This window comes from Strigops habroptila, chromosome 3 (assembly GCF_004027225.2).
Source record: "Strigops habroptila isolate Jane chromosome 3, bStrHab1.2.pri, whole genome shotgun sequence".
Classification (NCBI taxonomy): domain Eukaryota; kingdom Metazoa; phylum Chordata; class Aves; order Psittaciformes; family Psittacidae; genus Strigops; species Strigops habroptila.
Genome location: NC_044279.2, coordinates 42224556 through 42510173, shown reverse-complemented (window position 1 = coordinate 42510173; position 285618 = coordinate 42224556). Strand labels below are relative to the sequence as shown.

Here is a 285618-nt window from a genome sequence, read left to right as displayed (position 1 = left end):
CTCTCCTACAGTGGGCCTAAGGTCTTCGTTCTCACAGTCCCTGCATTTGCTTTCCAAGACTTTCATGGTGTGATCAGAGCATTTGCTGGTGAAGATGGAGGCAAAGAAGTCATTAAGAACCTCAGCCTTCTCCAAATCCATGGTAGCCAGTTCTCCTGATAGCTTCCGGAGAGGGCCCACATTGTCCCTAGTCTGTCTTTTATTTGCTAAGTATCTATAGAATCCTTTCCTGTTATCTTTTACATCTCTTGCCAAACTTAATTCTAGCTGGGCCTTAGCTTTCCTAACCTGGACCCTAGCTTCTCGGGCAATGCTCCTATATTCTTCCCAGGCCGCCTGTCCTCGTTTCCACCTTCTATAAGCTTCTTTTTTCCCTCTAAGTTTCCTCAGCAGCTCCTTGTCCATCCATGGAGGTCTCCTGGCCCTCCTGCTGCACTTTCTTCTAGTCAGGATGCAACACTCCTGAGCACATAGCAGGTGATCCTTGAATATCGACCAGCAGCCTTGGGCCCCCCTGCCCTCTAGGACTGTGTCCCATGAAACCTTACTAAGGAGGTTCCTGAAGAGGCCAATGACACTGATTGTGGAAGAGCCATACATGCTCCTCTGGCTGAAACAGCAGCTCCTGGTCTGGAACCTGACACCTAGACCTGCTTGAATGCATTACACAGTGAATTCACACACGTGCAATAGATCAGAGTTACTGTGCACACGTTGAACATGTGAGTTGTACAGGTAAAGAAGATCCAGCATGTCTGTCATTCAGACCAGTGTCTGTCTGGGATTTTGGAGATGGAAATGTGGAACCGACCCTTGGCAATATCCTAACATTCTGTTTCATCTGTTTCAGAACTCTATTTCAGAGTAAGTTTTCACCAATAAGCAATGAAAAACCAAGAATCTTTCGTAAACTTTTAAGGACCAAAAGAGCAGAGGACCGTTAATTTCTCTACTAACTTCATGCTTCAGGTACAGAACTTAAGCCAGCATCATCTTTCAAGCCTCAGTTTTGTGCATGTTGTGATCATCTTGTCTATAGTTTTGGCAGAAAGAAGTTAAAATATTTACTATTGGGTCTTAGTACCCTTAAAGGAAAACATAAACTTGGCTGCTTATGGGAAGGGGGCTTAAGCATCAATTAACTCAGACTAAATTGTAGGTGCTGACTAGGTCTTTTGCAATATTTGTCTCCACTGTTTTGTGTTGCACCGAATACACAATGTAAATCATTTGTTCCAAACCATGTTAGATGTTTCCTCAGTGTCCATAGCAAGCTTACAGCTCCATTGTACTAATGCATCTAGCTGTCCTTACCTGTACTTGGCTGTGTTCAGTTGGGACAGTGACACTGTAGGGCTCTCACTTGAATAAATATGCTAAGGGAGACACCTAGTGCAAAACGATGTTCATAGCATCGTTAGCTACTCATTCCAGTACCGCTGCTGCCTAGTTCTTTTTCTGCTAGCATTCAAAAGCAGACATGCATAGATGTATGCAACACTCATTCAGCATATTTCCACACATTTTATAGTTAAAAAAAGGCTCCATTTAGCACGTGCAATAATATCACACAAGTGAATACTCCATGTGCTAAGAATGGCAAATAGCAAGAGGGTAACAGCAACAAAAGCAATATTCTTACCTGGGTAAGAATTGCATGGTTAATGTAAATATTGCTTAGTATGATTAGTGGGCTGCATACGGTCAGAGTCTGAACATACTACACCTGCTGTTATTGCTGCTGCTGAAGACTATATATGTGCTGATGAAAAAATTACACAAAGCACCATTAGGAAAGTGTATCACCCACATTGAACTAAATGAAACATGAAGCACATGTCTTCGTGCCTTGCTGAAGGGAGCCCTGTGAACCAGGTGCAATAACAATTTGATGCAAGTCATGAATCTCATACTGCAGCAGCTGCTCTGCTTTCAGGGGCGACCTTGGCAAAGACAGTCATCAAATTGTGTTTCCCTTGTAGCTGTGATTTTCTCGAAGATGCTAACAGTCTGTACCACTGCCTGGCACTACCTTCCTTTGTGGCACCCAAACTCAGTTCGACACCATTAAGTAAACTTATCTACAGACTAGCTGCAGAGGCATTTTGTTTCTCCCCTTCCAGACACTCTTTCCTCTTTCTCCCCAGACTCTAACCAAGGCTTTGATATTTAGCTTAATTATGCAGGTATTTGAAAGTTTTCCCTTTTTTTCAGTATGTAAAACAAACTAGAAGCTGCAGTTTGTACACCACAGCTTATCTTCTCAGTCAGCTTCCCTTCTGAAAGGCCTGGGAGAAGGCAATATAAATACAGGAAGCCTCAGAAAACTGGCACCAGTATTTAAAAGAGAAAAGGACATCACCAGACAAAGACAGCCAGGATGGTAAAACTGTCCTACCTCTGGCAAGCTCTGGTAAAGGCTAAAATCCCACAGGAAAAGGAGTAACATGAGACCTGTGCTCATCCTGGAATTGGCCTGCGTGACTATATAACTGTTTGCCAAATTTAAAGACAAAGACTTAAAGGCTAAGCAAGGCCAAAACTGTATTTTGACAAAGCGCATGTTGATTGCTTCGAAGCTGCAAACAATCATCTCCCAACATGGAATCATACAATGGTTTGGGTTGGAAAGGACCTTAAAAGTCATCTAGTTCCAATCCCCTGCCAGGGGCAGGGACACCTTCCACTAGACCAGGTTGCTCAAAGCCCCGTCCAACCTGGCCTTGAACACTGCCAGGGATGGGGCAGCCACAGCTTCTCTGGGCAACCTGTGCCAGGACCTCACCACCCTCATAGTGAAGAATTTTTTTCTTATGTCTAATGTAAATCTCTCCTCTATCATTTTAAAGCCATTCCCCCTTGTCCTGTCACTACATGCCTTTTTACAAAGTCCCTCTCCAGCTTTCTTGTAGGCCTCTTTAGGTATTGGAAGACAGTTATACGTCTGTAAACAAGTCTTCCACTGAGGCTGGTGTGGCTGAGGCTGGTTTCTTCTCTGCATCCCTGGCTATGTATCTAGGATGATTAGCTTGAATCTGAATGGAGCAAGGACGTGAGAAGTAAGTCATTGGCTCTAATGGAAGTGCGAGTGATTTTCATGAGATACTGAAAAGTTTCTAACTAGATTCTTTGCTGAACTAATGAACCTTTGGCAGCTATTTGCATAACAATTAGTACACCTCCAAAGCATGATTGAGAAGCACTCATCTTGCCTTTAGTAAATTATTCAGCTTAGGTACTCAGGAGTAGCGCTTATCTGACTTACTAAGGAGATGAATACCATTTTAAAGCAAATTCGCTTTGCAAGCCGAGAGTCAAAGAATGACAATCTTCAAAGATGGAGAAAAAAATGGGAGGAAAAAAAGAATGGAGCCAAATGTCAAATCAGATGAGGATTTGACAGATTTTTCTGACTGTAAAAGTAACTGTTGAAGTGGTTGAAGTAACTCAGAAGTCAGTCAGAAAAACTGACATTGTTTTTAGAGGCCAGTGTCAATGAAGGTGTGATTAATTCCAGCTAACATCTCTCTAAAGTAGAGGTTTCTGGTCTAAGTCAAGCATGAACCTCCGTGATTAATGGAGGGAACAATTATCTCTAAGGGGTGTTTCACCTCATCTGTGTAACAGTGACTGACACAGTATAATATCTTTTTTTTCAGTGAAGACAGTGGAAAACTTTTCTAATCATTCTCCCCCATCCCTCCCCCCTCTGCATTGCCAGTCCTTATTCCCACCTCTGCTTTAATAGGTTTCTGTTTTACCCATTAAAGCAGCACAAAACCTTTCTCTCACCTTCCCCATTGAAAGTACTTTGGTTTGTTGGTTTGTCTGAAGAAACACTCTATTCCCAGCTTGTCACTGGACAAAATGGATTGTGTAATTATATCTCTCCCATTTCAGAATATTGTTAATGGGAAATGCTTCAGTCCTCTAATGTTGGATGAATGGTAAGAATTAAAAATAATACATATGTCGTGGTTTGAGCCCAGCCGGTAACTCAGAACCACGCAGCCGCTCGCTCACTCCCCCCCTTCTTTCTCCTCCCCCGCTCCCGGAGGGATGGGGAGGAGAATCGGAAGAATGTAACTCCCACAGGTTGAGATAAGAGCAGTCCCGCAACTAAGGTATAATACAAACCACTACTGCTACCACCAATGATAATAACGATTAGTGAAATAACAAGGGGAGAGGATACAATTGCTCACCATCCGCCGACCGATACCCAGCCCGACCCGAGCAGTGATCTGGGCCTCCCGGGTAACTCCCCCTGGTTTATATACTGGGCATGACGTGCTGTGGTATGGAATACCCCTTTGGCTAGTTTGGGTCAGGTGTCCTGTCTCTGCTTCCTCCCGGCTTCCCCTCCTCCCTGGCAAAGCATGAGACTGAGAAAGTCCTTGGTTGGAATAAACATTACTTAGCAACAACTGAAAACATCAGTGTTATCAGCGTTGTTCCCAGGCTGAAAGTTAAAAAACACAGCACTGCACCAGCTACTAAGAAGGAGAAAAATGACTGCTATAGCTGAACCCAGGACAACATAAGTCCTAGGTTATTCTGCAACCTGCATTCCTTGTATAGAAGCCATTCGTGAATATTTGATCACATTTGTTGCCTTGCCATGAATCTTTTTCTATTCTGCTACATAAAGTCTTCAGGGGGGAGTACTAGAGGAGTCTGTATAGTCTGAGGGCACACTGACATTTGCTAAATAGCATGGTGATGCTTTCTGATTGCTCATTACCTCTTTCTCTATCACACTTAATACCATCTATTATAACTCTCAGATCTCTTTCCCGAGAGGAAATTGGGAAGAAACCCCACAATTTTATGTGTGAAGTTATCAGTGTTTTCCCCCATAAGCATCATTTTCCATTTATCGAAACTGACTTGTACCTGCCATTTTAACAGCCAGTCACTGAGCCCCATGAAGCCCTTCTTACAGACAGTCCCAATTTATTATTTACTTTTTACTACCCTAACTTAGTAACATCGATAAGCTTTTTCTCTTTGTCAATGACATTTTTTTCCAGCTCACTTACAAATACGTTACATAGTGCAGATGCCTGCAGGACTTCACTAGCAACTCCACTCTGAAAACTATCCTTTTACTTCAACTTCCTCTTTACTAACTTTTCTTCAATTATTTATCCAAGCAAATGGAATGACAGGATTCCTATATAATTTTTATTACATTTTTAAAGTGTGGAGGGGGCAAGCTATATATTCAATTATTTTAAATTTCTAAAGAGCTATTTCTAACTGTAGTAGAATATGAGGTTTTATATACAGAGTTGCTTGGGGTTTTTATTTTACCTCTTCCCTTCTCCAGACAAGTTTCACATCCCCTCTCAGATTTGAGAGCTTCTGGTAGAGGGGGTTCAGATGATCTACAGGTTGTTGCTACTTATACCTCTCAAGATTGAGTTTCTTCTGGGCATTCATTTATGGAAAGCAATATGGAAAGATTTGTTAAGAAAAAAAAAGGCTAACCATGTAGTAAACAAACTAGCTCCCTGTATTTTACATCCACTTTGCTTTGTATAATGGGCATTTCCCTCTGTTTTTTATTTACAAAACAACACTAACAACAAAACCCCAAGCAGCACAGCTTAGTCTTACTAACAGACTGAAAGAGAGATATGGCCGAAAGAATTAAGACCTTATTTCATTAAATCTTGTGCAAAACAAATGTTTATATTGCCAAAAAAAAAAAAAAAAAAAAAAAAAATTCATTTACTTCAACCACCTGCCTGGTGCCTTCTAACAATTGCTTTGAGAAGAATTAATAGGAATGACAAAAGTAACTGCAACCGCCACACTGACCATGTAAGACCATAATGCATGGTTAGCAACCTGCTGCTGTGCCTGGTGGCTCCTCAGCCCAGCAGGCACATTATTTCCCCTTTGCTGTTGTCACCTGGTGGTTTAGGACCCTCCTCAGGGCATGCCACACTTCCAGAGGAATTGTCCTGCTGTCTCTGCTGAGCTCCTGAAGCAGCTCTGCTTCTGGAGATGCACTGCTTGCTGCACACATACACTTCCTTACTGCACATACCTGTGCGCTGCCCTATACAGCTACAATGTCCATACAGTATTTAATCCTCCCTTCTATCCTGCACACTTGCTCTCCCAAACGCTGCCTGTTTTCTCATATTGCTGCAGCCTATTTTTATATCTTTAAGCTTAAGAGTTTTTGATGCTTCAAAGAAAATAAAAACCAAGTGACTAAGATCTCTTTCTAGAGAACTATTTGCTCATGGAATGGCAATTCAATGCTATATTTTACAGCTAGATCCCCCAGTCCTCTAAAAAGACAGATCCAAACTGTCTGAAATCCATTCCCTGAGTTTTCGAAGCACCACCTGCCTCTTGCTGAAAAGAAAAGACTCCATAAACCAGCTTCATACTGAAAATGTTAACCACACCTAGGCAGGATAAATTAATTTTAACAAAATTCATGGCAGATGGCATATAACATCATAAATCATTCTGCAGAAAATTTACCAGTATAAAACTAGATACAATAGCAAATTATGACAGAAATCCTTCACATACAGATTTTAAGGTATTATAAAAAAAAGGTGACAAAATTACACTTATGCAATCAGCATATGACTAGCTGTGCTTTTTTTAGTACTTTTCAAATGCTAGTATTTATTAGGTACTGATTATCTTTAAAGGTACAATTACAGAACAAAACTTCATTGCAATCTATGGTACTCAAAAACAGAATTAATGATTGCCATCTATACCCAATACACAACCCCACACTTGGGTTTATAATGGTGCCTGCCCTTGGCTTCACCAGGAGCACATACCATCTTAAGCTGGCCTTGCACAGAAATATCCTACTTAACTGAGATCTTAGGCAAATTTTCTGAGATATTCAGGGGCATGTAAGTAGAGGCAAGATCCAAAGACTAGATCCCAAAGGCATCAGAAGACCCAGGAAAATCCTTCCTTTTAAGGATTTTCCTTTCCATTTAAGATCAAAAAATGAGATTTTTTTCAGGATAATCTGTTAGATATCAATAACCCTGAGGGTATCAACAGTTATCAGTGCCTCAGTTTCCACTAGGACATTTCTGGAAGCCTGCGCTTCCTGACAGCTCCCTTTCTCACTTCACTTTGTTTCATCCTCCCTGGTGACCCTGAATCCCAACCACAGAAGCTCCCACATCACTCACTTCCCCTGCAATTGTGTGTTCATACCCACTTCATGTGGTGCTTTATCCTTTGTGTGACTAGAGTTGCAGGTGTGGCATGATTTATGCTGTACTGTTACATAGCCCAGAAAGTGGATGGTCGGATCAAACAACTCCTCCTAGTATAGCCTTTCTGCTATGAACAACCGCTCTGTGTTATAAAGATGTTTGTTTAATAGTCTGGCATGCAATCAGAAAATCCAAAGGGGATGGGAACAGGCAGTTGATGGAAGTTTGGGTGCAAAGTCAGATTGGGGATGCAAATTTCAGGAGGGATGTTTGGCACAGTTTTATCAGTGCCATGAATCAAGTTATAAATATAAATTCTTAAATTAATAAATTACAATATAACAGGCTGCAGCAAGCCAAGGGGTTAGGACAGTTTAGGTCATCTCCAAGGGTGGGGATTTACACTCTATACCCTTTAGTTTGCCACTTTTAAAAAGATTTCTGTGATTTTCTGTAGTTTCCTGAAAAGGCTCCCTTACTAAATGATTTCCTGTTTGCAGTTTTAAAACACAATCTAAACAGCCAGGCTTGGGTTTGTTGGTTTGTTGGGGGCGGGGGGGGGAGGGGGTTTCAAATACTCTTATCATTTTGGGGGTTAATTTTGACTGTGAAGTTCTTTGTAGGTGCAGAACTTCCCTAGCTAGAGTGGAACCATATAGCAGAACTACAGCATGGATAGTTCTGCCCATCTTTACTCCAACATAGTTCCTAATATTTGCAGAGCAAAGTCCTGGAAAATGTGAGAATGAGATTAAAGGAACAGCTTAATCTGATGAAGTCCAAAATTTCAAAGTAGGACTGTGGAAGGAACCAAAAATTTGGACAAATGGTATCATTTGGTGTATAAGTGTATCGAGAAGATTGGGAGGCAGCAGAAAGAAAGGGCTCAGTTTAAACGCGTGAGGACAGCATCCACATTCATTAACTTCTCCAGCGACACAGATGTGAAACTGTTCTGCTGCCATTCCACATCACAACTTCTGAAAAGTATAAGCAGCAGCCTGGCGCAGCAGCCTGGCTCTTTGTCATGCGTTAGTGATAGCAGACCCATTTAAGACGGTGTATGCTTTCAAACAGGTTTTCCTTTGGGGGAAGAGAGAAGCAGGTACAAGCAGGATAAACAGTTAGAAGCATCTTGCCTGACCAGTTTGGTGGCCCTCTACGGTGGAGCCACGGAACTGATGGACAGGGGCAGAGCAGTTGACGTCATCTACCTGGAATTGTGCAAATTGTTCGACACTGTCCTGCGCGACTTCCTTGTCTCTAAATTGGAGAGACATCAATTTGGTAGATGGACCACTCGGTGGATAAAGAACTGGCTCGATGGCCGCATGCAAAGAGTTGTGGTAAATGGCTCGATGTCCAGTTGGAAACCTGTAACGAGTGGTGTCCCTCAGGGATCGGTGTTGGGACTGGTCCTGTTCAACCTCTTTTTCGGCGACTTGGACAGTGCGACTGAGTGCGTCCTCAGCAAGTTTGCCGATGACACCAAGCTGTGTGGTTCGGTTGATACGCTGGAGGGAAGGGATGCCATCCAGAGGGACCTTGACACGCTTGTGAGGTGGGCCTATGCCAACCTCATGAAGTTTAACCAAGCCAAGTGTAAGGTCCTACACCTGGGTCAGGGCAATCCCAGGCACTGCTACAGGTTGGGCGGAGAAGGAATTCAGAGCAGCCCTGCAGAAAAGGACTTGGGGGTGTTGGTTGACGAGAAGCTTAACATGAGCCAGCAGTGTGCGCTTGCAGCCCAGAAAGCCAACCGTATCCTGGGCTGCAACAAAAGAAGCGTGACCAGCAGGTCAAAGGAGGTGATGCTGCCCCTCTGCTCTCCTGCGACCCCACTGGGAGTACTGCGTACAGGTCTGGTGTCCTCAACATAAAAAGGACATGGAGCTGCTGGAGCGAGTCCAAAGGAGGGCCACAATGATGATAAGAGGCCTGGAGCACCTCCCATATGAAGACAGGCTGAGAGAGTTGGGGCTGTTCAGCCTGGAGAAGAGAAGGCTGCATGGAGACCTTATAGGAGCCTTCCAGTATTTGAAGGGGGCCTATAAGGATGCTGGGGAGGGACTCTTCCTTAGGGACTGCAGTGGTAGGACAAGGGGTAATGGCTTCAAACTTAAACAGGGAAAGATTAGATTAGATATAAGGAAGAAGTTCTTTACAGTGAGGGTGGTGAAGCACTGGAATGGGTTGCCCAGGGAGGTTGTGGATGCTCCATCCCTGGCGGTGTTCAAGGCCAGGTTGGACAGAGCCCTGGGCCACATGGTTTAGTGCGAGGTGTCCCTGCCCATGGCAGGGGATTTGAACTAGACGATCTTAAGGTCCTTTCCAACCCTTACTATTCTATGATTCTATGATTTATCCTGTGTACTGCGAGATGGACCTTGCTGCTTTAGCATCCTTAAATGTACAAAATGCAGAAATCTGATATGGGTGACTGCCACCACTTTAAGTCACTTCATCACTTCATCACAGGGTTTTAAAGGATACAGGTTAGAAAAAAGTAAAATAATAAGAAAAGTGACACATGCTGGTGCCAGAAAAGTACAGGCATGTAGGGAATCATGCCAAATTATACTGCGTATGGTGCAGAGAGAGGACAAAAAATTCTGCCTGGACATTGCTGTATCCTTCACTATTAACTACTCCAGGAGTACCTGCCCCCACACACATTCATTCTGATTGTATGCAAGCCAGCAATTACTTGAGCGTTGAGAAAAAAGACCACTACATGCTGTGCTGTGCTCTGCTGCTGCATCCCAGGGCGCTCCCCAGCCCTCACAATGTATCCCGGCTACACCGTGCTTTGCAGCTCAATTTTCTCAGTAATATAACAGACATAAGACAACATGCTCCATCATGTATACCTGAGCTAACTGCTGATGCCATTTCACCTGCAGTTCATTAACCTGCTTTCCCTGTAGTCATCATTCAATTTGACGACAGAGATTACAAATACCTGTAGGTAACACTATTTCTGCATTTCTCATTCAGTGGCCTGGGTTGATGCATCTGCTACTACATGTAATAAACAAACCCATTCATCTTTCTTGGACATGATTATTAGAAGTACATGGTCACCACTGGAAAGAGACCTCTTCCAATACTTGACAAAGGCAAAGAGTAAGTTACTATACATTGCTATTTCAGAATGTACACTTGATATTTTTCAGAAGCCTTGCTGCAACCATCCTAGAGCTCCAGCTTGCCCCAGGAGGATCAGGTTTAGCATGGAGACCTCCTCTAGAAAGCAAGACAGTCTAGAAATATTTACCTGAGCTACTCAGCAAACAGTTGTGGTGGGTGAAGAGCCCCCTCTTACTACTGCTCATACACACTCCCAGGCCACAGCAGAGCCAATGGCCATTCCTGCCACAGGGACTCCAGTTCACAGCCTGGCATCCAAACAAAGATCTACCTTCTGCAGCAGCCTAGTGGCTGCAAAGCTCTCAGTCTGGGATACCCGTTCAGCCTGGTGAGGAGGCTTTTGTGGGCTGTAAGTCCTAACCCTGCGTAGACTGCACGGTGGGAATGACGCCTCCTTTGTGACCAAAATACATGTCTCATCACACAAGGGGCACATGTGAAAGTTAGGATGAGCAGATTGCTTCCATCACATGCCCGAGTGTACACGAGTGGCCTTGTCATGAGACGAAATGTCCTCTCATTGTAGGATGGAGTACACAGCATTTAGCCATTTACTAGCTGTGCTTCCAGCCACATGACAAAAGAAGATGCCTCAGAGCTCTTCAGTAAAAGGGAATCATAGGCCACACAGTTCATCCACCCCACAACCTGAGGAAAACAGAAACAGGAAGCTGATTTAGGGGCAAATTAAATGTCTGAGAAGCCAAAGTCATCCTGCAGGCTGCTGGAAGGACAACATGGTTTAGTCTGTGCAGTAGAGCAGCTCAAATATGCACTTAAGACACCATGTCACAAAACTCCCTCTTCCCTTCTAATCAAAGCATTACCTTCAATACAGGCAGGAAAGGGTAGCGGCTCATCTTCACACATCATGAGTGCATGCTGTAAGTGATAACCTATTCAATAAAAGGGGAAAAACTTCACACCCCCCTTATACTTTGTAAATAAAGTGTTTATTCCTGGTTAGACCATGAAGTGCAGAGCTCAGGCACATGAAAGAAAGAAAAACCTGGAATGGGGAAAGACCCTATATTCCAATCGAGACTAAGGCATTTGAGTAAAACATGGTCTTCATCAAGTTCTTCCTGCTACTTAGGCAGAGCCCTACTTTGCATAATGTATCCCCAGACATTACACCAGTGCCCAAGTGCCTCACTGTATGATGTGAATCTCCCTTACTAACAGCATTCTGTAAAGCTAGGACACACACGTGGCCCTGGGGGTCCCTAACCATCCCTGGTGGCTCTGGAGCCTGAATCTCAAATATGTTTAAACACTAATCCCAGTGGAGAATTTGAGCCTTTGCCTGCTATGGGATTTTGAAAAGCGCCTAACTCCTATAGATTTCAATGCTTTAAATAGTATAGCTGATTTTTTTTTTAAGTCATGTATTTAAAATCCTGCACACTTAGAGAAACAGGATTTATTTTTTTAATCCTACAGTCTTTAGAAAATCTGTCCCTTGAATTTCAGAACTTTGGCATGGGGGGGGGGGGGGGGGAAGGAAAGAAAAACCAGACTTAATCCTGCACTTCCTAAATTTTCTATTCTGACCAGAAAGATTTTTGCCATGATTAGAACTACTACTACTGGGCCCAAAATAGATTTACCATTTCCAAATACTCCCCACTGACAGCCGAGTAGCATAATGATGCTTTAACCCATGTTAGCGACAAAATTAATTGCTTTTCCAACACATACACAGAGCTTTATAAAAAGAATAATCCCACTGGAGAAAGGATTCTCCAGCTTTGAATTCCTGCACCCAAAAGGGCCTCAGCTGCAGCAGCCTTCTCGGGAGAAGCCAGAGGGAGTAAAAGCTCACACAAGTGTAGGGTGTCACTTGAAGGTAAGCACTTCTACTAAGACCAAAAGAAAATAGATTGCAGTATTCTTACGTCTGGGTGCTGCTGAATTATTTTTAACTTTACAAATATCGGTGCATTATACCTTCTGCTGGATCAGTGTTATGCTTATAAATATCGATTTTCAGGTTACAGCTATTTGAATCACATTTGGCTGGGATGTACAGCATATGCTTTCAATATGGATTGGGGTTTTTTTTCCATTCTGTTATCAATTGCTTCATTTTGCAGTGGGAGAATTACGGTGTCAAAATTAATGCAGAAGCTCTTCTCCCCTCTTTCAGTTCTAAATTAGAGCCCAGGTCTGCTGGTCTGCCACACCAAACAGTACCGACATCAGCTGAGACCTGGCCGAGTCCTGCCTGAGTGTGCACATCATCGGATATTTTTGAATTATCTAGACAGAAAACCCCACTGTGCATAGTCCTTGGAGTGCAGCCCACCAGCTTGGGACTGTGCGGACCTGCGGGATATGATGAATTAGGTGATGCAGCTCTCCTGGAATATTTTAAAAGGAAGCACAGGTATATTCCAAGCAGTCTGAAATGCTACAGCTTGAAATCCCCATCCCAGGTGTGCATTCACTACAGGGTGACAGTGGGGAAGACCAGGTTGTGCGAAGCAGCTCAGCAACTTCTCATTATGTGTGATGGAAGGCTCAACCAAGCCCCAGGACTGTTTAATGCCAGAGCAATGCTCATTTGCTGTTCTAATTCTTACAATGCATTTCTCATATAACCCACATTTTCAATTGGGTTATACACTGCTTTTCTCTTCTTCTAAAGGACACAAGAAACAGGAACCTAAAAGCATTCATAAAACACAAAATGTCTACCAGGCACATTTCTTTCTAGAATTAGTTGTAGGTGTTGCCCACTGCTTCTGACCAGAGCTCTTCAGCTGCAAAAAAGATGCAGAACCTCACCGTTGCAGTGCTGCTGTCTGCCGTGAGCCTCTAACTTCTACCGTGAAGCTCTTGAGCTTTCCAAAACAATTGCCTGCAGCAATATGATAATACAGCTACTGTGGAAAGGCTTTGCCAGAGACACTATGGACATCTACATCTGACATACCAGGATTACACATAATAAAAATTTATTGGCAGTTGAAGATTCAGTCAAGCATAGTATTACCAATCTCCCAACAAAGTAGTCCTATGTCATTTTACATAAATAATCTGGTAATACTTACACGCTGGTTTTCTTCCTTAACCTAAATCATAAAGAACCACCTTCTTGCCTCTGTTTTTAAGCCTTGAACTTGCTAAAATTCACATAAAGTATGCTTGTGCATGGGTATTTCCACTGGTTCAAAAGGATGTGAAAATAACTTCATTGCATCTTACACTAAAATCCTATACACACTGATTTCTTTTTAATCAGTCTAAAATGTGGTTGGTTTTTTTTTCTTTCTGACTCTACTCTTAACTATACAGATCGATAAAGTTGTGGGGTTTTTTAAAACTAGGTTCCAGAGCAAGAGCTCTTCAAGAATTCCTTGCACTTACTACTTCTCCCGGTATTCAGTAAGAGCTGATTGGCATTGAAGACCATCAAAAATCACTGCAGTTATTGTGAGCATAATTTCAAGCTCCCAATTCTGGAAATCATGGCCAAATAAAACAGAAAACAGGATTGTACATCATATTCTATAGTGTGTGAACAGGGTGCAGGCCCTGGCTCCCAAGCACGCTGCAAGCTGTGTGAACCACTGTATCCATTATAATTGCAATAAAAAACAATTTTCCACAGCACTTTTCATTTAAAGAAAACGTCCTCTCAAAAGAGGTTTTTGAGGGGTGGTGCAGCAAATACCCCAAGTATTGCTGAGCTGAAAGGATCAACCCAGGAAGCTTTCGCCACAGGAGCAGGAAGGCAGAGCTGGTGGGGAAGGCACCAGAAAGCCTTCAGGGCTGGGGCAGCACCTTAGACACAGGTTCTCAGCAGTAAAGCTTCCGTAACAGTTAGGCTAGTCCTGATTTCGGTTTGAGTGCTAAAGCTGAGCCCCTGCCCTTGTTTACCCTCAGCAACAGTAACCCCTCCTTTTGAAAAGAAAGGAACAGTTTCGGATACCAGAGGATTTGAAGCAGAGGATCTGGATATTTTAACGCTGTTCAGGCTTCAGTCATCATGAATATCACTTTACAACTTGGCACATACACAGTCCATTTCTGAGGCATGAGAAAATGAACATATTGTAACTACATTCTAGGCCTCCTGGCCCAAATCTGTTCCTGGTGAAACTCGAGGGGTTTCAGTGGAGTTGTAGCAAGAATAAACTTAGCAGTATGGCTGTACTTTATAATAATGGAGTTCTAGCGAGAATAAACTTAGCAGTCTAGCTGTACTTTATAATAATGGAGTTGTAGCAAGAATAAACTTAGCAGTCTAGCTGTACTTTATAAGACATTATTTCTTATTAAAAGAGAGTTCACATGATGTTAAAGGCTTTTTTCCATACATATTAAACCAAAACGGCATTCAAACTTATTCATGTAACCGAGCGCACTGTTTATAAACACTAAAACTTTTTATAGATAGAAAAGATGAAGAGTAAAAGTAGTAATAAAAATAGAACTATTCATTTTATAAATAACAATGTTAGGAAGTGTGGTATTCATGAAATTATATATTAAAGCAAGACAATATCCTAAAATACATACTTTTTATTTTCTCAAAGTCCTTATCTTCCACAGAAAAAGAGAGATGGGGACATGGGAGGAGACATGTTGAGGACACGCCTCGGAGCAGACCACTTCTGCTTGAGAAGTCCAATTTCACAAGCACTTTTCTAAAAGGAGCTTTCACTGTCCTACTCATTAGCAAGTTTAGAAATAACAAGCTTCACATTTCAAAGTTCAGTCATTTTTGTATTTCATCCAGGCTATAAACATGTGAGAAATTTGTACCCTGAGAAAGATATGCATTTTGTGTACTGGTAGGATACAGCTGTCTTGGTTCTTGTTTACTTGGTTTCTCTTCTACTTCATGCTTGGCATGGGGGATTTTAGAGTTACTAAACTTTTTCCCAGTTGCCCAGAGTCACCATTCCTTTACTCCATACTGAGTAGCTGTGTATACAGCCATGTGACAACTGCCCTCCCAGATTTCAGTGCTTACCTTCCTGGCTTCAGCAGGAGCCCTTTTTCCTGTCACCACGTGAATCTTCTAAAGGGAATTCCCAATTTATAAGACAGACAGTTTCTCCCAGACTGTGGGTTCAGCCATCCATATTTCCATCAATCAAACAGCTTCAAATTGCCAAAGTGTTCCCTTTCTCACCACATGAGACACCTACATGGGATGTCTTTCGCTAGTCACACTACAGTAATGAACTCCTGCACTACACCATGATCAGGTAGATAGTCTCATAGAGCTTGCAAAGATGATAAGCATGGATGCTTAAACTCAGGATAAGGAAAAAAAAAAAAATCCCCACTAAATCATGAAGGGATTATGAGCTCAAATCTTACTACTTAGGTGCTGCTCAAGTATTTATTCACTATTGAGGTCCTGCAGGTGCCCAGGAGGATAGTGCTCACCCATTTGCAGATGCTTTGCAGCTAAACAATTACTGTTTGGGAGTTCACAGCATTATATACACCTGAGAAAAATAGGCCTGAAGGACTGCCAGCTGCTTATTTGAGACACAACTTTAATGAAATACAGGAGTCATAGGACCAGAATGACAGCCTTCAACAGGCATTCACCCAAGAGAGAAGGGAGTTTAGTGATCTGCTTGAAATAACAGCTTGATTCTATCACAGACAGAATCATGACTATGAAGGCCAAGTAAAGGCATCCATCTCCCAGATGTCTGACTGACTCTACTCCAGCCACCTCTGAGGGGTTTTAATGCTTTTAAAACTGCTTTTTCAAGTCACTGAGATAATTCAGTTAAATCTAAGAAAGAATCTTTGTTGTGATCTCTACTGTCTAGAAAGGCATTTACCACAAATCTACACATAAGCCTTAAATTTGAGGAAGGGATTTCAGATGCATAATTTGAATGCATCTTCAGCATGGCCAGCAGAGGCATTTCCTCCTCTGCTTTTTAAAGCACTCAGGCAGCAGGATTTAGAATTGCACTATTCACTCAATTTGAAAATGCTCCAAAAGAGCAATTGTAGAAATAAATACTTTTCAAAATAGAAATATTGTTTGTCTTTCTGTTTCTCCAAAGCATCACAAAGCGGACAGGAAAACAAACAAATCTAGTATTTTTTCATGGTAGTAAAAAAATCTTGCAGATATGGTTACTTAAAACATGAAAATGAAGAAAACAGAATGAGGGTTTTAGCAGATTCAAAAACTTTTATTTACAATAAAATGAATGTTGTTGCTGGAGCAGTGGTGCATTTGCTGATGAGGTCTCTGCACTGAGCTATGCACAGGTGTAACTGAAGGATAGTCATTGTTTGCTCACCGTTCATTAAAGAGTTATTCATTTATTAATTCAATAAATTCTCTGGAATCAAACAATTAAAGGCAATGGGATTAATTCAACCTTGATTTAATCCACAGTTTGGCCCCCTATAATGTATTATAGGCACACCAGCTTGAGTTTTATACGACAGCCAGACCTTTGCTGGGTTCCTGAGTCCTTGCTAACTAGTCGAGTCCCACTGCAAGTGGTAGGGTTTGGTACTTAAAAAACAAGAAAAACAAAAATACACACCCCAAAAAACAAACAAACCAATCCACAAACCAAAGAAACAAAAATATCAAAGCTAAAGCTTTCGGGCTTCTTTGTAGGATTTATTTTCTATTTAGCATACATGTTATATGTAATTTTTAAAACAGAAAATAGTATAAGTTCAAAAGCATATATTCATAGAAGATCAGAAAAATAAAGAAAACCACACACATTTATTCTTCTGCTGCTAGTCTAGGTTTGAGGGCCTCTCAGAGATTATCAGATTCAACTGCGCTTGATTTAGTGCAGATACCTTTCTTTCTCTCACTGGGCTTGATGGCCCTCATATATTATGCCCCCTATCACCTTCTTCAAGCACAGCTCAGTGATGCCTTTGGCATTACAGCCACAAACATCTTCCAGCAGATTGACAGCTAGTCCATAAATGTTACTCATGCTCAAAATGAAACCAGTCTCCCAGACTGGATGTGCCTATCAGCTGGTCTAGGGAAAGGAAAGCAGAAAGCCTTCGAGAAAGTACCTAGGCTCTGCAGTACAGTGGATTTGGCATGAGGTCCTTGAACATCCAGGATGCATAAGCTCCTGGAGGAAAGAAAGCAGGGCACCTTCCAAATGAAGAGCTGAAGTAGAATAATTCACTCAGTTCAGCCCTGGTCTGGTGGACAGGTGTATCTCTTTGACTGAATGGAGAGAACAGAACATGTAGTGAAGGCAAAGGCCACTAGTGAAGCCTAAACTAATACTCAACTGAAAACTCAACTAAAGCACAAGAAAAACAGCTCTACAGTCTCTTCTTCACTCATTCCACTAATCCAGTTGGCTGCAGGAGGAGCCTGGCCCTGATGCCCTGAGGCAGCACCTAGACAGATGCACTGTTCACCCCCTCCACGTTGGGGGTAAACTCCCCCATCCCTCACACAGGGTCGAATTAGCCAGCAGAATCCCAGCCCACTCTCCAGCTGGCCAAGCTCATTAGGTCTTTTAGTTGCCAGGAAGGCAGTTGTGGCCAGCTGTAAGGCTGATACCGCGTGGAGAGCCTGCCAAAGGTCAGCAGTCATCAGCTGGCCAGCTGTGGGTGCTCCAGTGGGAGCCAAAGGTCCAGCGGAGAGGAGTGAGGAGAAGTGATGAGCGAGTCAAGGGCTCTGCAGATGAGGAGGAGGAGGAGGAGGAGGAGGAGGAGTAGGAGGAGGAGGAGGAGGAGGAGGAGGAGAAGGAGGAGGAGGAGGAGGAGGAGGAGGAGGAGGAGGAGAAGGAGGAGGAGGAGAAGGAGGAGGAGGAGAAGGAGGAGGAGGAGAAGGAGAAGGAGAAGGAGAAGGAGAAGGAGAAGGAGAAGGAGAAGGAGGGGAGGGAGCAGGTCTGGGATGGGGAGAAGGGAGCTGCCTGCTATGTCTGACTGCTCCTGACAAGCAGGCTGAGCTGGGAAGGTAAAGATGCTGAATTTCCCACAAAATGCAGCCATGAATTGCTGGCATTCCTAGGCATGTTTTCACAAACAGTATGAATTAAGGGTCCTTTATCCTCCAAGAACTAACTACTAAAATTTTATCACTTGTAAGCCTTACCATAGCAGAAGAGGTTGATCTTTTCCTACAGGAAAAATGAGTGTTTTTCCACACAAGCAGCTCAGAAATACAAACATAAAGCAAGCAGGATTTTTGTCTTGATGTTACATTTAAAAGATCTTTGCCATGTTCCTGTGTTAGTTTTGTAATGTACAGTGGGCCTTTTGATCTGAGTTTAAAACAGGTATTTTACTGAAGGTCTCTGGTTTCGTAACAAAAGATAAAAAGATACAAGAAGCTCTTCACACACACACAATAAAAAAGCACAGCTGCCTCCCTCAGTCAGAATATAAGCCAAAAAAGCATGATTTTCAGAGGTAAAATTAAAATATAATATGGACCGTATTTTTTAAATTGCATAGCATTATGCCCTTTCCTTGCAGTGAGTGAGAGCCAGAAAACTTGCAGCTCCTGTGTTACATTATTCTGGCACTGTGAGGCATCCCTCATCCCACCTGCCTGCCTGCCTGCCTGTCTGTGAGACCGCTGGCATGCTGTCCCAGAGCCTGCAGCTCTCAGCAAGGTAGTAGGAGTTGAGAGGTGGAGCCCAAGTTTTGTAATCCATCATCTTCTGTATTTGTGGGCACAATCTTCCTTAAATGAGTGTGTTTCACATACTATACAAATCTTTCTTTTCAGTTCATTATATTATTATGATTATGATTATGACTATTATATATGCAAAATCTGACCACAACAGCGTATCTCCCAAGACAGCAGCCCTTTACAGCTTGTTCTTCCCAATCCACAGGCTAAAGGTGGTTTCATGGTGCTAACTTCCATTCCTTCTGAGGATTACAGCACATTTTAGCTCATGGGATTTTGTTTTATAGATGTCCTGTAATTAAGAGTTTGTTTCCTAGATGCATAAAAAAAAAAGCCCACAAATTGTAACTTAGTCTAGCAGGACTTGGGAGGCTGAGGACAAACATCCCAAAAACGGGACATTTCTCACTCTCTGAAAAGCTACTTCTCAGAAGTATTGACCTTTTTGCAACTCTTAAAATGTCTGCCAGCCAAACAGAGGTGTCCATTACCAACATGTGATTTGCTAGTGTTACTCTGCATACTTCACCAGAGATCGCTTGCCAAGGTCAGCACAGTGCAGAATGAAATGCTGAAAGTTCTCCAGCTTAGCTTGTTTTAAACCATCACTTAAACGGATCTGCACTGTGTTAGGTCCTGGCCTTAAGCAATATCCTTGGGACAGTGTTTTGGTTGAGAGGAGCTAGCACTGCAGCAATGTGTGAGAAACCATGAATAAAATCAGGGATGTTCACAGTCTTGCATAAGGATTTCTACAAACAGAAGGCTCAGTAAGTGATTGCCTGTAATCAAGAAAGATTGCCTGTAATGATGTCTGAGTTAAGGCACTTGCATACTCCTGAAGGATCTGTAATGACAAGAGTGTGTGATCGCCTTGTTTGTACCTCTGCAATCCAGGAGTTTCAAACCACTTTTTCTACTCAATGATTACTTGGGACCTATCTATATACACTGAAAGCCCACTCTGGAAAAGGCTCCTCCACAGACTTACTCTGTGGGAAAGAACACCCTTACCTCAAGGTTACACAGCAAGGGCAGAAAGCAATTTTGAGGGCAGCCATGCTGGAGCGGACTGGCTGCCTGCATCAGTCTGTGTCAGGAGCAGAGCTGCCTGCTTTCCTGGCTAAGCACTTCAGACAGGTAGGTGCCACCTTACTCTCCCTGTAGCCCTTTTGGGGAGAACCAGCCCTTTGGTGTGCTGTGAGGATGGGGCCATCCCTGAGCCAGGCTTCCTCCATCTTCAGTTCAGAGGCGCTGCCAAAGAGCAGTCAGGTGGTAACAGTCAGTGACATGACTTAGCTGGGCTGAGTTCAAGCGAAAGATTTATCAGAGGTGAAATACCACTTCCAGGCTCCTTGGCCACCCAGTGCTAACAACGGAAACACAAATGGCAAATACGACCTTACCCCATGCTAGTGAGGTGCACATCCCTTCCCACCTCAGTGTTTCTTGTAGGAGACGTTTCTGAGTGCATTGAAGGAGCCCATCTCTCCATCTTATCTCTTTTTTTTAGGGGGAGAGGGGGAGAGGGAGGGCCTAGAAAAGTTTTAGATTACAACTAGAACAGTGCAAAGGGCTGGAAATTTTTCGTAGTAGAAAGACTGAAATTGAGTGTGTGGAAGAAAATACTTGTTAACGCTGAAACTCATGAAGACTCGGCCTGTCTGTTTCTAGGGCCATGTAAATAGAGAATTTTCACCCTAGCTAATGGAATCAAAGTCATTAGGAGCAAATAGGTCTATATTGCTTTCTGAATATTGTGAAATGTACCCTGTGGATTAGGAAAGAGATACTTGTGGTTTCTTCTTATTAACTTTACTAAATTTGTCTCTTGCAGAGCACTGAGAGTGACTGAGAGTAAAATTACCTGACAGGGTATCAGAGCTAGATCACAGAGTTTGTTTTACAGAGGAAAGTCACCATGCGATTTTAGGGTCAAATCCTGGAGTATGTGTTGAATCTTCATACCCAGGGAAAGAAATGAGTGCTTTTCCAGGGTGGCGGGACATAGGAAATACTACTTTTACTCTTGGAGAAAATAAAGGTGACTCTGCACGCAGCAGGACAGGAATGGAGGGAGATTTTGACCCTTCACATTTTTGTTCCTCCATGAGCCTCACAACAGTACGCACTGGTGAAGGGAGAAACAAGCTCCCAGGCCCCAGCCCAGCAAGATGTTACATCCCATGACCCAGGACCGCTGAGGTGAGGCAGGAGCTAGGGGTGACCGAGCCTGGGCTAGTGCTGAACACAGATGCTGATGGGCACCTCGCAGCCGCGTCTCGCTGCCCTCCCCGATGCCAAGGCACGCAGGTAAAGAAGGAGCAGGCCGGACAGCTCTCTTACAGCACGCTTTATTTGCAGCGGGGTTCCAGGGTAGCGCTGTCCCGAGCCCCAGGATCTGTCGACCCCGGGGGGACCCCGGGCCGGGCCCAGCGGAGCGCTTTGCCCCGGCCCCGGGGGAAGGCGGCGGGACAAGCAGCGCCGGGGCTGCCCCTCTCGCCCGAGAAGCGTTTGCGGGACGCGGCCGGGCGAGGGGAGCGGGCCCGGCGGCGGGAGGCGCGGGGTGCCGGCCTGCCCGAGCGTTCATAGCGCATGATAGGTCCGTCGGGGCGGCGGCGTCCCGGGCGTCCCCGGCCCCGAGTCGATGCTGGCGCTGGGAGAGAGGGAGTCAGCGTCGCGGAGTGGCAGCCCCGGCTCCTCCGCCGGGGACAGGCGGTCCACGATGCTGGAGAGGCAGTCCAGGCTGGACAGGGCGCTGCTCTGCCCGGCGGCGTACCCTGCGGCCGGGATGGGCGAACCGGGGGGACGGGGACAGCAGCGTGTTACAGCGGGTTCCCGTGCGGCCCCCCGAAATACCGCGGGGAGCGGGGCGGTCGCCCCCGGCCCCCGCCTCCACCCCCCCGCGCCCTCGGCTGCCGGGCTTACCGTGGGCCATCTCGGAGCAGTACACGGCGTCGAAGCTGCTGCCTCTCGCCGACCAGACGGGGCTGCCGCAGTCGGCCTACAAGACAGTGAGGGGCGAGTGCCGGCCCGGCCCCCCCAACGCGTCCCGGACCAGTGGGACGCTCCCCCGGAGGGAAAGTGCCTGAAAGCCCGCGGGGAGGAAGCCCGGGTGCTGGAGGGGAGCGGGACAGTAGCTTCCCGGACAGGGATCTTCTCCCCCGACTCCCCCCGCCTCACCCCTCTCCTGTGCCGCGCCAAGCTGGAGGGGACGCAGGGAACGAGTCCCCGGGAGCTTGGGCGCTTGCTGCGTGTCCTCTGGCAGTGTTGCCGTATGTCCCACCCGCATTCCCGGAAAACCCGTGTGCGTGCTCAGCGTTAAATCATAGAAGGGGCCTGTTCTAACGCAAACCGTACGCCTTTTCCTAATGGCCTGGTGCATTCCACCCGTCCCATACCATTAAGACCAGTCCCTCAACGCTGGGCTGAGGGGGGCCTGCCCGCGGTCCCTCGTGGGGTCCCCCACAGTCCCATCGCTCCTGTCCCGCTCTTACCATCCCATCGGAGCAGCTGGAAGTGGGACTGGTCGGTTCGGAGCAGCTCTGTCCCGGCAAGTGATAGTAGTTTTCTACCTGTTCCCTCAAGAGCTCCTGGAGGCTCTCAATGTATCTGATGGCGTTTCGCAGGATCTCTACTTTGGGGAGTCTTTGGTTGGGGTTGGCAGTGGTGCATCGCTTCAGGGTCTCAAAAGCCTGGTTCACTTTCTTCAGCCTCCTCCTCTCCCTCATGGTGGCCGCCTTCCGCCGGTCCATTGTGGTGGATTTTCTCTTGCAGGCTTTGCAAGCCCACATGAGGCAGTGACCGGCCTGGTGGTGGCCGGTGGGAGCTCGGACATGCTCCTCTTCCTCGGAGCAGGCGGGCTCGGGGGGCTCGGTGCCCCCGAAGGGAGGCAGGTCCCGGGGCTCAAAATCCTCGGGGAACTCGCCCTCCGGGGAGGAGAGGCAGGAGCTGTCATAGAAGAGCTCGGACGGGGAGAACTGGCAGCTGTCCATCACCTCCATCCCTGCAGCAGAGACGGGCAGCGTCGGGCGGCAGCCGTTGGCTCTCGGCGAGGGGCGCTGGGACAATTTCCTCCGTAATTAGCGACCTGAGACAAAGTGTCCGCTGGCTGATGCAGGGGGCCCTTATATATACACGTAAAGGGAGGCTGGTCCGCAGCGGCCAGGCTGTATTAGCATATCCCACCACATCCCCCGCCGGGGGCTGTCTGGGCAAGCCCTCTCCAGCCCTCAGGAGACAACTTGCTCCGCACCGCTCCCTTGGAGAGCCATGAGCTGGGCACTTTTCTGATGCCCGACCTCCCAAGAACTGCTTGTGACATCTACGAAGTTTAAACCAAGTCTGGGAACTCGCGGGTTTGCTATGGGAAGAGAAAGAGGGGCAGTGAGAGTGCTGACATCTCCTACAGAGCCGTTCCTCGTCCCGTGCTCCCCTCTCCCATTACGCGCTGCAGCGGGAGCGACACCGGCTCTCCAAAAGGGGAATTAACGTAGAGGGCCCGCCACAGCACCTAAAGCACCCACTTGCGTGTCTTTACTCCTCGCAGCCTGTGGTCCACGTCTAACCTGAAACAATTCACCCTTCGCTTCAGACCTAAGGTTTGCTCGTTTATCTTGAGGAGCGTTTTGTCCTGTAATTAAAGTTGTGTCATCAACCGGGGCACAAAAATGCCTAAATACTTGTGGCCAGGAGAGACGAGGAGCGGGCGGACCCAGATATTAGTGCTGCCGGATCGGGTCACAGGGAAAGCTACTCACAAAAGAAAAGCGTACGTGTTTGTTCCGAGACAAATCCCCTTCCCATTCTTCCTCCTACTCGTGTGACCCGGCGCTGCCAGAGACACAACAGTCGAGCAGTTCTTCGGGCTTGCTAATTTTCTGCTTTCAGGCGAACTTGTACCGTTACAGATGTGTCCCAGCTGCCAGTGCAACAAACCCCTCCTGGAAGTGTAAAATTTCTAACCCCGCAATCCCTAAGTAACTTTACACAAGCCGGGGACAAAAGCTCTGCAGAGCCCCAATCGCAGCAGTAGCTGAGCGGAGCGGTGCAAGGGTCATTAGAGCGGTAATGAAGCCATTTAACAGGCATTTGCTAACGCGCAGGAACCCTTTGGTTTCATCCAGGTGGCTTTTGTAGTGGAGGAAAATATTGTGAGAAGGCAAAGGGAACCTTCCCTACCTGGGAATAAAATTATGTTGACCTAAATTAACTCAAACGGAGAGCGAGGGACCCAGCAGCGGGCCAAACCCTACGGAGCCGGTCCGTGTGCCCAGGAAAAAGGCGACTCCGGTTTAGCCTCTCTTCAGGAAAAGGTAACGCGGAGGGCACGGCGACCCGGGTGTCTCAAGGAGCTTGCTCTTCGAGTGAGCAAAGCGGGCAGGGAACATCACCTTAGGTGCTGTGCTGGAAAACCTTCCCACCCCACCCCCGGCGGCTGCGGCTGGGGAGACCTCATCTGCCCCCCCAAGTCCCAAAAGGCGGATTTCCACTCTTAGGCTAAAAGTTTTTCTTAAAGAAAAGCGCCATGCACACACCCCTCCTTCTTCCAACTATCGGATGCATAATTATCGAAAGGCTGGGGAAGGCTACATCTGCGCTGCTTCGGTTTATTTGGGGCCATAAACGGGGGAAGCCCCCTTTGAAATGAATACTGTAGGAAAAGCCGGGAGTTGATAAAGGAGTAAAGTTACAGAAAGGGGAAAGCTCAGAATTCCAGGCTTCTGCAGCTCCGAGGGGCAGGTTGCTGTTTAGTTGGGCCACATCTGAAACACGGCAGTTCCCTATTGTTTTCCTAAGACACCGTCACTCAGAAAAGGGCTCTGCTCGGCAGTAACTTGAACTCTTCACATGGCTGTGGCCAGCACACAGACACACACACACACAGTGATTCACCCCGTTTGCGCTGGCTAAAATAAGCACTGTTTACAGATTTATGCTTTGTCCACAAATAAACTTGATCTTTCAAGTGCTGGCCACAGCTGTGATCACCTTCCAAGGAGGGGTTTCTCTCCAGGCACGCACAGAGGGTCTCCCGATGCACACCCCATCGGTCCCATCTCCCTGCGTGCAGAGCTTCAGCTGGCAGCTCTAACTCTTAATCTACACGGGCTGGGGTTGTTAAGAAACGCGCCTTTTCCCAAAAGCCTTTGAGGAGTTAGGAAACTTTGTTTCTCTTTTTCCTTTAACATTTTGGGGGAAGGGGAAGAAAGGATGGAAGAGCCTGTCACTCAGGAAGAAAAAAATCTGTAATTAGTATCCCTTAAGAGCCACCGGCTCCTCTGGTAAAGTGATCTCAAAACAAATTTGCAGAAGTGCAATAGGGGAGTGGAACTAAAGAAAGGGGGGAGAAAACGCAAACTACAAGGCTGGCTAATGAGGCTGCTGGGGGGTGGGGGAGAATAGCGGCTCAAGTCCGGAAAGCGGGAGCCGCCTGAGCATCAAACGCTGTCTGCTCCTGTGGACGGTCAGAGAGAAAATGGTGAACGTGTCAGGACCCCTTTACGGAGCTGTGGCTGCCCCATCCCTGGCAGTGTTCAAGGCCAGGCTGGATGAGGCTTTGAGCAAGCTGATCCAGTGGAAGGTGTCCCTGCCCATAGCAGGGGGGTTGGAACTGGATGATCTTTAAGGTCCCTTCTAACCCAAACCATTCTATGATTCTGTGAAAGGTGTTCCTCCCCCAGCCGCAGCAATCCTATTTCTGGAGGGATTCCACCCCACGCGGGAGCACTCGCAGACCTTGTGATCTATTTAATGGGATTTTCTATTTAACAAAGAAGATCTGCCCGGGAGCCGAGAGATGTTTAGGGCCCACCCGAGCCGTGCGCACCCCGCACCTCTGCAAAGCACGGCCCGGTTCCCCCCGGACCCCCGGTGCGGAGCGGCAACCGGGCCCGGGAGCGTTACCGAAGGTGGGGCGTCTTGTATGTAACGGGACGCCCGACACTGCCGAGCCGCTCCGCGCCGACTTCGCCCCTCGCCTCTCCCCTCCCGCGGTCGGTGGGTGCCGGGGCCGGCGGCAAGGGCTCCTCCGCGCCGCCCCGCCGGGAAAACTGTTTCCCAGTTGGGCTGGCGGGGCCGGGCGCTTCCAGCGGTGTGAGAAACGTTTGGTTCCCCCCAGCGCTGGGAACGCTGCGCACCTAAGTAAACACATTAGTACCTGCCAGAGGGATCGTACAGATGACAGCTGAAGAAGGCATTGGCCTCTGCTGGCAGCCCGGGACTCCCAAGAGAGATCAAAGGGACACGAGGGGGCTTTTAGCAGCCTTGAGACTGGGAAAAGTCGCTAGTTCCTGCTATCGGAGGGACGTCCCAGCGAGCACATGGTGCAATTATTCAACCTCTTCCCTCCCCTGCTCCCGACTTCCATTTCCCAGCTCGTTCCTCACAGAAAGGTGGAAGCTTTGGAAAAGTCGTACTGGCTCCCCAAAGCAGCACTGATCCAAGCAGGAATTTTCCCCGTGGAAATAGCTGCCGGATATACGCCTGCCCGCTTTGCCTTCGGCCTCGGAAGATAAGCTGAGCCCGCTACCGGCTGCCCGGCTCCCTCCTGGAGCTGCGAACGGTGTGCGGGAGGAAAACAAAGATGCGCAATAAAAAGAAAAAAGAGGCTTTAAACAGGGTCTCGTCACTTCAGAGGAGAGCGGTGCCAACGCAACAGCATTGCAGAAACCCCGTGTCCCCCGGGTCCCACCGGCGGTCCCGCACCCCCCGCGGGAGCGGGCAGGTGGCTCCGGGCGGAGCGGAGCGCAGCCGGTGGGGGCGAGGGGGTCGGGGTTTAGCAGGGTCTTTGCGGGAGCAGCGCCCCGACCCGCGTCTCTCCCGTTAAATAAACCGGAGCGCGGCGGAGGGAGCGGGAGGGGGCAGCGGCCGTCGTGTGAAAACCTCTATGCCTCTGTGCGTGGCCCATCTGGAGAAGGCCCCGATTGAATCACAACCTACTTGTCCTTACCCGGTTATTAGCCTTTGATCTTGTGATTCCAGGGCCCTGTTTGCTTTGGCTGGGGGCTCAGGTAAAGATTATCGTTATTAATATCAAACACAAACATTGTAATTGCAAACACACTGAAGACCCTCACTGGGAAGGCCGGCATGTCAGCCGCAGCGGGGGGGTCACGAAGAGTCTCTGCGGAATGCGTTTTATTTAATGAAAAAAAACCCAATCCCCTCTCCTGTAGGCAAACTTACTCCAAACAATCGCTCGAGTTACCCTGCTGCGGGCGGAGACGCTGCGGCGCGCGGACGGACCCCTTCGTTGACGTCAGCAATAGCAATACTCTGACGAGGCCACTTCGCTACGGAAACAAACTGTGACGTCTTAACAAAACAGGGAGACGTCACGCAGGAACCGCTCTCTGAAGCGCCCAAGAGCAACCCGACGCTCTGTGTGGGCTTTGTGTGGAACGAGAAAAAGGGGAAGTACTCCTTACACCACAGTATCTGTCTCATTAGAGGGCAATTAGAGCGAGCCCTCCGCGGGTTTAAAACCCAGGCTGGCGGCGGCGGCACGGAAGGGGAGGAAGGAGGCAGCGTCTGGGGACAGGCGCCGGCTCTCGGGGCAGCCTCTTCCCAGACCTTCCCCCCTCCGACGGCCGCGCCCTCGCCCCAGCCGGCCGGGAAAGGGGGGAGGAGGCCTCCCCAAAACGCGGCTGCGGCCTTTTAATAACCAAAACCCTAAAAATGCATCAAGGGTTAAAGCTGAGGAGGGGAGCACCCGCGGGCGGCGTTGAAGCTGCGTCCCTTTGCTGTTGCCTGCCCTCTGTGGAGCCGTGTTTGTGCGTGCAGGGCAGAGCGGGCTGTTCCCCGGTGGTCGCCCCTTCCCGGGGGTATCAACAATCTGTTATAAACCGTAACGCTCCGACTGCGAGCAGCTCCGCTCCATAGTCCTCAGAGAGGGTGGGGGGTTTACATCACTGAGTGAAAGGCTTCATCTGTTGTTACCCTCTCCAACCCCCTTTTCGGCTGCTTAACTCTTTCCTCCCGGAGGGACCCCGCTGCTCTCCCCCTCAGGCTCAAGAAGCCAAGGGGAGTTACCTTGCCCGGGAGGAAACCGCGGCCCCCAGCCCCCGAGGGAGCGGGCTCCTGCCCTTGCCTTTTGCCGCCCCGTTAGGGCAGCGGGCCCAGCAGTTTTGCCGCAGACAAGACCGCAGACAAGTGCCGAGTGGAGAAGGTGAGACGCGCGCAGCCCTTCCGTTCTCGAGGAGCGGGGGGCTCCTTGCGCTTTCCCCTTCCAAGCTCATCCACCATGTGCAGGACAAGGCCGAAGAAGGGTCCCTGCCTGCCCAGATAAGCAAGCGGCACTGCCGGGCATTTTAGGAGAGCAATAACGGTTTTTCGGGGAGGGGGGAGTCCGCGCCGAAGCACGGCGGGAGCACGGGCCGCGGCACCCCGCCGTGCGCGGACGCTGCCCCGGGAACGGGTCGGTAACACCGCGGTTGCGGCCCCAGGTAAGGGGAGACGCGCCTTGGAGGAGGAAACGGAGGAGAAATGTGTCCAGCCACATGGGTCGTGTCCCGGCTGTACCCGTCTGACTCCCCAGGGCTCGATGTCGCTGAAGGCGGTGGCAGGTTTTAACTCCGGGATCGTGTTATTACTGAATTACCGGGGGGGGGGGGGGGAGGAGGGGGGGGAGAAACACTGTAACACAAAGAGCTTTATTTTACAATACAAGAAATCCATCTGTTCTTATATACAATATCACATTCCACCATTTAAATATATATTTGTTATGTTTACAAAAAAAAAAAAGACAGTACTGAAATTATTTACAGGAAACGAAACGAGGGCGGGAACTCCTTTAAATACGACTAACGCGAAAAATGCAACCAACAGCTTCCCTCAGACAGGAATGAACTTTCCGGTGAGGCCTCCGACAAAGTGGATCACCGGTACACAGGTAAGTATCTTAAATTAAAAAAAAAAAGAAAATAAAAGACCAAAAACTAAAGGTGGGATGGTCTATGCAACACATTTAAGAAAACAAAAACTCAGGGCGGGAAAAGGGGGGGAAAAGTCTGTTTGGCTCAGGTCAGCGAGAGCCCATTTTCTCTGGGATACGTGTGGTTCTGACTCGACCTTAACGAGGCCCGTGCCTGCCTCCACTGCGTTAATTTGCTTCGTTACTTAGTTCAGAGGGGAGGGGTGGGGGCTCCATCTCCGTTAAATATACTACCAGAGCAACCGGGTTTATTTCTCCACCACTTCCTCGGCGCTGGGCAGTTTGGGGTCGTCGGAAGAAATACTGTCCACTATGGAAGAGAGGCAGCGCAGGCTGCTGGAGGCCGACGACTCGATGACGGAGCCTCCTGCTCAACGAGAGAAAAGGGATTAAAGAGCAAAAACGCTCGTCTTCGCCGGGCCTGAGGCGCGGGGCGCCCGGCGGGCGGGGGGTGAGACACCGGCCGCTGGGGACCGCGACCGTCGGGGACAGCGACTACTGGGGCAAGGGAAGGACGCGCGGCAGCGGCGGGTGAGCACGGCCCGGCGGCGGGAGGTGGGATGAGGGGCAGGGGCCGCGGTGCGAGTTACCTTCCTTGGGGCTGACTCCGAGGGCTCGGGAATGGTCAGAAACGCTTTGCCAGTCGGAGGTGCAGGTGCTCAGGAAGTCTGAACTGGGGATCTGCGGCACACAGGCGGGCCGGCATGAGCAAGGCGGCCCGCCGCTCCCCGGGCCCGCGCCGGCTGCCCTCTGCGGGCCCGGGAGCCGCATGTCCCGCGGCCGCCGCAGAGGCCGCGCCGAGGAGGAGGAGGAGGGGAGGGGACGGGTGCAGCGGTTTGGCAGCTGGAGGCCTGGGCGGCGGGAGGAACCGGGCGGCAGTGCTTACATTTCCCTGCTTGGGGCTGAAGCTGAAGGTGTCCCCACCGGTCTCCTGCATTTTCTCCTGCTGATCCAGCCTGTGCAAGAGGTCCTGCAGCCTCTCGATGTAGCTGATGGCGCTCCTCAGGATCTCCACCTTGGGCAGCCTCCTGGTTTGGGGTTCGCCACAGTCCGCCTTTTCAAAGCCTCGAAGGCTTCGTTGATCTTCTTCAGTCCGCCTCCTCTCCCGCAGCGTGGCTGCTTTCCGCCTGTCCGTGGGGGCCGACTTTCTCTTGCAAAGTTTTACAAGCCCAGATCAAACACTGGCCGGGGAAGTGAGGGGGTTGTAGTCCCGGGGGTGCCAGCACATTGCTCCCTCTCCGCTGCTGTCACTGCCGGCTTCTGGCGGCATTTGGTCCTGACAGGGGGACAAGGTGCCGTCACTGCCTGGGTACAGCGGGGATCCTTCGGCCATCTCCAGCTGCTGCAGGGCTCCATTCTCCCCGTCCAAGAAAAAGAAATAGGAGCCAGTTTCAAAAAGGTCCATCATGCTGTCCCTCGGCCTCTCTGCCGGCTTGAGTTGGGTGGCAGGCTCAAAAACACCCCGAGGAGCAACCCAGATGGAATTTAATTAGTGCAGTGACATAAGTCCCCCCTGCTTTATATAGGAGCTGCTGAAACCCTATCCAACTTTTAGCTGTCGCGGTGTATCACCCTCCAAAACTGATTCCAGCCAGTCTCCTGGGCGCTGTCCTGAGAACATCTCCTATTTAGAAGAGAGAGTGGGGGGGCACAGGGGGAGGAAGGCAAATTAAAATAAAAAGGGAAAACAATCGGAATAGAAGAATACAACCCAACACCCCTCCTCCCTCCTCTCCCCCCCCCCCCCAATCCCGTGACTGAGCTTCGGGTGCAGCGAAGGGACGTGAGGTGGGAGCTTGGAGGCCGCAGCGGCCCCGTCCCCGAACCGGTCCCCGCTGCCAAGCCCGCGGGGCATGGCCAGGAGACAAAGGCGCAGGGCTTCAGAGGGAGCTCTCCCCCAGCCCACCCCGCACACACCGCAGCGCACCCTCCGTGCCCCGGTGCTAAGTATAGATCTATAAGGAGAGATTTCAAAGCAGCCATCATTCTCCAAATAGACAGGTTAATATTTTCAGAAGAGCCAGAAGCCCCTGCTGATTCCCCCCGTTCCCCCCCGCCTTGAAACATGCCATTCCTGTGACCCAAGCCACTCGGGGCCAGCCCAAGGTTAGGAGCCAAGCTCGCTGTTCCTCCGCACACAGGGGGGAAGGTTGCCAAGGAGAACCTTGCTGCGGCGCTGAAGCACCCGTGGTTATTGCACCTCAGCTTCATCTTTTAGTGTGAACTTTCCCTCGTCTCCCATGTGGTGACGGGAGTGATTCGGGTGACTGGGTTACAGCCTGACCGCCCTTGTCCTTGACGGTGTTCAGGGGCAAGCAAAGCCCAGGCATATGGTGTAACTACAGTTTAATCCCTTGGGCCTGGCATGGCATGGTAGAGCTCCCTAGACCCTGAGACAAAAACAGAGCTCACGGTCACTCTCTGTTAGTGTATACTGTAATGCCACATCATGTCCAGGCTTCCCTTGCATCAAGAAGAGAGGGTATGGGAAATGGCCTGTTTGCCTGGACTGTCTGTGTTCCTTAAATCCCCTGTAATTTCCTCTGCTTATGTAAATATATATATGGTGTATATGCATATGTATGTGTCCATATCTATAGACACACACATAGGTATGTATAATTTATGTGGATAAGTATGTTTCTGTGTGTGTATATATGCATGTATACATGCATACACAGACATATCTGTATGTTCATAGAAATCATAATAATTATATGAGTGGATGAAGCCCTTGGAATACAACATTATCTCTCAAATGTAGCTTCTAACTTCATTCTTCCAAAGGGAACTGTGGCAGTTTTGTTCATTTCTTCAAACTACACTGGAATCGAGCATTGACTTGACTCTTTCTCCAAACTGATTGCAAAACAGTATTTCAGAGTTCAAACATTTCAAAGAGTAGCTGTAATTTTGTTTTGACCAGATCTGTGTTGTTAACATTGACCTTGTTTCTGCTTTCGTGAGGCAGAACAATACCCTGTTTTGGATGAGACAGAAATTCAGACTGTTCTCAGCAAAACTATTTTTGATATTAATATTCTAGCACTGAGGTTTTTTTCCTTCTCAGATTGAAGAAAGGGTAGTCTTGTAGTTAAGGAGCTGAACGTAAGATGACAGTTTCTCAGTTTCCATGCTCTGCACCTTGCTTTCTGTTTGACCTTTGACCAGTGACTTCATTTCCATGTGATTTAATTTTCTATCTTTAAAAAGGGATATAATGTTGACCTTTACCTATCCCTTGTGTTTCTCAATTAATATGCTGACTATCGAGGGAGGAGCCACCCCTTGGCATTGAATGCTTTGAGTCCTACAGGGATGTTTGTCCTATACCATTAGTGGTGGTAGTAATAATAATAACAAAGGAGAAAAATCATAAGCTGATTACTTTAAACATTTTCCACATTTACTACAGTAATTTTTTCTTTTAATCTTTAGTTTCTTCAGTACTGCTGCTGGTAATGTTTGGAACAAGGCCAGACATAGATCAATCTAGTGGTAAAGTGCACAAATGAAAACTACTTTCCAGTGAGAACATCTCATTACCAAATTGTTGTCCCTTCAAGAATTTGAACTGAACTTGAAGAGTTGGGAAGCTGGAAATTTAGGACCCAAATGCTCCTTAATTGCTGTCAACAGTTTGGGGTTTTTTAACAGGAACCAAGTAAGTTCTTTCTTTCTTTCCAGCACTTAGTTGATAAACAGATTTGGTTCCTCACAGTAACATGGACATGGCATAATTAGGCCTTTGTTGAGAAAAAGTCCTATCAACTGTTACGGAATTTAATTGTGAATGAAGTCAGGCCAGTTTCCCCATCATCATAAGTAACTTGAATTTTGCTTGTAGGCTTCACACTGCATCTTCCCGTTACAACTCCCTTGGTGAACACAACACAGCTAGCAAACAACCCTGGCATATTTGAACAGAATGTCCTCAGTGATGTACTCCATTACAAAAGTGGATCAAGTGGAGGAGTCAAAAGTCAGTGCTGGTCTCTTTTCTCTTCATGCCTTGCATTCCTGATCATGTTAGATGTAAGCACAAAGACATAAGAGGAAGTAAAGCATCTGATAAGAACAACTGGACATAGATTTGGAAAGCAAATAACTGCTGAACTCCACTTGGTAACTTCAGTTGCCTTGATAGTCCCTTACAGAAAAACTCTGCTGTCAGTCTGTGAAGACTGTTCTTTATTCTGTTGTGACTGCTTCCACCAGAATACTGTGGTACTCTACTAAAAATGGACTTTCAGAATATTTACGCAAGTAGAATATGAGATGAACAGTGTTTGCACTGGTTTCAAGGTCTGTTATCCTACCAAGAGGTATTTTCAGTAAGTCAGCAAGTGGTAAATTCAGTTAGTGGTCAGGGATGACCCAAATCCAAGCATTTTAGTCACAGCTGATCTCCAGAACTTTGATCCCTCTAAATTCACTTTGCCACATAAACGTTTCTGGATAATTGTGGTTTGAATAATGAGCCCTGGAGCTGCCCAGGTCACTCTTAAACACCTTATGATTTAAGCAGAAGTTCAGTCCAGAATTACAGAGAAATATTTTGCCATCTAGAACCCACATAGCACCGCACACCACTCCAGATACCTCCTTTCTCTCCTTCACTCTCCTCAAGATTCTTCCAGCTGCATCTCTTTGACACTTCTCTGCAGTGGCATCACTAGTCACTGGGGATCAGGCATATCCACTCCTACGTGGCACCTAGGCAAAGGTGTCATTTTCATCCTGTGTTTGTTGTTGTCCTGTTCTACTAGTACAATACCTCCTTGATGTGAGAGATGGTTAGATACCTGGCTTCCAGGTAGTGATTCTTAAGTTGCTTCTTGCAGATTGATGAAGTGCAGGTTAGCAGCGTAAGCCCAGGTTTGGGCATGCTGGGGTTCTCAGAGTTTGTTTGCACTCCAGATATCGAAATCTTTCTGTTCACATCCCCACTCTCCTTTTTTTCCTTTTACACTCATGTTCCACAGCATCTTTCTTAGCAGAAACCTGCCCTTTCAACATATTTTACTGTTAATACACAATGCTCTTCTTCTGCCTTTAGTTCTGTGTTTTTTAAACAGCTTATATTCTCCAAACTTGTGTTTCACGAAGTTTCTGAAACCTCTCTGACATTTGACTTGATATCTTCTACTGATATTTCTAACACATGTTTTTTTTCACAGGGCAAATAACACCTCCTTTTAAAATCCTAGCGTTTTTTGTCTAATTTCTCTTATTATAGTATCTAGGCAACACTTAGAGTACCTCTTTGCCACAGAAAAAGTATAGGCTTTTACTCCTGTCCTGTTTTCTCCGAATTCCAGTTCCCACAGAAGACCTTCTCACCTGCGTTTGGTAGTGTATTCGTGTAGCGGTAGGTGGCATGTTTGGGATGTGTGTTAATGTCCATGTTTTGTTGTCACTTGTAACCTGTATGTTACATAGTTAGGACACCAGTCTAAGCTATTAGAGAGTTAATTGTCTGCCATTCCTCCCAAAGAGTCACAGGGTGTACTCAAAACTCACCCAGGATGTGTTTACATTCTCATTTTAGTTTGCTCTTCTGGAGCAAATCTCTGAATAGCCCCATTTGTTGCACTTTTGATACTCATTACAGGGTGTTCTGTTCAGGGGACACTAAGCTGGAAGGCAATCTGAAATGTGAAGTGGATGTTGGATCTTCAGCATCACAGTTTTTACACATCTGCTCCTGACGCACCTGTATTACCTGCTAATGTATTCATAGTCACAGTTCATTGGGAAGAACTAGAGAAAACCTCAACATGTTGCTGCAGTCTGAGATTTGCTGCTGAAAGAGTATATTATGAGAAGGATTACAAAACTAAGAAGGGTGAGACACTTCATCTCTCAAAAAGAAATTTTGAACAGATGGAAAGGATTGAGATATCTTTACTTTTTAAAGATGTTTGAAGTAGCCGAGAGATGTGGAAACTGTAAGGGGCAAGTTGGTGCATGAAAGATAGGTAGTCTGGTAAAGAATATGTGTCTATCCCCAAATCTACAACTTATTACAGAAATGTTTGGTGAGCAAATATTAGAAAATTTCTATGAGTTTTCTTGAAAGCCTGGGCAGTGGAGGGGACCAGAATTTCTTATGCTGACAATGATGTATGGGAAATTTAAGCAAAAGAACTTTACTGACATTTGTGGAAGCATAATTGCTGCTACTGGAAGTGAGCATATAGAATTTCATGGCTTGTGGTATGTAGGAGCACTTCTTAGCTGAACTTCATTATCTCTTCTTGCCTTAAAATGCCTGAATTTCACAGAGGTCTGCAGGGGTAACACAGACCAGCTTTAATTCTTGATTTTCATTTATATGTGTTATTAGACTATCAGGTGACTTTTGCTTACCTAGACTCTTACTTGACCCTATTCAAATTCTGCTTGTCCAAGGAAATGATACTATTTGCATATCCACATTGCTCCATGTACTCTCACTGGAGATTTAGGAACTGACTAGAGGAAGTGTGTGTACTGTACATGCCAGTCCTTGTGTGTCAGTGTATGCCATTTCAGAGAATTTAAAAGCATGTGGGAGCAACCGTCCCTCAAAATGCAAGTGGAGTAGTGAGTGGTGTATATGCTGCAGAGCTGGGAAGACAGAAAGGTAGAAACCGGGAAAGACAACTTTGTATAATTTTATGGTCTTTGTAGGGGAACATTTAAAATTCTTATTCACAGAGGCCTTGACTGTATAGCTGTTCCAAATTATTGCTGTTTTCCTTTGATTGGATATGGACTTTAGCGTTCATATCAGTTACAGTCCTGTTAGTATCTGAGAGGTGCAACCTTGCTAACTAAACAGACTTCTCTAGTTCAGCATGGTAAAGGTAGGATTTCATTACAGCTCTCATGTTGGGCAGTTATGAGACACAGTTCTAAATGGCAGATGCTTTAATGCCTGTGTCAGGGTCTACAGTGACAAATAGTCACCACTGCACAAACACATTTATTTTACTACAAGGCGTTTTCCTGGGAGGAGGGAGTGCCAATCAGAAACTGGAGGCCCGTTGTGTTGTTGCTGGCTGGGATGAGCATTTTCCATGGTTCTATCTGCAAGGAGGCATTCTTGCAGGAGGAAAGGTGGTGATAATGATAGATGTCCACTACTTGTGATTAGGCAAAAAATGTGGGGTATGAAATGTGGCACAAGTACAAGACACATCATATGTTATACAATCATATTTTTGCCATCAACATTTTTTGGTATTAACATGAAGGGCCATTTTACAGTCATATACTTATTTTTCTGTTTACACTAACAACCTGTTGGAAGCATAGAGTGCATTTTCATACTACGTAATTTAGACCATGATGACTGTGACATCTAAACCTAATCTCAGTCAAAAGGGCAATAGTTAAACAAGAGTTGCTACTACTAATAAAATAATATTCATTTTAATTCTGCAAAAGGAAATTAGGAAGGAAAGTGTGTGGAGAGATGATAGTTTCTGCATCCAACACTCAGGCTAATCACATCCTTGCTGTCTGTGGACAGAAAGAGCTTAGTGCTCAGACTGTGGAAAAATGACAGCTTACTTTTCTAGGGCTCACAAGGGATTTTTGCAGAGCCATGGATCTTCATGGAAAATTGGGATGATAGTGGCTTGGAAGTGGAAGCTGTAAAGATACAGTGAAGGTAACGGATGTAGACAACTTCCTCCGCAGCAGTAACATAGGAATTATTTAAAATAGCACAACGCAAACCCCTGAAATGATTATTCCGAATGACTTCTTTTTATACATAAATTATATTCAACTGTTTCATCATCCATTGCCCAAATACTCTCTTGCTTTCCTGGTGCTAGCTCTCTGACATATGGGTGTGCCAGTGTGCCAGTGTAATGAGCTGTTTGGTTGCAGGTACGTAGCATTGGATGGTTAAGATAAAGTTAGTAAGCTGTAGTCAAATGCAGGCATTACTTGGTCTTGACTTATTTCCTGGTGCTGCACTAATTCAGTTCTCAATTATTCCATGCACATGTGGATTTAAAATGCAGAAACAATTGAAATGGGAGTCTCTTGAGATATTACTGTTGCCAAAATGTAACTACAATATTGGAAGTAATGCAATCATGTCATAGCCCTATAGAATTCTCTGTTCCTCATGAGATTTGAAGTATTTTTTCTGTTGCCTATAATTTCAAAATTTGTGCATTTTTATTTTCATTAGTCTTCTCTCTTTGTGGACACTAATTCAGCTCATCATTTTGAAGAAGTGTTGACTTCACCATAATTTGTACTTTGTGCATTTTACATTATTTGTACTTCAAGGTATTGTTCACCATGTGTTATCGTTACATTTTGCTTTCCACATCCTACATTGAACACATAAAGCTTGTGTCATGTATTTTGATAAGACTTGTGTCATGTATTTTGAGACCCTTTGCGTGCCATCAATCTTTTACAGTATATGGTAAACACAGAATGTTGGTTTTGCTGTCCTGTCACATTTTCTGCTTTAGCAGAGATAAGTGCTGTGTCCTATATGTTGTCCTCCAAGTTCTTCCTTAGGTAAAATTATTAGCTTTGCTGAGACAGTCTCAGCTTTGAAAATAATCTATACACCATCTCAATTTCCAAAAATATGTTCCTGACTGATTTGAATGTAATGTTCACAACATGTACTTTGGGTAGTCTGATATGTGACCATTCCCTTTCCAAGTCAGATTCCTTTCTGTGTGTGGCTTTTCACAGATCCTTTGACTGCTGTATATCCATAATCCTTGGGTTTTACTGGACTTTAATAATAATAAAAAAAGTTTTGCATATTCATTTTTAACATTTCCTATTTTGTCCCTCTCTTTGTAGCAAGAAAAAAATGTTTTCACAGCTCTACCTTTCTTTATCCCTTAAGAACACACTGATCTTCAAATGCTTTCATTATTCCTTCTAACTTCCTCATACCATCTCCACTTGGTTGGGGCTGGTACACCAAATACCAGTTGGTGTATTTTGGAGCCCTTTTGTTACAGTCTCCTGCATCTGCCGGCTTCGTCTAATCAGTGAAAGGCAAATGTACTTCTATCCCTTCTTCATGACAACCTAGTCAGCTATCTATCTATCTGGAAAATACCCCACAAGTCCTTAAAGGTTTATCTCCCATCAGATATAGGGATGAAGTGCTGAAGGTGCCACACTGCTGTCCACTGAATCTATCATCTGTATTATTTTCTGCGAAAGGCAAATATCGGATGCTTCAGTGGAAGATACAGGATGCACTTGAAGAGGTTTCAACAGACAAGTGTCTTCCTAATCAGTTACATTGGTGAGAGCCCTTAAACATGACAGCCTGTATCATCTTCAAACTTAAAAAAATAATTCTGTATAATGCATCTGGGACTAAAGAAAATGTTAATATAGAATCCCCAGGTATCTTACCTACATGGGCTTTCAAAAGGAAGATAGCTGCTACTTTTGGAAAGCAGAAGCCATTGAGATAGTCTTCCAGAAAGAAATTTGCTCTGCATTAAATAGCAATAATGCAGGCTTGAATCCAACATATATTGTAATCATGTTGTTATTGAAACCTGTTGCACAACTGCAGAACTGTTTTAGGCTGTGAAGGTCATTCTGGTATTCAGAAGTGTGTCATTTAAGGTACACACTTGTAAAAAAGGTTGGTTACCTGTGATCTGTCAGTGCAAGAAGTATGGCAGTCTATATCGTACTCCTTCACCTCTGTGTTCTGTTCAGTTAACGTAATTTCACTTAATAACTTCTGCATGTTTATACACTGAGATTTCACTTGCTTTGAAATTCACGAACGCTCAAAAATGTGTTCTTTAAAGTACACTGAGATCTAGGTGTTGTATCGTGGTCTCTTGAACATGCCACTCTTCCTTCCCTGTGCAAGTCATCTGGCACATAAGGCACAAGACAGGAATGAAAAGGGGATAGCGTTCAGGTCTTTCCCTTCTCTTTCTAGCCAGATTTCAATAAAAGCATGCTCAAAAAATGCCTGTATTTCATTTTTCATCGGACACCTCTGGAGAACATTTCAGAGAAAACCTTGTTAGACTGAAAGATTGGCAGATGCCCTCTCTGCCTGCAAAAATAACAAAAAATGTCTTCAATTGAGTTCATGTAAGTGCCTGGATTCTTGGAGAAAGTGTACTAATTATGCTTTCTGGGAAATGATTTGACAATTAAACATTGAGGAAAAGTTAGAAGAAGGAAACACAACCTATTCTGATGGATATGAATCCCTCGAAGAGCAATCTTAAATCTGTGTTCTGAATTTGGTAACTGGACAACATATAGCTATGTTTAGACTTAGAGAAAATAGTGAGAAAATATTTTTGTTGTGAAGTGTGAAACAGCTGACTTATAACAGAATCTGTTGACCTGCAGAGTCATTTTTTGTAGAAAACATTTGTGTATTAGAGCAGCCTAATAGAAATGTTGGCTAGAGTGCTAAGCTTTGCAAGTACTTTGAAGTATTATTGATTAACTGTAATAACTGAAAAATAGAACAGGCCATCTCTATCTCTATCTCTATCTCTATCTCTATCTCTATCTCTATCTCTATCTCTATCTATCATCTCTATCTCTCTATATCTATATATATATCTATATCTGTATATCTGTATATCTATATATATCTATATCTATATCTATTATATCTATCTATATATCTATATCTATATCCTCTATATATCTCTATCTCTACCTCTATCTATATCTATATATCTATCTATATGTCTGTGTCTATATGTCTATACCTGTATCTCTATTACCTCTATGTCTTGATTCAACAGCTCCATCTCTATCTCTGTCTGTCTCTATAGACTATATCTCTGTATTTGTATATATATACATCCACACGTATATCTTTATCTTATATATACCTATCTCTAGCTATGTTTTGTTTTTGACTCAGCTGATGCTAGGCCTGAGTCTAGGAGTTATTGAATAATCTGGAATTTTGGAACAGGGAATTACTGAATTATCACAGGAGCTATCGCAGAATTGGCATCATGGTTACAAATTGTATTATTCATTATGCTGGCTGAAAGGTAGTGTGTGAACACATTCAAGCAGCATCAGTGCCTCATGGCTGCTTATATTTAGCTGTCTTTCCAGGTAGAAATGTGTCTTTGAAGAAGTTGGTTTTACACAGGCAGCAGCAACAGCTTATAAACAATAAAGAGTCCACAGATGTTCAAATTATCACCTTTCATTGGGGAGCTTTCTCAGTCAAGCATCTCAGTCAAGCATCTCAAATGTGATGTTTCCATGGTTCTAGAAATTTTGTAACGCTGCCCATAAACTATTTTCCAGAATTCCAACTGTTCAGTACTGAGATTATGTCCTGAGGCTGGGTTCAATTAACAGTGAACTTGCTTAGTGTTTTGGGGAAGTTTTTAAAGCTTCTCATAAAGTCATGTATCTGAAGTAAGTGGAGAAAGTATGAGACTGGGGAAAGAGCAATGTCACTTTCTTGAGTTGTATGACATTATCTGACAGAAGATAAATGTGTGCTCACAGTGTCCCCGAATGGAAATTGAAGCAAGAATTTAATGATAAATAGTGAAACTGCCTGAAGTGATCAGACAATTTTTTCCTCACCAACAGGAGCTGTCTAATAAAAAAGACATTGTAACTCTCTTTTTATTTCTGAAAAAAATCACTGAGTCATCTTAGTCACACACAGCACATTCAAGAACTGCATGCACATGTGCACAAACCAACAGTCATGCCTATAACTCAAACTGACACCAGTATACACAGAGTTGTAAATAAGACTGAATTTAGCCAAACTGCTTGATGTGACTTTTCAAGATTCCCAAAATTTCCAAGTAAGCCATGATTTAGCCATCTTATTAACTGTACCAGGCCCTTGCAAGGAATTACTTTTCTGACTGTCATAGCTTTTGTTTTGAAATACCTTGGGATTATTTTCATCATAAATATCTGAGGTAGTAGCATGAATTCTTCATCATTTGTTTGCAACTTAGTAGTATCAGACAACAGAATCACAGAATCATAGAATTGATTTGTGTCTGACGAGTCCAAGTTATACCAACAGCTTTTTCAACTGAGCTGTCATTGCACACTGCTGATCTCAACAAGCAGCCATGCCAAACTATGGTGAAGATAACCAGAAAAGCACTACCGATATTCTTGGAAGAGATTGCATGTTGAGACTTGTCAAGTTCTCATAGATCTACATAGAACTCATTCAGTTTACTAGCATCAGTTCAGCAAGATTGCATCTTTGTTCAGATCTTTATGATCATAACTGTTGTATCTGAGGCAACACAGTACTAGCAGGAACAGATTGGATTGATCTCAGCCATCCTTACGTTCCTATCTATCTGCCCTAAGAATTCATATGTCATAGAAACTGAGCTGAACCAAATGGCTTCCTTCAACAAGTATCAGTCATCAGACCTGTCTTATACATACACAGTAAGCTTATAGAAGTAGTTAATAGATTAGTGTAAGTGCCTTTTCCAACCTTTATTACAATAGAAAGAAAAGTCACATATAAGAAATATATGTGAGAAATTCCCTGCTGAGTCAGTCACTCTAGCAGAATATTCTGACTATTTAGAAACTGGCCACTTCTGGTCATCCACTCCCTTTGTTCTTCCTCAGCATAGGGAACTGCCTAATCAGGGATGTTGTAGGGCACATCCCTGCCTGGTTCTGTTAGTGTCTGTTTACAGACATGTTGCCCATGAATTTATCTAATCCCTTTCGGAACATCCCAATAGTGTCTCGCCTTCCAAAGTATTTTTTTTTTTTTAATTACTTATATCTGATACTGCTTGCAGGAGCAGGTCCCAGAGGACAGGCCAGCAAAGGGAAACCTAGATAGATAATCCTTCTTGGACTAACCATGAGAAGGATCTCAGAGCTGCCAAGACACATTAGGAAATGCGTAGGTTAGCACATGCCAATTAGCAGTAATATCATCAAGAGCCTGATTCGCCATGGGACTTACTTGCTGGTCCCCCACTTCAGTGCCTAAATTCACAATGCAGATTTTCAGGCCTTGCTGCAAAACCTTAGAGATGCATGAAAAGTATATGTATGTGCCATGTTTTTCTCCAGTAAATTTCCAGAGGTATCTAAACATCATCTTGTGGATTTATGCCGAAATCACGCACTGCTGGCATAGCAGGTGCATTATTTTAAATACGTTTGTGCCTTGGCAATTCGCAGGACCTAGAACAGATGGGCTCAGAACACACTTTCTAGATTGGACCTTGAACACAGCTTTGCCAGGGTTGTTTTTCAGTAGCAGTTCAGGACCTACCAGAATGTCACTCTTCTTCATGAGACTGTAAGTACCTCTTCGTGAAACTACAAGATAAATGGCAATCTTGACAGAACAAGACCCTGAATAATCTGATCAAAGTCTGAAGTTGGCCGTGGGCAAGATAACCTCTAGAGCTCCTTTCCAGTCTAAATTATCCTAATATTCTGGTCTAAAGCTGAGGCCTGCATTGCCCCTACCAAGTACTGATCTCTTTCTTACTAAGCAAGCTACAGCAAAGCATGTGCCATGAAGTGCTGGTGGTTATAGAACCAGTGCTACTAAAACATTTTAGTATCACTCCCTTAGTGACATGGTTTAGTGGTGGTCTTGGCAGTCCTGGGGTAATGTTTTGGACTTCATGATCTTAAAGGTCTTTCCAACCTAGGTGATTCTCTGATTCTCTGTTTCTAAGAGCAGTCATGAGCAAGATAGGAAGGAAAAAAGGAAGACAGAACTAAAACTGGGAAAGGAAGGATAGCATAGACGTGTTAGGAGAGAGTCAGAAAGGCAAAGGACAAAGCAAAAAATCGCTATCAAAAGACACAAAAGTAAGAAGAGCCTCTCATTAAGTATTGCAATAGCAAGAGAACTAAGGGAACTTCAACAGAAGCTATTAACAGATGATGCTGTGCTTAATGCCTCTGTCAATTCAAATTACAATTAAACGATGAAGTGCCTTTAGCTGGTTAGCAAAAATTACCAGCACTAATAACAAAAGGAGAAGGAGTCAGGACAGGAAAACCAAGAGGTTAAAATCATTAGATTAATTTATGTGTTAAAATGTAAGTAAAACATTCTTTGGTGTACTTAGACAACTGGCTGAACTGATCTCAGTGCCATTTCCTGATATCTTTGTAGGGGATGAATGAGATTGCAGAAGAATATAGATGGGCAAATGTAATACATATTCTTAAACAGTAGGGAAAGAGGGACTTGGAGATGAAAAGTTCAACCTAAGTTTCTGTTGAAAATACTGGAAAGCGACACAGTGTGTGCCCTGGAATAATACAAAGGGATGAATAACACCAACATGGAATAGTCATATTCCCATTAAAAATCTTCAAGACTATGCTGTGCCAAATCTGTTTATTGTCCTGCCATAACAGGACAACAATTCTTGTGGCTACAGAATAAGTAGAAGTCACTTTCTTGATTTTAATGAAGTTTTTTTATGGTTTCACATAACATCCTTATATGAAGAGTAGGAAAATGATACTCCTATGGATATTCAACTCCTTGGAAACTCATCAAAGAAGAACTCTCAGATGAGGAACTTCTCAAGTTTCTGCTCTGGGAACTCATGTTTTAATTAATAACTTGGATGACTGAATAGAGAATATGGTCATCATGTGTGCAGATATTCCAGAGATGGTATGAATTATCAGCTTGTTGGAGGGAATGCTTAGGTTTCAAACCGATCGTTATGAATCAGAACTATGGTCTTTAATAGGTTTCAGTTTGAAGAGGAGAAGGACACAAACGGGCACTTAGGCAAGCCAGATCACTGCAGAAATATGGACAGAGTAACTAGGTAGGTGGTAATTCTACAAAAGAAGGAAACTGATGGTTACAGTGAATCATAAGATGAACATATGCCATGCTGTTTAGAAAAAACACACATCCCACTAAGACATGCCAGCAGGAAGGAGGTACATGAGGTAGTCCTTTTATCTTGTTCTAGGCTGGTAAGACTTCACCTGTAATTCTGTGCCTGTTTTCAGGCACTGCACTGCATCTCGAAAGAGATACTGCTGGTACAGCTAGAGAAAACACAGAATGCTAACAAGAATGATGAAAGGCTTAGAAACATTGAGTAAATGTTGAATAGATGTGGTGTTATAGAGAATAGAAAAGTCAAGAGAAAGTGCTGGCAGTGATCAAGAAAACAGTAACAATTGCTGCAAAGAGGAACAGAGTAAACTGATGCTGGCAATGATGTGGATAGAAAACAATATATGCAATTAGTTATAACAAGGCACATTTAGGTAAGTTTCCTGATGGAAGGATTTAGTCTGGCTTAGCTGCAGAGCAGCAGCTATATAAATATCTCCCAGGAGTCACGTAGCCTTCAAGCAAAATATGACAGACTATGGGACTTGCTAAGATTTCTTGTTCTGTCTGATTTTGCTATGAACTGTGCTGTCATTGTTCCCTATTAGAAAGCATTCTATTTTGCTTGGGATAACTGAGGGGAACTAAGGGTGGGAAAAAAAAGGCCGTCTAGGTTGAGAGCTCTTGCAGAGAGGAGAAGATCCAGCCAGGCTCCTGTAATTTTTTTAATGCTGTACCTGGCTGTTTGAACAGCTGCCTTCCAGATTCCATGTGAGAGCCTGCCCCCCTCAGGCTACAGCCCTTTCTGAATGAGTATTTGAGTATTCTTGGAAGCGGCACTAACTGGGGCAAGACAGAGAGTGCACATGTGATTCCTTGGCAGCCCTAGCCCAGGGATCAGCATGTTTGCCTGAGATGTGACAAACAAGGATAAACAGATCCCTGTTCTGAATCAAGCAGAGGATGAAAGTAAATCACTGACTCCTATATATTATTTAAGTGCTCAAAAGAGATTTATTCCTGGATTCTTTTTAGAAGGGAAGATCGGAAATTGGGCAATTCCAATTGGAATTAGACAATTAAATCATAATTAGATGAAGATTCTCTAACAAGAGGGTGCAACAACCATAGAGATGTGTGGGCACATTACACTTTGCCACTTTTTATCTGCATTGTCAGTCCTTGTTGTCTCCTAAGTTCCAATCACGGTTTCCTGAGAGTGCCTTTCTTAAGTGGCTGTTTTTCTGCATGCTGACAGTTTGGGCACTTACTCATCAGATGAGGGTTCTGCTCAAAAGCAGGATGTCCAAGAATTAAGCACTGTAACACTTACATGTTCCTGAAATTCTCTAGCACAAGACAACTCCTATTTTATGTCATTACTCCTTTCTCAATACCTCTCTCTTTGACTTTCAGATTAAAAAAAAAATAATAAGAGTGAGAAAAAAGAACTTCATACACAAATTGCTCCATGGGATATGGTGTGGATTATAATCTCTCTGGTGTGTATCCTGAAACTTCCTGTGCCCAAGAGCCACAAGTGTGCCTGGTACACAGACAAGCAGGAGAAGGGCACACGTTTGGAAAGGTTTGCCTGCAGGAGATGAATGGCATTGACTGCCCTGTGATCTCACTGCTTCAGTTGTAAACAGGACAGGGCTGAGTGTCTGGGCTATTTTGGTGATGTTTGGCCTCAACAGCTTCCACTGGCTCACTTCCTCCTGAAGTCAGGGGTTTGGATTACCCAGCAATGCCAGCAGACCCTCACTGCCAGCCACGGGATATTTCTTTGGCATGGAAACTGTGTTTTGAATTGCATGTAAGCTGTGTGCAACACAAGGCTAGCCTCTGGCTGAAATATATAGCCTAAAAGTATTTGTGCAGTCCTTCTCTGTGCAGAACTATGCACAGTTCTTCTACAGGATTATACTATGTTGATCTCCTAAATGGGATTGAAATATCCTATATAGATCAAAAGAATTATTTAAGAATAGTAATAGAAAAATCTCGTTTCATTTGATTTGCAATCTCTTAGAAGTAAACCATAAGGGCTTCCTTACAGATTTGCTTCTTTGGAAAGATTAACTTCTAACCAAAGTTCATCAAAATACTGAACTCTGAATTTGTGTTTGGGATTTCTTTCTCGGGAGAAAGGAAAACACATCGTATGATGCTGAATATGAGTGGAATATAGTATTTCTATATTTAATTAGTACACTATTCTTCTCTCCTAAGCATTTTTAATACATTGCTGGGTCAAGCAGTTTTGTTCACAATGGATTTTTTGTTAAGTACAAGGTTCTTTTCCATACAGATATTGGCTCCATTAACCATTGGCTCCATGGTATCTTCAAGCTCAAGTCTAAGTTTAAATCCTTCTGGAATTGACACCAACTGTCCATTTTGACACTTGTTTCATTAGTTTTCTCTCAATGGCAGCATTCTCCTTCTTTCAGCTGTTGTAGCAATTTTTATATTTTCACAAAGTCTCCTTACAAGACCCTGCTGAAACATTTTTCCCGATTTTGGAGAACCACATAATGATTGCCCAAAGTGTTTCACAGTTCTGTCAGAGCAACTCGCCACTTGTTCCAGTCCATATTCAAAAAATGAAAGCTTCAGCCTTACTCGTTGCAGTTCTTTTTGTTTTTAAATCAGAATCAATTACTTCTGTATATATCAAGACTTAATGGTCATGACTATTAATCCGAGTCATACTTCCCTTTGCTAACCTGGAGCAAGTTAGTCACACCTGACCTGACCAATTTAGATGTGCCTTTACTGTCAAGAGTTGAGTATCTGCTTGTGCATGTGTGTGTGATAAAGATGCGTGGATGTGATATCTTAACAGCAATCACAAGTTTAGAAAAACACTGGCATCTTAAGTAAGTTAATTCTTGTCATTTTTCTGTTATTCCAGACCACACAGACAAGCAGATTTTTTCCCAAAGGCTAGATAAGCAGGAAGGTGCCTTTTGTGACATGTACCTGCTGTGCTCCTGGGGTGCTCATTTGGAACCTTCTAGAAAGATGACATTAGCTCTCTGCAAATGTTCTCTTAGCTAATGCCTTCCATATTGAAGCCTTGACTACCACTAGTTCTTTATTATCAGGATGAGAGAAACTGAAGGAATGTGAAGGCAAACTAAAGCATGTGCATTGTGTGGGAGTGATGGTGCCCACAGTGGCTCTGACAATCTATTGGCCATTTCTTTTGTTTTGGGATGAGGTTATAGGAGAAGAATTTATTACTTTGACAGTGTTTCTTAGTTGTGATAGGAGGTGTGAAAAGGCATTTTGGGAGACAGTGCTTTCCTCACAGACCTTCCAAATAGATAGGACACATAATATTAGGAAAAAAAGGTTTAATACAAGTTTCTTGCCTGCTTGCTTGCTTAGGGAGTTGAGATACACAGAAATTAAGTGATTTGTTTCAGACATGCAATGTCTGTGAAAACTTGGAACTAAGCACCAGCTTTTCTCCCACACTAGCACAGGACCATCTTTCTCTGACTGCCAGTTGGCTCTGGCAGCAACGTCAGGGATCCCTTCTGTTCCAGAGGGAGCACACCAGTGTGCAGGAGAGGAATGTTTTGCCTCATTAAATTCTGTGCAGATTTGGTATAGCTGACACAATTAATCTCCATTAACCAGCAAATTGGTATGTCCCCCAAAACCTGCTTAGGAGTGCCAGTAAAGGATAAGAAGAATTGGTAGGGCAAAAAGAATGGGAAAATCAAGAAGTGACAAATACATCTGCCTTCTTGAGCAGCCAGTCACATTCTTAGAGTACAGTACATTCAGTAGACGTGTTCTTACAATAATGGCCACACCACAAGAAGTAGGCATATATATGAGAAATTGCAAACAATATGGACATTATTATAGAATATTTTTATCAAAACGTCCTCCTTATGGCTGTTCTAACAAGACAGCTCAGTATTTTTCTAAGACAACCTGTAACTATTCAAAAGTCAATATATTCCAAAATTCCCAGTCTAAAAGAGAAAAAAGCCCCACAAGATATAAAGGAGAGGAATGTGTCAAAAACTTTAAATGTCAACTATGATAAAGGTAGTATGCCTTTGTAAGTGTAAGGCACTATTAATGCCAATTGAACATGAGGTTTTGCTTCTTAGTGTCTTAAGCAGCAAATATGAGTCATTCACAATGATGGCAATGCTGGCCTGAATTTTCTTTCTATCCTTGGCAGAGAAAGGTTCAGGTTAAAACCATCCATCTAGTATGTCAGTCGGTTTTAGGAACATTTTCTAGACCCTTGACCGCGGACCCAGACAGGGCCTTGTCAGATAACTATCCTGTCCTCAGAAGGGAGCAAGATTTCATGCTAGGCAGCCAGTCCCTCAGGTCAATTCTTTGCCCATGCCTGGGGTGTGGTATTGTGTTATTGCAGGTCATTAAGAATTCTGTGCACAATACACAAGCCGAGATTGATTCTATGTGTATTGTCTCTGTTATACTGACAGAGAACTAGTAGAATTCTGTAAGAAAAATAGTTAAATGGAGCTACCGTGAATCCAGCAGAAGACTGATAAATGAAAAGGCACAGTTCTGTAAGTGTTACATGCTGGATTCCGAGAAAGGGATTACCAATGTATTAATCAAATTAAAAGAGGATGAATTTTATTTATCTGCAGTTATCCTCAACTGGTGAGCACATGCAGACAGCAGACTGAGGGAGAGACAGGGACATACAGGTTTAGTTACTTTTCTGTTTATGCCTCCATTAGTGGAAAAAAATCCTCATCTCTGTCTATACTGTCTGCCCATTTTTACATTTGTGGTGTCAAAATATTTGTTTATATATTAAAGGTTAGTGAAAGAATGGACTAAATAGAGTCCTTTGTTTCCTAGCACTAAATTGAACCACAAAGGATGTTGCCAGCTGTCATAATCAGTGTTTTTCAAGTGAGGTAGGGACATGTGACAGTGAAGCTGATTGAAGTGCGATCCTGCAAGAGTGCCCTGTATCTTGCAGTACTCAACTCATAGGTTGTGTGATGTTGTCTCGAGTATGCTTTGCGCATTTCAGGACACACTTCCTGCTCAGCAGACTTCAGGGAATGCAACTGTGAATGGTGGAGCTTTCATTGTATATTAGGTTTCCAGTATCCAAGTATTCTTTTTATATCATTCAGAATTCCATCTCCTGTAAAACATCCTTGTAAAACTTCCTTCAGCTCATTATTGACTGTAAAGAGTGCTGGAATGGTTTATTCATGATTACAGTGGATAACTGGGTGCAGCTGTCATCCTACAAAAAGATCACCCTGGTAACACCAATCAACAAGCAGAGTAAGATGAACCAAATATAACTGAAACCTTATAAACGTTGTTTTTCAGCTGAATTACGGAGACACAACTTCATGCAAACTTTGCCTGATGATGTCGGATCTGTGAAACGTATCATGGACATTGTCATTCTGCGCTGAAAAACCACTGATTTTCAGTTTTCCTTCCATAATGGAATCTGAGAAAGAACCTACTTGATAAGGGAACTGTAAGAATAAATAATTAAAATACATTAGTTAGTTCAGCATCAATTTGGGAAAAATTATTGGGAAAAGAGACTCACCATGCAAAATACCAAACATTGGATTAATCTTGCTGTCTTCAACTGACACTGAACAATGACCAGTGCTACAATTTGTATCAGGATTTATCATAGCAGTAGGGGGAACTTCTGGATATGAAACCAGTTTATCCTTACAATTGTATACAGTGTCAAGGCTGCAAAGACATGCAACTGATAGCACAGTTCAGCTCTGAGATCAGCACGAAAGTTGGTTTGCACTTGTCTCATACCTCGTAACCACAGCCACAGAGAGGATAGGGCAGAAAATGTATTCGGGGCAAAAGCCAGTGCAGAAATGCAGCTGATACTCTGTGATGACATCTGGAAACCAACTCATAGGGAAAGGGATAGAGGGAAGGTTTTGTAGACCACTACACACCTTACTCAAGAGTGATGTATGCATGTAGGTCATGCCTGCAGGATTTGAATTCAGATGATCCATATTACTGTTTACAATTCCTTCTAATACAGTCACATATAGACAAGCAATACAGCATTAGGAAACAGAATAAAATGGAAAACAGTGTTGGGTGGACTTGTCTTTTCAACACCATACACGGAGTGGGTGAGCCAAACAGTCACGGAAAAGTGTTGAAACAGTGACTCACTTTCAGTACGTTTTCTGTAACTCATTTCCTTAAAATCAAAACTGGCAAGACGTATCCAACCCCATGTGCCAATGATTTCCAGTTACAGTCTATGCACTCAATGCATTGCAGGTTTTGCAGCACTGACTGGGCACGTAACTTACTTGTAAAACAACCTTGAATTCATTTTTACCACATGTGTTATCCCCTAAAACACAGAGCTAACTGGGTAGTTTTCATAGTTCTGAAAACAAAAATTAATTTGGGATCTTATCTATTTTTATTGTTTATTTCCATGGTTAGACAATAATCTTGTGTAATGCTTAATACACATGTAATACATACTCTGAAACAGGTTAACGTTTAGAGTTTAATTTTAACTTGCTGTCCAAACATTTTCAGAAAAAATCTCTTCTGGCCACAGACCTCAAGGGGCTTTTGTGTCCTGAATCTCTACAAATTCATGTCCACATCTAGAAGGCCTTTGTCATTTCTGTATGTAACCAGGAAAGCTTGCTGCCATGTACCTCAGGATGAAATATGATTGATTCATTCTTTGCTGCTTTGTCTTAGTAACTGCATATGAGCATACTTTGTATGGCAGCAGCACACAGATGATGTTACAGAGATTAATTACAACATTATTAATCTATCTTTCACAAAAATGTTTGAAATTTAATTACTGAATAGCTCTGTATATACAGTAAAAAGCACAAGTTTGAATGCATAAGTATATTTATCAACTCCTCTAACAGTATAAAAAAGCGTTTTAAATTCAACATGATGATGAATGTTCTGCTATATGGTCTGGTGTGAGGTGTCCCTTCTCATGGCGGGGGGTTGGAACTAGATGATCTTAAGGTCCTTCCCAACCCCAACCATTCTATGATTCTATGATTCTATGATTCTATGACTGTTTCTTCTACGTATGGAGATATATCAGCTCTATAGAAATTGCCTGAATAATTTAATACAGTATGACCTAATTCCAATACAATTGTAATAATCCTATAGAATCTGTGTATTATCCTCCAGTTTTTGTTCATTCAGTTTCTAATTTTGTAGAGTACACTCTTGCTATCTTAGTAGCACCAAGAATCTGTAGAAAAGTAAGTGGCACCATTAAAACAAAATGGTGGTGCTGCTTTTATATATATTAATTCTTTAGATAGCAATTGGACAAATTCTGCTTGTCTCTGGCTCTTCAGTTCTGTCAGTAGCACACTACAGGTGTCATTGCATAAGTGAAGGAGGGCTGGAAGATAAAAGACTATGTGAAAAATTCTTTCTTCACGACTGAACAGTGATCTGGGGGATCTCCTGATATACAATCCCTATCCCTGTAAACCACTGGCAGGCACACAAGAAGGTCAGTGAACTACTGCTGTATTTAGACTGAAAATCAGGTTTTGGAGAGAATTGCTTGGAGATAGTTCTTTCCTGACCATGTATTTTACGAGTTGTGGCCAGTTTATGCTGAATATTTGCTTTTACCCTAAAGACAATACAAAATGTGTCAAGGTAGCATGTATCAGATTGCTTTACATCAAATTGTATAATAAAACTATTTGAATTTCTTTTTTTTTTTTTTTTTTTTTTTACTTTTCCTCTACAGAAATGAGAGTCACATTTTCTAGTATCTTACTAAGTTGTCAGACAAGCATGCTACTGAATGTAGTGTTTGACCACAGGCAGGTCCCTAAAGGAGGATGTAGGAATCTTCATCATTAAGTATTTATAAAACACTGAAGCACACTCGGAACTTCTGGAGTTCATCTGTAAGCTGCATAAGGCTTCTTAGCTTTCTCCTTCAGTGAAAGGGGAAATGACCACATACAGATATCCCGCCATTGTGGATATAAGATTATACAAGATTATGACTCTATAACGTCAATTTACGCACACTGCTGCATGTACTGCTACCAAGTACAAATACAAATCATGAAAACATCTGTAAGTCCCTATAAGCAATTTGTCAGATACTTTAAAGTGCATGTATACATAAATGAAGAACACATGTTTCATAGGAACCAAATGAAACTAGAGCTGCACCGAATGCTTTGCCAGAGACTTGAACAGCTGTGGCACCACCTCTTCCTCCCTCCATTCCAGCTTTAAAGGCATTGGTTTCTTTTTAGCTTGACTGGTGATGTTTACAATACTGTCAGTCTTCCTGAAAGACAGGTTGCCCAAAATATCTCTGCAGACCATTTCTATCATCTCCTTAAATGCTGTCTTTTGATTTTCATTTTAGGTATTTGGCACTTTCTACTACATTACAAAGGGTCCTCACTGCGCCATCCTTGCCAGCTTCTCAAAAGACATCAAACACTACATTATCTACTTACGAAAAGTGTCATGTTACATACTGTATAGCATTTCTGTCTGGGAGCTACAGCTAAGAGATGGCAAGTTTTGTTACTATCCTGTTCAGAGTGTGCACACACAAACACACCTACAGACACATATCCTCCAAGGTTCTAAAAAGAGGTTTGTCTGACTTCCCTGAGCTTGATGCCTCAACAAAGCTATGGATTTCTACTGTCTAAACAGAATATAAGATGGCAACTTCAAAGTCCTTTTACTATTATGTTTTGCATCTCAGATTAAGGTCACAGTTTTAGTGTTAATCAAAATGACACATTTCTTTACACAGAGAAATCCTTAGCAACCAATTCTGCCCCACCATAGTACCAACTGAATACTGTCACTTCCATGTAAAACCAGGGCGCACAGTTTAATTATCTCTCCAGTCTTCCCACTTTACCAGTTTTTTGCTTTGCTTTTCAAATAAGAGCTTCCTACTTCTCTCATTCCTGTTTCAGATATAGTTCTGATAATGATAGTCAGTGGGAGTGGAAGATGGTTTTTTTAATTATATCTCCAAATATTAATTCCCAAACTTTTCAGTGTCTACAGTGATTTGCCAAACCTGAGGAAGGAGCAACAACTTTTTAACTTGACAACTCTGTGTTATAAAATATATGGCTACTACATTTTGAGTAACCCTTTAAAATACCAGTGTTATATTTAAGAAATGTGAATGAATTATAAATGTTCTATTACTCAAGTCAATCTAATACCGATAGATATTACTCTATTGATATTACTCAAGACAATCTAATAGAACAATTGTAATATACATAATAAATTTATAGTTTTACTTTATATCTGCTTGAAAAAGTAGCAGGAATGTAAAATACTAACTTCAGCACTGAACATATGCAATCACCATTGTATGTTTAAAAAACACAATCTGCTGATTATAAAATAGCTTAAATAGCCCCAAGTGTCCCTGACGAGCTACTGTGTGCTCTGTAAAAGCTGAATAATCCTCCCCATGTCAGAAGGTGACTCTTCAGCTGTTCAGGATCACGAGCTGATATGCTACCACTCGTAAAAAAAAGATTCAAAACACAAGAACACACAGTTAGGTAAAGATCACTGTGGTGGTATTGGAATTAATCTGCAAGAGCTGACAACACTGAAAGCGATCTAGCAAGAAAGATTCAAGGAACTGTAGCTTTTACTTACAACCAAACCACAAAGAACACAGCAAATTCACATCAAAATAAGTTCAATGGGAATATGAAATTTTTACATCATATTTGGCTCATTTTTCTTATTTTACAAAGATAACCAGAAAAAAGGAGTATGTTCAAACACACTTTCTATTTAAATACATACTGAATGCAATATTCATATAACACCAAAAGTGCAAATCATTATTGCTCAGTGATCTGGATAAAACACATATCTATGAAGGCACATTGATAGATGAAAAGATGTTTCAGTCATCTGTGGTTGCTTTCATCATCAAAATAGGGGAATTCACTTTGGCCCCTGTGCTTAGAAAAATATGAATTTGACTTTTAAAATCATACTATCATCTGTAATGTGTTGTCTTAGTATTTACATGGTAGTTTCTTCCCATTCAAGCTCCACATCACCTACGAAAGAAACAGATACATTACATTAACCTACCTAGTAAATAAATAGTAACTAATGGCAGATAACTGCTTTGGCTGAATTTAAAGGACCTTTCAGGGAAAAAAGTGGAAAGCTTAAGCAATGACTATTTCTATGAGTGAGACTAAAGAGCAGCAAAATGCTAGAAATTTACACTCCTGAAGCCAAAACCCACATGTCAAAGTATTTTTTAATGCTTCTTTGTTTGGACAGTCAATGCACCTGCTATGAAAAAATAATTTTGAGATAACCTGTAGCTCCTCACCTTCCATGGCATCCAGAGAGTCCATCTTTTGCAGCGCTGAATAATTTACAAAATATATGGGCTGACTACTTCCCTTGATTGTCAACAGATCCAATACACATTGATGCAAAAATATATATTGTGCCTGTAAGACATGAATTTAAAGATGTTTGATTAGAAGGAAAACATACTTCTAATTCCAAAAAACTTTTAAATTTTTCATATAACATCAAGATGTTCTCAAAGTAACTGCAGTTTAACTGAGCAATCTCAATACTTCAATAACCACATCATATATGCCTGGTCTGATTTCACTCATAACAAGGTATACTGCATTAAAATTTCTCAAAACATGTTAATCCTTATGCCCAGTAAAGATATATGAAATTAGACTAATCATAACTGAGACTAATAGGCTATTCCATAATTTTCTGTAAAGTTTTGTTCTATGAAAAGACATTTGATTACTTTTTGCCACTAGACTGAAGAAACTGAACCACATAAATGCAATATGATAAGAAAATTTCTGTCTTTCTAGTATAAAGAAAACCAGCAGGGTGCACTCAAATGCAAAAGTTCAAGTAAATCTAAATCTATGTGTTCTAGGAGCATAGCCCTTTGCTAAGAGCCAAAAAAACCCACACTACTTTTAGTGATACTTCTTGAACTGTAGAATCATTTTTAACTGACTATAATGCAAAGAGTAGGCATCTAAAGTTAATTTCATACTTCCAAGGACATAAAGTAACTCTGGGTAATGATTGCTGAAAAGAGAAAAACAAAATAAGGCAATGTAAGAAAGAAACAGAGAATGAAAACAGCAGGAAAATAAAGGGATTAAGCAGATCTTCACACAGAAGCACTGTGTATGTAGAGGCTGAAAATGAACCAGATCACAGACTTGTCCAGATTGAAAGAGATCTCCTGAGATCACCTAGTGCAACCCCCTACTGCTCAAGCTGGGTCAGCTAAATCATGTTGTCCAGGACTTTGTCCAGATGGGTTTTCAATACCTCCACAGATAGAGATGACCAAAATAACTTTAACTCCCTTAACTTTTGCATGGGTAAATACATTAGTGTAATTTTTCTGCTCAATAATTGCTATTTTATTTCAGAACTGCTGTCAATTTTCAATTTAAATGTCTCAGATATATGAGAGAAATTTGCTTATAAGGGTATGTTTTATGGTCACAGCTCTAGAGCCATGGGTAATTAAAACAGATTTCCACAGGCCCCTGAAGTATGAAGTACCATTATGCTTTTTAATAGCTTCCTTACTGAAGCAATAGCATGGCATTGTTTCAAACTAGCTTTTGTACTTGACTTGGCAAGATGATAAACTTTAACAGATCCACTACACAGTTATGGATTTCTAGAGCTAGTCTTAAGTTTCAGGGGAGTTAAGATTGCCTATTCCAGTTCAGAAGTCAGGCTCTGAGAGCTCCATGATCTCTTGCATTCATACAGCTACTTGTGAGCATGTAGCAATGAAAACCTTTCTGGGTTTGCCAGGGAAGAGTGGAGCATACATACCTGGCGTATACCTGCGTGACAAGTTATTTTCCCAGTTAGAATTAATGACATTCTTAATTATTTGAAAGTCTTTTTTAATGACTGGAAGACATTAAATCTTCTTCCAGACTTTGCCTTATTTTCAGATGATTCTATTCCTAGTAAAAAAATGCAAAACAACAACGAAAAAAAGTATTCCCAGAATTTATCATTACAGGAAAGTCCTGGCAATTGTTTAGCCGCCTCAAGACTTCAAATGGAAAAACTGAAAGCAACTGGTAATCAGACTGCACTATACAAGAAACAGCATGACTAAGTATCATCAGAAGGTCTCACAAAATCTTCTGAAGTGCAGTTGCTGAAGAGAGGTTAACTGCTCTTTGTAGATTCTGACACACTTTTGGTGTATTCTGACATGATCTAGAACAGCAGAATGTCATTCCCAATGGAAAAAGTCTCCCTACATTAAAATCAGCTTAAATCCATTAGTCATGTGGAAGTTCATCCTGAAACTGCTCACCCATACTGAGAAGATGGTAGGTCATGCTGTAGACTCAAAGGCTTCCACAGCAGCCTTGGGTTGGACCTAGCCTGAAGAAGGCTTATTCCAGAAGCCTTATGCAAATACAGCTGGATTTCCATTCCACTGAAACCAGATCCCCAGATACAGGAGGCGTCTTCCTTATGAGCTGTTTGTCACTACCTTATATCCACACTCAGTAAGTCTGCCAGAAATGCTCTGTTTTAGACCCAAACCCCACTACTGCCTTGGTTTTGCAAAATCTGGAGTCTGTGCTTAATTCTCTCCATACGTATTATTTTATTTGAAGCAATTTAAAAAGAATCAAGGAATCATTAATGAGGTCAAAGGTAAACAGATAGTTAAAAGTTTAGAGGACTACGCTACATATACCTGTACAAATAAAGTCAAATTAAGTAGTGCCTGAGCAAACCCACTTTTTTTATTTAACAACTGTTCTTCACCCAAAACTTGAAATGAACTTTCTCAAAGTCTGAGAAATTATGATATAGGTTCTAAAAATTAAATATCTCAGCACTTTTTTTCAGCAATTGTCAAGGCTTTGCTGGCCAATACAGTTAAATATAGATACAAACCATACACTTGCAGAATGCTTGAAATCCAAATAGAAGTAGGATTTAGCAGAAAATGTATTAGACAGCTCATTGTTATGAGCTTTCTAGTCTTGTTTTCTAGGAGATCAGATGACTAACTTTTTAGCAACAGGAAAACAGAACAGATAAATATACAAATCTTACCAGATTCTGTACCATACACATTCTTTCACTTCTTAACTCAGCTACAAGTCCATAGATATCCACAAAATCATGGTCATTTACATGTTGGGTTAAATGGTCAAGTGCAATATAAACACCCGTTCTTCCAACACCAGCACTGCAAACATAATATACAAGATAAAAGAAAGTTGGGGGTTTTTTTTAGTATACAATATTTTCTTAGAATATTCTGGTTAAATTGAGTGTGAAAAGAAAACTTCGGAAAAAAAATAAATATTTTTCAGTATTTACTTGTGTCTTTTCTAAATGGCATCAAGTGAAATCTGGATTTGTGCCATGTTCTGATTTTGCAAGGGGTTGCACCTGACAAATGAGATATAACTAAACCAAATCTTTGTAAATGGAAAAATGCTTCTTCAACTTCTCTGTGAATTTTCTAGAGCTCAGTAATTGAAAGAAAAAAGAAATCACAAGATTTTGTGAAATCATACTTTGATTCTGTGATGCTTTTGGTGTTTGAGACAAAACAACATGGGATTTTCTCAAAATTGCTATCAGACTTCTCTGCAATCAGTGTAATAAATGGAGAGTATATCACTGCAGATAATCAGGAAATGTAGAGCAAAACTTTCTTCAACCTGCAAGTCCTAATGAGCTGAAAGTAACTAGTGAGTTTTCTGGACATGAGAATACATGATGCTGCTTTATAACCATCAGGAATTTGAGCACAGGTGGAGTATCTGGCCTGTGTTGGCCCCTTTAAGTAACTGTGCTGTGAAAAGGGGGTAGGATTCACTGCAGAGCAGCCCCAGAGAACGTTAAGTGTTCTCAAAACAAGACCTGTGGTTTTCTCCTGCAACAGTCTCCCTGGCCCCTGCAGTACAGGGAAATGTCAAACTGGCAGCGACAACAATACCAAATAAAATGAAGCTTTATCACCCATTGCGGGTGGCACCTGTAAGACACTGAGGACAAATAAAAAGAACTCCCATGCATGATAAACTGGATAGTTAGGGAAGAGATTTGTGGCAACAAACCCAGCTTTTTCTTCCACATATTTTCAGACTCACACTAAGTGAGAATGAGGCAAAGAATCATCTGCAGACCTCTAAGTTCAGATCACTATTTTGGAGTGTGCCCACTAATTCAGTGGGAACTCAGACCTGCATATGAAACACAGGCACACTCACCACTTTCCTGAAGACTCAGCCTTCCCCACACACTTACTCTTTGAAAAGCAGTTTAAGAGTGTTGAGTATGAAATCAGTGGGAACCATGACAGCTGAACACCTCTAATCACCAGACTATTCATTTAAGAGCCTAAATATAGATTTTAGCTGTTTACAGGCATCCAAGTTTGAAGTCTGGCATATGCAAACCTTTATTCCTATTTGTCATTCTCTGTGGCTCCCAAATAGTTTCTTCTTTTTGATGTGACATGTACATTTTAAATACATTTTTTAAACTTGTTTCTTAAGAAGGGCTATAATTATAATAGAAGTAATTAAACTCAACATGTCATTTTCTATTCCTCTTCTTATGACAAAAAGGAAAATTGAGATAGATCTAGCAGTACCTTATGGTAATTGTTGAAGTAACTGTTTCACTGACATCACCTCAGTGGGATTTCCACAAACAGAAAAACAGACATGCTTTGGCATTTGACTTCCTAGAAAGGACTAAGGAGCTCTGCTGGAGAAACCTTCACTGCTGTCCATACTAGAACCATACCTATGTACTCAGTTTTCATTGTTCTTCTGGCAACTTCCCTAAGCATTAATATGCACTTGAAATTCTAAGATACTAAATGACAATTTGGTGAATATGCTTACCTGCAGTGAACCACCATTGGTGTATTATCATGTGCTCGACTTGCACGGATAAGTTTTACAAAATGGATAATTGGTGCAGTAGTTTCAGGGACTCCATGTTCTGGCCAAGAAGTGAAGTTACACTGCCGCACCATCATGCAGTCTCCATGCTGAAGATTGCAAAGTAAGACAGTTTTTGCAGAAGAAACGTGACAGAAGATCCAGTAAGCTACATGTAACCTTCTCAGCAATTTCATGTGAAAAAGGAAAGTCAGAATAGCATCATTATAAGAGGTATTTGTATCAAAGGATAATTTGTGTTGCACTGGTCTGATGGCAGGTCTTTTGAGAGATAGCATCAAGTCCATCTTTCAGGAAGAATTAATGACTTCAGCAGTCACTCTCCATTTGACTTCAGTCACTGTATCAATGTAATTTGTAGATTACCCATTGAGGTTTCTATGGCTCATTTAGAAGTTTAGTGAACTGGGATGACAAATTTATTTAGGAGAAAGCAACCATTCTACGGCTGATCGAATGTAGTGAAGGCAGACACATATACATTGGTAAACACAGTTGTATTTTCTACCCTCTCAGTGAGAGCAGCAGCAACAGGGACTCAAAGAAAAGAGCAGATTGTGATCTGATATCTAAATTAACTATGAAGGACATAAGAATAAAAGCACAGGATCATACCAAAGGCCTGTCTAGACCAACAAAACATGACAATGTATCTATAGTTCCACAGAATATCACTGCCATTCTTAATAGCTTGTGACGTGTGAACTGCCTCAGTCAAGATATGTTGTCTCAAAATTTAATAGCAGTTGTCACAATTTTCTTATACTAATTTCTCCAGATGTTAAGAAGCCCTGTAAGATTGTAGCATCCACAGTATTTTGCAGCAAGGAGTACCACAGTTTCAACTGTTGTGTAATGAACCAGTTCCTTTTTTTTTTTTTTTATTTTGAACCAACCACTTGCTCTTTTCATATTGCAAGAAACACTGAACAACTGTGAACAATTACATGATGCAACTACTTTTGGTCTATATTTTTAAAATTGCTAAACATAAAACCAAAAGATAAATTACTTTGGACACAATATGGCAATAATTGTGAATGATTTGCCTCACATATGCTTTTTACCTTCACTAGAAGATCATCAAGAATCTACCCATTTGTGAATTGAAGATGAAGTACAATCTTAAAGCCAGCAATATGGCACATTCAATGACATGCTTATAAAGGACATAGAATTTTGTGCAGCGTAGTTCAGCTATAGTAAATGTACCATTTAGTTCAGGTTTTCTCTTTTCCTTTCTCCTTTCTCCTCCCTTCCCTGCCTTACCCTGGTTAACACAGGTGACTTCACATTTTGCTGGCATGCATTTTTACTCTGAATAGTCTCTCTTCCAGTCTTGTTTACTCTATGTCTTGTTTTAACTGAAAAAAAGTTTATCGTCTCTCATTTTAAAATGTTCAGCTGTCCTGTACTATGTGCACAACATATCCTTATGGGTGACCACTGAGGCAATGCCCTAACTGTGTTCCTCTTGTCCTGTGAACATGCCACAGGATGGTAATGCATGTATTTGGATAGCCAAGTTCAGGTCCTAGTATCTGGCTGAATTACATATAACACAAGTCAATGCGGGGTGTGGAAGAAAAGATTAACTTCATTGTGATTCATCATGCCTAGATCGCTTTCTGAGCCTACCTGCTGGTCTGACTTCATACTGGGTGCTCATTTTTTCCAAAGAGTGGAAACCATAGCTGTGGATCATGGCAAAGACGAATATCGACGCTGTGCCCCCCACCCCCCTTCCCAGCACATAGAGTGGGAGTAATACTGATGATTCTCTTTTATATTGGGTGAATCTCCTGGGGGTGGAGGCCAATACGTCTGGTGGTACAATGCAAAACAGCTGCGCTGCACCAGAGAATCTTGCCCTTTAATCTGAGAGGGATACACTCAAAGGGATTTGTCTGATCCTAGAATGGTTAGGATTACTCCTTTCTAGAAGAGACAACTGAGATGTCCAAATAGAAACTTCACCTCCCACCAGACCAGAGGTTCAGTAACCTTGACAGACCCTTCATAGCATGTCAGACAAATATCTGAGCTCTTTGTGACAGAAACTGGGAAAATTCTCAGGAAAAAGAAACCAAATGAAACCAAAACCAAACAGGAATGCAAACAAAATGCAGGAAAACCAGGCAGTACAGTGCACACACATTAAAAGATTAAAAGAATACTGAGGAGTAGTTGGGTGGGATGGAGCACATTTAACGTTCTTTAAGGTGTTAGATGGGTTTTATTCAATTGCCTTCCGGTTCTGACTTACCCTTTCAATTTTTAGATCTCTGATAGTCCAGTCTATCTGAATATCTTCCATCAATTTAGTAATCACAATATCCCCAAACACAGTCACTGGCTTATTATCTTCTGGCCAGTACTGATGACACCTTATCTGCAGGGAGATGATGACTAATTAGCGACGATCGTATTATAATCCTGACAGAAACTACATACAGAATTTCCAATTATCTCAAATGCTGTTAATTGGTACAGTGGTAACTCACCCGTCCTTTTTCAAAACATTGTGTAAGCATCACAAGTGTTTTTGCTCTTGTCTCCCACACCATTCTCCAGAAATCACCCACTGTTCCTGGTAATGGTCCCTGAGTTGCAATAAACTCATTTGGACATAAATAACCCTAAGAAAAAGAAAATATTTAATACAGAGGTTGGCAAGGAAGAAAAAAGTTTGTATGCGACTCAGTTGTGCCTGTAGCTACCATGCCTAAGACTAAAACCTTGTCAGACATACTAAATGAATTGGCATAGGCCTGGCTAATCACTGCATGGCAGATGGCCTTGGCAACCTAAAGAAGTAATGGCATTTTTTCCACCACATAGATCAGTTATGAACCAATGGTCTAATAAAATTTGGGAAATGCCATCCCAATAAAAATGCATTTAGCAGAGAAATTACAGGGACATCAGGTCAGTAATTCCCATTTAAATATACCCAAGCCTTCCTGTTAACCAGGACATAGCCTTACTGCAGATTCAGCCATAGGTCACGAAGAATTATGTCAGGATGTAGCCAGCAAAGTAGAATTAAACAGTGCTAAGAAGCAGTGGAGCCAGGGAAGTAATTAAGGAGTGGTCTGAGAGCTAGTGCAAGCTATACACCACACTGATGACCTTGTCCTTCCAGTGATCACCAGAGATCTGCTGTAACTTAGGCATAGAGCTTACTCAAACAAATGATCTAAGAGAAAAGGTCTTCAAGAAACCTACGGTAGGGCTTGGTTTTTATTCTAGTGTTGGCTTCTGCTGTTTAGTTCATTTATAAATTGATGTAAATCTTGGGGAGAAGGAAGTTTGTTGAACAAAACCAGTGTAAATGCTGTCAGTGCATGGGTTCTCATGGATCTGTTTCTACAAAGAAACTAACCATACCCTACAGGAACTCTTATGTACTACAGAAAGTCTAAAATAACAAAAATAGCAATAACAGCAATAAATTTATGCTGCAGAGCTAGCTGTCTATAATATCACAGAGTTCTGCCTATTGCTCAAAACAACTGACAGAGTGGTTTATAGCATCACCAAAGTTCCTTGTCGGAATTATAGCCCTGTAATTCACAGCTGCCTGTTACTTACTCCATCTATAATATACAGAACAGGTGGCAGTGAGAAACTATGTTAATCCTCCCTAGTTTAAGAGTGAGGTGAGAAACTATAATTCAGGGATGCAAAGCTCACGGTTCAGTTACTGGCTTTTTGTGGTTTAACCAATGAAAACAAAAGTAGCAGCCAAGTTCCCATTTGTTAAAACTATATACATAAAGACCTCTTCTTCCCTCTCTTTACATGCATGCATATGTACATTCACCTAAATAAACAGTTATGTAAACACACACATACATATATTTACAGCTATATGCAGTTTTATACACATCCACAAATATGGAAAATGAGAGCATATGCAGGGCAAAGCTTTAGCTCTGAGAAATGGTAACATTACAGTTGTCTACTCACTGATGAACGGTGACCTAAAGTCAGCATGCAGTAAGATGCCTGTATGCACTAAAGACATGCAAAATCTCAGCAGGGAACACTGTCTGCAACTTGGTTTTGCTGCAGCTTTTTTGGAAGCTGCTGTTGTCATTCCCTGCCTAAGCCTTGGCATGTCAGTTAGTGACAGGAAGGGTAAAGACTAGGCCATGCTCCAAGCTGTCTGGTCTCCTTCTCAGTGGTTCTGTGTAAAGTCCCAACACCAAGGAACAATGTGTCATAGCTCTTCCTACCTGCTAACTGTCAGAACTAGGGCATTCCATGTAAAGCAAATAAATAGCTTTTGCTAATTAGAGAGGAAGATGCTGTCAGCTCTATTGCTTATTCTCTGCGAATGTCTCTTAGTTACCTGGAAATAACTATTTTTACTTGCCGTTGTGTCATCTGTTTAGACTACAGCCTGCATGTCTAGCTATGAGTTTGAATAGTGCCTAGTGCACATCAAGTCTTGACTGCATGTAGAACCACCAGCCACTTCTACAACAAATTAAAAGCATAATTATGTCACACTTGGAGGTTCAACAGGATGAAAATGAGATAAAAATCTAGATGAAGAATCTACTGGGAACACAATTAGAAAACAGAAGGTCTAGGAAGAAAGCTCAGGATGAGAAATACAATATTAGTTTCTTCTTCAGGAAGCCTAATTGCATTTTACTCCATCATAACTTTCACAAAATAATAAGGATATACCAATACTGCTCACCGAAATTACTATATCTATGAAACTTTTCAGTTCAGTTACGTTTACACTGCCCTGTTCATATACAATAACTCCAACTCCCAAACCAAGAGACCAAATAATGCCTGACTAAACAACTGACCTCGGTGGGAGTTTGACTCTTGTCTTTAATGATAATGGTATGTGACAATTTATAAAAACTAATCTGCTGTATAGAGTTTTGATTATTAATGAAAATCATTGCTGAGCAATGAAAATGGGATAATTTATATTTTGAACTAGTCATGTTCAATGCTCCAGGAGTGACTTGAACAATGCCATGGCAACAGTAGCTGTAGTGAATGAAAAAAAAATTCGAATCCTGTTCTTCTTGCAAGTGATTTTTTGACTCTCTATTCTACCAGAAAACAAATATAGTAAAAATGTGAGAGACTTTCTACTTACAGACACATAGCTGGCATTAATGTAGTCAGATCCAGGAATACCAGCATCAGGCATCAGCTTTACTCTGTTGTTATTATCTATTATGGAAATAAAGTCTAGTTAACTAACAAACAGATTTGTTCCAAAAAAACATAGACACATGTAACAACTGTTCCTAGAGTGCTAAGAAATAAAAAATACTGTTATTGTTGCTAACTAACAATACTTGACATAGTAGAACACTAATTACAAAGGGAATTTAAACAATTTCCATTTTTGTACAATGATCCTTTAATGTTCCACGCATACTTTGATAAAATACTTCTTAATTAAAATGGTGAACACGCCAAAACCTCCAATCTGATGTATGTATGGGAGGATCCTCTGCCTAAAGGTAGCCTGTGTACTTTAAGCCATGCTGTTCTAGCACACACAACCTCTGTGTGCATCAGACAGCAGGGTCCAGAGTGTGACACAGTCTTTCCTACATACCTGCTGTCCAGGTAACAGATTTGAGCCAGATCTTGGCACTTCTACATTCTTTTACATAAGGTAAGCTCATTATTACAGAAAAAAATAATGGTTGAGTTTCTGATTTGGGCCCACAGTACATATGCAGAAATGACAAAACCTAGGAGATGTCATATGTGAACAGGTAAATGCTGAAACCAAACATTCCAAATTTTGATGTCTGGTCCTCAACTTAGTTAAAAAAAAAGAATACAAAATTAAAGATTTATGAAACTTATCTGTTTATGTTTCAAAAATAAATTTTTAGTGACTGTAACTTGGAGTATGTCTTGAACAAGGCAGTAGATAACAGGAACAGCTGCTCTGAAAAGTTAATAGCACAGAATGTAGCATTATTAACCAAGGAATGCCATGCTCCCCATCTCACATCACAGCTAATGCCTAAAATAATAATGACATTTCTTGTCTTATTAACTGAAAAATGAAGCAGTGTTGAGCACAGGGAGACAGACTCCTGTCTCCTGTGATAAAATCTAGCCTTGGCTTATAAGTTATCATACAGTCACTCTGATCTTCTGTGGAACCTTTGCAGCATATGTACACATATCCACAAGAAAGCATACCCTGGCTCCTGAGGTAGCTGAATGCACAAACATGTGGATTTTATATGTTTAAAAAAATCACTTCTCACTAAAGAGGAAAAAAAAGATGAGGAAGAATGTTAAAGAGTTTGAATTACAAAGCTAAGAAACTACTGAGGCTACAGTTTCTTGCACCTGCATATTAAAGCTTGTGAGAGCAAGTTTAAAGCTACTTGCAAATAAAACTGTCTTTAAAAAAACACAGTGAAAAGACAAATTACTTGACAGAAAATTATTTCATAACGTGGACATGACTGTACTGCCATTTCAAAGGCAGATCAAACAAACAAGAGTTGCATTCCAAATATATGCTGAATGGCTGAAGGTGAAGAGCAAAATGGAGGAATTGATCGATAAATATACATACATGGCTTTATGTTTGGGAAACGATTCTTAGACCTGTTCCAAGGCAGATCAGCATCAGTTGAAGCAAGGTCTTCAAGAAACTTGGGAAGTTCCTGTAAAGGAATAAATGTTTGTTGGCATACCTTTGCATTTCACCTTCTGTGAATATAAAAAATGACACAATCTAGTATAGGAAGAATTCTTTAGTTCTGCAACAGAGTGCATTTCTAAGAACAGCTGGAAGCATTACAGGGCATTCCACCTCACTGTCAACCCCAGTTACACCAGCAGCATTAGATGCAGCACTGCAGACAATGCTGTCAAGTTGAACAATTAAAGCTTACATGAACTTTCACCTTTACAAGTCTGGGTAAAGTCAGCCTCTCACCTTTTGTAGTTCGTTTCTGTTTTTTTCATGAAGTCACATGCTTGGTTACCATGCCCTACTGACTCAGACTTACTCTTGAATAATGCTTCTTCCTGACTCCTGTAGCTTGGGAGAGTTCTTGCCACAGCATGAGAACTGATGAGAATTTAATTAAGTTGAGACAACTGGCAATTAGCTATTGTTCATGGGGCTGTTTGTGAAAAGGGTGGGAAGAGTTATTTTGGGCTGAACTGCAGTTTCACAACTGGTCATTAGTTCTGTTACTGAAGGGCAGAGATGGATAAATCATTCATACTGAGGAACTTATTTGATGGGGGTGTTTGTGTGCATAAATAGGTATAATTTCCAAAGCTGAGTAAAAGAGTGGAGACAACTTCATAACTTGTTACTGGAGAAAATGTATTAATGTGATGACCTTGTGTGGTAAGACAATACAAAGCTCAGAAAAGACAGAATTTAGCCAGAATTTCTAAGTTAATAATTACGGGAACTGTAAGAGATTTTTGCTTTGTTTCACAAACGTTATAGGCAAGTCTATTTCAACATCTAGCTAAGACACAAAAGTAGAGATCTACCTATTGCTTTGAAAGAGTACAATACAAAATTTTGCTGCTTGTACTGAGTAATCCCTTTGAATTTGTCTTTTAATATTAATAGTTATTCTATAGATGGGCTACTTCCACCATAAGGGCAGACTGCCCTACTATCAGATTCAATGTTAATTATTTTCAAGTGGTCTTTTGCTCAGGTATGTGAGACAGATAAATAAAATTTAATGTGCAACTATTAGCAAATAAACAAATAAATGAAAGGCAATAAAAAAGGGAAAAAACAGAAGTATTTGCTATTCCAGTGTTTTTCTTTCATTGCTAATTCAAGTATTTTGTCAGCCTTATTTGATGGGTTCAGATACTAAGAATAATTTAAGATAGACATTAGCAAAATGGGATAGTTTAAAAACTGATGTAATAAATTAAGTCAATAATTCATCTAATCTGGGATCCTATTTTGTACAATGGATAATGCCTGACATATAAAAGAGAGCTGAAAACCCTTGAACTGTATCATATGCAATATTATCCCATGAGAAATTTGGTTTTTTTCACTATCTATCTGACAAAAATCCTATGGCCTGAAGCATGAGGACTACATCACTTCTATAATTATATCCTCAATAATATAACTGCAGGTGCTTCTGAACCGGAGGTAAAAGATGGCTTCACAATGGAAACAAAGGACTTACAGACAAGGGACCTGACTTCTTTTCCTGGCTCTGACACATATTTCCTAGGGGAAAGAATTAGCAGAAGGATTGCAGAGAACTAGATGCTCATCTCCCTTTGAAAATTAACAAGCAACTAGATCCCACCCATGCCCTTCAAAATCTCTCTAAATATCAATGTTTCCTAGGGATGAAAAGTCTATGGTTATGCTCCCTCTAAAAAGAAAGTTTCTGGCTTAAAATCACCTTATAAAGAATGTCTGATTTTACATTTATACCCATATATTAAAGAATTATGAAATATGGTTAACAGACATGAAGTAAATAGAAAACTAAATCAAGGATTGTAACATACTGTAGAAAACTGTATTTAAGGGCACTCTTTACATTTAAAATCTTGTCTTTCAACCAACCTCTGCAATACTCAAGTCAGAGTACTCTTTTACCCATTCAGTTGCCTCTACCTTTTGTCTCAACAATCCCTTAGAGAAGTAAAGCCCCAGTCCTATAACTGAACCTAGAGAATGATCCCTGTTTTCAAGACACAGTACAGTGACTTCTATGCATTCCTGTCAGGATTTGGCAAGAACTGTAAAACACAGCTAAGGTCAGAGATGTTAAAATTCCTGTCATTCAGAAAGCTGAAACTCTCCCACAAAATACCTGTTACTGACTTTTGCATGAAGGAAGAACACAGAGGAAATGCCTGTGGCATTTTGTGGGTGTTACGGGCCATGGGATTCCATATCATGTGCATGTCATGTGAACTTTAACTTGCCTCATTTGCCTCACCCCTCTGAGTCTTAGCTTGTGAGTTAATTAGTATAGAAGTAGCATTGTTGTACAGTACTTTGTAGTAGAGAAGAAACAGAGAAGCAGATTACGGTATTTTTGTAATGATGCTTCCATATCTGAACATGTGCTCAGAAGCCTTCTACCAACTCTCAGCCTAAATGATTATTTTCAGAATTGGGGAAAGACTATTTGGATTCCCAGATTCAATAACAATTTGCCACAGAAGCCATTTTTCTTTGCAGATTCATAAAACTGAAATAATTGATTTGCACTTTGTTTACTGTAGTACTTTCATGTACTGTGGTGACATTTGGAGGTATTTTACATTTTTATTTGAGAACAGAACTTACTGTAAAACACTTATACAAGTACTTCTGTTTCAGTAATTTCACACTTACTAGAAAAACTATGGTTTCTTTAATTTCTTTTCTCACAAGCCATGGATTCATATCCATTCTGAGGCCCAGATTCTCTTTCCATCACGTTTACAGACAGGTCATCATGTTCACATGTAGACCAAGACTGAACCCTGGAAATCTTCCAGGCACAGCAGCTTGGTCAATTAGCTGAGACCAGGAATATCCCTGGATATCTAAGACTAAGCGAAATGGAAAGAGCCAAATTTACCCTAGATAATTCCAAAACAGGTTTGTGTCTACAAACTGCCTATTGTAAATGATCCCTAGACTACTTTACCTACCAAAACTTATTATTCCTGGAATTCTCCAGAAAGACTGCTAGCTGAAACAGTCAAAATTCAAGTCAGGGAATATGCTAACAGTTTATTAGTGTAAATTATCATATTCTCATGTCCAGTTCCTGGTACACTTGAATTTACTAGTATAGAGATGGCCAGAGAGCCCAAGCAAGCTCAGCACCAAACTTTTAATTATGTGCTTCAGACATAATGGCCATGGATTTATATCTTGAGCTTATCTCTCCTACACATTGTAGGAGCCTTGAGTCATTTATGTGAAATTAAAATGCTCAATGTGGATGGAAACAATGCAGGTCATGAGGTCTGCCTGTTTTTTGTGTGCATTACCCATTTCCGTGCATTGTCATTTCTGATGAAATTTCAAGAGCATTCTCAATCCTGTTATTCACCTGGTAAGACAGGTACTACAGATACTATAGATATACCCTCAGTCAGGGACTGGACCCACCCTCCAATTTTGCCTGCCCTTGGACAAACCATCTGGGAAGTTATCACTACCCCTTGAAACATGGAAGCTGAAGCTCAGAGGGAAAATTAGACACCCAAATGGCATATGAAACTGTTGATTATAAGTTGACATTATAATTTAGTTGAATGAGGCCTCAGCTACTTGTATTTCTCTAAATTTGAAATGGATTGCCAAGATTTTGATTGGACAAAACACTATTGTTTAAGGCATTACACCCAATGTGGGTCACACCTCAAGGAAGTAATACTAGGAACTTTCCAGTGATGAACTTTAATATGTGAAAATGTTATTGCTAGTAAAACTTTTCATCTGTTCAGTCATGCATAATATAACTATAATCACTGTTGTTCAAGTGAAATAACACTTCTGCTCTTGGAAAAAAGTTCTTTGTTGCTCAGAGAATTTTATGGTGCTTTTTATTGTTAAATCCAGACCAATTTTACCTAAGGAGCATAACAAAAAAAGCTGTAGGAAATACCATTAATCTTTTCACACTTTTGTTGGTTTTCCCTTAGAGACTGAAATATTATAATCTAGCAGAAGAAAAGCCAGTTGTTGAGTCTTCATTTTCATTAATCCAACTGCTAAGCCATTCATAGTAAATCTATAAATCCAAAATAATACAGTCACTGGAGACTGACAAATTATTTTTGTGGGGGCAAATGACTGTATGTGTTAAAAATGATGATAAAGATTCTGAAATAGCGAGAAGATATTGTTGAGAAAAAAAATATGATAGCCGTAAAAATGTTACTCAATGAAAATAGTGGAAACTTTGAGATTTAAATTGAAAGTGTATATGCATTATATGTAACATATATTCTGAAAGCTTGTCTCTTTTCAGAAGGAAAGACAGGCTTGCTGTGTTCATCTACTCACATAAGGAGTTGAAGGCTATTCACATGGAAGCGATTCTAAAGAGCATGACAAATATGACCCATTATTTGTAGAGGAACAAAAAGCAAAGTACCATGCACAACCTTTTTACTTTCTCACTGAAACCTGCGAAAGAAAAACATTTCTGAGTTCCTTGGCAGTCTGACTGGGGCCTGAACATTTCACAGAATAAATACCAGCTCTGGTTTTGGGGTCATCATCACTCAGGAAAACAAACTTATTTAAAGCAGTTAAATATATCTGTATATATGTTAGAAGAATATTTCTAAATAAGCTGTTGTCAGGTAAACTGTGTACGCATTGCTACATATGTAAAAGCATAAATATTTGGTGTTCTTGCAAAGATCAGAGTCTAAAGAAGATCATCTTTTGCTGACACTTAGGTGAATAATTTTGATCGGGTTGCAGTGTAGACTGAAGAATCCAAATCAGTGTAATATTACTTTCTAAACAATCAACCTGGTAATTGGGTATTGATTATCAAGGCCAGAGTCCTTCACGGCCTTGCCTGCTTAAAATGGACATGAAATGTGACACATGAAACGACTGAAGGTCTTGCGATGTTGTGACAACTGCTAGCAACATACCAAAAATTCTTCCTGAAACTTTAGGTTGTTGCTCGTGCAAAGCTCTTCAACATGTTGTAGAAAGGATTTCTTGCTTATTGGCCTGAAAGTAATGACAGAAGAATTAGAAACCTATAGGGGATTTCTGTGTCATTCTTTTTATTCTTATTTAACTGTTGTTTATTAATAAAACTGTTTTTCAGTTCAGTAGAAACTGATACTTAGAGGCAGAAAACTGTAAATTGCTTACAGCATGCTTATTTGGTTTGTTTTCAGTCACTTCAAACAGTAGCATTTTCTCCCATTGTTCTTCCCCTCACCAAATTCTTAATGTGGCTAATGTTAACAGTACTGTAGGGTCGGATGGTTTTTATAGGTAACAGCATTCCAAGGCAAGGTTTTGACATTAGTGGAAATCTGTAAAGTTACCATTGCATTCTAAAGTACATAATACTTCTTTGTTGCACAGAAAACATTTTATACATTGCAAGGTTTTAGACATATAAAATATTGCAGTGACCTCATTCTCATAATGACATGGTTTTTAAACCCTGAGGAGTTTAAATATCCCTGTATTACTTCCCAAGCTAAAACACAGACATGCAGGCTTCACCCCAGAGAGAGAGAAAGCATTTCTCCAGTTACCATGCAATTAGTCATGCTTTTATGATTTATACGCAGCTTGGAGTTTTTTCCTAATAAACAGAGGAGAGAACCACACATTGAGACTCACCAATGACCACAATATAAAACTCTTTAATCAACTTACTTGAGGGATTTTCTATAACTAAGCAACCTGCAACAGAGATTTTTGTTAAATGTAGCAAGATGAGAATTAACCAATATCGTGCATATTAATAGGTTTTAGATTAAATACTCAAGTAACTAAAGTGCCAGATTCATTTCTCTCATGGATTCAAATACTATTATATTCAAATACTAGGTATCTTGGGTGATTGTCTTGCTTTGTTTTTATCTCAGGTACTGGCAGATATGGATATGGTAGTTACAGTTTCTATCATTCTCTTCAGACCATTTTACAGTGCTCTGGGCTCATATGGCTCTGGGAAACCCATACTTCCAGCACACCACTTCATACGCATTGATAGGCTTCATTTTACACTTCATTTTACACTCAATATTCTTCTAAGGGCCATTTCAGAGCACAAGGATGGAATTCATCTGACTTAATACTGACACCTATTTCTGAGCTAGTCACTCTAAATTCCTTTTATTATCAATGAAGAGAAATAGGTGTGATTTTATCTCATTTTAAGCAGATATCTAAAATAGGTCACAGATGAATCATGCTGCAGGTGTGCTTCTACAGAAGCCAAACAGCTATGGCTGTTTTCCTAAATATTTTAAAAATGAGTGTCTGTCTTCGTGCTCATTTTTACATGTCCACTGCTCTTCTGGGGGCATAGCAATTTTAAATCTATGCTACATATTAAATCTTTAACTTGATCCCACAGCAGGTTTCATAAAGATGATACATGAGCATCTATACTCAGGGGACTTTCAGACAGCCTTGAAACTTGGTCATCATCATCATCGCCTCTAAATCCATTTTAAGAATGTCTCAGCATTATGAATTTAGACACCAAACTTTGGGCACTCAGACTCACAAAGCTTGTCTAAAAGACCAAGCCAAAAAGTTTGAATTTATACAGTTTAAAATATAACTTGACCCTTTGAAAAAGATCTAAGTATGCTTTTATGTGTCTGTCTCTCCAAAAATCATACATTCTTACATACAAATATTACAAAACCTATTTTATAATACAAATACAAATGTCTACTGCTGCCATAATTTTACTAGGCAAGACAACAATTTGCTTTAAAAATACTTTGATTTATGAAGTTATTATTAGATATTAAAATTTTAAATTAAATAATAAAACAGATTAATACAATTGTTTAATCATTTATTATTAAATATCAGACAAATTAATTTCAAAGCTACTGAAGATGCCTTTGTAGTACATACTTTGTTGTGACAGTTCTCTCCACACAAAGCAAACTGGCTATGAAAACCTTGGGTCAGTCTCACTGGAGTAAAAAGAAGTATAAGAATTCACAGAAAAAGGCTCAAACTCAAAGTGACAACATACTTTACCAGGACAACTGAAGGGAGAGGTTTAGAATGAAAAAGAGGCAAGAAGATAACAAAGCATGCAGCTCTATTCAGATTGATCAGACATCTAGCCAGGCTTATTGTATCACGTATATTGTTTGTATTACATGGCAGGATGAAACTACCTTCCTAGTAATAATGGTAACATAATGGCAACATTAAGAGCTAAAGTTTCCTGAAGAAGTATTCTTAATGGTGGTGGTAGTGTACTGCACACAAATTTATTTGTCTTTGAGTGGAAAAGTAAACTTTTTTTTGGCTTTTTTTTTCAGGAGAAAATTATAAGCAGTTTCTGCCAATAATTACATTTGTTTTTCCTTTGAATTCACCTATCTTCACCATAGAACAACAGAAAAAAATGTCATCTCCCAGCTGACATCCCAGTAATTTTTTGAATACTACTGGCTTTCCTCCTCTCAAATTGATAGCAATTAGGGGCTTACTGCACCTAATTTGCAGCAAGCAAATGCAGTTGATCATTAGGGAATAAAAATTACATCTATGCTGTACATAAGCAACTTGAGCATAGCATTTAGAGCTTCAGTGCTGAAGGTACATGGATCCAACAGCAAAGAACAGATGAGACAAGCAGCACAACTACCACCACCTTACTCAACAATATTTCCTTTTTTTACTTTCACTCTAAGCAAGGAAATAAAGCACTGAAATAGCTCCGGAAATGAACTACGCACTTAGTGTTCCATATGTTGTTTTCTAGTTAATTTTTAATATTAATAACAGGTTTTATTAAAATAACTTTTTTTAAGGCATAATTATATAGTATCTTTCACAAGCACTAAAAATTTTTGAAGAAGGCACCTACAGATTGACGCTTGAACCTATCTGTGGGCATTTAAATGAAGAACTTGATTTTTAGAATTACTGAACCACACTTTTTTGGTAGCAAGTGCACATTGCAGTAGCTTGGCAGCTCAGAAAAATAAGACTATTTAATTTAAATGCTTATGTGAGAATTAATGTCTAACTTGAAGATTGTTGGCAAAGATGTTGGCTTTATTGTGTAAGAATCTTTAGAAGAGATTGAATTTCATATGCTCAGTAAAGACTTACAACTATGCTCAGTTTCAGCATCCTCAGGCTTTAAAAATCAGTATTTTTTCCCAAGTCTCTGACTTAGAATATGTCATAACAATCTTACAGTATTTCATCAATGAACAAATACCCATCTACGTGTGATCTTGTTCTCCACCTTTCCAAGTCTTTTTGTATAAAACATAAGAATATATCACTAGATCTTGATAAGCACAATTTAGAATCAATCCACGAAGTTGCAAATTTCCCTATTTCAGCTGGACAATTCCAGATTCCCACTTGTCTGACTTTGAAACTAGGAAAGAAAAACATACCCTAAGATAAAGAATGCTTTATTGCCTTAAATCTGATTTTTCTTTTAAAACAGTGTATTGTTTCATGTGTGGGATTTTTTTTGAAGTCTATCAAAAAATCTGAATCCCACTCAGATTACTTATGATAGAGCTAGAAAGAAGCCATTTATTTGTGTTGGCAGTGGTAACTGAAGACCATATTGTCACACAGACTCAGCTTTCTCTCTGGGTCAATCATCTGAAATCCACAGGGAATTAAAACTTTGTGCAAATAGAAAACAACAGAAATGGAGTATGTAGGCAAAAGGCTTAACTTCATAAGCACCACTGACACTTCCTAGGACCAACAGAGGAACTAATTTTTTAGCAAGTTAATTGAAAGCAATATGGAGCTTAACCCTTCCTAAATATTAAAGGCCTAAGGAAAGAGAACACATGGTCATTTCTGCCATTGTACCAGCACATGTACATTCATAAACCTTGTACTCCTGGGATATAAAGCTCATGAAGCCTGTTTTTGATAGTTGATTTACTAAAGGGAAACTTGTTGAAGAAAAAGGCAAGGCAAGAGCCATGCCTACCCCCACCCAAAGAAAGAAGAAATAGTCTGGTCTAGAGAAAACAATGTGTGTGCAGGAGTGTTATGTTGAATGCAGACACCTACTGAATGCACAATACATAGGAAAGGTGAGAACAGACAATAATTTTATATGCAATAATTTTCTATAAAGAGTTGTAATTATCTGGTATTTGCAATGGTTACAGTGTCTGTAATTCAGAAATATTTATTCTGAATCTGTGCCCCATTCACTTGACGAGCTGTCTCACACAGACTGAAACAAAAGCCTCAAAGCATCCACCACAAGCTGCAACTTCTCAACAAAAGATTTTTGAGAAATAGGGACCTACATGGCTTAATCCTTGCTGCAGAAACCACTGCAAAGCAGGGTGCCAGAGAAGTTGTCTCCTACTCGAGCACCCGGAACAAGAAAGAGTTAGTAGTCTCTCACCAACCTGGTGTACCCTGAAAATTTAGAGATGGAATCTATTCACAGCAGATGAGTGTCTGCTTAGAAATGTGACTTGCCAAACCCTATGGACATGTTACAAAAGGTAAGAGATGAGAGGCCACAAAATTCAGATATTCATTGTGCTTAATGAACCAGTGTTTAATTCTATTTAGACTGATGGGCTATGTATGTTTTAAACAAGGGTTGTTCTTTTTGTTATTGCTGTTTCATACCAGCTCCATCATCATGGAGATCAACATATGTCCAAACATTCAAAGTTAGCATTTGGCTTCATAAAGCAGATCTTGTTTTCCTCTGAATTGAGTAGAACCTAATTCCCTGCATGCCCTCTGAAACTACATCCTATTAATTAATTGCCTAACAAAGACTTGCTGAAAGATGGTGTATATATATGAGCTAGTATTAGTGTTTTTCCAACACTGAAGCCTTTAAAGTAAATTATTTCTCATGACCATTATTTTAAGAAATTACTACTGGGAACTGGGATCTGCCATGAATTTCCTGATTTGAAAAAAATGTTGACCCCATAAAAGGTTTCAAAATTGGCAAAATGAGATATTTGGTACTTCTACATTTGACGTTTTTTCTACTTAAACTGACTTTTGTAATGCAAAATAATTCATACTAAAAAAGTCATAAAAATGGGTGAAATAAAATGTTTTGATTAACCTACATTGAACATTCGCTGAGTTTAGGTTCACTGAACTTTTCAAGCTGTTGAACTTCTGATCTGCTAAGAATGATAAAAAAAAATATTTCCAGTCATATTCTTACAGAACAGAAAAATCTTTTTCTACTTCATTTTACTTCTCATGTGATACCAGCTGCACAAATTTTCTGAGAATATGAGCCAAGATCACAGGCCATGATCCACTAAGTACAAGAGAATGTCTGAAGAGACAATATATGAGAGAAAGTCAAGAAGGATCTCATGGAGCAGGCTAGAGTATCTCGATTCTGTCGATTAACTGTGTCAGCTGCAAGTCCATGCCTTTAATGATTTATAATAGCTAATGTGATAAATAATATACTGGCTGAGAAATGACAAAACACCTGGCTTCCAAAGCATCTCCTTCAAATGGAATGGGAATGGGATGATTAGTAGGTAAAGAAAAAAATCTCTCCTGCTCTTTTATCACCTTAGATTTTCACACGAACTCCCCATCACCCTTTCGGGGTAGAAAGTATACCTAGTTGGACCAGATTTCAGCTGATTTTACTGCTATCCAGGAATCCAAACAAGCTAGCTTGGAAAAGGAGTCTGCCCATCTATGTTTTCCTCATGCAATTACAAGATGCCATGAACTGAAACCAGCATTCTGCAACGCAGCAAGCTTTGTGAGCAGCTGAGACAGTATAGCACAGCTGTATAGCAGTATGTTATGCAGGTGCAGTGATGCACAGTCCTTTTCCACTATAGTCATCAACATGTAATACAATAATTTAACATGCTAACATGTCACTGCTTTTAACCACAAATTATGAGAATGATAAGGACAACACAAGAACTGGGACTGTGATTGACTTTTACATAGCTACTCCCCCAAAGACATCAGGTACAAAAGCTTTTTGTAGTGTAACTCTGGAACTCTGAAAACAGGGAGCAAAAATATTTTTAGACATTAGGTTTTGCAGTAAGTTGCCTTTGTGCATGCTGCCATGCTTCTGCCTATTTCCTTGATATAACTCATTACCAGGAAGGATGTATCTATATGAAAGACAGCTTTAGAGGACCCTAAAAAGTCTTTTTTGATCACTGACGTTACCAGAATAGAATCTTCCAGGTATTGAAACATCTTTAAAAGCTTACAAAAAAGCTGTAATAAACTAAAGATTTTGAGCAGAGGAGAGCTATCCCGTCCCTTATTATTATATGCATGTTAGCTAGTAGGATCCCACAGTACATTTATTGACTTCCAGTTGAAAAGATGGCATGAATACTGTCCTGAGGAACTCTCAGTTAGTGCCTGCATTTCAAACTTCAACAATGTGTTTTAATGCCCAACAAAGGACCTGGGCAAGGAGCCCTGCTGTAGTTTCAGTGCTGCTACTGTTTGAAAAATAATAATTCAAAATTTAACAGCTGCATCATGTACTTACATGACTGGCAGAAGAAAAGAAGTCTTTCCTTTTGGCCATTAAAGGAGTGGGGAAGGAGGAAAGAGAAAATACAGATGGAAGGACATGACAAATTGCAAAACAAAATGTGAGACCGACTCATTAAAATAAGGGTGATGTAACTAAAACTCACTGTTCAGAAAAGCCCTTGCTGTGCATAAATCACATAATGAATGTAAACTATATAAGTATGAAATATTATAGTTTGCAATTACCCTGTAGAGTTTGAGACTGTACAAATCTAAACTACACATAATATAGACAGTAAAGCGGCAGAATAGTACTCTGCAAACTGATAAAGGATGTGACTGTGTGGATACATTGCTGAGATTGAAGTGGCATAGTACAAAACAGCTGCAGTGTAAGTGGGTACAAAAAGCAGTTGAAGAAAAAGGTAACTTCTCTTAATTACATACATTCTAACTGCTAACTGCTGAAGGAAAGAAACGACGTTTCTTACGTCACATTTACATTACATTTGCTTCAAGGATAGGTTGTATATATAAGTGCTATATTGTCATAATGTGTTATAATTGCCATGTAAAAATTGCCCTGATTTATTTCAAAATAGTTGAGAAACTGTTGTACCTTAACATCAGGGACTAAAAACAAACATGATTTTATGATAACAAATATCACTGTTTGTTATTAGTATAGCTGCAAAGATGACATTTCAATTAACTATATCATTGAAAGTAAGCATGGGTAGCACACAAGAGAAACACAACGGAAAACACAACCATGTTGCTTCAATAATACAAAAAACTTACTGGATGACAAATATCTCCTTGCGTCTAAAGAAAAATGAAGAGTATCTGGAAGTAAAATCCATTAACACTTTAGTATATAAACACAATTAGCACTATTCTTATTCAGCTCACAGTTTGGAAACAAGGCCATTTTGAAGATCCATCAAGATTATTTATGAATCACAGTTATTATAGTGCATTGGCAATGGCTCTGTCTTCAGAGAATGTTTTCCGCTGTTACTAGCAGGTACTAAACAATGCTATCTGAATGACATGTGCCCCACACAGAACATACCACATCCATTATGTAGATGATTTCCACATGATTTTTAGTATGTTTTCTCATCTGTTACAAGCAGCCATTCCTGTGTGCACTATTTTGAACAGGTTTGTACATGCAATCAACTTACACTGTACCACACACATAGACATACACACACTCAAACAAAACAGGTCAACAGCTACAACCTTTCATCTTCCAGCTATTCCTAGGCTGCAACAGTAGGATGCTGACTGCTAGGGCAAGACTATTTTAGGCTTCTCATCTTTAAGGAGACTGCCTACCACAGTGTTTCATCTCTGACACAGCAGGGAAAACACAGGCAGGTAAAGAATGTTCACCAAACCTTTCTAACTCAGTTGGCTGTCATATATTATTGAGAATCATTATTATATTTATTCGGTGAATAATATCCATATTTCTGGCAGTCAGAAAATATGAATAGCCTGGAATTGCTGCATACACCTTAAAGGAGTAGATGTCAGGACAGGTAGTGTGCTGAGCACATGCAAACCCAGAATATTATACAAATTCCCTTATGGAAAAAAACCAACCCCAAACCAAACAAAAAAACCCAACAAGAAGAAAACCGTACATGCTTTCTTGAATGTTCAATTAAACAATGACAGATTTGTTTTCTGAAATTGTTGACTGGGAATTCTGGGAGTTTGAGTCTCAAAATGTTTATGTAGGTTTGCAGTCTACAACAAAACACTGGGCCATCAAAAAACCTCGGAAATTCTGCATGTTTAAAAATATGCAGCCCTCTTTTTGGTAACACAATTAAACAGTGATTTTGCACTTAGATCTTTATCTTGTAGTAGAAAGAGGCTGAAGATTAAGTGATTTTCTAAAAGCTAGTGAGAAGTGTCTTGAGGATGGAGGTTATTCTTTGAAAGAGGATCTCAATGACCTGTGTAAATAGAGACCACCATAAACACTTCCAAACAAGCAAAGGTCAGGAAAGGGGTCATGGCTACAGCCCCCTTTGGACTACTGTTTTGCCTAAGGAGTACACTTACGTGTGTAAATCTCTCATCCTTCAGCTCCAGGTCTGCCACTGTGATCAACTGATCCAGTTTGAACTTAGTGTCAATAATTTCGGCATCTCGTGGGGAGTATGTTGCCTCCCTTCTTTTTGCTTTTTGCCGAATTCTGAACAGAAAAAAATGGTGAAAAATAAACATGCAAAAGATTTAAGGACACATATGTCAATACCTTTATTAGTCAGGCTGTAACTGAAAACTGCTTGTCAGGAATCCTTTCTTGGCCTTTATTCTGCTGTCCCTTCCAACAGTGTAATTTAGCCAAATCCCATGGTTATGTTGTCTAAAATTCATATGGGAAGAATCTAGACTATATATCTTAGCTATCCTACATAAATTTCTTTGGCAATGCCTGAATGATGCAGCTGAGGAAGAACGGAACTTCTGATGAATGAGCAGATAACATCATACATGCAGTACCCAGTCTCCTTCTTTACATGGGCATTTTGTTCACAATTTGAATTAAAACTTAATTTTTCTTTCATATGTGAGACTTCAAAGTATTTAACTGATAAATTTATTAGTAAGACAGGAAACAAAGTTTAGAGTATTTACTTTATATCAAACTGTCAATAGCGTTTAGCCATCATGTTAACTTCAGCCAGCTGACACCCTGATCTGTATCCTCAAGTCAATAGAGAAGTGGCTCTGAAAGAGTAAGATAGGCTACTGCTCCCATTTACCCTATGGAGAAATTGTTTTTTCTCCTTCATCTATGGAGGTTGCCGTCACTAGACTAAAGCCTTTGTGAATCCCCGCCTAAGTTTCTACATGAAAGACAACAACAATAGATTGGATCCATTTCTAGGATTGTTTCAACTCTTCTTCAAAATGTTTTTGAATGCTTGCAAGCATGTTATGGTAAGGATACATAAATCTCACCTTGCAAAAGCATATACTGCAGCCATCAAAAGAACAACTGAAAGTATACACAAAGTAACAGCAAGGGTAACTTCTATAGATCTTCCTGACATTCCTTCACCTGCAACAGAAAGTGAAAATTTAGTATTTCATAGACTCATTACAATTTTTACATTTCTGACAGGGCAAAAATCAGGGAGCGATGAGAGACTTTTTCTCTCTGTATAACTCAAACCATTTTGTGTCAGTAAAAGTGCTGCTTGGGAAAGATAAATATAACAAAAGCAGAAACAATTTATGTAAAGGTTCCTAAGCATTGCTGCTCTATGTAATACATAATGCCAATAGTATATGTCTACAGCCATGTCTGCAGATATCCCCTAGTGCTCTTCAGTTTTACCTGTTAAACAGGTGAAGGTAGGTCTACACTGCAGTAACATCAGTCTGAACACTAGCCTAAGCTGAGCGCCTGCTTCAGCTCAGAACAGACTGCTCTAACAGGAGAAATCAAACTCTAGAAGTGGAAAAGGAACAGCCACAACTCTAAAGAGTGCAGCCATCTCTCACTGTAAGGTAAGAACAATTTAGGCCAGAGAAACAGAATAGAAAAGCATGTCTATAAAAAAATGTTGCAAGGAGAAAAGGAACGGAAACGTCCCTGCCACTCACTGATCTCTGTGATAAGGCCTAAATGTTAGTAATGCTGAAGAAGCGCAGAAGCATCTCCAGAGGAGCCTCTACAAAAGCTATATCTATCTATCTAAACAGTGAAGTCAATGATAAACCCTACAGTTAACATCAGTCCAAACATTGCCAATGCTATTAAATAAAACAGTGATCTTGCTTCTTTACAATCTACACTAAAGGAAAATATGTCACAAGTTGTTCAGTAACAATACAGAAGTGAATGAATTGCATTAATTTGTCTGTCACTAAAGCACGGACCTCCGTAAGCATTACAGACTTTTCTGTAGAAAGGGAGAAAGTTGCCCAGAGGACTGGATTCAATTGGACTCATTTCCAATAAACTTATTTTCCCTGACTGGACATGCTGTCTTTCCCTTAGTGGGCAAACTATTTGCTTCATTGGCTTAGAACTTTTCTACTCAGAAGATATAAAGACAACTTCTGTGTTGCACTTTCCAAAACATTCAGGGCTAGTGACATAGTGGCCAGATCCTTTCAGAATATTCAGGTTAGTGAATTAGCACTTCAGGATCTTCAGTATCAGATCAATGTAAACGAATTTCTAACATGTATTAGATGAATAAGGGAGCTCATATCACAGAAGATGAATGCCAACTGAAAAATACGTGCCCACTAAAATTCTTCTGGGTATTCATCCAGTTGTCTTGGGATCCCTTTTCAGAAAGTCAGGGCTAATGCTTAGCTAAGTAAGTTTTGGCTTACCAATATATTAAAAGAACTTACAAATCTTACTATGATCTCCTACAAGCCTTCAACACAGTCATGAAGGAACGCATGCTGGATTTGAGACCCCATAACAGCTGGCCTATTGGCCAGTGACATCAGAACCAGAGGGATTTTACTAGATGATCTAAATTTATTCATTAATATGGAGCTTTGTCTGTATCTAAAGGATGAAAGGCTAAAGGGTCATGTCCTCAGATGAGCTGCTAGTAGAAGGAATGAATCTGCAGCCATAAGGTTTCCTACACTAGGGTTACTGGAATAGAGTCATAGAATCATAGATTCATTTAGGTGGGAAAAGACCTTTAGATTATCAGGTCCAACTGTTAACCTAGCAATGCAAGTCCACCACTAAACCGTGTCCTTAAGTGCCATGTCTATGTGCCATTTAAATACCTCCAGGAATGGCGATAAACATCCCTGCAGCCTGTTCCAGTGCTTGACAATGTTTTCGGGGAAGAAATTGTTCCTAATGTCCAACCTAAATCCCCTGGTACAACTTGAGGTAATTTCCTCTTGTCCCATTGCTTGTTACTTGGGAAAAGAGACCAACACCCACCTCATTACAACCTCCTTTCAGGTAGTTGTAGAGAGCGATAAGGTCTCCCCTGAGCCTCCTTTTCTCCAGGCCAAACAACCCAAGTTCCCTCAGCCACTCCCCATCAAACTTGTGCTCCAGACCCTTCACCAGCTTTGTTGCCCTTCTCTGGACCCACCCAGCACCTCAGTGTCTTCCTGTAGTGAGAGGCCCAGAACTGAACACAGTATTTGAGGTGCGGTCTCACTAGTGCTGAGTACAAGGGAACAGGCACTTCCCTTGTCTTGGTAGCTATACTATTTCTGATACAAGCCAGGATGCTCTTGGCCTTCTTGGCTACTGGGCAACAAGCTGGCTCATGTTCAGCTGGCTGAGAATCAACACTCCCAGATCCTTTTCTTGCCAAGCAGCTTTCCAGCCACTCTTCCCCAAGCCTGGAGCGTTGCATGGGGTTGTTGTGACCCAAGTACAGGACCTGGCACTTTGCCTTTTTGAACCTCATACCATTGGCCACAGGCCCATTGATTCAGGCCTGGCCAGATCCCTCTGTAGAAACCTTCGTATCCTCCAGCAGATCAACACTCCCCACCCAACTTGGTGTCAATCTGCAAAATTTACTGAGGGTGCACTCGATCCCCTCGTCCAGATCATTGATAAAGATGTTAACTTTATCATAGTTCACATGATAAACTATGTTATCTGGCCTCCATACTGAGCCCTGGGGAACACCACTTGTGACTGGCTGCCAACTGGATTTAACTCCATTCACCACCATTCTTTAGGCCTGGCCGTCCAGTCAGCTTTTTACCCAGCAAAGTGTAAACAATAATAGCTCTACATCCAACACAAAGGAAAACTACACAAACAGTAGAGCTTCTGGCAGTTCACCAAGCAAGATGAGATATCCTGTCAAAAATGGTAATTTTTATGGGTGTAACTGAATCTCTTCTAACAAACTTTGTCAACACTGCTTCTTCATTTAACAGTCCAGGCTGAGGTGAGATGTCTTGACAACTTCAAAAGGATGTACAAGGGAATGGATATGTTTCCTCGGCCGTTCTGCTTAAGCTGGGTCCAACAAAAATAGAGATTATTTACTTTAGGGAAACTACTGTACTAAAAAGAAACATGGATTTGTCTAGATTCTTTGGAGATAGAGAAATACTTTGGTAAATTACATTCTCCTTACCTAGTGTTTTGACAGGGTCAGAATAGTCAGAATCTGTAAACTGTCCTTTAACATTAGTTGCTCTGAACTTAAATCTGTGAAATAAAACCAAGAAAAATAATGACAGAAAAGTTTATGTTCATTTTATTTAATTTCACTTAGAAACTAAAAGCTATTTGTCAGTTTTAGTATAACATAAGCTGGAATCATTATTCACCTGCTAAAGTGACATTATGACAGGCATCAAGGACTCAATGTCAACAGATCTTAAATATATAAACAAACTCTATTAATTACTTATCTTGAATTTGGGCTTATTTAATTTAAGAACTCAGGTAACATCTATTGTTACCTGAAACATTTCAAAAAAATTCTCTTCCATATTCATGCTCAGGCAGAAAACTTAAAATCAGAGATACATGAAAAGCATTTCAATCTCTGCCTTTTCATAATTGAACTACACATTTTGTATGTTTATATAAATGTATATTTCACTTAAATCTTTCTCTGGGACAAACATAGAGACAAATGTACTTACAGGTACTGCTTTCTTGGTTTCAGTGGGCCATTACATATTTTGTCTTGACTACCTGGTATCATACAGGTAGTATCAGCACCTATGACATATATCTCTTCTTTGCCACTCAGATCTTCTTTTCCTTCTATACATGGTGGGTTTGGAAAGCCTTCATTTGTAAAATATGGCCTTGGTCTGTTGAAGTAGGCATCATGCCACTTAGTAACATTCCCATCATGCTGAGCTATTGTCAAGAAAAGAAATAATCAAATTTGCATACTAACCAGACTGTATTTAAAGAAATTAAGTAGGAAATTGATTTTTTTAAGAGCTTACCATGCTACCACTGCTATTCACAAACCCAAGTCTATAAATGTACTTGCAATTGAACTCAAATTTCCTTATTATCCACATCATCTACATTTTGTTAACTCAGAGTAAGTCAACTAGAAAATTCCAGGGGCAGTCTCGCACATGAGCTCTTCCTGTAGAGGATATCTCTTGTACAAGCTACTTGACTTTGAAACTAAGCATGGATAGCAAAACCAGTAAAAAATGTTTACTCTGAAGACAGTGAAGACTGCTTTATAAATGAAATTACTGTGTTTCCACTAGTGGACAGTACTCAGCAACTCAGAAGAAAAATCTTCAAAATGTTGCTTAACATGTATTTGCATATCCATCAGTTCATGAGAATCTTCACAGCAATAGCTATGAAGTAAATGTCTGTCGGACCAGTGTTAAAAATGCAAATTTCAGAAAAGGGTGAGAGACTTAATGTGCATTCACTTGATGTGGATGCTTTACTTCTATACTTTGAAAGTAAGCAAAACAAATGAATTAAATACCTGGAATTTGTCCTTATTAGGTAAAGTAACCCTGACCATATGATGTTCTACCATGAAACTCCCACTCGCATTGGTGGGCAATCACTCAAAAGAGTATTCTGGCACTGTTCATATGTTCATCAGTCCATAAAAGGAAATACACATTCTAACCCACAGTCTACAGAAGGGATTTATATAAATCTCTCTGCCCCCGTTATGAAATGGAAATATCAACTGCACATGACTGCAGTTGATACTTTACATTCTTTTACAGGCAACACTAATAGCAACAGGAGAATAACCTTACAAAAAAATGTTTCAGATTTATTTAGCTTTCACAAATGTCAAATGTATTTTTTTCCCAAGAAAACTGGAAATAAAGAGACTTAATGAAAACAACAGGCCGAGAATAATATTGGTGACTTAAAACAGCATGGATAACTCTTAGTTGGCAAGCATTTCCAAAATCCAATACTCAGCCCACAGGTCTTATGAAAAATACTCTGCTCTTTGTACTGTTGCCACAGCTAAAGCGACTTTGTTTACTGTTTTCTAATGTGAAATTCCTGAGATCCAAGAAAAGAAATACAAGAGAAAAGACAAACAGCCTGAAAGTAAACAAATAAACACCCTTGAAAACAAATTTCAAGAGAACTTATAAAAGTCTACCTCCGGCTTCCACAACAAGAACTTGAATCTTCTTGATAGGGCCATGATCATCACTGTAATAACATATCGGCATTCTGATCGTCATTGTTGTGTCTGTGACTAGTAATGCCCCATCGGTATCGTAAACTGGTGCTGGTTTCTTTTTAGGTCGTGGTGGTTCTGTTTTTAAAGAAAGATATGCCACAGAGTTTTGTTTTGAAATGTTTTCACTACAAGTACTTTGTTCAGGCACATAGCTGTGTAATGCAAGACAAATCTTCAGCATATTTTCAGGGACAACCTAATGTCCTGCTTAATGCCTTAAGCCTCTAAAACCTGTATTCTGAAAAATGACTCTTCATATCAGTTTTCAATTCAAAGAGAAAACAATAAAAAGACTGAGCCTTAGTTTTTCAATGAATTTCAATCAATAACTATTTATTTATGATACTGTATACTTACCTATACCTCTGCGATATTCTTCTAAGCTGTTCACTGATGGTAACCAAAATACCAAAGTCAATACAATTATTTCACTGAGTCTGCACATGGTTTACGGTATCGTTCAGATACAAATAGCAAATGATCAGTGATAGGGAGCAAAACTGAGCAGTGCAATAAAAGTCTCTTAGTTACGTCTTCCCGTTCCTACATTATGCAGCCTCTATATAATAGACAAATGCACACAGCTGTATAGTCATAGGTAGAAAACCTATTTCTTCAGCATTTCTGGAAGTTTCAGCTAAAGAGTACTTTATGAGACATACCTTTGATATCCATGGTTATTTTCAATTGAATTTTTGGCCCTGCACCAGCACCATTAATTGCATACACCTTAAAAAAAAACCAAACACTTTTTGAAATGAGTATTTGTAATAGCTTCAATGTGGCCAAATCTGGATATATTTGAACCAACAATGAATGGTGAAACTCTTGTCATTCACACTTTGCTAGAACTTACTTCGTATTTATTTACAATCCTAAGTACAGTAACACTTCATTGCTTGTAATGTAGCTCTTACAAAAAGGAGAAAAACAAGCCCACTTAAAACAGTTTTGTTGCCTCCTCTCATGTCCTAGTCTCTGATTATTTGAAAGGACTTCATGCACATACTTCTAGCAAGCTCCCCTTGCAGAACTAGACCTTTCACCTGAGCCAAATGAACAATGCTAGTAGTGGAATTAAGGGACAGATTTAGTCTTGTACCTGCATAAATATGTCACAAGTTGCTTTGCTAGCACATGAACTGGTGGTCCAGAGTACGAACCTAACCACTAATGATGTGTCCTGCTCCCACTCACTCTGTCCTCTTCATTGCTCCCCTCGTTCCTCAGACTTGTCTCTCTCCACACACCAGCTAACACACCCCAACTTTGCATCCCAGCTAACACTATGAAAATCTCATATTCAGCCTAGGTTTGAGTTCCCTATTCAGACTAATCTCTAACTCATATAAGAGAAAAAATCCAAAGAAAAAGTATAAATTCTTACGCTGACATTATAGGTATGTCCTCCCTTTAGTCCTTCTATCATGGCAGTGACTGACTGATCTGTTTTATCAATGACACTAAGGTTGTGGATCTGGATGGCAGCAGGGTCATCTTCATTGTAAACCATAGCTTGATACACCTGAATATTTCCATTTGGTTCAGATGGTGGCACAAATGTTACTTGGAACTTTGTTACTTCATCTGGTATCTTCTGAAATGTTACATTGTTAGGTGGATCTTCAGGCACTGAAATAAATATTCCAGTGAACTACATAATCAGGTTACTACTATTACTATTAGAGTAAAAACTGAAAAATGACAAATTATATTTTTGCATATCAGTATTATTTTCTTAGTATTTTCTGGTTTTATTAAAAATATCTCAAACACTTATTACATATAAATATTTATAAAAACAATAAAAAGTTAAATACTTAGTGAAATCCTATTGTTAGTGATAGCATTTAATGATAGAAATATTAAAAATAATTATTATATAACCCTCAGCAGTCTCTACTCAGAGAAGTTTCTTCTTATTTTCTACTCAGAAAGCTTAAAGGCATCATTATACCTTGAAATACAACTGGGGTAAACAAATCCTTGCATTGGTTGACAAGCAAGAAGCAAGTGTTAGTCTTGAATATCCTTTTGTGAAAGCCCTCTGTCAACAGCAAGCTTCTCTCCCAACATATAAATAAGCTACCATGCTCCTGAGAATCTTTGCTTATCACAGCTAACCATTCAGGAAAAAACTTTCCACAAGCTGATGCCCAGACATAAACACAACACACATTTTTCCCAAAGACAGTTTTTGTCAAACGCTTATAAATCACTTTCTCAATGTCCCTATCTGAAAGAAAAGGCTGTAACATTCTTTCCAGGCAGCTAAATATTTATTGCTCTACCTGAGCAGACAAGTATGTAGCGTGACCTCTAAATAGTGAAATCAAGAAACTGAAGGTAAACACATTCCCTCAGCCACGGATTTAAATGCAGTTGTCATACCTTCCAGTTTTTTTTACACCAGCCAACTAATGCTTACTCAGGCTTCCCTGGAGTAAGCCAGTCTAAACTGGTCCTAACTCAGCAATATGCTAACCTGTAGAAACCAAATGAGACAAGAAGAGATGGAAAAAATAACTGTTCCTCTCTAAAGTTACTGCACCTCCTAATGTATCACATTTTTACAAAAAAGATAGATAGTCCACAGGACAGACCCAGCTACCACCTAATACATTCATTCATTCATTCTTCCTACATATATTCATTCATTTTTCCACAGTAAAAGGCCGTATCAGCCTCTAGGGATATAAACAGGTCACAGAATTCTTAGAATGTAATGTATTAAAGGCATTAGAGATATATATAAATATATATATATACACACACATATTATGAACATCAGATTTTCATACATCAAAGATAAATACAATCATTGTGTAGTATGTCTAAATCTGAAATTAAAATCAGTATACAGCTAAAAAAGCTGACCTGCAGCAAACCCCACTAGAGATAAGGCAATTGTAGTTTATACACTGTTGATAATTAGTTTGAATGAAACAAAATTTCAATATCTCTTCAGAAAATGCCCTTTTGTTGTTTTGGAAGTTTGTTTAAATATTCTTAGTGAACAATTCAAAGGCAGCAAAGATATTAGAACATAACCAGGGACTATATATGTACTTCCCCATGTACATATGTTTATATATACCTAAGCAAATGCTATGTACTTTTCTGTAACATAGCCTCTCAGTGTCATGAAGTCCTTACACAGTTCCTCACTCTCGTCTCTCAGTTTTATTTCTCTGAGTAACTTGATAGCATCAGCAGCTTCTGTCACCTTAGTATCTACTTCACTCTCCAGATTGTTTTGAATCTGTGGAACAGCTGACTCGAGCACAGATCCCTGTAAGCCTTCACTAGCAACCTCCTTCCAATGTGAATACACAGATCATGTCCTCAAGTCCATACAGGTACCATTTATAAATGGTAGTATCCACTTCACTTTACTTTTTATATTGAAATTTTGCATCAAGACCAAGGACATCGTATGGGGTTTTTGATAGACCTCCACAGGGGCAGTCATCCTTTCCTAAAACAGGTATCTTACATACGCATGCTAATACAGATAGGACCTCTCTTCATTTGACTATAGAAGTAATCTAGATGGCTGTGTTCCACACATCCATATTTACAGGAAGCAAATTAAGATCTCTGCATTACTAAAGGTAAATCTTAGTATTTCTTATCACCTTCACCCTTTTTTGTTGACTGCCATCTTTTTAAATATTAAAGAAAAAATACTGTGAGAACACATCTGCATTCAAAGTGCACCATGTGTTCAAAACTCTTGTTTATTTGCCAGATGAAAGAAAAACTGCAAAGTTTGATTCACGTGAAGTAAAGAAAAATACAAACCTGCTTCAAAAGTGGAGACAATTACTGGAGAACTAGCCTTGCCTTCAAGGAGTGCAGCATTAACATCCCCCGTAAAGGCTATGATTACTACAGAATATCTTGTAAATGCTTTTAAATCAGAAATTTCTAAGACTTTACTCTCATCATTTGTCTTCATAAATTGAGCTTTATAATTGTTATTATCTACCTGTAAAATAATAACAAAAAAAATTACAAGACTTGAGGCAGGCAAAAGCAGGATATTACTATTTGAACACATTATTTAACTTTTATCTTTCCATTTTCCTAATAATTTGTATAGAAGGATGCACAAAAAGATTATAGGTACCAAGATCAGAAAGTTGCACAGGGCAGTACACACCCATTTCACCCCTGTGTTGCCTCTCTAGCACTTCATGTAGTTGGGATTAAGGAAAAGGGCTGCCTGCTTGGTGCTGTCTTCTACTAAACAAACATGGACCAGTTGGTAGATACTGGGCCAGGGAAGCTCTAGTGACCTGAAACGGGAATCAAACTAGGCAAAGATCCAGAGGATAAACAACTATATAGCAGAAAATTGGAATATAAATTAACAAAAAGAAAATTGAGCAGCAATAAATAATGTTGATATGACTGCAGAAAATGCAATTCCTCCTGGGATTTATTAACAGAAGCAGTACTTATAAGACAGCAGTGAGGGACTAATTCTCCCACTAGAAAAGCTAGAAGGCAGAAATAATTGGGATTCAATCTAGAAAAGGGAGTATGGTGGAAGACATAGATATTAATAACTTCAAAATATAAAAAAGAATGTTACTAAATTGAAGATAAGCCATTGTTTCTAGTGTTCATGAAAACAAAAATAGAAATCATATTTGCACCAAAAAAATCAGAATTAAAACTTACAAAACCTTCAATGATATACCTAAATATGTAACTAAAACTATGACTAAAAGTTTAGTTGAAAACTAGAGCAAGCTATTAAGGGTTGTTAAGCAATTTCAGCACTGGAAATTTTTAAGAACAGCATAATGTGTGGAATCATTTGTGAGGAAGACTTTAGGTACACTTTTTTTCTGTGTCAGAGCAGGATATGGACTGGATTATGTCCTGGGATCCCTATTATCCCTACATCTCAAATAATCTGTAGTTCTGCAGAAAAAACTACTGTGCTGAGCTTTATATCCAATTAATCACTTCTAATGTTAGGTTATGAAAGGATAAGGAGGAAAAAAGTTGAGCTTTTCTAGCATTTGATCAAGTATCATTTACAAAATTCTTTTTATGTCTATTCCCACTACTTCAGTTAATGATGTTTTCATTATTGTTTCGTCAGTGTGTAATTTGAAAGAGAGGATTAGGTAGCTGTACAGTAGTTTTCCCACTGGATGAAATCTGTATTAAATGCAGCTGCTAAAACATTAGAATAGTTCAAGCATACCTTTTATTTGACAGATATGCATATATCCCTACTGAGAATTAACTTGAACTAAACTTTCTGATGGACTAAACAGACATTCATTTCCTGGGATGGCCATCAAGAGCTGGAACACTTTTTCCTATCTGACTGTGAAAAATCTGGCATATAAATATTTATACAAGAGCTAAAACACAATCACAGCACTATATCATTAAATGTATTTTTATTCTTCCTGAAATTTAATGGTTCATCTTCCTTACTCATTTTCAGTAACGTTTTGTTCAGGACTACCTCTAACTGTAGTAGGCAGCAAGACAAACTAAAACATGACCCGGAGGAATAATAATGAGGGAGTACTTTTTATTTTTTCTGAGCTATAAAACTGCAAGGAACATCCTAATAATTTAAACAGAACCCTAATGCATTCACTAATAAATCCTAATTATTACCTTTTAGGAATAAAGACATCACAGAGTAGAAATCTGAAATTATTCTGTTCTGTGAGCCAATTTTTATAAATCCTTAAAGATACTCAGTTGAGAATTAGAGTAAAGTTGTACATACAGCAAGTTTGTGGAATTTGGAGTCTTCATAAAAAATTGCCCACTGGGACAATAAAATATATACTCAAATTTTCACTGAAACAGATTGTGACAGCTTTATTGGCCTTTAAGAAGGAATAGATTTGTCTACTGAGATGATTATCTAAAGAACTGACACCGGTAGTTACTGATCATTAGACAGACAACATCTGATTACAAGGAATCCCTAAACATAAAGCTAGATATCTGAAATATATTTGAAACAAACAAACAAACAACTTTGTAAAACCAAAACCAAAGCCCACCAAACTGAACATTTGAAACAGGTTTTTAAGTTTGCTCCAAATGCTGGCAGGCTCACATTAAACATTCCATAGTTCTTCTTACTTTAGGAATTTTACTATAACTTATATTGACAAAGTATTAATAATGTTTTCATAGTGTAGAATAGATAACAGATAACACCCTGTTTATAATTTAGGAATTATCAGTTATGGGAGAAATTCATTAAATATTACACACATTACTCTCCCTTGTAGCTTTACTGAGGAGCTTAAAAATATTTGGTATTTTTTTTCTGATCTCTTTAGCAATTTTGGTTGCACAAAAATCTCAGCATTAATATTATAGCAAATCTGTAATTCTTATGACCAATTCAGAAACATTGAAAATATATACACAATAGTCTTACTCTCTTCTCAGATAATTGAAAGAATTTTCTATTTAAAACTTAACAGACTGATTCAGGACTTCTGAAGCCACAAACGGCAAGATTTCCTGTGTAAAGTCTGGTAAACTGCTTCCCATTTTCACTAATATCCCTGTCTGTATAATTTCTGGAAGTACAAGGAATCTATACCCTACTCAAAACTTCTCATGTGCTCAAACTTAGGAAGTTTCATATCTTGCCACCAGGCAGGAAATGAGGTTTATTAACGGTTGTTTTAAAGAGTATTGTAAGGGTAGTAGAGGATGAAAAGAGAAAGGCCACTAGAGCTTTTCTCTTAAGTCAGCCTTTTTTTTTCTTATAAAGATCAAGGAGGAAGAAATGTTATTGCTGTGCTACCAAATTACAGCTAATCTGATGGACAGAGCATCAAGCGGAAAGCGGGAAATCTAGCCTGACTTGACTCTGATGCAGTGTAACTTTGTACATGTCCTTTTGCTAGGCTTTCCATTCTGGTTTGTAAAATCATGACAATGAGCTCTTCCTTCCTTTGAAGAATAAAAAAAGTAATTTTTATTTTTACTGGTAAACAGCATCATTATTGTCAGAAAGAGGTAAACCTCTGCAAAGAACAGCTACTGTTTTCCTGTATACATTTATAGCTACACTTGTTTTTTCTCCAAGACCTCTTATTAGCACTTTTTTTTTTTTTATACCAAGTAATTAATTTATCTCCCATTAAGGAATTTATAAATGTACAATTAATTCTTATAAGGAGTTTATGTGCAAATAGACACAGTATATTGTATTTCAATCCAGTTGATGTCTGTCCTGTAATTTCTATAATATCTGCTGCGGTATTTATATAGAATCATAGAATGATAGAATACAGAATCATAGAATCATAAAATAGTTAGCGTTGGAAAGGACCTTAAGATCATCTAGTTCCAACCCCCCTGCCATGGGCAGGGACACCTCGCACTAAACCATGTCATCCAAGGCTCTGTCCACCCTGGCGTTGAACACTGCCAGGGATGGAGCATTCACGACTTCCTTGGGCAACCCATTCCAGTGCCTCACCACCCTCACTGTAAAGAACTTCCTCCTTATATCTAATCTAAACTTCCCCTGTTTAAGTTTGAAGCCATTACCCCATGTCCTACCACTACAGTCCCTAATGAAGAGTCCAAACCACCAAACATATCATAGAGTCCATATCACCAAACATCTGTATAACTATCAACAATGAAACAGAGTTGCCTTACTGAGGTAATGTCTATGAGGTAGCATGTTGGTCCAGTAATGATGACAGGTTCATTCCAGGTGACATTAATACTGTGAGGAGATGTGGCTAAAACAGTCACATTTTCTGGAGGACTGTCTGGAGCTGTAGAAAAAAATAGGTATGTGAATCATGGCCAAAGAAGTCTCAACAAACAACCCAGTAATTTTAGTTGCCAGTAGAGAATAATTTTCAATTTGAAAGTAAATTTTTTTCAAGCATTTAACATTATACACTGCTTAAATAATTATAACATTTTTACTTTCTCATACATAAAGCATACAGTGTGATTTAGAAACACATCTTTCATTGCAGTCACTACAACTTCTCTAGAGCATGAACTGCCTACAACTTCATCTTAAATTGAAATTATAGGGTTTTTAGTTACAAATTATTTATATGTATTTTAAATGACACAAGCAAAATATATACAACTATTTAGATGAATATACAAGCATAACATATATTTGTCAAACAAATCATTTAAACACAAGGTCTTCTGCATGCTAGAAAAAAATTTCCAGCAATGTTGGGAAGTACTAATACAAATAATTTTATACAGAAAAAAACTTTTTCTAGATTTCATTTCAACTTATTCTTAATATGTTAAGAAACTCCAGAAAACACACACACAAAAGTGACAGGTATTGTAAGCAGGCAAGAATGTTCACATTAAGACATGGGATTTTCCTAAAATTTCCTTTTGTTAAGGTGACGTGTGAATTAATCTAATTATTTCTTATTCATGAATAAGAAATTCATGAAATCATAATAACAACACAGCAGTTCTCAGTAAGTGGTACTTCTTTTTCGTAATGACCGTGGTGAATTTCAGGAAAATTAAAATTTGGGATAGAAGTGACAATAGATTTGTAGCTAATGACAGAACTTGGCTCCATGGTGCCTTTTTGGGGATCTACAAAAAAAAAGACAACTGTGATATGTATCAGTGAACAGCCTCTTATAAAAGCAACAACAGATTTGTACATATTTGCAGAACTTGGCTTCATGGTGCCTTTGTCTACCAGGAAAAAATGCAACTATGATTAACACATACCAGTGAACAGTCTGTTACAAAAATAATAAAATATCTATGTGAATCAGAAGATGCAGCCTTTTTTCTCAAACATGATTAATGCATGAATATGTATTTTTTTACAATTAATCATTAGGTAAGAGGGCTTAATGGGCAAAATTGGAGTATATACTAGGCTACTTAGTTTTTTAGGTACAAAATAGGTTAGGAAAAGGAAGAACAGCAGGAAAGGAGGTAGGTAACTACTGAAATTATGTGTGAAAGATTAATGAGGATAAATCATATATTTTGCACTGTGAAGGTAAAAATTTTGCACTGTGGTGGTAGAATAAAACAGGAAGATTTGGGAGTTGATATGGTCATATGAAGAGTTTAGGGTGTTGGATATAGGAGGCAGATTGCTGTGCTGCGATTAGCAGGAATATACTAGACTTTGTAAGCAGGATCAAATTCAACCATTGGAAGCAGTCCCCAAAAATACTGAATAACATGAACAACTGAATGAAGAGTGCAACTGAATGAACTATAAACGCATATGAGGGGTGGTGAAAGAGGAGACTGCTCAGAGAAGGCTAGCTGTTGACTGGGGAGGTAGAACAGATAAAATACAAGATCAAGCATGTTTCCTAAAAACTAGAATTAGCACAAGTTAAGCTTAATTTGCAGTTAATGCGTGTCAGACTTGTTGCTTAAACAGTGTAAATGATGCTTTCAGTAACTATGGCAGGGTATTACCTTTGTCACCCAGTGAAATTTCTCAAAAACAGTATAAAATTACATATAGCTTCTCTAGCCTTAGTTTCCAAACCCATCAAGTTTCCAAGGACAATTCTTCATTACTTTTTCATAGCATTAATAGAGCATTTAATCTCACTATTTATTTTCTTTTTCAAGAAGTCACTTCAGGTTTATGCATTAGACAACAGTGGTGTGAAATAATTTTAAAGCATAATGCAACCTGAAGTTATTTATATGGATAATTTCCATATGCAGTTTATATTTGATACATTTTTAAATCTTTGGAAGAAAATTTAAATTGAGTCTGCTGTACTTAAGATACTTATCTAAAATACATCTAAGCATCAACACCTGGTTTATTTTCATCATGAAAAGTACGGTATTAGACAATAACTGAATGATGCTGAAATTTAGCAATATTTTCTGAAATAACCAGTATAATTAGAAAGAAAGAAAATTAGAAAAAGAAATGTGTCTAATGTGTCTCATGTCTTACAAAAAACATCTTTTTAAAAACTGGGTTTGCTTTAGTGGGTAACTAACTGCCACGTTCTGATTTAGGTTTGTTTGTGAAATGAATCTAGTCAATACGAGGCCATGATATCACTATACCCTTTCTCTTATAAATCACAGCAATTTACTCAGTAGAAATGACCTAGTCTTATTCTCTCATTCTCCCATAATCCAATCACTTCCTCTCATAAGCACTTTTCTCCTGGTTTTCACAATAATGCATTTTCTGTAACTAATAACCATCATTTCCTGATTATCATGCTTCTATCCTTGCACAGGAATGTGGGTCTTATGGAGGTCAGGGTCATCTTTCCCATCCATCTGTGTCCTGATGCTAAGGCAGCAGTTAAGTGTGTTAGCTTTAAGATAAGTCTGGATAGCCCATCATTTAGCATAATCCTCAAAAATAAGACTGAATACTCCAGTCTTCTAACAGAAGTCTATGCTTGCCAGTTTGGTTAAGACCAGATTTTTTTTCTTTTTCCCAATAAATACTAAGTGTGAGGTTCATTTATTTTATAATCATCTAGGTTACTTTTACCTACATTTAAACATTTAATGTTATATTATGCCATATTTACTTTCTGAGAGAATGAAAGGAACAAAGAAAACCAAGTTTTCTCAGGCAAAACCTGCCAGAAGAAAGGGCATGCAACAAGAGATGAAATCTCATTACTTTTCACCACACAAACCCATTTCTTTAAGTATACCAAGCAACCAGGTATCAGCAGGGATTGGTAAAGAAGGTGCTGAAAAGAGAAGCATAACCCTTTGCCCCATGCATCTATGTGCTAGCCTTCATGAGACATTCAAACATCTGGGATTTTCCTTTGTATCTCAGTATATCCTGGCATTAAGAGACTTGGCAGTTTACCAAAAAGCACTGCATTGTGTAACTGTACAAGATCCAAAAGGAGATCAGTGATCCCAATGCAATTCATTTTCCACCTAACACAGACCCACCAAAATGATTTTTCTCTTAGAAAGCATGTTCAGCCAATCTTATTCTCCTTATAAATGTAAAAGTGAAACTCGGGGTAAGTGCAGGTGTGAGCGAACAAAGTTTCCCTAAGTATGGAAAACACTTCTTGCCCTTTCCCTTACTGTGGCACAACACTGTGTTCTTCTGTACTGGTAAATAAATCTAGGTTATGTTGAAAATATTTCATCTTGCAGAGTAGACCTGGCTCTTGGGTAATCCATCAGCTAAGTAATAACAGTGCCATCAAACTACTTTATGAGACAGTAGGACAATTCCTGTGAGGATAATCTACAAGACAGAAGGCTGAATAGTTTTTCCGTGTGATACGAGAACTGGACTGTACTGAACAACCTATAATATTTTCCATGGCGTAACACTATAACCACCTTCAGAACAGAGCACAGCCATTATTTTTCGTTTGAAACTTGCAAATGAGTTCAATAATATTAAAAAGCATTCCTGTAGCCTTACATTTACCTTCATAATTAGCAACTGAAATAAACAGCTAAAATCCTCACCTTTGTCACTGGATATTCAGAATTATTAGGTATTTCTCCTTTAGAACAACAGTCAAATCCTCAGCACTTGTAAAGAATATTGAGGGTTTCTGTTATGTAAATTTTGCTATTGTTGAAGTTTCATATTGTTGGAGATGAGTATAACAGTTTTCAGCCTAAATGCTGTAACTTCCTGAATATAATAACTATAGTATTTTCTTTAGGCTTGACAGAAACACAGATTTCTGAGAACCCAATTATTTCTGAAGAAAAAGTATTTGCCCATTATTTCACAACCAAGGCAACTTTCCCTTTGGCAGAAGCAATGTCTTGCAGAGACAATTCTTGAAAATCAGCAGCAGTGGCTCACTTCTGCCCTCAACTCTGCAAACACAACTCACATTGATTTTATGGGCTAAGTACTCAGGGTATTTTACATAGCAGCTAAGCACCCTTAAGCCCTAAGAGACCATGTATATTGGCTGTGTACCAGCAGGCTAATCCAGAGGATGCATGGCCCTGTCCATGAGGGAAAGCAGAGGGGGATCAACACCTGTTCTCTGGATACACTCTGCAAGGCTGCCCAGAGTGCTGGATCTGTTTTGTGCATTCTGAATTTCTCTTCTCTGCTACAGGCAGCAAGCTGTGCAAAAGAAAGAGAGGAACTAAGATTTTTTTAGTTGGTTTACCAATATTTCTATAGACGAGTCTTGGGAAAGTATAAGGTCAGGTAGGTAGAGGCCTGCTCTGGCTAAAGCTCAGTTGCTGCTCAGAGAGGCTCCCAGCTCTGCTGAAGCACACCAGAGCTGCCAGCTGGCTACCCAGCTGTGACATGTCACCTTCCCCTTTTTTGCCTCCTCAGCTGATTGCTATCACTCCAGCAGAAAGACCTGCACCCAGCCACAACATCTGGAATAGTGCCCATGCTTCCTTGGCTCCACAGCAGTGTGTTTTATAGGCAGCTCATTTCCTGATGTGTCACTGACTTAGCTCACAGGAAATTTGTTGCTGCCCACTTCCCTCACCACAGACGTAGGCCAGCAGCCCCAGAGACTTGGGCTGGTGGAACTTTGTTAACTTCTACCCCACCACCATTTGTTAAACCAGCTAACAGAGCACATAGAGGACCTACTGCTGAGAATGACACTGTACTGGCATGGAAAGGGCTTGTGCAGCCTAATGAGATTTGGATACTTTTAACTACCTCAGTAGGACTGATAGGAAACTAATTCTCTCGTAAAGCAAATTATTCCTGTCCAGAAAGGAAATCATAAAGATGATCCTAACTTTATATGCTTATATGTGTTTTCATTATCTGCCTCTCTGTCCAATTTAAATCCCTAAATTTCCTAAACTCAGCAATTTTTTGAAGAGAAGTATTCACATATATCAGCAGCTGAGATTTATCCATCGAATAGTAAGCAATCTCCTCAGAGCTGCTGGCTCAAGAGTTGCACAACTTCTGCTAGCTGTTTTCTGCTCCATCTGGGCTTATATGGTTTTTTGATATTTTTTTTTTCCACTTTCATTTAAAATACTGCATTCATTTACAGGCATAGTATTCCCATAAGAACCACTGGACACAGAAACTAAGTGCACATGAGAATGGCTCTGCAGCTGGTTCCAGTACTTTTCAACCCAAAGGACTGCTTCCATGCTTTACATGAAAAATGGGCTGTTGCAATGTCCACTCTCACAGTGTGTGTCCAAATCTACTTGCCCTTTGGGGCTTAGAATTTCTATGTTGCAATTTCTCATCTGCAAATTAAGACAACAATATTTCCTTAACTAGTAGGAAAATGGTGAGGTATTTAAGAACAGATGGGTGTATTGCTGTACAGAGAGAGCACAGATACTATGATGAGCATTATATAAAAGCCTCCTGAATTCATATTACGTGATTGTAAAAACATGAGTGGAACAAAATAAGTATGTGGGCCGCTGAGCAGTCTTTGGTATACAGGTATTTAGCCCTTGGTATCTTTATTGTCATCTGGAAGGGGAAAGGAGTGAAGGAGCTGGGATTTAGTCAGGCCACTCATGGTGGTTCTCAGTTGTTCCACAAGGGCCAGAGGCTGGATCTCAGATGTGCTCTGATCTAGGCTGGCTGCTGACTAGCAGGGATGGTCATATGTCCCCATATGCCCCAACTGCCTAAATAACTTATGTTATGTTTCACATTCCCTTCTCTCAAATATCTAATGATGACTTACCTGTGAAACTAACTCTTGGAAACCAAAATCCTTAGCTGAGGCATGACAGTTCTAATATGTACCATGGCAGTATACTCTGACTTGTAATCTCTTTAGGTGGATACGGTATTGGAAAGAAATCTGAATTCCTCTGAAACTATTGCTTAAATTCTATTGCCATGGGCATACAAAAGAATTTCAGGAAAGCATTACAATGTTAGTGAACAGATTTTTAGTCAAGGAATTAGAAAAAGGACTACTTTCATTGAGACACCCCACATATGAAGATGTACTGAAAATGGCATATCAACCCAAAATTCACACTTACCAATTCTAGACATGGAACAGGGCCGAGGAACAAAATTGTTGATGGGTAAGCAATAAAAATAGTAGACCATACAAAAGGCATTAAAATCCAAAGCAGTGCCAATGATCCAGACCTACCACATGATTTATATCATGGTATTTCATACATGAAAAGTTGCAATAAATCCTTAATAACTTCACCAGTATTGTAAGTCTATGAAGAAGTAACTTCTACCAACTGTTCTTGTTTAGTTGACATCACATTGCTACAGAATTATTACACATGGTAGGCATCCTTACTTACAGCCAGGAAGTGTTTGCGTAGAAATCCAAGGTGAGGAACTGCCATAACCAACATTTGTACTGGCGGCAACTGCAAATCTGTACCATCTGTATTTTTTCAGTCCATACACTGTCTCTTCTATCTGATCATCCACCACATTTTCATATAAATATTGATGCATTTCATATTCAATACATTCCTTAGTTTCCCAGTCACTGCAGTGGACGGACTGTAGCTGTGTGGTAATCTTGTAGTTTTGAAAGCATCCAAGGATAGATTTTGGTGATCTCCAATTCAAGGTCACACTTGTTGATTGCACATTGGAAAAAACAATATCCCTTGGAGGACTAGGAACTAGAAATTAAAACATTTGTAAGATATCTTCATTTGAATGAAAAGTGATTGCAACTATAACCCTTTTATCCAGTGTTGAAAAAATATTCTAATAAGTATGTCTAGAGAGGAAGATCAATTTCATATGCTTAATAAGGAGTAATTCCATTGGTGTAAATCACACTGCACACATATAGGTAGTGTACGTTTACTATAGTTTTTGAAATAAAGAAAAATACTTTTAGGTGTGGCATGCAGGGGCAGCTTTGAGAGGTGTGACATTTCTGATGCTACATTTGGAGCTATGTCCCAACTGAGGGAAGGCATATCAAGCAAAGTTATTTTTGGCCTATCCATAGCATCTTTTACTGGTGTTGCTAACTGGGATTCCTCACCTCTCACTTAGAAATACTCATTTGTCTCCCTCTCTCCCGGTAACATGTGAAATCCACAAGCAACACTTCAAGGTTTTGTAAGTGTCCTGTTTCACCTTCTGAATGGAACGTATCAACACATGCAATATGTTTGTCTATTTTTATATAAGTGCTTTACATGCTGTTCAGCAAACAACTAATTAAGACACCAACAGGAAGAACTAAATGATATGTCAACACAAAGCAAAAAAAGAAACCATAAACTTTGCTTCCATGTATTTATATACATATGTATATGTGGGAATGAACAGGTTATATTCATGTGCATGGAGACAGAAGTAGTCCATGTATGCACATACATACACATACACACATGCACACCCATTTGTCCATATCTATATTAAGCCAACAGTGTACTCCCAGCTCTCACAGACTGGATGCAACATATGGTTTTGTGCTATATCACATAGTCATACAGTAAGCTAATATTATCTCTAAGACTCTGTAAGATAATACTAATACTGTCTGTGGCAAAAATTGTGCAGAGAAATCAGCTCAGAAATCATTTTGTGCACTTAGCTTTAAAGCGTGCTTTAAAGTCTTTGGGGGAAGAAGTATCACTGGTAAAAGAAAAACACATGATACATCCTCAAACTGAAACTAAAGAAGCCCCAAGGCTTACAGAAGAATAAAAGGATCCCAGACCAATGTTACTCGGGAAGAAAGAGAAAACCCTCCATTTTTTTCTCATCCTTGTGGGAATATCTGATCTCTGCTTTCATCCTCAACAATTTATTTATAAAAATCACCATAATATAACAAGCTGAAGCTTTTCCACTAAATACAAATATTTAAGAAGAAATGTAAATTCTGAGTTAAAGCAAGCTGTGATGATGGAAAGGTTGAGAAATATAAATCTCTTCAAACAAGCCCAAAGCAGGTGGAGCCTGTAGGAGAGGGGCCAGGCTCAGGAACCACAGGCACTTCCTTTGTCCTTCCACCCAGCTCTTACGCATATGTACACAACACTGCAGCATGCAACAGCCCCATATGGTCCCACCCTGCTACACACTAACCAGACACACAAGAGCGAGCTGCCTAAGAAAAAAATCTTTGCTAGAAACAACTTTCATCATCATTATACTCCTTGCTATCAAAATTAAAGTTGTTTTGCTCCATTGTTATTAGCATGAAGAGAAGTACAGGAAGTAGTAAATAAAAACAAAACAGGCAGTAACATTCTTACTTGATTAGTTTTGGAGATGTAATACTGTTTGTCCCCTTTCAAAAACACCCCACACTGTAATATTTTCATAATAGCTCTATAAACTGGTTTTACTACTTGCGTAAATTACAAGAAAGGGCTTACTCACACCATTAATTAGTGGAAAATAAAGGCAGAGAAATGTTCCATGGTTACTATAAAAACAATCTGCACTTTTCCTTAAAAAATCATCTATTGTAATATAAGCTATTAATATCTGTCAAGATACTGCAAAGAACATGAATCTTATACACTCAATTAGGATAATGACAAAGGTGGGATAGAATGGATAAAACTATTAAAGTGAAATAAAAGTAACCACCCAGTCTCACTCTGAACTTGAATTAAAGTATTTAAGACTCAATACTATATATTACAAGAATCAAAAAATTAAGCGTCAGCAATTCCAAAGACATCAGAACAGATGAAAATTGAAAGAATTTAAGAAAATTAAATTCTCCTCCTTCTTACTCAGAGGGGATCACTTTTCTTTTTGATAAGGAATATGATCTCACCTTCCCAGGCACTCAACTCCAGGAACTCTTGCTGCAATAGGAACAGCCAGCCCTGGCAGGTTTGGAATAAGTGTGAAAGTATGCAATGTGGAGATAGAAACAACTGGCTCTAACGCCTCTTAGTCTACCATTGCTAACTTCCATTTGCTGAAAACTGATTATTGGACTATACTCCACCTTACTTGAAAGACTGGATCAAATACTGAAACAGGGGCTTGGAATAAAGTGGACAGTTACTAGTTGCTTGATGGGTGCCAAGAGGATGGTGGAAATATATACCTTCACTTGCTCAAATGTGCAACTGGTAGAGCCATGGCTGGCACAACTGCAGTTTCTGCACTTAAGGCAGGTTAAAGAGGCTAGTCACAGGCAGAAAGAGCAATGCCCATTTCTAGGTAGTATGGTGGGCTTTCCTTCTCGAGGAGAATACACTTTTTGCTCAGTTTCAGCATGGATGATGCCATTAAAAAGAACTGGGAGTTAGTAATATTGAAATAAAGATGGAAAAGATGCTTGGCAGTTTCACAGAGAAAATTGTATCAGGAGAAATTGTAGAAATTGTATCAGGAAAAGTTACAGTGGCTCTGATTTGTGAGCTCTCACATAGACCAACAAAAGTCTAATAAAGCCAGCCTCCATGAGCTCTCCTTGTATTTCGTGGAAAGATAAACTCCTAGAGAGCAGGGGAAAGAATAGAGGGCAGAAAAATTATTTTTCCCTTTCCATTCTTTTTCCCACTGGTTGCAGAGGGAGCCCATATACACTACCCTCAACAAGGCTGAAGATAGCATGTGTGATTATGCTGGTAACACTACATGAAACCCACCATTGTGAAAGATCAACTTGCAGGTATCATGACTTCAGACAGATTAGACAAGTACTTCTTTCATGCAAAAGCTTTTATTGCTATTTTATGTCACCATTTTTTTCAGTTTACTATGACCCATATAAAAAAAATATTTCTAACCTATGAAAGAGTCAGTCGGCAGAAGACACAGGAAAATTTTCTCTGAGAATGCCTAGACAGACCTTTAAAATGGAATCAGAGCCCTTACGTTACTAACCCAAACGTTAGTCAGTTTGAAATCTAGTCCATGTTATCCCATTGCTTCCATAGACAAACCAAATATAAATGTAACCTCTTATTAGATCATATGAAAAGATGGGATCTGAGTCTGGAGCAAATGAGAGGTTTGTTTCAAGGGCCACAGTGAGGAGCAGTGACACCCAGTGGCACAGTGTCTCTTGCACTTGATGAGTGTGTTCAATGAGACAATTTCAATACAACTACACTATTGGGTTACAGATACAAAGAGGATTACAATTACTCTAGCATGGAGAATCAGATTTCCATTCCTCTAGAATGACTAAAATTCCCCCAACTTTTTCTGTCCACAGATGGTACTGATTTGAACAAACCATTCCATGCTTCCTAATCATGCAGCGTGTTTAAATTTTCTAAACATGACTCAACTATGATGAAGTGATCACTGCTCACACTAAAAACAAAGCAAAAAATTGCATCTTTGTCAATTATTCTTTCAGATTAAATTGAAACTGTAAAAAAGATTTATGTATCTGCTCTTAGACACTTCTGCTTTGATATGTGCCTAACAGGGACTAGATTGTTATTCCTGGTTTCTAGAAAGGTGCATTTAAAGAAAAGACATGAAAAAAGCTGTGCTCATGGTGCTGTAGAACACTAATTGCCTAGGACTGTGCTCTGATTAGGTAGCTGGCACACTAGTACCACTGCTATATTTAAATTTTCCAAGAATAATGGGTAGGACCCCTTAAAATCTCATCATCACATATCTGACAGTCTTTCCCTACTGAATTCTATTGCATTTGCTATAATTCAGCTAGCTCTGGGAGTAGGGAGTTTCTCAAAGTTTGACATTTTTGTTGCAATGTATTCTATCATTTTCCATTTAATAGCTTTTAATTCAGCTTCCGAAAGCCAGCCAGGGAGCTGGCAGAGAAGCTGGCTGTGAAATGTGGGTGAATTCAGTTTCTGGACTGGAGGAGGAATGAGGTATTTTCAGGTTCATCCACCATTGTTCACATGATGGCCAAATTCCAACAAAAAATGCCCGAAGCCAGATCCACATGGGATTTTAAGCTCCTAAAACCTATTTATGTGCCTTAACTCCCACTGAAGTTGACAGGAAGCTAAGCACCTAAATAGAAGTTACTTTCACAGATCTTGGCCCCGGTTCCCCACGCTCATCTGGCTGCAATGCTAATCAGCCTTTCCAAAGCTGGTGGATGGCTCTGAGATTAAGTTTTTATTTGAGAACCTAAATGAAAATAAGTTCCTGGTAGAAAAGGCACCAGGACTGTGAAAAGACTTGGTTGAAGTTGAACTGGGCCAGTGGAACTGGTGAGAACCAACCGAACTATTGGGTAGAAAAAGTCTTATTCTCAATACAAAGACAACCTAAGGGCAGGAAAGGACACACACACACACACACACACACACACACGCACAATCTACTGAGAAAAGAAAGAAGTTACGGCTTTCTGTAAAGACTTCTGTGGAAAGCAATGACTACAGCTGCGCGGGCCGGGAACAGAAGACAGTAACATGATAGGGCATAGTTCCTAACGAAGTTAATAAAAAAAATTCTGCCTACAGAACAGCTGCTTGTAGCTGGAGTTTGGATTAAAAGAACAGCGGCAGCCTAGAAGTCTGTGGTATTAAGAGCATCAATAGGAGGAAAGCGAAGAACAAAGTAGAGCAGATAGCAGTGGGCACACAACTAAAAGTCTTCAGAAAATGGAGGTATCTGCAAAGAAACGTAATATTCTGTGTTGATTATTAATTTTTGAAAGCTTAGTTACCCAAAGGAGTTCCCTGATTAAGCCGATAACCCTGATCAACTAAATACTACTCTAGTATAGACTGCTAACTTCAGGGGGACATGATATAAAGTCCTGCTCAGTATGAATAAGGACATCACAAATAGGTCCCAAATGATTTTACTAACATAAAAACATAAAAACCTGCAGGCTGTTTTTCCCATGACTTGGGACTGATACTATCAGACATGCTTTAAAGGAAATTGCACAGTTGAGAACATGCCTTAAAAAAGCCTCTCTGGACCATGTTTCTTAGTCCTCAGCAGATTAGAAAACTCAGTCTCTAACTGTGGGATCTAAGCATTGACAAATCAAATCCTACAAATCTAGGGAGAAAAGCACACCTTCAAGCTAAGCTTAGAAAAGTAGTGAAAAGCTGTGAGTACTCGAGTTTTTTAAATAAGAATACTCGGCTTTCCAACAAACTGGACCACTGTCTACTTTTCAGTAAATATATTTGATCTGTAAATGCTTTCAATGTTGGCTTTGTATGTATATGTCACTACCATTTCTTACACATTAATGCAGAATTGATCTAGTCTTTACAAAAAATATTTCTTTCATCCTACACTATATGATTCTTCTATTTTTATCTACCTGCTTATAAAAATAACATCAATACAGTTTCATTAGCAGCAACCAAGTGATAACTGCACTGGTTTAGTGAAGATTTGCCATCAACATCAAAGCCATTAATTTACATTTGGACATAACAACTAACCCAAAAACCTAAAAAAACCCCCTCCTCATTACATAAAGAAAACGGAAGTCTGAGGAAAAAAAGTCAGTTTCAGTCATCTTGGAAAGAAGTGTTTCAAAGATTCTTAGTCATGATTCACTCCACAGTTTTTGGATGCTTTAATGCAGTTTGGAAACGTGAACTTTCAGCACTGATTGATCAAATGTGAAACACTGCTCTTACCCACAGTAGTGACAGGGGACACTGACGCTCTTCCATTTTCAATGCTGTGGCTCCGCAGTAGGTTAATCCCTCTGGATAACCAGGCCAACAAACTGCACTGCACACTGCACTGCATGTCATGCTGGGGCCCTAAAGAGCCCTTTAGGGTACAAGCTTAAATATTTCTTCCAGTGCATTATGTTCATCTGAAGTTCTCTTCACAAGTTAATGAGGAAACCTATGCAACTCCAACTCAGAGCTGCCATGTCCTAAGAAAAGAATTTATGGTGAAGGAAACAGCACATTTGCTTGGATATGAAGATGGCTTTAAGCCCCTGCTATGTTTTGTGCAGGCCTAGATGAAACAAAGGTCCACATCTTCCAATGTGCACTTCCATCCTGGAGATACAAACCCAGAATCTTTAAAGGCTCCCCTGTCCAGAGACTAAAGACATTTTCTGCAGAAGTAACAACAGATGATGTTAATTTGCCACCTGCACATCAAAAGACCTAAGAAACTTTCCTATTACCAATCCTTTGAGACACTACTCTCCTTTATGCACATGGCATACTTCTGTGTATAGCTACAAGTTAGTATTAGCCAGCAAGATTAAGCACAGATTAAATAAAAAAATGCTTTTTGGACAAATTTCTAGTCATATTTCTTTTAAATGTAAGTTATGAATGAATCTCTGTTTAGTAGAAAACAAATGCTAAAGACTGTCACCATAGTACAATGGGGGCCTCAACCTGTTCCAGGACACTGTGTTCACTTACAATATTAAGTAGGACTAGCAGTAAGGAGGGAAAAATTACTCTGCACATCTTAATATTACAATCAATAAAATTAACATTTTCAGCGAAGAATAAAAAAACTATCAAGAAAAATCTAAATTAAAAAGACTAAAAGCAGCAGCAGTTTTCTTTTGATTATTCATGCTTTGAACTCCCCAATTGTTTTATTTTTATTCTTAACTGAGTTACTATTACACTTGTCCCATACTTGTGAGTTAACCGAATCCTCACAGCTTTAGCATGCCTTTTGGAGAGGTTTCCTACCCTTTTATAGCTCTTTCTCCCTTCTAAAAAACTCACTCAGCCTTAATGAAATTTCATTTTAACATGTGCATTTTCTTGAAAATAATCCAAGGATAGCTATTCAGTCATAAAATTTTGACATTTATGCACATGTACTTGCTATATTATCTTTCATATCTTTTATAATATATTTAATCACAAAGTAATAGTACTGGACAGTTTTTATAACATGCTGCAGCCTGGCAAAGGTGGTTTACCATGACAATGGAGCTAGATTAGACACAAAACACTACAAATCTCCTCATAAATTTAATCTTCATGATTCACATTTAATTGTACCCAGATAGGAACAAATTTACCTCAAAATAAAAGGCAAATAATCTTCCTAAGAATGTAAAGGTCAAACACTATGCAGTAAGACACTGAGCTAAATTCAATTTCACTTTATGTCAGAAATAAATGCATTGTCAGTGACTCAGTGCTGGCTACATATGCTGTGACTAATCTTAGACCACCATAAATAAGAAGTTGACAACAGCTATAAAACTGTTTCCATTCCCATCCATGAATCTCCAATTCCTAGTACCCAGTCACCACAAAACAATTCATGCAAACACACAGTGAAGGAAATGTCCTAATAATAACTAGTTTGTTGTAAATATGACTAAGCAACAACATGTAAGCCAATGCTAAAACAGCAAGAAAGGGTCTGCACAGTGTTATGTGGCAAAAGAAAACCCTCAAAACCCAACATGTATTGTAGTATAAATCCTATAAATCCTTCACTGAGGAAAACTCCCTGTGATAAGACCCATAAGCCACATGTTGCTACAAAATCAAGTATGGTTTTTTTCTCCTGCTAGTACAACTCTGTGTTACGTACACAACAGACTAGCAGTCTGCCTCTCAAGCCCAGGCTTAATACCATATCCACAGCTCCTCCAGGCTTTCTTTGAGCATTAATTAATAGTCAAGTCCAATTTTTTCAGAAATCTGAAACATTTCAATTAACTAATTAAACAACAATTAACTTTCCCAGGTGCCAGGCTTCTTTAACAGTACCAAGAAGCCTTTTCCACATCCTCCAACAACTGAGGTACCTGGGAAGCTTCCTGTTCTCTGTATCAGAGGGTAACATGCCTCCTATAAGACTATCTCCAACACCTGAAGGTTTTGGACAAGTCCAGTTTTAATCAAGCATCAGTCCACCTGTCTGCATACCCATTCCAGTCTTGCTCGAGGTCTGAGCCAGGAGTTTCTGTTCAGAAACTCTGATTTAAAAGAAAGGGTGGAGAGTTTCATTTGCAGCTGAGAACTGCACGTAGATGCAGGATCACATGCACCCACGTTCAGCCCAGCAGTTAAGCACACTACAGTATTTCCAGCCAATGCTGTAAGATATTAGTATGCTTATCTCTAACATTTAAACAACACTTCCTTCAAAAGTGGATTTGAAACCCTGCTGATGGACAGGAGGTTCTGAGCAAACAAAAGGGTGGATTACCCAGACAGAAGTCTTAAATCAACAAGGAGCCAGGCAGAAGGGATCAGAAAATGGCAGAATTTGTAGGGGAGCTGCTGCTGCTGAGGAATTTAAAAAGAACATTTTTACTATAAACAGGTGTGAATGTGCCACCTTATAGTTCAAATAGGAAATGTGTCCAGGCTTTAGTGGGATGGACTGTATTATGAGGAGGGTCAGTCATCAAAGTACAACACTGGCTATTTTCACAATATTGGCGACATTACACCAGCAAAGGGCTGCTCTGCTTGTCCTCATGTGGAGCTCAGACATTTGATCTGGAAACAAAGCAGCAGTAATTCGGTTGATGATACAAACGTGATCTAGATTCATTCAGACATGCACATTCTCTAGTCTGATTGATTGTAAATGTGGAAATGAAAGCTTGGACTGGAGCACTAAGGCTTTGTGAATAGGAGAGGTCTAAAGGCTGAACTTGAAGAGGTGCATGCCGCTCAGGAAGATACCAACAGGAAATCTAGGCATAAGGGTAAGTCTGACCTCCTCAAAAGTTTACATGTCTGCATAGGGTTCTGCCACTCCCCTCCACTTGTCATCCAGAACCTAAACCCTGTTGCTGACACAGACTACTACTTGAGAGAAGTGAGCAAACCTCACTTTTTCAGTTGAAATGTATGCGAATGAGAGCTGCAACTCGTGTTCAAAGTTATGCAGTAACTTAGTAATTAAAGTATTACAAAAGCTAGGTTTGGTTTCTAAGCATCAGGGGATACAGTTGTGCTTCCCCCTCCCACCCCCATGCTTCCTAGAGATCCAGCTGTCCTGAATTAGAGAGCTCCTCAATTCCAATGCATGAATTGATGTCACTGAAGAGGGAAAAAAACCCCAAACCAAAGTAAATGCTAGCATCACTCCTGTAACTCAGTAGGAAAGTGAAGTCTTTTTTATGGGTCCTGCTTGCTGAGCATTATTTTTTATTTTCATATTAAACTATCACTGAAGAAGGAAAAAACCTAAGAGAATCCCAAAAGTAGATATCATCCCTGACTGGGGAAAAGAACTGAAACAGGCATTTGCTTCCTGGACTGGGAGTGGGGTTCCTCTCCACTTTCAGTTTATAAGCTAGGCACATAGCTATTTACACAGAAGCAACACTATATTTTGCATATAATTTCATCTCCAGGTTTCCAGTGTCAAATAAAAGCACAACCAGGATTAGATGAAGTGTCAAGTGCATGTGGAAACAGAAAAGAAGAACCACTTTGGGTGACAATTTTTTACTCCAATGCCAAAAAGCCTGCCTACATTCTTTTTTGGATTTAGCTCACAATTTTCTTTCTTGTTAAAAACTACTATCCATCAAGACTAATTACAAAGTTTGCTTGAAGAAGTCAAATTCTTCTTAACTGCACAAACCATGAACAGCTTTATTGTCAGTCAATGAAGTCATAGCACTGGGGCCTTGTAGAAACAAAACAAGAAAAATTTTGCTCCCAAATTTTTGTTCAGATGCACAGTATCAAATATGCTAAGGGCACTAGGAGCAAAGCAGAGATTATAAGACAAAAAATAATAGGTAATCAGAAATTAATAAAATAGCCATTCAAGCTTAACGCAGGAAAAGGTACTCTCTCTGTGCTTTTTAAAATGGCAATTAATTCTCATCACCAAGTGTATTCTAAAGCAGGAGAAAGAGGAAGCCCTGTTTCTCTCATCCACTACTAGCAAGAAATTCAAACAACAGAAGGATTTAGTTGCCTGACTTGAAGCAGGTATTTCAGGCCTGCTTGTTTCACAGTCATCATTTAAATTAAACAGGATTAACTTCAATAATTTGTTACCTTTTTCTGGAAGTGTAGTAGCATTGCAGACCTGTTCTTCACCACCGCCAGCAGATGTTGCAGCTTTTATTTTAAATTGATAGGTAATATTGGAAGGCAGATTTCTGAAAGTATGCAGTGTATCATAAAATGAAAAATTTGTAGAATTTCCTTCAACTGTTATGATGTAATGAGTAATTACACCCTTGGATGAAGCAGGAGGGTCCCACTGCACTAGGATCGATTGCCAACTCGTTGCAATACAATGAACATTCTGGACAGCATCTGGTACTTAAAAGATACACATGCACCAAAGATTAACATTCCCACACAATTAAAATGGTAATCACAGACAACATAGTCAGAGAAGTAGACCCAATGTTCATAGCAAGGGTCAAACATTTCAGTGGCAGACAAACTGATAAAAGAAACTCACTGAGAGAACAAAAATATGTCTTAGTTCTTATTAGGTGGCTCATTTCCAACTACCACAGACATGACTGATGCTAGCATTCAGAAGAGGCCGCCTATCTGGCTTTTTCCTTGTGTGCTCCTATTTTATTTTCACATCTGCTCCTATTTTCCCCATGATTTTTTAATCAAAATGTAGTAAACCATATATAATAGTGTGAAACCCTCATACATACTCCACAACAGTATCAACAGCAAAAGTTCCTTATTCATCTGTTAGCTTTGTTTCTTTTAGGCGCTTTATCATATCTCTCTATCCTTTCAGCAGAGGCTTGACCTGCACAGAAGTCATTGGGCAGGTTTCAGAGCTGTCACACCAATGCTATTACCTTACTGCTCCCCATCTCCTTGCTGGTTCCAGCAGGAGGATTTTTTTTTAATTCTCATAAAAATTTAATGAAAGGTAACAAATATTATACTGATGCTGAAAATAGAGCAATTATCTGTGAACAACTGATTAAATAGAACAACGAATTAAAGTATCTTGGGGGAGGCGGGGAAGAAATAAAAAGACCTCTAAATTTCTGGCTGTACCAGTGAGGGGTGCCCCAACCTACTTCCTCTAGTAAAATCCACAAAATAGTGAAAAGACTGTCAGTGAGGTATCAGATATAGAGGGAAACATGTTCATCATCACTGCATAGATGTAAATGAATCTCTTTAAAATTGTTAATTTTCTTTACAGAGTTCAAAGACAAATCTTGTTTTAAAAAGCAGCACTTGCAGAAGAAAGATTAACTGGTACTTTTAATAAAGACTAGGGATAGAATCCTTAGATGAACTCAGTGAGGAACTGATCCAGCAATTGCCTAAAATCTGGATTGGAGGGAAAGGAAACAATGCTGCAACTAGCTGAGCATAAAATCTGAGAAAAAGCTGTACAATGACTAGACCACGCTCCTGTGGGCAATGTCTTTCCAGCATTTTTTAAGTACCATGAATATGGAATGTCAGTGATGAAATGAGACAACTGATGGATGACCATGGCTCTTGGGAAGGACAACCTCCAGCTGCAGGGATCCAATCGCCAACCTGAACCAGTTCAGCAATGGTCCAGGTGTCTCACGGTTGCAACTTCTGGGTACAATAAACAGCATCATTTCTCCCAGAACCCCTGTTTTATCAGCTCCGGAAAGAAAATTTCACTGCAAGTGTGGTCTTGAAAAATGTATTCACCTCATGGAATCTTTTGATACTTCATCTACTCCCTTTGCTGTCAGTTTAAAGGAACCTGGATGCTCAGACACAGACCGCTAACCCATGCTAGTCCCCTGGCACTGATAGCCCTTACAAAGTACATGAGCCTGGGAATCACTCAGACCTGGCTAAGGAGCTACAGTTTTGCACAAAGGCCAGTTTCACAAATCTGCAGAGCTCCCAGGCTCTCTTTAGTGAATGCTGAATATTCACTTTCATATGATACAACTTTTCATTTTGAAACAACCTTCAACTTCAAAAGATATGTAGAAACCACAAGACAAAACTGAGTATAATTAATTAATCAAGCCTGCTATATTGTGTAGTCCTCCCCAGTTGTCAGGAAGAATAAGATCTAACAAGTTAGGATACTTAGTGGCTAGCTTCCCTTCCTAAAATAAATTGTAAAAAATGTTAAAAATTTGTATTTGTTTAATACAATTTCCAGTTCATTTGCCAATCTTTTGTCCAGCTGCTTTTAATACTGCTAAAGTTTCAGTTATTTTCACAGGGATCTGAATTAACGCTTTGATCTGCAAAGACTAATATCTATCTAATTTTCCTCCCTTTATCTGTGATGCTATTAAAAGATATATAGTAGCCATACAAGCCTTTCATTTCGGATGAGGACATTTCTAATTCTATACTTCCGACATCAAACTTCAAACCCAGCCTATCCGGTACAATAGGAATGTGAATCAATGTCATGCAGGCAGAAGACGAGGAGATAGTGTTATGTTACGTTTTCTTTGGAGAGAAGAGGAAGACTGTTGTTCAGCCACACAGGGAAAACACATATAAACAGAAGTGCAGCTTCGAAAAAGTCACATCTAACCTGATTCCATTGTTGTAAATTGGACAGCATTACTGAACTGATTGCCATTCCCAAGCTTGGTAAATGCAGAGATGCTGATAAAATAGGGGCTGAATGGTTCTAATCCAACAAGGTTTGCCTCATGGTTTGAACCTGAAATGTTCTTAAAGAAGGAAAAATTATTAGCATGCAATTAGTCTGTGTAAACATTGTGGGCCTCACCTTGAGCCCACTGAAATGAAGATTTACAGCCACAGTCTTGCCTCTTCTACTCTGAGTAGCTTTCAATCAAAGTAGCCCTTGAACTCAATGAAAAAGAATGCAGGGTCAAATTCTTCCTTTCCTTCCTCCTCTCCCTCTCTCATTGTGGCTCATGAAGAAGATATGCCAAAGGATGGTATCATAATTACCATAGTGTTGTTATAACAGATTAACTGCACATATACCTTTTTTTTTACCAATATTGAAAAATCTTGTCACCTCCACACTGCCACAACCCCCTCTCAACTTCTACCTCCTTACTACATCTCTGCAGTGGAAGAGGTCCTGGACTATAATTTCTCATTTCTTTTACTCTACCTTAGCCAGATACAGAGACTGATGAAGAGCTTTGGAGAAAGCTAAAAAACACAGTTCAGCTCCTGGTAGCTGTTCTTCCCAGAGCAGGCAAGGTATGTTTTGTGCAAATGTTGAGTGGACTATAATAGCAGCAGGGAAAGAGCCGAATTTCAGGAAAAAAATCTGGTGAACATCTTGTAGGATCCAAGTTACCGGAGAATTATGGTGCCTAACTACAATATTTCTATATAAATTGCTCCGCCTGTCTTGCTGCCACAACCTAAATCTCATTTCTTGCCCATATAACATCACACGAAAAAAATGTAAGGCATAGCAGACACATTCGAGTGCTTCAGCCAGTTTCTGTATTCTAATTGGGTTTGAGTCTGCCTCAGATGGACAGCAGAGGATAATCTTTGGTGGTGTCCATAAGTGCCCAAAGAATGCATTTCCAAAGGCAGTTGACTTTAGAAACCACTGTTTCTATTCTTGTGCTCCCCCTCTTCCAAGGACTATGGAAGAAACTGGGATGATGCCAGCACTTAATTCCACAACTGAGAGTAAAAGCAGACTCAAAAGAGTTAGCACAGTAGCGACACTGCATACACTTAACAAGAGCACAAGCATTTCCTTGCATGCTCTGCAAGAACTGTATTGCTGAGGGAACTGGAATAATGAAGCTCCTCACACTTCCACAAGTTCCTTACCTGCATGTTTTAAACTCGTATCTCACTGCAGCAATGTCTTTTCTCTGTAGCTTTTACAAGTGTCTCTGGTGAACAGAATTCCCTATATGATTCTCTGATTCTACAGTTTCTAAGCCTGAGATGCAATGCTGGCATCAGCCTGCTGCCTTTACAGTTTCTTGATGTCACCCAAGCAAACAGATTTAAGCAGATAAAAATGCCTTGGTCAATTTCTGTATGTAATTTTACAGCATCTATTTCAGTTAAAACTTATTCAGTTCTGCAAAAATAAAAAATGCAAACCTCTAAACAGACTTAACCATTTTTCAAGATGACTAGGAATGTTTGTCGTTTTTGAATCTTGAAAGTCTGCAGATACTAAATAGCTAAACAAAGGAATCCACAAAATAAGCAGCTTCTGTCCTTTGCTAACATAAAACTTACACTGAAATATGAACTAAAGATTAATTAAGCTCATCATTAATGAAATATTAGAAGCTCAAAGCAAATTAAAATCTAAGAATTCTTTTCTATCTAATTTTAGAAATTGAATTACAGGCATGGTGGGATGCTGTCTTAATAAATAGGAATTTAAAGGAGATTCATAATTCTAGGAGCGTAACAGACATTTAAAATATTTGTCATATATTTTATTCCTAGAGCATTAAAAGAGTATTTTAAAAAATTAAACGCTGTTAACGATAAACATACCTGATAAAATAGTTTTTCAGTGTTGTTTTGATAAATCTTAAAATTATAGCTCATAATAACACCATTTGCCTGGGGACTTGGATCCCATTTTAGCCACACAGAATCTGCAGTGTAGTTGGTAATGGTCAAATTCTGGGGTGGAGCTAATGGCACTGCAAAAGAGAAATGCTATTGAGTTCCAAATTACAAATAATCCAGGCAAAACCAAACACTTTGGAGAAGCAGGACGTTTGTTACCATCTGTATCTGAACTCAACAAAACAGTACTTCATTGCTATTTAAACATTTTTTCTTTCTCTTTGGCATTAAACAAATTCCATTAATCTGGAATACGTGTTTAGTCAGAAAGGGATCTTTTTAGAGATCTATTAATCTACTCATCACTTAAACATCCCCATTGTCAGAACTAAGGCGTTTAACAGAAGTCTTATCACATATATTGCTGGAATGCAATATGCGTCACTTCCTACATCATATATTGAGTGCAACTCAATATATATTTACAAAATCTATCATTTACCATGCAGGTGAGAAGAGGTCCATGTAAAGCAGACCTGTGTGAATGTGTCCGAAATACTTACATGTTTTATAATTTCTCAATTATGTGGGGGTATGAAGAGAAATGTATTGTTGCTTGCTTCAAAATTCCTGACACTTGGCAAACTGTAACACATTCCAAAGGCAAAAGACATTTCTCCCTGGAGTTATTTTTGTAATCCTATGCAGAATGTGACCTCCTCTTGCACACTGTGGTGGGAGGAGGAGAACTCAGAAAACACTTCCCTTGTAGCGTTTCCTTCTGAAAGCTCTTCACATACAGACCAAGGGAAAATGAATCTTTCATCTCAACTCTCTCCAAATCTGATGTTCAGATCTAAGACAGATAGAGTAACATAGCGCAAATGTTTCAATGTTGGTTACAACTGAATTTGCTCACCTGACTCATCTGTGTAAAACTGAAGCACGGCATAAGGACCAGGGCCTTTTATTGTTCTTGCAGCTGCATAAATGCTGTATAATGTGAATGGTAGAAGGTCTTCCAAGATGATAAAATTATTGGTGGTAGAGAATGAGTTATTTCTTTCTGGCCCAAATAAATTTAAATCATAACTTATTATAATACCACTTGGCTTAACAGGAGGGTCCCATGAAAGCATTACTGAGGTAGTTGAGAGGTTTGAAAATGTTTTGATTATAGGTGCTGATTCTGGAACTACATGAAGAAATAAGAAAGAGAAAAACAAGGGTAACTTTGGAAAAATATGAGTTACAATGAAAAGTGCCTTTCAGCTATCAGTTAAAGTTGTGCTATGACTGGAAAACTATTTCATGGTCTCAACACAGAAATGTCTAGCAGTTGTTTGTGTCATTGTATAACAAAAAACCTTTAAGTAACATGAGAAGACATAATATTTTTTTTTTTTTTTTTTCTTTTAGAAAGCTATTTAGTTTTTTCTTCTACATTTCCTTAGGAATGAATAAAATATACTTATCTTACCATCTTCATCAGTTCTTATATGCAAACTTAGAGCCTGCAGTTCAGAAGATCCTTTATCAGTGGCTGGTGTGATTTTCAGAATGTAATCACTATATTTCTCCAGATTGTCAAAAACGATGCTTGTGTTGTAAGTAACGAAAGACAATACCTTACTGGTTCCCAGTTGCAATAAACTTAGAGAAACATGAAAGAAGACTAAGCCATTTGGCTGGGATGGTGGAAGCCAGCTTACATTTACAGAAGATGAGGAAATGTTTTGATAGACCAGATTTTCAACAAAACCATCTGGGACTATGAGAGATAATAAGCAAAAAATAAATGCATGGATTATAGTAATAAAGCATCCAAAACTAAAACAGAAATAAATGTTCAAAGTATGATTAGTCTGTAATATTTTGTACAACTTTTAAAAATCATTTATGTTTCACTATCAAAAGCAAAATATTTTGAAGGCATGTATGAATAGCCATCTATGTTAAGTTTGTTTAACAAAAGTCTTAATGATGCTTTAAGACAATATTTGTATTGCTAGTATGTAAAGAAGCAGCTCGTGAACTACATTCTTAGTATTATAAAGCAAAGACTCAGATCAAAATGTCTTCCTTGCAAAGAAAAACACTGCAGTACTTACTGGGGTTTTTTTAACTTTGCCATCATAACAGTAAAATAATTTTTAAAGCTAGAGAATATTTAATAAATGGAAGCACTGATATATTCTGAGCATTAAAAAAGTTATTAACTTACTGTCCTGATCTGTATACACATCTATTATTTCACTGGTTTTGTTTCCATCTCCAAAAGCTGTGCTTGCAGTTAACCATAGAGTATAATGGCTGTATTTTGCCAAGTCATCCAGAACTGCAGACTGGGACATACTGTCATTGCTGTTGTTACCATAACTTGTGAAATTCTAAAGGAAAAAAATAAGTGTTGCCATTGAAAATGTTATTTATTCATTGACTTCTCTTTCCAGTTTCTCATTTAGCCATCACCACCACCACCAGATGATTCACCATAGCATTCAGGAGACATAAACCTAAACTTTAACTCCTAATGAATCGTGATTTTTACTGAAATACTCAAGTAATTCATTGTGTCTGTTGTTACTCCTTGTACTACAGAGTATATAATTGACTCCTCCCCCTGTTTGTATTATTTGTTGAATGTCAATCCACCTTTTTTTTTAAAGCACATTACATCTGTAATATTGTAATGTGTTTATCCATATTGCAATCAAGAAAACAACAAAAAAAGTATTATCTACTAAGTGCTCATAGATTACATGATCACACATGTGACTGCCTTGCCTGATCTGAATGAAGCAAAGGACTTCTCTTAGTTCATTCCATTTTTATGCAAGTAGATCTTACAGAAAATTCTCTGGTTTTGAATTTAAAACTTCCAGTGGCAGAGATCTCACTGCAACATTTGATAATCTGTTCCTTTTGTTACTTGTGCTTTCCATTAAAAACATGCCATTATTTCTAACGCAAACATCTATACCCAGTGGATTGTGTAAAACTGAAGGAACCTACAGAATTTCTTTTCTTTGTGCAGTTACTTGCTAACAAAAGGACTGCACCAGAACCAAGTCCCACTTTCTTTTGAACTATATAAAAAACTCCACTAAAACTGTGAGTGTAGCAATAGGGTAATGCTTCAGATCAGCCCCTCTGAGAAGGCTATTCTTGTTTGGAACGAACCATTTAGGAAATTGAAAAGAAAAAATATAAATCAGATTACTTATGTAAAGTCATTAATAACACATAACTGAATGTGTCAAATCACCTACTGCTTTATGGCAACCTTGCTTAGATGATCCAAAGCAGTTTGATTCATGATTTGAAAACTGTTGAGAGGTTATATATCCCATAAGCATATTCAGCTCCAGCATTAGGCAGGAAGTCAAAGCTTTGCTCCTGACTGGAAGAGTCAGTTTCAGGCCTGTCCAGCAGCCCTGTTGTCCTGTTGAGCAGATGGCACAGGACTAAAGAAGTCTTCCTAATTTTTCTGCATAGCAACATTTTCATGGTGAGCTAGATTTTGTCCACCCCCCAAAGCACTGCCTAGTATATGTTCCAGTTATTTGGCCTGTGCACTATTTTTGATGTTACATCTTCTTCACACACTCTATCTCCTTAAAATCAAAGCTGGCTTTAAATTAAATGCTTTCCTAAAAAAGAGAGCCTGTGATAGCAGACTTGCTGAAACAGGAAGAAGGTAACGTTTGTACACTTAAATTCAGAAATACCACATATAAACACAGGCTTACTAAAACTGCATGCCAAAAAATGGGTAATATTTCTCTTGAAGAAAGTTCCTGCTGAAGAAGCCACTGTGATACGCTCTACCAAACAGTTGATTTAGTACGGTGCAAACTGATAGCTCAGTATGCCAGCTTGAGGACTGCCACCAATACATATCAATTTATATATCTAATGTAACACTTCACCAATTTTTTGTACAGGCGAAAAGATTTTTTTTTCTGCAGAAAGCAATAGGTGACACTCTCATTTATTTCCCTGAGATTTTTACACCAATATCTGAGGACCTAGTTTTGCCTACAGTCACTAGTGCTCACATAACATCAGTAAACAGTTTGTCTGGCAATGAAAATGTAAGCCTTTGTTTTGGACACAGAACAGAAGCTGCACAAATTTGCAGTATAAATTTCGACATCCACTCCTATTAACAGACATAATGCACACTGTTAGGTTTGTCTGAAAGATGAGGTTAGGTCAACATCAGTCATAATGCTAAGGAATTCCACCTTAATATATGACTTTCTTCTAAACAGAGGGAAGCTTGCACCATCTTCTTGTAACTAACCAAAAAAGGCTGGGAAAAGCTTTGCTTTACATTTGGGTAAGGTAAGAGACAGGAAACAGAGAATCAGATTCTAAGGTATTTAATTAAACTTTCTGATGCTCAAGCACAGTATAACCTTCTGACCCAGAAGCACCATTTTACTATCCTCCTATTATCATTATTATTAGATATTGTAATTATTAATAATTAACATTTTTGTAATAATAATATCTAATAAAAATATTTTTTAAAATTAACTAATTCTCTGAATCTTCAAGTTAAAATGTCAAAGGTACCACAGCAAGTTTTGATTCTGGATTTAACAGGAGTTTACTGGTACGAACAGCTGAAAATCCAACTCTTAGTTCAAAAAGCATACCTTAACAATTTAGTCAGCTGCCCGGCACTTAGGGACTCAGTGAACCAATGTGAATGCTTTAACAACAGGCTTTTTGGTGGTTCAACAAAAACTGTTTCAAGTGGTAGTCCCCCTTCTGTGAGTAGCCCAAGGACTGGGGATTACATGAAACTTCTGATATGACAAAATAGTAGAAAAGAATGAACACATAATTAAGAGTAAGGGTGAGCAGGAAGAACTGTGTAGGTACAAACTGAGAAAAGATGGAACTTGCACTAATTGTACCCTGGGGATAGAACACTATAGGAAGTTTTACAATTAACTGTGGCTGCAGATGAAAGCAAACAGCTTGGGATCTTTGGCTACAGCTGAAGAAATTCTTCCTTCTGTCCCTTTCTTCATCCATACATGAAAGAAGTTTTGACATAGCAAAGTATCAGATTATTAAAAGCAGCTAAGTGTAAGCAATACACACAGGCCATGAAAGTGCCAGCAGAAAGTAGTATCTTCTTCACCTCAGGAAGCGGCAGAAACTTCCAGTGGCATAAAGCTGTAACTAGTTGTGTATAGGCAACACAGTGCTGCTGTTCTTCACTGTTAACCTTTTTCCCCTGTTCTGTTTCCTTCTTTAGGCTCACTGTATTACACTGTTGTTTCAGACTATCGCATACTTGACTCTGGTAATCAGGTGAGAGTGGTGACACTGTGAGGGCTAATCCAAGCCATCTCTCAAGGAGCATAATACACACTGTTCCAGTATCAACATAAATGAAGATGTTTCCTTTTTATGTGCAATAGTGTATTTTAGGGAAGTTCCTTTTTATCCCTATTTTGGTCATACTGGTAAAAGAAAATGATTGATTGTTAAGTTAATATAACACATAACTTGCATCACTTGTCTGCATCCCGAGGGCAGACCAAGCTGAATTTCACTCTGAACTGTACCCAGTCATGTTCTCTTAGGTTGGCTTGAAGTACAATGTTTTGGGGTCTACTGTTCAGTCTCTAGAAGGGCTGTGGGCTTTTTTTGTCTACTTATCTCCCGGTTCCCCTGTGTGATTTGCCGGAGCAGGACAGTTGTTACCTGTACCGAAATTCACACCTTTCCCACTTCCTCTCTAATCAAAATACAAGTATATAGAGCTTGAATAAGAGAGTTTATTCAAGCCAATGACATAATTTATAGATCAGTATTTAGCAATGAGACAATTACTTTCATGGATCCTTTGACTTCTTTCCCCCTAAACAAAATGCTTTACTCTGCAGCTACTAATTTCCTGGTTTTAACATATCCATAAACAGATTCTCACACATTCTCAAACTCTTCAGGCATATTAAAACCTGTGTGTGAGAATTGAGAACTTGAGACAACAGAGTAGCACTAACTTTAGTATGACTTTAATACCTATTTCAGATTATGACAACATTGGAAGATGTTTATTCGCTTGATATTCTTGAGCATCAGCCAGGATGGTTTTTCCAGCATCTAGAAGATATGCTTTAAAACTTTGACCTCTGTTACTATGTCCTGAACAAAGAAGCAGAAGAAAGACTGACTGAGAATGACTGCCAACAGCAGCATGTCTGAGGAGGTAAGGTTCCTAGAAATTTGAAAAGATCATACTTTTTAAGTTTTCCTGTGTCACTTCCAAGCTGAGAAAACAGTCTGGATAAACATAAGCAGAATGGTGACCTAGACGCAGAGTATACAGCAAAGGATTATTTCTTTCCAAGTGCATGCAACACAAAACTTACCAAGACACCCTGCAACTATAGGGTTATACTTCTATGTTATGGATAGTTGTAAGCTGTATGTGTGCATACACTCATCCAGCTTATAACTGTCTGTATATGTCACAGACCCTCACCTTGCTGGGCCAGTGCTACTTTGCTCCATCTTCCCTATCTTGCTCCTTTATTTCCAGAGTCCTACATACATCCAGAGGGATTTTAGCTCTCAGTGAATCAGTTTCAGCTTACTCATTCCCCTCAGAGTGCCACCTTCGTAAAGGCAGGAATAGCCCAAGTTCATAGTCCTCCTCTAAAATTGCTTGAGTTGAGAATTGAATAAATGTAGACACTGTTCATCAGATGGGCTAATTCAGGTGTAAAGGTTTCTCCAGGGATTTGTTCGGCTAAGAAAAATGCTGTTGGTACAGTAGTGTGTGTAAGCAGAGTCTGAAGCTCTGAACTGTAACCCTTATTTTAATCTCATCAGAATGTCAATTCATGGCATGGTCCTGCTTGCATCTAAAACTATGCAGACAGAGCCTGGCAACCACACAACTCCACAGAAGTTGGAGAAGTGTATACACTGAAGTATGACAGCAATTATTCAGTCACAGGTATTTGCAAAATTTGTGAACACTTTTTTCTAGTTATCCTCAAATGCACGCATGCCTCACACTAGACATATCTTGAGCATGAAGTTATTTAGTGGAGGTATTTTTTCATGCATTAGTTTCTTCATGAATTTATATTTCTTTCTTTTCTTCCACATGTGTAAAGTTTGTGACCAAAAACCTAAATAGGAAGCTTATTTCTTCTTATGATAAGGAAGCTTATTATCTTCCTATTATATTTCAGTATCATAATATATTCTTAGAAAGGAGAACAGAAAAACTATGTATACAATTAATAAATGTGGTGCATAACTAAGGATGAAATTAGCAACAAAAAAAAACTACATGGAAATGTGCATATCACCAAAAAACCATAAATAACATTTTGTCTTTTATGCTTTAACTGAGGAATCTCAATATCTGTGTTTCAATACACTGAGCAGTAATTTCTTTTGGAGAGTAACAAAAATATGAATAATAATGGATGCACTACTTAGACACTATCTTCTTGCTTTCAGTACTGTAAAAACATGCATTAAAAAGTAAAACCAGAACTGTTACACAAATGTATTCAAAAGGAAAGATTAGACTAAAATAAACAGTTTTAAGGATTTGTAATGAACGTAATGTCTACCTATGTTGTGCATATATATGTATTAGATGTATGTGTGTATATATACATATAATATAAACTTTGCAATATAGAATATACACAAGACCTATTTGCTTTAATGCTTAATGATACAAACATGCAAAGAGAGGCAAAATGCAACAGATATGATTAAAAGATGTTCTTCTGTCTTTATAAGTTAAAAACTGCCTTGTGATAAAGGACATATGAAAAAAACCAATATATTGGTAACTCTAAAATTGATATAATCTTAAATGAATTATTAGAACACTTTATTGAATTCTACAAAAGAAGAATACAAAAAAAAAAAAAAAGCAAAGCTTACCTGTATGAATATTCCTGAATTATTTTTGAAATAAACTGAGTAGTACAGTATATTTCCATTAGGCTTTTGAGGAGGAGACCAGAATAGCATTACTGATGTGGAAGTAAGGTTCCTGTACACAATGTCTTTTGGTGGATCACTTGGTGCTGGAAAAATGTTAAGTTTAGTATAACTAACTCAAGATTTTGTACATTTTAGTGCCCAAGAAACATCCACTATAGGTTTGACAACATCCTATGTTAAATTAAATACATTTCTGATTATGGTATAAAAACTGCTTCTGGAAATGATGTAAATAAATTCTAAAAATGATTTTTTTTTTTCCCCCCATACATGTTTCTATTCAGCTGCATTTGTAAGCAGATACACTTATAGAATTTGTCCTATACTCACTGCTTTGGGCACATGGTAAGCCTAATTTGCAGCCATGGAAGTTGACTGAGGCCTCTATGATCTGTATATGCTCATAGAGGAAAAAAAAAAAAAAAATTCATGAAAACTAAATTAAAACCATTGTTCTCCTTTTGCTAATTATAATGGAATTTAGGCTCCCAACTCAAGAAGGTATTTCAGATACTTAAGCCTGGACAGTGTGAGCATTTCTGGTTTTACCTCTTTCGTCAGCCTGTTAAATATGAAGGAAGGACTCCTTTATGTCTTCTTCAATTAGCCTCTCCTAATAGAATTGCAGCATATGGTCTTTTTCAGTAGCACAGCAATGTAGGAAACTCAAATTCAGTTCCTTAAGTTGGTTTAACAGAATTTAAATCCGTACTTCTTGCCATTCAAGAAAGTGCTCTACACAAAGTGCCGCAGAATACTGAACACTATAAATTACCTTATCTGTCTTGCTTTCTGCTCTTCAAGTTTGTATAAAATACTAAAATATTAATTGGAGGTGGAACTCCACAATCAGTTCCTAAAAATCCTGCCCTAAAAAGTCAGTTCATGTTTCCACTACAACTTCCAGAGCAAAGACAGGGAATACCTATGACTTGATGATTTAGATAGTCTTTTGAGGGATGGCTTGGATGGCTAATCCTGCCAGTGATTGTGTGTTGGGAAATCAGTTTATGTATGAAGGATGATTCTGAAATATGCCTGCATACTATCCATTTTGGAACAGATTATAGCAATAGAATTGATGGGAAAACCAGAAACAATAATTAAACTGAATGACTTTCAAAGCACAGTATATAATATGATCCTTTATAAAAGCCATCTACTGTGTTGGAATTATAAAGTCATTAAAATAAATCATTGTACACTTACAGATTTCGTTTTCAAATTAAAACCATCAGACTTGTGAGATGATAGACTCTAGAGAGTATTTTCTGTATTAGAAGTTGTGTCACAGCAAGATAAAGCAAAGAGCTATTAAAATAGATTATAAAATTATTTCAAAATTTAAAATTAATTTAGTTTAATCTTACTTGTCTTGAAGGGAAATGCAAAGTTTTGCTCAGTAAATTAACAGAAATACCCATCATAACTTTATAGAGCCATAGATATATGTACAAACAGACACATACACACAGAGACAGGTAGAATGTCTCTTCTTGACCAGTCAAATGCCACTTTTACTTCAGTAGCTTTATTAACTTAAATAAGGCTGACAGAAATTTAAGCCTGAACGAAATGAAAGATTCATACTATATATAAGCTTACCTCCCTCAGAAGTTCTGAATGTTATGGTATCACTTTTTATGTTCCCATCTCCAAATCTTGTACTTGCTGTTAGGTAAGCACTATACTCATAGTTATATTCCAGGTCTATGAACTGCAGTGATGTTTCTGTTACATTAACACTCCTTTTTGACATCTTATTCCTAAAGAAAAAGTTATTTATTAATTATACATAGACACCATTTCTGTATGTATGCAACTGTGGCATACAACACAAAGCTGAAAAATGCAGTATTGTGGTAACTACAAATATTTTGGCCTTTAAAAAAAGACTGGGATAACTTATGTCTTTTATGTTGACAAGCTCACTTTTGTAGTGTTGCATCACAATAGGGCTCTTAATTTCGCTGTAACACCCCCCCCCAAAACCAGAACAAAACCCTCACAGAAATATATTTGTAAATTACATCAGCAAAGACAATGATTATACAGAATTTCGAGGAGAAGCATGTACATCTTGTAACTCCTATCAAATGGTTATGTGGTACCCTTGGGAAGGACACAGTAGGGCATAACTAAACTGTCTCCCTGGACAGGAATAGCGAAATATAAAAAGATTATAGCAGGGAGCATGCCCTACTGTGACTCTGTGAAATTGGTCAGAAGGCTGAAGTTATAAATGGAATAATAGAAGATGATATGGAACAGGAATTAGCTGGTGCTGAGTTAATTCTGGTGGAATGTAGCAGGGGATCAGAATGGAACTCTAGTCAGGTCAAAACCCGCCTAGAAAGACTGTAAGATCTAACATTAATAAAACACTGGTATTAGCATAGGTATGAAATGATTATCAGAAAGTAAAATAAGATACAGAAATAGCTAACTTGAATTGAAAAAGTCTTCTATTCCTCATTAAACTAATTTAATCTTTTATGAAAAATAAATAGCAGGGAAAAAAAGCTAGCTGATGTTCCATTCCTGATCTCTGTATGAGAGGGTGCACTGTATCTTTAACGGGATTTCATACGGGGATGATAATTTGACAAGTAAAACTGAGTATCTTGCTCCAGAAGTCACTGAAGAGCTCTTCACAAACAAGAGAAAGAGTTCTAATTCTAAAAAAAGGTGAAATGTTGATTCAAAATTAAGAGATGGGCTGATTTTCATCCTCTGATTAATGAATGAATGTCCCATTAGCAGAGATCACTGCCTGATACTTCTGAAATAAAGTTATATTAACAAACTATAGGAATGAGAAAACGTATGAGAATCAAAAAACTAAATTCTCCCTACCCCTTTCAGATTTCGAGTGGAATGTCTCTTGACATGGGAAACGCTCTCAGTAACAGAGAACATTTGCAACATTTACATTTTTTCCAAACTTCTGACATTCTGAACAGTCAGTAAAGAAATACAAAAGGTGCTGCTGTAGTTACAAAATTCTATACATAGACAAGACATCTTTTCTTGGATCTGTGCCTGATATATTCTTAGTATGGAAAAACGTTGCTGGCTATAGCTTAAGTAAGAAGAAAATCCACAGCTTACTGCTGCAAACACTTCTGCTCTGAGTAACTGCATTCTTATAACATCTTATTTTCCAAAAAGCATTTCTAAAATCAGGCACAGTTAGGAAGAACAGGATAATGCCAAAAGCAATAGCTATATACAAGTTCAGCAATTTTGTTAATATGCTATTAATACTCTAGAATTGCAGACACAAGGGAGTATGGGTTTGTAGACTCCAGGCAGGCAGAATGTTGCTTTGCTACCTGCTAGCACCCAAAACTACCTTGTCCTGTGACAAGTGCCTTGAAAGATAATAACAATGAAAACATTACAGATATTACCCTTTCTATATCGTAGTTACGGATTCTTGTTCCAAATCCACTAAAGGAAGGTTATCAAATTCTCTATAGCTGTTGCAACATATTTAACAGAAGGAACATTCATTTAACATATGTATTGAATTTCTTCTTTCTGCCTTATTGAGAAGGTCTGGGATCAACAGTCTCCCCCAGAATATATTGAATGCCTCCCAAAAGCAGCAACTATGGCATGGCAGTTTACCTTGTCAAATCTCACCTTACACTTTATGCACTTTATGAAATTGTATAGACAATTCTGTTAAATACTTAAAATTCCCTTCTCCCTTTCTCCCTCCTCCCCCCTCAAAGAAAAACCCAACCAGACTCTGAGGAAGGAGTGAAGTTGAGGCCCCTTTGAAGGCAACAGGAGTTTTTCTCCACTGTCCTTGCCTCAAGATGATACCTAATGCCTCTCTAATTTTAGATATGGCACAGTAAGGACAGATAAGACAGAGCAAGGAGAATATGGAAGGAAAAAGGACAAGGCTTACTGCAAAGAGTTGTGTGGTTGCTTGATTTAAATATTTAGAAAGATGGCTCAATTAACAGTTTTTAAAAAATAATTTTTACAAACTCATTTGTCATAATAACAAAAGCAATAAGCTTTAAGGCAATGAATAAGGATGAAAACTTGCATAGCCTCAAGTCTTTGAACACAGCCTATATCAAAACCATAATCCTTATTGTGAATTAACTCTTTCCCAGCTAGAGGACAGTCTTTAATTTAATGGGGGGTTTTGTGGTTAAAGAGCACCAGACCTTGCCAATATAGCAGACGTAACAAGACAAACCAAATTTAACTTTTCTGGAAAGAAGAGCTCACTCCTGTTCTCTTTATCACCATCTTCACTAGCAGCTATAATTAAAAAAAATAAATCAGTAGGAACTCAGGCCAAACCCTACCCTCAAACTGTCAAGTAACATTAAAATAATAAATGTAAGCTCAATAGAAGTGTGCTTATAACAACTGCTGATTTGCACATCTGGTTCACATCTCTTAAGGTGCACATTAGCATTTGCTTCCTGCACCTTAGTAGTAGCAGTAAAATGCTGCAGATAAATGCAATATATTAAAAGTGATCATTAACAAAATCTTTTCTCTGCCAGTAAAAGTTATACAGAGCTTTGAAAAGATACCACATCACTAGACCAAATTAAGTTATGCAGAGAATAGGACAGAAACTGCAAGTTTTGAAGTGACAAAACTTTTAAAGGTGAAAAAGATCCCAGGAGGAATGACAGAAAAAAAAATAGGGAAAGAGAAAGGACAGACAGAAAAAAAACCCAAACAACACAGTAAATAAAAAATATCTGGTTTCAAATACTCATTTGTTATGAATATCATAAATACAGAATGTAACAGTAGACATAACTGATGGCAATACGAAGACTCTTAACATTGCTCTTACATGCTTTCTACAAAAGGAAGCACTATTTCTCTATTTTAATACTATTTCAAATCTCCTTGACAATTTAGCATAGGCTTGTGTCCTGCCTTACAATAGGCCTAATTTAAATTTTAATTCATTTACCAGAACATAACCTTTAGAAAAAACGTTGAAAATGCTTACCAAAGATTTAATACCTCAATTTTCAGCTACTACATTATATCTGAATTTGTATATAAAAAAGGCTAGTATTTTAAGTGCTGGTTGAATATTTGTTCTCCAAACATGTTTAATCAACACATTGTGTAAAAAAACCCTAACATTCCTGATAGGTTACAGATTAATATTTATCCTCAGAACTACTTCCAGAAAATCTTACCAGACATAAACTGTGTAATAGAGGATAATTCCATTTGGCTCCAGCGGAGGTTTCCATGACAACTTCACAGTGACACCCGACAACTGTTTTACGGAGAGGGATTCTGGAGGAGAACTCGGAGCTATAAAATGAGAGAACAGGACACAACATCTTGTTAAACAGCTAAGATCGATGGGATGCACAGCACCCTTAAATAGGTTTTTAATTATTTGTGATGGAAAGTGAACTTTGCACGACACCGATACACTACCCATCAACTACTGTTAAGGTGCAGCTTCTTTTCCGTTTTTGTGACAGATGATAAAAGAAGATTTTGCATGGTGGTGTTAGAACATCTGTTTCCGTGACTCAATGGAAAAAGTACTTCATGAGAAAACAGAGCAACGGGTAGGTCACAGTGATTCACCTACTGTCCAAATACATTGCTGTAATTTTTTTTCTCCTTCTAATAAAAGTAAGAGCTTTATAGGTATGAACACACATAAAATACAGCAAAATAGTTCCCCTGAGGAAAAAGAGGTATTGTAAAGAATTATACAAAACACCAAAAGGTGGGAAAATGATAAAGCATGGCACTGAGAGATTATAAAAATGGGGGATACTAGGCAGTGGTAAAATCTATTCACTCCATCAAATAAGGACCACATTCACACATTTAACATGTCACAAGGGGAAATATAAAGATAGGCATTGAATGAGACCCTTAAAATTCATTTTAAGATGAACTCTACATGACACCATACCACAACTGTGTAGGGAAACAACGTAATAAAATGAAAATGTTAGACCATGTTTGATTTCATTATGAAGTTCATATAAATACTGCTGAGGAAAAATATACCTATGTATGCATTAAGTGATATAGCTTTGTATTAGCATGTTATAGAGAAATAAATCTTTCTTCATCTTGATTCACAGATACATGTATCACTACGAAGTAATATTAGAATTACTTTTGTTTTTCTCAAATTAAACCAAAGAGCATCATGCGCTAAAAATTCAGGTCATAGCTGTAGTCATGCATGAAAATTGAGAATATGAGCACAGCTATTAGCAAATCTATGAAACATTTGGTCTGAACCTTGGAACACTGTGTTCCTGTGAATAAAGAACATGCGGTGTATTATAAATATTGTTGTTTTTCAGTTGTTGTTCCTTCTTTCACTATTTCAAAAGTTGGCATAAAGGTTTCAGAACTCTCTACATCTAATAAAAAAAATATTTTTTATGAACAAAGGTTCACTGAACTCAGTGAATGTCTGTATTTATACTAGCGAAAAATGGTGACAGCTGTATTTAGTGTTTCACTTGTTATATTATCCTCAGTGGCTATATAATAAAAGATCTGTCATACTGTGAATGTTGTCTTTTTGGCATGTCTAGTTCATGCTACAGTTCTTATTCACTGGATATTTTTGCTGAAGAATAGAATCTACATTCTTCTAAAAAAAATAATACTCTATGCAAAAGATGTGTTTATCCAAATCTGCTGTTCCCAGTCTGCTCCAGCAACATTACTCTTGAGCAAAGGTTTATTACTGACAGTATGAATGTAAGCCCATCAACATCTTAGAGATTTGCAAAGATTCATTATCATCAAAAGCTAGATCTTAGGCAAGTCAGTGCTCCCTAAGACATGAAAAGAGACTTAACTGGGGAATGGCTGGTGCGATGTTTGTGTCAGTGCTCCTCTATGCTAGGTTCCCAGAGATTTCCTCCCTAAGCCGTCGAGAGGGACAGACATAGACTCCTCCAAAATCCGAGTCACAGAATCTAAGGTGAGATTCTGCTTTGAATTTATTTCAGGATTCCCCCTCCATAAACAATAGAGGGGACCAATGATAACTTTCTACAACTAAATTGGGTACTGAAAGTACAAATATAGTTTTAAAGTTCCTCTGATGATTTATGATCCACTGTACTAATTAGCAGGGGATGCAATGACTCTGTTCTACCCTCAACCTGCAGTGCAGAACACTCTTCTGCTCAATTTGGAAGTCCAGCACTACAGACAATGGACTTTGAGCATTTTCATAATATTAATAATTCTACATCTATACATGTGTATCTCTACGTGCATCTGTTTAGAAGAATCCAAAAATCTCCAAACAGAAGAACCAGAAGCGTCCCTGGACCATTCAAGCTGCCTTTTGGTGTTTTTCCCTTTCTCCAGGTCTCACATGTCTGAAGAACCACAGTATTTAACCATGTGGTTTATTAGGTTAAAATAATATTAGTGAAGTAAGATTCTTCAAATTCAGAAGATATTGGTAAGACCAAATGTCCATGTACAGCAATGACGCCATTTCACATAGCTTGTACTCATAAATATATTAAATAAAAGATAGATAATGTTTTGTGTAGACAGATGTAGATATCAATACAGAGATATAATTGCAAAAAAAGTATGTAAAACCAACACATATCTGACATGAAGTACACGATTAGTTTAGGACTACAGGCAGACAATGATACATTGCAACTTCTGTTCTGACTTACCATCTTCATCAGTCAGTATATGCAGAGGTGAACTACAAAGGCCCTCCCCCACTGCGGTACTAGCAGACACTTGTACAGTATATTCTGTATATTTCTTTAAATCTAAATAAAGAAGAAGAATTCAATAAAACAACCATCCACTGGGCCAAATTAGGTTTTTGAATTGACCATAAGTAGTTCTGAAGTGCTGAATAGGCCCATCATTTACACTCATCTGTGTCTTTAGTGACTGAAATATGCATTAGGAAAACTTGAACACACAGTATTCTGCATGACCAAACGAAGGGGCATAGCCCTAATTAACAGTTTATACTTCATATTCCTAGAATGCTCTACAGTTTGTTCTTGGCTTTACTCTGAAAATTTACTGGTTAAGGTATTGAGCTCCCAGCATTAACTGCTGTGTCATGCCTCAGTAATAATGACAGAACATAGAAAAAGATGCAAAGGTGAGTGGAAAGGGAAGGATTTCTTCTTCTCCGCAATAAGATAGGAAAACATATGTAGATGACTTGTGTGTTTGGTACAATGATAGATATGCAAAGAAATCTACTGAAGTTCCTTGTACTTTAAACATCTAAAATACAACAAGATTTATATTAGACTATAACATTCATACCCTATTTCACTATATTACGGCATGTCACAACAGGCTATTTCTCAGGACAGGTAATGTAACTTCATATTAAAGTAATGTAACTTCATCATCCTTCATAACAAGAAGGATGATGTCCAACTAATGAAATAATTGATTTGCATCAGTCTGTTGACTCCTTCTCAGAACAAGTTACAGTTGCCATAAGTTCCATATCATTATATACTGGCCTGTAATACGTAGTGTCAGAAGAGTAGTGTTTATGATTCTTTGCTCGGTTCCATTAGTCCTCTTGAGATATATTGTGTAGGTCTGTATGATTCCATTGGGAACAGATGGTGGAAAAAATGATAATTCAATTTCCATGGATGAGATGTTCCTATAGGTTATGTTTTCTGGTGCAGAATCAGGAACTAGAAGACAAAATTTACACTCACAGATTACTGTCAGTTTCATTGATTTGTTCAGCATTTCCTTAAACGGTTCTAAATGAAACACATTGTGAACATTTGGATTTTTATCCTATTTTTTGCATAAATTAAATGGTAAAAGAGGCTAATTGTAAGATCAAAAACACGTCAGACAGTCTAACAACAAGGTAAGGTCATTAAAAAAAAAGGAAATAATCTTAACATAACAGTTAAAAATATCTCAAGCATAACACTAAACTTTCCTTCTAACACCCCATTCTTATCACTGCATTTCCCCAGCTTAGCCATTGGTAGGAAATTTCCCATGTTGGCTGCCATAACTTATACTTTGCATCACAACTTGCATTTCCTTCCTTTTCCCTGGGTGATCTACACGAACTGCATAAATACTTGTATGGAAATACAAAGGGAGCTGTAAGGGCCCTGAAAGCATCCCCCCTTCCGGAGGGCCAGTTCAGCTGTAGTGTAGCTAAGGACTGCCTCCTCCTCACTCCTTACATGCTCCCAGGCAATGCTGCAGTGAAGCCGCAGCCCGGGCTGATTGCTGGCCCCGGGAGCTGCTTTCAGTTGGGGCTCTCGTGCTTTGCCCCTGCCTGAGCTACAGTTCCTGCTGCATCTCTACCATGCCTGTGCTTGGCTGTGGACCCACTGATCTAGATCCTGACTTGCAGACTGATGCTGCAGCTTGACCTCAGGCTGGCCCCAACACTACAGACCTGCTCAGCTGCCAACTGGGCTGCGTCTGACTTGGTTAGTGTCACTGAACCTGTTAACTCACTTTCCTGGCTTGACCTCAGAGCTCCCTCATCAATGTGGAGTGTTTAGCAATCTGGACTCTGGGCTGCCCCTGGCTGCCACCCCCAAACCTGCCCTGCTCCCTTCACTGGGGGTTGGTGGGACAAGTCCTAGCTAGTGAAGACACTGCCTTACCGGCCCAGGGATGCCCTCAGCTCTTGGCTCCCCAGCCCTTATAAAGCAGCTGGCCGCTGCTGTGTCATGACAATTGGTTTTTGTGTGTGTCTGCCTGTCCCCAAACAAATACACAATTATGTTTTCCATTATCCAAAACTGGACTGACAACATAATATATCTGATTCCAGAGAATCATAATCATACAGTGACAGCACAGTTTGCCCAAAAGGTCAAGTAAGCCATGGACATGGTTTTAGGATGCCCTAAATATTCTCATAAATGTACTAACATTTGATAAAACTCTGCATCCAAAAGGCTAAATAATTTCTGGTTAATGCAATATCCAGAAAGGGGATAAACGCCATGAGAAGCAGTGAAATCAGCCTACAATTCTGCCTAATTTCATGATAGAATGGTAACAGAGAACTCCCAAGAGCTCTTCAAACACACCAGCCCATTAATAGGCTGCATTTCACTCAAAATGCTCTATTCTCCATATCCTTCCCTGGTTTTATTCTTGTCATCTCAGAAGATATTTTTGCAGCTTCTCAAGCTTCTCACCTCTATCACAGGCAGCTGGGATTCAAATTTTTGTTCTGAGCATCAGTGGAGTTAGACACTGAGAAAGAACTAACTGCGTTAAAATACAACTTAGACAAAAGATGGATGTCTAAGTTAAAGAGGGCAATAAAAGAGATTATGTCTAAGGACATTGTATCCGTTGGGCAAGTGCCTACATACCTATGTACACATATCAAAAAAGTCCTCAAAAGTAGCACAGTGTCCTGGCAGAGCTAGCTTGGTGTTTCTATTATGACCGCTGCTTCGTGCAATCTAAAAACTAGGTGTTTGTGTCCCTGTTCCTTAAAGGCTTGAATTACAAATTGCACTCATCTTTTGAAACTCCTCCTTCCTACAAAAAATTATTTTCCTTCAAAACACAAGGAATCTTCAAGAACAAATACTAAAATATATGAAGTCCATCACGCCTAAAACTTCCCACTGTTTTCTTTAATTCTTAAGCTTCCTTACTACTTATTTCCTTACTTTTGCTTTGTACATAAAAGAGAAAACAAGGTTCAAACTTACTGCTTTGCAAAGCAAACATGTACCTTTAAAATTAATTAAAATGATCTCCTGGGCATCAAAGGTCACCATAAAGCAGTTTATTAGGGAATTTTTTTTTTTTTTTTTTTTTTTAAATATATACTCACCAGTTTCAGAAGTTCTCACTAGAAGTGGGAAAGATGACTGATTCCCATGGCCAAGTCTCGTGAATGCCCTTACAGAGATGTTGTAGCGGGTATATGGCTTCATTTCACTTAGTGATATACTTGTAAATGAGGCGTTTTTAATAAATAGATCATTGGAATCACTATACAGAACTTCATAGTGAGTTATGAGACCATTAGGCTGCTCAGGTGGTAACCATCTCAGATTTATTTCTGTTGCAGTTACATTTATTAACTCTACATTTTGAGGTGGGGAGTCTGGTTCTGCAATACAGAAGTCAAAGAGAAAAAAAAACCTTTGAGACTTTCAATTAATTGAATATAGGACTGATCTAATAAACCTACTGGACCCTAACACTTAGATTAGCTAATTGTAGCAAAAGGGCTACTACCGTTTTGCTACTCACTCTCCTTCTCAAAGCTTTACCAATTTTTAACTCTCTTAATTTTAGTATGTCTTTTTTTCTACTCGTAAAACCAGGCATCTTTTTGAATCCCAGACACTTCAGCTTTTCTGGAATTTCTTTTCTAATTCACTTATAAATCTATCCAAAACTGCATTTCTTAAGAAATAATCTCTTTTGTCTACTGCTCTCATGCAGACTGATCCTTCAAATTTCCTCAAATTCAGGTTCTTTAAATTTAACTGTATGCCAACTTACTGCTTTCTTCTTAAATAACCACCCGTCTCATTTCACTCAACCAACCATTGAATGAAAAAAGGGACTGTATGCGCTGTAACTAAATTCCCTTCAGTTTACTGATACAGCTGCTAATCGATGACCATGAAGACCCCAGTGTAAATCTCGCATGTACTGGTGTGAAGGTCACACACAAAACAAGTCCAGCTCCAGGGTAGCATGTTGGCTAACTCTACTGCCAACACGAGTTCATGTGACTCCAGTGAGCTAATAATGCATGGAAGTGTTGAAGGAGTGAGTGGGCCACACTTACGAAGAAAATCAGCTCTGAATGTCAACCTTGATTCTTTTGAAGGCTTCATCACTTCACCTCTGAAATATCCTACCTATAACATTTAATAAAATGTACTAAGAACCTAGGATTATGCGATCCACTTTGGGTACAAATACCTATATCCAGATATTTCAGAATTTACCATTATTTTCTTTTTTGTCTCACAACAAAAGGTCTCACAAATAACTTTCATCCCTGATTTCTGAGCCTGTGAATGAAAAGTGTTAACTGTAATAAATCACTACTGTCTGGATGACAAGACTGCCCACATGGATATTTCCCACATGAAGAAGCTTAATTTTCAATTGAAATGCATTTTGCACTTTATCTGGCATTGTAAAGTATTTAAACATAACAGCCTAGTATCTTCCATCCTAACATAAGTAATCTAAGACAAATGTAGTGAATCTTTTATTTGAAGGTATCTATCTCTCTTTTCAAGATCAGAAAAATTGTCACTTCTAGGTTGGTTAAAGTTAGGAGACATGAATCTCAACCTAAATTACCTCAGGAAAATTAAAGAACAATGAGAAGAAAGGAGTAATTACACACAGCCTAATAAAAAGGCAGGAATTATTGGTGAGTTTCTCAATAGTTTCCTTAAGGCTTCCACACATCTCTTACCAATGGATGAACTGTTGGCCTTAAACTCCACTCTGAACAAATTTCTGCAATGCTCAAAGGCAAGGAATTGTAAACTTTCAGAGAAAAAGATATTTACATAAGCAATTATCTGATCTTGTCATAAGCCTTTCCTCTGCAAAATACTAATGGCATAGATGCATGCAACCTTTAAAAAAAAATAATTACAAGCATTAAGTTTCACTGTTTAATTTGATATTCTGGTTAGTTATTCAGATCATCTAAGGTTCTTACATCCCCATGATTTTTAATCCTTTTCTCTCCTTTATTCTCATTTGATTGTTTTTCCTGTTCTGTAGCTTATTTTCCAATAAGATAGACAAATGACAATTCGATAATTACCTTCTTTCTTACTTTGACAAAAACTGGAAATAACTTTGTGAAACCAGTGAAAATATAAACTTGATAGAAATGAGAAAAGATTAAGGTTTAATACTCATGACTCTGCCCTGTAAATTAAATTCCCACATCCTCTCTGCAGAGGCCAGTGGCAACTCCAGCTACTGACCCTGTGCCTTCATGGGTGGGGAGTACCATGCAAGCAAGCAAGGAAGATCCAGAAATCTTCACAAAGCAGTATTATATCCTACATTAAAACTATTGATCAGTCTTAAAATTAATAAAGCCCCAAACATGTACAAAACCAACTGCATATCATATCGTTCACTGCAAAAACCTTTCTTCCTTTGTCTATCACAGTTGAAATTAGTCAAATGCTGCTCATGCTAGAGCTTTCATCATTATTTCTAGCACTTACCTAAAAATGGCCTGAATAAAGTCACTTACTGATATAAGACTAATAATTTCAACAAACACGGATTTTATTTGTACATTTTCTTCCCCTCCTTATGTATGTGCCCAGTCTTCTGAAGAAATGCAAACTTCGATACAGAAATCAAACCATCATTGCAAACAATGTATTTACCATCTTCAGGGGTTCTCACAAAAACGTCATTCTCTTCAGACAAAGCACTTTCTCCAATTGTGGTAGAGGCTGCGACTCTCATTTTGTAATTTGTGTATTTTTTTAAACCTAAACAGATCAAGAAAAGAAATCTTGACAGCTGACTTCTTAAACATATTTTTTTCCTCATAGCTACTTACAAAACTATCAAAATGGTTACTGTTTTAAGAGGTTTGATCACATTTGTCACATAAAAGACAGAATATGTAGAATATAATTTATTTAGGGAAGGCCAAACAAGCACTTCAGTCAAATCAATCAATTTTGAAATAAGTCAACCAGCTTCAAACTTGTAAATAGCTTTAAGGATTTATTTTTCAAAAGAAGAATGTTTATGTGTACATCCAAATATGCATTTTTATTCTTTATACATTATTATGATTAGTATTAATAAATAACTGAAACCCATGAGGAATGCATTTTCTTCAATTACTATCAAAATTATTGCCTTAGAAGAAGAAAATTATTATTAATGTCAGACCAATGCTGTGAAAAAAATTCAAGTCTGAAAAAGAATTGACAATTTAGGAATATTTATTTTCCTATATGGGAAGAAGATGCTGAGGAAAAAATTCCAAGCAGAAATCCATTTCACAAATTACTACTCAGTATATTCCAGAAATTCCTACTTGGCACATTTCACAAACTACTGCTCAACATACCTAGTCCTGTTCTCCCATTTCACATTCCTGACATACCCCTCCACGGTAGACAAATCTATCAGCAGTGACCCTACCTTGCTTTTATATGCAGTTGTAGCGTGTGTGTGTATGTGTCTGCATGCGGATGGGGGAGATCTGGCCTCCTTGCAAATGGCTACATTACATAAAGTTGGAAAAAAAAAAAAAAATTGTATAATGTATTTACAATTTTTATTTTTTTAATGAAATGACACTGTACCTGTCATAAGTAAGCTGTTGTTTGAAGTTGTCATGTGGAATGCTCTTTCTGTATCCAGTTCCATCGCATAAACAGTATAATGAATGATCTTCCCATTGGGACTTGCTGGAGGATCCCAATACAGCAAAATAGAAGAGGAGCTAATATTCTTGTAAGATATATTTTGTACTGAGCTTGGAACTTAAACAAAAACAGAAAAATAGAAGATTAAGTAAATACATTACTAAAAAAAAAAGTTCAGTAAAAAAAGTCATGTAGGTTAACCTTGATAGGATCAGAGTTACAACATTTTACCTTGTTCATGTGTCCTGACCGTAAGAACTGATGGCGGTCCTTCTCCAACAGCAGTGAAAGCAGACACACTGATAGTGTAGTCTGTGAAAGGTATGAGGTCTTTTATAATATATGACAGTTCTTCAGTCAAAATGTTATCTGTGATTACATGAAGATAAATAGTTACTTACTCATAAACTGATATTTTTCTTTTGCCTTTTAAACTCACTTTGACATAGCACCCTGGAACTATTTTACTGCAAAAGAATAAACTTTCATGGTAATTACAAAAATATAAAGAAAAGTTTACACTTCACCTCGTAACGCAATCAAGGAGAGGCTATTATAGGTCCATTTGCATGTATACCACAAATAGACTGGCCTAGGTGAAAGAATGAACAGGCAAGAACTAAACCCATGAGGTTTATACTCAGCCGTTTCCAAAAACATTTGAGAGAAATCCTCTAGGAACTCTAGGATCTCCATTTTCCCTAGGATGGGGAAAGGATGGGAAGTGTATGGCTTAGTCTTTCCAGTGCCTTCAGAGCCATGGCTCCTAAGTTAATAGAGATTTAGTTTTGGGTTTATTTTTTTTAATTGAGAAAGACAGATTCCCCCACCCAAAGGTGCTATAATAACTATACTTGAGATGGCTCCTCTCATGAGTCCCTTCACACTGGTATTTTTAGCAGAAGAATTGTGGTCAACACAATGAAGAAGTCATACATGCCTACGAAGAGGTTTTGGTGCATGTGCAATAAAGTTTGAAGTCACCTGCAATTTAACTGTGCTAGCCAAAATCATCTCTTATAAAGCAGCCATTATGCCACTGCAACATGAAAGTGTGGGTACTTCACATATCTTGAGTAGCAGCCTCAGAGTATTGTGAGAACAGCATTAAAATGAAGGCATCTAAAAATCATCAGACCCTCTTGAAAATTTGGCTGTCAACAGCTTTAACTACTATAGGAACTACTATAAAATAATACTCACGTGTTAGATTACTACAGACACTGTCTGAAATCAATTTTTCAGCAACACAGACATCTTTTAGGAACTCGATACCTCAAGCTGAATGAGGCTATAAAAAGATCTGCATTTAAAGCACTGTACTTTTTCTTTATATGACAAAGATTCTTCAGGATTAATATAGTACAGAAAAGATCCACTGTAGTTTAAACTAATGGATTAAATTTTAGGTTTAACTACTGGTGTATATGGAGGAATTTGGTGACTTTAATAAATGAGAATAAAAAAATAAAAACTTGACTTTCTCGCCACTGTTCAAAACTCACTGTAAAAATTTAGAGTCATGTGTTAAGCCCCTGCCTGTCAACTGAGGCCTGCTTAATGATTTGTAAATATCCATTCATGGTAAAGAAACACTTGTCCATTGATAATACAGAACAAGTGTACACACTAATGACATCACCATGTCATGGGGTCATGTCCACCTGTTTGTCACCCATATAGAAAAGTTGTAACTTTCTGACCTATTTACCTTCACTGACATTTGAAAACCTATTAGTCAAAAGGCTTACAGAAATCAAGGTCTCTGAAGGGCTTGGAGATATGTTAATCCCTGACAATCACACCTGCTTTGGCAACTGTAATAACTGATTGTCTATGCAGCTTGGCTGATGGCTTTCGGGTGCTCCTTTCACCAGGAAGAAGGTCAACTGGGTGACAAGGGGCTAGTTCCTGCCTGTGTGGCATTCCCATTTGGTGCAGAAGGTTATTTGGTGGTAAAAAAATCCAACTCCAACAAATGACCCATTTATCATTTGCTTGAACCATGTGCTAAAGATCATATCTGGGACAGTGATGGGCGTCCTTCAGAACAAAGCAGCAGGTAGAAAAATAACGTAAAATATCTTACCCAAAACAGAATGTAGTTCTGCAGCTCCATTTATAGCTGGCAAATTATCACCAGATACACTTGTAAATATGACTGGGGATGCTGTCTGAATGCTGGAAAACATTTCAGCTGAACCTTCATATAATTCATTGGCTGTTTCCATTGAACTCCAAGTGGGAGAAGGTTTGATGTTTTCATTTATCATGTATGGTTCCAAAGAATCAACCAAATACTAAAAATTAGAAAGGTAAGAATGAATCACAATCCTTGTCATTGCTAAAGTATTTAATTAGATTTATGTACAATATTGAAATAGTGTTTGTATATTTGTGGATATATATACACACACATTATATAAATGCTGGCATACAAACATTACAACAATAATAACTTTGCAAAACACAATATTTCTCATGAAAAAGCTCAGCTGCCAGTAGCCTACAACCTTTTATTCATTTTTACTGTTTAATCAAACACTTTTTTTTTTTTTTATTTCTTAAAATACGGTTTTTATAGTAAAGTGGCAATTTCAGAGCAAGGCCTTTAACTTTAATGCTATATCCTTGGAGTTATGTTGAATAACTCCATATTTGAGCTCCAGAGATTCCATTTGTGCTAAGCATGTTCTGAAACAAGGTTGCAGTGACTGAAAACAAGAGGGCTTCATATGCCTCTACTAGGCAAATATAAGGTAGAGGGAAAATAACTTAGTATATAAGTGAAAAGAGAAAGTGAAAAGGAGGTAAGTGACACAGAGGTCCATAGGACAAAAGGGGCAAAAGACAAATGTCAGAGAGGAGTGGCAGTAGATGTAAGGTGAGCAAGACCTACAAAGAGGGAAAAACAAAAGCAGAAGAGAAAAAGAGAGGCTGGACCACAGGTACAAAATGGTGTGTAAGCACTAGATCATTACGCCCCTTCAGAATCTGGGACCAAATCCAGGACTCCAGTGTCTCTAAATTGTTCTGCTGTCATCTGTGAACACCCCCCACTCACACATATGGCCCACTTCACTGCCAGAAAAAGATGCTTTTACAGTGATGTAACTAATTCACATTAGCTCTTTCCTTACAGACTCCGGGTGGAGAGAGGGCAAAGCAGCTTTTTTACTGCTTTAATTAGGGTAGGATTAACCACAGGCAGAGATACAGCATCAATCTCACCTAAGTACCAACAGGTAAAAGCTATATATTCATTATCTTCAACATTTTAAAGCAAAATAGTAACCCACATGAAAATACTTTTTGCTTCAGAGGCTTTTCCACACATAAGAGAACAGCTTTTTGCTGCTACTAGTTATTGAGTACCATTAGTACTGTGGACCTGACAGTTCAAATCCTGTAGCTGCTCTAAGCTTGGGTCAATGCGGTTCTAAATAAAGTAATGTTTATTATGATTTGTTTTGGTTTTTAATTAAAAAAAATACATTCAATAAACTATAATAAAGCCACAATGATGCTATACTAAGAACTCAAAAATTAGGAAATGCCATCATTAAAACAGGTCTTTGCAGATAAGTTTCATCCTTTTTGTGTCTGTACTATGATACGATCTTTAATTATAGTTATATACTTTCATTTTCCAAGGATGCTTGCCTGGTTTAATGAATGGATCCTTATCCCCATTTTTGCCCCCCTTACTCCTTATTTAATGCTTGGCTTCAGGGCTCTATTTAATGTACAGCCCTCGACTTGAAAGCAAATGCCTTCATTGAGCTCTACAACAAAAATGTAGATATTGTGTCAGATCCAGAGAAAGAGATCATTGTCTGAAAAAAGGAATTATACAAACTTTGGGCACCTATGCTCAAAATTCAGACCAAAAAGCCCTACCTCAGAAAGCACTCAATCCTGAGCTGGATTTTTGCTAGGGGTCTACAGTTCTGTGCTGCATGCTCAGAGCTGTGCCATCTAAGCATGTTGAGCACATCAGCACCCTAAATCCAGAAGCCAGACTGACAGCATAAGTTCCCTAAATGATTTGATCCAGGAGATGTGTGCAGATATACTTAGCATACATCCATAGCATGGAGTTCAGCATGTAGTATCAGACATGTAAATTCAAGGACAGAAATAGGTGCAGAAAGTCTAGGGGTGTTTGTCTTGCAAGCAGAGCACTTAATCAGCCTTGAGAGACTTGTGTTGAATTCACTTCTCCATAGGACTCATACTGACATCTTCTAGGAGTTGCTTGAGTGGCTATGAATCAATCTAGGCACTTAAATTTGTACTCTTACTATTAGGTCACCCTACACTACAAAGAACTCAAGGGCTAGAAAGGATATAACTGCAGGTATGGCTTCCTGCCTTCAGCAGCTACAAGAGTCTAGATCATTTTACCAGAATTATTTATTGTTCTCATGTTGTAGAAACAGTGTTATTGGAATCTCTTTAAATCCCAGCCAGAGAAAGAGGGTGGGTTGAGGAAGGTGGCTTTTAAGAGCATTGACAACTCATCTATGGTGGCTAATTCCACATTCTGTACCTATCAGATAAGGCAAAGGAACAAATTCAATCTAGCAAAGAAATCCATGCTACCAAAAAAAAAAAAAAAAAAAAAAAAAAAATTGGAATACCTTATTTTTTCCTTCAAGGATAGTGTTCTCCAGAGTCACCTCAGTTTCCTGCACGTGTACCTTAACTCTGTACTGGGTAATGATTCCATTTGGTTGTTGTGGCTTCCTCCAAACAATTTTTATATATGTGGCCTCCACTTCTGCTAGATGTAAATCTGATACAGCACCTGGGACTAAATATTCAAGAAGAAACTTGATTTCATTAAACATCTGTGATTATTACAAGGTCTTTCAGCACTGCATGCAAAGTACAATAGGCATTTAATCAAATTTCACATCCTTACCTTTTTGTTTGCTCCTATGCAGGTAGAGAGTTACCTCACATGGTTTCCTAGCAAACAAGTTACAGTTCTAAAAACATGCACACAGCTTTCTGACATATATGTATGAATATGGTTAGATCCTAAGATGATGTAAATCAGGAAGTCAGTGCATTGGAAGCAAGCAGACCTTTACTAGCTTCCTATATGGAATCTTAAGTATATTGAAATCGAAAGGTTAGTTCTAAATTCATGAAAACCATAGAAAAATGAAGTAAAAAGCTGGGCAGAAAGAAAAAAGTATGTGATGTATCTTCTATAACAAATTTTGGCTCAATTTCTTCTTTAACTATGCAGTAATAATGATACTGAACTTTACAAAGGACTGCCAGAGATCAGATACATTTATATTCAATGATATTCAGATTTGATATGAAAAAAATTTGTTTCCTAATATATACCTTAGAAAAAGACAAACCTGAAATTACTTCCATAACGAAGATTTGTAGATTCGGCATTAAAATGAGACATTCTATGTCACTCTAAAAAAACCCAACCCCAAAACATCAACAAAAAATACCAAAACCCCCTTTTGCTTCTGACACTGAGTTTAGACAGAAGGTGAGCATGACAGTGCTGAGGCAGGCCACTTCTGCAAATTCCCTCTGAGAGCTGACAAAAACAGATACTTCAGGAAAGCATATGGTAAATAAGGATGGGTGTTCCATTGCTACACCTTGACAGCAAGCATTGAAGCAATCACTATTGAGAGGTTTTCTGAATTTGTGCTGGGAGGCAAAAAACATAACACAGAAATAACCATCCTGAAACTGCCCACCCGTTATTCACTGATTCTCATTTTTTTCTGGTTGCATTTTGCATTCTCAGATGCAGACCAAAACTCCTGTACAATCTCCGACACACGTAAGATAAAGCTGCACTTCTATACAGCAAAGGACTCTCACCTGGTGAGTTGACTACTGGGAGGCAAAACTCCTGGAGTAGCTGGTTCAGGGGCAGAACCAAGCATCTGACTGTCACAGGACATGATCTCAGTGTTGGGTCTGGCTCAGAACAATGGTGCCTGGTAAAGGTGGCTCCATTACAGACTCGTATGGGGTCTTGGATTTGGTGAAAACCCGCTTCACCAAATAAAATAGAAAGCTTTAGTAAGAAACACTGGAGCTGAACAAACCAGCCGTGGGGAATCCTGCGCTGCTCTTTCTTTTCCACTTCTGCCATCTAACGGGTAAGCGCGGGGTCTGCAACTTAATTACCGTAACTAAAAATAATTACTTTCATTCAGGCAGAAACTACGTTTCTTTCACAATCTCTGCAGGCAAGTAAATTTAGTGACAGTGCATGAACTCGCAAAAAATGGACAAACAAATCGATGTAATAAATTTTCGGCTATTTTTTTTCATTATCTTTTTATACCTCTCCTGTAACACTCTTATAATACACCCATTTTTCCCTTTGCAAAGTACCTAAAAGGCTCTGAAGGGAAAACTGAAACCAATTATTATGTACAGCACATTTACTTCACTTCTCTATGCTTACTTACCATCTGCAGGAGTGAAAACTGTAAAGTTAGCCTTTGGGCCCACCCCAGCACTTGTCTCCGCACCGATGTACACATTGTATGTTGTAAACGGCGCAAGGTTACCAAATACAAACTTATGATCTTTTGTGCTGTTATCCAGAATATGACCTGGAATGAAAAATGAAGAGATTCTAGCTCAAAAATAAAAACAGTCCACAGCCACTTCCCAGGATAAACAACGATGAAAAGCTAAATTTGTTTGTGAAAATGCTAATTTAGCATCAACTTTGTTGGAAATAATACTGAATGTCTAGGGAAAAATGAACAGACAAACAAAAAACCAACCTCGAGAAGGTATGGGGTTTCAGACAAACGAAAAAACGACCTTGAGAAGGTATGGGGTTTAAGAAGAAGGGAATTTTTTGTTTGTTTGTTTATAAATTAATTCCTATTGTTTTTTCTGTGTCCCATAAAAAACACTAGGATACAGCTCATTAACTTCTTACTTAACTACAGGCAATCATAGAATTTCTTTATATGTACATGTCTGAGTTTAAAAAAAGTACAAAACCAACAAAACAGACTCATACAGTTGATCATGTACTACACAGGCATTAAAATCCTCCAGAAATCTTTAACAGAAAGAGAAAAGAGTGAAGGTAAGATCAGAATGATAAGCTGTGAGCTTAGCCTGTCATCCCTCTGAAAGGGTGAGGAAAGCTAGTTTCCTCCACTCTTCAGAATATCTAATGTGAATTTAATTATGTACTCTTCCTTGTGATAGACTGACTTTTCCCATAAAAGCAATCTAAACAATTTAAAAGGTCTAATAGTAAAAAAGATACATAGCACTGCTTTCAAATATTCATTCTGGATAGGCATGGACACTAGGAATGTAAGTGTAAGGAAATAATCATAAATAAAAAAAAATAAAATAAAAAGAAATAGAAACATAAATTCTGACTTACCAAATGGTCCATACAGCTCAACTCTGTAACTAAACTTCCCTGTTACTATGGTTGGTGGGTCCCACATCACTGAGAAAGACTTTGCTGTAATATTGCTCTTGGCAATATTTTGTGGTGGATCTTCTGGAACTTAAACAATATCGGAAAAAGTCTTTGAACATAAAATAATTTATATTAGGATTTTCAAGAACCACATATCAGACAATTCATTTTAAACATAAACATTCTGAAGGGAAGCTACATTACAAGCACTTATTAAAATTACTTATTTCATTTCCTTTTTTAAGGTAATGAAATGGTAAAAAGGTATCACAAAAGGTATCAAGGGAGTTAATACTATGCAAATAATGCTTAAAAGACAACGGTGGCAGGGATTCTACCAAGTCTGGCATGGACTTCATCATGATATTGATTACATAGAGAAGATGCTCAAATGCCTTCCTAACAAACCACCAACCAACTCTATGGCCAGCCTCTGAATAAGGTTCCTTGGCGCACAGGCATGCAGGACTCACAGGCGAGCACTTTAACAAGCACCTGAATGCTCATAAGGTGAGGATCTAATAGAGGTGAATCCAGAAGCTTGGGTGTACCAGTGTGCTGCTAAGTGGAAGGACCTGAGGCTTGCACTCTAAGAGCTGACTGTGCCTGTGACCCTGTGCATGCCACACGCAGAGCCACACCAACCAGTAAGCCAACCTCCCTTTTCCCAGACCATGCTCTAATGGATGAACCCTGGCTGTGCAGGCAGCAAGTACATAAGGACTGAAGACCTTATCTGCCAAACAGCTTGCATCTTCCTATGTATTTGGCAGAACTAAACCCCACTACATAAGCTTTTCATCACTTTCCAGGGTTTTCTTATTAGGCAGGACACCTATCCTAGGATGTTAACAGGGTAAAAAGTAAACTGGAAATTAGCCTGAGATCATTAGAACAGAAATTATCCAAAACTTCATTAACCCTAGACAGAACAGCAAATTAATGATACTCTAATTCTATCAAAGCAATTCAAATGCACAGCGCTAGGGGGTATTAATTTGTTGGGTTTTTTCATCTGAACAGTGCTATGAAAAGGGAACCCAGCAACATCAACCTGCATCAGGCAAAAGAATGATGTACTAACAGAAAGCCAGAATAACATTCCTCTAGAGGACCTTTTGAGGATAGCTCTGTTAATAATGTTGCCCACTACCTAAGCCTTTGCAAAACTCCTGCTCCTGGACAACCTTTGTTTCCAACTCTAACTTCTCAGTGCATTGCAGGTAATCCAAAATGAACTTTCCTGGTGTTTAAAGATTTCTTCAGCACTGAAAAACTTTCTGCAATAGGTACAGATTGAGGAACCATGGGACAGGAGTTTTCTTCATACTGCTTGTTTTTTCACAAAGGCAAATAATTGCTTGTACACAATAAACATACTTTTTGAATACTATGCCTGACACCTTTTCCTTTCATCTGCATTTTTAATTTTTCTCCCATTCTGCCATCAACTGCAGTTCTTAAAATATCCTCAGTTTTTCATAAAATGTGATCTATCTTGAGCACAGTTTTGTATTTTTGACTTTTAATAACAACTGTACACTATTAGATATATTATAGTTATATATACTTTCAGGTGATTCCATCAGGTAAAATTAAATAATTATGTAAATACGAAAGCGTGATACAGATAAAGACAGATTTGGACTGAAGTATCTTGCAACACAACTTCGACCTGATATTCTGAAGTTTTTCATATAAATCTGAGAACTGTATTCCCATTTGAAAGCAGTAAATACCTGATTCTGGTGTCCGGACAATTGCACTGTCAATGTAGCCTGCTTCAGTGGTAACTGCAGAGACTTCAAAAAGGTAGGTGGTATATGGTCTGAGGTTAGTTATAACAAAACTAATTGGTTCATTCCAAACAGAGCTCATTTGATTTGGTGACTCTCTACTTGGTGTAACTGTAGTCCGTGAAGGAATCGTGGATTTGCCAAAAGTAGTTGAAGGAGTAGTACTACTCCACAAAAATGATTCACTGTTATCCTATAAAGACAAAATATGGAAGATGATAAGATGCATCTATAACCTATAATTGTAAATATATATAGAACAAAAAAAGACAGACTACCTCTGAAATAAAATTACCCTAAACTAGTTCTTTTTATCCTTCAGTCTCCAAATTTAGGCTATCATTTCATTTGTTGACTTCACTAGTACATCCTGTTAGTGACACTGTTATAGTTTCCTGACTTATTCCAAAAGATTTCAAATCTGATTGAAAGAAGCAACTCTCTAGGATTCATTCAACTATTCCCAGACGCCATTTTCAGCGTTCAGGCTCTCTCTGAAAAAAACCTCCCCAGTGAGGTCCTTCTACATCACATGTATGTTATATGTATTTATGTGTATATAGATATATAGCATACATATATCATGGTATCACGGATAAGACCCGACAGGGGTTTCCTAATCCATACTGCCAGGAGACACCTCTGAAAAACTGCTAGACTTCACAGTAACCAGTGCTTATGATTGGTATGAGAAGGGTGGCAGTCTCCCTTCTCCGTGCTGAATTAAATCAGCTTGGTGTTGAGAGCCTTCACAGTGCCTAAAATGATCCTCCAAATACAATATCTGAAACAAAAATTCTGCTAATTTTTATTATTTAAAACTCACTTTTCATTAAAGTACTGAGCCTAGCATCCTGGGGGAAAAAAAGGGGAAAAAAATTTTGACAACTTGACACCTGAGCAATCAGAACACTCTGCTCAGAATAACGAGGAAAAGGAAAAATAAATACTGGAAAAGAGAATTTTCCTCAAGAAATTCTGAAATGTATACACTGGTTACAGGTCTGAATCTGATGAATAGCCAAAATTCAGAAACTTTTCAAGGAACGCTTATTTTAAGACCAACTCAGACTGAAAAGCATTTTTTAAATCACTCTGCTAATCATGGGTCTTTTTGTTTTGAGATGAAAAATATTTTTCAAATGTTGAAATATGGTACACAGACTAAGGTATGCATTTAAAATATAAAAATCACTATCATCCTACATATAAAACTAAGATATTAACATTACTGTATGTCTGCACTGACCAAAACCCCCACTAATTCTTGCTTTTTCTAGTTGAATGCTGTAGAAAACAAAAATTAAAAAATTGATAGCTGAAAAAAAATTCAGAATTCTCTACTTCATTATTCTCTGTTACAAGGATGCCAAATTGAATCTTTCTTAACATTTTTTCTTTGATCAAACTGAGCTTCTCAAGGAAAAGCGTTCATTCAAACTATTTTGAACAGAAAGATTTTCCCTCAAGCATTAGATCCTGCCCTGGGCCTAAGTCTGTAAAGTATTTGGGATTGTTCTGAAAAGCAAGCCTCAGATTTTTTATGTCTCAAAATTTAAATGTAAAACTATATTCTGTGGCTTGAGTCTATTTCTAATTTAAAAGGTTTATAGCACTTACATTACATTCTGGTAACCTCCCAGACAGAAGGTCCTCTACTTTAACCAAGACATCTTTCACTACAATTCCACTTCTTGCATGTTTCACACTAATCTTGAAACTAGTTATCTTTCCATTTGGTTGCCGAGGGAGAAACCAGATCAGATTTACAGCTGAATAATTTAAGGCTTCAACTGTGAGATTCACTACTTTACCTGGAGCTTGAAAACAAAACAAACAAAAGCAGTGAGACATACTTTTCATCTCAGCACTGGAAACAAAAAAAAAAAATCCCCCTTTTTTTTGGTAATGACATTTCTAGCTTCTAAACCCTGGAGCAAATAAATAACAATCATTCATAAACACATGTAAGGTAGCTGATATGCAACCAGCTCTTTTTCAATCTAGTTTAAGTGAGAATTACAATGATTTCAGTCTCATAATAATATAGTAATTGTTTTGGTCAACTTTGGTCATTGTTCCTAGAAGCAACTCATCTACTGCATCAGAAGTAGTAAATTTTTGCCCATTTTTGTTTGTTTAAGAGCATATGACAGTTCCTGCAATAGCTATTCTTAGTACTAAGGAGAAAAGGGTTGTGCTGCCTTAAAAACATAAAACTGTCCACAATTACAGATCTTCCATAGGTGAATAGAGACAGCTCCTCCAAGCCTCACATGTAGTTCTTACTTAGGCCCTGCAGAATCTCTTGCAGAGCATTCACCTCCTCCCCCTTCCTCCGAGACTATACCCTTTATATTTAAAGAATTCTATCTTTTGGCTACCTTTCCTACTTTAACTGGAATCTCTTCTTGCCATTCTAGATGTTGGGTTTTCCTTAACCACCAAAGCAGGAGTTAAAAAAAAAGTTGAAAAGGTAAAAGTATAAATGCAGTATCAATGACACATAACTCTCACCTGGAATTTGAAGAAAACTTCAAATTACATTTATAATAAGGTATTTTAGCTTTACTAAAAATGTAAGACGAAATGCATAGAAAGGTAAAAAGCTAAGGCCTCATATAGAGAAATGCTACTATTGTCCTCTGTCAAGCATGAGTGAATAAATCTCATGGAAATATGGTTTTCTAGCAGCAATAACATACAAGTGGCAAGTTTACTACCCGTTCTTTTATTTGGTTTTGTAAGTCATTGCATTATCTCAGAAGTCTCATGCAGAGTGATAATTTCCTTCCATTAAATGGATATGGCACTCAGTTTGCACAGCTACAGAAACCAACCAGATTTCCTAAACACAAAGGGATGCATTGTGCCATGGCAGCACAAATTCTATACGCCAATGACACTGGTTCACTCTAACATAACTGACCTGGAGCCAGCTCTTCAGCCAAGGCACAACTGCTCTTGGAGCACGAGCAAGACTAAAACCACTAAATTAATAAATCTTATGCAAATTCAGACTATAGCTACAATTTTGTAGTCTTCAAACCCATCAAGTTAAACTTTCATTTCATTCTTTTTTTTTTTTTTCTCCTTCAGAATTAAGAAGTAAAAACTTAGTAAAATACATTCTGTGCTGGGTTGCTTAGAGAAGGCATTTGACTCCAGCACTAAACAAATACAGCTTGACATCAGCAGGCAATACCTGAGCTGTTCCTATAACAAAGTCCGTCTCCTAGTACTGCTGCAGGCAACAGTAAATGGGTCCACTTGAGAGGTAGCTCTGCTCTCCTGTGACCTTGCTTTCTGGAAGCAGCCTAGCTAGAAACTGGCATAGGAAAACCCCAACAGAAACAGAGTTTGCACATAAGAAACACCCATAATGTGCACACTCAAAATGCTATTACTAGCAAATAGGAGAGAATGCACCTTTCCCACTGAATAAGAGAATAAGAAAGGGATTAAGATTTTGTTCTAAATGCATCAGAATTTGTTCAAGTGTAAAATATGCCATGGATACTTAGCAGCTTTATTAAAATTACCACTTTCTGCAGTCTGAAAAAGAAAAGGATCGCTAAATACTCCAACACCAGCACTGTTCTCAGCAGCAACCTACAGAAAAAAAAAGCCACATTAGAGAATCTATAGGATATATAGTTTCAGAGACTATGAAAACCTTCTAGCTTTTAAACTATAAGTATTCAAACAAACATGCCTTTTATAGCTTATGCTTAATTTACACTCATCATTTAAATGTGAAAAAAATAAAATAGAAAACTTATGAAACAGTATAAGAAACTGAAAAATCCATGTGGCCATATCCACACTTCAGAAATGCTGAATCCCTATTTTATGCTAAAGTCAACAGCAAGAATAATATCAGTAACACTCCTTTTCCTTATCACAATTCACTTAAACCAGCTCCCCCATTCCTATTTACTTGTACTATAACTTTAAAGAGTAAAAGGAAAATAGGTTCTCTTTTATTTCTTGAACTCCTGAAAGATGGCAAGAGCAGGTCAACTTCCATCAGAGCAGAAACCCTAGGAAAGCATGTCTTTTGGCTGAAAGATAACAGGCCATGGAACTGTGGATGCACTTTATGGTGGATGTGCCTCAATGCTCACTATCATAGCAGAGTCTTCTTGTGGAAGGGCAATACACTGAGACTTTGTTAGAATTTATGGAGATAAACACAACAATGATGCTATATGCTCTGCAATATAGGACTTATTGACAATTCAACTTAGTGATAGGCCATGGCATGCAATACTTGAAACAGGAATGAAGTCTGACTCCTTATTTTCAAAAAAAGTGAAAGAGACAACAGAAGGTAAAATCTGAGAAGAATTCCAACAGTGATGGTGAGAGGCGTGTGAAAGAAGCAGCAAAGCGAAAACCTCTCCAACAAGGTTAAAGTTGGCAGAGTCATTCCCTCTTGCCCGTATCAGGTAGCAAAGGTATGGCAGAGGTGCTGAGGGAGCTGATAGAGCAGACTGTGGGGAAAGCGGCATGAGAAGGGGAAGATGTGCAAACTACATGTGGATCATAGTAGAAGCGACAGACAGCACGCAGGGGGTAATGATGGGCAAAGAGAATGCAAGAGCCAACAGGTCAGAAGGGATAACTGTTGTAATCACTTCTCAGGACTAAATTGTGCATCGTTCAGAAGGCCGTAAAGCTTTTTAAACAAAAACACTAGGTCACAGCAGACAAACTACAGCAACATGGAAGACTTCATCTAGGGTGTAAGGGACGCATATGTCTATGATATGCGCGTGCTCTGCTTGGTGAAGGAGAATCTGTATCACTGGCCAGCTCCTTCCTAAGCCATATAAACACCTTCACTCCATAAATGCACACCTCATGACTCCAGCCAAACCTACCTACTTCTGTGTCACAGAGAGAATGACTTGGAATGTCCTTAAGCACTGATGAATTCTACAGTAATTTCAATAGCTGAGGAAATTACCTGGAGATCTTCAGGGGGTTGACAGGCAATCAGAAAACTCTGACAGCATTTCAATTTCACCATACAAATCTAAAGATATGTCCTCACCTGAACACTGACTCTTATCTCATCTCAAAGTAGGTATTGCAGAAGGGGTCCAGAAAAGAAAACTAGCATTAAGATAGACATGGAAACTCCTGTTTCATATGTGTAGTTTCAAGAGAACTAAAAGTTACTATGACATAAGTATGCAAAAGTTTGCATGGCAAAGGTGTCAGCTACACACACCAACTAGTTTTGAAGAGAAATAAAAATAAATGCTTACACAATGTACGGTTAGCTTGTAGAGATCACTGCCACAAAGAGCCATTACAGAAAAAAGCTTGGAAACATTTAAAAAGGCTAAGTTTACTATGCAGAAAACAAAGTACTATCCAAAGTTAAAGTATCTGCAGTTCACATTTGGAAGGAGTATTAATTTTTATGCTTTGAAGATATTGCTGTTAATTATTTAATTTAGAAAAAAAACTTGAGTGAATATTTTTACAAAGTTATCAATGATCAGATGTTCAAAATCATACACAGCTCTCCAACATTTACCAAATTATCACTTGTAACTGCTATTTTGTTTGGGTGGTTTTTGTTTTTTTTTTTATTAGCTGTAAAGAGATCAAGACTGGGTTTTTATTAAGAGCTTGGAAACCCATATTCAAAGCTTATAAGCTTTGTTGAACTGTGCTGCCACAGTATCTCCCACAAAGATTTTCACAGCAGGACCAAGCCAGGTAGCCTAAACCAATATAGAATTTTCACCTATGCAAAAATCAAGAGCTACTTTTAAATGTGTCGTGGTTTAAGCAACACAACAGACTCCAACACAACAAACTCCAAAGAACCACATGAAATTGCTCAAGAGAAGGACAATTTGTGATGTATCTTTTTGTCCATATCTGTGAGGCAGAAAAAGTGTTTCCACCTGAGTCATTATTTAATCCATGAGGTTGCTTGTGGGTCAGGCAGTCAGGGCATCCACCAAAGCAGTAGGTAACGTTACAACCCTTAGCTTGCCAACAGACTTATTCACTCGTGAGAAAAGCCATGTGGTCCCTGCTGGACAGAGATTGCTGGGTCACAAGTCACTTTTCCGAGGCAAATTCTGCTCTCAGATCAATGTTTCAGGCACCAGCAATGGGAAGGCTTGCTTCCCACATATATCAACAAAGGGCAAGTTATTGCTAAGTAGAACAAATGATTTAAAATGCCCCACAGTTTTCCCAGGGAAGATTCCTATATGGAGCAAAGAACGGAAAACCTCTAATAGTGCTGAACCCCACACAAGTGCTACTAAGGGACTCAGAACTGCAAACTGAATTATCTTAATAACTTCATTTCTCTGAGAAGATTAATCCGCTTAGAATCTAAATTACAATACTTTTCTCAAACAGTAGCTGAACATTTTTGTGGGGTTTTTTTTTTGGGGGGGGGCTGGGGTTTTTTTTGTGGATTTTTTTTTGGGGGGGAGGAGGTGTGTTTGGGGTTTTTTTAACAGATGACTGCAGGCAAGACATCAAAGGATAAACATTTCTCCAGCTGTGGATATACTGGCTTTTATCAGCATGGTCATCACAACTAGACTCACAGTGACCAAGTTTCCCACAAAGGCAGGCATAATTACATTTTTACTTTCTTACACACACCACCTTTGCAAAGAATCACTGTAAAGCCTTATTCATAGTCTGGTAAACTTCAGTATTTTTTATAGCTTTGCACTGTATGAACTTACATGATATGGAATGAAACAAATCAAGCACATAATTTCATTTCATTCTTGATATTGAAAAGAAGCACCTCTCCAAGTTTCTTATGAAGGAGTAAACCAGGCAAAGAACTGCTTGGCAAATAGTGCCAAGAGTATAGCAGTTCACTTCTGTCCACCTGAAGTCATTTATTGTTGAAAGGGTTTGGAGATGGATCAGGAGTGCCTAGTCTCAATGTAAACAAATGCCACATACAGAAGTCATGAACACATACTGATTTTGGCAGAAGATATCCAGTGTGAATATATAGGCAATAAAATCTATGGAAAGGGAAGAGTATGACATTTTTATCAGGAGATAATACTAGGTAAAACTCCCAGGTTTAGGAAAACCAGACTAAGGTGTTTACAGGCTGCAGCTAAACAGATATTCAGGCAAGAAAACTTCTTTTAAAATTAATTAAGCTTAAAATCAGACAAAAAAGTATGCATCTACATATTTTTCTGGATCTAGCTGAGATGATTTCTACACGTAATATCCAAAGTGCACCACTGATTTGAAAGATTGAACCTCAATGAAGATGAAGTATTTAGATATTTTTAAAAATTCTACCCTTTGTTTTTTACCACATAATGCCATATGTCAATAAGAATATCAACAGAAGAAACTACATTTTAGTACAATTTTGGTTGGAAACTATTTAAGGTAGATTTAAAACCCACTACTGCAAACAAATACCTGGCTAATATATTTTGTTATGTGACAACAGTAATTAGCAAGGTCCTTCAGAAAACGTTATATGGACCTAGTATAAACTCACACAATTTACAATAAATCATAATTCAAAATGCTAAAAGGCATTCATAAAGCTTTTACCGTAATTTCATAAGTTGTTCCAGGGTTAAGACTGGTAAGAAGAACTTCCAAACTATCTGGCTTTGTTGTGACTTGTGTATAAGCTGTTTGCATCCATGGGCAGACCTCTTTATATTTAACGATATAGGAGAGAATTCTCCCATTTGGATGCAGTGGCGTATTCCATGACAGCAGAATCCCAGCAGAGCCCACTCTTTCACCTGCAAGGAATACAGGTGGCCCAGGATCTGAAAAAAAAAAACCAACCCCAAAAGTAATTGTTTAATGTACACATACATAAACACACACATATAAAACAGGTTTTAATTAAGTTTTCAGATAATGGAGACACCTTCACAGCTTCTATAAAGAAATTAGATCATCTGCCAGCATAAGCCAGTAAAACTACTAAAACTAATGCACTGTTGAATAAAAAGCTTTTTTCTGGCTGAGGCCTTGTTACAGAAATGATAAAATGAATTTTGGAACACCAGGAACATTCCCCTGTAAGAATGTAAAAAATGTTAATGCTCATTTTTCATGAACAAAACAGAGTTTGATGCCAATTTAATACTTGAGGTATTCTAGCAGTTTAATTTCAGTTCCTTTCCCTAAAACCATTCAAAACCAAACTCCACTCTTCTACAAAATGTGCCTGATATGGCTGCATTTTTTTGAAAGGTCGCCAAAGTATACCACTATCCATATAAGCTGGGGTATCGATATTACTACATGACACAGCAGATTTTGTAAAAGTTTATAAACTGTTGTCCTTTATGCCTTCCCTTCTTCCCCCTTTTTTCTTTTTAATAAGCCAACTAATGGATGAATACAACTACAACTCACATCCAGGGCTCCTGCTTAAAAATATCTGATAGAGAAACTTTCATGCTCTGACAGAACACGTCAGATACAGTGTATTTTTGAATGGTTAGAGAAAATGACAAATTCTAATGACGGTTCAAACCTGATTATAATTTCTCAGATACTACTGTGCATATAATAAATACAGAAAAACAGTCAAAAAAAATCAACAAAATTTCATCAGTCATTATTAACTCACTTGTCACATTTGTTGTCACTGTTCTACTTGCAGGTGAACTGTAGAGTGAAGAAGAAACTGTAGAAACTGTAACATTGTATGTTGTTCCAGGAACAGTATTAGAAAAATCAGCCTGAAACAGGACAAAGATTTATTTCAGATTTTTAACAAGAATCATGAAAAAAAAAAAAAGAAAAAAAGAACCCAAACCCCAGAAGTTTAAGCACTCCATTACTGAAAGTGATCTTCTAATAAGCTTTTAGAAATACAACAGTATTTGCAAGAGTAATAACAGCAGTTTACACCTGTTAGCTAGAGTGCAGTATTTTGCTATGTTATTTAACTACCCTTTGTAAGATTTGTATAATATTCAATATTAAAGAACAAAAAAACCCTTAATTTTATCACAGAATTACCTATCAGTGTATATATAGATGTTTTTCTGTATCTTCATTGTTATCAAAGTAAGTAAGTAGCATTATAAAATTCCTTTTTGAAAGAATAAACACAAAAGCAGCCTGAAAAACTTACAAGTTTTTGACCCTTAAGCTACCCCATCTTTGGAAATAAACATAGTTAACAACTTTATAGCAAGCATTTTTATAAAATACCTGTATCTTTGTAGTTCCAATAAAAAACAAAAGCAAAACAACCAGAACAACCATTATTTCTGTTAATATTATTATATTTTCCAGACGGCAGAATCAAGAAGTGCTCCTATTTCTTTTTGATGGCTTAGCAGTGAAACGTTGCCTGCATTAATGATTTAAGCACAGATCTTCCTGGCAAGTACACAATTAATGAGTCTGTATTACTCAATAGCTCTGCCCTTCCTTTGTTAAAGTATTCATGAACCCTTGGATGACGGGCTGTATCCTTCTAGCACACATTTAAAAAGGCAAATTCACTACCTGCCATTAGGTAACAAACTCTGGATGCTGAAATTTGCTCTCACCAATTTTTCATTAATACTTTCATATTCATATTTGCATTAAATAGCTCAGAAGGCAAATCTGAATTTCTTATCAGCACAGTGCATAAGGAAAAGCTGGCCATGCAAGTCCTGTAATAAATGCACATACTTGATACTCCCTAACTCCAAGATCTAGGATAACAACAGAACCATCATCAGGAATAAGAGCCACGTGAAATCTGTCTACATGTCCATATGGTAGTCTCCAATACAGTGAAAAAGAATATGATGAAACATTGAAGAATTTAAGTCCTTCTGGCTCTGCAGGTTCTGAAAGAGAATTGTGGAATAAAAGACATTAACTTAAATAACCCCCTTCACAAATAAATTAGTAATTATAACTGAATATAAAAGCATCAAAGAACGGTTTACTTGCTACATGAAGGATAATTGCTATTTAGCCTGGATACAGCCGTGTATTACACTACGGTTGCTATACCACCTCTGAGACTTGGTTGATAATCTCCCAGGTGTGCTATGCAGACATCCCCATCTGCAAAGAGCAACCTCAAGTATCTTTGCCCAGCGTTCAGTTAACAAAGAATCTCTGCACAGTCCTAGTGTTTATTTCTGAACTCAACCTTAAAGTTAGCACCACTACTGTCATAACTAGTGCTACAGTTGAAATGCAAGATATAGCTGGTGTTTGTTCCATTGCTAGCCACAGGGTTCTTAACTCTTTCATATTTATCATGTATTTGGAATCCCAGTAATTCCATGAAGTCTATTAAGCCCTCCAAATTTGGATTTTTTTTATTCTTTTTATTAAAACCAAGTTTCCACCTGCTCCTGTCACACCATTTCACTTCTTCTTCTGCCTTTAAGTGCACCTTTAAGTCTGTATGATGATACAGACTCTAAGCCTAATAATGAACCAGATTTTTGCTTCTTCAATAGGTCATTCAAACATTATTGACCTATAATATTGTATAATTTATCCACCTGTGCAATCCAGAGCCAGGTGCATCTGTCTCCTTTCGGATTTGGAAAGCACACATAGCTAACAGCTGTCCCTACACGTATGTCCTGGAGCAAGCCCAACCAGTGTTCCTATTCATCACATTTCGGATTCGCCACTACTCTTACACTCAGTCCTTTGTCTGCCTTACTCACATGGTTCTCCAGAAATCAGACTAAACCTTCTAGTACTGTTTGTACACTGATATCGCATTGTGCAGTCTGAATATCATAGCACTTCCATCCTGAAGAGCTCCACACCTTTCTTATTTACTGTGAATCTGCTTACATATCTTTCATGAACTATTTACACTGACTATCCAAAGTTGCAGAATCATTCCAAACATATTACTGCAGTTTTTCCATCAAATACTCTGAAATTTAATATTACCAAACATTACCTTTAGATTTTATATTTAGTCTTTATGTGTAATTTTTAACTTGTTGCTTAATTTAATACTAACAGAAAAAAAAATCTAATAATACATGTGGAGGTGTGCAAGTGTAACTGAGAGCATAATTTCTTCCTTATATAAATTTCAAGTCCTACTGCTATCATCACCACTATAATTTCTCTAAGTGTACAGTTACCACAATACTTAAGTCATCTCTTTACCTCAGTTTAATTATTTCTGACTCTAGAAGAAAGCATTAAAAAACTCCTCATGGAAAGAAATTTAGTCCCAAGAAGCTAATTCTCTTCCTCCTATTACTCCATGACTGAGAATTACCCTTCCCACTGACACTGAAAAAAAGCCTCAGTTCTACCCTTCTGCAGATTTAACCACACTATCAGGGAATGCGTATCTGAGTGTGGTTCACTCGAGCCTCACTGCACCTGCTCTTTGGTCATCCTCCCCTCTGTGTCACGCACACGCTTCTTTCCAGCAGTGGTCAGCATATTTGTACAAACTATAAGGCCAGTATATTTGTGCAAAGCATAAAACAATTTGCTGTAAAATTCACAATTTCACCTGATAAAATAGAACTTAATATCTGCAATATCAGAATATCTGAAAATTAGTTGAGGTTGGGTAGATACACCAGTGACTATGGAGTGCAAAATACAACATGTCAATTTTTCCAAAAATTAACCATTATAAACCAACAAGCTCAGTATCTCAATACATTTAAATAAAAGGAAGCACAAATAACTCAACCAAACATACTTAAATCATCCCCGCATGGGGGGGGGGAGGGGTGAAGGGGAGGGAGCATTATTATTATAGCATTGTGGTCCTAATTTAAACCTTAAAAGACATACAAGAAAAAGGCTTTTCTTGTCAATTTTACTATCAAGACATTAAAACAAACATAAGCCTTTTCGCCCATACATCACTTATTTTAAAGGCTGTCTTTGACCTCTTGTTTCAGTCCCCCTGATTAAGGCAGATGCACCAACAGTTTGCCAAGCACTGATCCCAAAAGCAGACATACAAATGTCATGACATTTGGTCAAAGTAGTCAATCAGTGACAACTTCCAACACTTCTTAGGTCTCTCTCATAAAACCGTTTCATTGCCACAAAAACTCCTATGAAAAGTAATATAAGAAAGTAGTAAAGGAAATTGGTTGAGGTAGTTCTGGTGCGTATTTCTGCTCTTTAAATTTAATCTGTATTTTACATTATTACATTCCAGTAAACTGCAGACATGTGTCAAGATCGAGATTTTTACCGCACTATGTTTTAATCACAAATCTAATAAGAAACAGGCAGTTGAATGGAGCAGTTTACAATACAAAGCCTTAACTCCACAAACATTTGTAAACCTCTAACTTCACTCACTGCAAAAAAACCCTTACTGAAATCAGATAAAGGTAAAACTCAGCTTGTGTGTAATTCCACAGGATAAGACCTGAAAAAATAATGAAAATACTAAAAGTAGTCAAAGGAAATGCAGCACAGCTAAAGAGATTTATGTTTCTGGTACTGTATCACTAGATGCAGGTTGAATAGGGTGTAAGTAATATATGGCCACAACTGCTGAAAACTATTACATGTAAGATCTCTTGAAATTTCAATGTTATTCTACAAAGTGAGATGTACAAAGCTAAATGTGCATTGTTATTGACAACTACCATTCACCAGCAAGGAGAGAAAGCAAGAAGCCATACAGACCTGTCACAATCTCCATGGAAGCAGAAGCTCCTTCAATATTTCCTCTTAGTCTTTGCAGTGTGAAATTATAAATGCCCCCAGCAGTCAGGTCTGTAACACTGAAGTCAGTCAGTTCTCCTGGAATCCTGAGCTTTTTTATAAAGGTGTTGTTTGATAAAGATGCTTTGTAAGATGTGAAGTTAGTCTTGCCTGGATTCCACATTAAAGTGGCAGAGGAAGTATTTACCATTTTTAATTTCAAACCGCATATCCCAGCTGGTTCTACAGTAAAAATTATTCAGGTTAATAAAGAAAAAAATAATGAATAGTCCTTAAAATATAAGAAAAGTATCTTATTTTTTGTTATTATTTTAATGATTTTAGGGTTCACAACATCATGAAATATTCATACAAATTTTAGATGTTTGAATGGATACACAGTGAACAGCACCATTGTGCCGCACAGCGTAAAACACGAGGATGTACCTCCTGTGTTCCCTACATGATTTATGGAAGAAAATTACAGACTTATGAAATCTTCTGTAAGAACAGGAACATTTCTCACTGGTGAAACAGAATGAGAATGGAACACTTTGTAAACAGATTTTTTTAAACAGAGAGTTAAAAGTTCTCTAAAATACATCACAGGCCATATAATTTTAGAAAACTGTCCATCTGTTCACTCATGAATACAGTAAATCACATAGTCTCTGCTGATTATCCCTTTTTTCCTTTTTAAAATATTCCTTCTGGTTATATTGAAATTCCTAAAATCACACATAATTATTTACAAATAGATCACACATAATTATATACAAATAGCACCTCCATTAATCTGTGCAGCACAGCTGCGGTCAGAAAGAAAAATGTTTCCATTCCTCCTAAAAAATTAAGCATCAGACTCCTCCACAATACTCTCAAAATACGTGCTTGAGAATAAAAAGTACCTTCAGGATCACGATGATGATTATTCTGCTGCACTTTTCATTAGCAAGAATCTGCAGGAATAGATCTGTGTTTTTTCAGATTCACTCATCTTTGAACAACTAAGTGCAGAGACTCCTTGGCTATTAACAGGTTAAGGAAGTGTAGTCCAAACAAACCACAGACAATCCATCAAAGAAGGGAGGAGGTCTATAACATGCATATGTCTAAATCTGGTAGTTGATTTCTTTTCTGATTACAGTTAGCTGCTTTTTATCTACTTTGGCAGTCCAGAATATCCAGTATATATCTATTCCTTTAATCCCCTGCCACAAACTCTCCTCTTTTTATGCCATATCACAAAAGCATTGGAAAATCCACATTTGCTGAGAGACAAAAAACGAGTGCAAGATACAGGTTAATTTTCTGGACCTTGTTAAGCTACCTGAAGCACAGTTCCTCCTACTCTTTTAAGCATTCTGTGGCCTTGTACAGAAGCAATCCCCCAATCTTAGACCATGGGCTTGCATGAATTTAGGAGATGCAGAAACAACTGTAAACAAAACGCAAGGTAATTCTTAAAGTATAGGATGCTATTCTGGCAAGATCTTATTCTGCTACAGCTGGAAGAATTTTGTGAGTCCACCTCCTTTTTCAAACAGGTACCTGCAACTATGGCTAATCTCCTCAATTTCAACCCAGGAAGTTACATGCAAGGCTCCTGTTTGAACAACCATCACAAGAGGAAGCAGAACTTGGACCCAAAAGCTAGTTTCATTTTGAACTGTGTGACCCTTTTGAATCACTTACATACAATGATTTAAATGTCTCCGAACATTAACTGGTTTTTAAAAAGAAAAAAAAAAAAAAAAAAAAAAAAAGACAAGTTACAAGGTATTTCCTTACTTGTGATGACTTTTTTCTCCACAGCCACAGAGGAATCCAAGCCTCTAACTGTCCTTAACTGAAAAAGGTATTCTGTACCAGGGGTCAGGTTTTTCACTGCAGCTCTGCTGTCATAAACAGTTCTGGTAAGCAGCTTTTCGTTACTCATCAAACAATATGAAAGCTATGGAAGAAAAATCATTTCTTATATCAGACTATATGACTTCGTAAAAGTAATGTTCACAGATTCCAAATACCTGTTTATGTAAAAACATAAACAAAATTTTCCATATTTTCAGGAAAAAACTAGGATTCTGAAAAGAGTCCCAAGGAATCAGCCACTCAACCATGCTCCCTGGTATACCTGGAAAACTCACTTGGTTTAGAGCCACTACAGAGAATAAAAGTTCTGGAGATAAGTAATTGAAATTGGGCACTTAACCCCTAGAAGCTGTGAGAAATCCTTTTCCTGTGACAGTCCTTTCTGTGCACATAGAAAACTGTTACTGCAGACTGTTTTATATCTGCACTGGTGAAAGGGAAGATGCACACCGTGTGTGCCCTGCAGCGGAGGGTTCTAGACGAGCATCTCCAACATGCACACATGGGTTTCTCAGGCATGGCAGTTAGTACTAAGAGATCCAGAATGCTTGCAGCTGCCTACATCAGTGTGTCCTGCCCTGCCACTCTATTTCCTCCAACAGAAGGATATTTTATACATAGCAGTGACAACCTGAAGGCACTCTGGCTCAGCTGCTATTCATTTGGGGAGGAACAATTCAATTCCCCCCTGTATTTTACCAGCACAGTACCTGTTAATACAAAGTAAGTCTTGGAGATTTTCATCACCTTATTAGAATTACAGCACTGCAAAATGCTAGAAGCAAAGCAACGGATTAAAGATTTACATCTAGTATAGACAAGCTAGGAAAGCACCTTTTGTGCACTCTTTGCTCTACAAACTACAATATATTGCATAGAAAGTTGGTGAGCTGGGATAATTAATTTTAAATGATTAGTAAAATGATCCCTTTTATGCAGGTGCACCTTACTAAGCAACCAGTCTGCGGAAGCCTTTCTCATTAAACATTTAAAGATAAGCTCATTTATTCAGACAAAGCACTGTCTAATGTGGCTGCTTGCTCTATGAGATGCTGAACAATAATACTGTGCCATAAAGATCAATATTACAGATGACAATCATTTTCCACAGGATGGTAAAAATAACCTGACTACATACAAAAGTGTATCCGAACCAGTTCAAAACATGAATGAGATAACTGAATTTTAAAACCTGTAAAAATACTCCAGGCTACATCAGCAAAATGTGCTGTTGTAAGTTAACTGGATACTCCATTCACATCAATGCAACTTTACACTAATGAAGAGAGAAGAAATGTCGAGAAACTATACCAAGAATACTCTGATTTCAAGTTCTAGGTAAGGATATAATTGGAGTCATGTGGAAGGGGGAGGAAAAGAATTGGATACTGTAATATTGGGGTATAAACTGTGTAAGATCATTATAGCAAAGTACTTTGTCTCATGGTAGTGCCACATACTGAAGAATATCCTGGTCAAGTTAACCGTACAAGATTATATCTTGAAACCTTTATTGATTCAAATGACATATTTAAAGAACAGTTTACTGTCACAAGTTTCACTGACCACATGACCGTGTTCACACAGTGACTGCAAAATGCAAAGGATAATACAAGACAGACTGTAAAACACAGGTTACAGAAGGAAGACTGGTTGAATGTCAGCGATCCACAGACAAAATAGATGTCACAGTAGATCATTTCTGACCAGACAACTGAAAGAACACAAAAAACTCTAGATTTTGTGCTAAGCATTGCAAAGGATACGGTTCAAACTACAGATGCTGAAGAGCCACTCTGTAATTCCAGCCGTGAAATATTAATACTCGGACTCTTTGTAAAAATAAAAAGTCCATTTAATTTAATTACATTTAATTAGAAAAGAAAAAATACTTTAACATTATCAAACAAATTAAAAGGAAATTATAAGAGCACCCAGAAGTGTTATGGTATGAAAAACACTGAAATGCAACTTTAATACAGAATACGCTACTCAAAAAGTTTGTAGAGGAAATGTAGAAATAGCAAAAACATTTGAACAATAAAGAGAATTACTTTAAGAAAAGTTATCCTTAAAAATTGGATTTCACATCAAAACAAGAAAAATAAAACCTATAAAATTGTCTAATTCATACAAAGCCCCTCTCCAGCTTTTTTGTAGGCCCCCTTTAGGAACTGAAAGGCTGCTCTAAGGTCTCCTTGGAGCCTTCTCCAGGTTGAACAAGCCCAAGTCTCAGCCTGTCTTCACAGAAGAGATGCTCCAGCCCTCCTCTGGACTCGCTTGAGCAGGTCCATGTCCTTCTTGTGTTGGGGGCCCCAGAGCTGAACGCAGTACTACAGGTGGGGGGGTCTCATGAGAGCAGAGTAGAGGGGGAGAATCACTTCCCTCGACCTGCTCGTCACTCTTGATGCAGCCCAGCATACGGCTGGCTTTCTGGGCTGCAAGCACACACTGCAGGCTCATACTGAGCTTCTTGTCAATCAGCACCCTCAAGTCTTTCTCCCCAAGGCTGCTCTCAACCTATCCTCCACCCAAGCTGTAGCTGTGCTTGGGATTGCACCGACGCAGGTGGAGGACCTTGCACTTGGTCTTGTCAAACTTAATGAGATTTGCATTCACTCACGTCTCGAGCCTGTCAAGGTCCCTCTGGATGGCATCCCTTCCCTCCAGTGTGCTGACCACACCACAGAGCTTGGTGTCGCCAGTGAACTTGCCGAGGGTGCACTCAATCCCACTGTCCATGTCACTGACAAAGATGTTAAACTGCGCCAGTCCCTATACTGAACCCTGAGGAACACTGCTCATCACTGGTTTCCACTTGGACATCGAACCATTGACAAGTCTTTGAGTGCAACCATCCAGCCAATTCCTTACCCACTAAATGGTCCATCAGTCACATCAATGTCTCTCCAGTTAGAGACAAGGATGTTGTGAAAGTCAGTGTCAGACAAAGTGTCTCCTCCTATAGCAGTATTTCCCTCCCATACTTGTGTGGGTTATAAAGACTAATACTTATTGCTGGGTTTGCAGTACATACATGATGATAATTTCAATGAGAAATTACCAAAATAAATAAATAAAGGATTGCATTGGTTTCTTCCCATTCTTATCTCACCTGAAACATATCAAATCCTCCTCTTGGTAGTTTCCAAGAAACATAGACTGCATTTTCTTCTTGCCCAAACACCTGTAAATCTGAAGGTGGATCAGGATCTGAGGTGAAAACAGGAGTGAATACAAAATTTAGTAACAAAATAATCTAGATTAATTTTAAGGAACTTGACATCTAGAAAGACGTTGTAATTCATTATTTTATTCATTATTTTATTGCTCAGTGTAGAAACAGATTTCATTTTGTACTTAAGTATAAAATAAATAAAATTCACTTCTATATATTAGCAATAGAATCAAAAATAAAATCAGTGTTTGTATATTTTTATGGAAAAGTCGTACCATCCTAACATTACTGCTGATTCAGTTACTGGCAGAATCCCATTAACTACAGAGGAAACTTGTTTCTGTTTTAAAAGGTTTTATTTATCTAGTAACTTTCAAGGACGTTTAAATTGAAAAGACATATCTTCATTAATCCAGACATTGTTAAGACGCATTGATTTAGTAAGGAACAGCTTTTCTTAGACAATACCTTAAAATGTAACAACCCTAATTATCTGAAATCATGAAAAGTTATTAATATATTGTGAACATACAGGTACTAATCTTGATGATGGTTGGGTGACTTCTTTTTAATCCATTGGTTGTCACAATACTGATTAGGAAATCAGTGCCAGGCAGAAGACTCCCAAATTTGTACATTCTACAAAGATTCAAAAAAAGAGATTGTGTTCCTTAGGATTTTAAAAATGCATGTATGCATTCATATGTTAATTCTTCATAGTATCATGGATATTATTTACACATGATGTGTCTGTACATGAGTATATGCTGTCAGTGAAAAACTATTTCAGTATAATCAAATCTTAAATCGGATGCATCACACTAGGGTTCACATGAAGTTCAAGTACTAGGAACTCTTAAAAGATTAAACTAAATTATATACAGGTCTACTGGTGGTCACTCCAGTGCAGTATTTTGTTTGCTCTTTGCACAAACGCATCACACGAGATTTGTAATTTGTTAAAAAATGCAATTCTTAAAATAATGATTTTTCACATGGGTATAGTAATGTGTATCAACTAAAACATCAAATCCATGTCACATATAAGTAACACTGTAGGATACTGTATTTTAAATACAGTAAAACACCTGTTTTGAGTTAATGTTGGTTATTTTTTAAATGTAACTCTCATACCTTACACTGGAAGGTAACATCCTCTCCTCATTGAAGACCTTACTGTTTATTGAAAGAACATAGCCATCAAATGTATTTTGGGCTGGTGGCCAGGTAACAGTTATTGATTCAGAGTCTCTGCTATAGTTCAGATATTTAACTGCGCTTGGTTCTGTGTCAATAAAAAAAAATTAAATGCATTACTTTAAAAATATATTCTAAATAATTTTATATATATTTAAAGTTATTAAAGTTATGTATTAAATATATATTACTTTATGACAGGTCTCATGTCATCAGAATGCAATGAAAACTCCACAAAAATTATGTCATGTCCCTGCTTATCTCAAGGAACCACAGACTGATACCACTGTAGTAATGTGTACAGGGATTTCTGTTACCCACGAGATCCAGAGCCAAACTGCTTGCTGCCCTGTAATGCTCAGTGTAGTTCTGACATCGCCAATGTTTTGAGTTCATCATAAACAGACAACTCCTCAAGAAATGCTGAATTTGACAACATTGTGATCTCACCTGTCTCTATTTCCTTTGTCACAAAAATACTGTCTCTGAAACCTTCCTTTTCTGTTCGAATTGTAAAGTTGTACAGCTTGCCAGGAGTAAGGTTAGAAAACGTTGCTGTTTCTTGCTTGACCTTCTGGAACTAGAAAACCAAATATAACATTCACAGAACTGCTTGCAAAGTTTGCTTATCTTATGTAAATGATACCTCCACCTATTTTAACGGGAAATATAGTGTTTAGTTTAACCTCTGATTACTTAACAGAAGACTTTGAAAAATAACCACATTGCCTATACACAAGCGGTCTTTTAAAAAACATACCCTGAAAGAACTTGCACAATTTGTACATGTAACTTCATATTGCTGAAAATCTCCATCAGCACGGTCCCAAGCAATCTGTATCGAAGTGTCTGTGACATTACCTTCTCGCACATTGAGTGGAGCTGCCAGACCTACAGAAGAACATAACATAAAACACCTTACTGTTCAATCCAAGATTTCATTCAATGCAACACTTTTTATATCTCCTGTGAAGACATAAAAGTGAAAACAACCAGTAGCAGATGCAAACACAGGGCAAAATCTGATCTCAGGCATGCAAAAAAAAAAAATACAGACATTCTGAAGTAGAAAAAAATGAGAAAGGAGAAATAGTATTGCCACAATTTAAAGAAAATTTCTTGTTTGTTTATCTTAAAATTACATGGGGTTGAACATGCATTTCTCCCTGAGGATAGAGCTGGAACTCGTAGGTGGGAAAGCCCTCCAGAATGAAGTTAATCCCTCCGATACCACCACCACAGAATGTACCTGAATTTTGTCAAACAGCTCAGCAAAATTGAGAACGCCACACAACACAAATACACTTCATCCCTAGTTAGTATAGTCTTGAATGATCTAATTCAGATCACATAACAAAAGAGCTTCCACTCTTCTCTGCATCTCCTTCATCCCCACCAGAGCCATTTCTGGCTGGAATGTACCAAAATTTACATTTCTTCTACAAAAAACTGTGCATCTGTGAGGGGTCAGTATTTTTTTTTTTTAATTCCAAGCTTTTGGAGAAGACAGAAGCGACAGACCAAAACTAGGTTTTCTAAGGCACTTTCATGCTAAATTTAGGAAATGCTTTCATAAGAGTGATCAAAACTCAAGTTTTTACTAAAACTGTATTTTAAGAAAAATCAGCTTTCAAGGTTTTCACTGTTTGGGGAAGAATTTTTCTGTCTTGCCCTCATTCTCCTCTTTTTATTACTTGTTTCTTTTTATTCTATCTTAATTTTTTCTTTTATAACATTTCTACTCTGAAAGAAACAGAGCAGAAAAGTATTTCATAGGAAATGATAAAACAGGAAAACACATACTTCCAGAAGAATAATAAAAAAATAAGAAAGTCAAAACATAGAATTTCAGCAGGTCAGTTTTAAACAGTTTTTAAGTTTTTACTAAAAATCCTTTTTTAAAGGCCCTGCTAGAAGGCATCCCCTTCCCATAATACTTTTAAAAATATTTTTTACTGAATTTATTATCTTGAAAAATGGGAATCTCAATGCTTTTATTATTTGCTTAAAGAATAAACTTACTAATTTCAAGAGACAGCACTAACTCCATTGATACTCATCTTCTTAGCTAAAATATATAGTCAAAATGTGTCTTGTTTCCCGAAAGGACAATTTAATGCAGCCTAACTTCCTGAAATACTTGCTAGACATTTTATAGACTTGATATAAAAAACACAATTTAGAAAGTTTAGAATTCTTGTTGAAAAACCAGCTTGTGTTAGTTGTATAATTATTATTTACGCAGACGTATCAAGGTGATTTTTAATTAGCGCATCTTTCCTACTGCACTGAAATAAAAATAAAGTTAAAACAATTTATAAATAAAAATTTTACATGGTGCCATTTTATAGGAGCAAATTTTAAATACTCACATGTTTTTACACCAGATACATGGTAAAAGGAGCTCAGCTTTTTTCCACTCTTTGTGGAGACACAGAAATCGTATTCTGTTCCTGCAGTAAGGTTTTCAATTGTTATTTTACTATCACTTTTTAAAATGAATGTCACATTAGGTCCTCCTTTACTTGTAACATACACGCCATCAAATACTCCAGTATCAGGCATGCGAACAAATAATACCACAGCATTGCTATAAAGTATGTAAGGAACTACAATTTGAACAGGCTTGGGCTCTAAAAGAAGAAAAAAAAAATTGAAGCCACCTGTTAAATCAGTTTCAAATAAATTCAATGAAAACCACACAATAAATCTGAAGCAACTGCCCTAAGAAATACGCTTGCCCAGTGCAAATTAATAGCTACTGCAATAAAACATATTATTGCTCAGAAACAATAGACAACCTGATCTTTTTAGGTGTTTATTACTGGAATCCTGAGGCTTTTGAAAAATTATTTATGAATCAAAGCAAGTTAGGCTTCCAAAGCTATCAATGAATGAACTTTCCAACCACACCTGCATCAAGAAGGTAATGGATAGCTGAAAAAAATATACCAAAATGTGTATGTGGACAGGGACGTGAGAATGGAGAATGAGATATGTTTTATAGATGCAACAGTGATGTGTTTAGTTTTCTTCCCTTACAGCTTGGCTCTGACAGCTGTGAAAAATCCCATCTAGAATTTTCTGCCTTCTGTGTCTTTGAATGAGGTATTAAATCTACTCCTGTATAAAAACAATCTGGAAAAGACTAAGCTTGCTACCCTCCAAATTACTGTAATAATTTAGAAAAAATTACAACAGAGCATTTCATGTATCTATAACCTGACAGCTGCAGCCTTTGAATACCGCATGTATAAGAGAATCCTGCCCATTCCTTTCACATATGCCAAAAATTGTATACTGTACCAAAAGTATTTCAACATTTTGGTAAACTAAGATTAACAGGAAAGACCCTTCAATAAACAATATAAAACTTTTATCTTTCAACTATCAGTACTTCTAACTCTTAAAGTCTTTTCCCAGCACTCTCTCACCACCAGCAGGGTAATTTCTCTCTCACAGTTCACAGAACAAGTAATGCATCTCCAAAAATAAATAATCTGTTTTGACTATTTCAATATTTTCCTATTTCAATGCAAATCAATGATTCACCCAATTCTTCTGTCAGTGGGAACAGGGTTCCCCGCTGTGGTCCTCACTGGAGTTATCAGTACTACCGATGTGTTTTCCTAAGCTGCACCCTCTTTGAAAGTTAACAGCATTTACTTTGCTGTTAACAATTAGGATTGGATCACTGTACTTCACATTCTGGTTTTGATCCTTGGCTATTTAGCAAATTGACTTGGTCTACCAAATCTGTTAGATGAGACTAATGATAATGAAACCGATATTGTCTGTATTATAGTCAATAGTTTTCACCATTAAATGATGTCTTACTTAAAGTGCATTGAATGGTCTTCGGTTCACTCATATTTCCATTGTTTACACTTGCAACTGCTATTTCATAAGTCATTCCAGGAATTAGGAGATCAACCTTCAATTCTTCTATATTGTTTAATAAAAACTTCTTAGTTTCACCTATGTCTGCACTGGGTTTCATTTCAATGTAGGATTCCTGACCCTCTTGTGGCAGCTTCCAGTGAATGATTACACTCTCTTCCTGGACATCCTCTGGGTGAATATAAACAGCTGTAGGTGGACTGACAGCTTGATCAAAGAAAAAGATGTCATTATAAAACCATAGCTCAAATTTACTAACAGTATACAATTCCTTTCAATGAATGATGCTTTTTGGTTTATCTTTTCCTTCTAAAATTTTCGTGATTTTAAAACTACTAATTCATTTAATTATTTGTTAAAATAGTTTTAAGACAACTGCCTGTAACAGACAGATTCTGCTGTTTTCTCATGACAAATAGGGACTTATTTTACAAGCATATTGCATTCCATTGGATATATAGAGAGTAAGAAAAAATATTATACAGTATGAGTCACAGTATCAATGACTAGAAAAATAAATTAATCTGTCTTCTCCTACATAATCTGAGACATCATGGTAACATTTCTACTTCGCTAGAATTAAATACACAAACCATAAATCTGTATTTATCAGATAGGATGCCACTTCTCTAGCACAAACTCATGTGCAGTAAGTAGGTAAATGAATAAATAAATAAGGGGATAGGTACACTCACTCTTTTGGAAGGTTCTGAAGGTCAAAATCAGTAAACAGGTAATACAGAAAAGAATTGCCTCAACTTTCCCCCTGTACAACCGAACAAACCGCAATCTGCACGTGTCCTTACAAATACTTTTGTGTCCTGAATTTTCAATCTAAACTCTACCTAGTGAAATAAAACCACCAGAAAATAGATACATCACCTGTTGTGATTAATATAGGCTTCTCATGGCAGCTTAGAGTTCCTTTCTCTGCCACATTCTGTAAATATACTTGATACTGATGATAAGGTTTTACATTTCCTATTACTATTGAAGTCTTGCTTTTTTCAACTGGTAACTCTTCCCAGATGTTGGTTTCAGTATCCAAAATGTTGATGAGGTAGTAATGAAAAGAAGCACTGGATGAATGCTGTGGAGGCTTCCACTTTAAATGTATTTCTGCAGATGAAACATACGTAGCCTCCAGCTTCTGGGAGTGCAATGGTCCTATTGAAGAAGATCAGGAATAGAAATGGGATAACAGCTTCTGATGCCTTTTACCAGTAACTTTTTTACAGTAGCTGTACTAAAAGCTGTACAGTATGCACTTACATACATCCTAAATAGAGCAAATCAAACAGGATCAAAAATATGTTACTACTACTCTGACATCCAGCTTCGCCTTTGGACATGAGCAGGAATTCTGTGAGTAAAATTATGGCAAGAATGATCTTTTAAAATATACTTCAGAGAAGGCATAGCTGGCTTTCTGCTTGCAGCCACTGAAAACTCCCAAGTTTTTCCTCATTAATCCCAATAAAGCATATTAGCACAAAAGCAAAATGACAGTGTTGGAATCCACCCTATAAACTGGTAAATCCTGGATTCAGAATTAATGTTCAGATTTATTTATATTTTCAGACAAAATTTCAACACAAGAAACACTGTAATTAAAGGAAAAATAAAAGAAGTGTATTATTACCTGGTTATTACTGCTATTTATTTTTGTAACTTACTTGTTTCTACCTTCAGAATTGGACTTAAAATAGTCTGCACCCCTTTTGGGTTCCTTGCTGCTAATAAAAAACTATAGTGAAGGCCAGGAGACAATTGCACAATTTTTGTTTGAGTTGTATTCACAGGCAAGTTCAGAATGTATGGTTTCCTCTGATCAAAATAGTACTTCATTACAAGTGCAAAGTCTGGCTTAAGCCACATGCCCATATCACTCCACATAAATACAACTTCAGTTGCCGTGACATCACGCACACTAAATGTGAAGTTTTCTGGTATCAGAGGTACTGAAAAAGAACAAAAATTAAAAAAAAATTTGAAAATCATTAAAACATTTTCATCTTCAAAGATAAACATAATTGGGGGAAGGCTTTTAAAAATAAATGCAAAAGATATTGGAAAAAATATAGTTACATTCATATTCACAAATATATGGTAGTGGTATATAGCAGAAAAATCCCGTGAAGAAATAGCCTGGACCAGTGGGATCTCTCTGAAGGGCATAGCAGTCAGTTTCGTTTTCTGGTATCATTGACAAAGTTGACACACCAGCCTTTAGAAGATAAGGAGATCCATCTGTCCACATGAGCCGACCTTCCTCCTAAATTGAAACAAATGAAATATAAACCCCATGTATTTTTACATTATATTGATGAACTACGGCTTTCCTCATTGCAAGCATATCTCCTAAACATCCAAAATTTACACGCTTTGTTTATACAAATTAATTATATAGAAAAGTTTTGAATAAAGTGAGTATTTAATTGTAAAATTCTAGCCCTTCTATCACAAAAGATTACAAGGTTATAATTTAACCCACATAAGGCTAATGTAGAATGTCTGATTACAAATAATCCTTTAAAAATCACTATTAATCAAATAATCTAATCACCATGGATGGATAATTTTCTAAAAATGTGATTCACATAAAAATAATTCCGTCAAAAATATTAATAAATTCAGTCTGAAAGCAAGGAGAGTTTAGTTGACAAAAATCCAGGCTAGATGCACAGTCAGATCAGGAAAAGCTCTCTTTTCCACTTTCTCCTATTTGCTGGTAGCTCAGTAGTTAGGACACTCACTCACGCCTAACTCCATGTTTCTAACCTTTGAAGTACTTCCAGTTTCTCCAGCAGAGCTCTACAAATACTAGACTGAGGCAACATGGTATTTTGGAGGAAAGATGCTTGCAGAATATGCTTACAGCATTTCAATGCAGATCCCTCTAGTGGGAGACATGTTTCAGTCTGCACTGCACTAACATATACAAACATTCACAGAGGATTAATAAAAAACGCAACATATTTTATGTATGACATCGGAGCACCCTCAGGAGGTATACTAGCATAAGTGCCTTCAGCCGCAATAAGTCTGTGGTCCTGCAATCTAAGTAAATGCTTGGGGGAAAAAAATAAAAAAAAAGAAAAATGCTGTGATACCTTTCATTTTCCCAAGAAGGCAAAGATTTTCAACAATATGAAATAATTCAACTTGTCTTTCAGGAGGACTTGTGTGTCCAGCCTGCTGTTTCAAAAGTACTATGCAGATCAATGCCTCTCTTTTTCTTGTACTGGTCTTCCTGGGCACCAGTTAACTACAGGCATGGGAAACCACAAGATACTTCTATGATATAAACCTCTGTAGCAGGAATTGTACGAGAAACCCTGGTAAACAGGCTTTGGCTACTTTTTCCTGACTCTGAAGAACTGCACGGAGTGTCAGGACAGACAACAGGGTATCACCAAAATGCTCTGTTCATTCTTAGCCAGTGCACTGACCTACATCTCCAGGGTCCCTTGCTGTCTTTCACAAGAATGCTCACCTTCATCTGGAAGGGTCTGAATCCAAATGCAGATAAATTAGGGTTAAAGAGAAACTGTCAGAATACAAATGCTACAGAACTAGTCCTGCTCACAGTGTTGGTAATTTTTATCTGTGTCACAGTGCTTGGCAGTTTTCCTGAGGCTTCTGAAATCTTCTGAGTAGGTTACAGTCACAACTTTTCTTCATAGAATACTTCAAGTCCCAAAGGTAGTGGGAGAAGAAAAATTGAAAACAGAAATATAACTCCCTAATGATTCAAGTATGAAAGAAAAAGCAAAAGTACTCGAATCTTTGTTATCTCAGATTTTAAACAAGTCCTGCGATTCCTAGAGTATGTCCCAAGATCTTTGAACTCCTGAGGTAAGTGAAATTTGGTGCAAGTAAAGTTTGGAGTTCTCGAAAGATGAGAGCAAATGAAAGCAGTGACACTTACAAGGACTGTAACATGTTCAGGCCATCCTTGAACACACTAAGTACAACTATTTAAAAGAAAGAAGTGCTTCAAAACCAAAGCATATTATTATCCCTTGCTACTCTTTATACAAGGTACTCATCTAGTTCATTTAACTGACTGCACTCCCACAAGCATAAAAATGCATGTAATGATTAAACAGTTGACTGACACTGAGATTCCAAACAGGCAATTAACTCTTTACTGTTTAATCAGAGTTTAAAAAGAAAATTCAACCTTTCTAGCACTCTTTTCAACATGCAAAAACATTATGTTTTCATGGGACATCTATTTCTGGCAGCATATTATAAATACTACCTTAATTCTAAAATCCTCAAATAGTTACAATTAATATCACTATGGTGTAAAAATTACAGCAATTCTAAAATCTCATGCATAAAACAATAACATGTAAAGGCATCTGTTTCAGGTGCTTTCCTAAGCAGAAAGGTTAGAGTACTTCTCTAACCACAAACCTAGACAGGTTTGTGTTTCCTCAGTTTGCAGAGTTATCCCATTCTGACTTGTGTAACCCCATGAAATTATTTAATACAGTCTGCAAAAAAGAAATTTTCTGTCTATGACGTGTTTACCACTTACCCTCTCACCCTTTCAAATAACATTTACTATGTTTTTACTGGTTTTCACAGCATTTTTTATTAATTTGACCAAAAAAAAATTGAAATTAAATTTCAGAGTGTTTCCAAACCAAAACCCAGTGGCTTTCTCCCAACCTTCTGATACTTACCACAAAAGAAATTTCCACTAAGCCAAGTCACAGGAAGACTGGTTCCCACATTTCTGGCAGAGTGCCTTCATCTTTCTGGAAGCTTTCCCAATACTTTTATTTATCTCTATAGCTGTTCTCCGATCACATACCACACCACACCGAGCCATTTAATAACAGCAGAGCTCGCATTAAGAACCCTTGTGTCCCAAATATGAGGAAGAGAAACTTTTTACAAGAAATACCTTGCTCTAATGCCTTCTTGTACTGCCTATCCAGCACCCAATCTGGACAGATCTTGCTAAACTCAACACTTCAGACCTGCATCAAAACTGCAAAAGCCAACCCCAGACTTTGACAGCCATACTAACATATGCATAGAGGAAGATTTAAAATTTGGTAATGCAGCACCACCTACAGGCAAAACGATATCCCTGTGAAATACTCACAAAACAGAAAAATTAAAAAGCTTATGTATAAAATGTCCTTTTTTTTCCCAGCTATGGCCTGCTAAGTATTTTCAGTATTTCTAAACAAGAAAAAATAATGATTTCTTTTCTATCTACCAACAGCTATACAACCAACCAACCAGTTTACTGTGTAGCAACTTTAATTCCAGAGAATTGGGTTCTATATATTAAAATTCTCCTGCTTCCACACATGTAATAATGATGACGATAAAACATACTGACCCTTAGGTCATTAAGGCCCATCCATAACATGATTATTTGACTAACTGTCTGGAGATAAGACATAATAAAACCATGTTCTTCTTCACTCCCTATGTCAAGAAGATGTGCCCCTCGCGAAGACATTTCACAGATTTGTTGTGCCACCTTCCACGTCTTGCTCTCCTTACTCATTCGATAGCAGCTGCTTTGGAATGCCACCCACCCTTGGGAACACGTGCCTACAGGTGAACAAGGACAGGAGTTAAATAATATTCTGTGCCATTCAGGGCAGAGGTACAGTTTAAGATTTTTTATAATTATAGGGACATTTTGATGATGATAGCATTTAATCAATTCACAATTCCTTTAAAATCCTGAGTGTGACAGCAACAAACTCTAATATATACCTGTTTCAACTTGAACATCCAGTGACTGAGACATATTCATAAATTCAAGATGTAGTTGTTCAAAATTAAACTTAAACGTATACAAGGTGGCAGGTGTCAAATTACTCCATACAAAGAATCCTCTGTGGCTTTTTATAATCTGAGAAGTATCATTCAGTGAAACTGAAACTGAAAATTCCTTGGCCACTGTACTCCAGTTAAAAGACACTGTAGTTGCTGTCACAGATGTTTTCATGTCATTTTCTGAAATCCCACCTAGCAGGTCAAGAAAGAGAGAATACTGTCTTTACCACAAGGGAACAATTACCTCAAATTACTACTGCATCAATATTTAGTCTTTTTCCTTTAAGAAGTGATGAGGGCTACACGCAGTAGGGAAAGAAAGGTAGCGTCAAAACAAAATATGTCTTACTAAGCCATTACGAAAGTCATGCTCTTCCTTATTGTCATGGTATGTAAACTTAAGTCTGAAGCAACAGAAATAAAAGTGCACAGTTTAAGGAGTGTTTAACTGAGAAAGTACACACTTTGCTAGAATATCAGGTAAGTAATAGACATCAAGTGCCTAACACATTAATTGCATAACCAAGAATTATTTCCTGCAGCTTGCTGAACATACTTTCAGCAGAGCCAATGGCTGCTGCAATGTTTTCAACTCACTATGTATTTTTCCCAGTGATGTATTTGTATTCAACTCCCAGTCTGTATTCCAAAGTTAGTATGAGCATGTAATGCATACAAAGGTAATGCTATAAACTATTTTAAAGCAATTAACACAACTAAGTTAGAAAGCATTCTCATTCTAGTAATCGGTGAGACTTGCGGAAGTGAACAGATTTACAGCTATAAATGATGTGTTTATAGGCCCAGTGGCTAGACCCACAAACTCTTATACTAAAAGTGTGTTCCAGTCACTCACAGTACTAACATCTTCAAGCTACTCATTAACCTTTTCTTAAAGAGGGATGTCACAAGGCAGAAACAAAAATATTTAATATTTTTAATTTATATAAGACAAGACAATCACAACCCTATCTTGACATGAAATTGCCAGTCTTTAAGTAACTTTCTCCATGGTCCTCCTTCATAAATCTCTTCTCTTAGAATTGCTGCAGTATAGTAAAGCCTGTAACATTTAAAAATCTCCCAAACTTTTACATCAGTCCCATACTGCAGAATTGCTACACTAACCAAATAAGTTATATAAAATTATTCCTTCTACTCTTCATGGTTGAAAACATGCATTGATGAAAAGTTTCCAAATACATGAGTAAGCTCAGGATTTCAACCCCTACTTCTTTCATCTTCAGTACCAGACTAACTATAATGATACCAAAATATGTTTGTGCCACTCTTACTTACGTGTCTTAAATGATTTTACACTTAAGATTCGGCCATTTTTTAGGGCTTGTACTTTAATATCATACGTCTTATTTTCCTCAAGCAGAATTGTAGTACTGACAAGTTTCTGCTCAACTTTAGAAATGTTTCTTACATTCTGCAAGTCAAAAGAATTTCTGGATATAGTGAAAGTAATAAAAATGCAATTCATAAATGATGTATGAAGTTTTTAAAAGGGTTGCTTATATCGCAGCATGTCAAACTTAAGGCTGCAGTTAAACTGCAAAATACCCAATGCATTTAAACCAAAACCTTTTAGAAATCGAACTAGCAAACACCTTCGTATTAAAATACCCATATTTTCTTTAAGTTCCAGAACATCCTGTGCTCAAAATAAGAACATTGACCTCCCACTGAGATCTGGGGGTAGTGTCTGTGCCTCTCCTGGAGAAATCAGACTCCTCCTTCAAACCACAGTACCTTGAAGAACTTGCATATTCTTAACTTTAAACATATGCCTATCTATCATTCAAGGAGGATACTCAAGAGTCTCATTAGTCCCACTGGCCTCAACAGGACTCTACAAGAGTGCACATAAATGACATGAATTACAGAATTCAGTATAGTTTTTCCAAACTTTCTGTTTACTTGCTATTTTACATTATATTTTTATGAACAAACACATAATACTATTAGCTACTGGTATCTACAGCTTAAATACATATGGAAATACTTATCGCTTAGATTAACAAAATTTACTTTTTGACTGAAAGCATCTGCTGGCTGGTATGTTACAATGTAATAGTCTGGATCCTCTCCTTTGGGCAATTCAGCCCACTCCATCAAAATTGCTCTAGCAGGCTTTTTCATTTGGCCACAGTCCAGACTCTCTGAACCCTGTAACAGAAACGTACATGAATGCAATGTAGTAGACAATACAGAAAATGTACCTCTAACTAAATAATTAAATTCTGACACGTTTAACTACTTTTACCTAGAACTTGTCAGCTACCAACAGTTCCTATATGAACCAGCATCACCAGCCCTACTGTGTGACACACAGAGGCTTCATAATCTTTTACAAGTTCTGCAGGTACAGGTTCTACTTTTCTCTCTGTCCAGAGGCAGCCAAACCATGTCGGTTGATCTGAATATGCCCTACAAAGAAAAGTGTGTTATTTTAGACAAGAGGTCAGAGATTTCACTTGCAGTGTACATACTGCAATCACAGCAGTCAATCTGGAGTTGAAAGTCTCGGTCTGTTCTCACATTACATGGTAAGGACTCTAGTGGCATCACTTTCACAACTTCCCAAGAAACAACAGCATCCAAGAGGTAAAGAAATAATTTATTCAACACCTCCCTACCAATCCCATTTAGACATGGCAGTACAAGGTTTGTTCAGCTTTTCAACTTCTTTTAGACCGCAATTCATTCTAGACACAAATCTTCTGTAGTTCTCACATATTTTTCATAGAATCATAGAATAGTTAGGGTTGGAAAGAACCTTAAGATCATCTGGTTTTGCCAGTACCTTTTTAATAACTACCTGCCTTTGAAGGACTTCGGCTTACCTCTTGAAAGAAGCAGGCTCCTTCTGTGTTTGAGTTTCATTTGGAACAGAAACTCACAGGCTGCTTTTATCTGGCAGGATATAAACCTGAATCATCTCCAAAATTCAGGGAAACTGGGGCGTGTGATGCCAATCCCTACCACATAACATTTCTTAAAAGACTGCAGTTCTTTAAGTTCTAGTTTGAGTTTCTTTATGAATTGAGAAGACAAATACCATCATTTAGCAATGAAGTCAAAATGTAGTTTAAAAAAAACCCAACAAAACCCAACACCAAACCCCAAAAGTCACATAGGGACCCTTGTAGACTAAAATAAAAGTTAGGACTTTTATTATTATATTAATTTTTGTTGTCCTGTAAAGCAATCTACCACACACCAAAAAAATCCTCTACAAACAACCCCAAACAAACAAACCAACAAACCACCATAAAAAGCAAAACCACTCTGGAGTTCTGTTTGGTTTAAGGTAGCTGCTTCTAACTAATGCCAAACTAATGTAACTATAAATCTGCCAAGATCTTAATGTTTAAAGTTCAGATCATACTTTAAAAAGTATAAACTTTATATAAGTTTACAAAGCCTTTAACCTCTACACACCCTTTACAATAGGGTACATACAACCTCTTGGAAGTCCCTGAACTGACATACCAGACTAATACCGACGTCACATACAAAAGTGTTTAAGGAGCACTTTTCCAGGAAAAAGTAGCAGGCTTTTAAGTGATGGGTATATAGTTGGCTTGCGTTCTCCAAAAAACAATCTAAAGGGTAGGAAAACCTGGTTTTAAAGAGAATTAAAAAGTATGTTTGCCAGTAATTGACCACTTTTAATAATTTTACACCATCAGCAGTACTATATGCCATTTTACTGTACATAAATACATACTCCTAGAACTAAAATCTGCAAGAGTACACAGAAAATTTACCATACTTAGAAAGGGATTCAGAATGCCCCTTTTCGCTGCCAGCACCTTGTCGGTACCTTATCCAAAGACTGCAGCTATTTTAAATGAATAAATAAATAAATAAATACATACATACATACATAAATACATAAATAAATAACTGACTACAAAGACCTAAGGTTCAAATCTATCTGCAGGCTAGCTACACACCTAGCCAGGAGACCTGAACAACAAACACTTATTGACTTCTGCAATCAATTACTTCCCAACATGTGACTCAAGTAGGCTTCTCAGACTGAAGAAGAGATACTTGAGGGGAAATACAAGAGGTCTATAAAATTTTTAGTAGCCAGAAGTGAGTAGAGATTGATTTTTTCCATTTTCTCTTCAAGTACAAGAATTGAGAAGGATGAAATGTAGCCAGTATGCTCCAAATTCAAAGCAAGCAAAAAGAGGCAGTTTTCACAAAATAAATAGTTTATCTGACAAAGCTTAAAATAAGCCCATTAGAAGTTTCACTGGGCTTCAGAAAGGGCCAGATTAGTCCATAGACGAGAACTACACAAGCTCACAAAACGCACTGCAACTACATCCATCTCAAGAAGTCCTTCAGCTGCAAATGGTGAGAACCTAACACAGTATTTGTAATTCTCATCTTACACTACTCTTACAGTCCTCCCCAAGGATCCACTTTTTGCCACTGCTTCAGATATGATAGTGCACTCACTGAAGTTTTTACTTCACCCCATTCCACCATCCTTAAGAGCCAGGCACTCTCTAGTACTCTGCAACTGCAAGGAAACTTCCCTAAGGCAGATCACAGATTGCTGCATGGTGGCTTCCACTAAAAGCACTTGTTCTCAAGCCCAAAATTGGCCAGTACAACCAGACACTATCTGGATATTCTTCAGGAATACACCAGGAGGCTGGGTACCATAGCAGCATTCTCACCACCCAAAATCCATGGCTCTCTTCTCCAAAATAAGGGATTGGTATTCGTACAAGTAACTGACAGAGCTTTTAAGTCACCTTTGCTGCAAAGCACATTGTTACATATACAAAAAAGACTACACATACAAAAACTAGATATAGGTAGATATGGAAAAAATAAGCAGAAAGATACATGTGGTTCCTACGTATATGGTTCTTTCAATAACAGCCAAATTGAACCCAAAGGGCTAACCCCAAAATGGCAGTTTTCTATCAGAAAATAAAATGCTTCTTGCAGAAGTACACTTCCTAAAGGTATAGCCAGAGTACACCCCTAGGTCCCACAATGACCCTGAATTTCCACCATCACCATGCATGTCTGCAGTGATCCAAGCTAGCTCAGGACTTAAAGATGCTGGGATTTCTTACATCTTCCAGGGAACAACATCACACCAGAAGCACCAAGCAGTAAGGCAGATTCAGGATCTAAAAAGAGCTGCCAACAATTTAAACAAGACAGAGAATGCTCTGTAGCAGTAACTGTGAGCTCCCTGTGACTGCTAGAATGACAAAGCAGCAGTCCAAATCACAAATGATCAAATATTTAACATTCAATTAAAGTATCTATCCACCTTCAAAAAAGGGAGTATTTTTCTTACCTTAAATAAGTATTTTAATAAAAGCATGAGAAGAATTGCTTGATCCATAAAGAAACCGTGTAGTCCCAGTGTCACTTAAGTGTTGGAATCACAGCTTCAAACCAAAATCACGTCACAATACCTAAGACATAAGAAGAGAAAAACTAACATGTACTTATAATTCACACGGACACAGCAGCAGCCAATGGTGCACTCGAGGTCTGTGTCTTTGCTCTGGCCCTGCCTCCTCCCAGGCCCCATATAAAGTTTCCCGAGATCAACAGAAGGCGTCCTTTGCACCAAACTGTGGCTGTGCCCGTTGTTCATTAGTCAGTTAAAAACCCTTCGGTGTAAAAGCCAGGATTTTTTAAGTTTTACTAGTCATTACCGGATCGAAATTCACTGAAGTTAGTGTAACCCCTTTCACTTTCCTCGAGAGGCTGCACTTGTTTTCCACAGCACACATTTCTAGTGAGATACCCCTTTGTCAGTGTTCAAAATAAGCCTGAAAACACTTTCAAGTGCAAGTACCAAGCACAACTGCAGAACCCACTGATAGGTCTTGCTAGGGTGTCCATGAGGAATAAACTGTGTAAGGTTATATGAATTTCTGTTATATTTCCTCATCAAAACCAGGTGCACGCCAGGAACTGCAAGAGCAAGCCTAAAACTACTTACAGAAAATACAAAATCCTACTTCTCAATGTAAAAGCAGAGCCTATAAATCTCTTCTCACTAAATCTTCCTAACACAACCACACCTACTTGTTAGAGGACTTACTACGTTTCTAGTAGGTAACTACAGCACATAGTTGCCAGCAGAAATCCTTACAGCACCAAGAAGACCCGGGCATAACCACGACTGAGGAACCGCCGCCGCCGCTTGCTCCCGACGGTTCACACACACACACCCCCCATAGGACTACTGCCCTTGGGCCGGGCGGCGCTGGGGAAGCCCAGAACCGAGCAGGCGGGAGCCGGACGGCAGCCACCACCACCCGCCTTGCGGGCCCTCCCGTGACGGGAGAAGACGCTCCCCGGCCCCGGAGGCGGCAGTAACCGAGCTGCGGCTGGGCAGCACCGCCGCTCGGGCCGCTTTCCTCTCCCCGTACTCGCTTTCTCTGGCCGGAGGGAGGGTGGAGGCGGGAACGGGGAGCAGTGGGTTCCGCAGGGCACTGGGCAGCACCGTGTGGCGGGGCCCTAGCTGCCGGCCCTCGGGTCCCCTCGTTACCAGCAGAGCCGCCGCGGGGGTTCGAACCCTGAGAGTTCCGCTTATGTCCCGCTCCCTGAGGCGCAGCTCCGCTCCCTAGGGCTCGCGGCCCCGAGGCAGACGGGTCCGCCGGCAGCGGGGCCGGCCGGCCTAACGGGAAGCGGCGGCGGCAGCGCAGTGGAGCTGCGGCGAGGCAGCACGGCGGAGCCAGGAGCCCAGCACCCGCTATTGTAGCTGTCAAGACCAAAAGTAAGCTGTGCCCGTTCGGCTGTTTTACAGGGCAGATACACTATTTTTTTCCAGACCTCTTTGTGATCACTGAGCGCAAAGAGAGGCTTTATTAATGGGGCGATTGTCAAGACAACTGCGGGAGCTGTCTCTGTTTTGACCTCATTAAATTAAGTGTGCATGGCACATTCCACCTTAATCAAAAGAACACTCCCCAAACCATAACTCTTTCCTTTTACTCAGCAGTTCTTGTGGTTAAGTTTTAACATCATTCACCGTTGGTTTTCTCCAGAATGCAGCATCAGTACAGAAGCAGCTCTTCAACTTGCCTTGTTCTTCATACAAAAGCTACTCGTGAAAGTAGGAACTACATATATCAGATGGTTTTTTTAGACTATCTCCTTTGAGTGATATTCTCAAATCTCTGATCTTAGAGAATCTTTTACCACTGATTTTGATAGGCGCATGACCACCTAATAGGTCTATAGAATTATGTGTCAAAATAGGCAAAAAAGGCGGTTTGAAAATGGTCACTATATGGCTGCTAAGGACTAGTCAGTGAATTGTATTTGCAGTTGCTAGAGTTCAGTGTTCGTCAGTTCAGAATATGCCCTTCTACCCTAAACTGTGGTGACTTGTTAATGACAATGGCCAGATAATTTTTCAAGTTTCCTTGTTCCTTAAGTCAAAGCCTTACTGTGTTACAGAGGCTTATTCAGTTACAGTCTAAGTATAGAGATATATTTACATTATTCCCTAAAAAATCTGCATAGTTTTATGGGGAAGCCTTTATATTGAGGAATTCCTCTTGCAAGCGTGAGTAGGAAAACCAAGCAGCAGAAATGTAGGAATGAAGGACAGGTGGAACCAGGTACGGATGGGGGAACTGGCAGGGCACATCAGACTGGAGCATAAGGCAGTCATGTGGCTGTGCACACACCTTCTCCTCAGTTCCTTGCCTTTTCCAGTGGCAGCGTGGGAGTTTGAGGCAGGCATGCATTCCCAGCCTTTTTTTTTTTTTTGAGGAGTAGAACTTAAATGAGAGGGGGTAGAAGGGAGGGAACTCTGTGGGTATTAAAGCTCTTTCGGTCGATAGTAAGCAAACTAATTAATTTTGGTATTTAACTAGGTTAGGTTTGAGTTGGATCAGCTTTCCAAAGCAGCTCACAAGGTGCCTATCCAAACAGGGTTACACACAATTCGAGGCTGGGGGTTGAGCTGGAATGCAACTTTGAAGAGAGATGAAGAAACCGAGGCAGAACTACAAACAGCATCCCCATTTAAGTTGCAAACGGAGGAAACGTTTGGAACAGAACAGTCGTGCCACACTGCAGGCTGATTCATACCTTCTCTCTGTTGCAAAGCCTCTGGGGGCTAGTTCACATTCTGTAAAACATAGCACATCATACCAGTGTCACCTTTGTGGAGGTGATGGGCGTATAATGGCTGTCCAGAAAATGGTTCCCAAGGTTTAATAGATGTTTGCTTTTGGACCAGGCCAAAGTAGCCTGAATTTGAAGTTTAATGGTAAAATGAAAGGCAATCTTAGACCATATCCAGCTCCATTGAAGATGTAAGATTTTGCTGTAGATTTCAGGGAGGATCCTGACACAACTGTATCCTGCTGATTGTTGCACTTAAAAATACAAATTGGGTAAGTGGGAAAAAGTTATTTTAATATCATTTTCCTATTGCAGGTTATCATAGAGTTAATTTTAAGCATAATTGCCCTTATAATTTCCAAGTTCATCTAAGATTTTGCATTATCATTCATCTTCAGTGGCACAGGTAAAGTAATTGCATCAACATCTATTATTCCGCAAAATAATGTTTATTAATTTCTCAATTACAAATACAGTTCTAAATCTCAGAAAAGCACATTGCTTATAAAAAGCACAGCTGTTCAATCAAAGCACATCAAGTGTTTGGTCATTATATGGAAAAGTGCTATTCTGTAGGAGCCTCCTTAAGTAATTTATCAAATGCTAAATTCATTAAGAAGTTTTGGGCCAAACTTTCTTGATGCAAATATAGGATTCCTATCTCTATGTTCATAAATCAAAAGGTCCTTTTAATTTGCCGCCTGAATATACAACTTTCCAGCTATGACTATGATTTAATTTCCATTCCTGGCTGCATGAAAAGTTGCTGTACACAGATTCCAACAGTAATGTCAGAGAATATTTTGGTTCTAGGCCATTGTATGTCACACAACTTGAAATATTTGCTGTTACAAACAATAAAAACATGCAAATGAAGCATATGCTTTCTCAGAACAGCACTTTATTTGGATCGCTAGGTGATCACTGTTTCTTTATAATGGTTAAATATTTTACTGATAATACAATGGATTGTTCTTTAATTTTTAAACCAAGTCACTATTTCTAAGGAGATGGATGAGGAGATGACAGTCTTGTTAGTCAAGATGGATTATTTCACTGTACATACTATTTTTCTTTATATGCCATCAAACTGAATACAGCAAATGTTTAAAGATTTGTCACAGAAAGTAGCAAAATAGCCTTGGAAATCTTTTTTTATTATTTTTCATTTTATAAACCAATGTGATAACCCAACCTTTTTGTAATTAAATGACAGCTTGAAATAAAAACTGTTTTTCAAAAGGTTTTCAGACTTTTAAACAAGAATTTTAATCCTGAAACAATTTCCATGAAAAGGAAAATAGTATCATCATTTAAATCAGTTTTATTCAGCAAGTTTATAAAGCAAAGTAATGTTCTAAAACCAAGCCTAAAACTGTATCCTTAGTTTTAAGATAAGGTTATATAATATATTTAATAAAAGAGAGAGTATGTTCAGCTTAAGATGCTCAATCATGGACATTCACCACCTGATTGAACATGAATAGCTTACCTAAGCCCTTCAAAACATATCTTTCACCTGGATATTTTTTTTACTGGACTCAAAAATGATGAATCCTAAATTGAGTTGATTCCAAATCTCAGTATTAAAAACAAACAAACAAAAAATTCTTATGTATTTTATAAAAATATACTCAACATAAATGTTCAAACTGGAAAGGCCAGGTTGGATGGGCTTTGAGCAACCTGGTCTAGTGGAAAGTCTCCCTGACTGTAACACAGGGGTTGGAACTAGATGGTTTCCAACCCCACACCGTTCTATCACTCTATGAAAACAAAGGAAGAAACCCATTATGAATAGTTAAAATCTGCAGTATCCTGTTTTTTACATAAATATATATACATAAAATCTAATTCTACAGCTAGTATAGGCCCAATTTCTTATTTGTGAAAGCTGATAAGTGGATATAAAATACAATCCTTCACATCAGAAACAGCTTTCAGATATTTTTCATAAAGGCACAAAAGCTTGAACTCTTCAGCATTTGCCTAGTCATGCTTCATATTTATAATATATATAAAAGTTAATTGAATGTCTCAGGTTTAAAGACATTGTTATGATTCTACTATATGCTCTGGAGATTTGCTACAGGTACTTACAGATCATAGTCATGGTGTTTCTCAGTGACTTAGAGTGTAAGCAGAGTCTACTCAATGACAACAGCTTAATGGGCAAAAGATAGACTTTTCAGCAAGGTAAAAAATGTCTCAGTTGAACCCACTATTTTATTCAGTCATTATCATTTAAACATGAGACCAGTGATGGTTCTCAAAGGGAAGTTTCTGAGTAAAAGGGAAAGAACCACTGAGAAATTCTGAACTTTGATAGGTAGCCACAATCCAAAATTTTAAAACACTGGAAACAGGCATTAATCAGCTTTCAACAGCGCATCAGAAGCCCCACTGAGTAGAAATAAATGATGGCTAAATTATACCTTTTTCAAAAGGATTTATATTTTTCTTTCTATACATGCCAGTACTTCAAAAGAAAATCTGAAGAACAAAGAACATCATCTTTACTAAATCTGTGAAAAGTTATATTATAAAGCATAATTGAGGATAACTTTTTTTTATCCCTGCAGTGTACTACAGCCATCCAAGGTCAGAAAAAGTCTGGTGAAAGGAAACTCCTTTTAATTCTTCAGATTAAATCATATCCACAGTAATGTTCAGTTCCATTGGCATGAGCATTCGATAGGCTCTTGAATGATGTACATAATTTCAGTGCCATTTCCTGAGCAGCGCAGTGGCACAGTGAGATTACGTGTTCCATTTTCTCGACAACATTTACAGAATCTTAAATGGGTATCAATATTGACATTGAAAATTGTTGCAGACGGGCATTTGCCATCACAAGAAGCCACATTTATCTGTGAGTATAATAAGAACTGAAATTAGACATCTCAAATTTTGTTGCAAAGATATTGCATTTCAAACTTCTTTGTGATTAAAACCCATTTTTACATTTTAAAAGGACTCTGGTCTTAAATATTATCTTCTAAAATTCATTCATTCTAAGTGTAGACACATTTTTAATATTTTTTTTTTAATTAAACTTTGTTGTTGTTGTTTAACCATGTATTGTCTTAACCTTGACTGGAATGTTGTGCTGTGGATACCAAAATTGAATCCCTAGTTTGCAAATTAATAACTTGAAACCAGCATAGCTAAATTCATGTTCACTGCTAAACAGTTAAACTCTCATTACCAGTCCTTCTTCTAAAACTAAATAAATACACCACACACTCTTACTTCTACTATTAAATTTTGGGCATGTCACTGTTGACCTTCTGTCAGGATGGAAATTAACCTGCTCAGCTTTCAGTCTGTGATGATATTTTCCTCTTACGACTGTAAGACGAGGCTACACCAATGCTGAGAAATAAGATGTCTCAAGCAGACCCGTAAATAAATGGCACCATCAGTTTATGATATGGAGACACATGCTATGTGGAGGAGAAGACACCCAGAGAGTAAAGGTCTTCAAAGAGGAATGCAGCAGGAATTCAAAGAGGAATTACATCCTAAGTGAAAGCATTTCTACTCCTCTTTAGAGTGAGATGTTATTTCATGGTGAAGAGTTCAATGCCTACGTGAATTATAATTATGCTCTGCACTTTTCATTCGAAGCCATATGTTTTTCCAGGTAGGAGGGCTCAGTCCTTCAGCAATAGGAACAGCTAATTTTACTCCAATTACGAGTAGGATAACATTCCTAGGGTCAAAGGTCTGCTTTTGAGAAGATAGCAGCATTTTTTTTTTTTGCTTGTTGAGAGCTCTAACCCACTTAATACTTGCTTTGGTGTGCCTTAAGGCCCAGCATCAAACACAGATCTTTTATGCTTACCGGGCTTTGACTTATACAGTCATTTTTTCTGATGGTTGTCCTGATTGTTATTTTCTGGCAAATCCTTTCTTCCTTTTTGCCTGATAAAATACATAAAATGCATGCTGAATCAATACACTTTTTGTACTGTGTTTGCTACTAAAAAAGTGAAGCTATTAAAATAAGTTTAATAAATATGCTTTGTTTTCATTAATGTACACACTGTATGACTTCCATAATTAAATCATTTTTAGGCAAAAAAATAATATTTTAGTGAATACTTCCTGTGCAGAATTATCAATTTTATAGCTGCACATATGAAGCATCAATTGGCCCATTAAGCTGAACAGATTTTATAAATATTAAATTATTAATATGATTTTAAATTACACATATGGCAGGACAAATATAAGCAATTGGAAAAAGATGTCTCAAATGATTTTGACTAGTGTTACAATTAATTCTTTTTTGATAGGAATATTGAAGGTAAACGAGGTTTTGATTCTGCATTTAAGAAAATTTTCAGAACTTACTTAACATTTGAGAAGGTAAAGCTGTAAATGTGATTACAACCATGATTACAAAATTTAAATAGAACTCTATCATTCTAGATATTTTTGAGAAAGATGTCCTTCAAGGAAGCTTTGAAGGAGAGAGATGCATATATTTGCTAAATATGGTGCAGTTTTTTGCCACCAGAACTGAAGCATGTAGCACTGAGTCAGCGGATAGATCTAGGATTAGGGAAATTTTGAAGTACATTCTCGGAGATACTGATAGGAGGTTTTTCCTTTTATTTGAAAAATAAAGCTGTACAGTGCAAAGCCATTTTTAACACAATAAAAGTCATAATATAATACTGACACAGTTAAAAGTACAATCTTTCTTGCTGCATTCCATACCAGACTGTTGCTACTGTCTGTGTAACAGCAGTTATTTAGATCTCCTATTTCACTTCCCATCAAAATTACCTATTACTTTTTTACTATGCAACTATTCTGGACATCCAGCATCTAAAATAATAAGCACCATCCAGCAGAGTTTCTCTACCTGCAGCATATGCCTTCATGGCTGGGTGTACACAAAAAAGAGCAACATTTCTGTTCCCCAGAAGGTTGTGAGCTCTTTACAAGATAAATGAGCTCTGAGTAACCAAGATATCCTGCAACCACAGCTCCAGTGGGTATTTAAAAATCAGGCTGGCTGCAGAGCACAGCTAGATTTTAATGTGCGCATTGCAGGATCAAACAAGATTCTGTTACTGAACTAGTACATCACTGTACTATTAAAGCTGTTAGCCCACAGTATCTTGGTTTTCCTTCCTCCATAACACATAAGAAAAAGAAGTCCTGTGATATTTCCACCAGAAAGTGCTTGCCAGCTTTAATATGTGTAGACAATGAAGTCTTTGCACTTCTACAAGTCATATAGGGATATATGACATTTCAGCGTATAAGGTGCTGATGTTCAATGGAAACTCTGCTGCTATGCTTTTCTCTCTCCCACCTTCAACTGTCAAGAAGATCTGCATTCCGTAGCAGGTGCGCTTTTTTTATTCCTTATTTGATTAAGGAGTTTCTGTGACTTATCTATGTTTAAAAGCAAAGAATTACGATCATAATGCAACAGTTCTGTAACATTCTGTAATTCCTAGTGTAAAGATTATTCATTAATGTGTGACTGTAATAGTATGTTTCTCACCTTCCCCCCCACCATTTTCATAACTTTGTAAAAACATGTTATTTGTGACAAAAGAAATACAGCATGAATCCATATCTGCACAGATAAGATGGGCAATCTTGCTCTACTTTAAGGCAAAAACTGTTCAGTCATTAAATTAGTGACCTGGGATCAAATTTAGACTCTCTTGGTAACAGTATTCAGGATGATAATATTTTTTTTGAAGTATCATTTCTAATTACAACCTCCCTGTACAGTATTAAAACCAATTTCAGAAATGAACAAGAATAAGAACCATCAGCAGCATGTACCATAAGTGGATGAACCTGATTCTGACAGGTGCTGAGCAGTGAACCCTGACCAGGCTTTAGAACACCACTGATTGGGAAGGCCAACAGGGAATCAGCATCTCTCAGTATCAGGCCCAGTACCATTAACTGCATGGTGACATTTAATGTGATGACAGCTACACACGTATATAAAGCAGTGCTTACACTATTATTAAAAAAAAAGAAAATATGTTATTAAAAATAATACCTGGTTCACAATTAATACTATGAGTAGGCACTACTGGACTAATGGCAAAGGGTAATAGACCCAATCCAGAACCTGGCAGAATCATTAGGAATATTAAGTTTCTTATGAAACAAAAACATTTTTATTTAAATGACATTTCATTAATTCTTACACTGCCAACTGCAATTTTTCTTTTAGCAAAAGACAATGACCTTTCCTGTTAGTCTACCAAATTTAGAAACTCTGCAGCTGCTTCAAGTCTTACTAAAGATTGGCCTAAACTTTATTGCCCTACTGCTTAACACAAAACTGGAATGATGCTTCCTTGTAAATCAAACTTTTGCAATGAGTCTCTCTATGGCAAGGTAAGAATTAAATATATGCACTCACTTTGCATGCATTGAATCAAGCTCTTTCAGAAAGATTATTTGTTCCCATTAAAACCCCAAGCTCTATTTATAAGTACTCTTTTTAACTGCTTCACCACAGGGCACATGCTTTTAGTTAAAAAAAAAATAAAATAAATAAAGCTAGCATATAATTGTATGAATTATATCTGGGTTTTTAGCAGCCACCTCAGCGGGTATTTCTGAAGTATAACGATGCCTTTCCTTAGGCCACAGAATACAGGCAAAATTATAAATTTCCTGGTCAACAGAAAATCAGTAGCCATTAATACTTTACACTAATTTTCTACATAAATCCAACCTAATTTGGGAGGGGGATATTTAAATATTTTTAAATGTAGCTTATCTCATTAGAGAAACAATATTGATTAGTAAGATTTTAGCACAATTCTGATGTGTTTCTTTTCTGTGCTGATTCTCATTCAAACAAAAAGGTATTCTGTTGTATTAAAATAACTTTTATTTTCTATGTTTTGGATACAACAGAACAACAATAATTGCAGTTCACTTTCAAAGCTTTGCATAACTTGGAAACTTGAGTACTGTGTATTGGTAAATATTAACATTTCCTCTTATATTGCAAATTATTTACAATTCATTGCACTTCTGAATTTTATTTAATAACTGTGCAGTATATGGTTATAAGTCTGTGACTTCCTATTCAATATTATTAAGTAAAGGTTTGTCTAAAAAAATTCCAAAGACTAATTTGCTTTTATATTTTAACTCCAATGTTGAACACTAGAAAGGCCAAAAATGAGGGGGAGGATTTTCTGTGGCATTCCACAAATTTTTGCTCTACGCAATTAGTTTTACACAACAGTGTTTTATTTTTATGTATACATAATTATATACCTTAATAATAAAAACTTTTCTAGTCAAAACTGCAGAGAAAATGAAAATGTTTTCATTATTTTAATTGAGATAACTTTTGATCTGGTGCAGGTTATGTTTGGAGAGATGTGGTTATACTCCAGAACAGTAAAGTTAAAGATCACCAAGTCAGCAGCCAAGTGAAGCAAAACATTTTAATAGGAGAAGTTAGGTAACTATAGCAATTTTACATGATTTGTGGGGGGACTGCATGCTTTTTCCTTCTTTATGTCCCAGCAACTGAGGTTAAAAAACAAACCCTCCAAAACCAAAGCCAAACTAAGCACATATTGCAGCCTTTATCACTTACAGGTCTTGCAGCAGCCATCATTATACGTCTGCACAATTCCTCCATTCTAGGAAAATAAAAAAAGAATATAGCAAAAAACACTGTGCCCAATGCAAAGGTGAATTTTATCTCAATACATTGCACGTTTTAAAGATGTCCAACTAATAAAAAGTAGCATCACTGAAGTCAAGAGAATTACAGACATGTATGTGCTGGAGGTTTCACAAACTCTTTACAGCCTTTGACACTGAAAATGAACTCATCGCTGCCTGTCTGATCTGATCTAGTGTCTCTGAATAAGCCACTTTTAGTTTCTATAAGCATCTTTTTATATCATCTACTACTATCTATTTCCCCACGTCGAAATTTATTAGAACAGTTCAAAAAACTCAGGTGTGCAACTTTGCTGAGGATGTAAAAGGATTTCCAGTGATGGTTATGCTAAGGAAAAAATTAATACCTAGTAAGTAGCTCTTTACAATATTAAATATATATATGTAGATATACACACTTTCGAAAGAGAGCATTAATTGCAGAATTTCAGAACCATTGATGTGCTCAATTCTTTTTCTCAATTATAGTCTTTGTTACTGATTTTTGCTAACGTTGCCTATTAGCTAAAAGTTAGAATGTATGAAAGTGAAGAAAATGTCGTTTTGAAATTAAAAGAGAGCATGAGAGGGAGAGAAAGAGAGGCACTGACAGAATCTGACAGAATGGGAACAAGCAAGAAACAGGCACCCACAATTTTAGTGCATAGCCCAGAACTGCATATCAGACAACTGAACATAAATAGCACTCTTATGGTAACAACAGACTAAAGGCATTTTTAAGCTTCCATCTTTTCATGCTAGCATGCATTTTTTATCTTATTACAGGAAAAATATTGAATAAATTCTTCAAGGACTTCTTAAATGAGCACTTAAACTCAGCTGCTTAAATCCACATTCCTAAATTGTCCTAAGCTAAGCTGCCTGTCAGAAGAGTTTTCTCCTCATCTACTGGTTCAAGTCTATACTCTATCTCTGAAAAACAGGTTAGACTGATTCAGAAAGTTAATTTTAGGGCTCTATTCTTTAAAATCCGTTATTATTAAGGCAAGATCCTAATAGATGGTGACAAAAGAGTTCCAAGGAAGAAACTGGAGCATAAAGTCAAAGTGGAACAGACATTAATTTTAGATAGAATGCCTTCAGGATTGCAAGAAACACGTACTCTTTTAAACAAATGCAATGGATAAGTAGGACTATGCTAAATTTATAATCTGTAGTCAAGGCAGCAATGCTACTTACCCTCTCTTGTATATTTCTACATGTATATGTCTGCATGTATATTTCTTTTATTATTATTTGTAGCTTATATTAAATATATGGTGTACTGCAAGTGCAAGAATTACAAGAAATATGAAGTTAGAGAAGTATTATATTAGAAATTAAATTGTAAAAATATGTAATGTACATGCAGCATCCACATGCTTCAGACCAGTTTATATGGGTATGCCCAATTTACATTTTCAGATATATGATGTAGGTAGATACCCTTTCAAGTATGATAGGGGTTTTTTTTATGTTATACAAAGTTTAGTTAAAGAGATAAAAAAGTTTATCTATACTCTGTCATCTTCCTAATCTTTGCATAACTTAAGGAATTTTTAATATAGCTTTCTGTTATATGCAGCATTTCTGAATTGCTTGATTCAATTTATTTAGCATATATGTACTACGAACTGGGTAAAGTGTTATTCCAAACTAAAGTAAGTCATAGTGATTAGCGCTTTATATAGTGATACATCAAGTATGATTCCAATTCCACTATATTTTAAAAGCAGTCATCAAGGCCGAAACAAACTGTTATACTCCTCATAGATATTTTGTCAGACAAGACTGTAAGTTGTTCTTTTACATGTTTTTACTTACCACTGTTTTAATTTAAAGGAAGTGTATGAAATATACATGCGTTGTCAAGGTCCAGTCAATAATAACTGACGCCAGGTCAGTTATTGTTACTTACCTCACCGAAAGTACAAACCTTTGTACACTCAGTGTCATTAAAAGGGGGGCAGACAACACTTGATCCCAGTATGATAGCCCCTGCAGCAGTCTTTGCACATTTGTAGTTAGTGCAGTTGGAGGTCCAAGTGCTGCCTTCCTGAATATATACATCAAGACCATTGTCAGGAAATACAAAACATTTTGGCTTTATCCCCAACCCCAAATGTCTGTCTAAGTGGTCCCCTCATGCTGTAGTACCAACGGGAGTGGAAAATTTGTTGCAGACCACCCACAGGCAGCAAAGGGAAAGAGCATCCTCTAGCTACCAGTGACTGCTCCTCCCTGGAGCCACAGTCCTACTCTCCAGCATGCAGCTCAGCATTGGCATACTAGTGCAGAATGAAAGGGCTCTGTACCAGAAAAAAAGCCCGATGATAGTTTCTTTTGCTCCAAAAGCAACGGGAAGCATGAACCAAGTCATGGCCACATCTAAATTTCCTAGTATGTGAATGCTGGAACGAACCATCAGGATCCTGAACCCCAGTGCTTCACTTTGCACACTTCCTTTCTGTAGAAATCAGAATGAGAAGAGTGGCCCTGGGAGGGGGACATAGGAGTCCTGATGCAGACTCAGAAGCTCCCAATGCATCTAGATCACTGTATGTGACTTAGAGTTAAAATTTCAACCCTGCCCTGCACTTAAAACATATCCAAGCCCAAAGTAAATTATGATGTTTATCTTTGTAGAAAATATTACACCCAATAAAATGAAACAGGGTATTTACCTAGTGTGAAATGGCAGGTCTTTAAATAAAAACACTTTTTTCCCATCATATACCATAAATAGTCCCTGTGTAGCCAGCAGTAATGAGGTAGGAAGCAAAGACTCGCAGCATGAGTTAACTAAGAAGTGACTGACAGACAGCTGTTTATTATATCATTATAGTTACTTCCTATCTCTGCCCAGAGGCACTTACCTCATACATGATTAGTGTTCCATTCTCAGTATGAAAAGAGCAGGATGCGTCTTGACAGGTACCACAGCAAGTATGGCGACTGGAGGAAGGAATGTATATTTGATGCTGGAAAGAAAGGAAAACAACAAAAAAGAAAATAACCAAGTGTTTTGTAAATACACATGCTGCTAAAAATTGCCTTTCAGAATAATTCTGGAGACTCAAGATACACATCACTGTTAAGTTCTCAAATTCTTGCTGAGCAAACAGGACTAGCAAAAGTCTCCACTTGGACTTTTATCCTCATGGTATAGTTGAGCTCACAAATTGCATCAGTCCTGTAATTTAAGAATACTCACAGCTTCACATTGCTGGGAACAGTTCACCATTGTAAAATGCATGGCATTGTATCCTGTGTTCTGATCTTTTTCTTGTAAACACTGTACAGTGTAACAAAGGTCTCCATCCAAGAACTGAATCACTGACTGTCCAGGATTCAGTACTGTGACCTCTTGGAAGATGCACACATCATCCTTCTCTAACACCAAAAGAAATATATGTTACCAGAAGGGGAAAAAAAATCATCAAGCAAATTAACAGAATCGTTGTGAAGGCAAGTGGAGGGCAAAGTCCTATGCTCTAAAAAAGTATTCTAACTTTTGATTAGTTTGTGGTTTTAATTACCAGGTAAGGTGGGGGGGGAGGTGTAATTCAGCTTAAGAAGATGCTACATAATGCAAAACTGTCTAAAGATGATAGTGTTCCTACTACGGCATTAAAAAAAATAAAATCCATTGTTCTTATTTTTAAAGAGTTCTAATATTTAACATTCAGCTACATACACTATCTGAATTATTCTGAACATCACAAAATGTAGCCTTTCTGTCAATTAAACAAGCATGTCTACAATTACCTGTGAGACAGTAATATGTTCAAGCTGTATTGTAAATGTGTGCTTTGCTCCTTGAGGCAGTTAAGCCTGGGCTGCAGTCAGGATTGCAGCAGACAGCAAGTAGCCCCATGCACAGCATGGCTGAAATCTACTCTACGTGGGGTAGCTGAGTGAGGGAAGGGGCAGAGGTCTGATCTTAAGACAGGGTACCTACCCTTGTGCTGGCTGGACAGGTCTGTTGCTCTGGTGTGAGGTGTCTCATTAGTGCTCAATATTGAACTAGCAGCACTCGCAATGCTCACACTCAGCTAAGGTTCACAATCTGCACACTATCTGCCTCCCACCACACAGACCATGCCTGGCTCTGAAAGCATGGGCAGTTTTATGACACTCCTACACCCCACCAAAATGGATAGGTTAGCAGACAAAGCATCATATTCAGAAAAGAGAGCGTAATGGCATGACTAAGTAGACACCCATAAAATCAAGATGAAAGAGTGTTTATGTTTGAGAAAGTTATTATGGTCCTATTTCTGCTTTCTTTGCATGCCTTTTTTTACTAAAAACTAAACCAAAACTGCTAAGAATACAAAAAAGTTACCACAAATGTAGTGAGTGCATCCACAAGCACTGGAAACATTACTATCTATTTTTTTAACTTCTCCCTGAGTATGAAAACATAAAAGAGTTTGCAAAGTCATGGACAATTAAATGTAGTGCTAAACAGACATTTTTTTCTTTAGAAATGTAAAATATTACTTTCATCACTCCCACCTGTGAGAAAAATTTCAATGTGCTTAAGAAACAGTAGCATGTTCAGAGTTACTGAATGTATTTATCTCTTTAAACAGGAGCAAAGAGAATGCATTTGAATAGCAGAGTCACTGAAGAGCAATTTTTCCTGAGACGCAAAGTTATTTCAGCAATAAACAGACTACCTTCTATGAATTTTCTTCCAAAAGATAGGTGATAGCTATTCAAATTTGCAACTTCTGTTTAGACTTCACATTATTCAGCCTTCACATAAGGCAAAAGAGAAGGTCAAATCATTTGATAGGGGAAGTATTCCCATCACTACAGTAATAATGGGAATTTGAACATTCATTCATAAATATTTTCCAGATCACAGTCCCTATTATGAAAAAGTATGTGAAGAGCAAAATATTTATGACTTCTCATACCAGCTAAATTCAGTGATGTTAAATCATTTTAATCAAAAGCATAAATTATTAACAAAATAACACATTTCTCCAGATGATACATATGTTCATAAAGCTTATTCCTCATTAATTATTAAAAATAATTGGGATTTTTTACATGGAAAACCTTCCAACCATATTTCAAGTCAACACTGAACAGAATAATACTGCAATTGCTTTTCTTCTTTTGACATAACACACAAAGCAAAATCTCCCCAAGGAATAGTTGACAATACTGTGCAGACACTTGCAGTTACATGCCTGTCCCTGTTCAGCCTCAACGCCCTTTACAACTAATTGAAACAAGGAATGGAAAGAGAGGACTAAGAGGTTTGAACACCATTAATAAAAATATCTAAAGGATAGTGCTTACCAATTTACAGGTCAGCATAGTAGTGTTTTCACAGCTACATTCTGAGAAGAAAACAAGAAAACCATGGTAGTCAGTAATCTACTTGTTAACTTTTGTTATCAGCAATGACTAAGGAATAAAGCAATGATTACCACAGTGCCATTCTGGACAACACTGTCCAGGTATTTTTTCCTTCACAAGTGTCATTTCATCTGTGCAATTCATAGGAGGCTCAGAACAAAGATTTTCATCGCAAACTGAAGGGGAGAGGGAGGGAAGAAACATATGAGACACACATTTACTCAAATTTCCTTTGACATTTCTGGCTTATATTTCTCTTGATAAACTATTTTAATGACATCTTAAATATTTTTTATTGTGTTTCTTAAGCATCTGAATTATATTTGGAATTCAAATAATAAAGATTTTCAAAAGTGCTTTTAGTTGCCTTAAAACGTTGAAATTTTCAGAAAACGTGACACAGGAATCATTTAATATTTCTCTACTTCAGAGTCACTCAAGCAGATAACTAGTACCAGAGACAACTAAAATCACAGCACATGTCTGTAAGGTAACCGGGAGAAACTGCCCTCTTGGGATGACTCCAGTAAGAAAATACCTGCCTGCCTTATCGGAGGTGGCTTACTGGGACTCTGAAAGAAGACCACATACGAAGATCTAACTTTCTACCTGCCAGAATTTGGCAAAAGCAGTGCCAAAGGCCTTTGCAGAAACTTTCACCTGGGTGGAAGTGCGAGGAGAGGAAAGGAAAGGACCAAAATACAGAACGACCTGAAGTAAAAATTACTAAGCTCCAGACTTACTGGAAGACTATTTAATTAATTGAGATTACTCAAAGACCGTAACAGGACAAGAGTTACTTAAGAACATACAGTACAATTCCTGTGGGTTTATGAGGCTACCAAAGAGACATTAAACTGCAAATATTTTTCTTCTAGCTGCTCCTTGTTTGAATAGTAGTCAGCCCAGAGGTATTTGAAACCCTTGGCCTACTGCTTCCTCTAAAAGCTAAAACTGCAAAGAAACTGCCTAAATGGTTGGAACTAGATGATCTTAAGGTCCTTTCCAACCCTAACTATTCTCTGATTCTATGATTCTATGAATGGCACAACACAGAACAACAATATGAAAGCTGTTTTATTACAGGTGTTTTAGTATGTGAACAACTATATATTTATACTCCAAGGATGGGATTCAGTGCCACATCAGTATGTCAGTACTTAGATCACCCTGAAAGTAGCTATATTCTTTCTGGTGAACTAAATAACCCCTTCAGACTCCATTAACTGGGTTGGTTAGACCACCACTGAGTATACCAAGAAATTTGAACCTACCTCAGTGCAAACACCCTAATTCAGCTCTCCTAATCTCTCTTGAAGCCCATCCTAAATGCTAAATTTCCACACACAGAGTCTGTCACATGTACTAGATTTGCTAACGTATTGAACTGACAAGAGTTACACTCACCGCAGTAGTAATGAGGACAACAGTACTGTATGGTATTAAGGTCTACAGTGAGAATTTCCCCCTCATTACACAAGGGAACAGGCTCAATACAGGATTCACAAACTAAATTTGAAAATAAAGCAGACAGTTAAAAAGTTTTAAATATTGAAAAGTTAGCACATATGAATTCTATATAATAAGCTGTATAACAAGTCACATTATGTTTGTTACTTGGATAACAGAGCTTTTATGGATTGACATTCAAATATAAAAGCATAACAAAGTTCAAGTATTATGTTCAAAATTATGTTGAAAACAAAATATCCCAAAACTCAAGAATAATTTATGCTCTAGACAGCCTGACCTGTGTGAAATCCCACTGACCTATGAATTCCTGACTTAAATTATTAGGTTTAGAACTATAGACTGTTTTTGTAAATACTTCACTGTTCCTTAGTTAATCATAAAAATATTAGAGGCTTCTTACCACAGAGATAAGAGAAGCAACAGGGATCTTCCTGTTTTGCTTCCACAATAAATTGATCTTCTCTGCAGTCCAGCTGGGAATCATTGAAACAAGCTGAAGGATCACATTCTGTAGGATGTGAAATAAACACTATTCTAGAAAGAGTCACAGAAATAATACTTTAAAGATAGATAATCTTCATCTACCCCAAATTCACTGCAAGTCAAAATGATACAAAACACAAACACAAAAAAATATTGGCATGTGGAAAAAAATATGTCATTGCCTGATGCTATTTACAATGTCCCACTCTTTTAACAATTAAAACAACTTGTAAGGCATGTTTTCTTACAACACGTAATACAAGTGTGGAAAATGTCCCAGAAACTGTGTTTTTGTATTTCCCTTACCACATCGGTACTGTGGACAGCAGGACAGGGGGTGGTAACCTGCCACTAATTTTTCATTGGGTTTGCATGTTGGAATAATGGTGTCACACAATGACATGTTACATTCTGTGGGATAAAAAAACAATCAATTTTGACATTTGAACAGATACGAGTGCAAGTTCTGTATCTCAAGATATATATACCATTCCATATAGAGATCCACAAACTACAGGCAGCCCAAGTCAGCTTAAAGTGCACTCCATACCATCATGTAGACCTCCAAGCTCAGCCCAGGGCTGGTGGAGCTCCAATCATGTGGCACTGTGCAAGCACAGTTATATTCCTCTTAAAGCAGGTATTTATTTACTCTGCTTCCTATGCATGAAGCCAGCTAAAACATCCCAGTGAAAATATTCCCTAAACAAATTGGCAATACAGTGTTGGTTACAGGTACGTAATGAGCAAAAGCATCATATCAGTTGGACCGTTTGTGCTCGTTTTCCTTGAAGATGTTATGAAGAAATTAATATCTTTTAGTTATCATTTTAGGAGCAATGAGCTTATTCCTTAACCATGGCTAGGCAGAATATTAGTATTCAGTGATCAGTGCACAGAATACCACTTCTGGGAAACAGCAGTAGGTCAGAGGATACTGCTTTTGACACCAAAGCACCAATAAGAAAAGCGAACAGGCTCTGATCACTGCCCCAGTTACCAAGCTACTTCTATCATTGAGTATTTATCAATTTATTTTGAAATTCAACCAGAGAGCTTAAAAATTCATTTTTAACAGAAGTTTTGTTTCACTAGCAGACTTCTAAGGAAAAAAAAAATATATATATATATATGTAAAATTTCAGTGAGTCAGTTCTTACAAAGCAAAGAACCCTGCTTTGCTTGCCCAAGCAACCACAGGTACCTAAAAAACACTTCTGAAAAATGCTGCCTTGAACCCTGTCTAAAGATTGTCATCTGCCAGTGAATGACAAGAACATAACCTTATACTTCTGTTACTGAAAACAAGTGTGGTACATACCACAAACTTTCCTTGGACAGCAAGCTCTTTCTTCGATGACGTGGATGATAACTTCCCCTTCTCTTTCACAGACTGGTGGTGGATCCTCGTTGCATTCAGGTTCTACAGCAACAATGCTTCCATTTTCTAAACAGTTGTACATGCAACAGCTTCTCATGGACCCATTCCAGATCTCCCCAGCAGAGCGGGGTTGTCCTTTGTTATCTGTACATGCTGAGAGAAAAAACATATCCCTTCAGTAAGTAGAGTGAGCAGATTTCCTGCAAGCAACTATGAATTCCATAGAAGTATTGCATAAAATAAGAGTGCTATGGAGCATTACGATCAAGGAATCCAAGAAAAGATGATGACTTCAAAAAGCCCAAATGAACAAATGCTTCACTATGGGTGAAAATAAATACTGCGTGTGAGGGAAAGGGAAAGAACCTGCCCATGCTATTCCTTCCTGAGTATTCCAGGAAAGAAGACTTGGGTGCTATGGAAAAATGACCATTATTTTTCCCTAATAGAAGAACATCAGCACTGGCTCTTGAATCCAAGTGCACTGAAAGCTCAAACTGGTGAGATAAATCTAGGCTCTGCTGCAGGGAGCTTTACCAGACGTCACTTACTGAGGACTGACACAGAGCTTAAACATCACTTACAATGAGCTGCAGTTAATATTGGCATATCTACAAAACTGCTCTGTCCTGCAGCACTTACTACATTTTTCTTCTGGAATACAGAGGTCAGAGTCTGTTCTATGCAGAATAGTGCCATTTTTACACACACAGTCCTCCCGTAAGTAGGAACAGGGAGAATCTTCATAGAACCATTTATTCAAGCATGTTTTAGCTTCACAGGGTTGCACACAAGGCTGGTATTCCTTGCCCTCAGGACAACTCAATGCTGCAAGTCATGAAAAAAAGACAGTGAGTGCTGCTGTTGTTCATTTAGCATTTCATTAGATCAACAGGTAGTAAAAACAAGTGAGCGTATGATAGAATGCATGCATTTATATTTCTGGCAGTATTTTAAAAAGGTCATTCAATCAAGATTAAAACTGATTCATGACACTTTGACTTAAAAAGTACATCTTAAGAACTTGTACCCCGATTTACTAATGCTGTGATAGAATGAGATGGTACTTACAATAACAATAGAAAGAATTCTATTTTTAACTCATCACTAAACACTGCAGCAGTATAAAGCCACTCTGGGGTATAGAACACAGCTATCTGCTTACAACAGTAATCAGGTGTCCTCCATTTAATGCAGATGTTGTGCTTGTTGCATAAAGCCACATATGCAGAAAGTGCATCACACTCATAATTCCAAAAATAAGTACTGTTGATCCACAGCTTCTCACAAAACTCCTGAGGTGACACCTAGGAACATATTGTAATTGAGAATTAACAAGTAGAAGAGCTTTCTGCAAGTAAAATAAATCATTAATTACAAGAAATAATACAACTGCAAGGGGAAAAATCACAAGCAGTGTCTGAAGCAAAAAAATAGCATTTTTTTCAGAACACTCATTCTGCAAAACTTAAACTGCCAGAATTTTTTATGCTTATTAGTAGATAGAGAACACAGTCCTAATGACGTTGTCACACTACTTGGAAGAACTTTTGCAGTTATCACCCTGTCAGCTAGAAGTCAACAATCTCAGCTCAGCATTGCTGCTATACCTTCCATAAATTCCTGCTGTGAATGAATTATTACTGAGTGCTCTGTTTCTCTGTCTACAGGAAAACCCAATAGCCTATGCCTACTTGGTCTAAATGCAGGTGGTGCAACCAATCTTTTTCTGTTGTTCTTTTTATAGACTTGTAACAAGGTGGAAAAGTCAGATTTTGCCTGTTTACCATAGTGCTGCAGCCCAGCTCTCCCTGTGATTTCAGCAGTCTTCAAGCAGTCACTCACTTTGTCATGAAGTTAATTGCCCTGATGGCTGTTTCCTATCTTTGTCCAGTTGCTTCATGCCTGTGAAGAGCACAATTTGCTCCATCCACTCTGACTCTGCCACCATCATGTGAAAGAAAACAAATTTCCTAACGGATGAAACAAGTCTTTGACAGTTTTGATGCTATGTCAGGTTTTGCTATAAACGAGTAAAAGATACAATAGCATTGTATCTGAGGCTATGAGAGTTCTCCTGGAAACATATATGAAGTAGGAATTCTGACTATTCGGATTCCCTTTAATTATTTTTAAATGAGATGTGTTAAAACAGTTATGAAAAGTATCCTGCTATCCACTGGTGCTCCCTTCTTGACTACAAACTGCTTATCACTGCTCCCTCCCACTACATTTCTGTGACTAGTATCTATTAATCTTAAAACAAACAAACAAACAACAAATCTCTTTAACCCCTTCCTTTTAGAACTGTTGCCATTTTTTCTACCTGTGGAAAGTGAGGAGAGGGCTTGGAAGTTTGAAGGAAGGGGCTCAGCTGCCTCCAATACCTTTAACAGCATTTGTCTGTGATGAAAACTGAAGAGTATCACGATGCAAACCAAGGGTGGAAAGGCAGAACAGCAAGAACTGAATCAGGAATCTGGACATCTATCTCTAAGAAAGAATGCGCCCCTTGAATAATTAATCCTTTAATTTTGAGTTAAGTGGGAAAAGTAATTCAGACCTCAGAGATTCGGGGGTTCCCCGTCTCCGGAAGCATCTGTGCTGCACTACCCTCTAGTGGTAGCCTGTGTGCTACGGCTATATCCACATTATAAAGTACAGTGTCCAGAAATAAATGATAATGCTTTCTGCAAGAAATGTTACCAAATTGTCAACTTAATAATGAGCATATGAGTATATCAAAATTTGTTTAACTGGAAATGCCTTTAATTCAATCAGTCTCAGACTGCATGAGTTGCTGATGTATGCAGCAGAAGCATGGGGCTTTCTGTTCTAGTGACCCGTGTCAAGCATTTATTAAAAATGGAATTATTATTTGGAATGTGCTTGTGTTGACACGATGATCTGGTGTCTCTCCTTTGAGCTTTGCCTACTAAATAATTTAATAAAGACCATAATAGCACAGGGATTCATACAGATGTGTGTTTACAACGGACAATATGACAAAAGTGTTAAATCCAGCATGACAGAGGTATTAAAGCCACCCACCCAGTTGTCAGCTCATGAAAATAAGTAATACGTAAAAAACTATACACCGCTCTCTCGCTTTTTGCTGAACTATAAATCTTTTTTTTAATTTGCACCTGGAATTTCTCTGATCTTCATACTCACTTTCTTGTGACAAGGAATGAAAGTGCTCCCGTTTAACAGTTCCATACAGTATGTACAGTTATCTTCAGTACAGTTTCTTACTGGCCTCCTGGTTGTTACATCAAGTGATTTCTCAATTTCCCAACTCTTAATGAACACTTCGATTTCCTCTATATTTGTAATTATGGTCCTGTTTTGCATTTTCAGATCATCAGTAGGGTCTCCATTACACACCCCTGGAGACAGAGCACAAACAAACATGCCATATTACTTCCTTTGGGAAAGAAAACCACTGAAAAAAACCACTCCATCTAAACCCCTGACATCCACTGGCTACCTGAATTCATTAATTTATGTATTCTGTTGATTCATCAATGAAAACATATATTTCCTATAAGCACATAACAAGTCTTTAATGCCAAAATTTTAATCTTCATAACAGTGTTTTACATCCCAGCAACTAATCAACCAAAGTTCCTTTATCCTTTTTTCACTTTCCTTACACATTGCTAACCACACCGTAAGTGCTTGCCTTCATGCTTCCAGCCCTGTATTCTGACACTCTCCAGGGTCCCTTGTAGGACTGGGCTAGCCTGGCATGACAGGCTGTTACTCTCTCAGACAGGATGGAGAAACACAGAAAAGTGGTACTTGCATAAGGAGCATTTGACAGCAGCACCACTTTCTAATATTCTTAATACTTCTGCTTCTTGCTGCTGCCCTAATGCCATCCTACAAACTGTGCTGGCGTTAGAATTTGTAGGGCAATGCTAAAGAATTGCAGAATCAATACAGCTTCAAAAATAAAGCCATTTTGCCACATCATAGTCCCACAATTTTTTCAGTTTGAGAGGGAGAGGATAGGCAAACCCCAGACAGGAACAAATGGCAGAGAAAAGATAACAGGAAAGGATTCTATAGATACGTAGCAAATAAAAGACAGACTAGGGACAATGTAGGCCCTCTCCAGAAGCTATCAGGAGAACTGGCTACCATGGATTTGGAGAAGGCTGAGGTTCTTAATGACTTCTTTGCCTCAGTCTTCACCACCAAATGCTCTGACCACACCACAAAAGTCTTGGAAAGCAAATGCAGGGACTGTGAGAACGAAGACCTTAGGCCCACTGTAGGAGAGGATCAGGTTCGAGACCATCTTAAGAACCTGAACGTGCACAAGTCCATGGGACCTGATGAAATCCATCCACGGATCCTGACGGAGCTGGCGAATGAAGTTGCTAAGCCACTGTCCATCATATTCGAAAAATCTTGGCAGTCAGGTGAAGTTCCCGATGACTGGAAGAAGGGCAATATAACCCCCATTTTCAAGAAGGGGGAGGTGGAAGACCCGGGGAACTACAGACCAGTCAGCCTCACCTCTGTGCCTGGCAAAATCTTGGAACAGTTTCTCCTGGAAAACATGCTAAGGCACATGAAAAACAACGAGGTGGTTGGTGACAGCCAACATGGCTTCACTAAGGAGAAATCCTGCCTGACCAATTTGGTGGCCTTCTATGATGGAGCCACGGAACTGATGGACAGCGGCAGAGCAGTTGATGTCATCTACCTGGACTTGTGCAAAGCGTTCGACACTGTCCCGCACGACATCCTTGTCTCTAAATTGGAGAGACATCAATTTGATAGATGGACCACTCGGTGGATAAAAAACTGGCTCGATGGCCGCAAGCAAAGAGTTGTGGTAAATGGCTCGATGTCCAGTTGGAAACCTGTAACGAGTGGTGTCCCTCAGGGATCGATGTTGGGACCGGTCCTGTTCAACATCTTTGTCGGCGACATGGACAGTGGGATTGAGTGCGTCCTCAGCAAGTTTGCCGATGACACCAAGCTGTGTGGTTCGGTTGATATGCTGGAGGGAAGGGATGCCATCCAGAGGGACCTTGACACGCTTGTGAGGTGGGCCTATGCCAACCTCATGAAGTTTAACCAAGCCAAGTGTAAGGTCCTACACCTGGGTCAGGGCAATCCCAGGCACTGCTGCAGGTTGGGCAGAGAAGAGATTCAGAGCAGCCCTGCAGAAAAGGACTTGGGGGTGTTGGTTGACGAGAAGCTTAACATGAGCCAGCAGTGTGCGCTTGCAGCCCAGAAAGCCAACCGTATCCTGGGCTACATCAGAAGAAGCGTGACCAGCAGGTCGAAGGAGGTGATCCTGCCCCTCTACTCTGCTCTTGTGAGACCTCACTTGGAGTACTGTGTACAGTTCTGGTGTCCTCAACATAAAAAGGACATGGAGCTGTTGGAGCGAGTCCAGAGGAGGGCCACGAGGATGATAAGAGGGCTGGAGCACCTCCCATATGAAGACAGGCTGAGAGAGTTGGGGCTGTTCAGCCTGGAGAAGAGAAGGCTGCGTGGTGACCTCATAGCAGACTTCCAGTATCTGAAGGGGGTCTACAAGGATGCTGGGGAGGGACTCTTCCTTAGGGGCTGTAGTGGTAGGACAAGGGGTAATGGGTTCAAACTTAAACAGGGGAAGTTTAGACTAGATATAAGGAAGAAGTTCTTTACAGTGAGGGTGGTGAAGCACTGGAATGGGTTGCCCAGGGAGGTTGTGGATGCTCTATCCCTGGCAGTGTTCAAGGCCAGGTTGGGCAGAGCCTTGAACCACGTGGTTTAGGGCAAGGTGTCCCTGCCCATGGCAGGGGGGTTGGAACTAGATGATCTTAAGGTCCTTTCCAACCCTTACGATTCTATGATTCTATGATTCTATGATTCTAATAGGAAAGAAGCACTAAAAGAGGCTTCAGACTTTGTACCAAAATATCAGGTAGAGCAACACTTTACAGCAGAAGTTGGATTTGCCTGCAGAGTCTTCCTCTATCTTTTCATGGCACAAAGAGTAACTATTCTATAATCCTTTCTACATTTGATGACATCTCATCCCAATCTTTTTCAGCATGCATAGAGAAGATGGCGTGATACTGGGAAAAGATGCAGGGCCAGCATTCACCTTCTTGCTCACTAGATCTAGAAGAACTTTCATTCAAGCAGAACACACCAATTGATTTTAAACTTATTTTGTTTATAGGTATATTTAAACTATATCTGAATAGCTTTGTTTGCTTTTAAAACTAAAAGCAGTTTAAAATAGAAAAAAATCATTTTCCTGTTCAATATGGGGTAGACTGTAAAATTACAATGCACCAGAAAATGAACATTCATGATAGATTTAGAGTGACTCAGATACCAGCTTACACTTTTCCATATAATTCCTACTGGCAGAGTTATAAAGAGGCTATGAGGGAAGCCTGAAACATGCTAAATTTACTATCCTTGTAAGTCTGAGACATGTCAGCACAGTTTTTGACCCTAGATCCAACCTTAAGAGGTCTCAATTTGGATTCACTACCCTCGGGGGACTTGGACCATTCCCAAGATACATCTTTAATCAGTATTTGTATAGTAATAAGCTGGCACTGCTAACATCTGACGGTTATCCTTTTCTCCCACAATCACTGGAATATGCTGTCACTACCTGAACTTCTTCAGCAGCCACTTCTCCATTGAAGATTTTACCCTTTTCTTTGCTTGACTTCAACAATATTCTTAAATGCAGGCAGAGATGAGTTCAGTTTTTCAAAGTTAATTAGGTGCAATGTACCAATCATTCCTTGCTCTGCAAAGCAGAGTGCTTTGAAACAGAATTACTGGTTTACTATCATTAATTAATAGAATTTCACAAGCCCACTTTGTTAGTGGGGGTCACAAGGGGAGCTCTAGGGACAGCAGGTCACAGATACAAAAGGCAGGTGTACATTTTAAATGGAAAATTATTAAATATGAAAAAATCACCACTGTAGCCTCACCGCAAAGTCCTTCTGTCTTCATTGATGTGTTAGAGTGTAATCCATGCTGTATATCAATAATGCCTGTAATGTGAGCCCATTTGATGCTAATACCAGCTGGGGTATTAACAACATACATTGCACCAGTATCCTGAATACTCAGTCCTTCTTTTGAAAATGGTAATGATTGAATTACAGAATCCACTACTACCTAAAATAAACCAAATACATTTTAGGGATAAAAGCAGATTGCAAAGATGTACTTTATGTCTCTACACTTTATAGCAAAAGATATTTTTTACAGCCTCTGCTGCATACAATAACAGTCACAGTGCTTAAATCACAGAGCTTCCTGTCAGTGCCATTTCATATAACTGAAAATGAAGTAGGCATAAGAAAAAAAGATACAGAAATCTTTTCTAATTACAGAAGCAATAGATCTTATCTATCACATATCATATGATAAAACAAAAAACCTCCACCCTCATTCATTTATTCAAAGTTATCTGTTCTGACCTGTTACTAGTAGGAAAGGCAGCTTAAGTATTTATCATGTTTTGGGACATTTCTGTTTGGCTCTGGGTTTTCTGGAACCACAGTCTCAAGTATAAATGCTTTTGCAGCTTCTTTAAAAACTCAAAAGAACTTTGAAGTTTCATTTTGGATAAATGGCATATAAGTGGAGCATGGTATCAGAAATATCGATTTTTTGCTTCCAGCATACTATGAATTATAGGGAACTTGAACTGCAAAAGTAGTTCTAATCCTATAGTACATTCATTTAAGTCTAATCTATTGCATTCTACCACATAACGGCTCTCAGCTATCTTTTAAGTGTACACATGCTACACACATGATATATACTCACTTTTCTTGCTAAACGATTGATAAGTAATTGATATGTGCGTGTTGTTACATTTAATTTCTTAAAACAGAGCCCCGAAGTGCTTGCAGGGGTAACCTTAAAAGAAAAATGACAAACAAGTTCAGTTACTTTTTTTTTTTTTCCTAATTCTGTACCAGTGCCATAGGGAATTTTTTCAAGATGTGTAAGAATGATGTATTTTATAATTAGTAAAAAAAAAAGTACTCACTAGTTTTCTTATTGAATTTGCACTCTGAAAAACATTAAAAGGAGATTAGAAGTGCAATAATAATCAACAGCATTCTTATTTGGCAAAAATAAGTTGACTGTTTTCTTTTTGTTTTAAGTTCTTCTACGACCACCTTTATAATTGAACTAATTAATCTATTCCTTATAAATAATAAAGATACACATTTCCCAGCTAATGCAGCTTTCTATGAATTATTTTTATGAACTTTGTATGAACTATTTTTAGAAACTTAATTTGCTTGTTAAAGATGTAAATCAAAGCGGTTTATGTGGAAAATAAGACAGAAAAGAGAACACCATGACCTGAACAAGCTGAATTAAAAACACATAGAAGTACAACAGATATGCCAATAAAATCCCCTGCCCTAACTTTGATAAAAATGCTACTTTATCAAGGCATCCTCCTGCACAAGATGTAGCTCATATATATCACATATGGTATATATACCTTAGCTGGCTTTTAAATGAACAGCTTTAACATTGAGAGCAACCCATTACCAGCATCACAAGATTTAGCATATGCTGCAAAGCCCTTTCAAAAAATACTTCTTAGAGAACTACAGCTACAGACTTCCAAAGCTCATCTGCTTCTGTGAGCTGCGTTCACAACTTTAGACTGCAACCAAGAAACAGTGAAGGGAGCAATTTAAAAGGAAGCCTCTAAAAGAGTGTAAGACTCGGGACTTAAAAATCAAGTGTACAGTTCCCCAGTGAGAGTAGATAAGAGAACAAATAGGGATGGAAAGGAAAGAAGCCTGATGAAGTTCCTCATCAGGAACTTGTTTGTCCACAAACTGAAGATGGAAATATAAGCCAGTTGCTCAAGGGCTACATAAATTAGGACTATGGACAACACAAAGGAGATGTATGTAAGGACTCTAAGGATGAGACTGACCTGACCTAAACTGGCAGTCTAAAAATAAAATGGCTGGATCCCCTCTGTAGGCAATGCAGTGCTTTAGACAGCTACAAAGAACAACTCATCACGCTAATCCAAACTCATTAATATCTTCCTAAAATAAGTACAACAGAGTTTGGTGACTATTCAAAGTATTTTAGTATTTTTACCATACTGTAAATTATAAATTCAAGTCCTCAGGAAGATTTGTGGGTGGAGAACCTGAACGGAGATATGCAGACTCAGAAGCTGCGTCACCCTGGTAATCTAAAAGGAACTTACGTTTGAATTTCCTTATAACATAATACAACAATTACTGTTTAACCTGAGATAAAATTCTTTTATCTAGAGAGTGTGATAAAGCATGCTCCTTGAATATTAAATAACTTGCCATTTTTCAATGGGTATGGCTTCTATCTGTAATTTTTAATTGATTAAATTTAGCAGAATTTCAGTCTTATAACACAAAAATTCAAGAAACTATTACAATTATTGCAGAAATACAAGAATCTTACCTGATTAGCAGGACATTTTTCAATATGAGCAACAATAATTTCTCCTGGTAACTTGACTAAAATGTAGGAAGCCATATTACAGAGGGCTACGTTGTTTCCATCAAATGTGATAACACTCAGCTCAGACAGTACGGAACACTGACCTAAAAAAGAACTGTCATTTAATGAGGTTACCACAAAACCGAATACAGGGCATTTCTAAAAACATTCCGATTTAGCAATATTTGCTTGCTCGCTCTCTAAATGTTCATATATGTATATATACTGATGACCTTGTTCAGCGGCCAGCATACTGAACCAAAAGCAGAAGCAAGTGTCTTGCATTACTCAGTGGAAATAGTTTAATCTACTGCTGTGCGCCCAGAGTAGGGGACAAAGTTTAAATTGGTGAAAATTTTCACTTAAGTCAATGTTTTACAGGCAAGGTCATTGAATCCATACATTGTGAAATGAAATTCATGCACTAAAATATATGTATTTTTGAGCTACTCATAACAAGATACTGATCTGTCCTATCTTCAGACAGATATTTAAAAGTGCAATATGGGTTTTAGTAATGCTGCAAGGTTATTAATATGACTTCTTTTTGGCTTTTTTGTTCCCTTGGCAGACAGCCATCTGCCAGTTTCTGCAGTTTCTGAGTAAAAACTGCAGTTAGAGCTAACTGAAATTTGAGAGTTCTGTCTTGCAGAAAATGACAGTATTTAATTTGTTTTCTTCACAAAATGTTGAAATCTGAACATTTCCACTGATAGAAATTCTGAAAAGAGAGTCAGCTGGAATATGTTGATGTTCATGCTGCAGATTTCATTTCAATCTTTTCATTCAAAAGAAAATATTTTGACTCTCTTGAATGTTAATTCAAAGATACCAAAACTTTCAGTATATTTCATTCTCTTTTGCTGATGAACAAGTCTTTTAAATTCGTTTCAGTATTCAACCTCATATTCCCACTGTAATAAAACCTTAATTTATTACTTGAAATTTACAGATCAAGGCTCTGTGTTGTATTTAAAAATAAAACAGTGACTTACAGGGACATTCCCATTCTGGGCAACAACTATCAGTGTTAACTTGAACTGGCATTCCGCGAAAACCACAGTCTGGCTTCTGCACATCCTTAAGGCAGTTCCTTGAAAGGTTGTATAACATCCAACCCATATTAACACATACATACTGGCTACATTTGTCGACAGGTTCAAGGTATCTTGGCTGTCATATAAGGAAAAAACAACCGTAGTCAACTTTACATTCATTGCCCCTGTGAAGTCCAAGTGATCACTTGTTCATCACCCTGCTCTGAGACAGAATCAGCATATCTAGAGACTCCTCATCAGTTATTTTGGAATGGATTGCTTTTGTGTGGTTGTCACAGGTGACGAGGATGCACATCCACTCACCCACACCGCTCCTGTTCCATCTAGCTTTGGTGGAATATTCTATATGTAAAGCATTGTGCACTGAGGCTACATGTTATATTCAGCAACAATCTGAAGCATTTTAAGAAATACAGAATTATGCATTCCCATCATTTTAAACTGTATGAAAAAGAATCAAATGGAAAAAGGAAAGATGGAGTGAGATTATGCAGAAGCAAAAACATCCAACGGATTATGGCTTTGTCTGCAGTTCAAAAATGTATTTTCCTATCTAGAATCAGCACATAGATTTAAAAGCCTTAAATCCAGGTTGCAGAATATATTAGGGCAGTATAGGAGCAGCGATACTGCAGTCATCTAAGAATAATTGAGTATTTTAAAACAGACAGCTGAAAACAGAATTAGGAGATATTTAAAGCTCCAGCATTACATACATAGCATAGCAGAATGGACTGCAAAGCAATATATATTTTAACGCATAGGGGCAAGTAGAACTGATCATACCACACATTCAGAAGATGTAGACATCAATGTATGCATCACTGTACCAAGGGAAGCCTTGTCAGCTACAGCTGTCATTGTTTCTGTGCTTGCCAGAGAACTTTGTGTTTCCACAGGCTCTGGAGAGGAAGGCAGAGACATTCCACCACTAGAATGAGATAAATCTGTTATAGTTCTGGTCTGAAGCTCTGTGGGCTCTGTTAAACTGAAATAAGGTTTAATGATTTTCTGTGTTGGGATATTCGACCAATCTGATATTATTACATCTGGGACTCCAGAAAGAGAGAGATTTTTTACTGTGGTTATGTTTCTTGGGAAAGGTGAACTCTGAACTGGAGATACTGTCAAATAAGACAGGGAAGATTTCTCAGTTGTGGTTGACTTTGTCTTGGTAACATTTCTTTGCTCATGTGAAATCTGACCACTTTCTAAAACATCCCCAGTTCTTTCAAATGAGGTTGCATATTTAACTTCTGAAGCTGGAAGTGAGGTACTCTTTGTCTGTGATAATGGACTTGTAGTACCAGTTGTTTTCATTATCATAATTTTTGGAGTCTCTTTAGTGCTCTGTGAAGCCTGAGTGACTGCAGATGTAAATAAAGATCTGTGTGACACATGCATGGATGTTTCTGTAGTGGTAGGAACTGAAGCTGAAGCCATATGGAACTCCAAATCGACAACAAAAGGATCAGTGGTTTTTGTAGTAATACTAGAGGCTACTGTAGTGCCAGAAGCAAAACTGCCTGAAAAGCTAGATGGTATTTTTGCAAAAATATAAGGTGCTTTTAAGGATGTAGCATTCACTGTTGTGTTCTTGATTGTTGGTGTAGTGGGTTGAGTGATGATTCCAGCAGATATGGCTGATATTGTTCCATCTTCTTCTGAAGAACTTACCGAAGAACTCTGTTTTCCTAGAGAAAAAGTAGAGATACGAGTGGTCTTAGGAGGAGGTGAAGACATAGAGTCCCTACTGGACTGGCTTTCTAAAGTGGCTTCAGGAGTTGTAGGCATTAGCAAAGGGGGCATTACAATGGATGTTTTTAGTACTGCTGAAAGGCTGAAAGGCTTATGTTTGAAACGAATGCAGAAGAATCTACAGAAGTTGTTGCAAAGTCTATAACTGGACTTTCTGAGGTTCCTTGTGTATCAAAGATGAAACTGATGTTTGGGTAGCAGTTATATTTTGTGTTAATGTTGATGTCCTACTGACTGTGGGAATCAATGAAGAACTTGTAGTTAGGAAATGTCACATAAAATTGTACTGATGTTGACAACAAGATATCAGCAAGATTTGTTGATAATAAATAAAGATGACGACCTTGAAAGAGAAGGATCTTTAGGAATGAAAGTGCCTGAACTTTGTACCACAGGGTCAGTTTTCATTTCTGTCTGTGAACAGCTTGGGTAATCTGTTATTTCTGAAGTGGTTATTAATATAGCATTTAGAGGTAATACCAATGTCCTAAGAGGGAAGACTATAGACATAATGGATTTCATTAGCTTTTTTAGAAATGGGTGATGCTGAAAAGGGGTCAGTGTGGATTATGTATTTTTCTTCTGCTGAGGCTTTACTTGCTATAGACAGATCAGAGATTGTTGGATTGACGAGAAAAGTGGAAACAGCAGAAGGTACTTTGTAAAGACTTTTGGAGGCAACAGTGACATCTGCCATAGCTTTGAGTTTCAAGGAGGTAATCAGAGAATGCACTGTTATAGATACTGTGTGTGTCACAGAAGGACCCCAAGAAGTGTTTGTAGGAATTTGAGAAGCAACTTGAGGTGAAGATACAGCCACTATGGGGAGAGCAGCAGAAATCCTGCCTTTTATTAAAGGAGATGCCTGCTTGGGAACTGAAATTTCCACCAAAGATAAAAATGGCTTTGGAGAAAAACTAGCTAAAGAACTTGCATTTAATGATATCAGAGAAGTTTTAGACAAGGGGTTTGCTGTTTCAAAATATGAAATGGTGGTTGAGGAAAACTTTTTTCAAAGTTGGCAAATCTAGTAGTCAGAATTTGAGGAGAGGCTGAAGTCAGTACAGAAATGTTGGGTATTGGGTGAACTGCAGTTTGATCAATGCCACACCTAGTTCTAACAGACAAAGCAGATATAGGAGATATAGTAGATGTGCTTAGTATCAACCGTGAACCTAGAAGAAATACAGGTCTTGTGAAAGTTGCTCTGCCAGCCAGCAAAGCAGTAAAGGACACTTCAGAGGGTACTCCTGCTCCCTTAGAATGATTTACTAAAGGACTCCTACTCTTCCCAATCCTTGGAGGCAGCTCAGAAGTGACAAAAGATGGCTTGGAGGTTAAAGTCATTAATGATGAGGTAGGGGGGAACAGTTCCTAGCTCAGTGGTTGATGTTTGAGGTGGAAATGGAACTGCAACTAGGGAAGTAGGTGTTAATAACACATAATGTGTTGTAATAGGACTTGCACTGAGCGGGGTGGTTGGACTTGCTATTGTAATGGGTAAAGTTATAGATGCAGTAGAACTGACAGTACATGATGTGACTGCTGAGGCTTGAAAAGCTGTTGGAAAATCTATTGAAGAGGTGAGTGTGGAAAGGACAGTAGGGCTGGCTGTGCTGTGAAGTGCATTAGAAGGCTCCACTGTACTTGATAATGAAAACGTTGAGTAGATGGCTGCATTAGATGCTTCCAATGAATAAGAGTCTGTGATGGGCTGTGCTGACATATTCATTCCCCTAAAAGTTGTGTTTGCTTTCATGGTTATTTTGCCTGTCACATCAGCATGGGTTGACTTAGTCCCTGAAGTAACAATTAAAGGAGGTGTCTGAGGACACTCTGTGGTAGTACCGGTGTGAGACATTAGCAATGAAGATTTTGTTCCAATTGCTGATTCTGTAGGTGTCGCAGGTATGCCTGAAAGGAAAAAATGCATGTTTCACTGTCTTTTATAGATTATCAGTAAAGCAAAATAGCAACATCTATCTCTACTCAAGTCCCATTTAAATGTTAGCAAATCAGAGCATCATTTTGCTGAGAAGATAACTTGCCAGTTGTTCCAGGTTGTCTAATGACTTTGAGACACTCAGCTGATTCAGGAGGTTTTCTAATTTTCTTTGCAAATGAAGTAGCAAATTTTTTATTATTAGTGAAAACCTTGATTTTGCAGAGCAATTATGGAAACAACAAGGGAATACTGTTGGGAATTCAGTATATCCAAAATGGTAAAACATTTTGAGTAAATAAATCTTTGGAAGGTAGTATACTATGAGATAACTTTGCACTAGCAAACATCAACCAGTGCATTTAATTTGAAACTTGTAAAATAAAGTAAGAGACAGTATTAAATGTAATTGTTATGTTAAAATAATACTGTTTCCCCAAAGTAAGCAAATAATGTGGTGTCTTCACACACCAGAAGTTATGAGATAGTTGCACTGAATTTGTTACTGGTGGCTCATAAACTGAAAAGTCTGAATTTTCACCACAGCAGTATTTCCTCCATTTGGGATCTTTCTCTTATATACATATGATATACTAGCACATATATTTGACTACATATAGTCAAATATAGTTGCAATTAGTATAACACCATCACAGAAGGTTAAATTTAACACAGTATTAGAGAAGTTAAAGAAAGAACTCAACTTTAGCTATGGCTTGTTTGGACGTAGGAGATGTGTTTTGGATGACTTAGAATAGAGTCTATGTTCAGTAGTAAAGCATTTATTAAAAAATACAATGTACAATTGGTTAAAACTTTTCCAGGCATCTTTAGATTGATTTATAAGATTAGACCAATATAATAAAGTATACTTACAGTCTTCTGGATAAACACATTTAAGTGTGACCTCATCAAGGATCATGTTTTTGGGACAGTATGGCAAGCATCCTTCAACCCTTTAAAACAGTGCGTGGTTAATTCTATAGCCACAGTAGAAAGGTAGATTAATTTTAACTTATTTTACTTTGACAAAATGAAACACTTGAATATCTTCCCCATCAGAGTTTAGAGAACTTTCCACTGTAATGGTGAACACAGCATTTTGAGGCATTTCAAGGTCAAAAAGACACTGAAAAGCACAATTCTGTTTCTAAATTGTTAATAATCAGTTATTTGCATAGACTGACAAGCATGACAGCTTTGGACCATTCTGCTTCCACAAACAGGAGGAAGTTCAGATCCCTCAGCAGAAAGGTTTTCCATGGACAAAGAACTTCTATACAAGACCGCTTTCTTACCCAGATATGTTCATTTGCGACATTAAAGTATTCAGACTGACTCCATAGAAAGTCTCATTCTTGTGCATTTTCAGCATGGGAGAGTACAGAAAAGTCCATATAGTCCCTCCCTTTTTCATTTGGGGAAAATTTTTAATGAGAAGGTCATGACATTAACTACCAGTTTGCCCATATGGAAAAAGCTAAGAATACCTACAGAGAAAATTAGTAATATTGGTAATATTCCTAATCATAAACTGCATATGTCTCAGGAGGTCGCCTGAAATTCAAAATATCATTTCTTTTCCACCAGATTTTGTGCCTTGAGCTTTTAGGCATTTTGCTTTTTAGTCTGTTGTGGTTCCAGACATGCCAGGGGAGATCCGTGGAGACAGGAAATCTTATTACTAAGTAACAAGATAACATCAGCCATGTGAAATCCCTCATGTCATGCCAATGAGTATCTCTTATTATAAAGTTCCCTCCTCTTACAGGAGAGGGCGTAGTCCACCCTTACTGTTCCTACAGGTTTTGATCTCATGAACACCAGAAAGATGTAGTCATTCATGGCATCGTGGGATGCTGGTTTAGGATGTGAATATCAATCCACAGAAGGATATAGCCTTCATTTAATTTAATAGATTTCTACCCAGCCACTACCAGAAGCTAATCCCCTGGGCTAAGTAAAGACTTTCTTATTCTTGTGTTGAAAGGTCACATATAAACAGGAATTTATACCATGGGAAACAAGAGGCTTTTTACAATTGTTTTCACATGACTTGTGAGAGTTGCTCACAAGAGTGATACTGAAATCTGGATGAGTAAAAATGAGTGGATATTGCAGCTGCAGTCATTTTTAGAAAGCATATGGTATACCTATTACACAAATCAATAGGGTAGCAATACAAGCTTAATTTTACTTACAGAGGAAGGAATTTACATGCTATTCCTTCAGGATCACTACAGGTTTTAACACAAGGATTAGCACAAGATTCATATCGCCACTCACACATTCTTCTATAAGGCACAGAGGCACTGAGTTCTGAGAAAGAAGGAAAAGGTATTATTTATTGATTATGTAGTCAATAAACTATAAATTCATAGTCTTTCTTTATAATGTACAATGGAGTTTTCAGAAAAATTAAAAAATAAAAACAAAGTAGAGAAATTCTTGAGAACTTCTGAATAGGTGAGATTTTGTTCATTATCAGTTTCAAGTCTTATATTCAATCGAGCTAAAAGACACTGAAACTTCAAAGTTACAAACAGCTGCTCACTTTTACGATATACTGTGTGTAAAACCTTAAAAGTCAGTTAAACATAGTGAAGGTACTGCAAAATGCAAAATTTACCTTCAATACTAAAGCTACTCAAACGTTTGAATTCTTCTGAATCATCATACTTTGCCACTTTAACACCAGATGAGGCGAGAATGATGAAAAAGCCTTTTTTACTGTGCAGTTCGAAGGCGCTGAGCCCTGGACTCCAGAGGCCCTGGTGGTGGAAGAAGGTGGCTCGTCTCTGAAAGGAGGCGCTTGCCTGCCACTGTTCCAACCCAGCGGTTTCATTGTCATGTACATACAGGAAGTAGTTTGGTCTTTCAGCAGATTCGAGGGAAACAAGAGAGAGAGCTTCCACAAAAGGAAAGGAAATAAAAATAATAGTAAGATTTGCACAGAAAACAACTTTAAAGTGAGATTAAATTCTATATATTGTCTGTTAAGTGGCTCCCTTTTAAGCAACTGCTTTTCACAAAAAATATTTCAGCTTTATGTAATAGCAAAAAAATAAAAGTTAGAAATGCAGGGTCTAAAGGAGACTTCAAATGATCACATAATCAGAAATTAGCAGAAAGATCATCAGTTAGATCAAAACTACATTCAGTCTACTGCCACCAGCCTTTGAAATGATTCATGAAGAGTCTGAAATTGGGACTAACTCAAACTGGTAGTTTTTTCCAGAATTAGGACTAATACCAAACAGTTCAGCTGTACCAAATTTTCATTAGTAAATAACATCATGCAAATTTTGTAAGAACGTGCTTGACTTCACCTTGAGGTCAGGCTTGTTTTACACGCAGTCATATCCAGCAATACAGTAAGAAAACCTGTGGCCCAAGAAAAGACTCAACCCTCTGTTTGCTCTATCCATGCCAGAAATCAAAAGTGAAGAAACCTCTCTGAAAATAAGAACTTAGAAGACTGACTTTGTATTTGGTTTTTAACTTGAATAAAATCTTGAAGTGTCTTTAATGTAGATCAATACTATCTCATTCCTCACAGATGTGAAAACTACCTGTGTACTGCACAGGTATAATGAATGCTTTACTTAAGCTTTGAATCAGTTGGGGAATTGACAAGACAATTCATTCTTCTGTTCTATGTACTTTCTCATTTTGAAATCATATCTAAAACCCTAATTTCTCAGCTGCAAACTGTTTGTGAATATAGTTTCAATTTTACCGTGAAGGCAGCCCTTCTCTATCTTGATTTTTCAGGGTTTGGGATTTTTTCCAACAAATTCAATTTTTTGAGAAAGCAGTGACAAAATCTATATTGATTTGATTGACACAAACAAATTCATGTGAAGAAAGCAAAGTACATACAGAAGGAAAAGTATTTAAACCTTTTTTTTTTTTTGGTTGCATAGTTTGGATCCATCTCTGATAAGTGAAAAGTAGAGCTTAGGAATAGCAGTCCACCTAAGAAACTATCTTCTACATTGTATGGAGATGCTGCTACTGACAATGCAGGAGACATACTGGTTATTCTAAGTTGAACATTTTACAGTCCACTGAAAGTCACAAAGAAGAAGAAAAAAAAAAGTAGAAGTGATTCTACCAGAGGCAAAAATATCCTGTATTTATCTTCAGTTTTGATACTGGCTAGATATATGTGCAAAATTTTGCAGTTTCCAGCTATACAATCTAATTAACGTTTGGTTGGGGTTTTTTCCACAAAGGAATTCTAATCACTTGTATTTTGCAATATTTCTAAAAAAATCTTTGAAAAGTCAGCTTTAAAGCTGGCAGTGGGGCTTTCCTTTTTTTTTTTTTTTTTTTTTTTAATTAAAAAAACCCCAGTATTCCTCAGTTTTGAAATTGGCTGCTTCGACCTCACTTATTCCAATAACTAAAAATATCTAGACTATTTTAGAAGATTTAGAAGATGCAGCAAAAATCATTCAAAATCATTCATATAGTTTGAAAAATATGTATTGCCATTAGCAAAATTGTTGAGAACACTTACATAAATCTTTATCTTTGAAAAGCCCTGGAGTTATCATGAAGCTGAAAAATACATTTCCATATGCTCCAGCTCTAGGCAGGGGAAATATCCTTCTACTAGATACATTAGCTCCTATAATTGTGTCATTCTGTCCATAACTTGCCAAAATATAGGGTCCTTCACCAAGACCTAAGGGGAGAAAAATCAAAATAGAAAAAGAAAAATCCTCCTTGCATAACATACAAAATCTTAGTTAACATGATATATCGTCTTAAATATTTCACCACACCTGGAATCAAATACATTGGAATTACAGCTCAATGCCTTAAGGTATTAGGGTGGAGTAGGTCTGTATCTGTTCAATGTACTCCCTTATTCTTTGCTTTCTGCCCAGAATACAACAGATACAAAGTGAGCACAAAGAACTGTGGGTAGCTGTCCTTACAAAATGACTTGTACAAGAAAGCAATCTGGGCTGCTTTTTTATGGTGTTTAGTCTTTTACATGTCCTTATTTCTATAATTTGAAAGTTCAACAGAGCAACTTTAATGTTATTTCCCAATTAGCCACTGAAGCTACTCTAAGATCTACAAGACAAAAAAACCCCAAAAACAGATTTCAAATTATAAGGCTGTAATTCAACTTCTGGCACAATATTGCTTAAGCAGTTGCCTAGTTCATCTTTCCCACAAACCACTTGCTTCTGCCTCCCTTACTGCCCCGTTTATTATGCTATCCTAAGTGCTTCAGCAGTGAAGTGGTCCAGCTGAAAAGCAACCAGCTAATTTTTCCAGTCTGGCTCACCACATCATCATTCAAAAGCTCATGCCAATAGAAAAGTGACAACAGTCTCAGCTGGTGCTGCTGCCAAAACAGAGCTGGCCTAACCATGCCCTGCAGCAAACCTCTGGAGCTACTTCTGCTGGGCTGGAAAGGCTCACAGGGATACATCCAGATACAATAGCATCCATCCCACTAAAAGAACCAAGAGCAGCATACTTCTAAAACCTTACCTTGTGAGTAATAAACACAATGTGTACATTTTGTAAAAGCTTTTAATTCTTACGGTGAAAAGACTGAACCCCTTCCCAGTCTAAGACAGCTCCTTTGAAATATGAATCTTCCAAGAGGGATGGAATTCTCCTAATAGTGAGATTTGGCTCAGCTAGAAGTTAAGCACTGATTTCTAAATAAAATTACTTGAAAATAACTACTGTTTTTATATGAAAGCTATGTTGGAGCTCATATGTACATGAAACCCACGAATTTGCCACTTATAAAGAAATGGCAAGACAATTTTATCTTAAAAAGACTCTTTATTCTAAATCATTTAATGTTTATCCTTACGTATTAACAGACATTTTGCCTAGGACTTGAGCAAAAGCAGGACTGAGCTGTAATTGATAAAGTTTCCTTAAAGATTCAACAGTTTGAAGTCGTGCAGAACAAAAGAGAATCAGAGGAGCCATCCTAGTCCCAAAAGGTGTTTTGCTGGCACTTGGTGGTGGAAACATGCATAACACCATCCTTGACCTTAACAGTGGTAGGCAACTAACCGCCACACAGCTGCTCACTCACATCTACATGCTGCTACTGTACTGGGCCAGACTCCTTGGAGGAGAAAAATTCATCCTGTATATGATGATCATTATAGGATGCAAGTCGCTAAAACAGATGTATCAAAAGTCACATTAATTTCATTGCATTTAGAAAAGTTTCCCTTGCTTTTCAATAGCTTGCTCCCCACAAAGCACATGCATAGTATCCAAATATAAGAGGTGATGCTACAGGAATTAAGAATTCCTCATTCTAAGGAACTGTCCTTTATAGTACAATACTTGTGAGGCTTATGCATAAAAACCTGTAACCTTTCAATTTTGAAATATAGTAGATCCCAGTTCTTAAATTTCGAGTACAAATGCAAAGTAACATCCTGCTGTTGCTTCTCCCTGACTGCCAAGATGTGCTGCAGGGTACATATATTCACCCTCATGTTGAATACAATGAGGTTATTAATTGAGACATTAGAGATTACTAAAATCATTCAACACAGCTGGGCCACTGACCTTTACTCATTAAAAATAGAAGCAATTTTAAAACTTGGCTTTTTCAAGTCAAAGAAAAAGCCCATCAATTAATTCAACCGAGGTTTTAATTGAATCAGAGCAATGTCTTTTATATGATAATGAAGAAGAAAAACAAAGCAAGCCACATCAGAATGAAAACCTAGAAGATAATTGCATAGTGTGACAAATGTTCATGAAATTTTGAGGCTTTTTTATTTTTACCCCCCAAATTATGCCAAATTAATTATTACTCTGATTTATGTAATTCTGATTAACTCAGTGTCGTCAGAGATGCATTATATCCACACCATTCATTTCTGGAGAAATGCACTTGAATTTCCCCCTGCCAAAGGCAATTAGTTCAATGAGGTGAAAATTCAAATGTTAATAACCATGTGTAACCTTCTAAGATGCACACTAGTGCGTCAGTATTTGAATTCCTTACTAGTGCAGGATTGCCTACATTTATATAGGACAAATCTCAAGTAATACATGAGATATTGCACAGAAAAAAACAGTATTTTAGATATCCATAGCAGAACAGGAGGAAAGAAAAAGTCACATAATGATATAATGAGGTTAAATAGACAAGGAGTATGTTGCAAAATGACATATAATGCTCCAGGCTGCTCATACAAGTCGCCTCTCCTTTTTAATGGAGTTGAAGGTCCAGTGAGTTCAAGGCATTGTGACTATGCAATCCAACCCTAGGGAATGGGGAGAACGGAAAAGAGAGAACTTCCAACACTGCTGCAGCTGATAGAAATTCTTCTCAGCACAAGCTGTGAAGGGTTTTATAGGCACAGTTTACTGTATCACGTTTCATCTGAGATGCCAGATGTGTTGTTTTGCTTACAACTATGATATTTGTTTCCATGCCACCACCGTCCCTGGACATAGAGCAGAAAGGCCCATGGGGACTTGCTTTGCTAACTTGCTGAGCTCATTAAACTCACATACCCAAATCAGGAGTACAAAAACCCTCAACCTAACCTGGGAAAGAGAGAAATTATCAAACTATATTTTCTTCCAGGGTTAGTCTGAGTGAACCTATATAAGAAAAGTATGTCTTGGGTATTTGTTTTTAAAAGAGAAAATCAGTGAGGAGGGGGAGAGATCAACATTTCAAAATAGCATCATACAGAAAGAAAGATGTTAGAGTAGAAAACCTGAAAAGTGGATTCAGCAAGGTATATAAATATGAGGATAAATCAAAGATAGTAATATCAAATGCTGCATACCTTGGTTGTAATAATCACAGTCATAAGCTAAAAGAAATGAAAACAAGCACATTATTATTACAAAGTCACATTAGAATCTATGCATATCTGCATCCTAAAAATGTAAAGTTCACTTTCATCAGAGGAAGTTTCAGTGAGTGACTTTATTTCCTTAGGCTTTCATTTAGTGACATACAGCTGTATTTAAACAGATGTCCCAGGACGGCAGACCTAAAGCATGAATTAGTCTACTTTTCGCTGTCTGTGAAAAGTAGAATGGACTGAATCTCTTTGCAGCCCTACACAGAACACTGGACATACCCCACATCTGGTATACCAGTGCCTTTCCAACAGTCTCTGCGCTAGCACATCCTAAGCCCAGGCAGTCCTCTTGGTAAGACAGCAAATTTGGGTGTATAAGACTAAGAGCTAACACACAGATAGCTTGGAAAACATGAAGGACACTCATTATCCACCTGCTTCTGTCATATTTGTGATATTGGGCAGCAAAAGGCCAAAGATGCCTCAAAGATGAGCTCCGGTGTAAGGCCAGCCCAGGTACATACCACAGAGGGAAGGAGATCGCCAGTGAATTGGTGCTCCTTGCTGGCAGCACTTGTGGGCATAAGCTGCAATACTGGTACACAAGCACTCACAGTCCCCACCAAGATTGCAGTTGCACGTATCTGTGTGACAATTTTTGACAAAAGAAGTCACATCAATCTAGGGGAAAAATAAATAAATAAAAGAAAGAGAGGGTTGGAGACTGAATTGCGTGAGCTGTACAAATTCCTGTTGCACCATTTTCAGCAGAAGCGCTACCTCTGGATTAACTGAAAGAATTTGACACAAAAATAAGGTATTTTCTAAGGTTTGGGTACATTCCTATACAAAAAGTACACTGTGAACGGTCACCTTGTACCTATGTTACAGGCCAAGAGAAAATTTCAGTCAGTGACTATTAACAAGTATGTCTGTCTGCACACTTGCTGTTCATCAATTTTGGAGAGTATATTGAAGCTGGCAGTTCTGTTTTTACAAGGCAAATACTGCCATCTATAGTTATCCTGTCAGTTTTGCACGAATAACAACAGTCTTTGCAGAGAGCTGCAGCTCTGATTATAAAGCAATTAAAGTAATGATTTGTAGAAGGAGCTTTAATCAGTGAAAGAAAGATTGAGTGATATTTTGCAGAAAAATATTCCGGCACTTATAAAGATTTTAATATACTTTGCCCGCAAACCTTCATTAGATCAGAAACCTACATCCCCACTCTAAAATGCTATCACATTAATTCATGTTTTCACATGATACACTATTTCTTTTTTGTAACGTTGAGCAATGTTTCCAAAACAGTGTTCTTACTACTCAGCACATGGAATGTTTAAAGCAATGCTTTTCTTCAGTTTAGGCTCTGGTCTAGCTCAGTTGTAGAGCCCTCAAATGCCACACGTCAGATTACAGAAATACCATCACAGTAACAAAGCAGCGCTTATCTAACAGACAGCTTTTCAGCTGGCAGTTGCTACAAGCTGGCAGGGACATGAAGACTGTTTTTCTGCCTTCACTGGTGAGAGATGCCATTTTGCTTTCATCCTTTTTCTCATTTTGAAAACAGTGACAGCACTGGTGTGGAGGCAGGAGCGTTAGCTCCATTGAAAATGGCTGCAATAGCTTTGCTATGAGAAACCACCAAACAGCAGATTGGATCCAAAAACCTGTCTCTCATGTCTGCAGGACAGCATCTCCCCATAGGTCAGCAAGATCCTGCTGTTGTGACAAACTGGGAGCCTCAGGTCAAATCTCCTGCTGAGCTCAGTAGTTATGAGGAAGCCTTTCTTCTCTGCAAGTGTTGAGGCTCCTCAGCCTTGATGAGTTCAGTGCTCAGCTGGGAAACTGCAACCCATCAAGTCGCTGCCAGCCAGAGATGCAAGGTTTTGCTTCCCTGAAAATCAGGAGTTCAAGCCTCAGCTGAGCTTTGAAGCTGCCTGCCCCGTGGGCAGGAGCTTGCCTCCATGCACAGCAGGATCCTCCACCACTCACACAGCAGGAGTGACTGTAAGAAGGCTGCTCCAAGCACATCCTGAAACCCACAACTACACTTTCTGTTCTTCCCATGCCCCAAGCATCAGTCTCTGCTTGGGCTTTTTTGCTTGGCACCCAGTTCCCCAGCCATGCAGCCACCAGTCAGCTGCAGACATCCTTAATAGGAGGTCACTTTACCTTTACTTTTTTAACATAATTATGCTAAATTTTTGCCATAATGTTTGCAAATTTTAATCACAACATGGATAAGATATAGAAAATGAATGTTCAAGAGAAAACATCTTTCTTCATGAGTTATAATAATGCAGCTCCTTAAAAACTCTCAAAAGTTCCATTTTATTTATTACTTTCCATTTTGAAAATACACTATCACCATGTTCTCAGGCACATGCTCAAAAAATTCTTTACATACTAACTAAAGTCAACATTAATAAATCTCTCATGTTAAGCTACTGCAACCTCCTCCTCAGGCAAATTCCTAACCATGTTGATATCAAACTTTAGTCCTGAAAGTCAGGAGGTTCAGCTGGGACATCTAATGATCTCATTTAGTATTAATACTCATAAGGAAAATAAGAGGGCGAGACAAAATGTCGTAGTGGTTCTTACTTGCACAGGTGTAAAGAAGCATCTTTGGTAACTAAATAGTTTTGGGAAGCTAAAATCAGATATTGGGAAAAATGTGTAGAGCGTGTCTTGTGTTAACAAAGGGTAGACTAAAATGGAATTAAAGATTCCTGCACAAGTTATTGTCTAGACTGAAATTAAGGACATTCTTGTAACTCAAGTCTCAGGCTCAGCCGGGTACTGAGAAAACAAGGACACCAAACCTCAGAGTTCTGATAAAAAGCAGATGATAAGCTGTCAGCCAATTAAAAATACCGATAGCTCTGATGCTGAAATCTTGCTCTCTCATATTTCTTTCCACATCAAGCAGGACAGTTAACGAAATAAAATCATTTGAGATAAGCACATCACAAAAACTATTATTTTAAAATCATGCAATATATTAAAAAAAAAAAAAAAAAAAATTAGTTACTTGTATAAATGAAAGATACAAATAAAACCTGAAGAGAACAGAACCCTTATTGTCCAGTCTACTAACTGGATGGCTCCCAGTTATCACTAGTATGTTTAGGCTCCAGCCTTGAAAGGAACAAGTTGCTCTGCACAAACATAGCCCACCCACATAGAGATACTTGTAGAGCTCTACTCTCTATCTTCCACGGCATTTGGACTGAGGGGAATGGCAAGAAGAAATTAATTACTGGAATTTTAATATTTTCCTACACAAAAACACATCTTGGATATTTAATAAACTTACCACATTGCGACAAGGTGCAAAAACATCACTGTATAAAATTGAGCATTCCTTTTTGGCATAAGGGAACTTGCTCTGATGTACCTCACATGATCTTAGTGTTTCATTTGGGCTCTTGCACTTAAAAACAAGCAAAAACACCACAAACATTTTATACAAAGGTGTGTTTACCGTGGACTCAGGCACATTATAGCGTCACATAATTCAATGCCTGCATACTCAGAAAACAAAAATAAAACTTAAATTCTATCTACTTCATCTCCCCCTTTTCCTGATTTGTTGTTATAACTGAAAACATTTGCACAAAAAAAGAATCTTTGTGTTTTGTTCTGAAGTACTAAAATGTTCCTGTTGTCTGCTCAGCACATAAAGACAAAATGTTTTCTTTGTGACACATTATAATCATTACCAGAGCAACCAACTGTAACATTACAAACAAATACATGGTCCAAATCCACCCCTGATGGTTTTGCACTGACTTTAAATGGAGCCACACTACAGATGGCTTTAGCCCTGTAAGTTCAAATAAAGAAGCAGCAGTAGGAAGAGTGCAACCCATTAAAAAAGACAGAATCCAAGATCATCATGATAACTCAAAGATGGCTGAGTTACAACTCCCTCTCTTACAGTCTTTCTTGTCCGCTTTATGACAAGTGGACAGAAAAAATATAACAACACTTAGCTCAGAAAACACAAGCTCATCCAAAACCATACTCTCTTGGTGCAGCAGGGAAGCCCAGGAGGGGCTAGTGGTGGATCCATAGGCAGCATTGGGGTGTTCCAATGCAGCCCCAGCCACAGTGCAGTGGGGCTCTCCTGCACTACCCTCATGCGCAGATCCTTGGATGTGGCCATGGGGGGACATGCTGCCACTCCCAGGAGGGAAAAACCCTGGAAGCATCCCACACTTCACGGTGCCAACGCAAGCATGCTTGCCAGTAGCACAGTTGAGTTCTAAGCCTCCAGCTATCAAATACGCCTTTGCAGTACTTAGATTTTGCAGAAAAGATGACCAGGATCCATCTCTATGAAGGCCAAAGGTCCTTTCTGAAAATATCTTTAATTCCTGCTGCAGAGATAGATGAAGTGTCAAGTCTGGCTGAGTGTAGGCTGCCTACAATGCCAATACCAAACTCAAATACCAAGTGCTCTGGCAGCCACAGAGATCAGAAGATTACATGAGATTTTACAAATATATATATATATATTATATCTATGGCCAAAAAAAGACAAGTGCAAGTTTGGGCTGCATAAGCAAAGGTCATAACATCCCAGAAGTTAATGTAAGCACTACACACCTCTATAAAGTAGCCACTGAACTGATAAATTGGAAAGAAAAATTCATATAATTCATTCAAAGTCTTTATACATTTCTTTATGTATCACCTTCTAGATGAGCAGTATAACCACCAACACTACACACTGGCCTTGCTTGCTCACACAATCTAAACAGTTTACGTAGAGTAAAATAGATCTAAAGGGAGATATTGAGGGAGAGAAGCCTCAAAAATCTTTAGTCAAAAAAAGGTAGAATAAGTATCTTAATCTTTCATGAGGTGAGAGATTTTGGTTCAGTTTCCTGCTGTGAGTCAAGGAAAAACTATAAACTGGTTCTTGCAGACATCCTAAGGGAGTGCTTTACAAATACTGATTTTTTCAGGAGTTTCATAAGGCTATAAAACCTTACATCTTAGCACAAGTTAATAAAATACCTATTGTCCTGTGTTCTAAAACACAGTTATGGTCATCCACTCTCTACAACCTCTTCCCTCTCCTTAGAAACCAAGTTTCCATACTTGGTTGTATCTGTTGTTGTTCTGAGCCCTTTCTGTCTCACCCCTTCACCACTGCTGCTTCATCAGTTAGTTCTCAGTTTACAAACTGCAACTAAGAATAATAAAATTATTTTCAGTGTACAGAAAGAAAGTTTTTTCCAGTCTGTTTTTACTTTCAATATCGCAATGCATCCAACACCAGAGAAATTACAATTGCTTTTAAAATTGCATCCAAAATATCAGAAGCAATGTATCGAACTTTGTAGAAAATTGAAATCCAGACAGCTATGATAATTATCTGACATGGGGAAAAATACATTCTTCCCTAAAGAGAGTGTTTGGTTCATTTAGATTCAGCAAATGTTTGCTATGATGTAAGACATTAATAACACATTTCACATCTACAGACATAGAAATTAAAATGTGTTCTTATACACTGACCATGAGTTTGGAAAATGCCTGTACATCATGTGCTTATTATGTGTCATTTATGAATTAAAAATATCATCCTTTTTTCCTAATATATTACTGAACATGGAACTTACCTGTCCTAATACCCAGCTGTCTCCAAACACCTGTGCATTTCTCACCTCCATGTTGTTTGAGGTAGTCAGATCGTTTGAAGTGTATTTGTCAAAGTTTCCACACAAACCTGCCAGTTTACCCTAAAAGAGAAGGATTATTTTTTTTACTTATACTGACAGACAAATAATCAGTACAAATTATATATGTGGAATAAAACATTCTTAAACTGACAAAGATGAATGCAACTCTAACTTACACTTTGAAAATATCTGACTCTCTGCTATGTTTACAGTTCCATATAGCAAATTTCTATTTTAATAGAAATATATGTTTTCCTTTTTCTTCCTCTTTTCCAGAACCTGTTCTTACTGTCTGCCTGTGAAAAAGGACTGGAATCTAGTCATATTTTTTTCTGAAAGCTTAGTAGCGCATACAGTCCAAAAGTCAAAAGTTCAGGTGAATTACCTCATGATTGTGAAGCCTGACTAGTTACTGCTGTTAAAACTTGCTGCCTCTAATTTTAGCTCACAGTAACAAGAACATTTGTAATAGCAGTTACAAAAGAGACAGCTGCAGCTTTCTTGTGTTGGGGCATGCGCTGCTGGTGGAAAAAGTATATATAAATGCATACACATACACATGCATGGGGCAACATACTTGTGCACAACAGTAAAATGTGGAGTTGTATTTCTAGGGTGCTGTGGCTCACTCTATCGAATTATTTTCCCATAGGGTCTGCTGCAGACACTGTCTTACTGAACTGAAGCCTCTGGAAGAAACAGTCATTGGAAACAGAAAGAGCTTGAAGTATTTGTGCTGCTGCACGCAACCTGTAGAACTCAGCTCCCTGCTAGCTCACACAAAAACTGAAGAATTTTTTTTCACAGTGTGTATTGATGGCTGATAAATCAGCTTGTATGTGAAGCATTTTATGGCTATTGGGACAAAAGCCTATAATAATATTGCTTTAAAATCAGATTAGATAATCATTGTAACTTTGACTTACACTTAAAAAAATCTGGTATTGTATTCTAGCATAGAGTGCTTCCTTTTGTTTTACTGGAAAGACCCCCCTCTCAATAAATGTGTTCATGGTTGAGGCAAAGCAGGAATATAATTATCGAATGTGTAGATAAGGTTACTCTGCCAGGACCCAAAGACCGAGTTCCAGAGACACCAAGGCAGATGATGATGTAGGATGGAAGAGAGAAGAGCAACTTTCAAGAGAAGGAGCCTTGTATTCTTCCCTGCATCATGGCTGAGCCCTGTCACAGTATACTTATTAGGTTTAAATGTCAGGTTTTGTCTAGATCCTTTCTTGCATCTTATCTTCTTAATTTAAACTCAAGATGTGACTCCATCTGTTCATCTCAGCAGCCTCTACTACATCTCAGGGTGTGGTTCCATCATCAGCCTAATTCAAGCTGTGCTAAAATCTTCCATCTTCCATGTTGCTAGATGTGGAAGGTTCTTTTTCACTGGCTTCAGCAATTATGAAAACATGCAGTGGACTGGGTAATGCAAAACTAACCCTCTCTTCCCATCCCCAAAGTAACTTAGACTCAGAGCTAAATCACTGCGTATCTGCAAGATTGTGATGTGGAGAACAACAGAGTAAACGTGTAGGAACCACCCCTTCTTTCTAGGAATGTAACCATTAAATCACATTCCCTATCTCTTCTGACCTGGGAAATGCTAGCAGCTGAACGCCATGATAAACAGCTATATCACTGGGAAAGTTAGTCATGAAGAAGAGACAATCACAGTTATTCAATAAGAGATCACATTAGCAACACAGGGCGCTACACAAAATCTCAGGTTTTTATTTGGGCTCACCTTCCATCGAGGTCCAACTTTAATATGCATCATTGTCTTCTTATCCCACAGAATCGTAATGTCTTGTTCTGGAAAGTGTATCACAGTATAATATCCAGCCTTCCAAAGCTGATAGTTAGATTTGTTTTCCTTTCCCCTTAAGGTTTTCTGAAAAAAATGAATATTTATTAAGATCTAATAAAGTGATTCTAACAAGGTATGCAGCCTATCAATAACAAAGTGTATACTGAAGAACACTTCATTTTCAGCATATAGCTGGATCAATAATATTACTAGAAATGTTGCTTAATACTTTGATATTATGTCTGTTCAATCATTCAAGTTTGCTTTGATTTTTTACTTTGATTTCCCTTTCAAAACCAAGTGGGAAGGACTAAATAAGTGCCAATATGATTTGACTGCTTGAGGCTCTTGAGCAGTCTTCTTTGTAAGGACAAATAGAACTTGAAAAAAAACCCAATGAGAAAGGAGATTTTTTCCTGGGACCTGCTGTTTTATCCAGGCCAAGGCACTTGCACTATGTTAACACAGACTGAGAGACATTTTCCAAAAACATGCTCCTTCAGAGTTGTAACTTTATAATGCTTATCTTAAAGGGCAACCCGAAAAGAAAAGAAAATAACTAACCTGCTTCTCAGAAAGTTCACTAAAATAAATCTCGGTGTCTCCAACAGTGATGAAAACATTCTTTGAGCAAACAATGTCATTGTCAAAGCACTTTTTGTTCTGAGCAATTATAGATATATTTGAGTTATCTGTGCTCTGCAATATGAAGAAGAAATAATTTTACTTATAGATTCAGTTGCGTTTCACTCCTGCAGATTTATTCCAGGCTTACCATCACAAAAAGATGGATAACTTAGTATTTACACATCTATGAAATTAAATTCAAGATAGCTACCAAACCAGAAAATTCGAAGTTGAACCCACAAACACAACACAAAGAGCCATTATGTTCAGCTGTGAGTCCTCTTTTTGAGGACTTCATAAATTCAAAGGATCAGCCTACCCCTAAAATGAGAGTCTGGTTTAGGCTTTTAAAATGTGCTCATACATGGAATCCAATATTTACTGCACAGTGTGGTTGTCAAAATTGAGACATGCTATAAAAAGAGCTTTATTTTTAAACCAAGGTACATGAGATCAAGCTGTTTTCATATTTTTAAAGCAAGAAACCTACCATCTGTCAGTAGTAGATAGAACAATTTTTGTACCACCACCCATCAAAATTCACAAAACCATGAGTCATACTCAGTGTTACTGGAGGGGCAAAGCAGATATTTTTGTTTGTGGGGGTTTTTTAATATTTAGAAGATATGTCTACTCTGCTGGCGTTTGATTTGCTGGTGTTTTAGTAACCAAAATTCAAATGTGCTGCCTCCCCAATCCCATATCTTTTGGCTCTCCAGCCTGTAAATGAATTTTGCATTCTAGGTACATAAAATCACTTTTGCACTTGGCTTAACATTCCTGTTTATTCACCTACAGCTTCTGTGGTTCTTCTGTACCCTGAGGAAAACACGTACCTTGTAATTCCCTGTCTATCTTCCAGAACCATAACCAAAGGAGACCAGCTGTATTTTCAGTTGATAACACTACCGCAAACAAAAAGAGTTACTTTTAATATTTCTTGTTTTGACTTGCCTTTCAATTAATTTCTGACCAATCTTTGCCAGTCAACAAGAAGCCATAACTATAGAAATTACTTAAGAGGGTTAACTTCATAAAATTAATATAAGCCAATAAGAGTGCTTCTGAATCCAGTTTAATTTTTTATTAAATTCAGTCCTACAGTCATTACAAACCCGAAACAGTTATGAAATAAAAATCTCGGAGGTGGCAAGCTATGTATCTCACCTGCTGAGTCATCCAGTCTTATATGAGTACTTGGGTAGTGCTGGAAACAAAAAGATCCTTAAACTTCTGTTATTATTCCCACCCTCTTTTAAACACTCTCTGAGACTATGGCTAGCTGAAACTAATTGAAGGTGCTAACGGGCATGGTGGGTAAGATGGGAATGATGGTTTTCAGCAGTTCTCCAGTCCTAGGAACTGCTCATGGCTCCCAGCAATGCTCTTGGATAGCTCCACTTGGCCACAATGGGACGGATCCCTTGCCGAGGCTTTTGCCCACAGCATCTCTCCCCAGAGGTTTGCTCCCTCCTTTGGTCAATGTAGTCCTGAAAAGTGCTGGGTACATAGTCCTAACTACTCCTTGCCTGTCTCACATTTGTACCTTTATTTGTTCTGTGCTCATTAAAATTCAAGAATAAAAAACATATCGGCAATTTTTCCTCAACAGAGAGAACCATTGCATACAGGAAATTCAGGTACTACAAGAAGCAGCTTTTTCTTTTTTTTTCTACTTAATATAAGTCATAGTGACCAAACTGTTTAAAGAATACTTTCAATCTAAAAAGAAAAACCAACCCAACCCTAGGTGATGGGAAGTATAGAGGTATTTTTGTTGCCACGCCGAGGAGCTGCTACAGCTTTGCTGCCCACATGCCAGAGCATGCTGCTACTTGGCATAGAAAATACTCTACAGCATGCATTAAGAAATGCAATGAATATAAGATACAGAAACTGCAAGGTTTATGCTACCCTGATGCCAGGGCTTAAGAAACAGGTGGTATGTGTTAGCAATTTGCTTGGAAGACAACAGTTAAAGTGGATAAAGTTAACCACTAGCTGGTAGTGGTAAGGGGGTGTAGGAAATTTGTTCTTCATGATTCATCAGGGGAACTCAGTTTAAAAGTACTGAAAGCTTTGGGGTAAAGCAAAGTTCATCTGCTCCATTCTGTTGTGAAGTTGTTTTAGGTTGCACTTGGAAGAATATTGGTCACTACCTTTTTGGGAAATACTCTGTGTTTTAATTAAGCCAGGCTTGCTGCTGGCATCAGTCCAGTAATTATTCCTCTGCAAGTCAGATACCAGCCCAGACCATTTCTAGATTTATCGGAGGTGATGTGGTAAATTAAAAAGGAGACAAACTCATTAATTTGGTAGATCAGATGCAAGCTGATAGATTCTGTGCTGGCCGAATGAAAAGTGAGCAAGGAAGGGAGCTACCTCCCCACCATGAGTCTGTTCAGAAAAGGACTTTGCTTGCAGTTTCTGGGTCTATTTGGTGTCTAGCACACTGTGGACTGTTTTCATTGCAGAGTTCATTCCTCGTCAGCTTAGCCCCAGCAAAAGGGGACGCTCTGAGTTAACAGGGGAGCAATGTCTTCACTGTAAAAAAAGAGATTGAGGGCTTGATTTTAAATAAGGATAGTTAATTCAGGCTAATTATCTCACAGTAAAAATACACCTTTTTTGGCAGTGAAGGCAAGTTCTTGGAGCAGGAGCGGGTAGCTGTATTAGCTATGCTAGTTGAAGCTGCTGCCTGTGCCTTCTGACAGTCCAGGCAAATCGTTTCGGCTGAACAGCATCAGCATACTCAAGTTAGAAGTTTCTGTGTGTGGTTGGGATTTGAGCCAAGGGCAAAAGTTGAGTTATATTTTAAGTTAACTCTGCAGTAGCGAGAAGCCTGGAGACAGGGAGTGTTTTGCTGACCAAACCGAGAGCAGGGAGTCATGAAGACATGTGAAGTACTTCCTTACTTATAGGCCTGCATGTTGGCGTTAAAATACTAGAAGTGATGCAGGATGGAAATGCAGAAAGACAGTGGTGGTGGTGGTGGTGGTGGTTCACTAGAGCTATGATTAAACCAGACATTTAAGAAAACAGGCTTTGCATTAAATACTCAGCCTTCTGGGGTTTCTCCCTTTCTAATTAAATCTTAGACCTAAACCAAAATATAAAAACACCATTATGGATTACATATCTTTTGTGGCTCAAAGCTTTCATGATCAAACTTGCTTTACATACATTCTCTCCTTGCCATTCTCTCCATATACCTCAATAAAAATTGAGTCCTTTCCCAGCCATACAGTCCCAGCCAAATTCAACATTGAATGACAATTTCTATCATGGTCTTCAAATTACTCTGTAACTGCTACATGTGTAGCCTCTTCTTTCAGCAGGAAAGAAATAAAGTGCAACTGAAACTTAGCACTTAACTGTTGCCAACGTGAAAGAAAGAACAGGGGCTATTCAGGTAAAGTGAGGATTGTCTTTTAATGTTTGTATAAGACAGTGACATCTTGGGCAAATCTTGACAGCTCTTGCAGACTGTGGTAGTATAAATGATAATGCTTGAGTTCCATCTCTCTATTCTGCAGTGGATTCTCACAGGTATGAAAACAAGCTTTTGCCACTACTACTGGAGGAAATGTCCAAGTAGACACTAGGAGCAGGTCTAATGAATAAGAAGGTGGGGGGGGGGGGGGAGGGTGTGTTGATTTTCTATTTTTTTCTGCACAGTCATTTTCCAAGGCAGAGTCGCTCTTTACCTTTTTAGGTAAAATGCACCCACCAGGGGATGTACTACAGTTCATCATGTGAAACCTACTTATGCTGACAGAAACTAGAAATAAAATGGTTTTCCCACTGCAAGAGTATCTTCCCACGTAAATTACCATATCCAGCCTGTTCCAACTTAATATCAGTTTCTTTGTGATAACATGGAGTTGCCAAGCAACAGGGAAGACAGAGTCACAGCTCTGGGCAGTCAGTCAAAAGCTCATTGTCAATCCTGCTTCTCAGGACATTCTTTTTCTAGACTTCACTGCTCTTTTTTTCCATATTTCTTCTTAGCCGAAAGAGCAAAGCACTGCTTTCTTTTTTTTTAGTACTTGGGAATGCTAGAGTTTATTTTTGTTAGAAACTTTCTATTTCAATATCCCATTAGAAATTTTCTATTGCTATCCACCAGTAACAACACTGTGCAATGTGCTTACACATTGAAAATGCAGCTTGGGAGAAGACAATTTAAAAGTGGCAGCATTTATCTTCCTTGAAAGTTTCATTAAAATCTCTCTAACTGTTCAGTGTAAAGACTCATTCTTTTCCGTTCTTAATATCCTCATTTCCCCATTTTTGTTTGTTTTGTTTTGTTCCCTACAATACGCTCACTTGCAAACTAGGATGGCCATAAAAGCATCAAGAGACATACCAGGAACTGGATAGAGATAGATTAGTCCTATTTTCCTTTTGTTTTAATGACTCTTTAGAGGTTTACATATATGGCCACATGCACAAACAAATGCAAGAAGCTGTAAAAATACTGAAACAGATATACAGTAGTTTAGAAAGTAGAATTTGCTTTCTCTTTCCTACAGAATTTTAGGAGAGATACCATTAGCTCTGTTCATTCTTAAAATTTCAGGAAATTTTATGGCAGCTGAGAATTAGTTTAGTCTTTGTTTATTGGGCTCTGAGATTCCTCTGAAGGAACTTAATATTTGAAACTATTACTTCTAGTGAGTTTGATCCCAGGAGAAGTAAAGTATCTTAGCCCTGATTATGACCAGTTAGGCATAAATTTTTAAGTGGTTTTGGAGAGCAGACAAATGCCTTGACACCTGACATGATCTTGCTCTGTTAGTTCCTTGTGTCATTTTACAGGGGGGGGTTGATCTCCAGCTAGTCAGTAAAAATACATTAATTATTCAAAATTCATTCACACTTTACACCAAGAAGCATATCCTGTTGGAAGGCTTCTTTAATTTTTCTGGGTGGTAATTTCTTCTGTACATTTCAAATTTATATGTATACATTCCGTATAATTTCTTTATTTAATCCCTGCTCTTGCATCTTGTACAAATTTGTACCGTCAAATGATTTCTCCCCTAACTATTCAAACGTTGGAGCAATATTGGTCAGAGTCAGCAGATGGCACTGATACACGTTGTCTCAGTTTGGGAAGAAATCCACGTGAAATTTGGGAAACGATAATATAGGAAATATAGCAGGTGATCCTCTTACAGGAGAGAGATAAGGAACAGTAACAGTACTTTTTTTCCACTGACGTTATGTATTTCTATACAAGTATTAAACAAACAAACAAACAAAAACACATTTAGGAGCTAAGAACCTAAGAGCTAAATTGCTCATGCACACACGCATGCACATAAACTCTCTTTTCCTAAGCGTCTTCTATAGAGCTGCAGATTATGTGATTATTTTCACTTAAAATTTGGCAAAGAAACTTGCAATACACCTGTAAGATATGACATGTACAACTGAATTGTAGCACAGTCGAGTAGAAATGGAGAACAACATGACTAAGTAGATTCACTGATGCAAATTTAAAGGGACTGAGATTATTCCAGCTACTGACTCACCCTCAACAACTTGCAGATGTCTGCTAATGCATCCATGATAACTCCTCGCTATTTCTTTAAAAGTGACTTCCCAAAAGGATTCACCACAGGCAGAATAAGGAATAAAGGATAAAGAATAAAGAATAAAGTTGAGTAATCAGATACAGATCACTGGAAAGACTTTGGTTTTCTTTTTTATATTTTAAGAGAACTATGTTAAAAGGTTTGAGAAAAGATCATTTTAAGCAGATTTTCTTTTCTTTCATTTACTTAGCTTTGCCTGGTTGTGTATCAGATTTGGCTTTTGCACAGGTCACATTACTGCAATTCCTTTCTAATTAAAAATTAGATATTCTGGAGATTAGGGATTTGGGAACATTCAAATATCTGTTTCCAAGTGACACATTCTGCAATGCAAGCTATTCTGAATCACAAATCAGCAGCACAGTTGGTGGCGTTAGTTTTAAATATCTAAACAGGTTCTTATATGAGACCTATTACTATTATTTTATTAAGTGCATGATAAATGTCAATATTTTATCACTGTTAGTTGTAATGATAAAGCACAACATAACAGGAGAAAAAAAGGATAGTGGTAATAAATTTGCCTTTTCTGAGCTCCAGCAAATGATGGCAGGAGTGAGAAAGCTGGAACTTCCACAAAGCTTTTATTTTTTTAAGTATAATGAATGTTAAATGTGTACATTTACACTGCTAAAGTTTAGTTTCTATGCATTCAAAACCAAAAATACTCATATCCTGACCTAAAACTGAGTAAATTTAATTCACAGTTCTCATAGCTAACCCTCAACACCCAGGGTCCAAGGCCATAAACTCCTAACCAGCATCTACAGATGATTAGCCTGCATATCCTCCCACTTCAAACACAGCAAAAGGCTTTCATTTGACTGCTGTCAACACACCGTACAGCTTCCTGAAACAGCAGCACATGATGCTGGGTTTTGCTCATCTTTTACTGCTGTACCAGTAGAAGATAGGCATCAAGAGTTCACAAAGCTATACCTGCCAGAGATGATCCAACCCAGGCAGTCGTTCTTACAGTGAGCTGCCTTTTCAGGCAGCCATCAGATTATATCATTTTAGAGTCAGTCTAGCCGAAGGGCTGTTGGATGCTGAACATTAACCCAAAAGCAGAAATTCAAGGTAAAAAGGTCACTTTCTTCAAGCTGTGTGATCACTAAATGGCAACATCCTCAGAAAGAGGATCCAACTTCTGAGTCACGCCATGCACACTCTGCCTCCAAATTGCCATTCTCATGGCAAGAAACTTTTCCTCAAGCCTTTCCTGGAAGCCCTCCATGCTAATCTGCACAAATTGAAAGAAATCTTTCCTTTGTTGGAGAATAAAAGTGATTCATTCGCTGCATAATTTAATGGCCTGGAGAATCAGGTGGTGGAGACAGGAAGGCATGTAGAGGTAATTGAGTCTGCAATCATTGATCTGGAGAAAATGGAATCAGGGCATAAATCCATTGCCAACTAAATCTGATGACACATAATCCTGTGCCATCTTTTGCTCACAGAAGGAGTAGAACAAATGGAAAAACAGGTACAAGCTAATGTTATCTGAACACTGTGCTTTCCAGGTGAAGACAAGGATGGAAAGGGATGTCTCCAACAGGGAGCTCACTACTGACCCTTACAGGACTTCCAAAGCCCCAGAAAAAAGAGTGCATCCAGAAAGGTTTCCTCTAAAATCATGGGACAGATGAAAAGTAAATTGTTGGTGTTCTTTGCAACTAGAGCAGGGCAAACTACTCACAGTAAATAATAGTTTTCGTTGAATTGTAGTCTCTTTTTTGGATACAAATTTGCATGCAAACTGTCAAGAAACATCATTATTTCTACACAATTGCTGATGCCATAAATTATTTGACAAGTGGTTTAGGTGGACATATTTTGGCACATCAGTTACTCATGAAACTATTTGCTGGAATGTGGCTTTGAGGATTAGATATGTTAATTAAAAAATTAAAGGCACTCTGATTGGAACCCCATGTTACATTTTCATTCCGTGTATAGATGAAAATTACTTTTAGAGTCAGGTTTCCAATTTAAAATATTTGTAATTTCAAGTACAACATTATTTACTTTCCCATTAAAATCTTCAGAGTCTATTAAAAGAAAATATTAGTCTCAACTATGAACAGTCAGACTGACAATGTTCAACAAGCAGCTTTAGTCCTCCATAGGGTGACAGCGTGCAGAATGTATTCATTTTACAAATAGGCTACAAGAGAGACCCTGCAAAATACTATTTCATTCTATAGGTTTGCCAACTTCATGGATCTACAGACTGGCTACCTGGCACAAAGGGTGTTGAAAAAAGATGCTCAAAAAGTCACAGATATTCAATAAGGGGAAATGGGATAAAGGCTACTTCTGTCCCCTTGAATGTGACAAATGAGTAATTGAAGTTTTGTTGCTTTGTGTGTGATTGCTCCAGCTTTTGCCCAGTCATCATTTAACGAATTTACCACAGAAGATAAATATATCAGCAAATAAGGGTAAAAGATTATCAGTGCATGAACTAACTTCTGTATTAAGCACTCTGCTAAAAGCATCCTAAACTAAGGGCTTTGAACTTGCCTCAAGTTACAAAAGAAGGGCTTTGCAAGAAAAGAGCTCCCTTCCTGTATTCCCCAGGGCAGACCAGGTATCTAACACTAGGGGCTGCTCATCAATAGGGTAATCATTCAGGAAACTGTAATACTGGTTCACTAGATCATGCACGTTCTGTTAAATGAACCTCTGCCTTAACAAATGGGCTCTCATGTGGTGTCTCCTGACCCGGAAGAGTTACATCCACACTTCTAATTGACATAACAGTTCAATTATTTGATCAAATGTCTGGTTGTTGCTTTAATGATCCTCCAACACACTAAATCTGGTGATAAACTTGGTTTTAAAACAGCCTTCATGGTTGCATCAAAAAGATTGAAAAGGTGACTTTAAAATGGCCAAACCCCCAATGTCAGATGAAAAGAAGTGAAAATATTTTTATCATATACTTTAAAGTATTACTTTAGAGTAATCCATAAAATGTGAATACTTGCGGATGAGGACTTAGTTCTGCTGACCTCCATCTTTCAGGATACAGGAATAAAAAAATCCTGCCTTTTTTTTGGCTTTAAACCTTATTGAAAACCTACTAAAGTTAATGGAAAGACTTCAGTGGGTTGTTTGGTTAGTTTGATGGGGTATTTTTAAAGGCAGATAAACATTACAACAGAGCTTCCTGACATGTAAGTATATTCTAATGGGTAGATTACCCCTCCAAATTTCTGCTTGGAGACTCCCTCAAGTCAGAGAAAATATAGTTCTGCTTCTCAGAAGAGAACAAGTCTGAGGGGTTCCAAGGACACTGACTCAACAAGCCTTAATAACTGGATTGAACTGCAGGATGTAGAACCACCGCAAAGCTAGGCAAAGGCCAAGACATGTGACAGAAGGAGCAAGTTTACCATGAAGGCAGAAATTTATGAAACAGGCAAGTGGAAGAAATAGACCACAAGTACAAATAACACACAGTAGAAGTTTCCTAGAAAAGTAACAACACTTTGTTAGGGGAAGTATGTAGCCTCATCAAAGACAGAAGAAAATAGAAGCAAGCAAGCTATTTAAATCTTTTTAATTAAGAAATTGGTTGGCTTAAATTCATCAATATTCAGATTAGCTAAAACAATCTGTTTACATGATCTACACTGATAAAATTCAAATGAATTTGCTAAGATTTTTCTGGTTTTTCTCTGAAATTACTGAAGTTTTAAAATGTTAGAAGCAAATGTTTATGTCTTCTCTGTGAATGTCATTTATCCATACAGAGACTTCACTTTTCAGTGTGTAATGTAACTCTTAATTCCCTGAAAGAGATGAAGTTATCACTTCATGAAACATTACTGCCTTAATTTCTTAATTGCTGCATTAAATCTGTTTGTTCATTTTATGACCGAGATGTATCTGTTGAACTAGTTATAAAGGGCTTATTCATACGCCTACTGTCACCTTAAACAAAAAGGCCTGACAGATGATACTGATGTTGAAAACAAAGTTTGAAGATTCATAATTAGCTGAAAGTTGATACTTGATTTTTCTCCCATAAGAGCACAAGAACTTATTAAAAACATAGTAAAAGGTAAGGATGACTTCTTTGTTTGGTATAGTGCCATACAGTGACAAATTAAAGAGCTGTTCAAACAGATCACATTTAGGGAGGCTAACAGCCAAATTAAACAATGGGAGCTGGTAACATTGATGGGAACAGTGCGTTATCATACCACTGGGGACATGGGATTCAGATTATAATTCTTGGACTCAGTTCTACGTCTGGGAAGAACTAGTATGCTGACAAATTTATAGTAGATATTATTTCCCCTATTGCACTGCTACAACACCTTTGTTTAGAGTGTATAAGATAGATAGCAATGACAAAGCAGTCTGCTTCTCACAGGAAAAAGATTAGAAAACAGGAAAGGACAAAATTATTACAGTGTTTGATATACAATATAACAACCAGTTCAGATGTTTCAATTTCAGGTGTTTGGTGAGTCTTTTAGATGTTATCCGTAAAAATCAGTTCGTCACAGCCCTGCAAAATACCAGTACATCAATGGACTGTGTACTAGCAACAATCAAACCTATTATGTTCTGTAATACTTTACAGATGGGGAACATGAAGCTCACAACACATATCTCCCATGGTGGTGGGGGGTTGAACTAGGTGATCTTTAAAGGTTCCTTCCAACTCAAACCATTCTATGATTCTGTGATTTCAGTTAAATATACATGTATATATATATGCTGGTTTGTAGAACAGGTAGCATAGTTTCAGTGTCAAGACTGCCCTGGACAGATGTGGCTGCCAAGGTGTTAGGCAAGGCATTTAAACTTTTGCAACTACATATACTTTCCCACCTTTCATCTGGCTTGTTTATTTGGATAATGGGCCGTAAGAAACAGGGCTCTGATACTACTATTAAAAAATGTCACTGCACATGGCCACAGTGTAGGTATGGTTATGAAGAGACAGCCGTGGAAACCTCTGCTCTAGGAACCACGAAGCATATTTCAAAAGAGAGCAGCCTCAACATGTTACCATGTCTACACATATAATGTAGTTTAGCCACATCAGTATGCGGTGCAACTGCACACATGTATCTGGTACAACTGTGGTGTAACTGTGTACATGCAAATAAAAGCATATGTGAAACTGGAGAACGTATGACACTTTGGATTATAACTCAGGCTGCCACTAGGCAGATGTCAATTTTCATTTATTTTTCTCACATGAAATTTCATTCCTTCATAGTTGTAGCTAATTTAGTACCTACCTTCATGGCAGCATAGTTACAGTTATTTTTTCTGTTCACTGATTGGCATATTTCATTGTTGAATTTCATCCTCCATTTTATCATGCAGTGTTTTCTGCCATAATATCTTCTGCACATTTTGGTGGTCTGTCTTTGATCCAGTTGTTCAGACTGATTCTTTATGATCAGCATACTCCACCTCAATCCTCAGACCGCCTTTTCAAAATTGTTTGTGAAGATGCTGAACACAGGTCTCAGCGTGGATCCCTGTGGGATGTCACTGGGGTTTCTCCATTCTATAAAAAGGCTATTTATTCCTATCTATCTTTTAACTTCTAACTCTTAATTTGAGTATCAAACAACCTGCAATCTCATCTGTGAGAAACTATCCTCTAAAAAATATTTGTTGAAATTTGTTTCCACAAAGTCTTTAAGCTAAAATACGCTTATTGACCTGATTATCCTTATCCATGTGTTTATTGTCTTTCTGGAGTAACTCAGATTTATCATGCATTAATTTCTTTTTTTTTTAAAAAGAGTTTAACTCTTCCCAATTGTCATTTCTCCTTACTATAATTTCTGTTAATTTCCTTCACATGTAAATCAGACATATTGGTCTGTTCCTGCCAAATTCAGCCAGAGTCCTTTTAAAATACTTGGTTATACTGCCATCTTCCATATCTCTGATTCCAGGATTGCACAGCAGATAGTTCATCAGTTCTGTATTTTAGTTCCCTCAAAGCTCGCATCTGCCATATGATCCCATCCTTTGTTTCAGGTTTTTTTTGCCCCACCCTAAAATTTCTCCAAACATTTCACAATCAAAAATGAGCCTAGAGATATATTATCCACTCCAGACATAATTATGCAGTGCCTGATTTGTGATAAGCAGTTTTTCAATATAGATCAGGAAAGTTCTCTATATGCTGAAGAGGAAAGAAAAATGATGAACAAACTAGGCCACACTTCCTCACATTAGCTCATTTGGGGGAAAAAAAAGTTTGAAAAGCTGAAAAAAGTCTGAAAAGTCTGAAAAGCAGATCTACGTAGGCAGATCTTCGTCATTTGTGTCATCGTGTTCACCTGAAGAAAGGCCTGTTGGCAGTGTGCCGTATGCCTTAATTATGTGGCTGCCAACTTTATTCTTGGACTCCAAATACTCCCCATGGTTTGTTTCCAGATAGGTACTTTCTTACGTGATAGATTGGCAGGTGACATTTGATTGTAAAAGCAAAACATTCCAGTATCATACTAATGCTTGAAAAAGCAGCATAGATTTGTCTTACCCACTTCTCTAGCTGAATGGCATAAGAATTAAGAAATGACAGCCCACCTTTCCACCCCATCATACAGGCAAGATTATTTTACAGATAAAGTAACCCCTATTTTTTGCATCTTGAAGGAGGAAGGCTTATGCAAAGGTTCATATACCTCTAAGAGTACGAGCTCTTCTATGAGAAAATACGATACACGCCAAGAGTTTGCTATGAGGTAAATCTTATTATCTTTACAGACCTCTCTCATTTTTGTTTATTTTTTTTTTTTCCTAACAAATTAAAAAATCTAGACCCAATCTGTTTTAGTCCACAGCTATGAATACTCTACTGGAGCATACATGAGATAAAATATTTGCGGTAGTCCTTGTTAAGAAACTATGTTTTTCCTTAAGGTTAGACAGTCAGGGCTGACTGAAAATGAATATTCTTCTAAACACATTACTGTAACTCAGAAGACAGACTCTTAGCCTTAATAACAGCAACAATGATAATAAACAATAATGTTGTTAGTAATAGAATGTATTTCTAAATGTCAGTAATGGTATTTTTAAACAAAAAAGGCTAGCAATGTATTGTAAATGTGTGCTATGAGGAACATTAGCATGTAGCTGCCAGACAATTTCAATGAAGGATTTCATTGTTGAATTATGAAATCATTGTGTTTGATATTATTATACACGTACACTCCAGATCTGATGCAGATTGCATTCAAGAAGGATTCCAAGCAGCCTCAGAGGTCATCATTAACCTTCTGCCAAGCAGAGTTTATAGATAAGTATTAAATAAATCTATAGATTTTACCTAGTTCTAGAACAGTTTGTACAGTGTTATTTTTCACTCATTGTGGTAAAAGCATGGTCAAGATAGATAGAAACGAAAACATTGTTTTCTATTTTTCTCTAGACCACAAAGATACATAAGGGCACACCCATGTGCCATTTTCAAATGGCTGAATACGAAATGTCATTTACAGATTCCTCCTTTCACAGACATCTGTTCTGCACCTGTTTTCTTAATGTCTGTTTCTATAGATCACCTCCTGATGTTCAAAATACTTGCCCTTTCACAGGAACTTTCACTTGGAGACATGAAAATGTATGAACAATCCTCCTACCTTTAGCAGGTAAGCTTGGCAGTCACTGATATAATCGTATTCCAGTCCATCAAAGGTATGATAATGTCGATCTCCGTAAAGAGTGCATACAGCAGGACAAGGGTAACTGGTGCAATTGAATATCCCTCTCCGACAAACACTGCAAGGAAAATTAATAATCACTATTTTCTCATAGCAGGGTCATTTTCTTTTTTTTTTTTTTTTTCATCCAGAAGAAGCTTTCTTGGGTTCTTTATTTCAAGCCATACAGAAATTCATAAAAGGAAGAAAATTCCCAGACCTTGAAACACAGAGCTATCCTGTGGATTGCATCTGAAGTTATTGGTGATGCCACAGCAGAAAAGTGTTGAGTGTTCTGCTGTCAGCACATAGGTATGATAAAAATTCATAAGAAATGAAGGCAAAACCTTAACATTTTTACAGCTTATGCGAATATTTCCATCACAGCCTCCAGTATAGATAAGATACCATGCCACAACATACTTTTTCATAAAACATCAAGTTATTTTTTTTTCTAAAGAAATTTCAATAAAAATCTGCACATATTTAATGCAAAAGACCTCCAGTTACTACCTGTAAGTATTCAGGGTATCAGACAAGTATGGAATGAGATTAAGAAATAAATGTTGATATTTTGCAGGGTTACTTTTCCTGTCAGCTACATTCAGTGACTTTCATGAATTTGCATGAAGGTAGTACTGACAGCTTCTAGTTTTGCTTGTGTAAGTGCATAAGCTCAACTAACTTGCCAATGAAGTTTTTGACTGATTAAAAGCTGCCATGCCAAACTTAAATGTAGATAGATATTTTGGCTTGCAAATTATAATGGATGAAAAACTGTTTTGCGTCAATGTGAGTCAGATAAGGGTCCTTAATAAAGATGCTGGGTACTGGCACATTTTCCAGTTCTAATGCTTTTTTTATTTCCCCATCTTCATATATAGTCGCTCATACTGACTGGTAAGTTGCACTGCAAATAGTCCAGTTCCCAAAGGACTAGACTGTTAACCACTGTCACACATTTGAGTTCTCCTTTTTCTCCATGATTGTCTTTTATGACATTCTATTCTCCAAAATGCCAAATGTCTTTTTTTTTTCAGAGATTAACTGATATGTGTGGAATTAAGCACTTGTTCTTGACTGCTTTTTAACTTGGATATTTTTTGCATCATTTTCAGACCTGAAGAAACACTCACCCAAAAATCTGCCTGCTCTTCCAAGTCTATTAGTGAGCCTAATAAAAGATATATCCTGCAACTGTCTATAAATCAGCATATACTTTTTTGACTTTTCAATGTACTCAGCACATTTGCTGTATCAGATTCACTTTGTGACTAGGCCAAGATGATTTGGAAGTATGCAAAATGCATGTCACTCACCAGGTGTAACATGGTGTAGCTATCACTTCTCCTGACAGAAATTCCCTGTCTTTCCAGGTGCATGGACAACTGTCAGGAATATAACATTTCCCTCTATGCTCAGCCATCCTTCAAAATAAAAGAATTATTGAGATGAAAGCATAAATTCACAGGAAGATCGGCATGTCTGAATGTGTTTGTCTAAACCCCACCAAAAGCAACCAGCTTTGGCTAAAGCTTTCTGAATCAAATGACCTCCACTGTGCACAGGTGGAGACCTCACAAAGCTCACAGCTGCGGCTCTCCTACTCCAAAATGGGTATGTTGGAGTGGGGCAGCAGCTCCTATGTAAGCATGCAAGTAATGTAGTTATTCCTCTCTGCAAACCGCCAAGCATCTGTGTGTTATGCGCACTGCTGAGGCTGCAGCCAAGCTGTCCTTCCCTCTCTGCTGCTCCCTTGTCCCCCTATCCCAGGGAAGCAGCTGGACTGATGTGCCTGACTATGGCAGTTCTTGCAGATTTAGCAGGACAAAAGAAACACAGTTTACACAGTGCAGTGGACCTGCCTACCAAAGGGAAGTGGAAACAATGATCAAGGTTGAGACAAAACAGTATCATTAAATGCAAAAACCAGGAAATCTTATTAGATCATGTGTAAGTAACCCAGAGATGTGGTTAACCACTTTTTGTTATCCCCTCATTTCCATCTGATTAGCAACATTAACTTTAAATAACAAATGTTACTGACACTCCCAATGCTGCTCTTTACAGGAGCAATTCCTGCAGTTGTCATTGCTACACACGGTTGAGTACAAAGGTAGATGTGTTTTCAAAGAATGATCTTGAGATTGCTTCACTTGAAGTTAAAAGGAATACACAGATTACAGTTTTCTCCTCCCCATAATTACTGGTTCATTAAAGATACACTGGTTTTAAGAAAAAGAGTCAAGTGGTCAGAAAAACTATTAGACATAGGAAAGCACTAGAATGTATGGCTTGGAGAGATCATTTAGAGTCTCTTTCAATAGAAGTTAAATATCTGCCAAGAACAACGTAGGTATTGCTGATGCCACCTATGGGCAGGAGAATAGTTTAGCCCCATGAGGTCCCTTTCCATACTACTCTTCTGTATTTCTGTAATTCAGCTTATCCTCTTACATCTCCAGCCCAGTGTTAGGGTAACTTTCAGTGTATCTTTGCGTGATGAATTTACTGTCATTCTCAGCTCATTTCCTCATGAAATTTTGAGCTATTCTATTCAATTTTTATAGCATACCAGAGACTTTCTTATCCTTTGTCACCTCTTTAACTACTGAGTAAAAATCTGCAAGCTGTTGTGCAAGAATTTTAACAATAGAGTATGTAAAACATTTTTACTTCAAGAAGACCATTTTGTGTATACTGGAGTCCATCCAGACATGGGTTTCCGAAGGAAAGGGTTTCAATACCACCCACAATCTGCTTTACTTTGTGAGCACCATAAGTACCCGGGATGCTAGAATAAGGTGTCAGTCTCCAGCGGAATTCAAGATTCCACCCCAAAATGTTAGGTGATTGGCTCAAACAATGGGTGCTGGTAGAAATCAGGTAGGAAAGGAGAAACAAAGAACAGCATCTTAAGAGAATAAAGAAATGACATAACAGTAAAACTTCTCATAACAAGGCTTTCATGAGTTGTCAATATAGATTTAATATCGTAAGGTATATGCTTAACATTTTCTTGTATAAAAAAGAGAACTTGTGAACCCAATTTTTAAGATAACTCTTATGGCCCCTTCCTAGCTAAAAACTATGCTCACTTCTTGGACCCATGAGCCTGAAAGGCATAATGGCCTCAGAAATACAATTTAACAGCAATGATGGTACTAACTGCACCAAATGTTGCACATTTACTTTTCTATCTAATAGTGAATTAAGTGTTTATTCTCTTACTTAAAATATAATTCATGTGTTCGACTCCATTATTTGGCAGAAACATGGGATTTGGCTTGTTTGTATCCCTTTTATAGTTTATCATTAGGAAAATATTCAAGTAACATCCAATTTGAAATGGTGTAATACTACTTGACTGTGAAAGCAGGGCTTTAGCTGTGGTTTCTAACATATTTTTTAATTATTTCAAATTTTCAAACAAACTTTCATGGCAATCTTGCTAGTTTAAGTTCATGCAAATATCATGATGATGTTTCAGTAAAAATTTACTAGTTTTTATATGATGCCTAGAACAGATTCATGCATATTTGTGTTAAAAATAATTGTTTCTTCCTGTAACACTAATGGTCTTGAAAGCTGACTCCTCAGTTGCAGAGGTTGTAGAGGACTACAAAATACCAGGCAAGAACAACCAGTGAAATCTTAAATAGCTGTGCCTGAAATCTGTCCTTCACCAGTGCTTAGTCATCTATGAACATCACAAGCTGCTGGAAGGGGAATTCTGTCAGTCTCATTACACTCTGATCTGTGTGCAGCTGATGTACTGTCAGGCTACACATACAGTGAAATAAAATCAAATGTTGAGAAAAAACAGGGAGCACTTCACCTGAGGCCAAATTGCAGTAATCTGCACAACATATTTGACTCTTCAAATCCGCAAATGCACACATCAGGCATCATGGGAGGGAATGGAAATGGAGGGAGTGGTAGCTGATCCTGACAGAAACTTCATAACAAATGCTTTTAGCTTTTGTACTTGGATTGACCTCTGCAAAGCTCAGAAGACTGTTTCTGGGCACCAAATCCAAATACATGGGCTGAGAGAAAAACTTTGAGTTCAAAAGGGCAGAGAGAATGAGCATGAAAAGAGCAGGATCCAGCCCGCACAACCCTCCTCCCTGCTCCAGGTTAGGCATCAGTTTTGTAAGCCTGAGTAGAAGTCTAGGCAAGATAATTGCTTGCGCAGTAAGCAGGAACACAGATGACTTACATTACCATTTCTTGTTATGTTTGCTTCTACACTCAAGTAAACTATACTGTGCAAGTGGTGGGAGCCATCTCCTGTCCAGAGAGTCCCAAATACCAGCCAATCAGACTGGTAGCAAGCTGGATATCTCATGGCATAGTGGAATCATGGTCTCAGCATTGACAAACTGTGGGACTGCAACTGAAGCAGCATTATAGCACAAAGCCTCACACCAGAAGGAGGGAGAAAAGAGCTCTCAGAGACAAAAGAAAGAGTTGGCCTTTTGACTGTGACTGTATATCAGCAAAAATTTTGAGAACAATAGGTTCAAAATTAGAGGTGTGATACCACTGGAATTTAAAAAGTAAAAAAAATTATGCAGAGTTAAACTGTGAAAAATATGTATGTGGCTTGTGTTCCAGGTTGTTCTGCCAAAGCTTACCCAGGGGGGCAAATGCAACCACTTCCACAGGGTGGTGAGGGGACACAGGAGAAGTTCATGGCAAGGTTTGCACAAGAGATCCCGCAATTCACACCCGCTGCTGGTAATCCAGGCACAGGAGATCTGCAGTCGTAGTAGATTTTTCCTTCAGGGCATATGTGAACTTCAAATGCGAAATGCAGGTTAAATGAGATCAACCGCTCTTTTACACTGAAGGTTTTCTATTTGTTTTTGTTCACAGTCTATTTCTTTTAATGCAGAGTGAGACTACATTACAGTACACATAAAAACACAATCTGGATAAAATTCTATACCTTCATTTGTATTACAGAGATATAAAATTAATACATTAAGCATCTGGATCTATGCACCCTGGATCTGATGCACAGCCCATTCTTAAAGATGGACTAATCATGCCTTAGGTAGACAGAATCTTTAGAAGTGGCATAATTTTCAGTGTACTGAAATCACTTCTAAACTCATTAGAAATTCATTAAAGTTTGCTTTCTAGAGATCAAGACCTTAAGGCTTCCTAAACATGGATAATGAGCCTAATTTTAGGTATTCCCATGAGAACATATTGACGTGCACCTCACATGCAATTATTTTTTTTTTAATTTCCCAAGTGACTTAGTAGTACAATTTGTGCTACAGAAAAAGAACAAAGAAAAAAACGAGATAACTTGTGCTCTTAACCTCTTATTTTAAATATGTCGTGATGTTAAGTATCTCATAATGAAAATACGTATGAGGAGAAAACCAAATGACTATTCAACATCAAAAACTTTCTCTGTGCAACTCTAACATGAAACAAAACTGTAAATTACCTGTATTTTCTGTAGTGGCTTCAATACATTTCACTGTTCCATTTAAACACTGACTGGAAGAAAGAAAAGCAAACCCATCTTCATTCAAGGGCGAAATGTTTTGTAGTCACCATGTTAAAAAAGATAATACATCTTAACCTGATTTAAACAGCAGAAATGGGGAGGAGAAGGAGGATTAAAATCTAAAAGCAGGAGTTCTGACCAACATTTTCTTGGTGTTTTCTAACCAATGATCTGTAGTGAGGGCCCAAACTCACGAAGAGGTTTAGGTACTATTTGATTGCCTAACTTTCACTGAAATGAAAGAGAAGCTAGGTATGTCAGCCTCTGTGGACCAAAGGGCCAGGTGATTCAGGGTGCTGGCAGTGTGACACAAAATCTTATCTGTGTTGAGGAATATGGAAGGGTACAGTATGCAAATTTTCTGTTGCACAGACATTAGGAGACACATCTTGATTCTATTATGATAAAATATAGAACTGCAGAAAAACACGTTCGACAATAAACCTAGTCCTCATTTTTTCCTTTTACTTAAAAACAAAAAATATGGAAAAAACAACATTGCAGAGGCATAGCAATGGCAGAAAAATGAAGCCCCTACTTTCACCTCTTGAACTACATGATTATCAAGCTTCAGTTGTAACAACTATAATATATAAGACCTCAGCAAGAATTAAGCTTGGCACAAAAGTCACAAACATGATTTTAGATCAGCAGGTTGAGAGCATTTCTTGTAAAATGAACAAGTTTGACCAGGAAACCTGGGAGGTTTCCCGCTTGTTTCAGTGAGGTCAGGATTCCATCATAAATTAATAATACAAAATGACATAAATATAGCTCCCTGCAAGCCTTTGTTTAAAAGACTTTCCAAAATAGATTCACATTGTTTATTCTTCCAAAATCAGCTTCATATTGCTATCATAACACCCCCAGGTCTAAGAACAGGACTGGATCCTCTATGTGTGTGTTTTGAGATATTCTTTAGTCCCTGGCTTACAGAATTTTCTAGGTATCCTGCTGTTAAAATAAGCAGGTACATAATCTAATTTATATTAGGCTCCCTTTTACTAAGTGTGTAACAAAAATAAAATCTTGATACAATAGACATTCATTCTATGTGAAAGAATTCTCAAGGCCATTGAGTAGCATCCAGACTGTGATACATGAAAGGTAAAATTCTTGGTGCTCAGACCTACCAGGAGCCTGTTGGCGTAGGGAGGATTTCTCCAGGCTGGAGGGCTTTGCCCTTGTAGTGACAATGACAGGCAGATCTGTTAAAAGAATATTTATGCAGGTACAAAATCAAGATGAAATGTGGATTTTAGGACAATCCATTTATCAAGCTAATATGATAAGCAGGCGTTACGATTCATTAACTTAATCTTTATATTTTGACTTTTCTAAGGTCAAAAACTAAAGGATGACCTTCTAACTGTACTGAAGTCAGTGGCAAAACTCCTCCCATCTTCAACAATGCCAGGATTTTCCTGTCTCTGTATCATTTATTTGCTGTTTCTGTTCATTAGTCTTATAGAAAGGAGCTTTTCTTCCCACTTACGGGAGTAGTATGGCAACATGTAGTTCCCATTCAAGTTACTGTCAAAATCATGGGACATGAGAATTACCATAGCAAAATCTATTAATTACGTCTGTGATAAGAGCCAGATGGGATAGAACAGCAACAGAATTCCCTAGAAAACATGCAAAAATATGGGAATCCAAGTTACCTCACACTTTTTAATAGTTTGAAACAGTCTTTATCCCTACAATATGAACTTCACTGATCTTTTCAAAATATATATACAATGAAAAGCAGTAACTCTGTATAATCTTGAAATTTATATAAATACTTGTTCCAGTTTTTAATTCACTGCCTGAAGTCAGTAACTCCCCGTGGTGGTGAGCTGTAAAATGTCAGTACACAATCATGGAATCTTAGAATGGTTTAGGTTGGAAAGGACCTTAAGGTCATCTGGTTCCAACCTCCCTGCCATGGGCAGGGGCACCTTCCGCTAGATCAGGTTGCTCAAAGCCCCGTCCAGCCTGGCCTTGAACACTGCCAGGGATGGGGCAGACACAGCTTCTCTGGGCAACCTGTTCCAGTGCCTCACGACTCTCACAGTAAGGAACAAAAACTATTTCCTTTCATTGACCATTTCCCTCCATTTGACTGAGGGGTTTACATTGTGAGACAGAAAAAAAGACACTCTAGCTACTTTCTCCATATTATCCCTCTTTAAGTATTGCTACGACATAAATTGCTACGACTCCTAATTTTTTCTTAAGTGTTAAAAACATGCTTTTCCATGAATTAAAAAAGTTTTATCACCCTTCTTTGAAGCTGTGACATATCTTCTTTATACTGTACACAAAGTAGCAGATGAGGCCCCACAAAAAAGAATATGAAATCTTCATGTATTGCTTGCTATCCTGTTTAGGCAGTCTACATCTTGAGGGAAACAGCAGAAAAACTACTTTAAATTTTGCTGGAAAGTGGAAAATGTGCCTACGCGTAGATTCTATTTCCTTATGACTTACATCGACACACAAAAGTTGACCGACTCTTCAAAATATTTCCCGTCAGGACAATTACATCCTTCTGCACAGTCATCACCACAGATATTTGCCGTAGAAAGTGAAGCACAGGAATGTTTACAAAAAGAAGAGCACGAATGATAAAGCATACCACTGTGACACATCACAGCTGGAGGAGAGAGAGGGAGAGAAGAGGGAGAACAACACACTCTTAAAATGTGAAAAATAGAAAACAAAGCAGCATATTATAGGAGTGCAAAACAGAAAAGCAAAATGGTCTCTTGCTGCACTGGGAGAGTTGAAATGCATGAGAAAAACATGCTGGTTTACTGATTTTGTAAGTTAGAACTGTTTAGATTCAGGTGGGTTTATGGTAGACAGTTCCTTGGCTGGAATTGTCTATTTTGTAAGCAGTGGGTGTCTTTATATGTGTGGGTGTATCTATCTAGTAACTCAGGCATCCAAGAGAGGAAGAATGGTCCAGTTAAGGTTGAGGCATTACTGTGTGGTTTAAAAATGCCTTGTTTTAAATTATTGCTGTATCCTCCTTGGCAAATCACTGTCCACCCTGCCCTGCCTGACCTGGGGAGCCCCTGCCACCCCGGCTTGCCTTCCCTTAGGAACTGTCGTGTTCCTGCCACTCCCTGACTACTTCAGCCTAATAGAAGCTTCCACATGATTTAGGGGTTCAAAGCCAGAAATTTAAATTCTCTCTGTAGCCAGTGGAAAGGGACAGGCATTCCCTGTGAGACAGCTCAGGGTCGCTTACTCAGGTGCCTAATGTAAAGGCTATTTGCATTCTCCCCTGAGTATGTCACTATCCCATGGTGCAATTCTAGTTTCCAGAAAAAAAGGTCAATCCCTGTACTTTGTGGAGTGAATAGAATTTTACGCATTTCTAAAAGATGTTCCATTCTGCAAACATTACTCACCACAGTAAGAAATATGAGATCTGAAGTCAATGACAACCCCGTGCTTGCCACACACGTAAGCATAGTGTGCCAAAGCATTACACAAACAGCTGCTTCCACATTTGCACGTGTCGAAGCGGCATTGCTGGTAGTATAATCCTGGACTGATGTAGGCATGACAGGGAGCAAAAACTTCTTGATTGATGATATCACAGTGAGATGCGTACCCAGCTAAGAGAAGACGACGTTGGTTTAGCCTGATCCATTTTAATGTAACACTTACTTACTCAAATGAATAGCACAGAATATTTTTTACAAAGAGTCGCATGGGAAAGACAAGGAGTAATAGGCACAAGTTACTCCTGGGGAGATTCTGGTTGAACACTAGAGGAAAATTTTTCACAAGGAGAACACTCAGATGTTGGAATAACCTCGCTGAGGAAGTTGTGGATTCCCCAACGTTGGGCACTTTTAAGATCTGTCTGGACAGGGTGCTGGGACATCTAGTCCAGGTCATGCTTTTCCTAGAAAGGTTGGACCAGATGAACCTTGAGGTCTCTTCCAACCTGGTATTCTATGATTCTATGATTCCATGATTCCATTGGAAGAGTGTCCCTACCCTTCATCTTCCCTGTTCCTTCCCACATACACACACTGACATAAGGATTTCTGTAGTCTCTCAGTAAACTAGATTCAAGGAGTGAACTTAACTTGGTTGAAAAGTAACCTGACAAAACAAACAAACAAATAAACTTTTTTTTTTTTTCAGTTTCATCAGATTAAGCTCATCACAGACCTGGAAAAATGCTTGTGCTGGCTCAGTACAGGTGGTAGAGTGGGGCAGGACCATTTACTCAGAGACTGCTTTTTCCAGTGATGATTACAAGATCGCAAGAAAATTCAGGTTGGAAGGGACCTCAGAAGATCATTTAGTCCACCCTCCTGCTCTAAGCAGCTTACATTTATGTCAAACTTTGCCTTCACCAAGGAAGCACAGAACTGAAGGCGAGGCATGAAGTATTTTGGAGAGAGCTATCTTGGCTGAGATGTACTGCTTTAGAAGACAGACAATGCCGAAGACATAAAAAGCCGAAATGACCCAGATTCTTAAAGGTTTATGGTTATTCTAGGCTTGGTCCCACAGGCTCTAAATATGGCCAAATCCCACATCCTTAGTGACGCCTTATGTCTCAAACATTAAAAACATTAGATTAAATTCTGTCAAAATTGGCAACTACTGTCTGCCCATTGTCTTCATTAATTGAAAAGAACAGCAACATGGAAAGGAGACAGTGAAAGTTCAATGCAAAACATAGGCACGTCAACCAGCCAAAACTAAGTTTTTACTCAGGAATTTGAACAAATACACAAAGCTCAGATTGTTTGCATCCGTTTGTGTCAAAGAGCATAGATGAAGGATAAAGAAACTTTTAATGCAATAGGCATGGAGAAACCAGAGACAGGACCTTTGATCTGAACATTGTCTTGGCAAGACACCGTCTCTTGTACTCCCTTTATCAATCTAAAAATGTGCATCATATCAGTCCTCTTGACTGGCAGAGAAAACAAAAAATGTCCCATAATAATAAGATACAGGTAATTCCAGACTTATATGTGAAAACATACCATTTTGCTGATTAACATTGCAGGGATCAACCACAGGAATGTTGATAGGCATAGAACAAGCTGAGGAAACCTTCCAAGCATTTGCATGAAGTTGTGGGGTCCCTTCGATCATCCCTGCTGGAGAACTGAAAAGATCAACACTGCAAGTGTTCTGCTGAGCTTATGGACTACATGGGTGAGGATACAAGTACATCAAAAAGCCTTAGACGCATAGTCACATTGAACATAAACAGTCAAAAGAATTTCCATCTGTGAGGTACAAAAGAAGTGTGAAGCTTTTTCCTCAATATATTACTCATGAAAAAATATTCTTACATTCTAAGTCTGCCCCCACTTACTTACACCTAATTCAAGTACTCTGAAATCAGTTGGAGGAGGCATTGATGAGAAGAGAATTTGGCCTTTACGTGAGTCCGTACATTCAGTGAAATGTCAAAAATTTGACCTGTCAGTTAATTTCACTGTTCTAGAGGGGAGCTGTTTGCATTTTGATGCTGGTTTCCACTAAGTATTTCAGAGGCATTTGTTATTACTACAGAAGTTTTGTGATATTATAGATGGAGAAACTTTAGAGGAAATGAAGCAAAAGAAGGAAAGTTTGCCTAATTAAACTATTCCTGTGGTTCAGAATTATTATTTTTTTCTCCCATTAAAACTTGACAGGGAAATCACCAGTAGCGAGTGGTAATCAGGCGAGATGATACCAGTATTATCATCCACTCTTTTTGTCACTACTTATGTCTTTGTTCTGATGATAAGGGAGGAGCAGGGGCGGAAAAAAGTGCATTCAAGAAATATCATTATCCAATAACTTCTATAAATAATATGGTAGTTTTCTAGAATTACTTAGCTAAACATCTTAGAAAATGACCTAGCTAAATTTCTGAGTTTCATATTTTTAAGAGACTAACATTTTAATTAAGAGATTTTATATTGGTTAGATTAATAAAGTATGAGCATGTTAATGAAATTAAATTCTTCTTATTAAACACAATCTAAATGTACAACGTGCAACTTACAGAAAATCATCTCTTAAATTCCCATTGTATGTTCCACATAGTCCTAATGTCCTTTTCTTCCAGCCAGCATCAACTTGAACATAGATCCTCTCTCCATCTTTAGCAAACAGTATCTTCAAACCAAAACTAGTTTTCAGTTGAACAAAAAGAGAAGATATATTCTGAATTTCAATAGCCCCTGCACGTAGCAAAAGAAAAAGAAAAACAAAGGCACTGAAATCCAACTTCCAGGTTGTATTGGTTTACCTCTTAAGCAAAATAGACTTTCAAAGCTCAAAAATAAAATGAGAAACTGTGCAGCCTCACCTGCAGCCAAATAATCTCACCCATTCTTCATCTGAACTTATGAGACTACATCTCTTTTGCATTAGCAACACAAATCAGGGATTGCAACCACTGTCGACAGTAAAAAATCTCGCACCTTTCTGTACCTGTCAGTTATCCAGAAACCACTCTAGCATTTATTTATTTTATTTTTTTAGAAGAAAGCAATGCAACTGCATGCCTCTGGCAATGAGAAGACAAGACAAGAAACCACTTGTTGCTTAGTCTCTAGGGATGTTATAAGATTAATTAGCAGATGTCTGTAAACTGTATTGCAATCTTTAGATTGAAGGTTCTCTCTTACTGCTATTGACATGACATCAGTACAGCTCCTTCTTTAGGCTGTATGTGAACTAAGGCCCTATCAAATTCCCAGCTTTCCTTCCCAGCAAATCCATTATGCGAGGAAATGGAAATTTCACAGTCATAGCATTCATTTGCTGCACGTTGTTGAGCTACTTGCAGCTGCAGGGTTAAAGCAGATCTACCTTCACAAGCAGTCTTTACACATGCACACACACACTTTGGTACATAAACTGAGAAGAGGCAGATAAAGTGTGAGCTTAAAGATGTTCTTCACTGATAAGACTTACTAGATATTCCCAATTATCAAGAATCTGACACCAAAATATTTGTCATATATAATATTTGTCACAGGCTATGGAAAGAGACAAGAAAATGAATAGGGATTGACTCAAGAGACGTAAAATTAAATTAATTCATTTTAATTTAAAAATTAAAACGAAACTATGAAGTAGAACTATCAACATAATGGAAAGTATAATTGATCCATGAAATTCAGTGTTGTAGGAAGCTGTGAACGTCAAAAGCAGTATTGTGACTGGACAAATTCAATGAAGAAAAGATATAGCTGCAAGCAGCAGCACAGAACTCCCTAAACTCTATTTTGCCAGAAGCTGGGAAAGGAGATCTCCCATTTTACTCTTTCTTACTACAGTTCACTGTAAAATAGATACAAAATTTGGTAGCATCATTTCCACCTTCGGTGCTGGATTTTATAACATCCTTTTAAGGCTGATTTATTTTACTGTCTGTTCCAAAAAGATGAAGTAGCCTGCCTGAAATCAGGCAGACACAAGTCAGTAGATCCCATAAAGTGCATGGATTCCACGCCATTTATTCCAATAAGCTTTAATTAAGCTAAACCTTAACATCAGCCTCAAGATAATTTTCAACCTCTCTTCTCCTCCCTTCTTTTTCTTACCTCCTCTCCCTTAAACACAAACAAAATGAGTGAAATTCTAGGCACTCTCTAATGTAAGAAGTACAAAGAAATGAGGGCATAATGAAGGACTCTATTTCACAGGCTGGAAAAGTACATGTCTAGAACCACTACTAACAGGTTGTAAGAAGTAAGTGATTGTGCGTTTCAGAAGTTATGTTTGAAGAAATTCCTTTTTCGTAGATGGATAGTATTAAAAATTTTATGCTTTGGAGCATATAAAAGAAAGAATGTGAACTCTGGTAAAATTCTACTCCATGCACTTCTTACCATTAAGGTTAAAAACTTGGTTAGGGCCAGTTTGGACTTGACCATAGCTCGTGAGAGTTACTTGTTTGCTCACATCATCTTCAAGGACTAGTGTTATAGACTCAATGCAGGCGTGGTCAAAGTTCTAAGTAGAAACAAGTTTCACCATCAGAAACAGACAAAGACATTAATATTACCAGGGAAAGCAAAACCAAACAGAGAAAAAACAGCTGTATAGAAAGGAAATACCAGAACTGTCATCAGGTAAATGAGTTGTAAACTATCACTCCAAGCATTAAACAGATCACCCTAAATTGTATCTAGAACATAATAAAACATTGCATATGCATATAAGAGCAAGGAGAATGCATTTTATCTCTGATGGCAATCTAACAGCAAGTGGACAGACGTCCCTAGTACTGGTACTGGGTTCAAAAGGCCGTACTTGCATGGCCTCCCTGGGTACTCCTCATTGCCGGGCTAAGCAGTCTCACCTCATCTATAGCAAGCTGGTGCAACCAGAGCCCAAATGCAGCCAATCCAGCAGAAAGAAACTATTGCACACATGAACGTACTTCTTGCCTTGAAATGTAGTCATGCTCTCTGACTGCAGACCAAAAGGATATAATTTCTCCAGAATTATACTACAATAATATATCAATATCTGACTGTCAAAAAATGGTGACTTATAAACTAACTCATGCCCACCATTTTAGAGTAGTATCCAGGCAGAATTTATGAACCTAAGTACAGGACAAAAGGTGACACATAGTTAAACCAAGCATCTTATGGTCCCCAGGACCCCTATCTTTTCATTCAGAAACTTTCCAAGGTACCTAGAGTTGTGATAAGGATAATTTCTAGTAGCATCCTTGTCTCTCAGTGGCTACCTAACCAGTCATTTCATGAGGCCATCTGAAATGCAAAAACAGGAGGCTCAACACCTATGCAGGAGAAGGAGGTGCTTACAAAAAAACAAAAAAGCAAAGGCACCAGCTCATAGTCTAGCTTTTGAAGGGACAGGAGAGACAGTCCCATAGTAGGACAGTTTAGTGTATCACTCGCTGCTGATGAGTTGAGTTGAGCCATCCCAGCCCTCAGCACACTGGCAGCTGTGAGTCACAGTCTCAGAGCTCCTTCTCCTGAGAGCCTGTGACTAACATTCTTGAATCCGGTCTCGCAGATAAGTGCCTCTATTAGTAAAGTCTGTTGTTGGATCCCTGCCAAAATGTATTCAAACAAAGATGTGTCGTGGCTAGTCTCTTCAATAGTTTTCTAAAAGGCATTTTTCCAACAAAGTAAATATGCTATAACATATCAAATAAAAATCTAAAGCTACCAAAAAAAAAACCTCTTGCCTACCTAGCAGTGTATTAAATCTGTTCAGTGCTGCCAGCAAGAGATTTTCTAAAGCCTAAGACATCTGTTTGTACCATAACCAAAGATGTATGTACTTGTTTAATGTGCATAAGTGAATGATTCTTTAGACTTTATCCCTCTAAAGATGCAATTTGTTTTACAAAAGGCAATACATGTAGCAATATACCAACTTACATAAAAAGCTGCAAAACGGTTTCAGTTCATATTTTCTGTTTAAAGCATAAACAGAAAATATAAAACATAGCCCAGTAATTTACAGTAGAACCTATACAAGATTGCTTGAAATATGGATGGACATGTTTGTGACTTACCTGTCCACAAGGTGCTTTCTGTAAAGTGATTGTGAATTTGTTTTTCCCAGTACCTTTTACCAAAATGTACTGGCAAATCCCAAGAAAGGTAAAATGACGTCCATCAAATGTTGTGAAATGAGAGCTACCTGTGATGGAGCACTCAGCTTGAGAGAAAAAGGATAAACAAAAATGTTTACTTGCATAAAAATGTATCATTATTCTGTAAATTATGTAAGCGAGATAAATAAGAAACTTTCTCCTTATTTCTAAGCATATAATCCAGGCTAACTTTAATTTATCTAGCTATTGTGGCATTTGGAAGTAAAATACTTTATATACCACTATTTCCGTCAGATATACTGTTTCACATTGCAGACATCAATGTGCAGCATCTTTAGATTATAACTAGATGAGAGGCCTTTGAATCATTAATTGTCTAAATTTTGGAAGAGTTTTCTCTTTATTACAGTTCTGAAGTTTTCTAGAATCTCCTTCCTCATCATCTTTTGGCATGAATGAGAAGACAAGATTCTTTCTCTTTCCTTCTAGGTACTATGGCACTGCTTGTTACTGCAGGTATGAAGAGACTGCAGGTGGCTGTCCTCAGGGTACATCTATATTCATTTTTCAGTTCAGATCAAGAGTGCACTCCTGAAGCAAGTCTCCAGTGATACCCACTTACTGCACTTTCATTCACACCATGGGGCAGTGTCAGAGCACGTGAACTAGATTCATTTTGGCTGCAACTACTGCAGGAGGTGCTCTGTTAGAACACATCTAACCTGCTCCCACTACTAACAGGCATTCAGTCCGTAGGACCAGACTACAGTAGTTGTAATTAATCCCCCACATGCACACACAACACACACAAGACATATGAGGTGGTTCTCAGTGTCAATTGTTTTACATTACAGATCCAACCTGTCAAGCTTTGCTTAACCACGACAAACTGTTAAACCTTGTTCATTATCTCAGTCACAGGGGGCTCCTTAATTTGTAAACAATTCTCTCTTTCACAAGTTTCATAGTATAATCTCATCTAAGATACAGAACTGTCAAGGGGGTTTCACTACCCAACTAATGCATGTTCCCTTGAGTAACTCAGTACAGAGACATGTAATCTTTAAAGATAAGGATCATTATCCAAACACAAACTGCTGTTACAAGGGAGAAAATGCATCACACTGAGCATCAGAATGATGATTTTCTTATTATATGCATTACAATTGCACCTAGAAGTGAGGAGATCCATATAGCTGGCCTAGGTACTGCAGGGGCAGTAGAACTAAGCCATCTGCCACAAAGAACACAGAGCATAAACAGAAGACAGAAAACAAGAGGGGGATGTAACACACTGAGTTAGGAAAGCAAATAGGAAAAGGTAAAATGAATATGGTCAGGCAGTTAACAGCTTTGCACCAGCTGGCTCGCTGCTACTCTCAACATCCATCTGCTTAATCTTTCTTCTTAAATTAGCATCCCAATCCCTTGGATCATATTTGCTTTTGTTGCCTTCTGAAAAATTTATCCCTTATGTTCACTAAGGAGAGAAAAGAATAATGAAATACAGATACCTGGGCAATCATGATCAGTGCAGTTCCAAATGCCACCAATACAAATACTAGAAAGAAAAATCACAAAACAGAAAATCGGTGTTCAGATCTTTAGCAAAAAGAGCAGTATTGTGCTAACTAGTATGTCTTTAGTTCACCCTTTCCATAGATTAGCCTGAATATTTTAGTGATAGACAGGGCTGAGACTATAAAACATAGACACTAACTATTCTTTAAAATGTAAGTGTGACTATGATGTTAAACTAACATTGGGAAGCAGTCACAGAGAGAGGAAACACAGGCGTGAGGCTTTCACATACCAGTTGCTACACTCTTGTTCAATTTTTGAGCCTACAGGGAAGGCAGTTCCATGATAAATGCAAGGACAATTCGACACAGAGATACAAGTTCCATTTTCCATAATGAGACCTATTAGGAGGGAAGTTAATAAATGAGATGAGAACCAAGTTAATAAACTGTGCATCACTGCTTTTCCCCCATCTGATTGAAACACTCAAATCTGCCAGAAGGTGATCCCACCAGTCTTAACTGGGGACCAACAAACAGAGTTGCCTGGCAAGCGCAGAGAGCTCAGAGTGATGAACGGTGTTGCTCTCTCAAAGCAGGTGTCACTCTGAAGGATTGCTGTATGAAAAATGTCTGCCTTAAGCATGTGAAGCTGTATAGACTCAAAAAATGGAAAGATTCTGATATCTCACAATATTTAGTCCTTCTAAAACAGGTTTGTTCATAGTCCAATCCCTGATTTTTATTGAGTACAGGTCTCACTATTCGCTTCCTATTTGCCTCCTTGCACCGAGCATAATTAAGACACACTCTGTTTAAAATAAATCACAACAGATTTTGGCATAATTCAAATAAAAGCCGATTAAATCTGTGCAATATCTTATTGTAGCAAGCATTAGTGGTGGCTCCAGATTTTAACTGATATTTCATTCAGAGACACTTTTGTATACTAGAAAAATGTCTAGAACACAATAAAAGGAAGAATCATGGTAGAATAACAACAGCTAGAGCAGTATTTACAATATTTATATTTTCAGGCTTTAACTTAAGCACAGTCTATTTAGACAACTTTATTAGGACGTTGGATATTAGCTTTACACATATTTTTTCACACAAAATTGACAGTATTTACCATCTGGACAGTAACAGCCATCTAAGCAGTGTAGGTTGCTGCCAAGACAATCTTTTTCAAATGTGCAGGTTGGTGGACAACAACTGATACAGTCACGGTGTACAAAGCTGTCTTCACACTTCTCTGCTACAAAAAATACATGGTACATTGAACATCAGTGCAATTTCTCCTTCCTTACTGGAGAACTTCTCTCTCTCAAATAACCAGTTATGCAGTGTTTCTAGTATAGAATTCTAATTATTCAGTTCAAGTAGAATGGATTGTTTGGAGAGGTTTTAACTGACAAACTGTGGTGAATCTCTCTTCAGTATTTAAGTCTTTCTTTACCAAATTCTTACATCACCCCTCCGAAAGAATTTATAGTTTCTGTGACACGGGAACATGTGGTCATATCTCAGCTAGTTCAAAATCTTGTGCATGAGACTGAACTGCAATTGATGGGTGGTGGTGATAACTAGAAGAAGCTGGATTAACTGTATTAATTCTGTAGGGCCAGTAAAGGCTAAAAGGTCATCCAGGAAGAAGGGCAACATGAGATCTCTGCAGATGTTTGTTCTTTGTCCTAGAATACAATCAGCACACATGATGTTTCAAGTGATCTGTTGAAACATGAGTTGTGTATGGATCTAGATCACATCACAATGGAATTAAAATATTCCTCTAGCAAGACACTGACTTCATTGTTCTCCAGCAACAGTGAAGCTGGCTGATCTACTTCAGTAACAGGTTTGAGTCCTATAGTGACAAATGTTGTCAAGATGGTATTATTTGAAATTAATACATTGGATATCTCAAACGTCACGTAGTAGGCTTTGTTAAAGAGTCTTACTACAGGCAGGAAAGTCATCCCTCCAGTCCCGTACAGGGGACCCAGCGTGGGAGCATGCTCTAGCGTACTCTGTCGCCGCCCTGCAGTATGTTTCATCATCATCCGCTCTGAAATGATAAAACAAGAGAGTAATGAAGGAACTCAAATCCTACCTACAAACCTCTGTCACAGGACGCTGCTCAGGATACTTCACACATAGCTGACAGCGCTCAGTCATAACGGCATATAGTGAAAATACTATGAAAACAAATGAGCTACACTGAATAAACTGTTGTGTTTTTTTCATATGATAAAAACCACCATTCCTGCATGACATGGAAACTCTGACCTGCACTGATAAAAGACATTCTGGTCCAAGTAACAAGTTCAAGTTTCTAATTGCCTAGCAGTCCTTGAATGTAGGCAAGAAGAACCCTGTTGGTGGATGTCTGACCGTGTGCCAAAGTGCTCAGCGCCACAAGCATTATCCACGAATATCCATGAATGCTGTAGACAGACACAGGGATTTATATCACAACCTTGGGCAAAGGCATTATCTCTGCCTCAGTCTATACAGAAGAAGCTGTGCAGTGCACTTTTATCACGACCAAGTAAAGAGACGTTCACCAGTGTCAGGTAAACGCAAATTTTGTTCAGATTAAGTCACATAAGATGAGATATCAGCAACGTTTTTTTTACTGTGAAAGTCCAACAGCTCCCATCACTCACTGCGGAGGACTTGATGCCAAAATGAACTAGTCATAACACAACATTTCCATTATAAGCATGACTGTGACAGATCAGCTGAGTTTGTCTTTCAGCACACAAGATCATGTTTCCAAAAGTAATGGTCTTAAGAATATATTATATTACGTTTGTATTCTGCTTTCAGCACATCTGTTATCAAATCAAACACCACTATACTCTTTGTTACAGTGATCAGAGTCTCTCCAGCTTTCCTTATCTAATCCAATTAAATGGATCTTAATAAAAAGAATACTTGGCATATACTATGACCCACAAAAAACTTCATAAACTGACACTAAGCCACAAGAAGAGAGGTCTCTTTTATAAACAAAATAAGCCTAAATTAATGAGGTTCTGAGACACAGAAACTTCCTTCAAGGTTTTTAACATTCACACAATTCACATGAACACACATATACATATTGACAAAAATCAGATCTGTCTTTACACCAGGACACTGGTTCAACACCACATTTGAAAATTGCTTTTTTAAAAATTTGCTTTTCATTATTCTTCTTCAAAAGTCACAATAAACTCCTGAGTTACAAAGAGACCATAGAGAGACAACTCATCTCTGAGTGCAATCAATGTACAGATCATAAACTTCAGGAAGCACACTTTGGAGATTTGCCTACGAACACAAATTCTTCCATCTTGACTGCATGGTAAATCAGAAAACTAAAAATTCATCAATAATGAACTAATAAGTTGTAATGACTTTTAGTCTTGTGAACGTTTTGTATGTTTTTGATTAAATTGATGATAATCTGAGGCAGCCATAATAATATCTGGTAAAAATCCTGCTATTTATGACAATTACATCTTAATTTAAAAACCCCACTAAAAAGGAAGTGGTACAGTGCTCAGTCATCTATTCAATTACACTCTGGAGCACCACTTTACCTTGAATGACAAAAGCTAAACAGGAGTCTGGAGAGTTAAGGGAAAAATGCCAGGTTGCATATAATGCCAGCAGTTGAGGGGGTGTAACTCCACCAAAGCCAGTGAGAGATGAATTTCTTTTGACAACTCTGAATTTATATAAATAAAACAATTCTGAAAAATTCTACTGATTTGAACCATGAGCACATCATAGTGCTCATAAAAAAGTCCAGCTGTGTCAGACAAATGGTCCAGCTCCTCCAATATCATTAATATTTTCTCCTAGTATCATCTTCATGTATTTTTGATTCAGGACCTCCAAATACAGGTTTCAGAGTTTTTGTGATTAGCAGCTCCTCTTTTATCATTAGTGATTCTCCATGGATTTCTCTGCTGTATATTTGCCTAGTATTTCCTTGAATCTATGTCAACCTTTAGCAAACAGAATATCCCTAGGCAGGCTCATTCTGTGACCTTTGTTTCTACACTAAATCACACACTGACAAAGCCCATCTCTTTCATTTTGAACTTGGTTCCTCCTAACTTCCCTCAGTGCTGCTTCGTTGTGGTCTCCAACAAAAGCATGAGTATTCGTTTATTTCATGTGTCAAAAATAAATACAGAAGAACCTCAATCTTACCTGCAAAGATCATTCATGCAGCTAGAAATATAAGAATACGGATCTATGCTTTCATGACAGCTGAGGAAAGGAAACTGTAGGAATATTTGGCACTTGAAGAATATGTCCTGTGCATTAAGGAGAATCAGTAAACAACAGTTAGCAAATACTTTCTGAACAAGCATAATTCTTATTAGCTTTTTGTCCTTAATCAAGGGTCCTTTAGATCCCCATTAAAATTTCAGAATTTCTCAGTCTCATAATTTATTATTATGTCTCCTTCATTAGTCTTCCTAAAATTTGTCCTCTCTGCCTAGGCTGTCCTGATTGCATGCTGCTCCTAAACCAGCTGGGATGAAAAAGTGTGAAATGACAAAAAAAAAATCATTTTGTGTCAATGCAGGAGCCGAGCATGTTACTTCTGCAGGATTTCACAATTTCCAAAATAATTAGGTGTAAGATGCCAGGACTGGAAACTGAACCCAAGTTTACTGCAGCAAAGAACAGCTCTGCTGGCACATCCTATCTGAGCCTTTGTACTTTCAAGCTAAACATCTGAAGATCTTCAGACATTCCCTAGCAACAGTCCTAATCTGAATCTTCCCTTTCTCAAAGCCTCAATTCATTTAAAGCTTTTTTCAACATGGTGTATATTGCTAGATTCTTGTACCATCACTAGGCCATGAAGATTAAGAATGATTGATTTACCTCAGTGGATTCTGCATCAGCTGAGCAAGGACTGGAAAAATCTGAGGCAGTAGGTACACAAGCTACATCATCTGTGGTTTGCACAGCCCAGCTATTTGCAAATTCAGCAATGTCTTCTGTATATTCACCTACTGCATGAAAACATTGGAAGAGCACCCAGGAAAAAAAAAATTAAACTGTCAACACAAACTCCAAAGACAACTTAGAAATTTCTGGTGTTTTTCAATGTGTCCATTACCTCACTTACAGGTATGTTCAGAGTACAGGTGGTGTAGGAAAATCTTATTTTTCTTTTTTAGTTTAAGTGTTTTCTACTGCATTTAAATGGAAAGATTAAAAAATATATGACAAAGTGTTAGTTGGGTTTATTTTAAGAGCAGTCAATGACAATTTTATTACAAATATACAAATAAGGACATGCATAATGTACTGAATACTTAAGAAAAAATAAGTTTCTTTAAAACAATTTAAGGCTTTCATCACGTTTCACAAATGTCAGTCAGCTCTATTATCTCCCTCCTTTTCCTTTGCTATAGAAAAGCCCTAAAACAAACACACCACTACATGCCCAGCTCTCCTCACAGCATGAGCATGGGAGAATTAATGAACAAGATGCATGACTGGAAGTCATGGCAACAGGCTGAGGAAGATACATGAACATACAAGAAGTTTGGCAGTAAAAAAACAGACCCAAAATTTCCATATTTTTGTGGCAAGAACTAAATATTACATTTTCTCAATGTTAAGTATGTTAAAAAGGGTAAATTGTCTATACTTTCAAGAAACTTACTGTAATTGGTATCTATGCTACAGTTATCTGTATCTATGCACGGTTAGGAGTCAGGGTACTGAAATTAAATCAGCTACAGTTCTTTTCACAGAGCTGTACTATCCAAAATTTAATCTAACTGCTTCTAGAACAAGATGTACAAAGTTTGACACTGCAATGTGGAAAGCCCCAAAGCACACTAATCAGATATTTGTACTTGGACCTCCACAAATAAACAAAGATCCTAACTACCAGTTTATTTTACTTAACAGCCAGGGAGACATAAAGCATTTCTCCCCCCTCAGACAGAACAGTTCTTTGCACAGAAAACCCTTCCCAAACATAAAAAGCTGGGGGTTGATCTAGAGGTAAACCTGTTGACATAACTCTGCTTCTGCAAAAAAAATTAAAAATATTTTATTTACATTTCTACATGGCTTGAAAAAAAATTCTAAGTAAGTCCTCAAAAAAACTCCACAAAATAAAACCACTGTCCTTGAAACAGTTCTGTACACAAATGCAGGCTGTATATTAGAGCAATACAAAAATGCCATTAGAGACAAAGGAAACAGAAAAGGAATTTGTTTTTAAACTGTGCTTTGAAATGGGGTATTACATGCCTTGCAGCAACTTATTTACTTGGGCCATTGCGAATAGAGAACATTTGGAGTCTGAAAGATGCAGAATAGATATAAAGGTGTCCTTTACACTACTGGGGGAGTAATTTAGCTGGGGAAGATAAATGATCATCCCAAAAGATTTATAAGGTTTGGAAACACTTAGATTTTTTTTTTGGCTTAGAAGTAATTTGAATTAGCAGCTCATTCTTGTGAAGATATCAGAACTTCGTGCTTTGTGTTTGCACAGAGTCAAGGCCCCATGTTATACAACGGTTCAAGGTTAAAATGATTCATAGAGCTCTTGATTGTACATTACAGTAATACCATAATTTCTGATAAAGAAAAATGTTAGAAGAAATTAGGGTGGTGAAGAAATGTAGCTCTGGAAATTAAGAAATCTAAGAGCTGGAAGTCTTCTATAACTGGCAATACATTTAAAGATATTGAAATTACTATTTTTTAGAGATCATGAGAATTCATGATCTCACCAAATTCCATTTTTCTCCAGTATTACAGCTCACCAGTTTTAACTAGTTATTAAACATACTACACTCTGCTCTGCAGAAGTTAATGCATGAAACAGGAAACCTACTGCTCTCATGGCAGAAGAATTACGAGAAATATATATTGGGCAGATTTTTAAAGACTATACAAAGATAGGTACACTGCGTCTTCCTTCACTTAGAAAGGAAGGATCAACCACTATCAACCATTAAAAATGGGAAAAAAACCCAGGGAAGGGGGAAAGTAGTTTCAGAGAGATAACTTTTGTGACATAAGAATATGCAGGGTCATGGGACGAGATTCTCTCAGCAATGAATAGTGAAGTAAAACAGTCCTGTCTTTGCTTTTATCAGAGGCTGAGAAAAATATTCCTCACATTCTCAAGCTTGTTCTTTCTCTGTTTTGGTTTGGGGTTTTTTTTTTCACATTAGTTGCAAGTAGGACAAAATTCCCTGTGGAGTAGTCCCTACATAGACTACAGAATATTCTACCAGTTTAGCAGGTCATCTCTGCCTCAGACACAGCATTGAGCAGCTCCTTATCCTACAGGGTAGTCAGAGGCCTGTGATACATCATACCATCACACCAATCTTATATGGATACAAGGGACTCCCTGGAAACAGCTTTGAAATTTACATTTTTTTACCGGCACTTCTATGATGCTCATATAAAGGAATGACTGGAGATAGTGCTTTTTGCAAATATTTTGGTTCTTCTCTCCTTCTCTCTCCGTCTTTAAACATAGAGAAAACCACAAGCATCTGTTTATTTATTTATTATTTGAAGGCACTTTCATCAGCTAAGATAAACATACCCCAAGTGCTTTGCTGAGCAAGAAGAGACTTTAACATACATATAAATACTTTCTTGAACCTTTTCCCTTAGCAACTTTAATTATAAGGATGAGTAGAGCAGATATTCTATTTTCTACTGGAAGAATTGAAACAGGGCTCTACTTTCTTACAGTGTTATATTTAAAGTGAACATGGAAGCTGCTCACTCAAGAAAGGGTGTATTTCTAAGCTATTTACTTACTGTTTTGCAGTTTCAGGTCATCATGTTTATTGCCATTAAAATCTCCGCAGAGGCCACAAGGTTTTCCCTTATGATCTTCTGTCAGCTTAATATAAATACCAGAGTTTCCATCCCAAGCAAGAGAAAAACCAAAGGTAGTCTTCACCAGAATATAGTCAGCCAGTCTCTCAAAGAAGGCATTTCCAATTGTCTGAGGTAACACTAATCTGAAAAAATAAACAGCCTGCTTCAGATGAGATAAGGTTAGTGCTAGAAAAATACCACATAAAACATCACCTTCTAACTCACTAAGCCCTCTTTCCCAGCTGTATACAGTCATTTCTTCATCATGTTTTTACTATCTTTTGTTCTGTTTACTTTTCTATATGAACGCTGCTCTGTATACACCTATCGGTTGTACCAATTGGAAGCCTGAAAGAATAATGAATCTTCATTTTCAAAGCCCAGCACATGCACATTGAGGAATATGTGACTTCATGAGCCTGCTGCATTGCGCTAGGAGCTATGTATGACACTATGACTACCAGCAGCCCTTTTGGGCACAGGGTCATCACTGGATTAGACATCTGCAAATGGAGGAACTTACAGTACAGAAAATACTATTGACCAAAATACTGTGTATCTTCCTCCTTTGGCCAAAGACCACTGGATAATAACATGGCAGCACAGATGTAATCTTAATCTTCCAAAGTTGTTTCTGTTGGGATGAACAGAATCACCGTAGCTATCAGTCTCAGATGCTAACAGATATAACATTATATCAAAGGGGACGGCCACAAATCTTTGAAATTTCCTGTACTTTATCAATCGGTAAAACATACTCATGATAGCCTTGCACTCATCTTTTTACTTCTTAAAAAAAAAGGTAAATTTGAGGGTCTGATGTTCCTCAGAGATTGATTGTGGATTTTTCTCCTAAAAGCGGACTTAAGATCTTTGGTTCAACCAATTCAGGCTTGTCTAGAAGATTACATCTTACATTAAGTATTGCTGCCAAGAATAAATAATAACTGCCTCGATCAAAATGGTATCAGGATGCACCAAGGATTACCTAGTATTGTCTGATACAGACTTTGTCTATACAAAGTAGGGATAAGTAATTGTTAGATTACAGCTGAGAAGTCGAACACAAGATTCATGTGGGAAGTGTACGCTATCCTCACTCAGGTATTACATTTGCACCATTACATCTCACACAAGAGCTCTGTCAGAGCAGAACAATATAGAACAGTGAGCAATCAATAAAGATATAAATCAAACTATTTTCTCTGGCTGGTGTAAAAAGCATTAATTTCCCAAATTCCACACTATCTCTTTGCAATAAAATGTTAAAACCAACCATTAGAACACTTACCTGATTCCATCTTTTCTTACTTCATGTCCTGAAATAGTTATTTCTTCTTGGTTTGAAAAAAATAAGCTGATGGACCTCTGACAAGTATATACCGAACCATAACAGTGAGGACTGTTATGAACCTTAGAGAGGAAAAATATACACACAATAAGAATAAATGTTTGTTCTCAATAATGTCATCATGCAATTTTTCATAAACTCATATATGATATTCTTCATTTCTCTGCACCAATTACTGAAAGAGCTTTACAAATAAATACTTAGAATATAAAAAAGTCACATAGACATGCAAAACTAGAAGTTCACACTACCCAGTACTACTGAGAAATACAGCAACTGTTTAATAACACGAATCATCACAAGACAGTGGGTGAAATACTGGGTGGCATAGGTATTTTATGTAGGTGAACCTCAGGGCCATCGTAGTGAGATAGCTTTTAACTGTCAATGTAGGACCTCATTAACTGCACTGAGGAGACAATCCTATTGCTCTGTTTCTAGAGGTCTGGTCTATAAGAGGGGACTACAAACCAATACAAGACCTCAGCATAATACCAGCATTCTCCATGCCAGATGAGACTGGCACCAGCTGAACTACAACATACCTGCCTGAACTACTCAGGATTTGTTGAGATTTTGGAGTGCTCCCACAGAATACTGCAGTCATCTAACATACATGCATCTATTAAAAGCCATTTCACACTGGCTTTCCAGCCTGCTGATGGAGAAGGGCAGGCTTTTCTGAAGTCTGACTCTCCCCGGTATACATATATAGCTAGTTAGCCCAGGTATTGGTTTGAATCACATATCAGCTTCTCTAGTATGAACACAGCAATGGAAATACAAGTTTCAGTCAGACAGAGAGATTTGCAACACTGTGTATCTCAGATATTAGCTATGTGTGATTTCCATGGCTGCCCACTACTAGAGAGAAGTGTTAAACAGTTCTCAAATGCATGCTTCTGGAAAACAAAATCATGCAACTCCTATCTCAGCATGTCTACATTTTGATGGCATTCAAGTAGATCTTGCATAAAAAATGTATAATCAGACTTTGAAATCAGCATGATAAGACAGCACTCTTCCTTTATATGGTCTGGCAAAAAGGAGGGTATCCCTGAAGTCAAACTTCTTTGCACTCCCAGCCTTCTGCATGGCAGATCACAATTCCTGCAGGAAGGTCCCTGTTCCCAGAGACCACACAGCTTTCACTGGCCAGCGAGTTCTCTCAGGACTTGAAAACTGTGGGTTTAGATTTACTCTGACTGGTGATAGGCATACAGGTCTCCAAATCTCTGTGCATATGCTCTGAGCATTTAACTACTACACAGTTAATTACACTCATGTAGTCTGAGTGAATTTTAAGCACATACCTACTCCAAGGGCTTGAGCAAAACTTCAACAGCTTTCATTAATCTCAGTGAAGCTGAGCCATCCTAACCTGTGGGATGCCCGAGACTATGGTCTGTGAGCTGAATTTAGACCACACTGAGGAGACAGAGGAATGAGTTGTGAATCTTAGGTACCTATCATTACCTAAATTAAAATGTAGACAGAGTTTAGATAGCTCGAATATGATTACTATGTGTCACTGTTCTCTCAGAAGGATGGGAGTTGCATTGCCAGTTTGACAATGCTGAGAAGCTAAATAGATTACTAATTGGGAAACATCTTGCCAACATAGTAATGGAAACTGTAAAAGTGACTAGAGCTATCAGGTTTTTAGGAAAGATCTGTTGGTAAACCCATACAGTGCTAACACAAACTCAAATTAATCTTCCTAAACTGACACTTAAACCCAGAAGTAAAAACCAGTTACTGTTTCTCTGAGTGAAATAAACCAAACCAGGGAAAGCATTAGAGTTTTTACGTGTATAAAGATAATAAGAATTAAAGACATCATAAATGTTACTGGTATTGATGAATGGTTTTTAACATAAACCTGGACCAAGACAGAAACATAATCAAGGAAAATTAAATAATTCTTGCATTTTCTTCTCCTCTAGACAGGTGGATTATTAAAGCCAGAAGGACAATAATGTGAGGATCTGGCAAAGTTCTTGGCTCTCCATTGCCCAGCCTTTAGTGACTGCAGTGCTTCAACATTACTTACAACTTTTCTGAACAAACATTTTCAGTTTTTAGCAAAACCTGATGTTTATTCCAGCAATTGAATGGTAGTTTCTCTCTTTCCAGAGCAGCTCGAATCCACTCAAATATTGATTCTAAATTTTAATATAAGCTTGGGCTTTGCTACAGCATTTTCTGAAAACTCCTGAAAGATCATAGCTGCACACAGAATCCAAAGAATTAAAATGAAATCTTGGAAGACACATGTACCGATGTCTGTCTATAACTTGAGTGAATAGAAATGGCAGTTTTAATGGCAGATTTGTCTTCACTAGATGCTATTATCTGGGGGAAGAGGAGGTTATGTGTTTATAAAGGAAAACTAGTCCTTGGAGCTGAAATCAGCATCTAGGTCTGCCCTTGCCACTGTGAGCACTGTGACCACCAGGGCTTAGAATTAGGATCCCTCTTGTCCTTTCTCCCCTGCCGAATCAGCACCAAATCCCAAACAGTGTGTAAAATGTAATATAATGAGCTCATCTCCTCTCCCCACAGTAACCAACAGCCTGATAAATAAGGCATCTTCCTTCAAAGAGGGTATAGATATGAACTCTCCCTGACCCAAAATCATTGACCATTGATATGCAGCAATTTGAGGAAATTACTAAAAAGCGTGCCTTCCATACATGGATCAAGATGAAGGCTTTTGAGCTGTTAATCTTCTCTGCATGACGTAGAGGTAATCTAAAATTAGAATGCAAATCCACAGAGGGGACAGAGTTTTCCATGGGCCGGGGAGGCAGCTCACCATAAGCATGCCAATAGCTGTGAATCAGGACCCAGTATGCTCGGGAGCCCAGCTCTCAGGCAGGTGATAGCTGCTTGCACTTTACTCAGCAACTCAAACTTTTTACAACCTGACAGCTAAATTTTATTGGTGTTTCCAAGGTCTGCTTTAAGACTTTTGCTTCCAGAAAGGAGAGATCAGAGGTCCTTTTTAGGATAGGGGGAGTAAGAAATACTGTTTTTAATATACTGACTGTTGATTATCATTTCATCAGTGGTTTGAGTTACTGCACATAGGCTTAGACATTTTCCAGCAGCATACTTTTATATTTATGTAAGCAATGCAACAGCTCAATCCACTTATTGTCTCTATTTATTTTACTTACGATGAAATTCCTGCAATACAGGAATACTCAGTGCATTATTTCTAGCATATGCTCACATACTTACCCAAACAGTGTACTGGGGTTCTGGAGTACTGCAGTCTTTTGCAAAAATATAGGAGCAATTTCCTGGGAAGTAGTAGTAAATGCCATCAAATGTTTCAAAATGATACTGTCCCCACGATTTGCAAATCCCATCTCGGTCCTTACCAGTGTTGGGTACTGGAGAGAACACAGTGAGTTTACAAGCAGCACAGTAAAAAACTGACAAGTGTCACAGGCATCTACAAAAGTAAGAGCTCAGAAAGGAAATAAGAGCTTAAAAGGAGACACATAGCAAGGACAAAAGGTAACATCATTTCTTCAGCTTTAAAGTCAGTATCCTTTTTTTTTTTTTAATCCTTAGTCTGCAGTTTTAGTCATGTGAGATCATCATAAGTTTTATATTTGCTTCAGTGGAGACATTTTAGTTATTTTATACTTCACCTTATGAAGTTCAACCAAGCCAAGTGCAAGGTCCTACACCTGGGTCGGGGCAACCCCAGGCACAGCTACAGGTTCGGCAGAGAAGAGATTCAGAGCAGCCCTGCAGAGAAGGACTTGGGGGTGTTGGTTGATGAGAAACTGAACATGAGCCGGCAGTGTGCGCTTGCAGCCCAGAAAGCCAACCGTATCCTGGGCTGTGTGAAAAGAAGGGTGACCAGCAGGTTGAAGGAGGTGATGCAGCCCCTCTACTCTGCTCTCGTGAGAGCCTGCTTGGAGTACTGTGTACAGTTCTGGTGTCCTCAATGTAAGAAGGAAAGGGAGCTGTTGGAGCAAGTCCAGAGGAGGCCACGAGAATAATCAAGGGGCTGGAGCACCTCCCGTATGAAGACAGGCTGAGAAAGTTGGGGCTGTTCAGCCTGGAGAAGAGAAGCTGCGTGGAGACCTCATAGCAGCCTTCCAACATCTGAAGGGGGCCTACAAGGTTGCTGGAGAGGGACTCTTCATTGGGGACTGTAGCGATAGGACAAGGGGAAATGGGTTTAAACTTAAACAGGGAAGATTTAGGTTGGATATAAGGAAGAAATTCCTTACTGTGGGAGTGGTGAGACACTGGAGCAGGTTGCCCAGAGAAGCTGTGGCTGCCCCATCCATGGCAGTGTTCAAGATCAGGTTGAATGGGGCTTTGAGCAACTTGGTCCAGTGGAAGGTGTCCCTGCCCATGGCAAGGGGGTTCAGAACTAGATGATCTTAAGGTCCTTTCCAACCCAAACCATTCTATGATTCTATGATAAGTAAAGACAAGGGATTTAGGTCTACTGCAGATCTTGAAAGACAATTCTTATTGATCCCTACACAGAGAAACCATAACCCTACACTGGTTCCAGAAACCAGTGCATTGAAATAGCTGGTAATTTTATTTGCAATAAGTCATTATTTGTTAGAAAAATGCAGTGACCTTTTGGTTGTTGAGCTAACTATAAAAAAAGTTGGCCAGCTACTGATGTACTAGACAGTGATCTATCTGTTATGGTATCTATGCATCATTACAGCTCAAGTGCTAAAACGTAGGCGTTCCTGATGTTGCTTTTTATATATCCTTAATGCATATCATTTTAATCCTATTTGCTACTAGTGGAATGACAGTCCTACCACAGGGGAATCACAAATATGCTGTTAACAGCATTGTTTTAAAAGCCCACACCTTAAATCTCACTTGAAGATGAAACTCAACTCTTTTGGCCGAAAACTCACCAATTTGGCACCTGCTACCTTGAGCCTGAAATAACTGACAGTCACAGTCACCTGCCTCTGTGCAGGCTGCTCCATTAAGGCACTCCTGGGGACATGAACCTGTAAGCAAGCATAGCAGTCTCTTAGTAGATGCAATATTTTGCAAACAGGCTGAGAGATCCGCATTAAATCTGTTTATTGTTAAATCATAAGCAGCTATATTAGCTAAGACAATTAACCAACAACAATCTCCAGTTTTTAACGTCTACTTAAGTTTATCCTTTGTGTTCCTTGGTTAAAAGAGAAGCAAGGTCCTCTCCCGTTTGGTTTGAGACTTGTAAACTAACAAAGCAGCAAAAGGTCAACCTCCTCCCAGCAAACAAAAGGTCAAGTTCCCATGTAAAGAAACCAAATCCCAGCCCTGCTGATCTTGAAATACACAGGACACAGATTATTCTAATTGACTAAATTCAGCACGATTTATGCATATATTCAGCTCCTCCCTCCTAAGCATTACAGCAAAGGGTATATTCAGCTTATGAACAGTCCAGAAAATATAATTTACAAAGTCAAAACCAATAATAAATAACCTTCCCTAAAAAAAAAAAAAAAAAAAGGTCAGTTAAAAGGGTATTTCTGCTTAAGAGGTAACTGGAGTCAGAGACTTAAGATTCCATGGGAATGGCTTGTGTTATGTTATAATTAGTAATTGTTTCCCACAGCAGTTTCATTAAAGGATTTTATAGCCTGTTTGGAAGCTAAAATCTCACTGTCATCTAGTAATCATTTGCTGAGATGGGTCTAAATCGTAGTTCCCCAAAAAGTGGGGAAGGTAGTTCCAGAGCAAAGTTTCATCAGGTTTTGCAGATAGTTGCTTTCCTTCTTGGGGGAGCACTAAAACCCTAGATACAAATGCTTACAATCTTGCTGACAGAGGTTAAAAAAGCATTGCAAAAAGCAAGAAGTAAATGACATAAACATGCCATGGTAAAGCTGCTAATGACATTAAATGGGGACAAAACGGGACCTTTACAACAAAGCACACACAGAAGTTACCAATGACTAAGAACATCAGCCTTCACTGTGAAAACTCCTTTCCATGCTTAGTTTTGAATTTTTTCCGTGTAAGAATTGCTTTCCAAATATACACAGATACTCTGAAAATACCGACAAAGCAGAAAATGCTGTTTATAGAACAGCACTAATGTGGAAAACTTCTTTGTTGTTGTTAGAATTGTGAGTTGTAAAATTACATATATTTATTTACATGGGAAAACACAACAGAAAGCACCTACCCAGACATATACATTTTCCAAGAAGGATACCAAAGTTCAGTTGGATACAGTGCACTTTTCTGCAAAACAACTTCTGTAACTTGGACCTGCTTTATGTGTTTGCACAATGTTTAAAACCCTCCAGGAGCAGCTGTGTGCTCATTCCCTGAACATCCCTGTCCCTTCGCATAACCAGTTACGTGCCTCCTGTAAGCATGTAAGACATGCTTACATCCTCTGCCAAAGCCAGGAAAAGGAGCAGAAAACAAAAATTGCAATAGAACTAAACTTTAAAAAAAAAAAGAAAAGAAAGAAAGAAAACAGGATTGGCTTAGTTAGCTGTTCCTGTTCAGATTTGGTTGTAGAGGCATTATTTTGAAAGTACTATTTTAACAGGAATTTTTATAGAATCATAGAATGGTTTGAGTTGGAAGGGACCTTAAAGATCATCCAGTTCTAACCCCCTGCCACTAGGCCAGGTTGCTCAAAGCCCTGTCCAACCTGGCCTTGAACGTTTCCAGGGATGGGGCACTCACAACTTCCTCAGGCAACCTGTTTCAGTCTCATCACCCTCATAGTGAAGAATTTTCTCCTAATATTGAATCTAAATCTCCCTTCTGTCTACTTAAAGCCATTTTGCCTTGTCCTGTCACTACATGCCCTTGTAAAAAGTCTCTCTCCAGATTTAACATGGATAAAACAAAAAAATAAGACAGGGCACGGTTCTGTAGGGGACACAATGAGGAGGGCTCCCACAACCCACAGTAACACAGGAGAGCTGGTGGGAAGGCAATGATTTCAATGGTCCTGAAAGCTCACTCCTACGAGTGAGGAGCACAGCACTGACCTCCTGAAAGACTCCGTGTCAAGGCCCCATGAAGGTGTGACCAAGGAGAGGAAGCTTGAACCTGTCAGAGAAACGTAAAAGCAAAATCAGGGTGTTTGTGCTTTAGAAATGAGCTGATACGAGCTTGAAGCATTTCAGCCTAACATTGGGTTGGAACTTCTAATACACGACAATAATTTGTGGCTCGGCCAGCATATTGGAGAGTCGTGGATGCTGCAGGAGGGATTGGCAGCCTGGGTCAATGTGAAAGGCAGTGACTGGAGCAATCAGCGCTGTGGGGAGGAGAAGCACGGAAGGATACAGGTGCTCTGTAGGATCACCTCTGGCCTCTTCTCCATGCCCTCCAGTGCCAATGAACCAGCAAGACTTCACCTGAGAAGTTTTGCATTTACATTTGGAAGGAAGAGTAACAGGACAGAGAGCACTCCTGCCCTTTTCACTATGGTCAAGTACCAATAGCTGGAGGGCTCGAAGATGTGATATCTGTCTATTTCATCCTCTCTCCTAAATCTTGCTCTGTGCTGTATCCTGATCATTCCACTATGGCCACTTCAGCAGCAACGGATTTCATGTCCTCCTTGAGATCCTTCAGAATTGCATTTTGGTTCACCCCAAATAAAAGAGGAGACGGATTTGCCTGATCTGCTTCCTGTCTTGTTTAGGAACCGAGGAGCATTGGACTATAAGGAAGCCCTGGATCTGATCCAGCACTCTGCTACTGCAGCTTGTCACGTTGCATCGTCCCTTGCAGGAACCGATCCCATTCCGGGCTGAAAGCACTCCGGGGTTTTTGCTCCCACTAGTCTGATTGGAAAGTTTACCAGGGTGAAGTGCTGGGTAGTAAAATATTTCCCTCTTACATATTTTCACGGCCAGTTTAAATCCTTTTGTCTTATAAAGCTTGGCTCTTTTGCTTAAATAGCTCTTCTTCCCTGTGGTTATTTGTTCCATCTCTGACGTTCTATCAGAAAACAGTTAACTCTCTGTGCTCCCACAGAGGTATACACCAGCCTTCAGCTGCACGAGTAAGCAAAACAAACTGTTTAAGTCTTTACTTGTAAGCTAATTTCTTTCTTCCCTCCTGCCACCAGTCATTCTCCATGTCTGGAGTTTGAACTAATGAATCTCAAAGTGAACAGCACTGCACAAGGAGCAGGTTAGGTGAAGTCTCCCTGTCACTGTGCATTGCACAGTGACATAAAAGCTTCCCTTTTCCAACTGGAAATACTTTGTAGGGTGAATCCAAGTAGCAAAATCCATCTAAAATCAACCTGAAATGGACTTCATCAGATTGCCACCTGCAAGGCCCCAGCACCAAAACTGTTCCTGGTCTCCATGGCCTGCTGCTAGCCGGAGAGGATCCTTTCCCTTCCTGCACAACAAGACCCATGCCCATTTCCCCTCATTGTCAGTCTGAGCTGTCCTCATCAGGAAAGCAGTTTCTGGCCTTTATGTTAATCCAGGGAGGTAGAGTGCCTTTGCTGCAAAAGTATTTTCCTGCTGAGCACCCTCCTGAGACACCGTCAGTCCTGAGGGCCCATTTTCCTCAGGGGCTTGATTCACCTTAGTGCAGCATTTCACAAAGGGAGTGGGAGAAAATCATCTGTGGTTCAGCTGCAGGCTCCCCACAGGACTGTGAGGACCGATCAGCGTGGGCAACCCACCTGCCCTCACCAGACAGGGTTACTACCCCTGTTTGGGCTCTGTAGCCTGAGACATCTGCCAGCAGGGAAACAAGATTCCCCTGTTTACTATTATATTTCAGCACAGCATTGCTGAGATGCAGAGTTGAGGCAGCAGTGGGCCAGGGTGGTAGGAACCAAGGAGAGGCTGGAACCACCACGGCATCACATGTGGGAGGGATCCTTGCCAGTGGTGCTGCCATCATGGCTCCCACCAAACACTAACAGCTTTCTGGGGCATTCTGTTCACCCTCACAACAGACAAAGGAGTCGCAGGTGTATTTCCCATCGTGTGCGTCAGTGAGCTCGTCAGAGGGGGTCACACACCAGGCGCTGAGAGAGGATGAGGGCATGGGCTCAGGCAGGGAGGAAGCAGGTAAGGAATAGCTGCTGCTCCTCATCACTGTCCTCCTGTTACCGCTGCCCTTCTCCCCACAAAGGCTCCTTTGTAAGTACAGCAAAGGCTCAGAGCAGAAAAGCAGGGAGGATTTTCCCTCCCTCCTGCTTTTGGAGGTATAACCTACCTCGGCTGTTACGAGATCTCTTTTCTGTTGAGTTGCATTAAAGTCATTTCTGGAAGAAAACAAAAAGGATCTTGTATAATCAAAGGTCCCTGGAGCAACCTGAATAAGCAGCTCCCCAGAGAGAAGTGTTTCTCTCTGATTACCATCGCTTTATCAAAGCAGTCTTTCTTGGGTTAACATTTAAAAAGGTGATTTTTTTTCTTTCTCCTTTTTCTTTTTTTTTTTTTTTTTTTTTTTTTTTGGTCTCATTTTACAGAGTTGGGCAGGACTCCAGTATCTGCTTGGACAGGGAGGTACCTGGAGCTTGTGAGGGAGACATAAATAGGCAAAATAGGCTTATGTGACAGGACACAAAATTGTAAAGCAGCTTCATATTTACTTGATGCTGCGTGTGAGTGGCTGTGAGTTCCCTCAAGTGTTATTTGAATATACCATGATGGTACTTTCAATAGCAAGAGATGACTCTCCAGCTTTTATTGCCTTAAATTTCTGATAAAGATTAGAAACAAGGGCATCAAACTGCTTAGTTTTATCAACAGTCCAACATGGCATTTCATCTGACGTGTGTTCACTAGATGTGTTAGACGTCATTAGACATCCGAAGCTACGTCTGACTGGGTGCTTCCATTGAAATTGATGGCATAGTTCCCATTTAATTCAATGAGACCAGGAACATTCCCTAGTTTGGGTTTTGTTTGGGTTTTACCTTCTACATGAAAATTTGTATCGAAATATTTATCATAAGGCTGTATAGCTCTTACTCTTCTGTGCTTCAAATAGCAGCTAGGATTTTATCATGCAATTAAAACTGTTGAAGGATACTCATTTAATATATTTTTCCAGTCATTAAATCATGATCTCATGCTGGTTTCATTCCATTATTCCTCTAAGCTTTCTCAACACCATAGAAGTATCACTTTTCATAAGGACCTTCATTTTTCAAACAATTTTCAAACAAAAGGCTCATGCCCTTCATGTAAAGTCTTTGAAGAGAGCTGTAAACATTCTGAAGGTATGTTTTACATCCAATGTACATGTACATGACATTTTACACATCAAATTCTAGGCTGTATTTTACTTTCTAATTTGCACTGTGCCACACTTTTTCATTCTTGTTCTGTTTGTAGGACTTAACAAATAAGGAAAAAAACTTACCTTGAATTTCTTCTCAAAAGAGAAAGCTTGCAATAAGATCCTGTAGATTAAAAAGTCACCAAGTTAAATGGTTTTTCTACAGTTTGTCAAGTTTAAAACAACTCTATTGAATTTTGTTCTTTAAAGATCCTAAGTTTTCCAGAGCACCTTTACACAAACCTTTTCTGTTTCCAAAGGATGTAGCACTACATGCTTTTCTTCCTGAGAATTTGACTCTTAAGTACTCACCACTTGCAAGTTTCCATCATCTCGGTTCTGGTACATGCTACCATAAAGAAGAGCAAAGATTTCATAGTTCTTCAGAGGTTCAGAACAAAACTGATAAAATACAAGAGGTGCTCAGAGCTTTCCAGAATCAAACTTCTAGGGTGGACACCTATAGTTGTTTTCTGAATGCTACTTGTAAGACTCAACTGTAAATCATCTAAAATGCTCTAGAGTCCAGGCTTTTAAAAAACAAACAAACAATATTAAAAAAACCCTTTTTTTCTCATACTGCCTTAGAAATGTTTATAATCACTGCAAGAAAACTACCTACAAGATCCATTTGTATAGAAAATAGGATCATTTCTATAACTAGAAAAGCAATTTTTTACCCTAGCATTCTAAGTATGCTTAAACAAATGGCAGATCCAGTTTGCTCAAACAAAATCACACCCCACTGCAAGTCATTAGATGCTTACCCATGTGGCAATAATGGCAAGATTAAAAAAAAAACCTTAAATTTTGTTTCTAAATAATTGTTTTGTAACAAATTCAGACATAAAAATGTATCTTAAAAAGAAAAAGAGCTGTATTTTACATCTGTGAGAGAAAATGCTGAGATACAGTATTTTAACCTGTGTTAAAAAATTTTTTTATTTATGAATTCCAGAAAGGGTCAAAAAAGTTGCTTTGTAATGATAGAAAAAGAAGGAGCTGTAATATTAAAATATTTAGGGAAAAAAATCCTTGTAAAAATTAGCATTACTTAGAAAATCAAATAAAGTTCTTACCTTGCAAAGAGGACAGCAGTGAATGAAGCAAGAATATACTCCATGGTATCATTAAAGTGAGCTTTCCCGCAATGTTCATTTCAGTATAACTTAGTAATTAGGAATTTATCCAAATTAATGGCTTTGATTACGATGGCATCTTAGAACTAGGTATTTCTACACTGTGTTTAAATCCTTTAAAAGCTAGATAGTTGGGTGCATTATTTAAAATAATGCAATGCAAAAAAGGAAAAGAAAAGAAGACATCAAGCTTGGTAGCTACACGCAGCTTCAGGAGCTTTTCAAGCGTTGCATACAACTTTCTGGCTGCATGTCTCTCATTAGTAATGCATAGTAACTCCTCAGCAGAGTCTGTATTAGTTACACTTTCACTAGACCTGCGAGTATTACTCCTCTGTTGAATTGAATCAGCCCTTTATAACATAGCAGACAATGACACAGAAATGTTGCCATGACATGACAGTTTCAGAGTTTCTTCAGTCGTCACACACCTTTGTGCGCTTTGAGGCTTGCACTGAGTGCTGCCCTTTACTGTTTATTACAGTGAAATATCTTTGCAAGACTCTGCAATGATGCTACTCTATAAACTATAACCAGATGGTTTGAGAGATTAACATATTAATGTTCCTTATCTGTCCTACAAGGAGAGACATGAACTTCCATTAAATAATACACCTGGATTTTTAAGAATGTTTTAGATATATTTTTGTGTGTAGTTTGCTTATATTTGCTTCTTTTAGTTTATATTACAAAAGAAGGCTTCCCAGAGGATAATTACATTTTGTTTTTAATAAAGCGTATTATGGAATTTTCATATTAGCAAAAATGAGAAAGAAGTCAACAGGGCCAATGGGGTTTGTTTCTAATTTTCATGAAAATATAAAAAAAAAAATTCGCCCAAATTAAAAATTATTATATTTTAAAATAGAAAAATCTTACCTGCTTAACCCTAATATTGACAGAATCATTAAAAATTGTGCTTTTAAAGATACACATAATGCTAATTGAAACTCCTACTACTCACGTTATTTTGAGACTGGGATCACTGGTAGCCCAAAGATACATGCAAAATGACATGTGTTATAACACTACACTGTATTTGGAGTATCTCTTAAGAATTAATTTATTACTGTTGGATCTGAGAAGCTGACATTCACATAACTTACATTTCAGGAGTTTTTTTGCTTTGTTTTCACTTCTGACTAGCTATGAGCTAGTCCCATGGACTGGCTGCTTATCTGCAGCTGGACCGCATCTCCCAGCTTAGTTTCATCTGCTCCATGTGAACCAAAACTACTCTGGAGTGCCAGAGAAGCAAAAGACGGAAGTTCCTGATCCAAATTAACACACTGGTGTAGTTATACTCACAGGCTGTGAACTATTACGTGGCACCTATCCACATTTCACCCTCTCATAAACCTACTCTTAGAGGATCAAGTTGAGATGAACCCAAGCATTAGAGCTTCCAAATTCCATTACCAGTCTCCATGCTATCTTACTTTCAAGCTAAGTCTGGTTAAGAAACTGTTTCAAACTCTTCTGAGAAGCCTGATCTTGGATTCTTTCCTTCCTCAAGACTGTATTTCGCATCATGCTTCATATGCAGCTTCACAAATAAATCTTTCCATTAATATAAATGAACTCTTAGTTTAACAGATATTATCAGAAAGTCTTTTTTATATATATTTTATATATATACACAATTATATATATATATCAAAGTTGAAGGAATATTTGGTGCATGTCAGTATTTTAGTTGTTTAACTTCTAATATTTAAGAAGTAGGCCAAACTTCATAAGCTGCAAAGGGACTTTGTAGGAGTTAGAGCATGAAGCTTCACTAGGTCTGGGTATCTCTCCTTAAGGCAGGGTAGGAAACAGCACATTCCCAAGCACATTAAGGATGTTGGCTAATAAGGAAAAAGAATTATTCAACCACGTACACTGAACTGTAACTCAGAGGACTATATTAAGAATCAAATTATATCGAGGCAAGGACACAATCTGTATACACAAGTAATAAAATACTTGCAGATTGGGACTTCTGAAACACCTGAGAAGAAAAAAATGCATTAGAAAAACAAAAAATATAGAACACACTGATCTACACTTAAAAATGCTAGTGTTACATTTATAGGTTACAGATTTTTCTTTTAAAATAATATTTAAATGTTTCAATATTAATACATTTCTATAGTACAGTGAAAATTTGCCCCACATTTTCCAACAAAACATTTGAGAGTATTTAATTTTATATACATCTTACACCATTTATCAGGATTATAAATAATGAGTTAGAAAATAACTGCCTTCAATGCCACAAGTACAAGCATGTCCTGGTTTGGAATTGGATCCACTGTCGTCTTTATCAAAACACTGTACTTTTTAGAACTCACACTCCAGCCTTCTTTGAATTAGTATTTTCAATGAAGAATTCAAGTGAGACCACATTTTGATGTGTGCACCTGATCTTCCTAAGGATTGACATCAGTGAAACTAATGAAGGAGCTGGACGATAACATGGTTAGGAGCATTTCTTCTCTTCCAAGACCCACCTCCACAACTGCTCAAGAACCCGACTAAGGGCCTGAAGATCAAACTGTTACTATTCCTCTGTGGAAGGGTGCCTCTGGCCAGAGTGGATGTTCAACGGCAAGACCTTGATTGTCATTCCTGCAGAATCAGGGCATCAGGAAAGGAAACATTTCTAGGCACAGGTTCTCTCCTTGCACCTCCAAACTTCATGGTAGTTATGCTTCCCCAATGAGGTTAAGCCCTCTAGTGGGTGATCAGTAACTAACCATTAAAGTCTCCAGCCACCTAGGACACCAGCCCGATTCCATGAATATTTCTCATTTAGAAAGCAAGTCTGCGGGGATGACACCACTCAACAGGATTAACGCGGCTTTTTTATAGGATCAGAGTTCAGTTCAGAAAGCATTTTTATTATGCTAAGAGCCTTTTGGTTGAAGGAATGGCATGCAGATATCATCTCTGGATATCTTAGTAGCAATGTAAGTTTTATTTTCAGCCTTTCCATAAAAGAACAGTGAAACAAAACCCCGCAGTTGTTACAAGCCCTTCTGTGGGCAGAAAAACTGATACACCAGGTTTTCCCCATAACTGTGAAATCTGCCCCTCAGGTTACTGGCGTCAGGTGTTGCATCTCCCCTTGCCTTCCTCAGTTTCACACCACCGTAACTTTGCATCCTCTCTTTTTCCCCTACAACTGACAGCTAGGCAAGAATCACTTTTGGACAAGCCATGGCATAGGGTAAGTATGTGCCAACTGGCAGGCCAGTACAGGTTTCCTAAGTGATGAGTGAGCTCTTGCTTTTCAGTCACCACACGAGCCCAACAACTAAAAGGCTTATTTTTCCTCAGCCGAAGCTAATTAACATCTATCAAGATGCCAGTTTTCACTCATAGGAATTCAAGTAATCAAATTTGAAGTTAGCCCTGCATAGCATCTTTTCCTTAGAAAGCCAGGCTAGGAGGCAGAACATGAAGTTTTCAGCAGCCCAAGAGCTAGAATAATTTGTAAGCAATTCTGCTACAAGGAAGAAACTCTGAGGAACTCACTGGATGAGAAATGGGTGCAGAAAAGGGGAACTGAGGAAAGCAAAGCATGCATGTTGCCAAATAGAAAGCAAGTGTCTGGAATAGAATATCTCATTCACTTGGTGTAAGACAAAAATTCTGGTATGTACAGCAGTGATAGAATATACAACAGTCCCCTCTGCTTCAACGAGTGTGTGAGGGGTTTGAACAAGAGTGTTCTATTCAGGTCATGTAACGCAGTATTCTGTGGCAGATGCCAACAGCTAAAATGGGAGATGGATGGAGAATTCCTTTTCAGAAGGAATTTGGTCACATTATACGTGTAACTCTTGAATAACTACACTTGAGTGAATATGCCTTAAATGCCTTTCTACAGAAAAAGCAGATACATCATCACAAAGATCAACATTTATAAAAAGCCATGGGCACCTATTTTCCTAAACTAGAGCAAAAGGGCAAAATTGCCCTATTCTTTCCAATTCCCCAGCCCAAGTCACAAAGGAAGCTGGTTTAACTTTGTGTTGACCAAGTACACTGAAATGACCTACCATTAAACAAGTGAGAGAAGAAATACCACGTCACTAGAAAGTCCAACAAAAATCTCAAGTGCCAAGGTGCTCATATGCCAATACTGAAATTGCAATAGAAGTGTATGATAGATACAGGAACATCAGGGTTAGAGAGCAACCCAGCAGGATCTGGGCTCTCAGTTGCTTAGTCTCCAATGTTTCTTCCAACTCCTCTCCAAACTGGTTTTCAAACAAAGGACAGAACAGTCCAGGTCTGTGCCCACGCCTGTTGGGCCAGCTCACACCCAAGACCTCACTCACTTGCAACTCTTCCAAGGGACAGAATAGGCCTTTCCAACAGCCTTTTGTTGGCACACCCTATGTCTTGCTCAGGACTCTTTTTTTTTTTTCTTTTTTTGTCCCCTGGGAAGAAAATCTTCAGTGGACAAGAAACCAGAAGTTCCCCAGTATTTCATGTTTGATACACACACACCCTAGCTAGATCTTTGAAAATTACTGATTTTCAGCTCCAGGTTTTTCCCATTTACTTCCCTAAGGCCTTCAAATTGTCTCACCTGCCTCATGACATAAGCAACTGTCTGGCTTCCAATGGGATTTTTGGGGGTTTTTTTGTCAAATCATTTAAGGTTGTTCTCCAGGTCTGCATCCCTCTGTGCCTGTACTGTGTGAGCATGTGGTTGAAGGATGACTCGTTCAGGCCCTATCTTATTTGTAACACAAAATCCTTATGTTTTACGTGTACAAAATACTACTTCAAATATGAATATATGGGGTTTGTTATTTTAAAAATAAAAAACAAAACAAAGTTTCCTACCTTTAGACATCTTAATCCAGAAAACTGCCTATTATTTGGCGTGGCAAGAGTTCAATAAACCTCCATAACTACTTTGGTTTTGACAACATAAACTTTAAAAACATACTTCAGAACAGCTGCTTGAATACCCACTTAGCACTGTGTTGAGGAAATTACCCTTGAGGGGATAAATTCCTTGCCACTAAGCTGGCACAAACAAAAGCAGCCCATGCTGTCAGACAATACTCATTGCCATGTAATATTCCATAGTGGTGGTTGGAACTTCACTCTTGGTGTGGTATTTCAGGTGAATATACAAGGAAAACAGAAGTCCTTTGCACGAACATTAACTGCCAGCACTGAAGTGTATGTGCAGAGATGCTTCATGGGCTGCATTACACTACGCTGGCATGCTAAGGCAAGCCACCTAACACACAATATAGAAGTTACCATCTAGGAGTCACATCCACATTCTGGTGCATTACAGACCAAGCCTGTAACCAGGCTGAGAGACATTTTTACATGGGCTGCTTAACTCTTACT

The 285618-nt window shown here is 38.6% G+C and overlaps 4 protein-coding genes across 18 annotated transcripts; all 4 read right to left on the bottom strand.

Moving 5' to 3' along the window:
- Positions 1-21582: 21582 nt before the first annotated feature.
- On the bottom strand, positions 21583-23000 carry MYF5 (myogenic factor 5). Its single transcript, XM_030479693.1, has 3 exons — positions 22494-23000; positions 21925-22000; positions 21583-21776 (listed from the first exon to the last, which is right to left on the bottom strand). Exons 1-3 carry the CDS (start codon positions 22998-23000, stop codon positions 21583-21585), a joined length of 777 nt encoding a protein of 258 aa, XP_030335553.1.
- A 6181-nt stretch (positions 23001-29181) lies between these two features.
- MYF6 (myogenic factor 6) lies at positions 29182-30341 on the bottom strand. The gene is given in 7 exon segments (XM_030480081.1): positions 29182-29300; positions 29524-29614; positions 29820-29966; positions 29969-30025; positions 30027-30089; positions 30091-30165; positions 30168-30341. Coding segments are annotated over 7 exon segments (726 nt in total).
- Positions 30342-45998: 15657 nt separating this feature from the next.
- On the bottom strand, positions 45999-180894 carry PTPRQ (protein tyrosine phosphatase receptor type Q). 15 transcript variants are annotated; one of them, XM_030479053.1, is made up of 64 exons: positions 180201-180287; positions 177126-177289; positions 176891-177028; positions 176153-176288; positions 174791-175045; positions 174405-174622; positions 171125-171311; positions 170713-170997; positions 169919-170203; positions 168974-169243; positions 167509-167769; positions 165897-166027; positions 165587-165716; positions 165074-165224; positions 164472-164578; positions 163877-163974; positions 160681-160843; positions 158872-159132; positions 155905-156065; positions 154844-154955; positions 153802-154028; positions 149760-149829; positions 147838-148037; positions 146161-146410; positions 144380-144508; positions 143433-143579; positions 141609-141781; positions 139055-139265; positions 137197-137334; positions 136903-137082; positions 135964-136071; positions 133404-133685; positions 131077-131259; positions 130252-130353; positions 127753-127873; positions 124160-124320; positions 122492-122637; positions 116772-116937; positions 116028-116318; positions 115467-115742; positions 114530-114681; positions 112596-112737; positions 110114-110383; positions 99524-99856; positions 92939-93060; positions 89066-89252; positions 86649-86893; positions 85924-85990; positions 85178-85336; positions 83703-83925; positions 83186-83259; positions 80049-80148; positions 79145-79275; positions 77862-77907; positions 75647-75706; positions 70481-70562; positions 65427-65517; positions 63969-64045; positions 61339-61473; positions 61101-61226; positions 58775-58923; positions 56964-57099; positions 54193-54316; positions 53389-53908 (listed from the first exon to the last, which is right to left on the bottom strand). In XM_030479053.1, the coding sequence occupies exons 3-64, from the start codon at positions 176999-177001 to the stop codon at positions 53871-53873; spliced, it is 10152 nt and encodes a 3383-aa protein (XP_030334913.1). In that variant the 5' UTR covers positions 177002-177028; positions 177126-177289; positions 180201-180287; the 3' UTR covers positions 53389-53870. The 15 variants fall into 15 exon arrangements, 12 of the variants coding, with proteins under 12 accessions (XP_030334908.1, XP_030334913.1, XP_030334909.1 ...); XM_030479048.1 differs by lacking the exon at positions 177126-177289 and having other exon boundaries at positions 45999-53908; positions 180201-180654; XM_030479049.1 differs by lacking the exon at positions 177126-177289 and having other exon boundaries at positions 75647-75703; positions 180201-180654.
- Positions 180895-185604: 4710 nt separating this feature from the next.
- On the bottom strand, positions 185605-280243 carry OTOGL (otogelin like). Its single transcript, XM_030479564.1, has 58 exons — positions 280192-280243; positions 279197-279236; positions 278042-278090; positions 275836-275896; positions 273736-273834; positions 272066-272220; positions 268760-268881; positions 267406-267611; positions 264478-264605; positions 263791-263897; positions 261543-261649; positions 260714-260839; positions 259875-259983; positions 259576-259622; positions 258020-258165; positions 256350-256473; positions 254513-254690; positions 253494-253618; positions 251889-252098; positions 250960-251125; positions 249618-249692; positions 248422-248474; positions 247595-247757; positions 244274-244381; positions 242895-243033; positions 229592-229726; positions 228965-229093; positions 227149-227268; positions 224832-224948; positions 222028-222184; positions 221483-221509; positions 218197-218364; positions 216301-216579; positions 215873-215990; positions 214548-214627; positions 213377-213643; positions 210758-211665; positions 209909-210086; positions 208875-209017; positions 207442-207465; positions 207216-207308; positions 206369-206558; positions 202572-202786; positions 200563-200704; positions 200040-200225; positions 199338-199550; positions 198323-198427; positions 197934-198041; positions 197468-197569; positions 196132-196236; positions 196001-196041; positions 195030-195093; positions 193896-194074; positions 193558-193662; positions 192618-192737; positions 190611-190656; positions 186846-186925; positions 185605-185868 (listed from the first exon to the last, which is right to left on the bottom strand). The coding sequence occupies exons 1-58, from the start codon at positions 280241-280243 to the stop codon at positions 185668-185670; spliced, it is 8040 nt and encodes a 2679-aa protein (XP_030335424.1). The 3' UTR covers positions 185605-185667.
- Positions 280244-285618: the final 5375 nt, after the last annotated feature.

Bases quoted from the DNA above. Each gene is read 5' to 3' on its own strand.
- MYF5 (XM_030479693.1), bottom strand. From the start codon at position 23,000: ATGGAGGTGATGGACAGCTGCCAGTTCTCCCCGTCCGAGCTCTTCTAT. The intron at 22,001-22,493 runs GTAAGAGCGGGA...ACTGTCTTGTAG, and splicing joins CCAGCTGCTCCGATGGGATG to GCCGACTGCGGCAGCCCCGT. The intron at 21,777-21,924 runs GTAAGCCCGGCA...TCCCGGCCGCAG, and splicing joins CTGCTCCGAGATGGCCCACG to GGTACGCCGCCGGGCAGAGC.
- PTPRQ (XM_030479048.1), bottom strand. From the start codon at position 180,248: ATGGATCAAGCAATTCTTCTCATGCTTTTATTAAAATACTTATTTAAG. The intron at 131,260-133,403 runs GTGAGTATATAT...TTTGTCTTCTAG, and splicing joins AGTGAGAACTTCTGAAACTG to TTCCTGATTCTGCACCAGAA. The intron at 75,707-77,861 runs GTAAGTTTTTTG...TATCATTCTTAG, and splicing joins AAGGAGATATTTGTCATCCA to CAGATCAGAAGTTCAACAGC.
- OTOGL (XM_030479564.1), bottom strand. From the start codon at position 280,243: ATGATACCATGGAGTATATTCTTGCTTCATTCACTGCTGTCCTCTTTG. The intron at 251,126-251,888 runs GTGAGTAATGTT...TCTCTCCTCCAG, and splicing joins ATCTCATATTTCTTACTGTG to CTGTGATGTGTCACAGTGGT. The intron at 222,185-224,831 runs GTAAGTTTATTA...TTTTTCCCCTAG, and splicing joins TTGCACCTTGTCGCAATGTG to ATTGATGTGACTTCTTTTGT.